Genomic DNA, 286,683 nt, shown 5'->3' on the forward strand with positions numbered 1-286,683 from the left:
CAGATCCAATCCTGGGCGTCACCGAAGCCTACAAGAGAGACACCAACAGCAAGAAGATGAACCTCGGAGTTGGTGCCTACAGGGATGATAACGGAAAGCCTTACGTGCTGCCTAGCGTCCGGAAGGTGAGCTTGCCTCGTCTCCCACATGGGGATAAGCGGGCGCCCAAGACTGCTGGAAACACTGCTAAACTAGGACTCAGCGGGCCTGGGCTCCAGTCCCACGCTAATTGCATGGGTCAGGTCTTCTGGGCTGTCGTATCCTTGGCCATAAGAGGTTGTGCCCGCCGTGGTGGCACATGCCTGTAATCCCAGTATTTGGGAGGCAGAGATGGGAGGATCACAGGTTCAAGACCAGCCTTAGCAAAGTAGTTCTCAGCAACCTAACAAGACCCTATTTCAAAAAAATAAAAATAACCGGGCGTGGTGGCGCACGGTTATAATCCCAGTACTTGAGAGGCTGAAACAGAAGGATCATAGGTTCGCAGCCAGCCTCAGCTGCCTAGTGAGGCCCTCCACAACTTAGTGAGACCGTTTCCAAAAATAAAAAATAAAAATGGGGCTGGGGGTATAGCTCAGAGGTCCAATGCCCCTGGGTTCCATCCTCAGTACTGCAAAAAATAAAGAATTGGGCTGGGGGTGTAGCTCAAAGTTAGAATGTCCTTGGGTTCAATCCTCAGTACCACAAAAGGAAGGGAGGGAGGGAGGAAGGAAGGAAGGAACCTGAGGATGGAATCCAGGCATCCAGCCTCTAAGCTACACCCCCAATACTGAAGGAAAAAAAATCACTAAGTTGTGGAGGGCCTCACTAAGTAGCTGAGGCCATCTGCAAACCGCAATCCTCCCATCTCAGCCTTCCAAATGCCGGGATTATAAGCGTGTGCCACCACGCCCGGCTTCAAGTTTCAAAAGTTATTCAGGTTGTGTATGGTGATGCATGCCTGTAATCCCAGTGCTTAGAAGGCTGAGAAAATCTTAGGTTTGAGGCCAGTCTCAGCAATTTAGCAAGACCCTGTTTCAAAATAAAAAAAACTAGCTGGGGTGTAGGTCAGAAACAGAATGCCCTGTGTTCAATCCTAGTACTCACTCTCCCCCCCAAAAAAAAAAAAAATTCAAGGCTGAGGGTACAGCCCAGTGTTAGCGTGTTTGCCTAGCAGGCACAAGATGCACAAGGCCCTGGGCTTCATCCCCAGCAATGCCAAAAGGAAAAACTTTTTTAGTAAATATAAGCCATTGTAAACTGAAACACAACCAAGCACTGTTGCACATTACCTCATTAGCGCTTCAACACAATGCTTTGAGGCATAAAAACAGTTGTCTGGGCCAGACGTGGTGGCGCACACTTATAATCCCAGCAGTTGGGAGGCTGAGACAGGAGGATCACGGTTCACAGACAGCCTCAGCTACTTAGTGAGGCCCTCTGCAACTCAGTGGGACCCTGTTTCAAAAATTGAAAAGACTAAAAAATAGGGCTGGGAGTGTAGATTGGAGGTACAGTGCCCCTAAGTTCCACCCCCAGTACTGAAAAAATAAGTAAATAAAATTTTTAAAAAATAGTTATCTGCCCCCATTTAACAGATGAGGTTGCTGGCGCTCCGGAGGTTAAGCAGCTCACACAGCTGGTGAGGGGCAGCCAGGCTTCTGATGCCAGCGCAGAGCTGGCTTTTACTGCTAACTCTTTGGCGTCCTCAGTCTGGCATATACCTCAGAATGCTTCCCTTTTATGTGTGTAGTTTAATTGTTTTCATCTTCTCTCTGTATTAGGTACTGCTCCTAAACTTTATTCTTGTGCATTTCAAGCATGCTATTTTATGTTCAATGGTAAACAGAAGAGAGACTGCATAAGTAGCCACATAAAACCTAGCAGCAGAGCCGGGCGTGGTGGCGCACGCTTGTAATCCCCGCACTTGGGAGGCTGAGACAGGAGGATCGTACAGGTTCGAAGCCAGCCTCAGCTGCTGGGTTCTATCCCCAGTACCTCTAAAAATAAAAAATAAAGAATATAAAATAGGGTGGAATGCAGCTCATAGATAGAATATGACTTAGCTGGTGGTGGTGGCACATGCTTATAATCCCAGCACTTGGGAGGCTGACACAGGAGGATTGCAGTTCACAGACAGCCTCAGCTACTTAGTGAGGTCCCTTTGCAACTCAGTGAAACCCTGTTTCAAAAATAAAGGGCATGGTGGCGCACACCTATAACCCAGCATTTGGGAGACTGAGACAGGAAGATTGTGGTTCGCAGACAGCCTCAGCTACTAGCGAAGCCCTTTGCAACCCAGTGAGACCCTGTTTCAAAATAAAGAAAAAATAGGGCTGGGGGTGTAGCTCAGAGGTAGAATGCCCCTGGGTTCCATCTCTAGTACCAAATAAATAAAATGAAAAGCTGTGGGTTGTAGCTCATTGGTAGAATGTCCCTGGATTCAATCCCTAGTACTGAAATTGGGGTGTGGGAGGGCTTAATTAGCCATCATAGTAATACCGGGTAGGAAGAAGAAACTAAATAAATGCATTTTTTATTTTGTCTAGGCAGAGGCCCAAATTGCTGCAAAAAATTTGGACAAGGAATACCTGCCCATTGGGGGACTGGCTGAGTTCTGTAAGGCGTCTGCTCAACTGGCCCTGGGTGAGAACAGCGAGGCGGTGAAAAGCGGCCGGGTAAGCGGACCCTGGCCTCCTACGGGGGCTCCGTTCTTATGTGTAGCAATTTAAACAAATTTGAAAATGGAAAAGATAACTCAATCTCTATCTGTATAATGGTTATAATGATCGAGGCAGCCACACTTGCTAATTGTAGATAGAATTAAATTGGCAGTCATTAAAAGGATTTCATGTAACTCCAATTCCAACGTATACCAGTAATCCTAAGCATGTGGTAGTAATTTGACTGATACATACGCTCAGCCCTGTTTTTATGGTTAGTGTCCATGCGTTATGTTCACTCCACATGCTTTAGAAATGTCTTCCTGTGCCTAGTTTGAGGCCTATAATTAGTCCCCACGCTCATGTGCTAAGCTTCCAGTTGGTGTGGGAGAAGCAGGTAGGAAACGGCGATAGGTGGACTGTGGGACCCGTCTGGCTCTGTGTGCTGCCCTGTTACAGCCAGTCTGGGCACTGAAAGGCAACTTTCTCCCAATGTGTGGTCTCATGTGCATTTTGGCTTACTTTGTTTGAGGGCTGGTGGGAAATGAATATATGTATATATATATTTATTTATTTTTTCAGGTAAACCTGGAAGGAAAAAAATATACAGGCTAGAGGAGTATGAAAACTCAGAGAACAGCCAGATGTTGTTTGCGACCAGCCTCAGCTACTTAGTGAGGCCCTCCGCAACTTAGTGAGACCCTGTTTCAAAATAAAGAATAAAAAATAGGGCCAGAAGTATAGCTTGGAGGTAGAATGCCCAGGGGTTCAATCCCCAATACGAATGAATGAAAGAAAGAAAGAAAGAAAGAAAGAAAGAAAGAAAGAAAGAAAGAAAGAAAGAAAGAAAGCTCATAGAACAGGACCTCTTAAATTACCTTTAAAATGGACTAATGTGGTCTCCAGGCGTGGTGGCACATGCTTGTAATCCCCACGCTTCGGAGGCAGAAACAGGAGGATCACGCTGGTTCGAAGCCAGCCGTGCGACCCTGTTTCCAAATGAAAATATAAAATAGGTCTAGGGGTGTAGCCCGGAGGTAGAAGGGTTTCCAGCAACCCCAGTACCACGGGGGGTGGTGGGGGGATGTACTAATGTGGTCAAAAAATAAAAAGGGCGAGGCATTGTAGCTCAGAGATAGAATGCCCCTGGTTTCAATCCCTAAGACCACAAAAAATAGAAAAAGATCTGGCAGTATAGCTCAGAGGTAGAATATCCCTGGGTTCATTACACAATACCAAACAATAAATAAGTAAACCTAAAATTTGGTAGCATGGGCTGGGGTGTGAGTAGTAGTGCTCATGCTTAGCCCCTGTGAAGCCCTGATTTTTGTCCCCAGCAGCACCATAAAAAAAAAAAACATATAAATATCTAATATGCTTACCAACTTATCTTTCAAAGAACTTTGATGTTCAGGAGATTATTTCACTTTATATAGTTCTAGAGTAATAATGTAGTGACTGTTCTCCGTGTCTTTTTATACTTTTCGGTATAAATTACTCCTTTGCCTTTGGCAAAAGGATTTTTTATGTCTTACAAGTTTTCCACATAATGTGGACGAGCAGGGCCTCTCCGTGGTGGCCACATCACTGACCATGGCTGTCTCTCTCTTGCAGTTTGTCACTGTACAGACCATTTCTGGAACGGGGGCCTTGAGGATTGGAGCCAGTTTCCTGGTGAGTCTGAAAACTCCTTCAGGAAGGAGCTTTAAGTTGAGGGTGACAGGGATACTCTTCTTGTGTATTTGACTAATGACCCAGAAGTAGGCTTCCTCCTTCCACAGAGTTGGCAGGTTTCCTGTTTTCTGATTTTAAAAATGTCTGGCAGAGCCGGGCGTGGTGGCACGCACTTGTAATCCCCGCGCTTGGAAGGCGGAGACAGGATCGCGCAGGTTCGAAGCCATCAGCTACTTAGACATCATTTTTGTCCCCAGCAGCACCATAAAAAAAAAAAAAAACATATAAATATCTAATATGTTTACCATATTAAGACTCTCTGGCTTAAGAGACCCTGTTTCCAAATAAAAAAATATAAAAATAGGTCTGGGAGTGTCGCCCGGAGGTAGAAGGGTTTCCAGGAACCCCAGTACCACCCAAAAAAAAAAAAAAAAAAAAAAAAAAATGGCAGAAATTAGAAGGAAAGTATAACAATAATTATATACATTAAATTTATTAAGCACATACTATTACTAGGGAACTTTTGTATTTTAACTCATTTAGTCCTTAAGAGAGAAGTGCATTTTACAAATAAAGTGGGGCCCAGACTCTGCTTGGCCACACAGCCAGGATAAGGGTTAGAGCCCAGGTTACCCAGGCGGCCTTGCTGCTGAGTCAGGACTGTCTCTCAGCCTTAGGGGGAGGCTGAGTTTCAGTGGGGAAAATGTTCTTTCAGTGAAATATACTGATTTTTTTTTCTTCGCCTCTCTTTTCTTTGTTTTTCCATTCCCTTTTATCCCATCCTTTAGCAAAGATTTTTTAAATTCAGCCGCGATGTCTTTCTTCCCAAACCATCCTGGGGAAATCACACACCCATTTTCAGGGATGCTGGCATGCAGCTGCAAGGTTATCGATACTATGACCCCAAGACTTGCGGTTTTGACTTCACAGGCGCCATGGAGGACATTTCAGTAAGTGTGGCTTTCAGTGCAGAGGGGTAACCGAGCAAGGAATAAACTTCTTTGTGGACATTTGATGTCATCTGGACGGGTCCCACTACCTAACATAAAATCCTGGGAGTGAGCTAATTCCCAGACCTCAGGTTCTCTTTGTTACTTATCAAGTGATAGTGACCCTACAGGAACCATCTCCTTTAAAAACTGCCAGGTAGCCAGATATGGTGGTGCCTGGCTGTGATCCTAGTACTGGGGAGCCTGAGACAGGGGAATCGCAGGTTTGAGGACAACCTCAGCAATCTAGTGAGACCCTGTTTCGAAATAGTGCTGGGGGGCTGGGCGTGGTGGCACATGCTTGTAATTCCAGCGCTTGGGAGGCTGAAACAGGAGGATCATGGTTATTGGACAGCCTCAGCTACTTAGAGAGGCCCTGACCCTGTTTCAAAATAAAGAATAAAAAAATAGGGCTGGGGGTATAGCTCAGGGGTAGAATGCCCCTGGGTTCCATCCACAGTACTGAAAAATGGAGGGGCTGGGGATGTAGCTCAGAGGTAGAATGCCTCTGGGTTCAATCCCTAGTACCAAAAATAAGTTAATTAATAAAATAAGGCCAGGCATGGTGGTGCCCACTTATAATTCCAGGGCTTGTGAGGCTGAGACATGAGGATCACCATTTGGGAGCCAGCCTGGGCAACTGAGCAAGGCTCTCGGTAACATAGTGAGACCTTGTTTCCAAATAAGAAATAAAATCAGGCTGAGGTGTAGCTTCGAGAGAGAATGCCTCTGGGTTCAGTCCCCAGCACCAAAAAATAAAATAGAATTGCAAGGCAGAGTCATCTCTTGATTGCTTTTCTCTTTAGAAAATGCCAGAGCAGAGCGTTCTTCTCCTCCATGCCTGTGCTCACAATCCCACCGGCGTGGACCCTCGTCCCGAGCAGTGGAAGGAAATAGCGTCGGTGGTGAAGGTGAGCATGGGCCGACTGGTGCTAGTTCTGTGCGTAGTAGCCAGCCTTGAATGCTTAACTTGACAAAAGTTGTAACAGTAAAAACTCATGTACCTTGAACCTACACAAATGTCCACACACAGATACACTGTTGGGAAAGGGCTTCTCATTCCCATACTTAGCAGTTCCTTAACGGATGATAGATGAGCAGTTTGAAAATAATTCTTGTTCCTCAGCCAGATGTGGTGAGTTGTGATTCAGTCTGTGCGCAGCTGGCCTGGCACCTGCGTGCCTGCCTTTGACCTGGTCAGTGGCCGCTACGCCTCCATTCACGCTCGTTCTGGTCTCTGCCTCTCCCTGCCACTTTCTTGGCATTGACGTCACTACTCACAGGGTGTGGCTGGCTGTCCAAGAAGAAATGAGGCGGAATTCCTGGGGAGGAATATATTCCTCTCGTCTCTGTCCTCATTTCTCCTGCCTTCTGCCAGTTCTCAGCTGCATCCGGGACGAGAAAGAAGCTGTATGTGGCGAGCCCTTCAGGATCGGAGGGCACTAGCGCGGCCACCCCACGAGCTCTGGGCTTAGGAGGAGTCTGCCAGTGTTACATCAGCCCCAGATGCTGGTCCTCTGTTGACTAAACCAAAAATAATTACCCAGACCACCGTGGGCCCTGGAAGAGCCACCTCCTGCTTGACTAAGCAGCACTCTGGCACACGGAGATTAAGATTCTCTTTTCTTAGCATCTTTTGAGGAACCATATCTGCCAAAGTAAACAAAACAAAATATGTTGATATCTTAGCAATAAGTTAATATTGCCCAGGCCGCCATCTGGGGAGGAAGCGGTTGGCTCTGCCCGGGTGAGGCAGGCGTGGTCCCAGAGAACACGACTCACCACCTAGAGCAGATGGCTCCCTGAAGCTCTGGTCTTTTCATTCCTTTCCAGAAAAAGAATCTCTTTGCGTTCTTTGACATGGCCTACCAAGGCTTCGCCAGTGGTGATGGAGACAAGGATGCCTGGGCTGTGCGCCACTTCATCGAGCAGGGCATTAATGTCTGTCTCTGCCAGTCATATGCCAAGAACATGGGCTTATATGGTAAGCTAGACACCTGGCGTGTAATGTGTTCTGAGAAGCTGGAATTTGGGCTTATGTAGATTCCTTGTGTGCGTGTGTGCGTGTGTGTGTGTGTGTGTGTGTGTCCGTGTCCATATCCTTCTTCACCCAGGGAGGAAAGATTGGTGTAGTAAATTTTTTTTTTTTTTGGATGGAACCCAGGGCATTCTATCTCCAAGCTACTTCCCCTGCCCTATTTTTTATTCTTTATTTTGAAACAGGGTCTCATTGAGTTGCAAAGGGCCTCCCTAAGTAGCTGAGGCTGTCTGCAAACTGTGATCCTCCTGTCTCAGCTTCCAAAATGCTGGGATTACAAGGGTGCGCCACCACACTCAGCTTGGTGTAATGGATATTTTAGTCATCTCTTCTTTGGTGTCCTTGAATTTCTCCAGCAAAGAAAACTGATTATTGCTTCTCTAAAGAAAGCGACTGATCTGTGAGCCAAGAATATAGATACAGTAGAAGCTGGCTGTGACAGCACACGCTTGTAATCCCAGCATTTGAGAGGCTGAGACAGGAGGATCTCGGTTGGCAGCCAACCTCAGCTACTTAGAGAGGCCCTCTGCAACTCAGTGAGACCCTGTTTCAAAGCTGGAGGTGTAGTTCAGAGGTACAGTGCCCTTGGGTTCCATTCCCAGTACCGCAAAATGAATGAATGAATGAAAATAGGGCTGGGGTATAACTCAGAGGTAGAATGCCCCTGGGTTCCACCCCCAATACCGCAAAAAAAAAAAAAAAAAAAAAGAATATAGATATAATAGAAAGAAACCTTGAATACTCAAACTTTCTATTATGCCTGCCTCAAAATTCACCATCTGGCTGTTGAAAAAAAAATTTTTTTTTTTTTTTGTACTGGGGATTGAACTCAGAAGTATTCTACCTCCAAGTTATACCCCCAGCCCTATGTTTTATTTTGTTTTGTTTTTTGAAACAGGGTCTCATTAGGTTGATGAGAGTCTCATACATGCTGAGGCTATCCTCAAACCTTGCAATCTTCCTGTCTCAGACTCCCAAACCCTGGAATTAGGAGTTTGCACCACTACATCTGGCTCAAGTTTCGATTTATAATGAAGTTATTTTTGTGCTCCTTCTGATAGAAGTGGGAAGTATGTAGCAAGTCTAATCATGACTTAATTTAGCATGTTGGATGAAGAACTAGAAGACAAGGTCTATTTTGTCTTTTCAGGCGAGCGTGTGGGAGCCTTCACTGTGATCTGTAAAGACGCAGAAGAAGCCAAGAGGGTCGAGTCACAGTTGAAGATCCTCATCCGTCCCATGTATTCCAACCCTCCTCTCAATGGAGCCCGGATCGCCTCCACCATTCTGACTTCCCCGGATTTGCGAAAGCAATGGTAAAGGCTCATTGCCACTCCCCAACCATCTACAAGTTCCAGCCACTGCTCCTTTAGGGCTTGTTTATAATTGACCTCTAAGGACAGTTAGGACCTTCCAGTTCTGTATGTGGAAAGGGTGAAAGGAAGGGAGGAGTATGCATTTCATTCACACACAAATAAGTTGATATTTCCCAAAAGAGACTCAATTCAAAGCCAGACGTGGTGGCGCACGCTTGTAATCCCAGCATTGGGGAACCTAAGACTGGAGGATCGTGGTTCGCGGACAGCCTGAGCTACTCAGTGAGGCCCTTTGCAACTCAGTGAGACCCTATTTCAAAATAAAGGAAAAAAAAATAGGGCTGGGGGTATAGCTCAGAGGTAGAATGCCCCTGGGTTCCATTCAACAAAGAGAGAGAGAACACGCAACAGACTCAATTCAGAGATGGCAGTCCCCTTTATTCTGCATTTAGTAAAATAGTTTTTTTTTTTTTTTTTTTTTTTAGTGGTACTGGGGTTCCTGGAAGCCCTTCTACCTCCGGGCTACACTCCCAGACCTATTTTTACATTTTTATTTGGAAACAGGGTCTCCTAAGCCAGCGCGCGCGGCTGGCTTCGAACCTGCGCGATCCTTCTGTCTCTGCCTCCCAAGCGCGGGGATTACAAGCGTGTGCCACCACGCCCGGCTAAAGGAAAATTTCTGCCAGGCGTGGTGGCACATGCTTGTAATCCCAGTACTTGGGAGGCTGAGACAGGAGGATTGCAGTTCACAGACAGCCTCAGCTACTTAGTGAGGTCCCTTTGCAACTCAATGAAACCCTGTTTCAAAAATAAAGAATAAAAGCCAGGCATGGTGGTACATGCTTGTAATCCCAACACTCGGGAGACTGAGACTGGAGGATCACGGTTCACAGACAACCTCAACTACTTAGTGAGGTCCTCTGAAACTTAGAACCTCTTTCAAAATAAAGAATAAAAAATAGGGCAGGAGGTGTAGCTCAGAGGTAGAATGCCCCTGGGTTCCATCCCCAGAACAGCAAAAAAATAAAAGATAGGGCTGGGAGTATAGCCCAGAAGTAGAAGGCTCCTGGGTTCCGTCCCCAGTACCACAAAGGAAAAAAAAAAGGGGGGGGGGGATGTGGTGGTGCACGCTTATAATCCCAGCGCTTGGGAAGCTGAGACAGGAGGATTACATAGGTTCGAAGCCAACCTCAACTACTTAGGCTTTCAGCAACTTAGTGAGACCCCATTTCCAAATATAGTATAAAATAGGTCTGGGAGGGAGGTAGAAAGCCCCTGGGTTCCATCCCCAGGACCACAAAAAAGTGTGTGTGTGTGTGTGTGTGTGTGTGTGTGTGTGTGTGTGTGTGTGTGTGTTACTGGGGTTGAGCCCAGGGGCATTCTACCTTTGAACTACACCCCCAGTCCTTTTTATTTTGAAACAGGGTCTCACTAGGCTGCTGAGGGCCTCAGTGAATTGCTGAGACCAGCCACAAACCTGTGTTCCTCCTGTCTCAGCCTCCCGAGTACTGAGATTACAGGTGTGGGCCAACGTGCCTGGCTACCTTCACATTTTTTAATACTCAAGTATGCTATTTTAGTTGCCTGATCAAAGTAGTCGTGTGATAATAAAACAAAATACTAGGGGCAAGGATAGTGGTCCATACCTGTAGTGGTCCATACCTGTGTGTGTGTGTTACTGGGGTTGAGCCCAGGGGCATTCTACCTTTGAACTACACCCCCAGTCCTTTTTATTTTGAAACAGGGTCTCACTAGGCTGCTGAGGGCCTCAGTGAATTGCTGAGACCAGCCACAAACCTGTGTTCCTCCTGTCTCAGCCTCCCGAGTACTGAGATTACAGGTGTGGGCCAACGTGCCTGGCTACCTTCACATTTTTTAATACTCAAGTATGCTATTTTAGTTGCCTGATCAAAGTAGTCGTGTGATAATAAAACAAAATACTAGGGGCAAGGATAGTGGTCCATACCTGTAGCACTAACCACTCTGGAGACTGAAACAGGAGGATTGCAAGTTCAAGGTCAGCCAGGGCAATGTAGCAAGACCCTGTTTCAAAATATAAATTTTAAAAAGTTGGTGACGCCAGGCATGGTGGCACAAGCTTGTAATCCCAGCATTCGGGAGACGGAGACCAGAGGATCACAATTCATGGACGGCCTCAGCTACTTAGCAAGGCCCTTCACAACTTAATGAGACCCTGTTTCAAAAAATAAAAGACTAGTCAGGCGTGGTGGCACACATTTGTAATCCCAGTGCTTGGGAGGCTGAGACAGGAGGATAGCACAGGTTCAAAGCCAGCCTCAGCTACTTAGTGAGGCTCTCAGCAACTTAGTGAGACCCTGTTTCCAAATAAAGTATAAAATAGGTCTAGGAGTATAGCCTGGTGGTAGAAAGCCCCTAGGTTCCACCCCCACTACCACCAATAAATAAATGACTAAAAATTAGGGCTGGGAGTATAGCTCAGAGGTAGAATACCCTTGGATTCCATCCCCAGCACCAAAAAAGCAAAAAAAAAGTTGGCGATGTAACTCAGTTATAGATCAACCCTGGGTCCTATCCCTAATACTGCAAAATGTTAAGTGAAATAAAATTTTTAAAGGGTTAGGATGTACCTCCATGGTAGAGCGCTTGCCTCACATGTAGGAGGCCCTGGGTTGGATCCCCAGTAAAAAAAAAAAGAGCTGAGCATGGTGACGTACTTTTCTAATCCCAGTACATGGGAGGCTGAGACAGGAGGATTACAGGTTCGTGGCCAGCCTCAGCTACTTAATGAGGTCCTCTGCAACTTAGACCCAACCCCCGCCCCCCAGGGGCTTTTCTCCTTCCGGGCTATACTCCCAGACCTATTTTATACTTTATTTGGAAACAGGGTCTCACTAAGTTGCCGAGGCTGGCTTTGAACCTGTGTGATCCTCCTGTCTCAGCCTCTTAAGCACTGTGATTACAAGCGTGTGCCACCACGCTCGGCTTGACCCTATTTCAAAGTAAAAAATAAAATAGGAAGGTGGGTGTGGTGGCATAGGCTTGTAATCCCAGCATTTGGGAGGCTGAGACAGGAGGACCACAGTTCGTGGTCAGCCTCAGCTACTCAGTGAGACTATTTCAAAATAAAGAATAAAAAATAGGGCAGGGGGTGTAGCGCAAAGGTAGAATACCCCTGGGTTCTATCCCCAGTACTGAAAAAAAAGAAAGAAAACCAGAATGCTGTAAAATAGCTTTCTTCCCTGGCCAGTGACAACATGTGACTCAGGAGAGGCAAAAACGCTGAGAACTGTAGCTGATCTGTCGGTGCTCGTCCTGCCTGAGCCTCCTGTGTCTCCTTCCAGGTTGCAAGAAGTCAAAGGCATGGCCGACCGCATCATCAGCATGCGGACCCAGCTGGTCTCCAACCTCAAGAAGGAGGGCTCCTCCCACAACTGGCAGCACATCACCGACCAGATCGGCATGTTCTGTTTCACGGGCCTGAAGCCTGAACAGGTGAGTGGAAGCTGGTTTCTCCAAAGCCGGTCAATTGATCAGTCCTTGCAAACAGGAAGAATTCCTCACAGGTCGCCAGCATAGTCAGGGTGACGTTGCAGACAGATATTCTGATGCCCTTTGGGGAAGGTAGTGTGCAGCCTCTCGTTTCAGTGCTGGGGATTGAACCCAGGGCCTTGTGTCACTGTGCTACACTCCCAGCCTACAGAGCTGGGTTTTTGGGGGGAGGTGTACTGGGAGTGGAATCCAAGGGCTTTCTGCCTCCAAGCTACGCTCCCAGCTCTATTTTTTTAGTCTTTTATTTTTTTGAAACAGGTTCTCACTGAGTTGGGAAGTAGCTGAGGCTGTCCGGGGGCCAAGATCCTCCGGTCTCTGCCTCCCAAATGCTGGGATTACAAGCGTGCGCCACCACACCCGGCCACAGAGCTGGTTTTCATTGTGTTCATGATCACAGCTGGTTATCCAGAGGAGAACAGCAGAAATTGTTGTTCCATAACTGAATTCTGATTTGTGCTGGGTCTGAGATTTTGTTTATCCACCTCTTCAGCCTCAGAATTTATCAACCAGGCCTGGCATGGTGGTGCATGCTTGTAATCCCAATACCTGGGAGGCTGAGACAGGAGGATTGTGCAGGTTCGAAGCCAGCTTCAGCTACTAAGTGAGTCACTCAGCAATGTAGTGACACCCTGTTTCCAAATAAAATATAAAACAAGATAGGTCTGGGAGTGTACCCTTGAGGTAGAAAGCCCCTGGGTTCCATCCCCAGTACCAGAAAGAAAAAAAGAACTCATCATCCTATTCTAAAATAGTTTTGTTTTATTTTTTATTTTGGAGCCAGGCATGGTGGACCTAGCCTGCAATTCCAGTAATTGGGATGCTGAAACAGGAGAATCGTGGGTTCAAGGCCAGCCTCAGTAACTCAATGAGACCCAAATTTAAAATAAAAAGGACTGGGGGAGTACCTTGGGGGTAGAATGCCCCTGGGTTCAGTCCCCAGGACCAAAAATAAAAACAATAGCCAGGCGTGGTCGCATACTCTTGTAATCCCAGGATTTAGGAGGCTGAGTCAGGAAGATTGTGCGTTCAAGGACAGCCTCAGGAAATAATGAGACTCTGATTAACCTAGCAAGACTCTGCTTCAAAATAAAAAATTTAGCCAGGTGTGGTGGCACACACTTGTAATCCCACGCTTGGGAGGCGGAGACAGGAGGATCACGCAGGTTCGAAGCCAGCCGCGTTGGCTTAAGAGACCCTGTTTCCAAATAAAAATATAAAAAAACAGGTCTAGGAGTGTAGCCTGGAGGTAGAAGGGTTCCATCCCCAGTACCACCAAAAAAATAAATTAATTAATTAATTAAAAATAGGGCTAGGGTTGTTCTCAGAGGTAGAATGCCCCTGGGTTCAATCCCCAGTGGCACTAAAAAGTAAAAAAGAAGCTGGGCATGATGGCACGTGCCTGTAACCCCAGTACTTACTTAGGAAGCTAAGACCAGGAGGATGCAGGACCAAAGCCAGCCTCAGCAACTGAGCAAGACCCCATTTCTTTTTGTTTTGTTTTGACCCCAAGAAAAAAGAACAGTTACCCAGCAAGAAAACAGCTATTGTTTTTCCACTTTAACGTTGGCTATTTTGCCATGCCAGAGCTGGGTAAATCCCCCAACCAGAAGGACCCTGTATCTTTTCCCCCCACAGGTGGAGCGACTGACCAAGGAGTTCTCCATCTACATGACAAAGGACGGCCGCATCTCTGTGGCAGGGGTCACCTCCAGCAACGTGGGCTACCTCGCCCACGCCATTCACCAGGTCACCAAGTAACTTCCCGGTGCGTGAACAGAGACAACCTTGGTGTCGTCAGCCTCTGCTGTTGTGAGATTCACATGCAGGAAGAGGGAGGGTGGGTGGTGGCAGGTGGCTCATTTCTTTCAACCACAGTGCATAATACTCAGTGCTTGAGTGTGTTTCTGAGAAGACGAAGATGTAGTGAAGCAGGGCAGAGGCATCCGTGGCCAGTATCTGGGACTTTGTGGCTTTAAACCAAACTCTTCCCCCATCCCTTTGTCTCCAGCTTTTTTTGAAAGAGTTTACATGTGTAAGAAAGTCACGGCACCAAAAATCCTGTCGTGCCATTGCAATACTTGAGAAGCTTTAACAGAAGCCCCGCGTGGTGTTAGGGGTCTGTGGATCTAGAGGCTGCGAGAGGGGACCTGGTTTGTCTTTACAGGCAGCCTCATGTTTGTCCTCCCACAGCAGAGTAACCTCATCCACAGACCGATGGCAGAAATCGTGCTTTACACATACCGATGAGTCTGTTGCTACTGCAGCGAAGAAAATAATAGATGCTGTTTCCTGTCTTATTTAAGAAAAGGGGGAAGAAGGCCTCTCTCTTCTCCTTATCATTGCTGTTCTTTTCTTTAGGCAGAAACTTGTATAACTAGCCTAGATTTTCACCTCATTCTACTGCTTAACTAACCATCATCGGCCCATCCTGTCAGGACTTAAGAATGAAGAACGTAATTTTCTGCTCGCACCACACCCTCTGTTTTCTTGGCAAAGAGTAGCGGAGAGTAGGCCGCCGTGCTTCATTCCAGCGTCCTCGCCAGCGATCCTGGGACTGTCTCCTGTTGGGGTGTTGCCTCTGCCCCGCCAGCCTCTCCTTCATTCTGTGTGGCTGGGCAACCACTCCTCTGACGTCATGAGTCGGGGCAGGCTTGGGGAGGAGATGGTCTAGGTTTTGTGTGCTGCCCGCCGGGCTTAGACTTCAGGCTTTAGAAAGATAACCACCACCTTCTCTAATCATGTAAACTTACTGCAGCCTGGTTTCTCTGTTACAATAAAATTACTGTCAATCTTGTCCACTTGTCCACTTTTTTCTTTGATGGGAAGAAGGGATAGAAGTCTGCGTATTCCAGAATTCTGGGATCCTGTCCAGCTGACCATAAGCCAAAAGATGTCTTAGACCAGGCCTGGTGACACACACCTGTCATCCCAGTGCTTGGGAGGTTGAGACAGGAGGATCATAGGTTTGAGGCCAGCCTCAGCAACTTAGTGAGACCCTGTTTCAAAATAAAAGATAAAACAGGTCTGCAGGTTTAGCTCAAAGGTTGAATGTCTCTGAGTTCAACCGTCAGTACCAAAAGGAAAAAAAAAATGTTGGCTGTTACAAATCCTTATTGAAAGTACATAATCTCCTTCGTCTTGGCTGGTCCAGAGGTGTTGAAAATGTGGGTGTGACCCCTCGGACCTTTGGAGCAAAGTGCGGTCCCACAAAGGATCCTGTAGGTGAAGGCGTGGGATAGGAGGACTGGAGAGGAAGGGGCAGCTTCAGGCATCTGTAGGGGCCAAGTCAGTAAAACGAGCTGGGTATAAGATGGCCACGGGCGACAGGCTCCCGCCCTGGGTGTGGAGGAACAATAGGGAGGACACAGGAGCCGGGGTGAAAGCCCAACGTTGCAGGTCTCAAATTTTCAAAGAAAAAATGGAAACCCTGGCCGGGTGTGGTAGTGCACACCCAGCCTCAACCTCAGCATCTGGGAGGCTGAGACAGGAGGATCTCAGTTCGCAGCCAGCTTCAGCTACTTAGGCCCTTTGCAACTCAGTGAGACCCTGTTTCAAAATAAAGAATAAAAACAAGCTGGGGGTGGAGCTTGGAGGTAGAATGCCCCGGGTTCCATCCCCAGTACTGCAAAAAAAAAAAAAAGCAAGTCCTAGTTTTATGGACAGTCTATTGGTACTCAGAAGTTGCTAGCTGCCGGGTGTGATAGTACACCTGTAATTCCAGTACTTAGAAGGTTGAAACAGAAGGATAGCAGGTTCCAGACCCTTCTCAGCAAGTGATGAGACTCTCATTAACCTAGTGAGACCCTGTTTCCAAAAAAAATAAAAATTAGCTGTGTGTTGTGGCACACATTTGTAATCCTAGTACCTGGGAGGCTGAGACAGGCGGATTACAGGTCCAAGGCCAGCCATGGCAATGTAGCAAGGCTCTCAGAAACCTAGTGAGGCCCTATTTCCAAATAAATAAAATTGGACTGGGGGTATAGCTTGGAGGTAGAATGCCTCTAGGTTCAATCCCCAGTACCAAATAAATATAAAATAGAGATAGTGGTGTAGTTCAGAGGTAGAATATCCCGAGTTCAATCCCCAGTACCACAAATAATAATAATAATAATAATAATAATAATAATAATAATAATAATAAATGTAAGGATACCTCGGAGGTAGAATGCCCCTGGGTTCAATCTCTAGTACCACAAAACAGAAACAGAGAAGGGAGGGAAGGCAGGAAGAATAAAATAGGGCTGGACATGTGGCTCAGATAGAATGTTCCTGGGTTCAACCCTCAGTACCAGACACACAGCTGGGCATGGTGCTACAGGCCTATAACCCTTTGTACCTGGGAGGCTGAGGCAGGAGGATCACAGATTGGAGAACAGTCTCAGTAAGTGGTGAGGTTTTCATCAACCTAGTAAGACTTTTTTTTTTTTTTTTTTTTTTGGTGGTATTGGGGGGGGGGGACCCAGAGGCTTTCTACCTCTGGGCTATACTACCAGGTTCTATCTATATATCTATATCTATCTATATATATATATATTTTTTTTTTTGAAACAGGGTCTCACTAAGTTGCTGAAAACCTCACTAAGTAGCTGAGGCTGGCTTCGAGCCCATGCGATCCTCCTATCTCAGCCTCCCAAGCGCGGGAATTACAAGCGTGCGCCACCACGCCCAGCTTTTTTTTTTTTTTTTTTTTTTTTTTTTTTAGTCCCCTGGATCTGGGGATGGCACCTAGGGGCATTTAACCTCTGAGCTACACCCCTTGCCCTATTTTTTTTTTTTTTTGAAACAGGGTCTCACTAAATTGCGGAGGGTCCCGAATGCTGGGATTACAAGCATGTGCCACCATGCCCAGCTAGTGAGACTGTTTCTAAACAAAAGATAAAATAGGGCTGGGGATGTAGCTCAGAGGTAGAATGCCCCTGAGTTCAATCCCCAGTACCACAAAAATAAATTTAAAAAGAAAATGTGGGGAAAGAATCTGAACAGGCCTTTTTCCACAGAAAATATACAAATGGGCCTGACATGATAGCACACACTTATAATCCCAGCATTTGGGATGCTGAGACAGGAGGATCATGGTTCACGGACAGCCTCAGCTACTTAGTGAGGCCCTTTGCAACTCAGTGAGACCTTGTTTCAAAATAAAGAATAAAAAATAGGGCAGGGGGGGACGTATCTTGGAGGTAGAATGACCCTGGGTTTCATCCCTGGTAACACACACACACACACACACACACACACACACACACACACACACGAATAGGAGCCAGGCATGGTGGTGCATGCCTATAATCCTACTACTGGGAAGGCTGAAACAGGAGGATCAAAGGTTTGAAGCCAACCTTCTCAGCAACTTAGTGAGACTTTGTTTCCAAATAAAAAATAAAATAGGTCTGGCAGTATAATCCAGAGGTAGAAAGCTCCTGGGTTCATCTCTAGTACCACACACACATACAAAAGAAAAAAAAAGAAAAGGAAGAAAAAAATAGGCTGGGCATGGTGGTGCACGCTTGTAATCCCTGCGCTTGGGAGGCAGAGACAGGAGGATTGCAGGTTCAAAGCCAGCCTTAGCTACTTAGCAAGGCTCTTAGTAACCTAGTGAGACACTGTTTCCAAATAAAATATAAAATTGGGCTGGGGGTGTAGCTTGGAAGTAAAATGCCTCTGGATTCTATCCAGTACCAAATAAAAAAAAGATAAAAAAATGAAGAATCAGCCAAGTATGGTGATGCACGTTTGTAATCCCAGCATTTGAGAGGCTGAGACAGGAGGATCGCAGTTTGTAGATAGCTACTACTTAGTGAGGTCCATTGCAACTCAGTGAAACCCTGTTTCAAAATAAAGAATAAAAAATAGGGCTGGGGCTGTAGCTCGGAGGTAGAATGCCCCTGAGTTCCATCCCCAGTACAGAAGGAGGAGGAAGAGGAGGAGGAGGAAGAGGAGGAGGAGGAGGAGGAGGAGGAGGAGAGGAGGAGGAAGAAGAGGAGGAAGAGAAGGAGGAGAAGGATCAAACCAAATCCACCGAACCCTGGATTCTCCCTGAACAAATAAACCAAGTCCCTTTTAAGAGTTAGTGCTTTGGGGTCACATGGGCTTGTCAAAAGAGACACAATTCATGTCTGAGTTGTCCTTGACTTCTCAGATTCACAGGCACCAGGTGCCAGGTCTTTGCTCCTTTGGTCAGTAAACTGATAAGAGCTTGTTATTTGTTAACAAGGGGAGAAAGAGAGGGGAAGGGCAGAGGGTAAAAGGAAAAATGTCAACTTTGAAATTGGCCATGTTGGCTGCAGGGTCAGAAACAAAGTCCCCTCACACTGTCTCATCAGTGAGGACCTGCGGTGCCTGGAGGTAGGTGTGGAGCGAGCCCATCCTCGGTGCACAGATGAAGGGGTTCACATGCCCAAGGTAACTGTGGCACACAGCCACGAACGGAGGACAGACCTTGGACACTCACTCCTTCATTCAACAAATATTTACAGAAGGCCTACGATGCCTCAAAAACTGTTCTAGAACCTAGGCTCTGGGGCTGTGGTCATGAACAACACTCAGGCCAGCCCTTATGTAGAGAAGACCATGACTCAAGGAGGTGAAATGATTACAATCCTCATGATCCGCAGTCAAAGAAACTCCAGGTTCCCTGGCTTAGGGCAAGATTCTGGGTCAGAGACAGGGAAGAATGAGGCCCAATAGCTTGGTTCTATGCCCGACAAAGACGCAAACTTCCTAACGCATGCATGCAGTGCCGTATTTTACTGAAGATTGTGCCCAGGGGCAGAGCTACAACTCCAGCTCTTTTATTTTTTAATTTTTTAAATTTATTTATTTATTCATTTATTCATTATTTTTGTCTTTCATTATTCATTATTCATTATTTTGTTTTTTATTTATTCATTTGTTTTTTATGTTGTTGTTGTTTTTTTGTTTTGTTTTTGTTTTTTGCTGTACTGGGAATGAAACCCAGGGGCATTCGACCTTCGAGCTACAGTCCCAGCCCTATTTTTATTCTTTATTTTGAAACAGGGTCTCACTAAGTTGCAGAAGGCCTCACTAAGTAGCTGAGGCTGTCCACAAACCGCGATCCTCCTGTCTCAGCCTCCCAAATGCTGGGATTAAGAGCGTGCACCACCACGCTCAGTTTTTTTGTTTGTTTGTTTGTTTTTTTGTTTGTTTTTTTTTTTGCGGGTCTGGGGATGGAACACAGGGCATTTGACCTCCGAGCTACACCCCCTGCCCTATTTTTTATTCTTTATTTTGAAACGGGCTCACTAAGTTGTAAAGGGGCTCACTAAGTATCTGAGGCTGTCCACGAACCGCAATCCTCCTGTCTCAGCTTCCCAAATGCTGGGATTAAGAGCGTGCACCACCACGCTCAGTTATTTTTTAATTTTTAAAACAAAATTTCACTAAATTTGCTGAGGGTCTGAATTACTGTAGATCTCCCTAAATTTTGGAGGCTGACTTCAAACCCGCCATCCTCCAATCTCAGCCTCCCAAGTAACTGGAATTACAAGCGTGCACCATCACTCCCAGAACTATTACTTTTCCTAGGATAAAGGAGCGATGTTTGGCTTGGCCAAGAGGCCAGGCCTTAAAATAACATGAAAAACGCGCTGGCTGGGAGCAGGCTGGCTTAGCACAAAGCAGTCAGTAGAGCACAAGGGGAGCTGGTGTGTCCAAGACTGACACCTGCTGAAAACTACAACTCCCAGCCTGACCCGCGACCAACCCAAGTCCGGCGGTCATGTGATTCCTGCTCACGTGGCTCTGCCGCCGGCTAGGGTACGAAGCCGTGTAGGTAGGTTGGTGGCTGGAGGTAGGGCGCGGGAGGGTGGGAGCGACAGGTGCCCGGGTCCCCGGAGTCCCCCGCCTTGGCCGAGCTGGCTGGACCCTGCAAGGCCCCGGGGGTCCGCGCCCCACCCCGCCCTTTGTTGCGCCCGCGGTGTGGCGCTGAGCCGGGCGGGGCTCCTCCTAGTCCTAGGCCGGGATCCTGTCCCCCAGCCCCTCCCGGGTTAGCCCACGGGTCTCGCTGCAGACCGGGGAGCCGCACCCCGCCCCTGGCCCACCTCCCAGTGCAGCCCAGCCCTTGTAACTCAGGGCTACAGCTCCAGCCTGGGCTGGGGCCCCGCGCGCAGTGGGATCTCAAGGGCTTCTTTCTGCCTTGGTTCCATCGCAGGCCACAGCGTGTGGACCTCGGGCTTCCAGTGCTGGCCCTGACGACTACCCTCTGTGACCTTAGCCTAATCTCTCTCCCTCTGCGGGCTCTTTTCCCTATCTGATCGGGCTCTCCATCCTAGGAGTTCTTATCAGAGCCGCCCAGGTCTCCACCCGCTTCTGCTGAAGCCAGCACAGAAACAGCCCAAACTCCTCCCTCGGCTCACGGCAGAGTTTAGTGAAGTCTTGAGAAAGAAGAACTCGAGGCTGAGAGAGAAGCGAGGAGAATCAGATCCCAACGCTTCGGGGAGAAGTGACCCCCTTCCACCACCGCCAGGCAGGTGGAAAGCGCAGCGGGTAAGCTGGGACAGTGAGATCTTGGACCAGTCTGCAAGGGGTGGGGCCTCTCAGCCCGGCGCTCCGTGAGGACCCAGGCTCAGCTCCTGTGTGGTGGCAGGAGAGAGAGAGGCTGGGCAGATGGAGCGGCACTGGGGCAGGGGACCAAGGAGAAGCCTGCTGTCTGGAAGTAAGAAAGCCGCACTGGGCTGTGTGACCTTGGAGGAGTCCCCTGTAGACCCGCGTGGTGGGAGCAGGGGGGGACAAGACAAGGTGGTCCCAGACTTCTCTGGGGCGCTGCTGGAAACTAGGGAGTCCCTAGAGGCCGACTTGCTTTTCTCTACTTTGATTTTTTTTTTTTTTCCTGAGTTGCTGGCCTGGAGGCAGGTTGTGCAAGAGGGGAAGAAGCCCTATGGCATGGACTGATCTTATTTTCTCTGGGGCTGTGTCCCTTGGTTACATGATGACAGATGTCTGAGAGAACTGAATTTTCCCCTTTCCCTCTCAGGAGGGTATAGTTCCTAGTGTTGTTTGTCCATCATGAGGAGGAGAACCAAGAAGCCTCCCACAGAGCCTTAGCCATTCTAGACCCCCAGTGGACCAAGGTTCTCCATTGATGCTATGATGGACAATGGCTACATTGTCATTGTGACTGAATCCGATCATATGGACTCTTCTGGACTAGAAAGAGTAAACCAGGTACTGGGGGTGGTGACACATGCCTGTAATCTCAGTACTTGGCAGGATGAGACAGGATGATTAGTGATTTGGGTCCAGCCTCAGCAACATAGTGAGACTGTCAGCAACTTAGTGAGACCCTATTTCTTTTTTTCTTTTCTTTTCTTTTTTTTCTTTTTTTTTCCTGTGGGTCTGGGTGTGGAACCCTGGGTCATTCGACCTCGGAGCTACATCCCTGCCCTAGTTTTTATGTTTTATTTTGAGACAGGGTCTCACTAAATTGAAGAGGGCCTCACTAAGTAGCTGAGGCTGTCTGCGAACCGTGATCCTCTAGTCTCAGCCTCCCAAATGCTGGGATTACAAGTGTGCACCACCATGCCTGGCTTGAGACCCTATTTCAAAATAAAAAAATAAAATAGGATTGGTACACCAGGTGTGGTGCTTGTAATCCCAGTGCTTAGGAGGCTGAAAAAGGAGGATCACACAGGTTTTAAACCAGCCTCAGCTACTTAGTGAGGCTCTCAGCAACTTTGTGAGACCCTGTTTCCAAATAAAATATAAAAATAGGTCTAGAAAGCCAGGCGTGGTGGCACATGCTTGTAATCCCAGTCTTTGGGAGGCTGAGACTGGAGGATCATGGTTCACAGACAGCCTCAGATACTTAGTATCTGATACTTTGTATCAGATACTTTGCAACTCAATGAGACTTGGTTTCAAAATAAAGAATAAAAAATATGGCAGGGGGTGTAGCTCAGATATCAAATGCCCCTGGGTTCCATCTCCAGACAAAAAAAAAAAAAGGTATAGCCCAGAGGTAGAAAGCTTCTAGGTTCCACACCCAATACCACCAAAAAATAAAAAATAAATAAAATAGGATTGGGGAATGTAGCTCAGAGGTAGAATGCCCTTGGTTCAATCCCCTTTAACACACACACACACACACACACACACACACACACACACACGAGTAAACCAGGGAGGGACATGTAGAAAATAAAATAGAGAGTTTTTTATGAATATCTTGGGATCTGGCCTCAGCAAGGAAGAGCTCTGGAGAGAGGAATCTTTGGCCTAGGTATTCACCACCACAAACTAGCCCCTGGTACAGGATGCCCCTGTCTCCTCACTACCCACCCAGCTCCCACCTTTGTGTGTGTGTGTGGGGGGTTACTAGGGATGGAGCCCAGGGGCATTTTACCTCAGAGCTGCACACCCAGCCTTATTTTTTATTCTTTGTTTTGAAACAGGGTCTCACTGAGTTGCAAAGGGCCTCACTAAATAGCTGAGGCTGGCCTGTGAAGCCAGATCCTCCTGTCTCAGCCTCCCTAATACTGGGATTACAAGCATGCGCCATCATGCCCGGCTAGCCCCCACCCTTTATTTCTTTGATATATATGTGATTGTGTTGGTAATTGGAGCCAGGGCCTCTTACCTACTAGGCACACATTGTGCCACTGACCTCCAGCCTAGCCCTGACCTTTCTTTTTATTTTTCTTATGTTTCTTGGGGGGGAGGGGGCATTTGGCCTGGAACCCAGGGGCATTCTACTTCTGAGCTGCACCCCAGCCCTATTTTTATTCTTTATTTTGAAACAGGGTCTCAGTAAATTGCACAGGGCATCACTAGGTAGCTGAAATCATGAACCTATGATCCTCCTTTCTCAGCCTCCCAAATACAGCCCTGCTTTTTTTATTTTTATTTTTATTTTTTTTATTTATTTATTTTTTTTTTTTTGCGGGTCTGGGGATGGAGCCCAGGGGCATTTGACCTCCAAGCCACATCCCCTGCCCTATTTTTATTCTTTATTTTGAAACAGGGTCTCACTAAGTTGCGGAGGGCCTCACTAAGTAGCTGAGGCTGTCCACGAACCGTGATCCTCCAGTTTCAGCCTCCCGAGTGCTGGGATTACAAGTGAGTGCTGGGATTACAAGCATGCGCCACCACACCCAGCTCAGCCCTGCCCTTTCTATCTGGCCTTCCTCTGGGCTTCCTCCCCCAGCTACCCAGAGCCTCTCTGCCTGTGGCTACCTGGTGAGTGGCACCAAGCCCAGGTGTGACTAGTACTTGCTCTGTGCTCTCTTAAGGTTGAGGATTCCCATGCATGGTGGGGGTCAGCAAGATGGGAAGGAGTGTTTGTGCTGGGGATTGGACCCTAACACACCCTAAGAATGTACTCTACCACTGAGCTGCTCCCCCAGCCCCATGACCATTTTTTGACCCTGATGAATACGACCACACTTCTCACAGGAACTTAAGCTGTAAAGGCTTACAGGAGTGCAGTGACTTCCTCAAGGTCACACAGCTCAGAAGTGGAGAAGTCAGCGGTCAGACTTCAGAGTCTAATCCAGGACCCAGGTGACAGCCCCCACCCCCACCCCCTGGGCTGCTCTTGACCTGGAATTGATTAGACTTGGTTCTTTAAGAGGATTGTCTAGTGTGGCCTGGTGATCTGTGCCTATAACCCCAGTACTAAGGTTGAAAGAGGAGGATGGGGGTTTGAGGCCAGCCTTAGTAATGTAGCAGTGGTAATGTAGCAAGATTCTCAGCAACCTAGTGAGACACTGTTTTGTTGTTTTTGCTATTGTTGTACTAGAGATTGAACCCAGGGGCATTCTACCTCTGAGCTACAACCCCAGCCCTCTTTTATTTTATTTTTATTTTGAAACAGAGTTTCACGGAGTTGCAAAGGGTCTAAATTGCTGAGGCTAGCTGTAAACCTGAGATCTTCCTGTCTCAGCCTGCCAAGTACTGGGATTACAAGCCACCAAGAGACCCTGTTTCAAAATAAAGAATAAACCGGTGTGGTGACACACGCTTGAAATCCCAGCATTTGGGAGACTGAGACAGGAGGATCGCGGTTCGCGGCCAGCCTCAGCTACTTAGTGAGGCCCTCTGCAACTCAGTGAGACCCTGTTTCAAAATAAAGAATAAAAGGCTGGGCGTGGTGGCGCATGATTGTTCCATCTCCCAGTACTGCAAAAAAAATAAATAAATAAAGAATAAAAAAATAGGGCTGGGCCGGGCATGGTGGCGCACACTTGTAATCCCAGCATTTGGGGGGCTGAGACCAGAAGAGGCACTTTGCAACTTAGTGAGACCCTGTTTCAAAATAGAGAATAAAAATAGGGCAAAAGGTGTAGCTTGGAGGTCAAATACCCCTAAGTTCTGTCCCCAGACCCACAAAAAAAAAAAAAAAAAAAAAAAAATATATATATATATATATATATATATATATATATATATATATATATATATATGGCTGGGGACATAGCTTGGAGGTAGAATGTCCTTGGGTTTAATCCTCAGTACCACAGAATAAATAAATAGATAGTAAAAAAAAAATCCATGACTAGGACTGAGGACGTAGCTTGAAGATAGAATCTTCCTGGATTCAATCCCCAGCACCACAAAACAAAGAAAGGAAAAGACCATTGGGGGTCCTGGGCTGTGAGCTGAGCCTGGAGAACAGTGAAGGTGGGTGTTCAGGGCTAGGATCCTGGCATACCTCAAGATGTCTGGGAAGAAGAAACTTCTTCCTGATTCTGAAGGGAGGACCAAGGCCAGAGGGAAAGCTGCAGATCGTCCGTATTTCTCTAGGGAGTAAAGAGAGCCAGTCAGGTGAGGAGCCTGTTCTCTGCCTCAGCCAAGCCTGTGGTACCGTCCTGGGCCCAAGGCTGAGGCAGATACATAGGGATGGATGCTATGGGGCCGGGCAGGCCTGCCGCTGGATCCCAGCTCCGCCCCCGAGCACTGGGTGAGCCAGCGCAGAGTGCTCAGAGCATCTGGGATTCAGTTCCCTCCTTAGAGTAATAAGTCGTGTCTACCGTTTAGGAGCCGTTGAAGGTCCATCCCACGCTATGGCTGTAGTGGTTGGTGGTGGCGGTGCCCCACACTCAGCCTCTGGGGCTCAGAATCAGGCTGAGGAGAGCAAGCCCAGTGCACTGCAGCGCTGGAACGTGAGACGCTGCTGCAAGGAAGCCAGCCCGCGGGGGTTGGACCCTTAGGTGACTCCAAGAAGGATTCTGTGAGCCAGTGCGGTGGCCCACACCTGTAACCCTGGTACTTGGGAGGCTGAGACAAGATCTTCAGTTCCAGGCCAGCCTCGACAATGTAGTAAGACTCTCAGCAACCTAGTGAGACCCTGTTTCAAAATTTAAAAAAGGCTGGGTGTGGTGGCACATGTTTGTAATCCCAGCATTCGGGAGGCTGAGACAGGAGGTTCCGGGTTCGCAGCCAGCCTCGGCTGCTTAGTGAGGCCCTTTGCAACTCAGTGAAACCCTGTTTCAAAATAATGAATGAAATTTGGGGCTGGGGGTATAGCTTGGAGGTAGAATTCCCCTAGGTTCCATCCCCAGTACCGCAAAAAAAAAAAAAAAGGTGGGGTTTCACTCGGGTAAAATGCCTCTAGGTTCAATCCCCTTTGCCAAAATAATGATGATGATGATGATGATGATGACTCTGCAAGTGTTTGAGGAAATGGGACCTGGGAAGGTAACAAAGAAGGGCCAGGGGTGTCTAAGCACAGGATTAATTGTTATTTCCTTGAGAACACAAGTGTGACAGATCTAGGGCTTCTCTTATGGGAGAAGCATAAAAATTGTCCTGAATTCCAAGGGCCTTAAAAGGTGACAGCATTTAGACTCCGGCCTGTAGGGCAGCATGCTGCCTGGAGCACGCTGAAACACCCACGGCCCTTGGCGAGCTCTCCTCTTAAGACCCTGAGGTGTAGGAACAGGGTGGGAGGCCAGACAGCTCTATATCCCAATCCTGCTCTGCAGTTTATTAATACTCAGTCGTGGGCCAGTGACTTTTCTTTTTTTGTCTCTGTGGTACTAGGGCTTGAACCCATGGGTATTCTACCACTGAGCTCCACTCCAGCCCTTTCATATATATTTTTTTTATTTTGAGACAGGGTCTTGCTGATTTGCTGAGGCCGGCTTCAAACCTGCGATCCTCTTGTCTCAGCCTCCCAAGTACTGGGATGACGGATGTGTGCCACCACGCAGACTCTGTAGCAGTGATTTGATTTCTCTGAGACTTTTGATCATGAGGCTGTCATTTGATCATTGAAGGAGATAAGATATGTCTGCGGCACATCTGCCCACCGAAGTCTCTGTCTAGTGCTAACCTATTGGTACTCTTTCCTCCCCCTCCCCCAGTACTGGAGATTGAGCCCATGGGCATTCATTCTATCTCTAAGCTTTACCCCCCTCCCAGCCTTTTATTTATTTATTTATTTATTTATTTATTTATCTTGAAACAGGGTCTCAAGTTGCCGAGGCTGGATTTAAACTTGCCATCCTCTTGTCTCAGCCTCCCAAGTACTAGGGTTACAGGCGTGCGCCACGGTGCCCATTCCTTTCTTTTATGTTTAGGCTTTATATACCCCTAGGTCCATAAAGCTGAAACAAGCAAGCAGGGCCTCTGATGTGTTTCTATGCCAGCCACCCCACACGGTGGCGCCCTTGCACATCCGGCACAGAGGCGTACCTGGGTTTGAATTCTAGCCATGTGACCTTGGGAGAGCCATTTCACCTGTCAGCCTCCTTGTCTCAGGGTAACAGCAGCACTTGTCTTCGTCCCCTCTAGGTTGACAGGAATCCTCCTGAGATAACGGCTCCCCCGGGGATGTGGTCGTGAGGCAGAGCCTGCAGCCCGTGCAGGAGGAGGGCTCTCGGGGCCATGGCCCAGGTCAGCATCAACAGTGACTACGGAGAGTGGGGCCCAAGCACCGACGCCGGGGAGCGAGCCCGTCTGCTGCAGAGTCCCTGTGTGGACACAGTCCCCAAGAGTGATGGCGAGACCTCTCCTGGGGGTCCAGAGAGAGGCACCACTTCCACACTCGGAGCTGTCTTTATCGTTGTCAATGCCTGCCTGGGTGCTGGGCTGCTCAACTTCCCGGCAGCCTTCAGCACAGCCGGGGGCGTGGCAGCTGGCATCGCGCTGCAGATGGTGAGTGTGCCGGCTGGAGGCAGAGCGGCAGTAGGTAGGCTCTTTGCTGCACAAAGGAGGCACTAATCTATTCCACTTCTCTTTGATCCCAAGCTACACCTCCAGCCCTATTTTATATTCATTCATTCTTCCTTTCTTTCTTTCTTTCTTTCTTTATTTTTTGCGGGTCTGGGGGTGAAACCCAGGGGCATTTGACCCCCTGTCCTATTTTTTTATTCTTTATTTTGAAACCGGGTCTCACTGAGTTGCAGAGGGCCTCACTAGAGGCTGCCCGCGAACCATGATTCTCCAGTCTCAGCCTCCCGAATACTGGGATTACAAGCATGCATCACCACACCCTGTTCCAGATGAGATTTCAGAAGCCTTCTCAACAATCAGATTTGAACATCAACTAGCCAGGCATGGTAGTGCATGCCTGAGTCCCAGTACATGGAGGATTACAGGTTCAAGGCCAGCCACAACAATTTAGCCAGACCTCCTTTCAAAAAAATAATTTCTTAGCCGGGATTGGGAGGCTGAGACAGGATGAGCACAGGCTCACAGCCAGCCTCAGCTACTTATTGAGGCCCTCAGCAACTTAGTGAGACCTTATTTCAAAATAAAGAATAAAAAAGCCAGGCCTGGTTGCTTTTTTTAATCCCAGCATTCAGGAAGCTGAGACAGGTGGATTGCAGTTCGAGGACAGACTCAGCTACTACTTAGTGAGGCCCTTAGCAACTCAGTGAGACTCTGTTTCAAAAAATAAAGAATAGCCGGGCGTGGTGGCACACGCTTGTAATCTCTACGCTTGGGAGGCGGAGGCAGGAGGATCGTGCAGGTTCGTAGTCAGCCTCGCTGGCTTAAGAGACCCTGTTTCCAAAATAAATAAAAAATATAAAATAGATCTGGGAGTGTAGCCTGGAAGTAGAAGGGCTTCCAGGAACCCCAGTACCACAAAGAAAGAAAGAAGGAAAGAAAGAAAGAAAGAAAGAAAGAAAGAAAGAAAGAAAGAAAGAAAGAGAGAGAGAGAGAGAGAGAGAGAGAGAAAGAAAGAAAGAAAGAAAGAAAGAAAGAAAGAAAGAAAGAAAGAAAGAAAGAAAGAAAGAAAGAAAAAGAAAGACCGGGCGTGGTGGCTCACGCTTGTAAGCTGAGACTAGAGGATCGCACAGGTTCGAAGCCAGCCTCAGTTACTTAGGTCCTCTGTGACTTAGCGAGACCCTGTTTCAAAATTAAGGAATAAAAAATAGGGCAGAGGCTATAGCCCAGAGGTCGAATGCCCCTGGGTTCTATCCCCAGACTTGCAAAAAAAAGAATAAAAAATAGGACTCAGCGTGGTGGCACACGCTTGTAATCTCCGCGCGTGGGACGCAGAGACAGGAGGATCGTGCAGATTCGAAGCCAGCCTCCCTGGCTTAAGAGACCCTGTTTCCAAATAAAAATATAAAATAGGTCTGGGAGTGTAGCCCAGATGTAGAAGGGTTCCATCCCCAGTACTACCAAAAAAAATAATAATAATAATAGGGCTCAGGGTGTAGGTTGGAGGTAAAATGCCCCTGGGTTCCATCCTCAATACCACAAAAAACAAAACGAAAATAGAGCTGGAGGTGTAGCTTGGAGGTAGAATCCCCTTAGATCCCCAGTACCACAAAAAATAAATAAATAATAAAAGACTGGGGGTATACCTTGGAGATAAAATGCCTTTGGGTTCAATTCCCAGTAACAGTACCAAAAATACATTGGTGCATTGATTTTGTGGTCATAAAAAAAAGAAGCCGGGCATGGTGGCACATGCTTGTAATACCAGCATTTGGGAGGCTAAGACAGGATCGCTGCTTGCCGACAGCCTCAACTACTATTTAGTGAGGCCCTTTGCAACTCAGTGAGACCTTGTTCCAAAATAAAAAATAGAAGCCGGACGTGGTGGCACACGCTTGTAATCCCAGCATTTGGGAGGCTGAGACCGGAGGATCGTGGTTCACAGACAGCCTCAGCTACTTTGTGAGGCCCTCCGCAACTCAGTGAGACCCTGTTTCAAAATAAAGAATAAAAAACAGGGCGGCGCACGCTTGTAATCTCCGTGCTTGGGAGGCTGAGACAGAAGGATTGCACAGGTTCGAAGCCAGACTCAGCTACTTAGTGAGGCTCTAAGCAACTTAGTGAGAACCTGTTTCCAAATAAAATATAAAATGGGTCTGGGAGTATAGCCCGGAGGTAGAAAACCTCTGGGTTCCACCCCCAGTACCACACACACACACAAAAAAAAAAACAAAACAGGACAGGGGGTGTAGCTCGGAGGTCAAATGCCTCTGGGTTCCATCCCCAGACCCGCAAAAATAAATAAATAAATAAATAAATAAAATAGGGCTGGGTATGTGACTCGTAAGTATAATGCCCTGGGTCCCATCCCCAGTACCAAGAAACAAGAAAGAGAGAGAGAGAAAAGAAAAAGGGTGGGAGGGAGGGAGGAGCTCCTAGGCAAGTGTACAGGCACTCGCCTCTTACCTTAGGTACCTGTGAGTTCATGAGGCTAAGGCAGGATGATGCAAGTTTCAGACCAGCCTGGGCAACATAGCAAGACCCTGTCTCAAAATAAGGGCTGGGGATATAGCTCAGTGGTAGAGTGCTTGCCTAGCATGTGCAAGGCCCTGGATTCAATTCCCAGTGCACCAAGAATAAAATAAAGCAAGCCAGGCGTGGTGGCGCACGCTTGTAATCCCAGCATTCGGGAGGCTGAGACCGGAGGATCGCGGTTCACGGACAGCCTCAGCTACTTAGTGAGGCCCTCCGCAACTCAGTGAGACCTGGTTTCAAAATAAAGAATAAAAAAAATAGGGCAGGGGGTATAGCTTGGAGGTCGAATACCCCTGAGTTCCATCCCCAGACCCAATAAATAAATAAATAAATAAATAAATAAATAAATAAATAAATAAAGCAAAGCTTTTTTTGTGGTACTGGGATTGAACCTGGGGTTGGGGAAGAAACCTTTTTTCTTTTTCTTCTTCTTTTTGCGATACTGGGGATGGAACACAGGAGCATTCTAACCTCCGAGCTACACCCTTACCCCTATTTTTTATTCTTTATTTTAAAACAGGGTCTTACTGAGTTGCAAAGGGCCTCACTAAGTAGTAGCTGAGGCTGTCCGCGAACCACGATCCTCCTGTCTCAGCCTCCCAAATGCTGGGATTACAAGCGGGAGCCACCACACCCATCTTTCTTTTTAATTTTTTATAGGTTCATTGTAGTCATACATCTTTAACTAGAGTACAAGATGGTAGAGGCATACATGCACACATCACTCATTTAACCCTTCCCTAATTTTCTCCACATTCCCTCAGCCCTCATGAAATCTTTTGTTTTCAAGAAAATCTCAACTTGGCAACCTCCAGCGGTCCACTAGAATTGCCCTGCAGCCTGGGACCCACTTGCCAGACGTGCTCTGGGCCTTAGCCCAGTAAGTGCTGAGCCATCCCAGGATGCACAGGGCTGCTGGCCTTTCCCACACTGCCTTGCTCTGCCCCGCCTGCAGGGCATGCTGGTCTTCATCATCAGCGGCCTGGTCATCCTGGCCTACTGCTCCCAGGCCAGCAATGAGAGGACCTACCAGGAGGTGGTGTGGGCTGTGTGCGGCAAGCTGACGGGCGTGCTGTGCGAGGTGGCCATCGCTGTCTATACCTTTGGCACCTGCATCGCCTTCCTCATCATCATTGGGGACCAGCAGGACAAGAGTGAGTTCTCCCTGAAGCACCCACATCACGTCTCCCCCTCTACCGAGGGGATCCTGGGGTGGAGGGAAAGGTGCTGTACACCAGCTCAGGCCTTGCCTGGGCCACACTTTCACCTGAGAGTCCTTCCAGTCTCCTGGGCTCTTTAGAGGGAGGTCCTGGGGCCCAGCAGAGCAAAAGAGCCACACCCCATGGTTGCCTAACGTGACAAGTCCTCCTTCTTCCCTGTGCAGTTATAGCTGTGATGGCAGAGGAGCCCGGTGGCGGCCCCTGGTACACAGACCGCAAGTTCACCATCAGCCTCACGGCCTTCCTCTTCATCCTGCCACTCTCCATCCCCAAGGAGATCGGCTTCCAGAAATACGCCAGGTTTGCAGCCCATGGCAGCAGGCATCTGGGCGGGGCAGCTGGCTCTGATCAGGGCCAGCTGGAGACAGCGGGGCTGCAGGGAGCTCTCCTCCAAGGACAGCTTGCCTTCTGGGAGATCAAGCAGAGTTCAGCAGCTTGTGGGGTTCCGGGCTCAAGACTTGCCTTTTTTTTTTTTGTCACTGGCAAGGGAAACAGTGGCCCTTTGCATCAGTGAGAGATTTAGTTCTAAATGCCCTGACCATGCCGGGCATGGTAGCACATGCTTGTAATCCCCATGCTTGGGAGGCTGAAACAGGAGGATTGCACGGGTTCGAAGCCAGCCTTAGCTACTTAGTGAGGCTTTCAGCAACTTAGTGAGACCCTGTTTCCAAATAAAATATAAAAAAGGTCTGGGAGTATAGCCTGGAGGTAGAAAGCCTCTGGGTTCCACCCCCAGTACCACCAAAAAAAAATAATAATCATAAAATAAATAAAAATAAATGCCCTGACCAAGCCGGGTGTGGTGGCGCACACTTGTAATCCCTGCCTTTGGGAGACTGAGACCGGAGGATAGTGGTTCACAGACAGCCTCAGCTACTTAGTGAGGCCCTCTGCAACTCAGTGAGACCCGGTTTCAAAATAATAAAAAATAGGGCAGGGGGTGTAGCTCGGAGGTCGAATGCCCCTGGGTTCCATCCCCAAACCCACAAAACAAACAAATAAATAAATACCCTGACTAAAGAAGAGACTGGAGATGGCCAGTGAGTGGGGGAGCCTGCCGGCCTGCCTGTGCCTTTTCCCTGGAGAACAGGGTTTGTACCTTGGAGGTCGTAAACCTGGTAGCCTCTTCCACGCAGCTCATCGTGAGCCGAGGAGCTTGACTTCCTGGCTCAGTCTCACAAAGCTGCAGGGTCTCAGCGCTCTTGCAGTGTGTAAAGACTCACACTCAGCTGTCTCCATGGTCCCTCAAGTGTCGGCTTTCTAGTATTTGTACTCTCTCTCACTCTTTACCTTGGGCGTCTGCTGGTTCTCAGGCTGCCATGACCTGCCCCTGTTGAAGCTGCAGGTGTGCTCTGGGGCCCAGTTCTCAACCATGGTCTCTGAACCATGGAGCTGGATTCGCGAGTGTCGCCATAGCCAGATCCCTGCTGGCTGATCAGGGCTCTGCTGCCCAGCTCCCTCCTAGTGGTGGTATCTGCTGAGTCTTCGCTTGGCATGGTGCCCCAGTGTTTAGAAGTCTCCCACGGTCCCCAGAGCTGAGGGCGGATCCTCTGGGGATGGAATCAGACAAGGGGCATCTGGGCTGGGGAGGAGGAATTCAGTCTCTCCTTCCTGGCAGCTTCCTGAGCGTCGTGGGCACCTGGTACGTCACTGCCATCATCATCATCAAATACATCTGGCCGGATAAAGAGATGACCCCAGGGGACATCCTGACCAGGTGGGTGAGGGCAACATGGAATGGAGGCTGTGGCCTGCACCCTGGAGGGGCTGCTCGGGCACCAGCCACACAGGTGCTCTGACTGAGGCTCCTTAGCCCATCCGGGCTGACCCAGCCCTCACCGTAGGAAGGAGGCAGAAAGGCCCGCCGCTTTTTACTGGAAGGAAGAATGAGAGCCAGAGGCAGGCGGAGGCTCTGCCACCGCCATCCTGGGGGAAATGAGCTGGTGCTGGGCCTGGCCCAGGGTGTGCAGACGGCCAGGTTAGAACTGCAGACTTCTCCGGTTGCTGCTGATCATATGTAATTTTTGTATCTTCTGCATTTACCTCTGAGCTTCATCCATAGGTTTTTGTTGTTGTTGTTGTTGTTGTTGTTGTTGTTGTTGTTGTTGTTGTTGTTTTGCAGTACTGGGGATGGAACCGAGACGCATTCTACCTCCGAGCTACAGCCCCAGCCCTAGTTTTTATTCTTTTTTTTATTTTCTTTTTTAAGATTTAAATAAGTTTATTAGAAAGATAGAAATACAGAAAATAAGAATACAGCCCCATGCCAAAATAGCATGGGGGGGGTAATCGAAATGAATACACCCTTTATTCTTTATTTTGAAAAATGGTCTCACTGAGTTGCAAAGGACCTCACTAAATAGTAGCTGTCCACAAACCATGATCCTCCTGTCTCAGCCTCACAAATGCTGGGATTGCAAGTGTGCACCACCACACCCAGCTTAGTTCCCCTTTTTTGAAAGAAATAAATTAGAAGAGCAAAGTCCCAGTCCAGAAGCGTGTGCCACTGTGCCCAGCCCAGATGATTTTTATTTTGAGACAGTCTCCCTACGTTGATGAGTCTCATTACTTGCTGATGCTGTCCTCAAACCTGCAATCCTGCTGTCTCAGCTTCCCAAGTACTAGAATTAAAAGCCTGAACCACCACACCCAGTTTATTTATTTTTTTCTTTTTCTTTTTTGGCACTAGGGATGGAACCCAGAAGCATTCTACTTCCAAGCTACACCCCAGCCCAATTTTTATTTCTTATTTTGAAACAGGGTCTCACTAGGTTGCTAAGAGCCTCCCTAAGTTGCTGAGGCTTGCTTTGAACCTTTGATCCTTCTGTCTCAGCCTTCCAAGTACTGGAATTACAAGCATGTGCCACCACACCTGGCTTTTTTTTTTCTTCTTTTTTTTTTTTTTTTCTACCTCCATGACAAAGTATACCCCCCAGCCCTATCATTTCTTATCTGGGAAGAGAGTCTCATATTTCTGAGGCTGGCTTTGAACCTACGATCCTCCTGTCTCAGCCTCCCAAGTACTGGGGTTATAGGCATGCACTACTATGCCCAGCTAAAGATTCCCCCTTTTTTAATTTTTTTTGAGTGAGTGTGTGTGTTTGTGTGTGTGTGTGTAGCACTGGAGATTGAACTCAGGGGCATCCTACCTCCGAGCTACAACCCCAGCTCCATTTTATTTTTATTTTGAAACTGGGTCTCACTAGGTTAATTAGAGTCTCACTATTTTCTGAAACTGTCCTCACACCTGCAATCCTCCTGTCTTAGCCTCCCAAGTACTGGGATTACAGGCATGTGCCACCACACCTGGATAGAGGTCCCCTTTTTTAAAGAGTTTTTTGCGGTACTGGGAATTGAAACCAGGAGCATTCTACCTCTGAGCTATACCTCAACCCTATTTTTTTTTTTTTGCAGTACTAGGGATGGAGCCCAGGGACTTTTCTACCTCCGGGCGCCACAACACCTGGCCTGAGTTATCCTTTTTTGAAAGGAATAAACTAGAAAAGCAAAGCCTGAGTCCAGAAGCCAGGAGTTCTAGATGAATTCTAGATAAGTCCAGAAGGGCTTTTCAGAGCCCCACTTTACTGAACTATGAGATGGCACTGTCTCCTCTCCCTGTTCCCAGACCTGTGTGTTCTGTGTGTAGAAGGCAGGTTGCTGGAAGCCGGGGAGGGGGGCATGAATGAAGATTAGCAGTGGTGGGGATGGTGGTGGTTCTGAGGGGTTCACGGGCAGCTGCACCCTGTGTCTGTCCACAGGCCAGCTTCCTGGATGGCTGTGTTCAACGCCATGCCCACCATCTGCTTTGGATTTCAGGTACCAGCTGAAAGGTCTCCCTGCTGTCTTCTTAGCCCACCCCACCCTGGATGCAGCCCACCTTAAGGCAGGATGGGGAGGATCCTGGGAGGAAGGACAGAGTGGGGGTCCAGGGCTTGCCCCTCGTCCCTGGCCCTTTGTCCCAGGGTTCTTCCCTCTGGAAAGTGGGGTGAGGGCTCTTCCCCTCCATGACCATGCCTTTCACCCGCACAGTGCCACGTGAGCAGCGTGCCTGTCTTCAACAGCATGCGGCGGCCGGAGGTGAAGACCTGGGGCGGGGTGGTGACGGCCGCCATGGTCATAGCCCTGGCTGTCTACTTGGGCACAGGTGAGTGCTCCTCTCCAGAAACCAGGTGCACAGTGCTGCCACTCCTTTGAGTCCCCAAGTCCTCTGGCCCAGCTCTCCTGTGGGCAGCCCTCGTTCCCAGCACGGCAGACACTTCGATGGGCCTTGGCTTGAGCTTAGGCTGTCTGGGGCCCCCTCCCGCCAGGATGAAAGAGTCAAGTCCATTCATTCATCAGTTCTGAATGGGTGCCCAGTAAGTGCCAGGTGCTGTGCCCAGCCCGGGGATGCCACAGAGACAGGCTGGCCTGGTCCTGCCCCTGGGGGTGGACAGCCTCGCTGGAGACAGCTATGAGACAGGGAGGAGCCCAGACAGCAGCAGGTGCCAGATGACGGTGAAAGGGCCAGTGTGGGTGGCTTTCACAGAAGCCCCTTCTCTGAGCGGGTGGCATTGGGAAGGCCAAAAGGTTGAGAAAGCCAGAATATGAAGAGCCAGGGAGGAGCCCTCCAGTCAGGAACTGTGAAATGCCACGTCTGGGGCAGGGACAAGGAGGTCAGTGTGGCTGGAGAGCTGGGAGCAGGTGGGGCAGATGCTTCGGGGAGCCACAGGAAGCCTTTTATGCAGGGGTGTGGCTGGAGGAAGAAGGGGTGGTGCTGGGTGGAGTGACTTAGATGAAGGACGGGACTGGGAGCCCAGAAGAGCCCCGCCACCTTCCCACAGATGCCACCAGAGCCGCCTGGGCTGTTCCAGCCTCTGAAGCCACAGCCGGGGTTGCCAGAAACAAGCGGGCCAAGTCCCTGTCTCGCGGGGCTCGCATTCTGTCTGGGGGGACAGGTGACACACCAGTTCAGACAATCCAGAGAGAGAAGAAAATGCAGAGGGTGAGAGTGAGCGCCTGGCGTGGGGCAGAGCTGCATCCTCTAAGGAGGGGCCACCTGCACGGAGATGGCTGAGCGAAGATTGAGCCCCCTGAACAGTCAGTGCAGGAGTCCTGAGACAGGAACATGCTGGGCAAGTGCAAGTTTTGGAAGCTGGCAGTGTGAGGATAGAGGACCTCCAGCATGGGGGATGGAGGAGAGAGACGTCTGCTCCGAGCTGGATGCCCCCCTCCCAGGCTCAGGCTCGGCCTCCAGGGCTGCCCCAGCATCCTCCCAGGCTGAGGTCTCCCCTAGCAGGACTGGGAGGCCCCTCCCCTTCCGGGCTGCCCTGACCTGGCCCGGGTCCCCGCCCTCAGGCATCTGTGGCTTCCTGACCTTTGGCACTGCCGTGGACCCCGACGTGCTCCTGTCCTACCCATCAGAGGACATGGCTGTGGCTGTTGCCCGAGCCTTCATCATCCTGAGCGTGCTCACCTCCTACCCCATCCTGCACTTCTGTGGGCGGTGAGCCCCTCCGCACCCTGCTCAGAGCCCCCCGAGCCTGCAACAGGGAAGCCCTGGGTCTTGTGTGGGAAGCGGAAATTGAAGCCCAGAGAAAAGAGCCCATGCCTAGTATAGCCCCCAAATACTCCAGGCCTGGTCTTGGGGGAACCTTCTGTCCCAGGGTTACCAGAGCATTCTGTGAGTCTTCCAAGAATCTCCAGTCCTGATACTTTCCTGAGTTTTCAATGGACCTTGAGCCTTTCGGATACCCCGGACCTGTCCTTTTAAATGGAATAATAGTGTCAGCTCCCATGTGACAAAACAAAGTTTCGGTGAGATGGTCACCATCTCCTCCCGCCCCCTGCAGTCCGGGACGGTGCTGGTAGGTCCGTGTTACAGACGAGGGCCTTGTCCACAGTCCACTCGGTTTGGAGTCTGGCTCCTGTGAGCTAGAGGTGGCAGGCTGGTCTCAGGGCGCCCCTGAGCCCCTCCTCATGCGGGCAGGGCGGTGGTCGAAGGCCTGTGGCTGCGCTACCAGGGGACGCCGGTGGAGGAGGACGTGGACCGGGAGCGGCGGCGGCGCCTGCTGCAGACAGTGGTGTGGTTCCTGCTGACCCTGCTGCTGGCACTCTTCATCCCAGACATCGGCAAGGTCATCTCAGTCATCGGGGGCCTGGCTGCTTGCTTCATCTTTGTCTTCCCAGGTACATCCCCCTGGTGCCCCGTCTCATAGCCCCCGGGATAGCATGGATGCCCAAGGCCAAACTTTCCAGGAAGAATGACCATCAGCATTCAGTACCACCCGCTTCAGCTGTGCACCGACCCCTGCAGGGCATCAGCTCCTGGGCAGAAGGGTATGACCTCCACAGTCCCCACGAGAGATGTGAGGCTTCCAGAGGGTAACAGCTCTGCCTAGTAACAGATGCCTAATAAGTAACAAGTATTAGCTGGGTGGAGTGGCACTCACCTATAACCCCAGGACTTGGGAGGCTAAGACGGGAGGATCACAGATTGAAGCCAGCCTCAGCAACTTAGCAAGACCCTTAGCAATTTAGTGAGACCCTGTTTCCAAATTAAAAAAAAAAAAATTGGAGCCGGGCGTGGTGGCACTTGCTTGTAATCCCAGCACTCGGGAGGCTGAGACAGGATGGCGGTTCGTGGACAGCCTCAGCTACTTAGTGAGGCCCTCTGCAACTTAGTGAGACCAGTTTCAAAATAAAGAATAAAAAATAGGGCAGGGGGTGTAGCTCAGAGGTTGAATGCCCCTGGGTTCCATCCCCAGACCTGCAAAAAAAAATTTTTTTTTTAAATTGGGCTAGGGGTATAGCTTAAAGATAGAATGCCCCTGGGTTCAATCCCCAGCACCACACACATACACACATACATAAACAAACAAACAAACAAACAACAAGTCTTTTCAAATCCAAATTAGCCCAGGTTCAAAGAAAGCCTATACTCTATACCCTTACCCATCATGCAAGTATGTGTGCCTTCCTTCAGGAATCTGGCTGGCTGGTTCTGCCCAGCACAGCCTACAGGGAAGGGAGCCTGGTGGTGGTACTCACAGCCAGAAGTACGGAGACCTGAGTTTTATACACACGTCTGCTGCAGATTCCTGGGAAGCAACCCAGCATGTTCCTGTCCAGCTCCCTCCTCAGATACCCTGTCCATGGCCTGGTTTCCGGGGAGCCTTGTTTGCTCAGGAGTGCGCTGAGAGGCCCTGGAATGGAGCCTCCGCTGAGTCACTATCGCCGTTCCCTTTAGCTCTGAGCCTTGCATGCTGCCCAAGGGAGACGAGACACGGGCCTCCTGGGAGAGCGGAGGCCAGGCCTTCAGCTGTGTGTGGAGTCGGGGCGCATGGGGGCAGAATCTCTGAAAGAATAACATAGACTTTTCCTCCACCACCGCTGCCCCTTGGTGAGGGGGAGGCTGGGCTGGGGAGGGAGACGCACAAACTCAGGGCCACCGCTTTTCTTCCAGGGCTGTGCCTCATTCAAGCCAAACTCTCTGAGATGGAGGAGGTCAAACCAGCCAGGTAAAGCATTTCCTCACCCCACCTGCTATCTCATCCCCAGGGCCTTGTGGAGGGTAAGGGAGACTGGAAAGGGACCTTAAAATTGAAGAAAGGAATAGTGGGCATGGTAGTACATGCTTATAATCTCAGTACTTGGGAGGCAGAGACAGGAGGATTACAGGTTCACAGCCAGCCTCAGCTACCTAGTGAGGTCCTCTACAACTTAAAACCTGATTCCAAATAAAGAATAAAAAAAATAGGGCTGGAGATGTAACTCGGAGGTAGAATGCTCCTGGGTTCCATGCCCAGTGTGGGGAAAAAAAAAAAAGCCTTTTTTAATCCCACTTTTAATCCCAGCATTCGGGAGGCTAAGACCAAAGGATCGGGGTTCGCGGACAGCCTCAGCTACTTAGTGAGGCCCTCCACAACTTAGTGAGACCCTGTTTCAAAATAAAGAATAAAAATAGGACAGGGGGTGTAGCTCGGAGGTTGAATGCCCCTGGGTTACATCCCCAGACCCGAAAAAAAAAATCAAAAGACTTGCTTATACCCCAATAAGTTGTATGAATATAATGCACCAATTAAAAAAAAAAAAAAAAGACTTGCTTACTTTTTTTTTTTTTTTTCTTTCTTTGCGGGTCCAGGAATGGAACCCAGGGGCATTCGACCTCCAAGCTACATCTCCTGCCCTATTATTTATTTTTTTTAATTTTTATTTTTATTTTTTGGTGGTACTGGGGACGGAACCCTTCTACCTCTGGGCTACACTCCCAGACCTATTTTATATTTTATTTGAAAACAGGGTCTCTTAAGCCAGCAAGGCTGGCTTCAAACCTGCGCGATCCTCCTGTCTCCGCCTCCCAAGCACCGGGATTACAAGCATGTGCCACCATGCCTGGCTTATTCTTTATTTTGAAACAGGGTCTCACTGAGTTGCGGAGGGCCTCACTAAGTAGCTGAGGCTGTCTGCAACCGCGAACCGTGATCCTCCTGTCTCAGCCTCCCGAGTGCTGGGATTACAATTATGCACCACCATGCCTGGCTCTTGGCTTACTTTTTTCTTTTTTTCCTTTTTTTTTTTTTTTTTTGGTGGTACTCGGGGTGGAACCCAGGGTCTTCCTACCTCCAGACTATACTCCCAGACCTATTTTATATTTTTTTATTTGGAAATAGGGTCTCACTAAGTTGCTGAGAACCTCACTAAATAGCTGAGGCTGGCTTTGAACCTGTGTGATCCTCCTGTCTCAGCCTCCCAAGCGCGGGGATTATAAGTGTGCACCACCACACTCGGCTTTCTTGCTTACTTTTTAAATCATGAGGCTTTTTTTTTTTAATTTAATGTGTGTGTGTGTGTGTGTGTGTGTGTGTGTGTGTGTGTATGATTGAACCCAAGGGAGTTCTACTTTTTTTTTTTGTGGTACTGGGGGTGGAACCCAGGGGCTTTCTACCTCCGGGCTATACTCCCAGACCTATTTTATATTTTATTTGGAAACAGGGTCTCACTAAGTTGCTGAGAGCCTCACTAAGTAGCTGAGGCTGGCTTGGAACCTGTGCGATCCTCCTGTCTCAGCCTCCCAAGCACAGGGATTACAAGCGTGCGCCACCACGCCCGGCAGGAGTTCTACTTCTGAACCACACCACTAGCCCTGTTTTAATTTTTAGTTTGAAACAGAGTTTCACTAGGTTGCTGAGAGTCTTGCTACGTTTTTGAGGCTGTCCTCAAACCTGCAATCCTTCCGTTTTAGCCTCCCAAGTACTGGGATTAAAAGTGTGCATGCTTGTAATCCCCGCGCTTGGGAGGCTGAGACAGGAGGATTGCACGGGTTCGAAGCCAGTCTCAGCTACTTAGTGAGACCCTGTTTCCGAATAAAATATAAAAAAAGGTCTGGGAGTATAGCCCGGAGGTAGAAAGCCTCTGGGTTCCACCCCAAGTACCACCAAAAAAAAAAAAAAAGTGTGCACCAGCTGGGTGAGGTCACTCACGCTTATAATCCCAGCATTCAGGAGGCTTAGACTGGAGAATCGCGGTTCCCAGATAGCCCCAGCTACTTAGTGAGACCCTGTTTCAAAATAAAGAATAAAAAATAGGGCAGGGGATGTAGCTCGGAGGTCAAATGCCCCTAGGTTCCATCCCCACACCCGCAAAAAAAAAAAAAAAAAAAAATGCACCAAAAACCGGGCGTGGTGGTGCACACTTGTAATCCTAGCATTCGGGAGGCTGAGACAGGAGGATCGTGGTTCGCAGACAGCCTCAGGTACTTAGTGAGGCCCTCTGCAACTCAGTGAAACCCAATTTCAAAATAAAATAAAATAGAGCAGGGGGTGTAGCTCAGAGGTCGAATGCCCCTGGGTTCCATTCCCAGATCCGAAAAAAAAAAAAAAAAAAAATGTGCACCACCATATCCAGCATCATGGGGCTTTTTGTGTGTGTGTGTGGTACTAGGGATTGAATCTAGGGGCATTCTACCTCCAAGCTACACCCAGCCCTATATTTTATTCTTTATTTAGATACAGGGCCTCACTGAGTTGTAGAGGGCCTCACTAAGTAGCTGGGGCTGTCCAAGAACCATGATCCTCTTATCTCAGCCTCACAGGTGTCTGGGATTAAAAGCCTGTACCACCACACCCAGCTAATTATGGGGGCTTTTAAAATCAGATATGAGGCTGGGCATCATGCCGCATGCCCAGTAGTTGTGAGGCTGAGACAGGAGGATCACAGGCTTGAACACAGCCTTAAAAAGTAGTGAGATACATACTTAATGAGGCCCTTTGCAAGTCAGTGAGACCCTGTTTCAAAATAAAGAATAAAAAATAGGGCTGGGGTGTAGCTCAGAGGTAGAATGACCCTGGGTTCCATCCCCAGTACTGCAAAAAAAAAAAAAAAAAAGACTCACATCAACCTATCAAAATACAAAATAAAAGCCGGGCGTGGTGGTGCGCGCTTGTAATCCCAGCGCTTGGGAGGCTGAGACAGGAGGATCGCACAGGTTTGAAGCCAGCCTCAGCTACTTAGTGAGGCTCTCAGCAACTTAGTGAGACCCTGTTTCCAAATAAAGTATAAAATAGGTCTCGGAGTATAGCCTGGAGAGAGAAAAGCCCCTGGGTTCCACTCCCAGGACCACCAAAAAAAAAAAAAAAAAGTGGTGTTAGTAATTAATTGTACTTAATTTAATCGTACTTAAGTTACATATATATGTGTGTATATATATGCAGAGTCACAAACAGGATGATTGCTCAGTCCCTCTCGTCTTCTCTACAGCTGGTGGGCGTTGGTCAGCTACGGAGTCCTCTTGGTCACCCTGGGAGCCTTCATCTTTGGGCAGACCACAGCCAACGCGATCTTTGTGGATCTCTTAGCATGACCCCTGCCTCCCGGGAAGCACATGGCCCTGGCCACAGCACCAAGGAGCGCATCTCCTAGAGCTAGGAAGCACCCCAAGTCCGGCATTATTCAGCTGGTGGGATGACATCCGGACATCCCTTTCCAAGGAAGGCGTCGGAGCGGGGGCAGGCTCCACACCTGTGGACAGCTCAAACCCAGCTCCCTTCTGCTCCCCAGTCCTGGCGGGGCCGCGGATGGTGGCAGGGGGCCGCACATCCCAGCGGAGCTCCCTCCTGTCCCAGCTCTGCCTCCTCAGTGCCTGGAGCCTGTGGATGAAGAGGGTCAGTAGACCTCAGAAGAACAAACCCAGTCTGACCTCTTTGGAGAGAGATCACGTGCAAAGGGCCAGCTTCCTCCAAAGCACAGCCGTCCCGCACAGAGACTGCGCAGTACCCCGGGCTCGGTGCTTGCTCCGTCCAGCAGCAGCCACAGCTGTAGCGGTGCCTGGGATCTGGCAACGTCCCTAGGTGGCTCTGAAGTTCTGTAAATGCGCGGGGACAGGAGGATGCCAGCCTTGTCCACTCCCTTCTCTTTCCTGAGGCTAATTAACATTTCCCAAGTCTTCAAGGCCCACCCTGGCCTTCTCCACACCCCATGGCCCAAGTTGAGCACCCCTCTCTTCCTCCATCCCTGGCATCACCGAGTCTAATGTTTACAAATGGCCCAGCCCGGCTCTGAACCAGGGGCCCCCGTGCCACGGTGCTGAGTACTCCTCCGCTAGCTCCCCATGGGCAGAGGGGCTGCTTTCCCTCCTGGGTTCCAGCTGGGCCCCTCTCTGAGAGGTTCGCGGGTGGGTGGCAGAGGAGGCAGGAACCTTTCTGACCCTCCACGTGGGCTGCGTTGGCCAGGACCCAGGTGAACCTCCGACATTTTATTTTCAGGGATTGCCCCTCTCCTCCCTACCACTTCTCTTCCCCTCCAGCCAGCCCTGATCCAGCAACCTAGAGTGCTGTCCATGGGCCTGGGTCTGGGCTGCTCACTCCCGCCGCCATCCCACCTTTCCACATCACTCATATAAATGTCATATTATGTCAGGGGAATGGGCACCAAACCCTCCCATCAGCTTCTTCCTCTCCATACGCCCACCAGGCCCCGCCTTTAGTGGCCTGTCCATCACATTGAAGTTGCACCCGGATTGTCACCCAGGGAGGGTAAGGAGCGACACCGTCATGCCCCTCCATGTTCCCCCCTGTTATCTGTTCCTCACCCGTCCCCATGCACTTTGGTAACTCCCAGGCCCAGAATCAGGCTTCCTCTTCCAGGAACCTCCAGTATTCCTTGGCCCCTCCAACCTCATACCCCTGTCCCAGAAGTGGGGGACCCGCCCAGCAGCTCACCCAGGGCAGTGTGATCCTGGGGGAGGCAGGCTGGGCCTCTGCACCTCTGCAGACCAGTGAGCTGCTGCTTCTCACACGCGCTCTCAGTACCCACCCTCCTTTCCCCCAGCCAGCACCCCCTTGCTGTTTTCTGTCCACCTCTTACATGGCACCGGGCACCACCATGGCTGGAAGGACAGCCCAGTGGGCAGGGCCGCACTACCTGAGCACTGGGTTTCAGGGACGCACCATGTAGGACGGGGTGGGGGGCACAGAGAGGGGCCAGTCAGGGAAAGGAGCTGGAATCGGCCTCTACACCTAACCTCAGGAGCCCCTCCCATCCTCTGCGTCCTCCCTCCGTCTTTCACTGTTTCTTTTCTACTGTACGTACTCAGAAGGGAGGATGGTTAATAAAGGAGACTTGTGCTGCTGAGCTGCATGCTGTGACTGGTCCTGGGGACAGAGTCTGGGCCACGTACAGGAGGGAGAGGGCATTGGGGGCCTGGCGTGAGGGGTATAGGTGCCACTTCACCATCTGTGACCCCCCAACTCCCCGTCCTCCCCACCACCTTGGGAATGCTTCGCCTCTAGTCCTGTGCCTCCCTGGCCTCAGGCTGGGCCCCCCCCTCGGGTCCTGGGGTGAGCGTCACACGCCTCAGCATCCACCCTAAACTCAGAGGCATGTGTTGGGCAGGTGTCTGCTGTCCTTGCTGCAAAGCTACTCCGTGCTCAGTACTCTAAAAGTCCACCACTTTTAAAGCCAGAGGCTGGGGACCAAGCCTTTAATACATGGATGCCTTTAGGGGACATGGCGGAAGACTTAGAATTTGGGGAGTCCAGGAAGGCTTCAGGAGGAGGTGTTTGAGCAAACCTCTGAATCATGCATAGGAATTAACTAAGTGGAGAGAGGTGGGGAGACCGTCCCGAGCAGTAGGGACATTCAGAGCAAGGCTCTGTGGTGAGAGGAACATGGCTTGAGGACCTGAAAGGTGGCTGGTGACGATGGAGCATGGCCTTGCCGTGGGAAGCAGCAGAGGGGAGGCTGGAGGGGGCTGGGCCGTCCTGCGTCTTTCTCTTTGGGTCACGTCTAGCTGGCTTGTCTCCCATCACTTTCCCCTCTCTTCTCCAGTCCAACTCAAATGAAGGGAAAGGAGGGGACTTGCCCTTCAAGCAGGAGACCCTTGGATGGGCTAGAGAGGCAGGACAGCTTGGGACCTGGTTCACACCTGGCTTAGATGGCCGGAAGCTGGAGGTTGGATTTCAGTTTCTCCCCATGGCCAAAAGGAAAGGTTGCATCTACGCCAAAGGCAAACTCCACTGCAAACAGCCAGATCCCCACTGCCTACGCTGTGCTCAAGTCACCCCCATCTGACCAGGCACAGTGGCATAGGCCTGTAATCCCAGCTACTCAGGAGGCTGAGGCCTGAGGACCAAAAGTTCAAAGGTCAGTTTGAGAAACTTGGCAAACCCAGTCTAAAAGTAAAATGGAAGCTAAATGTGCTGGCAGACAGTTGTAATCCCAGTACTTGGGAGGCTGGGACAGGCAGATCTCTGGTTCCCTGCCAGGCTTAACAATTTAGCAAGGCCCCCCACAACTTAGTGAGACCCTGTTTCAAAATTAAAAAATAAGCCCGCATGGTGGCATACGCCTGTAATCCCAGTACTTGAGGGGCTGAGACAAGAGGATCGCAGGTTTGAGGACAGCTCAGCAAGTAGAGTCTCATCTACCTAGTGAGACCCTGTTTCCAAATAAGATATAAAAAATTAGGCTGGGAAGCTGAGTGTGGTGGTGCATGCTTGTAATCCCAATACTTGGGAGGCTAAGACAGGAGGATTGTGGGTTCATGGCCAGCCTCAGCAACTTAGTAAGATGCTGTTTCAAAATAAAAAATAAAATAGGGCAGGGGATTTGTGAATCGGAGGTAGAATGTTCCTGGGTTCAATCTTCAGGACCACAAAAAATTAGTGGGAGCCAGACGTGGTGGTGCACACTTGTAATCCCAGCATTTGGGAGGCTAAGACTGGAGGATTGAGGTTTGCAGACAGCCTCAGCTACTTAGTGGGGCCCTCTACAACTTAGTGAGACCCTGTTTCAAAATAAAGAATTACAAAATAGGGCAGGGGGTATAGCGCGGAGGTCAAATGCCACTGGGTTCCATCCCCAGACCTGCAAAAAAAATTAGTGGGGTTATGATGTTCACTTAGATGTAGATATTTACAGACCCAAGGCATAATAATACCTGTGGGTGTGACCTGGCAAATAGCATGGCATTGAGGGGTGGACGATACACCTGGGATTGTGTAACTGCAGTTTCTTATGTGGGTCGATAGAGGTCGCCCATGTGCAACTCTTCACATTTGCATCCTTATTCAGGTCTTGAGTCACTTGGTCTTAGGGTGATTGGGATGCTGTTGGGTAAATCTGAGTGACACACTTCTTCTACTCGGCAGGGCCACCTCTAAGTCTAGTACAGAAAAAAATTGTCAAAGCCGGGTGTGGTGGCGCACGCTTGTGATCTCAGTACTTGGGAGGCCAAGACTGGAGGACCTCGGTTCACAATCAGCCTCAGCTACTTGGTGAGGCCCTTTGCGACTCAGACCCTGTTTCAAAATAAAGAATAAAAAAATAGGGCTGGGGGTGCATCTGGGAGATAGAATGCCGCTAGGTTCAAACCCGGTACCAAAAAAAAAAAAAAAGAAAAAAAAAGACCATTTATGTAGTTACAGAATCTGATTATGCAGGCTCATGTGCTAGATGCAGAGCTGTTTTAATTGTTACCAAATAAAATATTACAAACCTATTATTTGGTAACAATTCCTAGGAATGACACAATGGGGAAAAAATGCAGGCTAGGTGCAGTTGCATATACCTGTAATTCCAGGTACTTGGGAGGCTGAGGGAGGATGATAAGTTCAAGACAAGCTGGGCAATTTAGAGAGATCTTGTCTCAAAAATGAAAATTAGAGCCGGGCCTGGTGGCACAAGCTTGTAATCCCAGGATTCAGGAGGGTCAATGTTTGAGACAGCCTCAGATACTTAGTGGAGGCCCTTTGGAACTCAGTGAGACCCTGTTTCAAAATAAAGAATAAAAAATAGGGCTGGAGGTGTAACTCAGAGGTAGAATGTCCCTGGGTTCCATCCCTAATACCACAAAAATAAATAAATAAACAAACAAACACATAAGCTAGCCGGGCATGGTGGTGCACACTTGTAATCCCCGCACTTGGGAGGCTGAGACAGGAGGATCACACGGGTTTGAAGCCAGCCTCAACTACTTAGTGAGGCTCTCAGCAACTTAATGAGACCGACCCTGTTTCCAAATAAAATATAAAATAGGTCTGGAGTATGGCCCAGAGGTAGAAAGCCTCTGGGTTCCACTCCCAGTACCACCACCACCACCACCACCACCATTATCATCATCATCAATAATAAAATAAAGAACAAAAGCCGGGCGTGGTGGTGCACGCTTGTAATTCCCGCACTTGGTTGGCTGAGACAGGAAGATTGCACAGGTTCAAAGCCAGCCTCAGCTACTTAGTGAGGCTCTCGGCAACTTAGTGAGACCCTGTTTCCAAATAAAATATAAAAATAGGGCTTGGAGTATAGCCGGAGGTAGAAGGCCTCTCGGTTCCACCCATAGTACCACAAAAATAAAATAAAAATAAAGAATAAAAAATAGGGCCAGGGGTGTCACTCAGAAGTAGAATGCCCCTGGGTTCCATCCCGGGTACTACAAAACAAAAACAAACAAACAAACAAAAAACAGTTGGGAATATAATTCAGAGGTAGAGCACGCCAGGAGGAAGGAAGTAATCAATCAGTCAGTTCCAGGGAAAGCACCTTGACTATCAAGTCTACATTTCTACATCTGCGAAATGTAAACAAAATAAGCACCTGACAAGTTGGTTCAGTAGATTAAGTGAGCTCAGTATGAGAAATCACTGGGCTCTGGGCTTGGCCAGGGTGTGTGTGCAGCAGGTGTGGTTGCCAGAACACAGCACTCTAGCAAATACAACCAGTCGAGGGGCTCTCCTGGGGAATCGGGGGGTTTTTGTTTTGTTTTGTGTGGTGCTACGGATTGAACTCAGGGGCATTCTACTTATGAGCTACACTCCCAGCCCTATTTTATTATTATATTTTTTTCCTTCGGTACTAGGGATAGCACCCAGGGGCATTCTACCTCCAAGCTATACCCCCAGCCCTAGTTTTTATTCTTTATTTTGAAACAAGGTCACACTGAGTTGCAAAGGGCCTCACTAAGTAGCTGAGGCTGTCTGAGAACCGTGATCCTCCTGTTCAGCCTCCCAAATGCTGGAATTACAGGCGTGCATCACCACGCCCAGCTATTTATTTATTTATTTATTTATTTATTTATTTATTTATTTATTTATGTGGTACTGGGGCTGGAACCCAGGGGTATTCTACTTCCAAACTACACCCCCATCCTTATTTATTTATTTTTTTTACTTACGTAGTTTTTGCAGAACGCAGCAGCATTCTACCTCTGAGCAATACCCCCAGACCTATTTTTTTATTCTTTTTTTTTTTTTTTCCGGGTCTGGGGATGGAACCCAGGGGCATTCAACCTCTGAGCTACACCCACTGCCCTATTTTTTATTCTTTATTTTGAAACCGGGTCTCACCGTCCAAGCTATGCATATTTATTCTTAGCTTAGGACAAGAACTCATAGTAATTTTCTGTTTTTGGTCGTTTTGGGTTTTGTTGTGGTTTGAGGGAAATTGTGTCCAGGACCCTAACAGGGGTCCCAGGAACAGTTTCTCCACAACCATATTCTCCCAAATCCCTAACAGTTATTATTATTTGTGGTACTGGAGGATTGAACTTAGGTGCATTCTATCTCTGAGCTACAACCTATTTTATTTATTTTTTATTTTTTTATTGGTGTACTGTATTCGTACATCATAATGGGATAAAAATAATACTTTTGTAGACATACATGCACACATCGCCCAGTCAGCCCCCACCCAATCCCCACCCCATTCCCTCCCCATCCCTCCTTCCCATGCTTGGCTTAGTAGTTGACATCTAGTATTATAGCAATTTATCCAATATTAACGATGATAATCTCACATAACAGTTTCATTTGTCTGATACCAAGCTTTTGATGACTTAAAGATAACATTTCAACATTTCTTTTTGCTTTCTTTCTTACCAGAGAATATTTTTCTTTTTCTTTTTTAAGGTGAAACTATCATATATTTATTTATTTATTTTTCACAAAAAATCTATCCTAATATGGAATATGGACCCTAGATACCCAAAACAATCTCAAAAAAGAACAAAGCTAGAAAATGTATATTTTCTGATTTCAAACCATATAAACCTACAATAATTGAAACAGTGTAGTACTGTTTTAAAGGCAGATATATAAACCATTGGAGTTAAATAAAAGCCTAGAGATAAATTCTTCCATATATTGTCAAGTTATTTTTGAAAAGGTTTCCACGAACATTTGGTGGAAGAAATAATTATCTTTTAACTAAATTATCTTTTAACTAAATATTTTTGAAAAATAATAATTACATGAAAAAGAATAAAATTGGACCTTTACCTAACACTATATACAAATATTAACTCAAAATAGATAAAAGACCTAAATATAAATCTTAAGACTATAAACTTTTAGAAGAAAATCTGGGTCATAAAACCTCACAACTTTGAAATTGGCAGTGATTTCTTGGATATGATTTCAATGGCACAGGCAACAAAAGGGTAAACAAACTCCCTAAAAAATAAAAACATATTATATATCCAATGACAATGTAAACAAAGTTAAAAGTTATTGATAGAATGGGATAAAATATTTCCAAATGCTATATCTGAGGTATATTAATATTCCAACTAGAAATCCTAAGAATTAGCATCAATAAAAGCAAACAATACAATTTAGAGATAGGTAAAAGACTAACATAAATAATGAATCTTCACAGATAACCAATCTTAGTTGTCTGTTGGATGGAAAATCTTGTTTCTCTGGTTCTGGTGTGTGTTACCTATTTCTTCTTTGTAGTTAATCTCTTTGACTATTTTCTCTAGCGCTGGTTTTGAAGACATAAATTCCTTCAGTTTCTGTTTGTCATGGAAGCTTCTTATTTCCCCATCTAATTTTTTTATTTATTTATTTTTATTTTATTTTTATCGAGGCTGCTTTAGACCATGGGGGGGTGCCAGGTTGGGCGTTCTCCTATGGTGTGATATCTCTGCCACTGCCACTCCCCCACTGGGTCAAGTTCCTGGGAGTACAGTACTGGGATTTCTCCTCCAGGGCCCGCAATTTGACTCACTGTAGTTGAGTGCGCAGATGGAGCTGTAGTGGACTCGGTGAATTCGCTGCTGCCGCCGCTGGTGACAATATGGCGCCACTGCCACGCCCTCGGCCTTGAGGCTGGCGTATTTCTTCACTGGTTTTGAGCTCCGCTCTGAGTCCCTGCAGGGTGTACTGAGCCCAGCCCGTGGAAGCTTTAGATGCTCCCTGTGCCAAGAAATCTGCCAAATCCCTCCTGGCTGTTCCGCAGCGGCTCACCTCGGCTCGCTGTCTGCTGCTCCTCTCTGGAGCCTGGTGGGTTGTTGAGTGTTTTGGTCTGGAGCCATCCGGTGAATTCGCCGCTGCCGCCAGCAGTAAAGCGCTGCTGCCGCGTCCCGTGCGGCCGGCGTACCTCCTCTGTGGCTCTGAGCTCTGTTCTGAGTCCCCCTCCTCTCTGGGGCCTGGTGCTGCAGGGAAGATGGCGCCTGCTGCTGTCTGGTTTCTTTCTGGTGTCTCGTTTTTCCAGCCCTCTTTTTCTCTGTCCCTTGTAATTACATTTTTTGTTTCTCTGCTGATGGTGTTTTCTGGCTATGAAAGGCGCTGATTTTGTGGTAATAGAGATTGGTTGTTAGCGGGGCTCGTAAGCCCTGCTTTCCTCCATCGCCATCTTCCTGGAAGTCTGATTTTTATTTTGAAACAGGGTCTCGCTTGGTTGCTGACAGTTTAACTACTTGCTGAGGCTGTCCTCAAACCTGTGATATTCTTGTCTCAACCTCCCAAGTATTGGGATTATAGGCATGCATCATGACGTGTGGCTGGATCCAGCCCTCTTTTACATTTTAGTTTATTTTTCTCTGTGATTAAACCTAGGGGCATTCTACTTCTGAGCTACACTCCAGGCTTATTTTGAATATTTATGTATTTTATTAATTTATGTGACACTGGGAATTAAACCCAGGGGCATTCTACCTCCAAGCTATATTCCCATCCCTATTTTATTATTTTGAAAAAGGGTCTAGGTTGATGAAAGTCTAACTAGTTGCTGAGGCTGTCCTTGAGCCTGAGATGCTTCTAAGTACTGGGATTAAAAGTGTATACCACCACTGATGGCTTTTATTTTACTTTTTTTTTTCCTGCGGGTCTGGGGATGTTACCCAGGGGCATTCGACCTCTGAGCTATACCCCCTGCCCTATTTTTTATTCTTTATTTTGAAACCGGGTCTCACTGAGTTGCAGAGGGCCTCACTAAGTAGCTGAGGCTGTCTGTGAGCCATGATCCTCCTGTCTCAGCCTCTGGAATGCTGGGATTACAATGGTGCGCCACCACGCTCAGCTTTTTATTTACTTTTGAAACAGGGTCTCTCTAGGCTGCAGAATCTCACAATAGAAGGCTGTCCTTGAACCTTTGATCTTCCTGTCTCAGCCTCTCAAGGTCTAAGATAACAAGCTTGTGACAGCACACCCACCCATCTTTTCTTTTACATTTTTTTTTTTTTTTTTTTTTTTTTGCAGGTCTGGGATGGAATTCTGAGGCATTTGACCTCCAAGCTACAACCCCTGCCCAATTTTTTTTTTTATTCTTTATTTTGAAACAGGGTCTCACTGAGTTGTGAAGGGCCTCACTTAGTAGCTGAGGCTGTCGGTGAACCGAAATCCTCCTGGGATTACAAATGTGCACCACCACGCCCGGCTTCTTTTACATTTTTTCCCCTTTTATTTTTATTTATTTATTTATTTATTTAGGGTGGAACCAGGGGCTTTCTACTCCAGGCTACACTCCCAGACCTATTGTATACTTTATTTTGAAACAGGATCTCACTAAGTAGCTGAGGCTGGCTTCGAACCTGTGCGATCCTCCTGTCTCAGCCTCCCAAGCGTGGGGATTACAAGCATGTGCCACCACGCCCGGCTTCCCTTTTATATTTTAAAGAAAATTTATCCTCTGGTTTGCCTGGGGCCTTGCTGCTTTATTAAATCCAAAGCAGGGCTACTCGAGTCCCCTGCCTACCAGGAGTTCAACTTAACTTGACACCGTTTCGTTAAGAAGCTAAAAGTCTTTTAAGGCTTTTAAATGCTGTCTGAGCCCGCCTCCTCACTGTTTGCCAGCCTTCAGCTGGACACAGGTGGTAAGGAAAAAACCACTCCGCTAGTCTAAACATCTACTTGCTATGCAAACTCAGACAGGTCTCTTTCCCTCTCTGGGCCGCAGGTATCCTTCCTGCACAGTGGGAGGGCTGCAGCAGATAACTTCTCCACCTGGGGTTCGGTGCTCAGAGTTCTACAGACACTTGCATCCCCACCCTAACACCTGTGGCTGGCTGGGCTGACGTGGGTAGGAGCCAACTGCCGGAACTAGGGCAGCGTGAGTTGTCAGCGAGGACCCCAGAAGCCAAGGGAGGCCACCCGACACCCGAGAGGCCGCTTGCAAGTGGTAGGCGGCTCACTGGCCACAGAACTGGCTATAGAATTTGCTGGGCCCTTGTTCACAAGTTATTAGGAAAGCCAGGGCCAGGCATAGTGGCACTTGTTTGTAATCCCAGCATTTAGTAAGCTGAGACAGGAGGATCATTGTTCGTGGACAGTCTCGGCTACTCTAGTGAGGCCCTTTGCAACTCATTGAGGCCTTGTTTCAAAATAAAGAATAAAAAGTAGGGCTGGGGGTGGATCTCAGAGGTAGAGGTAAAATGCCCCTGGGTTCCATCCCCAGTACTGCAAAACAAACAAACAAACAAACAAACAAACAAACAAACAGAATTTCAAGAGCATTAAACAGAGCAGGGACCCCTAAACAGGATCCTTGTGTGACTACACAGATCACACACCCATGAAGCTGGCCTAGTCACACCGGGCCACAGTGCCAGAGGATCGCTCCCTCTTACTCCCAGTGCCCTGCAGCATCCCAGCACAACTCCTGACGCAGTCTTCACCTCTGGCTGAATGACAGACAGTCCTGGCTGTGGCTCCATGGTGGGAATTCAGGCTGAGAATAGGCCCTACTGGGCGAGGCAAGGCATTGTGGGAGCAGTGTTAGGTAGGATGGACAGGATTAAGGCCATTGGGCTTGCGGGCTTGCTTCCCTTCTTCCTTTCTTTTTTTTTTTTTCTCTCTTTCTCTCTTTCTTTTATCCTTTATTGTACTGGGGATTGAACCCAGGGCCATTCTACCTCTGTACTATACCCTGCAGCAATATTTTATTCTTTACATTGAAACAGGCTCTCAGTAAGTTGTGGAGAACCTTACTAAGGTTGGCCTCACACCTGTGCTCCTCCAGTCTTGGTCTCCAAGCACTGAAACTACAGGTGTGTGCCACCGCGCCCAGCACCATCAGGTAGCTAATGACTCAAGCTGCAGCTCTGGTGAAGCCCTTGAGGGGCTCTGTGTGACCTAGTGCCAGGTGGTAAGGGCCGGCAAGACAGATACAAGCCTTCAGAGCCAAAAGCCCTGGGAGAGCCTCAGAAGCACGCAGCTCTGCAAAGAGAGAGACTGGATAGATTCAGGACATCTGGGTCTGAGTTGGTGTCATCTTGGCCAGTCGTTTCCCCTCGCGGGGGCCCAGAGTTTTCACTGACCAACTGCCTCATGGACCTTTTAGGAAGGTAAGTACCACCCCACTGAAAGGAAGCCATCCTGAGCGTTACTAAGAGCGGGTGGGTTCACAGGCTCCGGTGACACAGAGATTGTGTCATCGCATCTCCAATGCGTGCCCAGCTCCAGCTCCAGCTCCAGGAACCAGGCCGGTCCCTTCACCTCAGCAGCCCTTGCTTTCCTCATCTGGGAAATGGATACTAATATTAGTATTGTGAGGACTGGGATGTGTGTGTCTTAGAGATAGACAGATGAGGTCAAATTTGGCCTTAGGCAGATAAACCTGTCTGAGAGCTTAAGCTAGCTAGCTAGCTTTTTTTTTTTTTTTTTTTTTTTTTTTTTTTTTTTTTTTTTCCTGTACCAGTGATGGAACCCAGGGACTTTCTACCTTTTTGTTTTGGTTTGTTTTGGTTTTTTTGTGGTACTGGGGGTGGAACCCAGAGGCTTTCTACCTCCAGGCTATACTACCAGATCTATTTTATATTTTATTTGGAAACAGGGTCTCACTAAGTTGCTGAGAGCCTCACTAAGTAGCTGAGGCTGGCTTCAAACCTGTGCGATCTTCCTGTCTCAGCCTCCCAAGCAAGGGGATTACAAGCGTGTGCCACCACACCTGGCTGGGACCTTCTACCTTTAGGCCATAACTTAGAGCTATTTTTTGGTTTGTTTTTGTTTGTTTGTTTGTTTTTGGTCCTGGGGATGGGACCCAGGGGTATTCTACCTCCAAGCCACACCCCTAGCCCTATTTTATTTTTATTTTGAAACAGGGTCTCCCTAGGTTGATGAGAGTCTCACTACTTGCTGAGGCTATCCTCGAACCTGCGATCCTCCTATCTCAGCCTTTTAAGTACTGGGATTACAAGTGTATGCAACCATGGCTAACTTCGTTTTCTTTTCTTTTATTACTAGGAATTGAATCCAGAAGCATTCTACAACAAAGCTATACCACCAGCCCGTTTTAATTTTTTATTTTGAAACAGGGTCTCAGGCCGGGCATGGTGGCACAGGCTTGTAATCTCAGTATTTAGGAGGCTGAGACAGGAGTCTCAGGCTCGAGGACAGCCTCAGCAAATAGTGAGACTCCTATCAATCTAGCGAGATCCTTTTTACAAATAAATGAAATCAGGCTGGAGGTTTACCTCAAAGGTAGAATGCCTCTGAGTTCAATCCCCAGTACACAAAGAATAAAAATTTAAAAATTAAAATAAAGTGGGGCTGGGTGTAAATCTTGGAGGTAAAATGCTCCTGGGTTCAATCACCAGAACAGAAAGAAAGAAAGAAAGAAAGATAGAGAGAAAAAAAGAAAGAAAGAGGAAGGGAAGGAAAAAAAGAGCCAGGCTTGGTGGTGCATGCTTGTAATCCCAGCATTCGGGAGGCAGAAACTGGAGGATCTTGGTTTGCAGCCAGCCTCAGCTACTTAGTGAGGCCCTTCGCAACTCTATGACACCCTGTTTAAAAATAAAGAATAAAAAGCCAGGCGTGGTGGCTCACGCTTGTAATCCCAGCATCCGGGAGACCCTCCGCAATATAGTGAGACCTCCTTTCAAAATTAAGAATAAAAACTAGAAGCCGAGCCAAGCATGGTGGCTCACGCTTGTAATCCCCGCGCTTGGGAGGCTGAGACAGGAGGACCACACGGGTTCAAAGCCAGCCTCAGCTACTCAGTGAGGCTCTCAGCAACTTAGTGAGACCCTGTTCCCAAATAAAATGTAAAATAGGTCTGGGAGTATAGCCCGGAGATAGAAAAACCCCTGGGTTCCACCCCCAGTACCACCAAAAAAAAAAAAAAAAAAAGAATAAAAACTAGGGCTGGGGGAGTAGCTTGGAGGTAGAATGCCCCTGAGTTCCATCCCCAGTACTGCAAAAAAAGAAAGAAAGAAGGAAAGAAAGAAAGAAAGAAAGAAAGAAAGAAAGAAAGAAAGAAAGAAAGAAAAGGAAAGAAACTGAACCTATCTCAATTTCCCAAGTATGGGATTGCAAACCTGTGCCACCACACCCAGCTCTCAGTTTTTTTAATCTATGAACTGGTAATGATGATGATGGTGATACCACAGTAAAGTTTCTATGATGACTCAAGTTTGAGGCCAGCCTGGGTAATTTAGCAAGATTCTGTCTTGCCAGACATGGTGCCGTGTACCTGTAATCCCAGTACTTGAGAAACTGAAACAAGATTAGTGAGACCTTGTTTCAAAATAAAAAATAAGCCAGACACATCATCGAAACCCTGTTTTAAAACAAAAAATACAATGAGCTGGGGATGTAGCTTGAAGGTAGAATGGATGAGTCTCTAGTAAAATGAATAAATAAATAAATAAACAAATAAGCCATCAAGCCAGGTACAGTAACTCATGCCTATAATTTTAGAGATTTGAAAAGCAAGGCAGGAGGAGGGCAAGTTCAAGGCCAGCCTTGCCAACTGAGTGAGACCCTATCTCAAACTGAAAAATGAAAAGGGCCATGTGTGGTGGTGCACACTTGTAATCCTTCCAGCCTCAGCTACTTAGGTCCTCCGCAACTAAGTGAAACCCTATTTCAAAATAAAGAATAAGCCGGGCATGATGGTGCACGCTTGTAATCCCAGGATTTGGGAGGCTGAGACTGGAGGATCGCAGTTCGTGGACAGCCTCAGTTTGTAATCCCAGGATTCAGGAAGCTGGGACAGAGGATCGATCCCGGTTTGCAGACAGCGTCAGATACTTAGTGAGGCCCTCTGCAATTCAGTGAGACCCTGTTGCAAAATAAAGAATAAAAAATAGGGCAGGGGGAATAGCTTGGAGGTCGAATGCCCCTGGGTTCCATCCCCAGACCCGCACAAAAATAGATAGGGCTGGGGGTGTAGCTTGAATGTACAATGTCCCTGGGTTCCATCCCCAGTACTAAAAAAAAAAAAAAAAAAGTGTATACCACCAGGCCCAACTCTTCTCTCTCTCTCTCTCTCTCTCTCTCTCTCTCTCTCTCTCTCTCTCTCTCTCTCTCTCTCTCTCTCTCTCTCTTTGTGTGTGTGTGTGTGGTACTGAGAATGAATCCTAAGGGGATTCTATCTTCCAGCTACAACTCCAGCCCTATTTATCTGTTTGTTTGTTTGTTTGTTTGTTTGTTTGTTTTTGCAGTACTGGTGATTTAACCCAGGGGCATATTACCTCTGAGCTATATCCACATCCTGATTTTATTCTTTACTTTTTTTAAATTTATTTATTTTATTGGTGCACTGTATTCATACATCATAGTGGAATACAAACTTTTGTAGACATACATGCACACATCGCCCAGTCAGCCCCCACCCAATCCCCACCCCATTCCCTCCCCATCCCTCCCTCCCATGCTTGGCTTAGTGGTTGACATCTAGTATTATAGCAATTTATCCAAAATTAAAAATGATAATCTCACATAACAGTTTCATTTGTCTGATACCAAGCTTTTGATAACTTAAAGATAACATTTCAATATTTCTTTTTGCTTTCTTTCTTACCAGAGAATATTTTTTTTCTATTTTTTTTAGGTGAAACTATCATACATTTATATATTTATTTTTCAGAAAAAAATCTATCCTAATATGGAATATGGATTCTAGATACCCAAAATGATCTTGAAAAAGAACAAAGCTAGAAGATATATATTTTCTGATTTCAAACCATATAAAGCTACAATAATTGAAACAGTGTAGTACTGTTCTAAAGGCAGATATATAAACCATTGGAGTTAAATACAAGCCTAGAGCTAAATTCTTCCCTATATTATCAAGTTATTTTTGACAGGGTTTCCACGAACATTTGGTGGTGGAAATAATAATCTTTTAAATAAATATTGTTGAAAAATAATAATTACATGGAAAAGAATAAAATTGGACCCTTAACTAATCCCATATACAAGTATTAACTCAAAATAGATAAAAGACCTAAATATAAATCTTAAGACTATAAACTTTTAGAAGAAAATCTGGGTCATAAAACCTCACAACATTGAAATTGGCATTGATTTCTTGGATATGATTTCAATGGCACAGGCAACAGAAGAGTATACAAACTCCCTAAAAAATAAAAAAATATTGTATATCCAAAGACAATGTAAACAGAGTTAAAAGTTACTAATAGAACTGGATAAAATATTTCCAAATGCTATATCTGAAGGTATATTAATATTCCAACTAGACATCCTAAAAATTAACAACAATAAAGGCAAACAATACAATTTTTTTTTTTTTTTTTTTTTTTGCGGGTCTGGGGATGGAACCCAGGGGCATTTGACCTCCAAGCTACACCCCCTGCCCTATTTTTTATTATTTATTTTGAAACCGGGTCTCACTGAGTTGCAGAGGGCCTCACTAAGTAGCTGAGGCTGTCCGCAAACCGTGATCCTCCAGGTCTCAGCCTCCCGAATGCTGGGATTACAAGCATGCGCCACCACGCCGGGCCAAACAATACAATTTAGAGATAGGTAAAAGACTAACATAAATAATGAATCTCCACAGATAAATAATCTTAGTTTTCTGTTGGATGGAAAATCTTGTTTCTCTGGTTCTGGTGTGTGTTACCTATTTCTTCTTTGTAGTTAATCTCTTTGAGTATTTTCTCTAGCACTGGTTTTGAAGACATAAATTCCTTCAGTTTCTGTTTGTCATGGAAGCTTCTTATTTCCCCATCTAATTTGATAGAAAGTTTTGCTGGGTAGGAAATTTTTGGCTGGAAGTTGTTTTCTTTCAGAGTTGGGAATATGTTACTCCAAGCCCTTCTGGCTCTCATGACTTGGTTTGGGAAGTCTGGAGTGATTCTAATTGGTTTGCCTCTGAATGTCACTTGGCCCTTTGTTTTTGTTGCCTTTAAGATTCTCTGCTTGGCTTCCACATTGGTCATTTTGACAATTATGTGGCGTGGGGATCCTCTTCTCCGATCCTGTCTAAAGGGAGTTCTATAAGTTTCCTGGATCTGTGTATCAACCTCTTGCTCTATGTTTGGAAAATTTTCTGCTATTACTTCCTTGAAGAGATTGTTGATCCCTTTGGTATCACTTTCTTTTCCCTCCTCTATTCCGATTATTCTTAGGTTAGCTCTCTTAAAATGGGCCCATATTTCTTCAATGTCAGATTCCTGCTGTTGGATATTTTTTTCTAGGTTAGAAACTATGCGTTCATTTTTGGAATGATCATCTTCTAAGAGCGAGATTCTATTCTCCATGTGGTCTAATCGATTGTTTGTGCTTTGAATTGAGGTCTTTACTTCATTAATTGCATCCTTTATCTCTTTTTGGCTCTCTCTGAGTTCTTTTCGAAGCACCTCTATTATTTCTGCAGTTATTTTCCTGATTTGATCTTCTAGAAATCTCTGATTTTCTGTTTTATTGGGTTCTGATGTTGTGGGGTTGTGGGCATTCATTGCTCCAGTATTATTCCTCTTTCCCATGATTTTGGAAGTTTGTGCCTTCTCTGGGTTCTTCCTTTGGGTCACTATGACTTCACTTAAGGTGCTCTGGATCTCGAGTCTGTAGTATCTCAGACCCCACTACTCCTTTACTGGGTTGTATCACCGAGTCTCCGACCCAGGGAGTCGATAGAGGCTACTTTAAACTATGGGGGGTGCCAGGTAGCACGTTCTCCTATGGTGTGATATCTCTGCCACCGCCACTCCCCCACTGGGTCAAATCCCAGGAAGTACAGTACTGGGATTTCTCCTCCAGGACCCGCAATTTGACTCACTGTTCTTGAGTTCGTAGATGTAGCTGTACTGGACTCATTGAATTCGCTGCTGCTGCCACCGGTGGCAATATGGCGCCGTGAGGCTGGCTTATTTCTTCTTGGTTTTGAATTCCACTCTGAGTTCTTGCAGCGTGTGCTGAGCTCAGTCACTGGGAGCTTCAGATGTTCCCTGCGCTGAAAAATCCCGCCTGGCTATTCCGCAGCGGCTCACCTCGGCTTGCTGTAGCCGTCCGGTGAAGTCGCCGCTGCCGCCGGCAGTATGGTGCTGCTGCTGCGTCCTCGGGCGTGAGGCCGGTGTATCTCCTCTGTGGCTCTGAGCTCTGTTCTCAGACCACTTTCTCTCTGGAGCCTGGTGATTTTTTTGTTTCTCTGGTGATGGTGTTTTCTGGCTATGAAAGGCGCTGATTTTGTGGAAATGGAGATTGGTTGTTAGCGGGGCTCTTAAGCCCCCCTTTTCTCGGTCGCAATCTTCCCGGAAGTCTATCCTTTACTTTGAAACAGGGTCTCACAAAGTTTCAGAGGGCCTCGCTAAGTAGCTGAGGCTGGCTGCAAACCTGGATCCTCCTGTCCCTGACTCCCAAATGCTGGATTACAAGCATGGGCCACCACGCCCAGCTCTTTATTCTTTAGTTTGAAACCGGTCTCACTGGGTTGCAAAGGGCCTCACTAAGTAGCTGATGCTGTCCATGAACCATGATCCTCCTGTCTCAGCCTTCCAAATGCTGGGATTACAAGCGTGCACCATTATACCTGGCTCCAGCCCTATTTTTTATTGTTTATTTTGAAAAAGGCTCTCACTAAATTGCAGAGGGCCTTACATGTTTCTGAGGCTGGCTGTGAACCTGCGATCCACCTGTCTTAGCCTCCCAAGTACTAGGTTTACAAGCATGCACCATCATGCCTGGCTCCTTTTTTTTAAAATTGTAAATTTAATTGTAAATTAATTTTTTTGGCAGTCCCAGGGATGGAATCCAGGGGCATTCTACCTCTGAGCTACACTCCCCCCCCCAGCCCTATTTTTTTTCTTAATTTTCTTTCTTTATTTATTTATTGCAGGTCTGGGGACAAAACCCAGAGGCATTCGACCTCCGAGCTACAACCTTGCCCATTTTTTTATTCTTTATTTGTGAAATAAGGTCTCGCTAAATTCTGGAGGGTCTCACTAAGTAGCTGAGGCTGTCCCCGAACCACGATCCTAGGGTCTCAGCCTCCCGAATGCTGGGATTATAAGCGTGCGCCACCACGCCCGGCTTGCTTTATTTATTTATTTATGGTATTGGAGATGGAACCCAGGGGCATTCTACCTTCAAGCTACATCACCCGCCCTATTTTTGTCTTTATTTTAATTAATTAATTAATTAATTGCATTAGGGGCGGAACCCAGGGGTTTTTCTAACTCCAGGCTATACTCCCAGACCTATTTTATACTTTATTTGGAAACAGGGTCTCACTAAGTTGCTGAGAGCCTCACTAAGTAGCTGAGGCTGTCTGCGAACTGCAGTCCCCCTGTTTCAGCCTCCAAAATGCTGGGATTACAAGCCTGCGCCACCACGCCCGGCTTCTTATTCTTTATTTTTTGAAACAGCATCTCACTAAGTCATGAAGGACCTCACTAAGTAGCTGAGGCTCTCCTGGAACCTCGATCCTCTGGTCTCTGCCTCCCGAATGCTGGGATTACAAGCGCATGCCACCCCACCATGCCTGGCCTGGCTGTAAAAGGCAAGCCACCTAACCTATTCCATGTTTGCCCCTACCTTCACCTCTGCCTTCAACCTGCAGTAACTGAAAATTCCCCTGAACGCTCACCATCCAATCAGCTTTACAGTCAGGTCCCCAGAGGCCTGGAAAACTAACCAACCTTCGCTTTCCCAGACCACAGCATCCTGAATCTTGACAATTTCTTGGCAATTCCCAGACCATGGGGTCCTGAACCTTGGTAATAGCCAATCAATGCCCGACATGGTTTGATAGTCGCCTCAACTGAAATGAGCACCTGCTATTGTCCTTTATGTAACATCTGTGGTTTTTGTCTTTATAAACCCATACCCAGGACCAGTGGCGTACCCCTCTAGTCAGATTTCTAGACTGAGGGCTCCGCCTCTGGTCAGCTAATAAAGGCTTCAATTACCCCACTCCCTTGGACTCTCGAATCTCTTCATTTCTCACTAAACCTGCATACAACAACAGGCTGTAATTTTTTTATTGTAATTTTGAATTAAAAAGAAATTTTGGAAACCGGGTGTGGTGATGTATGCTTGTAATCCCAGCATTTAGAAAGCAGAGGAGGATCGCGGTTCTCAGACAACCTAAGCTACTTAGTGAGGCCCTTTGCCACTCAGTGAGACCCTGTTTCAAAATAAAGAAGAAAAAGTAGGCCGGGCATGGTGGCGCTCACTTGTAATCCCTGCGCTTGGGAAGCCAGCCTCTCTGGCTTAAGAGACCCTGTTTCCAAATAAAATATAAAATAGGTCTGGGAGTGTAGCCCAGAGGTAGAAGGGCTCTATCCCCAGTACCACCAAAAATAAAAAAATTAAAAGTAGGGCTGGGGGTGTCACTCGGAGGTAGAATGTTCCTCGGTTCCATCTCCAGGAACAAAAAAGAAAAGAAAAGGAGAAGAAAAAAAGAGAGAAAAAAAAAGACACAGAGTTTTGTACCTTGCTGAAGGCCTCGCTAAATTGCTGAGGCTAAACTAAAGGCTGTGGGAGACAGGCTTGCAAATCAACTTTTTGTGTGTGTGTAGTACTGAGGATTGAACCCTGGGGCACTCTACCTCTGAGCTACACTCCCATCCCTTTATTTTATTCTTTCTTTCTTTCTTTCTTTCTTTCTTTCTTTGTTTATTTATTTTGGTGGTACTGGGGTTCCTGGAAGCCCTTCTACCTCTGGCCTACACTCCCAGACCTACTATATATATATATATATATATATATATATATTTTTTTTTTTTTTTTTTTTTTTTTTTAAACAGCGTCCTTAAGCCAGCGAGGCTGGCTTCGAACCAGCGCGATCCTCCTGTCTCTGCCTCCCAAGCTCGGAGATTACAAGTGTGCGCCACCGCGCCCGGTTTATTCTTTATATTGAAACAGGGTCTCACTAAGTTGCAGAGGACCTCACTAAGTAGCTGAGGCTGTCCTCAAACTGCAATCCTCCTGTCTCAGCCTCCTAAGTAATGGGATTACAAGTGTGCACCACCCTGCCCGGATTGCAAATCAACTTCTTGATCCCTTGGAGTTTGGCAATTTTATTTATTTATTTATTTATTTATTTATTTATTTATTTTGCAGGTCTGGGGGTGGAACCCAGGAGCATTCGACCGCTGAGCTACACCTGCTGTCTTATTTTTTATTCTTTAATTTGAAACCAAGGTCTCACTGAGGTGCAGAGGACCTCACTAAGTAGCTGAGGCTGTCCACAAACCGCGATCCTCTGGTTTCAGCCTCCCAAATGCTGGGATTACAAGCGTGCGCCACCATCCTGGCTGAGTTTGGCAATTTTAGATATAGGGGGAAAAACTGGTTAATAAAGAAGAGGAATATTCATGTATCTTTTGGGAATGGGTGGAAATTCTTCCAAGAATTCCCGTGTGTGTGTGTGTGTGTGTGTGTGTGTGTGTGTGTGTGTGTGTGGTGTGTGTGTGTGTGTGTGTGTGTGTGTGTCTAGGGAGTGGCTATTGAGCTGCCCAGGGGCATTCTACCTCTGAGCTACACCCAGCCCTATTTTTTTTTTCTTTTGAAATGAGGTCTCAGCCAGCGTGGTGGCGTGGTGGCGGCGTGGTGGCACATGCTTGTAATCCCTGCACTTGGGAGGCTGAGATAGGAGGATCACACAGGTTCAAAGCCAGCCTCAGCAACTTAGTGAGACCCTGTTTCCAAATAAAGTATAAAATAGGTCTGGGAGTATAGCCTGGAGGTAGAAAGCCTCTGGGTTCCACCCCAGTACCACAAAAAAAAAAAAAAAATGAGGTCTCATTGGGGTGAGGTCTCATCATTTCCTGAGGCTGTTCTTGAACCAGCCTCCCAAGTATGGAGGTTACGAATGCGGGCCACCACACCTGACTTCTGGGTCACCTCTTTTCTGTCTTTTTTTGTTTCTCTCAAGCACTGAGATCATAAGCATGTGCCACCAGACCTGACTTAGGAGCAACTTTTTCCTCACGGGAAGCAGGGAATCCTAATTGCCTGAGTCCCAGAGAAGATTCTGCCATCCTCAGCTGGATCTTCCTCCAACCCCTGTGTTAGCGCTCAGCCTGAGGCAGTGTGTGGACAGGGCCCTTTTCTACCAAGAGCCGCATTTGGGTGGTCCCCTGTCTACTGGGAGATGTTGGCTTGGTTTGCAACTAGATTGGATGATGGGAATTGTCAGGTCTGTGGAGCCCCTGTACCCTGCTAGGAGGGGAAGGGAGGATTCTGGGGAGGCCTCCATGGGGAATAGGGATGGGGACAGAATGTTGTCCTGAGTTGGATTTAGAGTGCTCCAAAGGGGAACTTTCCTGGAAGTGTTCTTTCTGCCTCAGGGAAGAAATGTCCTGAGGGTGAAGGTCAAAGAAGTGACTTAGGCTTAAGTATTTCATCCTTCCTTCTAGGAACAAAGAAAGAGACCTTGTCTCTTCAAGTATCTGAAGCTGAGCCCCACCCATCTTACAGATAAGTTTGGAAGATCCTACCCAGGACTGAGGTGTGCTAGGAAAGCACTCGATCACTGTTAGAAAGAAATTCCCAAGGCATTATGAGAAAAGACACATATTTGAAAGCAGCTGGCAAGGCAATTTTACTTTTTGCAAAAAGGCATGCTAATAGCCGGGCGTGGTGGTGCATGCTGGTGATCCCAGTACTTAGGAGGCTGAGACAGGAGGATCGCAGGTTTGAAGCCAGCCTCAGCTACTTAGTGGGGCTCTCAGCAACTTAGTGACACCCTGTTTCCAAATAAAATATAAAATATGTCTGGGAAGCCGGGCATGGTGGTGCACACTTGTAATCCCAGCATTCAGGAGGCTGTGACTGGAGGATCGCAGTTCAAAGACAGGTTCAGCTAGCCGGGTGAGGTGGCGCACGCTTGTAATCCCAGCGTTCGGGAGGCTGAGACTGGAGGATTGCGGTTCACGGACAGCTTCAGCTACTTAGTGAGGCCCTCTGCAACTCAATGAGACCCGGTTTCAAAATAAAGAATAAAAAATAGGGCAGGGGGTGTAGCTCAGAGGTCAAATGCCCCTGGGTTTTATCCCCAGACCCACACACACACACACAAAAAAAAACAAAGACAGGTTCAACTACTTAGTGAGGCCCTCTGCAACTCAGTGAGACCCTGTTTCAAAATAAAAATAAAAATAGGGCTGGGGATGTAGCTCAGAGGTAGAATGCCCCTGGGTTCTAGCACCAGTACCACAAAAAAAGAAAGAGAGAAAGAAAGAAAGAAAGAAAGAAAGAAAGAAAGAAAGAAAGAAAGAAAGAAAGAAAAAAAGAAAGAGAGAGAGAAAGAAAGAGAACCAAGGGACATTCTACCTCTGAACTACTCCCCAGTTCTATTTTTTTTTTTTATTTTTTAATTTATTATTATTATTTTTTGTTGTTGTTGTTGCAATACTGGGGGTGGAATCCAGGGTCATTCTGCCTCCGAGCTACGTCCTCAGCCCTATTTTATTTTCATTTTATTTATTTATTTATTTATTTATTTATTTATTTATTTATTTATTGGTGGTACTGGGGATGGAACCCTTCTACCTCCGGGCTACACTCCCAGACCTATTTTATATTTTATTTGGAAACAGGGTCTCTTAAACCAGCGAGGCTGGCTTCGAACCTGTGCGATCCTCCTGTCTCAGCCTTCAAAGTGTGGGGATTATAAGCATGTGTCAACATGCCCAGCTATTTTTATTTTTTAATTTATTATTATTATTTTTCTTTTGTGTGTGTGATACTGGGGATGGAACCCAGGGGCATTCTACCTCTGAGCGAAGCTCCTAGCCCTAATTTATATTCTTTATTTTGAAACAGGGTCTCACTGAGTTGCAAAGGGCCTCATTAAGTATTAGCTGAGGTTGTCCTTAAACCACAATTCTCTGGTCTCAACCTCCCAAATGTTGGGGTTACAAGCATGTGCCACCACGCCTGGCTATTTTTGTACCAGTATTGGGAATGGCTTAAGAAGATTTGAGAAAGCTCTGATTATTAATAGATATATTTCAGAAATAATTGTGTCAAAATGGCAGACCTGGAGAAATAATTGTGTCAAAATGGCAGACCTGGAGAGAGAAAGGCTTGGCTTTGGTCAGGAAGCAAACAGCTATTGAAACTTAGATTGACTTAGCTAAAGGTAATTAGCAAGTCAATAGATGGGAGCTAGGGCCCCCCCCCCCCCCCCCCCCCCGCTTTTTTTTTTTTTTTGGTGGTACTGGGGGTGGAACCTAGAGGCTTTTTACCTCCGGACTATACTCCCAGACCTTTTTTATATTTTATTTGGAAACAGGGTCTCACTATGTTGCTGAGAGCCTCACTAAGTAGCTGAGGCTGGCTTCGAAACCATGCGATCCTCCTGTCTCAGCCTCCCAAGAGCAGGTATTACAAGCATGCACCACTGCGCCTGGTTTAGGGCTTCCTCTTTCTAAAGGCAGATCTATTTGCTAGTCTAGGGAGGATGGAGGGGGGGGGGTGTTTGACCTTAGCCTTTCATGAAAGAGACACCTTGCCACACCTTGCTGGGGGAGGTAACTTACAGGATAAGGGGAGGTACCTTACCCGGATGTTTACTATGTCAGAATTATGTAAACAAGCTGGGCATGGTGGCTCATGCTTGTAATCCCAGCATTCTGGAGGCTGAGACTGGAGGATCACGGTTTGTGGACAGCCTCAGCTACTTAGTGAGGCCCTCTACAACTTAGTGAGACCCTGTACTGTGGATGGAATCCAGGGGCATTCTGCCTCTGAGGTACACCACAGCCCTTTGACTCACTGTTGTTGAGTATGCAGATGGAGCTGTAGTGGACTCGGTGAATTCGTTGCTGCTGCCGCCGGTGGCAATATGGCGTCATTGCAACGCCCTCCGCCGTGAGGCTGGTGTATTTCTTTTCTGTTTTTGAGCTCCGCTCTGAGTCCCTGCAGCATGTGCTGAGCCCAGCCACTGGGAGCTTTAGATGCTCCCTGCGCTGAAAAATCTGCCCCGCCTGGCTGTTCCACAGCGGCTCACCTCGGCTCGCTGTCTGCCACTCCTCTCTGGAGCCTGGTGGGCTGTTGAGTGTGTTTGTCTGTTGCCGTTCGGTGAACTCGCCGCTGCCGCCGGCAGTAAGGCACTGCTGCCACGTCTTCGGGCATGAGGCCGGCGTGTCTCCTCTGTGGCTCTGGGCTCCGTTCTGAGTCCCCCTCCTCTCTGGGACTGGTGCAGCAAGGGAAGATGGCGCCTGCCGCTCCGCGCCACGGCTCCGGCCGCAGCACTGCACGCTGGTTTCTTTCTGGTGTCCCGTTTTTCCAACCCTCTTTTTCTCTGTCCCTTGTAATTACATTTTTTTTGTTTCTCTGCTGATGGTGTTTTCTGGCTATGAAAGGCGCTGATTTTGTGGTAATAGAGATTGGTTGTTAGCGGGGCTCTTAAGCCCCACTTTTCTCGGTCACCATCTTCCTGGAAGTCTCCTTGAACCTTTGATCCTCCTGTCTCAGCCTCCCAAGTAGTTGGATTACAGGTGTGTGTGCCAGCATGCCTGGCTTTCACTTACTTTTCTTCCAAGCGCCTCCACACATTTTATTTATTTATTTATTTATTTATTTATTTATTTATTTATTGTGATACTGGGGATGGAACCTAGGTGCATTCTAATTCCGAGTTGCACCTCTGCTCCATTCATTTATTATTATTATTATTATTATTATTATTATTATTATTATTATTGTGTGTGTGTGTGTGTGTGTGTGTGTGTGTGTGTGTGGTACTGGGGTTCCTGGAAATCCTTCTATCTCTGGGCTACACTCCCAGACCTATTTTATATTTTTATTTGGAAACATGGTCTCTTAAACCAGTGAGGCTGGCTTCAAACCAGCGCGATCCTTCTGTCTCAGCCTCCCAAGCGCGGGATTACAAGCATGTGTCACCACGACCGGCCTATTTTTCTTTTATTTTTTTGCAGCACTTGAGATGGAACCCAGGAGCATTCTACCTTGGAGCTATATATATATTTTTTCTGGTACTAGGGGTGGAACCCAGGGGCTTTTCTATCTCCAGGCTATATTTCCAGACCTATTTTATAGTTTATTTGGAAACAAGGTCTCACTGAGTTGCTGCGAGCCTCACTCAGTAGCTGAGGCTGGCTTTGAGGCTGGCTTCGAACCTGTGCAATCCTCCTGTCTCAGCTTCCCAAGCACAGGGATTACAAGCGTGAGCCACCACACCCAGCTCCTATTTATTTATTTATTTTTATTATGATCCTCAGCTGTCTCAGCCTCGCAAATGCTAGGATTACAAGTGTGCCCCACCATGCCCAGCTTCTTTTATTTTTTTATATTTATTTATTTATTTATTTATTGAAACAGTATCTTACTAAGTTGTCCAGGGCCTCACTGTGAGGCTGGCTGTGAACCTGGGAAGTACTTCAGAAGTACTGGGATTATAAAGTGGGCCACCATGCCCGGCACCGCCACACATTTTTTTTTTTTTTTTTTTTTGGTGGTACTGTGGATGTGAGGAGGTAGAAAGGAAATAGGCAGATAGGGAAGAGACCTCCATAGAAAAAAAGTTAATTTCCTGAGTTTCCTGAGGGGCAACGACTATCTGAAATTCCAAAGGCTCAGAGATAAGGACCAAAGCTTCACAAAGCCATCGGTTTACTAATCAGCAAACCCAGGAGCCACCACCAGAGCAAGTCTGGCACTCCTGAAAGGAGACTCTTCAAAGGACTTGCACATACCCTATGCAAATTCTGAGAGCTGCTTCCCAGAATTCCTGGGATCCCAAACTCACCATAACCCAAAGAGGACTCACAGACATCTGGCAAAGGCCCTAGCCGGCCACCAAATGGGATTTTTCCCTCTCAGGGACTCCCTCCCTTTTTGGGGAGCTTTTCTCTTTCTCACAGGTCGTGTTAACCCTGAGAGAAGGCAGAGTACAATAGAGGGCATGTGGCTCGGGCTGCTCTCGGGTAGTGATCTGAAGGCCTCTGCTGGATATCAAGGCTGACCAGGGCCCCTAGTGGTGACCTGCACCTCTTTTCTGGAAGATCGCATGGACCCTAGGAGAAAGTAGTTTGCAACTGACAGCACTTGGCTCGGGCGACAATCAGATATAAAGGCAGCTACTGGACACCAGAGACCCGACAGCCCGAGAGGTGTTCTGCCACTTTCCCTATTCCTTTCTGGCAGATCGCGTGGACTCTGGAAAAAAGCAGCTTGCAACTGAAGGCAATGTGGCTTGGGCTACTCTCAAGTATTGGCCTGAAGGCAGCTGCTGGACCCCAGAGTTCCGACCGCCCCTTTGGGGTGTTCAGCCATCTTTCCTTACTCCTTGCTGCTTCCAATAAACCATTTACTCCCCTTCCTGAGGTCTGCGGGTGTCATTCTTTGCTCGCCGTAGACAAGAATCCTGTAAGGAAACGCTGAGTTTCTTCTCAAGAAACTCCATTTCATCTTTGATGAAACACCAGGTTTCTTCACAGGAAACTCCCGTTTCATCTTGGGGGCCTCAGAAGAAACCGCCGTTTATATAAAATATATTTTATATTTTATTTGGAAACAGGGTCTCTTAAACCAGGGAGGCTGGCTTCAAACCTGCCTGATCCTCCTGTCTCCGCCTCCCATGCGCAGGGATTACAAGTGTGCACCACATGCCTGGCACATTTTTTTTTTTTTTTTTTTTGTGGATCTGGGGGTGGAACCCAGGGGCATTTGACCTCCGAGCTACACCCCCTGCCCTATTTTTTATTCTTTATTTTGAAACCAGGTCTCACTGAGTTGCGGAGGGCCTCACTAAGTAGCTGAGGCTGTCCCCGAACCGCGATCCTCTGGTCTCAGCCTCCCGAATGCTGGGATTACAAGCGTGCGCCACCATGCCCGGCTTGCCTGGCACATTTTATAACAGTTTGCACAGATTTCAAAGCCTCAATGTTCTTTGTCTTCTAGGAATTTTTTTTCCCTTCTACTCCCTCTGTTATTGGAGCTCATATTTTCCACTCTAGGCTATTTAGGGAAGCAAAGAATTTTGTAAATTTCTTCCAGAGCCTAAGGTACATAGTTAATTGGGAAATAGAGGACTGGGGAAAGGACCAGATGAGTATCAGCTGGCAAAAAATACCAACTTTTCTTTTTTTTCTTTTTTTTTTTTTTGCACTAGGGATTGAGCCCAGAGGTATTCTATCTCCATGCTACACCCCAGCCATATTTTTTTATTTATTTATTTATTTTTATTTTTTTATTTTTTTAATTTTTGTGGTACTGGGGTTCCTGGAAGCCCTTCTACCTCCGGGCTACACTCCCAAACCTATTTTATATTTTTGAAACAGGGTCTCTTACGCCAGCATGGCTGGCTTCCAACCTGCGCGATCCTCCTGTCTCCGCCTCCCAAGCTCGGGGATTACAAGCGTGCGCCACCACGCCCGGCCATATTTTTTATTTTTAATATCTTATTCATTTATTTATCTATTAATTTATTTTTGTGGTACTGGGAATGAAACCCAGGATGTAACTACCTCCAAGTTATACCCCCAGCTTTATTTCTTTATTCTTTATTTTGAAACAGGGTCACTAAGTTGCAAATGGCCTCAGGAAGGAGCTGAGGCTGTCTGCAAACTCGGATCCTCCTGTCTCAGCCTCTCAAATGCTGGGATTACAAGTGTGCACCACCACGCCCAGCTTTTATTTTTATTTTGAAACAGGGTCTCTCTAGGTTGATGAGAGTCTCATTGCTAAAGCTGCCTTCGAATCTGCCATCCTCTCTCAGCCTCCCAAGTACTGAGATTACAAACCGGCACCATCATGCCCAGCTTAAAATATGGCATTTTTAAAGACGTTTGAACCCCAACACTCATAATTGCTGAATTAGAAGATGATTCAGAGGCTCCTTTGTGAAGGTATTTAGTAAAACAGCCTGAGGATGGCTTTCAACCCTGTCTTTCAGGAAAATGAAAAGGCGCTCCAGGTAACCTTTACTGTTCTTTCCAATTTGTTAACATCCTCTAATCCTCTTTCTAATAAGGATAGACATCACCCAGTATTCTGTAGTTGAAGGACTTTTTTTTTTGTGTGTGTGTGTGTGTGGTACTGGGGTTCCTGGAAGCCCTTCTACCTCCGGGCTACACTCCCAGACCTATTTTATACTTTTTATTTGGAAACAGGGTCTCTTAAGCCAGCCCGGCTGATTTCGAACCTGCGTGATCCTCCTATCTCAGCCTCCCAAGCGCGGGGATTACAAGCGTGCGCCACCACACCCGGCTAGTTGGAGGACTTTGATCTCAGGTATTGTGCAGGAGTAGCTGGGCGAGTCCTGGGGGGATATCTAGTCCCAGGAGCGCTGCTGGTACAGCTCCAGGGGAGGAGCTGGCCATGAGCACCAGGGTCTCCTGGAGCAGCCTTAGTTTAAAGCAGCAAAGTATTTTTCTAGCAAAGACAGGATGAAGTGAGAAAAAGAAACTCAACTTTTTTTTTTTTCTACTTCAGAGTTAGAGCTACTCTCCCAGCCCTTTTTATTTTTGTTCTTAAACAGGATCTCACTAGGTTGCTGAGAATCTTGCTAAATTGCTCAAGCTGGTCTCAAACCTGTGATGCGAGGTCTCACCCTCTTAAATACTGGGATTACAGGCATGTGCCATCAGGCTCGGCTACCATCAGCCCTTTTATGTATTATTAATTTATTTACTTATTTTTGTACAAGGATTGAACTCAGGGGCATTCAACTAAATTGCTGAGAGCCTCACTAAGTAGCTGAGGCTGGCTTTGAACCTGTTTTGATCCTCCTGTCTCAGCTTCCCAAGCGCTGGGATTACAAGAGTGTGCCACCACACCTGGCTCTTATTTAGATATTTAGTTATTTTGAAACAGGGTCTCACTAAGTTGAGGAGGGCCTAAGAAGCTGAGGCTAATCCTCCTGTCTCAACTTCCCAAGTACTGGGATTATAAATGTGTACCACTATGCCCAGCTCCTAGACCTTTTTTTTTTTTTTTTTTAATTGTTTTTTTGAAAGAGTTTAAGTTGTTGAGAGTCTCCCTACATGGTGAGGCTGTCCTTGAACCTGCAATTCTCCTGTTTTAGCCTCCCAAGTATTGGAATTATAGGCATATATACATCACCATGCCTGGCTCTGAGTGCGTGTTGCGTGCATGTGTGTTAGTAGGGATTGAACCCAGTGGCATTTTAACTCTGAGTTTGGAAATTTGTCACTAAATTGCTGACAGCCTCACTAAGTTGCTGAGGCTGATCTTGAACCTTCGATTCTTCTGTCTCAGCTTCCCAGGTACTGGGATTACAGGAGTGTGCCACCATGCCCAGCTTCTATTCCTCCTTTTTATTTTATTGTTTTTGTAATGTGGGGAGTTGATCCCAGGGCCTTGAGAAAAGAAAGGGTCATATTCCTCATTCTTGATTTAAAACATCTTTTAAGTTGGGTGTGGTTGTACAGGCCTGTAAGCCCAGTACTTGGGAGGCTGAGACAGGATGATCACAGGTTTGCAGAAAACCTCAGCTACTTATGCCCTCTACAATTTAGTGAGACCCTCTTTCAAAATAAAGAATCATTTGGGAGGCTGAGACTGGAGGATCGCGGTTCGGGGACAGCCTCAGCTACTTAGTGAGGCCCTTTGCAACTCAGTGAGACCCTGTTTCAAAATAAAGAATAAAAAATCAGGCAGGGGGTGTAGCTTGGAGGTCAAGTGACTCTGGGTTCCACCCCCAGACCTGCAAAAAAGAAAGAATAAAAAATGGGGCTAGGGGTGTACAAGCTCAGAGGTAGAATGCCCCTGGGTTTAGTCCCCAGTACCACTAAATAAATAAATATATAAATAAATGTATTTTACCATTAACATTACAATTGTTAAATAAAATTTATGAATGTCCATTGGTTTGTGCTGAACTCCAGTGCTAGGCCCATTGGTTCAATGAAAATGAAGTCACTGATGCTGAAAGCCCAGATAAACAAGATGTAGCCAAATTGCTTATCTGAGCCTTGAAGAAATCTGGAGAGAACGAGATAATAGCAAAATTTCCCCAAAAGCCCATTTTAGCAGGCATAAGAAAGTCTCCTCTGTTTTAACTTTTCCAAAAGTAACTTTGAAACAATCAGATTGTTCTGTTTCTGCTTTCCTGAGCATTCTTTATTAAATCCACCCTCCTCTGCTCACCTTATCAGAACACTTATTTCAATGTGTGTGTGTGTGTGTGTGTGTGTGTGTGTGTGTGTGTGTGTGTGTATCTGTGTGGTAATGGAGATTGAGCCCAGGGGCATTCTACCTCGGAGCTACACGCCTATCCAGATTTTATTTTTGTTTTAAAACAGGATTTTAGCCCCAGCATGGTGGCACACGCATGTAATCCCAGCATTCTGGAGGCTGAGACAGAGGATTGGCATTCGCGGCCAGCCTCAGCTACTTAGTGAGGCCCTCTGCAACTTAGACCCCATTTCAAAATAAAGAATAAAAAATAGGGCAGGGGGTATAGCTCGGAGGTAGAATGCCCCTGGGTTCCATTCCCAGACCCACAACAAAACAAAACAAAACAAAACAAAACAAAACAAAACAGGGTCTTGCTAGGTTGATGAGAAGCTCACTACTTGCCCGGGCTGTCCTTGAACTTGCAATCCTTCTGTCTCAGCATGCACCACATCCCATTGATTTTCTTCTTTGTACTGGGCATCAAACCCAGAGGCATTCATCCTCTAAGCTATATCCCTAGACCAATTTTATTTCTTATTTGGAAACAGGGTCTTGCTTAGTTGATGAGAGTCTCACTTCTTGCTGTCTGGAACCTTCCATCGTCCTTTCTCAGCCTCCCATGTACTAGGATTACAAGCATATGCCACCACACCTGGCTCCTAGCCTGATTTTCTTTTCCTTACCTTTTCTCCTTCTTTCCCTCTCTTCCTTTCTTTTTGTGGTACTTGGGGTTGAACCCAGGGGCATTCTAACTCCAAGCTACATCTGCACCTCTATTTTATTTAATTAATTAATTAATTTATTTATTTATTGTGGAACCCAGGGGCTTTTCTACCTCCAGGCTATACTCCTAGACCTATTTTTATTTTTGTTGGTACTGGAGGTGGAACCCAGAGGCTTTCTACCTCTGGGCTATACTCCTAGACCCATTTTACATTTTATTTGGAAACAGGGTCTCACTAAGTTGCCGAGAGCCTCACTAAGTAGCTGAGGCTGGCTTTGAACCTGTGTGATCCTCCTGTCTCAGGCTCCCAGGCGCGGGGATTACAGGTATGTGCCACCAGGTCTGGCTTTATCTTTTATTTTTATTTATTTTTATTTTTGGTGGTACTGGGGGTGGAACCCAGAGGCTTTCTACCTCCGGGCTATAGTCCGAGACCTTTTTTTAAAATTTTATTTGGAAACAGGGTCTCACTACGTTGCTGAAAGCCTCACTAAGTAGCTGAGGCTGGCTTCGAACCTGCGCGATCCTCCTGTCTCAGCTTCCCAAGCCCGGGGATTACAAGCGTGCGCCACCACGCCCGGCCTATTTTTATATTTTATTTGTAAACAGTGTCTCACTAAGTTGCTGAGAGCCTCACTAAGTAGCTAAGGCTGGCTTCTAACCTGTTTGATCCTCCTGTCTCAGCCTTCCAAGCACTGGGATTACAAGTGTGTGCCACCACACCCAGCTTGTTCTTTTATTTCAAACAGGGCTTGAGTTGCAGAGGGCCTCACTAAGTTGCTGAAGCTGGCCAAAACCTGAGATCCTCTTGTCTCAGTCTCCCAATGATTTTATTTAAAAAAAAAAAAAATAGGGTTGGGGTGTAGCTTGGAGGTCAAGTGCCCCTGGGTTCCACTTCCAGACCCGCAAAAAAAAAAAAAAAAAAAAAAAAAAAAAATCTTACAAACTACTACAGCATAGATAGCAAATTATAGCATAAGATGTCGTTGTTTTTCATTTTTAATAAAATTTTTTATATATGTGTTTTTCATCTTGAAACAAAGGGCTTTGGCATTAAAAAATTTTTTTCTTCCCAGGATTTAACTCCAGCTCTTAATAAACAGACCTAGACAAGAAAGTTCCTTTGAATCAAGAAAAGCCACCTAGGATTAGGAGAGAACCTGAAGGACTACATTCCCCAGCATGCACTGCTCTTTTTAAGGGCTCAGCCCGTGACGCTAAATCACGCGTTGCTTTTGCGACAGGTTGGGGCGGGTCGCGCAACTACATATCCCAGAATGCAAAGGGTGTAAACGCCAGTGTGCTTCAGGCTTGCTTTCTGGCAGCTGGAGTACCCTGTTAACGGGACTTGAGGGGAGGGGAACGTTTCTGTTGGGAATTCCCCACTGTACCGGATTTTGGTATTTCGAAAAGGGAAGTGAAGAAGGGCTGCTTCCCTACTGAAAGTAGTTCCCGCGCTGGCTGGCAGGGCGTTATGTCCCCCCTCCCGCATTTATTGTTTCTCAGGGGCCATGCCAGGGCCCCATTGGTCGAAGACTTCGAGGGCAGGTGGGAAGTCCGAGGATCCCCAAATCGAAGTTATCAGCGCCTTCCCATTGGCCCTCGCCTCGAGCGCAGGCGCGAGGGCTCCAACTCCAGTCCCTAGGGGCTGATGAGCGGTAATAGGCCAAAACCCGCGAAGTAGGAGTCCGGATTGGTAGTTGCTAGCAGGAGCCTGGTTTCTTCCTCGACTTCTGCAAGTGATAGTGTGTGATTGGTTTAAATCCGCGGGCCCTTGTCGGTGATTGGGCGGCAGCCACGGGCCGGGTGCGACCATTGGCTGTTGCGGGGGCCATCCCTCCTCGGGCGGGCAGCGAATGATGAAATGGGAATGGGGAGGGGAAAGGCCGCGACGTGAGCGCGCGACCTCCGGCGCCATTTTGTAGAGAAACAAGCGGAGTTAACCGAAGAGGGGGGTCGAGGAGAACCGGAGTCGGGGGCCCAGGAGTTTCCTGTGTCCAGCGCCGCCGGAGCCGCCCGAGGTGAGGCGGGCCGGGGTCAGGCGTTGCGCTCGGCCGGCGGTGTCAGCCTCGGGGCGCGAGTGCGGGTGGGACGGCCTCGGGAGGTGGACCGGGGGCCGCGGGGAGCGTTTCCCGGGGCTGCGGGAGCGAGGGCGGCGGGGCGGCGCGGTGGAGCGAGGCCGGGCTGTGCGGCCGCGGCTCGGGAGGCGGGCGCCCTGGCGCGGGGCTGGGGGCGCGGGGCTGGGGCGCGGGGCCGCGGCGGGCGGCGGTTGCGCCCTGGGCCTGGCCTCGCGCGGCCCGGGGCTCCCCACGAGTTGGCCAACCGCTCGCTCCTCCGGGCTCGGGGCTGGGCGCCCGGGGCCGGCGCCGAGGCCTCGGTCCCGGGCGGGGGCCGCGCGGTGTCAGCGCGCTGTCGGCGGCGGGAGGGCGCGGGAGCCAGCACTTCCTGATTACTTCTGGCCACAGGTTTTTGTTCCACTCCCGCGCCCCGGCGCTCGCACTTGCTGTGGAGCCGGGCCCCCACCCACTCGGCCCGGCGGTCTGTGCAAGTCGTGGCGGTGCTGCTCGCGCCGGGGAAGTGTCCCCTCGGTGAGCTGAGCACCTGGAGGCCTCCAGGCAAAGGATGCATTTGCTGCGGGCCCCGGGGTGGCTAAAGTTCAAACAGCCTTTTTTTTTTTTTTTTTTTTTTTTTTTGCCGGACGACCCGCTGTGCAGAGTGCATCCACCTGCGCTCCCAGGTATTGGCCTTGGGAGGATTATGCTTTGTAGGTTTAAAAAGAATTGAAAAGGCTCGGTCTTTGTGCGTTTGAAAGTGTTGTATTTAAAGTAAACTTTGCAGGAGGAGTAAACTTTTCCCCCCCAAGTCACTGAAGCAACTGTCACATTTCTCTTTTGTTTGTTTGCGGTGCAAGTGATGGTACCCAGGGCCTTGTGCATACTAGGCAAGCGATCTACAACTGAGCTTTGTCCCCTGCACCAAATGACACATTTCGTAGGGCTTTAGTAGAAAGTCCATTTTCTTCGGAAAGTCGAGTAACAGTACTTAATGTATTTTTCTTTTTAATGTATTATTTATGATTATCTTAATTTTTTTTGCGGTACTGGGGATTAAACCCAGGGACAGTCTACCTCCAAGCTACACTCCCAGCCCTATTTCTTTTTCTTTTTTTCTTTTTTTGCGGTATGGGGGATGGAACCCAGGGGCTTTCTACCTCTAAGCTACACTCCCAGACATATTTTATTTAGAAACAGAGTCTCACTAAGTTGCTGAGAACCTAAGTAGCTAGCTGAGGCTGGCTTTAAACCTGTGCATTCCTCCTGTCTCATCCTCACAAGTACTGGGATTACAAACGTGCACCACCGTGCTGGGCTTCTATTTCTTATTTTTTCTTTTTCTTTTTCTTTCTTTTTTTTTTTTTTTGGTGGTACTGGGGATGGAACCCAGGGGACTTCTACCTCCGGGCTATACTCCAGACCTATTTTATATTTTTTATTTGGAAACAGGGTCTCTTAAGCCAGCGGAGGCTGGCTTCGAACCTGCGCGATCCTCCTGTCTCAGCCTCCCAAGCGTGGGGATTACAAGGGTGCGCCACCACACCCGGCTTATTTTTTATTTTGAAACAGGGTCTCACTAAGTAGCTGAGGCCCATTCCGTGATTCTCTTGTCTCAGCCTCTCAAGTATTGAGATTACAAGCGTGCTGCTGGCTTCCCTGACTATTTTTCTATATTTTAGTTGCCTACAACTATGAGGGGACTTTTTCTTTTTTTTTTTTTTTTTTGGTGGTACTAAGGATTGAATCCAGAGGTACCTCTGAGCTACTTCTCTTATTGTTTTGAAACAGGTTGCTGAGCATCTCACTACTTGGCTGAGGTTGCCCTTGAACTTGTGATCCCCTTGTTTCAGCCGCATACTGGGATTACAAGTGTGCACCACCACACCCAGTATTACAAGGGGAATTTTTAAGATAATTGAATGAATAATAGTACATTTCGGAAAAGCACATTTCGCCTGTTGTGGTGGCGCACGCTTGTAATCCCAGCATTTGGGAGGCTGAGACTGGAGGATTGAGGTTCGCCGACATCCTCAGCTGCTACTTAGTGAGTCCCTTTGCGACCTAGTGAGATCCTGATTCAAAATAAAGAATGAAAAATAGGGCTGGGGTGTAGGTTGGAGGTAGTATGCTCCTGGGTTCCATCTGTAATACGGGGGGTGGGGGGTACATTTCCGTCATGATAGTCCCTTTGGAAAAGAATAGGGATACATGGCCGGGTGTGGTGGCACATGCTTGTAATCCAAGTATTTGGGAGGGTGATGGTCATCCTCAGATACTTAGGCCCTCCACAATTTAATGAGACTGTTTCAAAATAAAGAATAATACTGCAAAATAAAAATAGGGATACATGGATGAAAAAAAATGGAGAAGCTGGTTGTGGTTTGCCCATGCCTGGAATTCAGCCTGGGAGGCTGAGACAGGAGGATCACAGGTTCTAAGCCAGCCTTACCAACTTAGTGAGGCTCTCATCTACTGACCCTGTTTACAAATAGAAAATAAAATAGGACTGGGAGTGTAGCTTCAAGATAGAATGTCCCCAGCATTACAAAAAAGGGGAAGGAGAGGGAGAAGGCAAGTAAAATTTTGAAAGTAGGTCCAAAAGATTAAGAACATACTTTTTGCTGAGCATGGTGGCAGCATTCTTTTAATCTCAGTACTTGGGAGGCTGAAACAGGAGGATCTCCAGGTTCCCAGCTAGCCTCAGCTACTTAGTCTCTTCACAACTTAGTGATGAGACCCTGTTTCAAAATAAAAAAAAGGGCTGGGAGTGTAGCTCAGAGATAGAATGCCCCTGGGTTCAATCCCTGGTAACACACACACCCCTCCCCCAGCACTTGGATTTAACACTTTATTGATGTGTGGTCCAAGGTTGGGATTCCTACTCCTTGGTAGGATTCCTACCCTTTGGCAGGTCACTACTTAGCCATTAATAAGATATATGGTAACAACAGTTCAAGTTTTGTAGGACACTACAAATTGTTACCTTGTCTAAGGAGAAGTGGGTTGTTGATACATGACGATTTAGGTACCTAACTTTGCTTTCACTAAAATGGTGGCATGTGGCTAAAATTTGTTTAGAAAGTTGGTCTCTTTTCAACAAGTGAGTCCTAAGTCTTCTAGTGAAAATTTAAGGCTAAAAAAACTGAACCCACTGAACTTTGTGCTGGCTTCAAACCCCAGCACAAAGACTGAACCCCAGTGGCAGTCCACCTCCAAGCCACACTCCCAGCTCTGTTTTATTTTTATTTATATTATTTTTTTTTTGTGATACTGGGAATGGAACCCAGGAGCATTCTACCTCCGAAGTACACCCCTCGGTCCTATTTTTTAGTGTGTGTGTGTGTATATGTATATGTGTGTGTGTGTGTGTGTGTGTGTGTGTGTGTTAATATTACTGGGGGTGGAACCCAGGGGCTTTCTACCTCCAGGCTATACTCCCAGACCTATTTTAGACTTCATTTGGAAACAGGGTCTCACTAAGTTGCTGAGAGCCTCAGTAGCTATCTGAGGCTGGTTTTGAACCTGTGCAATCCTCCTGTCTCAGCCTCCCAAGCACTGGGATTACAAGTGTGCGCCATCACTCCTGGACCTGTTTTATTTTTTATATGAAAACAGTCTTGCTGAGAGCCTCAGTAAGTTGCTGATGCTGGCCTTAACCTGCCGTCCTCCTGTCTCAGCCTTCCAGGTTTTTGAATTACAGGTGTGTGCTATCACATCCAGTTTGTAATCTTAGAAATTTAAGAGTTTTAGCTGGGTGTGGTGGCGCACGCTTGTAATCCCCGCGCTTGGAAGGCTGAGACAGGAGGATTGCACGGGTTCGAAGCCAGCCTCAGGTACTTAGGCTTTCAGCTACTTAGTGAGACTTTCAGCAACTTAGTGCGACCCTATTTCCAAATAAAATATAAAAATGGTCTGGGAGTATAGCCCGGAGGTAGAAAGCCTCTGGGTTCCACCCCCAGTACCACCACCCCCCCCAAAAAAAAAAGAAAGAAATTTAAGAGTTTTATGAAATTATAGACAAGAACTGAAATGCTCTTCATGGTTTCTTTCTTTTTTTTGGAACTGGGGATGGAATCCAGGGGCATTTTACCTCTGAGCTACACCCCCAGCCCTACTTTTTATTCCTTATTTTGAAACAGGGTCTCACTGAGTTGCTGAGGCTGTCTGCGAACCTCAGTCCTTTTGTCTCAGCCTCCCAAATGCTGGGATTACAAGTGTGTGCCAAACACACAGCACATCTTCATAGTTTCTTGAATGGATTCTTGGCTTAGTTTTTTTTTTTTCCTAGTCTGAATTACTACTGGTGTTTAAATATTGATTATTTTAAATGGATCTTGCTGTTGGGCGGGATAGTAGAGCCTGTAATCCTACTATTTGGGAGGCTGAGACTGGAGAATTATAGATTTGAAGCCAACCTCAACAATTTAGCAAGGCCCTGTTTTTTTTTTTTTCTTTTTTCTTTTGTGTGTGGTACTGGGGATGGAACCCAGGTGCATTCTACCTCTGAGCTATACCCCACAATTCTATATATGTATATATTTTTTTTGGTGGTACTGTGGTTTCTGGAAACCCTTCTACCTCTGGGCTACACTCCCATACCTATTTTTTATATTTTTATTTGGAAACAGGGTCTCTTAAAAGCCAGCAAGGCTGGCTTCAAACCTGTGTGATCCTCCTGTCTGCCCTCCAAGCTCCGGGATTACAAGTGTGTGCCACCACGCCTGGCCCAATTCTATTTTTTATTCTTTTTTTTGCGGGTCTGGAGATGGAACTCAGAGGCATTTGACCTCTGAGCTACACCCACTGCCCAGTTTTTTATTCTTTTTATTTTGCAGGATCTAACTGAGTTGTGAAGGGCCTCACTAAGTAGCTGTCTGCGAACCGCGATCCTCCAGTATCAGCCTCCCAAATGCTGGGATTACAAGCTTGTGCCACCACGCCCGGTTTAATTCTTTAATTTGAAACAGGGTCTCACTAAATTACGGAGGGCCCCACTAAGTAGAAGCTGGCTGCAAACCTGCATGTGATCTTCTGTGCCACCACACCCAGCTAAGACCCTGTTTTTAAATAAAATAGGGCTGCGGGTAAAACTTGGAGGTAGAATGTCCCTGGGTTCAATCCCCAGCTCCACAAAAACAAGTAAGTAATAAGATACATAGATGGTTTTTTGTCAAGATGAGTACTGCAATATCCTCCTTATTTTCAGTTGAGCCACTAAAAAGGTAAAAAGCTATATGAGGACAGTAAAGGAAATGCCTGCTCTCTTCAAAACATGCTGTAAAACCTAGTCTCAAGTTCATGTTACTTTTTGGTTACATTCTGGTCTACTTATGGGAAGCTTTTTTTTTCCCCCTTCTGTTAACTGGCTATTAAACACCGCTAATACCCCTGAGCTATACCGAAACTTTTTTTTTTCCTTTTGTTTTGGTGGTTCTGGGGGTGGAACCCGGGGCTTTTCTACCTCCAGGTTATACTCCCAGGCTGATTTCATACTTTATTTGGAAACAGGGTCTCACTAAGTAGCTGAGAGCCTAAGTAGCTGAGGCTGGCTTTGAACCTGTGTGATCCTCCTGTCTCAGCCTCCCAAGCTTGCGCCACCACACCCGGCTATACCAAAACTTTTTAATTTTAGTTTTTTGTGGTACTGGGGACTGAACCCGAGGCACTTTACATCTGAGCTACAACCCCAGCCCTTTTTAGTTTTTGTTTTGAAACATCTCTCTAGTTGCTGAGTCTCCTTATATTGCTGAGGTTGTCCTAAAACCTGTGATCCTCTTGTTTCACCTACATAACTAAGAATGTAGGCTGTAGGCTCGTGCCACCATGTCCAGCTTAAAACAGACTTTAAAAAAAAATTTTTTTTAGCTGGGCGTGGTGGCACACGCTTGTAATCTCTGCGCTTGGGAGGCTGAGACAGGAGGATCGCACGGGTTTGAAGCCAGCCTCAGCTACTTAGTGAGGCTTTCAGCAATTTAGCGAGACCCTGTTTCCAAATAAAATATATAAAAAAAGGTCTGGGAGTATAGCCCGGAGGTAGAAAGCCTCTGGGTTCCACCCCTAGTACCACCAAAAAAAAAAAATGTATTATTTGGAAACAGGTTCTCACTAAGTTGCTAAGGGTGGCTTTGAACCTGTGATCCTCCTGTCTCAGCCTCTCAAATACTGGGATTACAAGCATGGACCACCACACAGTTTGCACATTTTCTTTCTTTCTTTTCTTTTTTTTTTTGTGATACTGGGGAATGAGGGTGGAACTCAGGGGCATTCTACCTTTGAGCGAATCCCCCAGCCCTATATTGTTGTATTCTGAAACAAGGTCTCACTGAGTTGCAAAGGGCCTCACTAAGTAGTAGCTGAGGCTGTCCTTGAACCACAATCCTCCTGTCTCAGCCTCCCAAATGCTTGGATTACAGGTGTGTGCCACCACGCCTTGCTTGCACACAGGTATTTTATGTGTGTGTGTTTGTGTGTGTGTGTGTGTCTGGGGATGGAACCCAGGGGCACTCCACCTCCGAGCTATATCCCCTGTCCAGTTTTTATTCTTTATTTTGAAATGGTCTCACTAAGTAGCTGAGGCTGTCTGTGAATCCGGATCCTCTTGTCTCAACCTCTGTAATGCTGGGATTGCAAGCATGTGCCACCATGCCTGGCTGCACAAAGGTTAAAGTATAATTTTCACTTTATAAATTTGCAAGAAGGTAGTATTTAGAAGGCAGTACAAGCATAGATAGAATCTGAAACCATGGTGTTTTTTTTTTTTTTTCACTATTGGGGATGGGACCCAGGGGCATTCTGCCTCTGAGCTACACACCAACCCTATTTATTTATTTATTTAGGGATCTGGGGATGGAACCCAGGGGCATTTGACCTCCGAGCTACACCCCCTGCCCTAATTTTTATTCTTTCTTTAGTTTTTTGGTGGGTTTTGGGATGGAACCCCAGGGGCATTTGACCTCTGAGCTACACCCCCTGCTCTTTTTTATTCTTTTTAATTGGAAACAGGGTCTCACTAAGTTGTGAGGGCCTCACTAAGTAGCTGAGGCTGTCGCGAACCATGATCGTCTGGTCTCAGCCTCCCGAATGGTGTGCGCCACCACGCCCGGCTCCTATTTTGAAACTGGGTCTCACCGAGTTGCAAAAGGCCTAAGTGTTGAGGCTGTCTGCAAACTGTGATCCTTCTGTGTCAGCCTCCCGAATGCTGGGATTACAAGTGTGTGCCACCATGCCCAGCTCCCCAGCTTTATTTTTTATTTTTATTTTGAGACAGGAGCCAGGCATGGTAGTACATGCCTATAATCTCAGTACTTGGGAGGCTGACTATTGCAGGTTGTAGGCCAGCGGCCTACCTCAGCTACTTAATGAGGCCTTCTGCAATTTAGTAATGCCCTGTTTCAAAATAAAGAATAAGAAATATGGCTTGGGGGTGTAGCTTAGAGGTAGAGTACCCCTGGATTCCATTCCCAGTACCACATACACACACACACACACACACACACACACACACACACACACACACAAAATAGGGCTAGGGGTTTATAGCTCAGGTAGAAGGGTTTGGTCCCTAGTACTGACAAAAAAAAATTTTTTTTTTTTAAAACAGAATCTCACTAAGGAACTGAGGCTGGCCTTAAACTTGCCCCACCATGCCCCTGTCTCAAAAAGAATAAAAAAGGGCAGGGGGTGTAGCTCAGAGGTCAGATGCCCCTGGGTTCCATCCCAAGACCCACACACAAAAAAATAAAGCATAAAAATTAGGCAAGCTGGGCGTGGTGGCACACGCTTGTGATCCCTGCGCTTGGGAGGCTGAGACAGGAGGATCGCACAGGCGAAGCCAGCCTCACCTGGCTTAAGAGACCCTGTTTCCAAATAAAATATAAAATAGGTCTGAGAGTGTAGCCTGGAGGTAGAAGGCCCCTGGGCTCCATCCCCAGTACCACTTAAAAAAAAAGAATAAAAATTAGGACAGGGAGTTTAGCTCAGAGTTCAAATGCTCCTGGGTTCCATCCCCAGACCTGCAAATAAAAAATAAATAAATAAATAAATAAATAAATAAACAAATAAATAAGGTTGTGTGTAGCTCAGAGGCAGAATGCCTCTGGATTCAGTATTCAGTACTAACACACACATACTTTAAGCCAGGCATGGTAGCACATGTTTGTAATCCCAGTATTTGGGAGGCTCAGACAGGATGATCACAGGTTCAAGGACAGCCTCAGCAACTTAGGCCCTCTACAATTTAGTAAAACCCTGCTTAAAAATAAAATAAAAATAGGGAAGGGAGTGTGGTTAGCTTGGATGTAGAATGCTTCTGGTTTCAATCCCCAGTACCAAAATTTTTTTTTATTGACTGGGTGCTAATTATTCTTGAGGATTGTGGTTTCAAGGCCAGCCCTAGCAACTTTGTAAGACCCTTAGCAACACAGACACTATTTCAAAATAAAGGTCTGGGGGATGTAGCTCAGGGGTAGACTGTCCCAGGGTTCATTCCCCAATAACAGAAAATACTGTTTTTGTTTAGAGCTATCAAGTTCACAGCAAAAAAGTTTTTTTTAAAATTCATTTTATTTTATTTATTTTAGGGGGGAACTGGGGATCAAACCCAGGGGCAGTCTACCCCTGAGCTATACCCAGCCCTATTTTTCTTTTCTTTTTTTTTTTCAGTACTGGGGATGGGACTCAGGGCATTCCACCTCCGAGCTACACCCTCCAGCGCTATTTTTTATTCTTGATTTTGAAACCGGGTCTCACTGAGTTTCAAGGGGCCTCACTAAGTAGCTGAGGCAAGCTGCGAACCGCGATCCTCCGGTCTCAGCCTCCCAAATGCTGGAATTGCGAGTGTGCACCACCATGCCTGGCTCACAGCAAAATTTAACAGAAGGTACAAAGATTTTGCATATATTGCTTACCCTAACAAGCAATAGATGGGACATTATCATTAAACATATTTCCTCACCAGAGCGGTTAAGATTGGTGAATGTAAGCCAGGCGTGGAGGCTGAGACAGGATTGTGCAGGTTCGAAGCCAGCCTCAGCTACTGAGTGAGGCTTTCAGCAACTTAGTGAGACCCTGTTTCAAAATAAAATATAAAATAGGTCTGGGAGTATAGCCCGGAGGTAGAAAGCCTTTGGGTTCCACCCCCAGTACCACAAAAAAAGAAAAAGAAAGATTGGTGAATGTAGCCTGGTGTGGTGGCACATGCCTGTAATTCTAGCACTTGGGAGATTGAAACAGGAGGATCGCAGGTTGGAGGCTGGCCTCAGCAACTCAGTAAAACTCTGTGTGTGTGTGTGGGGGGGGGTACTGGGAATAGAACCCAGGAGCATTTGACCTCTGAGTGATTTTTAGTTCTCCAGCCTGCCTGCCTTCCTCTTTCTTTCTTTCTTTCTTTCTTTCTTTCTTTCTTTCTTTCTTTCTTTCTTTCTTTCTTTCTGTACTGGAAATGCAACCCAGGGGCATTCCACCTCTGAGCTACACCCCGGTCCTATTTTTTAGTCTTCTTATATACATATATATATATATATATATATTTTTTTTTTTTTTTTTGGTGGTACTGGGGTTCCTGGAAGCCCTTCTACCTCCGGGCTACACTCCCAGACCTATTTTAACATTTTTATTTGGAAACAGGGTCTCCTAAGCCAGCGCGCGCGGCTGGCTTCGAACCTGCGCGATCCTCCTGTCTCTGCCTCCCAAGCGCGGGGATTACAAGCGTGCGCCACCATGCCCGGCTAGTCTTTTTATATTTTTTGAAACAGGGTCTCACTGAGTTGTGAAGGGCCTCTCTAAGTAGCTGAGGCTGTTTGGAATTCGCGATCCTCTGGTCTCTGTCTCCACGATGCTGGGATTGCAAGTCTGTGCCACCACACCCACCCTATTTTTTCTTTATTTTGAAAGATAATTTTTTTTTTTTTTGTGGTACTAGGGATGGAACCCAGGAGCATTTTACCTCTTGAGCTACACCCCCAGCCTGATGTTTTATTTTTTATTTGCAAACTAGGTCTCACTGAGTTGCATAGGGTCTCTTTTAGTAGCCAAGGCTGTCTGTGAACTGCAAACCTCCTGTCTTAGTCTCCAAAATGCTGGCATTACAAGCGAATGCCATCATGCCAGGCGCCTTTCTTCTATTTTTATTTTTAGTGGTATTGGAGATTGAACCCAGGGGCTTTCTGCCTCTGAACCTCACTCCCAGCCCTATTTTATTCATTTTCTTGATGTATTTATTTAAACTCAGGGGCATTCTACTTTTTAGCTACATTCTGAGAAGTTGAATGGGTTTTCCAAAACTCTTGGTTACTGAGAGTTCCCCTGTGTTGAAGCTTTCCTCAAGCTTGTGCTCCTCTCTCAGCCTCCTAAGTACTTGGATTAACTGGCATGCTTTACCATATGGGGTGTGTGTGTGTGTGTGTGTGTGTGTGTGTGTGTGTGTGTGAATGGGGATTGAACCCAGGGGCATTCTACTTCTGAGCTATACCTCTGGCCCTGTTTTATTTATTTTGAAACAAGTTTTCACTAAGTTGTCAAGGCTGGCAAGGAACCTGCCATCCTCTGTTTCAGCCTCCCCAGTACTGGAATTACAAGCATGCTGCACCCTGCCTGACTTTTTTTTTTTTTTTTTTTTTTAATGCAATACTGGGAATGGAAGCCAGGGGCATTCTACCACCAAGGTACACCCCCAACCCCTTTTTTTTAGTCTTTTTTTTATTTTTAAAACAGGGTCTAACTGAATTACAATGTGCCTCACTAAGTAGCTGAGGCTGTCTGTAAACCATGATCCTCCTGTCAGCCTCCCAAATGCTGGGATTACAAGGTGAGCCACTACACTCAACACTATTTTCATTTTAATTTAATATTTTTTTGTGGTACTGAGGATAGAACCCAGGGCTTTCTACCTCCAGGCTATACTCTCAGACCTGTTTTATATTTTATTTGGAAACAAGGTCTCACTACATTGCTGAGAACCTTGCTAAGTAGCTAAGGTTGTTTTTGAACCTGAACAATCCTCCTGTCTCAGCCTCCCAAGTACTGGGATTACAAGCGTGCACACCACGCCTGGCTACTTTTTATTTTGAAGTTGCCAAGGGCCTCAACAGGTTGATGAGGCCATCCTTGAACCTAGAACATTCTGTCTCAGCCTCCCGAGTACTGGGATTGGATTACAGTAGTGTGCCACTATACTCAACTTTAGTGTTTTCTTTTTATTTTGAGACAGTCTTGATCATTTGCCCAGGCTTGTCTATCCTGCTCTATTCCCCTGTGTAGCTTGTGTGTGTGTGTTTGCGTGTGTTTGTGGTACTGGGGATGGAACTCAGGGGCATTCTACCTCTGAAATATATCCCCAGCCCTGTTTTTTATTTCAAAACAAGTTCTCACTGAATTGCAAAGGGCCTCACTGAGTAGCTGAAGCTATCCTTGAATCGTGATCCTCCTGTCTCAGCTTTCCAAATGCTGGGATTACAAGCGTGCGTCACCATATCTGGCTATGCGGGTCTGGGGATGGAACTCAGGGGCATTTGACCTACGAGCTACACCCCCTGCCCTAGTTTTTATTCTGTGTTTTGAAACGGGGTCTCACTTGGCATTCAACCTCCGAGCTACACCTCCTGCCCTATTTTTTTATTCTTTATTTTGAAACAGGGTCTCACTAAGTTGCAGAGGGCCTCACTAAGTTACTGAGGCTATCCGTGAACCGCTGTCCTTCTGTCTCAGCCCCCCGAATGCTGGGATTACAAGCGTGCGCCACCACGCCTGGCTCCAGGCTCTCACTAAGTTGCAGAGGGCCTCATTTAAGTAGCTGAGGCTATCCGTGAACCACTGTCCTCCTGTCTCAGCCTCTGGAATGCTGGGATTACAAGCGTGCACCACCACGCCTGTATTTTATTTTTATTTTTATGTGTGTGTGTGTGTGTGTGTGTGTGTGTGTTGCTGGGATTGAGCTCAGGGACATTCTACCTCCGAGCTATACCCTCAACCCGGTTCCTTCCTTCCTTCCTTCCTTCCTTCCTTCCTTCCTTCCTTCCTTCCTTCCTTTTTCTTTCATTGTCTTTCTTGCAGTATTGGGGATGGAACTCAGAGGCATTCTGCCTCCAAGCTAACACCCTCAGCCCCATTTTTTATTTTTAATTTGAAACCGCGTCTTACAGAGTGCAAATGGCCTCACTAAGTACTTTAGGCTGTGTACAAAACTATCTTCCTTTCTGAGCCTCCTAAATGCTGGGATCACAAGCCTGAGCCACCACGCCCAACACTATTCTTTATTTTGAAACAGGATCTCTATAAGTTGAGGGCATAACTAATAAGCTGGTGCTGTCTTTACAAGCTTGTGCAACCACACCCAGCTCATATCTAGGATTTTAAGCAAGCACCGTCACACCCAGCCGAGACATTTTCTTTTAGGAGTAAATTGCATTGAGGTATAGCTATATCTTTTTCTAAAACGTATCTGAGAGTTATTAGGTAGGAAGATGATAATAATGTTGTTTAAGTCCATGGTTTTCATTTTCCTTTCTTTCATTTTTTTTGAGAGCTGGGAATTCAACCCAGGGGTGTTCTACCTCCCAAGTTATACCCTCAGCCCTATTTTTTTATGCTTTATTTTGAAACAGGGGCTCACTAAGTTGTGGAGGGCCTCACTAGCTGAGGCTGACCTCGAACCTACGAACCTCCTATCTCACTTTCCTAAGTACTGGGATTACAAGTGTGTGCCACCAGGCCTGGCAGTACAAACTTTAAATTGGACACGAGTCCTATGAAGGGTTTTAAATTTTTTAAAAATTCCCCAGGGATTTTTTTTTTGTGTGTGTATTGTTTTAAAGTGGTGCTTAAAAGAGGGTGTGGTAACCGGGCGTGGTGGGTAGGCTGAGACTGGAGGATTGTGGTTCATGGACAGCCTCAGCTCCTTAGTGAGGTTCTCTGCAACTTAGTGAGACCCTGCTTCAAAATAAAGAATAAAAAAACAAGGCAGGGGGTGTAGCTCAGAAGTCAAATGCCCATCCCCAGATACACACACACACACACACACACACACACACACACACAGATAGGGGGTGTGGTGACACAGGCTTGTAATCCCAGTACTTGGGAGGTTGAGACAGGTTTGCAACCAGCCTCAGCAATTTAGTGAGATACGCTGCAAATTAATGAGGCCTTGTTCCTGTTTCTTTCGTTCTTTTTTTGTTGTTTCTTTGTGTGTGTGTGTGTGTGTGTGTGTGTGTGTGTGTGTGTGTGTTTGTGTGTGTTATTGGGGATTGACCCCAGAGCCATTCTACCTATTTTTTCTACTCCAGCCCTATTTTTTTTTTTTTTTTTTGGCAGTATTGGGGAATGAACTCAGGGGCATTCTACTGCCGAACTACACCCCTAGCCCAACTTTTTATTTTTATTTTGAAACAGGGCCTCACTGAGTAGCTGAGGCTGCCCACGAACCATGATCCTCCTTTCTCACTCTCCCAGATGCTGGTATTACAAGCATGAGCCACCATTCCCAGCTCCTATTTTTATTTTGAAACGGTCTCACTAGGTTGAGGCTGATACTCCTACTACTTGCTGAGGCTGTCCTGGAAGCAATGGTTGTCTATCTCAGCCTTTTTTTTTTTTTTTTTTTTTTTTTTTTTTTTGTGGTACTGGGGGTGAAACCTAGAGGCTTTCTGTCTCCGGGCCATACTCCCAGACCTATTTTATACTTTATATGGAAACAGGGTTTCACTAAGTTGCCGAGAGCCTCACTCAGTAGCTGAGGCTGGCTTCGAACCTGCGTGATCCTCCTGTCTCAGCCTTCCAAATGGCTGGGATTACAAGTGTGTGCCACCATGCCCACCCAGCTTGAATTTATTTTTTTGAAGGAGCATTTTAGCTACTTAAACAGATGAGAAGTGTTAATCCCCCTTTCCTCTAATTTAGAATTCTGGATTATTTTTTAAACAGGTGCCATGTTTCAGAACAGAGTAAGACTCCTGGTAAAGAAGTGAAGATATTTTACAGACACCAGATTGAGCCTAATCACAAAGAAAGCATTAACCTGCCTCTGAGGTGACTAAAGGGGAATAATGGTGATTTTGCGCCGGGCTCGGCCGCCTGCTTCCGCCCCAACCAGCAATGAATCTTGACTCGCTCTCGCTGGCCTTGTCTCAAATCAGCTACCTGGTGGATAATTTAACCAAGAAAAACTACCGAGCCAGCCAGCAGGAAATACAGCATGTAAGTAATCCAGTCATAAAATGAATACCTTTAAAGGAACGAGAGTATGCGGTGGGTAAAAAACTGGAAATTTATGTAGGTAGATATGTTGCATGAAATTAACTTTTGTTTCTTCAAGTGATTTCACTTTAGTATATAAAATAGACCTTATTTTAGTCTTTCAGAATCATCACTTCAGAATTCTATATTAAAAATGAGAAATAATTTATTGGTTTGGGCCCATCTTAGTTTTTACTTTTTTTTTTTTTTTTTTTTTTTTGCGGGTCAGGATGGAACCCAGGGGCATTTGACCTCCGAGCTACACCCCCTCCCTATTTTTTATTCTTTATTTTGAAACCGGGTCTTACTGAATTGCAGAGGGCCTAAGTAGCTGAGGATGTCCGCGAACCGCGATCCTCCATCCTCTAGTCTCAGTCCGTCCATCATCCTCCAGTCTCAGGCTCCCAAAATGTTGGGATTACAAGCATGTGCCACCACGCCTGGCTTAGTTTTTATACTTGTAAGAAAAGTTGTGACAATTGATAAATCAGTAAACTCACCCTTATTATTTATGTGTGTGTGATACTGGGGTTCCTGGAAACCCTTCTGCCTCAGGCTATACTCCCAGACCTATTTTTTATACTTTTTTTTTTGTTTGTTTTGGAAACAGGGTCTCGTAAGCCAGTGCGGATGGCTTCGAACCTGAGCGATCCTCCTGTCTCCGCCTCCCAAGCGCGGGGATTACAAGCGTGTGCCACCCCGCCCGGCAACCCTTACTATTTATATATAGTACTAGAGATTGAACCCAAGGGCACTCTACCACTAAGCTATACCCCCAACTCTTTTTATTTTTGTTTTTGTTTTGGTGGTACTGGAGTTCCTGGAAACCCTTCTATCTCCGGGCTACACTCCCAGACCTATTTTGTGCTTTTTTATTTTGAAATAGGGTCTCTTAAGCCAGGGTGGCTGGCTTCGAACCTATGCCATCCTTCTGTCTCCGCCTCCCAAGCGCGGGGATTTTAAGCGTGTGCCACCTTGACTGGCTTTTATTTATTTTTGATAGGGTCTTCCTTGGTTTTCCAAGCTGGCATCAAAAGTTGAGATCAAGCTGGGCATGGTGGTGCATGCTTGTAATCATAGTATTGAGGCTAAGACATGAGAATCACAGGTTTTCTGCAACTTAGATCCTTTTTCAAAATAAATAATAAAATAGGACTGGGAGTATAGCTCAGAGGTGGAATGCTCCTGGGTTAAATACCAAGTACCACAAATAATAATAATGATAATTATCCCAGTAGTTGGAAGGCTGAGACAAAGAGGATTGCAGGTTCCTGGCCAGCCTTAGCTACTTAGTAAGGCCCTCTGCAACTTAATAAGACTCTTTAAAGAATAAGCTGGGCGTGGTGGTGTATCCTTGTAATCCCAGCACTTTGGAGGCTGAGACAGGAGGATCACACAGGTTCTAAGCCAGCCTCAGCTACTTAGTGAGGCTCTCAGCAACTTAGTGAGACCCTATTTCCAAATAAAGTCTAAAATAGTTCTGGGAATATAGCCTGGAGGTAGAAAAGCCCCTGGCTTCCATCCCCAGTACCACACACACAGAAAATAAATAAAATAAAATAAAGAAAAAAATAGGGCTGGGGGTATAGCTCAGAGGTAGAATGCCCCCTGAGTTCAATCCCCAGTACTGCAAAAAAAAAAAAAAAAAAAAAAGAAAGAAAGAAAAAGTTGAGATTGTTGTCTCAGTCTTCAAAGTTGCTGTCATTATAGGCATGTTCTTTTGCACCTGGTTAAAACTAATCTTTTAAGCTGGGCTAGTGGCACACTGCTTTTAATACCAGCATTTAGTAGGCTGAGACAGGAGGATTGCAGTTCATGGACAGCCTTGGCTGCTTAGTGAGGCCCTTTGCAATTCAGTGAAACCTTGTTTCAAAATAAAGAATAAAAAATAGGGCATGGGGCCCTGGGTTTTATCCCCAGACCCACACACATACAAAAATAACCTTATACTTTAGCCAGGTGTGCTGGCACACACTTGTAATCCCAGTACTTGAGAGGCCGAAACACTTCCCAGCCAGCCTCAGTTACTTAGGCCCTCTAAAATTTAGTGAGACCCTGTTTCAAAATAGAGGATAAAATATAGGGCTGGGAGCCGGGTATGGTGGTGCACGCTTGTAATCCCTGTGCTTGGGAGGCGGAGACAGGAGGATCACAGGTTCGACGCCAGCCTCGCTGGCTTAAGACACCGTTTCCAAATAAAAATATAAAAAATAGGTCTGGGAGTGTAGCCCGGAGAAGGGTTCCACCCCCAGTACCACCACACACACACACACAAAGATAGGGTTGGGAGCTGGGTGTGGTGGCACATTTATAATCCCAGCATTTGGGAGGCTGAGATGGGAGGATCTGGATTCGAGGCCAGCCTCAGCGACTTAGGCCCTCCACAGCTTATTGAGGCACTGTTTCCAAATTAAAAAGAAAAATAGGACTGGGGGTGTAGCTTGAAGGTAGAATGCCCCTGGGTTCCATCCCCGGTACCCCCAAAATTAAGGAGGGACAGAGGGTGTAGCCCAAAGGTACAATGGCCTTGGGTTCCATCCTCAGTACAACAACAAAACTCATTCTTTTATCTGGGCATGGTGGCACATGCCTATAATTTCTGTACTTGGGAGGCTGAGACAGGAGGACCTTAGGTTCCAGGACAGCCTCAGCAAGTAGTGAGTGTCTTATTAACCTAGAAATAAAATCAGGCTGGGCTTGTAGTTCAAAGGTAGACTTTTTCTGGGTTCATTCCCCAGTAGTACACACACACACACACACACACACACACACACACACACACACACAGACACACACCTTACCCTATTTAAAAATACACAGTTTAGCTGGGTGTGGTGGTGCACACTTGGAATCCCAGCCTTTGGTAGGTTGAGACAGGAGTATTGCTGTTCAAAGACAGCCAGTAAGAGGGTCTCACTAAGTAAGACCTCTGCAGCTCAGCTAGACTGTTTCAAAATAAAGAATTAAAAGCTGGACATGGGGGCACACACTTGTAATCCCAGCATTTGGGAGGCTTAGACAGGATCACAGGTTCAAGGCCAGCCTCAGATACTTAGTGAGACCCTGTTTCAAAATAAAGAATGGAAAATAGGACTGGGGGTGGAACTTGGAGGTAGAATGCATCTGGATTTCATCCATAGTACCACACACACACAAAAATTTAAAAAAGGGCTGGGGGCCATACCTCGGAGGTAGGATGCCCCTGCATTCCATCCTTAGTACCACAAGAAAAAAAAACATTTTGCTAATTTTTAGTAGTTTGTACAGTTGGTGATAGCACTTATGTTAGAATATATTCTTTTCTCTTTGTGGGGGGCAGTACTAGGGTTGAATCCAAAAAATCACTTGTACCACTGACCTACAACCCTCCCACCCCTTTTTATTTTTGTGAGATAGCATCTCTATGAGTCACTGAGACTGGCCTTGAATTTGTGATTCTCCTGTGTCATTTGGGTTATAGTCATGTGCCACCATGCCCAGTCACTGCTAAAACGTTTTCATCACCTGAAAGAAACCTGAATCTTAGCAGTGGGTTTTTTTTTTTTTAACCTCTCCTGTTATTAATGACTTTTCTTTTTTTTCTTCTTTTTTTTTTTTTCTTTTTTTTTTTTTGCGGGTCTGGGGATGGAACCCAGGGACATTTGACCTCCAAGCTACACACCCAGCCCTATTTTTTATTCCTTATTTTGAAACAGAGTCTCACTGAGTTGCAGGGCCTCACAAAGTAGCTGAGGCTGTCCGTGAACCGCGATCCTCTGGTCCCGAATGCTGGGATTACAAGAGTGCACTACCATGCCCGGCAAATGACCACTTTTCAGCATCTGTGGATTTGCCTATTCTCTACATTTCATATAGAAGCATTTACAGTGTATGTGACTTTTTTTTCTCTTTTTTGCGCCATACTGGGGATGGAACCCCAGGGGCATTCTACTATACCCTCAGCCCTACTTTTTATTCTTTATTTTGAAACAGGCTCTCAGAGTTTGAAAAGTCTTTCTAAGTAGCTGAGGCTGTCCACAAAACAGGAGCCTCCTGTCTCGGCCTCCTAAATGCTGGAATTACAAGCGAAGGCCACCATGCCTGCTTATGTGTGGCCATTTTTACTTTTCTTTCAATTAACATGTTTCTAAGATTTAACCATATTGTAGCAAGTATCAGTACTTTATTCCTTTTTATTTTTTATTTTTTTGTGGTAACTGGGGATGGAACCCAGGGGCTTTCTACCTCCAGGCTACATTTCCCAGACAGACCTATTTTATATTTTATTCGGAAACAGGGTGTCACTAAGTTTCTGAGAGCCTCACTAAGTAGCTGAGGCTAGCTTTGAGCCTGTGTGATCCTCCTGTCTCAGCCCCCCAAGTACTGGGATTACAAGTATATGCCACCACACCCAGCTTTTTTATTCCTTTTTATGGTTGAATATTTCATTGTATACATATTCCACATTTTATTTACTTTTTATTTTTTATTTTTTATTTTTTGGTGGTACTGGGGTTCCTGGAAGCCCTTCTACCTCCGGGCTACACTCCCAGACCTATTTTATATTTTTTAATTTGGAAACAGGGTCTCTTAAGCCAGCGAGGCTGGCTCCGAACCAGTGTGATCCTCCTGTCTCCGCCTCCCAAGCGCGGGGATTATAAGCGTGCGCCACCACTCCCGGTCATATTCTACATTTTATTATCCATCAGTTGATGTTGTTTATGCTTTTAGGCTATTAAAACTTGTGTTGTTGTCAACAGTTATTTACAAGGTTTACTGCGTACATTTACTTTTTTTTTTTGTGTGTGTGTGGGTCTGGGAATGGAACCCAGGGGCATTCTACCTCTGAGCTACACCCACTGCCCTATTTTTTATTCTTTAAAACAGGGTTTCACTAAGTTACAGAGGGCCTCACTAATTAGCTGGGGCTGTGTGCAAACCGTGATCCTCCTGTCTCAGCTTCCCAAATGTTGGGATTACAAGTATGTTCCTCACCACGCCCGGCTACTTTTTTCTTGAGTCTATAATCTTAGTGGAATTCCTGAGTCATATGGGAACTCTGTCTTTTAAATTTATTTATAGCTGGGCATGGTGGTGCACAAAATAATCCCAGTACCTTGGTAGGCTAAGGCAGGAGGATCACAGCTTGGAAGACAGCCTCTGCAAGAGACTTTCACAACCTAGGGAGACTGTTTCAAAATAAAAATAAAATAGGGATAGGGGTGCAGCTTGGAGATAGAATACCCCTGGGTCCAATTTCTAGTGCCACGTACACCCACACACACACACAAATTATTTATTTAGGTGTTGGGCTTTGAATTCTGGTTCTCATGCCAATAGATGAATGTTCTACCTCTACGCTACACTTCTAGCCAATATCTAACATTTTAAGGACTGTCAGTCTTTTCCAAAGCATTGCATTTTTTTTTTTTTTTTTGGTGGTTCTGGGGATGGAACCCAGGGGCCTTCTACCTCCGGGCTACACTCCCAGGCCTATTTTATACTTTATTTGGAAAAAGGGTCTCTTAAGCCAGCTGAGGCTGGCTTTGAACCTGTGCGATCCTCCTGTCTCCGCCTCCCAAGCGCGGGGATGACAAGCGTGCCCACCACGCCCGGCTAGCATTGCATCTTTATTCATCCAGGAACAATGCACAAGGCTTACTGTTTTTCTTCATCCTCACACTCACTATTATATTATATATATATAATTTTTTTTTTTTTTTTTTAATTTGGAAACAGGGTCTCTTAAGCCAGCGAGGCTGGCTTCAAACCTGCGTGATCCTCCTGTCTCCGCCTCCCAAGCACGGGGATGACAAGTGTGCGCCACCACGCCCAGCCTATTATATCTTTTTTACTTTCAACTCTCCTCATGTATGTGAAGTGGTTTTGACTGACAACTAATAATGAACACAGTTTTCATGTGCTAGTTTCTATATTCTGGAAAAAATATCTGTTCAAGTCATTTGGCCTTTAGTCTTAAAATTTCTATTTTCTTATATAGACTTATGGGGTATTTTATTCAGTCTTTTTGAAAATCAAATAGTATACCTTAGTTTTAATGTTTTTACCCCCTACCCTCATTTATTTATTTAACAGTAGTGAGGATTGAACCCAGGGGCTTGGAAATTTTAGGCAAGTGCTTTACTAATGAGCTGTACCCTTTCCTCATTTGTTCGTTCGTTCGTTCATTCATTCATTCATTCATTCATGGAATTAAACTCAAGTTCATTCTAGTTCTGAGCTATACCCCCAGCCATGTTTTATTTTGAAAGAAGGTCTCACTAGGCTGAGAGTCTCAGTACTTGTTGAAGTTGTCCTTGAACCTGTGATTCTTCTGTTTTAGCCTCCCAAGTACTACCAAGTAATAGGTTTGGAGGTGTGTACTACCATGTTCGGCTTTTTTTTTTTTTTTTGTACTGAAGATTGAACCCAGGGGCATTCTTCTGAGCTACTACTACACCCTTAGCCCTATTTTTTAGTCTTTATTTTTGAAACAAAGTCTCACTAGGTTGCAAAGGGCCCCACTAAGTAGTTGAGGCTGGCCATGAATTTGTGATTATCCTGTCTCAGTCTTCCAAGTATTGGGATTCTAAGCCTACACCAACAAGTCCAGCCTGCCCTGCTTATTTTTAATTTTGAAGCAGGTTGGGCTTGAACCTATCTCCCTCCTATCCCAGGCTCCTAAGTAATTGGGATTACAGACATGTGCCACCGTGCCCAGTTTAAAGACTCAAACTTTTTTTTTTTTTTTTTTGATACTGAGGATGGAACCAAGGGACATTCTGCCTCTTGAGCTATACCCCTAGCCCTGTTTTTTATTCTTTATTTTGCAACAGGCTCTCACTGAGTTGTAAAGGGCTTCACTAAGTAGATGAGGCTTTCTGCGAACCATGATCCTGCTCTCAACTTCCCAAATGCTGGGATTATAAGCATGTGTCACCATGCCGGCTTAAGGCTCAAACTCTTAAACTGAGCCTATTATGTGACTTTGTGTTCTCTGGAAGCAGGTGTGAGATTGGTTGTAATAGTAGAAATGCAGAGTATTTACAACACCTCTGGGAGAGGGGAATAGACAGGGCACAATTTGGCATAAGATCTGTAATATAATCATAGCAAAGGCTGGACCAACCTGGTATTGAGTTTTGGATCATGTCAGATGTCTCTGTTCCCAGCTGTTCTTCTTCACCTCTATCTCCTTATCCTGGCTTATATGTTTCATTATTATGGAATACTTCAGTGAGCCCCCTTTCCCATACAGCTCTTTCTTTTTTCTTTTCATGTAACAGGGAGTATGTATCAGAAATTCCTTTTCTGGGCCTGGTGATACATGCATCTAATCCTAGTACTTGGGGGGCTGAGACCAGAGGATTGCAGTTGGAGGACAGCCTCAGCAACCTAGCAAAACCTTATTTCAAAACAAAAAAGTAGAAAAATACTGGAGGTGTACATCAGAAGTAGAATGCTCCTGAGTTTAATTTCAAGTTCCATATATATATATATAATTTTTTTTTTTAGGGGGGGCAGGCCTGGGGATGGAACCCAGGGTCATTCGACCTCTGAACTACACCCCCTGCCATATTTTTTATTCTTTATTTTGAAAACTGGTCTGACTGAGTTGCAAAGGGCCTCACTTCGTAGCTGAGGCTGTTCGCAAATGATTCTCTGGTCTCAGCTTCCCAAATCCTGGGATTATAAACATGTGCTACCACGCCAACTTATATTTTTTTCTTCTACTTTTTTTTTTTTTGGTGGTATTAGGGGTGGAACTTAGAGGCTTTCTACCTCCAGGCTATACTCCCAGACCTTTTTCTAATTTATTTGGAAACAGGGTCTCACTAAGTTGCTGAGAGCCTCACTAAGTAGCTGAGGCTGGCTTTGAACCTGTGCGATCCTCCTGTCTCAGCCTCTAAGCACAGGGATTACAAGTGTGCCCCACCACGCCTGGCTTTGTTCTACTTTTCATCCTATGAAAAATGTACTTTGGGAGCTGGGCATGGTGGTGCACGCCTTTAATCCTAGAATTTGGGAGGGTGAGACAGGAGAATACTGGTTCTGAGCCTTAGCTACTACTTAGTGAGGCCCTTTGCAACTTATTGAGACCTTGTTTCAAAATACAGAATAAGAAAAAATAGTGCTGGGGGTGTAGCTCGGAGGTAGAATGCCCTGGGTTCCATCTTCAGTACCAAAAAAAAATGTACTTTGAGAGTTTGGAATTCATCAGTCTTCTGCTGTTTCAGACACACAGAATAGTGCCTAGCATGTACTCAAGTATGTTTGGACCAGATTCATTCATTCTCTCATTTTTCCTCCTCTTCTTTCCCTTCCCTACCTCTACCTCTCTCTCTCGTCCCCCTCCTCCTCCTTCCTCTTCACCCTTTTCCCTTTTCCCTCTCCCTCTTCCTCTTCCCTTTCCCCCCTTCTCCCTCCCCCTTTTATTGGAAATTGAACCCATGAATGCTCTACCACTGAGCTATCCTTCCATCCCTCTTTTTTTTTTTTTTTTTTTTTTTTGCGGGTCTGGGGATGGAACCCCGCGGCATTCGACCTCCGAGCTACACCCCCTGCCCTATTTTTTAATTCTTTATTTGAAACAGGGTCTCACTAAGTTGCAGAGGGCATTACTAAGTAGTTGCTGAAGCTGTCCGCGAACCGCGATCCTTCGGTCTCAGCCTCCCGAATGCTGAGATTACAAGCGTGCACCACCATGCCCGGCTCTCCCTCTACTTTTTTAAACCCTGTTTTAAACTATATATATATATATTTTTTTCTTTCAGATTGTGAATCGGCACGGTCCTGAGGCAGACAGGCATTTATTACGCTGCCTATTTTCACATGTGGATTTTAGTGGCGATGGTAAAAGCAGTGGCAAAGATTTCCATCAGGTATTTGGGGCATAATGTGTTTTATGATTCTCTTAGCTCTAATTGTTCATTCAATTGCAATTTTGAGCATAATGTATGTAGCCAAAAAAAAAAAAAAAACTTACAAAATTGCACCCACAAAATAATCTTAGCTCGATGGCTAAAAGGTGTTAGGGAATTGTCCCTTTTCTGTGTGTTCTTTTCTTCCTAGCCATATATACCACATTACAGCTCTGTTATTAGAGAGCTAGGGTCAGACCTACCTGAAGGAAGCAGGAATGGGGATGTCCTGCTTGGTAAGTAAGGAATAGGACATCTCATGTCCTTGATGGAGGCTCTTTGGCTTGACTGTCAATTTTCTAGCAGTTTGTCATTCATATATATATATATATATATATATATATATATATATATATATATAAAATGTTTTGTGGTACTGGGGATGGAACCCAGAGGCATTCTATCTCCCAGCTACATTCCTAGGCCTGTTTTCAATTTTTATTTGGAAACAGGGTTTCACTAAATTGCAGAGGGCCTCACTAAGTAGCTGAGGCTTGCTGTGAACCTGTGATCCTTCTCTCTCAGCCTCCCAAGCACTGGGATTACAGGTGTGCGCCACCACGCCCAGCCTGTGATCATATTATTTGTTATAGTAATCTTGTTAATGGTCACTTGTGGAAGTTTTCGTTTAATACTTGTTCCTAATAGACATTAAATAGTTAATGTTTGAAAGAGCTGATTTTGATAATGTCGGTTTGTAAATTAATGTTCTGAGAACCTCTGCTTCTGTTTGGGTGAGATGATGGTTAATCCTAATGATAACTCTTTTTGTTTTTAAAGACTCAGTTTCTGATTCAGGAGTGTGCGTCGCTGATTACAAAGCCAAATTTTATCTCAACATTGTCCTATGCCATTGATAATCCATTGCACTATCAGAAGGTTGGTATTATTTTTATTAGTAATCTTAAGACCAACATCTCTTGTTAGGCTTTCTAAAAAGGACTCTTAAGCCTTTTTTTTTTTATATTATGTCTCAGTTTTAAGATTTCTAGTTACTTTGGACTGTGTTTCGTAGCTTTTTTAGAGGTGCAGATCCTGGGGTTTGAACCTAGAGACATTTTGCCTCTGGTTTATACATACCCTTAGCCCTGTTTATTTTCAGTTATTTGTTTATTTTTTTTTGTGGGTCTGGGGATGGAACCCATGGGCATTTGACCTCCGAGCTACAACCCTGCCCTGTTTTTCCATTCTTTATTTTGAAACAGGGTCTCACTAAGTTGTAGACGGCCTCACTAAGTAGCTGAGGCTGTTTGCAAACTGTGCAAACTGTGATCCTCCAGTCTCAGCCTATCAAAAGCTGGGATTATAAGCGTGCACCACCATGCCCGGTTTCTGTTTATTTTTATATTAATTTGTTTTTGGTGTAGGAGGGTACTGGGATTGAGCCTGAGGGTATTCTATAACTCAGAGCTACACTTCATTCATCATGCATGTGTGCAGTCTTGGGCACGAAACCTTGGGTCACTCTACCTCTGAGCTACACCCCTAGCCCTATTTTTAATTTTTTTTTTTTTATTGTGGTACTGGAGATGGAACTTAGGGTAATTGTACCTCTGAGAGGATTGCAGGTTTGAGTACAATCTCAGTAACATAGTGTGAGCCTCAGCAACCTAGTTAGAACCTGTTTTTTGTTTGTTTTGGCTGTACTGGGGATGGAACCCAGAGGCATTCTATCTCCAAGCTACACCCTGAGCCCTATTTTTTATTCTTTATTTTTGAAACAGGGTCTCACTGAGCTGTGAAGGGCCTCACTAAGTAGCTGAGGCTATCCACAAACTTCCACTTACCGAATGCTGGGATTGTAAGTGTGTACTACCACACCCAGTCCCCAGTCCTATTTTTTATTCTTTATTTTAAAACAAGGCATCACTGAGTTGCAAAGGACCCCACCACATAGGTGAGTCTGGCCATGGACTGTGATCTTCCGTTCTTCTACCAAATGCTGGGGATTACAAATGTAATCAATCCCACCACGCCCAGCTGTATTTTTTTATTATTTATATTAAACAGGGTATTACAAATATCTGAGGCTATCTGTAAGCCTATGATTCTCCTGTCTGAGCCCTCCAAGTTACTGGGATTACAAGTGTGGGCCTCACACCTGGCTTATTATATTTTTGAAATAGGTTCTAAGCCTAGCATGGTGGCACACACTTGTAATCCTGCATTTGGGAGGCAGAGACAATCTCCCCTGACTTTTATTTTATTTTGAAATCGAGCTTTTCTAAGTTGCTGAGGCTGGCCTTGATTCTTTAATCCTCCTATCTTAGGCTCCCATGTACTTTTTTTTTTTTTTTTAAGTCCTTTGATTCTTTGAAACAGGGTCTCACCGAGTTGCAAAGAGCCTCACTAAGAAGCTGAGGCTGTCCGCAAACTGTGATCCTCTGATCTCAGCCTCCTGAATGCTGGGGTTATAAGCGTGTGCCACCACGCCCGGCACTGCTTAATTTGATTATAGGTGTTCATTACCACACTAGGCCTGTTTGTATCTTTCTAATAATTTCAAGGTTGTTCATTTTTTTTTTTTAATTTTTTAAATTTTTTTGGTGGTACTTAGAGTGGAACCCAGGGGCTTTCTACCTCCAGGCTATACTCCCAGACCTATTTAATACTCTATTTGGAAACAGGGTCTTACTAAGTTGCTGAGAGCCTCACTAAGTAGCTGAGGCTGGCTTTGAACCTATGCAGTCCTCCTATCTCAGCCTCCCAAGCACAGGGATTACCAGCGTGTGCTACCACGCCTGGCTGGGAGTTCATCTTATACTAAAAAACCTTATTAAAACCATATTAAGCCCGGAGTGGTGGCACACACTTGTGATCCCAGCATTTGGGAGGCTGAGACAGGAGGATCGCGGTTTGCAGACAGCCTCAGCTACTTAGTGAGGCCCTCCACAACTTAGACCCTGTTTCAAAATAAAGAATAAAAAAAAAGAGGGCAGGAGGTGTAGCTCAGAGGTCAAATGCCCCTGGGTCCTATCCCTGGACCTGCAAAAAAAAAAGGAAAAAAAAAAAACCCATATTAAGCCTGTTTTCAAATAAACTATAAAATAGGAGTATAGCCTGGAGGTAGAAAAGCCCCTGGGTTCCACCCTCAGTACCACCAAAAATAAGCAAACAAAAAAAACCATATCTTTTCACTACATAGTTCCGGCATTTGGTGTATTGTTTCTAGAAGTAACATAGAGCATGTCACTTCTAAATAGTGGCATAATTGGTTAAACCAATATGTTTAAAATATTTTTGAAATTTAAGTTCTTGTTTTAAAAATAAAATTTGGCTGGGCATGGTGGCACACACTTGTAATCCCAGCACGTAGGAGGCTAAGACCAGGAGGATTGCATGAGTTCAAAGCTACCCTCAGCTACTGAGTGAGGCTTTCAGCAACTTAGTGAGATCCTGTTTGCAAATAAAGTATCAAATAGGTCTGGAAGTATAGTCTGGAGGTAGAAAAGCCCCTGGGTTCCACCCCCAATACCCCCCCCCAAAAAAATAATAAAATAAAAATAAAATTTGGTTTGTTTCAGAGTTTAAAGCCAGCACCCCACTTATTTGCCCAGCTGAGTAAAGTTCTCAAGTTAAGCAAAGTACAAGAGGTAAGTGATTTAAAAATAAGAGTTTTGGTCAGTCTTAGAAATGAAAACCAGTCATTTGACTCTTTGGTGAATATAACCCTTTCTTGTTTCAGGTAATTTTTGGCCTTGCGCTATTGAATTCTTCCAGCTCAGATCTCAGAGGTTTTGGTAAGTTACTTTATTTAAACTCTTAAGTATAAGATGAGTGAAGATTAGTGTTCGGAAAGAAAAATATAAAGTTTACCATTATAACAGTTTTTTTTTCCTTGCTTTTTTTTTTTTTTTTTTTTTTTTTTTTTGCTTTATGGTGGTACTGCTTGGGTTTCTGGAAACCCTTCTACCTCAGGGCTACACTCCCAGACCCATTTTATATTTTTGTTTGGAAACAGGGTCTCTTAAGCCAGTGTGTCTGGCTTTAAACCTGTGGGCTCCTCCTGTCTCCGCCTCCCAAGCGTGGGGATTACAAGCGTGCGCTACCATGCCTGGCACCCATTATAACTGTTTTTAAGCATATAGTTTTGTAGCATTATCTGTGTCCACATTGTTTTGGGCCAGATGTCAGAAACCTTTTCATCTTGTAAAACTTCCTTGTCCCAGCCTGACCTTGGCTAAAGTTAGTCTCTTTATCCCTACCAGATAGAGCTGTGGAAGTGTTAAATAAAGAGGAAGAGGTTAATGAGAAAGTTGATCATTTATATATTTTGATGATATGTGACTTTTTACCCATCATGGTGCAGAAAAAAAAAAAAACTTGTTTCATTTATCTGACTTCTAGCTGCCCAGTTCATCAAACAGAAGCTTCCAGATCTTTTGCGTTCTTACATTGACGCAGACGTCAGTGGAAATCAAGAAGGTGGCTTCCAAGATATAGCAATAGAGGTGCTACACCTCCTCCTCTCCCATCTCCTCTTTGGGCAGAAGGGAGCCTTTGGAGTTGGACAGGAACAGATAGACGCTTTTCTTAAGACACTGCGCAGAGGTAAGGAACTCTTAATAGCTACAATAAGAGGCTTCCTTGGGGGATCATAAGCATGTGAAAAAAGCATGTTAGAATATAAGTGAATATGGTAATTTATTTTGTTGCTTGTGTTTGTAATCTCCTGGGAGCCAATTATGAATGTGTTATGTATTTATATATGTATTTATTTATTTCAGTATTGGGGATGGAACCCAGGGGCATTCTACCTCTGATCTATACCCCCAGCCCTATTTTCTTCTGTATTCAGTACTGGGGATGCAACTCAGGGGGCATTCTACCTCTGAGTTGCACCCCATGCCCTATTTTTTATTCTATATTTTGAAACTGAGTTGCAAAGGGCCTCATTAAGTAATAGCTGAGGCTGTTCAAGAACTGTGATCCTCCTGTCTCAGCCTCCCAGATGCTGGGATTACAAGCATGGGCCACCATGTTCGACTTTTCTATATTTATTTTTTTGAAACAGGGTTCAATCACTTAGTTGCAAAGGGCCTCACTAAGTAATTGAGGTTGTCCTCGAACTGAGATCCTCCTGTCTCAGCCTCCCAAATGTTGGGATTACAAGTGTTCACCATCACACTAGGCTTTATTTATTTTTTTTTGTGTCATATCTCTGAGCTATACTCTACCCCTATTTTATTTTATTTTGAAGCAAGGGTCTCACTAAGTGGATAAGGGCCTCCATTAGTTGCTGAACCTGACTATGAAACTGTGATCTTCCTGCCTCAGCCTCCCAAGTTTTGAAATTACAGATTTTGTGCCACCACACTTGACTTTATTTTATAATTTAAAAATGAAAGTGGAATACTTTTATTAAAGGAAAAGTATAACATGAACAAAATTTCACTAATAATTTTGTTGTATAAGTACAATCACAAATAAGATTTGGCATATTTCCCTCCAATCTTTTATCTCTCTTAGGAAGACTGCCTTATTGAGGTTTTTCGTTTAAAAAGTAGGTTACCCCTTTATGTATTGTGGCCCAGGCCAGTAATCCTAGAACTTGGGAGGCTGGGACAGGAGGATTACAGGATCAAGGACAGCCTCAGCAATGTAGCTAGACTCTCAGCAGCCTATTTATTTATTGTACCTTCAATCTACACCTCTAGCCCTATTTTTTTAATTTTTAATTTTAATTTGATTTTATTTATCTTTTTGTGGTACTGGGGGTGGAACCCAGGGGTTTTCTACATCCGGGTTACACCCCCAGGCCTATTTTTTTATAATTGACTTGGAAACAGGGTCTCACTAAGTTGCTGAGAGCCTCACTAAGTAACTGAGGCTGGCTTCGAACTTGTGTGATCCTCCTGTCTCAGCCTCCCAAGCGCTGGGATTACAAGTATGTGCCACCACGCCCAGCTTTAATTTTTAATATTTAAACCAGGTCTCTCGCTGAGTTATGGAGGGCCTCACTAAATAGTTGATGCTGGCTGGGAACCTCTGATCCTCCTGTCTTGCCTCCCAAGTACTGGGATTACAAGTATGGGCTGCACTTGTCAGCATCCTCTCTAGATTGTTTCAAAACAGAAAAGGGATGAGAGTATAACTGGAAGGTAGAATGCCTCTGGGTTCAATCCCTACCCAGTACCAGAGAGAAAAAAGTTGGTTAAGTAAGTATCACTTACTTGGCTATTAGTATCGTCATGCACAGATAAATACTTATTATCCTCATTTTGAAGAGAAAATGCTTGAAAATAATCTTGTGTTGGAAGACTAACATGCTACACCCCCTGCTCTATTTTTTATTCTTTATTTTGAAACTGGTTCTCACTAAGTTGTGGAGTGCCTCACTAAGTAGCTGAGGCTGTGCGAACCGCGATCCTCCGGTCTCAGCCTCCCAAATGTTGGGATTACAAGCATGCGCCAGCACACCCAGCTATTTTTTTTCTTTCTTTAAAGGCTTTATTTATTTAGTGTGTTACTAGGATTGAACCTAGAGGCATTCTACCTCTGAGGTACACCCCCTGCCACCCTATTTTTATTTTGAAACATGTTCTCACTAGATTAATGAAAGCCTCACTACTTGTCCTCAAACCTGTGATTCTCCTGTTTCAGCCTCCCTGGTAATGGATTACAGGTGTGCACCATCACACCCAGCTTGATATTTTTATTTCTTTTTTTTATTTTAATGTTGTACTAGGGATGGAACCCAGGGCCATTCTTCCTCTGAGCTACAGCCTCCCAAGGGTGGGGATTACAAGCATGTGCCACCACAACTGGCATTTTTTAATTCTTTGTTTTGAAACAAGGTCTCACTAAGTTGCAGAGGCTTTACTAAGAAGCTGAGACTGCCTGCTAACTGCCATCCTTTTTTCTCAGCTTCCCAAATACTGGAATTACAAGCGTTCACCACCATGCCTGGCTCTAATGTTTATATAATTTATTTTGCTTTAATGTAGGGGCCTTCTATCTTTGAGCTATATGTCTATTGACTAAAGTTGCTGAAGGCCTCACTAAATTGCTAGGGCTGACCTCCAACTTTTGATCCTCCTTTCTCAACCCCCTGAGTACTAGGATTCCAGGCATATGCCACCATACCCAGCTATAGAATTTATTTTTAAACTGTGTTAACTCTTTTTTACTGTACTGGAAATGGACCCAGAGGTGCTCTACTTCTGAGTGACACCCCCAGCCATTTTATATATATATATATATACGCATATGCGCAAAGAGCCTCACTAAGTAGAACCGCAGTCTCAGACTCCCAAATGCTGGGATTATAAGAATGCGCCACCACATCTGCTGTGTTAACTTTTTTGGTGATAAGAAACTTTGTACTTTTCAATGAAATAAATAGGCTCTAATATACTGATTATTTCTGATTACATCCTTGTGTGAGAACTGACAATCCTATTGCAAAAATCTTAGTATTTACACTGTACTTGGTCAACTGTAATCCTAAGAAGAAAAGTTCAGTATACGTGTGAACAATTTTTATGAAATTAAAAGATTCAAATTCTTAAATTTGTGTGAAATTATAACTTGGGCCAGCAGGATGACAAAACTTCAAATATGAACCTCTGGAAGGATGTGGATGGTTTACAGAGAGAGTAACAGATTTGTTAGTTTTTATTAATATAGCAGTTGTATTCTTTTCCCTCTCTCAGATTTTCCTCAAGAACGCTGTCCTGTGGTGCTTGCACCACTTTTATACCCTGAAAAACGGGACATTCTAATGGACAGGATCCTGCCTGATTCTGGAGGGGTAGCTAAAACCATGATGGAGAGCTCTTTGGCTGATTTCATGCAAGAAGTAGGCTATGGCTTTTGTGCAAGGTTTGTATTAAGACACTTCAGACTTCTGATTATTTTTGCCAAGTATGATATAATTCCTAAAAACAAGTTTTTAAGATTCTTTAAAGTTATCTTCCTGTCAAAAGATTTGCTTTTAATGTTTTCTTTCTCTTTTTGGTAGTACTGGGGATTGAACTCAGGATTTATGCATACTAGATGAGCACTCTGTCACTGAATTATATAATCTCTTTTTTTGGGGGGAGGGGGGAGCATAACTAAGTATAGTCCCCAAGTTCTTTTGCATGCTGAGCAAGTGATTTACCACTGAGCTACTTCCCAGCCCTTATTTAAAATTTTTTGCAGTACTGGTAATTGAACCCAGGTGTATTCTACCTCCAAGCCACCTCCCCAGCCCTATTTTTTATCCTTTATTTTATTTTTTATTTTTTTTGGTGGTACTGGGGTTCCTGGAAGCCCTTCTACCTCCGGGCTACACTCCCAGACCTATTTTTACATTTTTATTTGGAAACAGGGTCTCCTAAGCCAGCGCGCGCGGCTGGCTTCGAACCTGCGCGATCATCCTGTCTCTGCCTCCCAAGCGCGGGGATTACAAGCGTGCGCCACCACGCCCGGCTATCCTTTATTTTGAAACAGATTCTCACTAAGTTGTGGAGGGCCTTACTAAGTAGCTGAGGCTGGCTGTGAGCCTGGGATCCTCTTGTCTCAGCCTCCCAAGTACTGGGATTGTAAGTGTGCTCCCTCATGCATGGCTTCCCCAGCTCATATAAATTTTTATTTTAATATAGTGTCTTGCTAAGTTGTTCAAGCTAGCCTTAAACTTTTATCCTCCTGCTTCAGCTGGTATTAAATGTGTGTGTCACTGTGCCTGCCCTTCTCTTTTATACCTTTTTTTTTTAACCTGCAGGGATGCCAAAGGAAGTTGATTTCACCCTACTTGTAGTAGTTATATCTGTGACATAGTGGGTTCTTAATATTTTTTCCTGTGGGTAAATTATCAAGATCATTAATATTCTGTATGCTTTTTAAAAATTTTTCTTTTTGTGTTGTTAGGGATTGAACCCAAGAGCATCCTACCTCCAGGATATACCCCAAGACTGATTTTATTTTATATTTAGAAACAGGGTCTTACTAAATTGCTGAGAGCCTAAGATGCTGGGGTTGGTTTTCAAACCTTTGATTTTCTACGACCCAACTATTGGGAATACAGGTGTTTGCCACAATGCCCAGATTTTAAGTGTAATTTAAGTGTGCGTGTGTGTGTGTGTGTGTGTGTGTGTGTGTGTGTGTGTGTGTGTGTGTGTACGTACATACGTACGTACTAGGAATTGACTCCAGAGGCATTCTACCTCCAAGCTACATCCTCAGCTCTATTTTTTTTTTTTTTTTTTTGGTGGTACTGGGGGTGAATCCAGGGGCATTCTACCTCTGGGATATATACCAGACCTATTTTATATTTTCTTTGGAAACAGGGTTTCACTAAGTTCCTGAGAGCCTCACTCACTAAGTAGCTGAGGCTGGCTTCGAACCTGTGCGATCCTCCTGTCTCAGCCTCCCAAGTGTGGGGATTACAAGCGTGCGCCACCATGCCTGGCTCCCAGCCCTCATTTTTATTTTTATTTTGGAACAGGATCTTGCTAGGTTGATGAGGCTGTCCTTTAAACTGCTCTCCACCTGGAGTCTTCTTGTCTCAGCCAAGTATTGGGATTACAAACTTGTGCCAACAAGCCTGGCAACATGTTCCTATTTGTTTGAAATATTGTATTTGACGCTCGGTGTAGTGGTGCATCCTTGCATTTCCAGTACCTGGTAGGCTGCGATAAGAAGATCCCAGGTTGATGGCCTCAGTAACTTAGTGAGGTTGTCGGCAACTTAGACCTTGTTTCAAAAATAAAAGAATAAAATAGGACTGGGGGTGTAGCTCAGAGGTAGAATGCCCCCTGAGTTCCATCCTTAATAAAGAATGTTTTTGTGAGTGCCAAGCAAAGGCACGGAATTTAACTTTATTCATTTAAACTTCAAGATGCAAAGCAAAAAGGTTAAGATGCATTTACAATGTTGTTTACGTATCAGAATAATAAAATTCCCTGGGCATGGTATCATACACCTGTAATCCTAGTTCTTTGGATTGGAGATAGGATCACAGGTTCAAGGCCATGCTCAGCAATGTAGCAAGACTCAGCAATCTAGGGAAACTCTGTTTCCAAACTAAAAAAGAGCTAGGGATATATAGTTTGGAGGTAGTATGCTTCTGGGATCAGTTCCTATTACTAAAAATAAATAAATACACCTTGAGTATGTGGGTAACGTGATTCATATGTAAGATTTAGGATTTGTTCATTCTTTCATACTGGGGATTGAACTCACAAAGGCATCCTACCTCTGAGCTATACCTGCAATCCTTCTTATTTTTTAATTTTTGAATCCTGGGGGTTGAACTTAGGTATTTCTATCTCCAGGCTACACCCTCAGACAACCCTTCCCCCTTTTTACTTTTTTTTATGTTGAAACAGGGATTTGCTAAGTTGCTGAGGCTGATCTTAAAGTTGTGATCTTCCTGTCTCAGCCTTCCAAGTATACTCAGGTGACACTTTAGTTTCTTTGAGAGAAATCATCAACATTATTATTATTGTTATTATATATATATTTTTTAATTTATTTTCTGGACTTGGGGATGGAACCCAGGGACATTCTACCTCCGAGCTACAACCCCTGCCCTATTTTTTGTTCTTTATTTTGAAACAGGGTCTTACTAAGTTGCGAAGGGCCTCACTAAGTAGCTGAGGCTGTCCATGAACTGTGATGCTCTGGTCTCAGCCTCCCGAACGCTGGGATTACAAGTGTGTGCCACCACGCCTGGCTAGAAGTCATTAAATACAAATTTTCTTCTGTTCATCTCTTTTTTATACTTTGCCATTCCTCTTCCTTCCTCCTTCCTTGGTCGAACCCAGGATCTTGTTATGCAAGTGCTGTGCCATTGAGCTAAATCCTCACCCCAAGGATTTATTTATTAACACCTTTTCTTAATTTTTTGGGTATTGTTGATTGAACCCAGGGATATTCTACCTGTGAGCTACACCTTAGTCCTTTTAATTTTTTATTTTGAATTAGAGTCTTATTAAGTGGAGGAGGGTCTCTATAAATTAAAGAGGATATCTTCAAACCTGGAATCCTCCCATCTGAATCTCACATGTATTGGGATTAAAAGGATGTGCCACGGTGCCCAGCTCTTATTGATATTTGAGGATGATGGTGATTTTTAAAATTCTATTTCTATTTCAGTATTGAAGAATGTCGCAATATAATCATGCAATTTGGTGTTCGGGAGGTTACAGCTGCCCAGGTTGCAAGGGTTTTAGGAATGATGGCACGAACTCATTCAGGATTAACAGATGGCATTCCATTACAGGTCTGTTGAATTTAGCTATTTTACAAAGTAAATTTAGTTTTGTCTAATTTGTTACTGAGTTACAGTGTGACCAGAGCTAAAGACATTAAGTAATAGGGTTTATTTAAATCAAATTTTACTTCTACAGAGCATCTCTGCACCTGGAAGTGGGATCTGGAGTGATGGGAAAGATAAAAGTGATGGAGCACAGGCACACACATGGAATGTGGAAGTCTTGATTGATGTTCTCAAAGAACTGGTGAGTACGTCATTATAGTGTTTGATTTATACTACTATGATAAAACCCAAACCAGATTTTCAGTCTCAGCTGGCAGAATGGAGGACTGAAGTGGAATTTAAGAATATTATACTAAGCCGGGCGTGGTGGCGACGCTTGTAATCTCAGCATTTGGGAGGTCGAGACAGAAGGGTCGCAGTTTGTGGACAGCCTCAGCTACTTAGTGAGGCCCTTTGCAACTCAGTGAGACCCTGTTTCAAAATAAAGAATACAAAATAGGGCAGAGGGTGTAGCTTGGAGGTCGAATGCCCCTGGGTGCCATCCCCAGACCAAAAAAAAAAAAAAAAGAATATTTTACTAAGTGAGTATAGCCCTTCACAAAGAACAAGTGGAAGCTAGAGTGGTATTTGGAAATAAGGCCACCATCAGCTGTATGAGTAGAGACTCCGAGGAGTGACTGAGGGGAGTAAAGGAGGGATGGGCATTAAGGAATTCAGTTGTAGAAGTAATGCTATGAAGCTAGGTGTGGTTGCGCACACTTGAAATTCCAGCATTTGGGAGACCTAGACAGGAGGATCATAGTTTGCAGCCAGCCTCAGCTACTTAGTGAGGCCCTCTGCAACTTAGTGAGACCCTATTTCAAAATAAAGATTAAAAAATAGGGCAGAGGATGTAGCTCAGAGGCCGAATGCCCCTGGGTTCCATCCCCAGACCTCCCCCCCCAAAAAAAGAAATGTTATGAGAACTGAGCAAAATCAGTCATACTTGTAATCTCAGAACTTGGGAGGTTGAGACAAGAGGATTGCAAGTTTAAAGATGGTCTCAGCAAGTAATGAGGCTCTCATCAACCTAGGGAGACTTTGGTTTCCAAATAAAAATAAAATTGGGCTGGGAGCAGAGGTAGAATGCTCTTGGTTTCAGTATGCTATATTCTCCCCTCTTCCCCCCAAAAAAGCTATGAATGTGTACCAAATTGCCTATTTATTTCCAAAGACCTGTAGGGTAACAGTGAGGGCAACATTGGGGAGGGTGACAAAAGAGTTCTGTGAGTGTTTTTCTCCTCTCTCTCCCTCTCCCTCCCCCCCCCCTCTGTTGTGAGCATATACTTTATTTGAAAACAGGGTCTCAGTAAGTTGCTGCGAGCTTCACTAAGTAGCTGAGGCTGGGTTTGAACCTGTGCGATCCTCCTGTCTCAGCCTTCCAAGCGCTGGGATTACAAGTGTGCACCACCATGCCCGGCCCTTTGAGTATATTTTTCTGACACTCTACCCCAGTATGATGCAAAATTGTAATGTACCCAATAAAAACATACATCTCCCCAATTAAAAACCAACCAAGCAATTCACCAAACAAACAAACAAAAAGCAATTTTTCATTAAGACATTCCCAGCAGAATGAGAGCAGCAATGTGTTGTCGTTCCGATTGGCTGTGCTGGTGATTAAATACAGGTCTCAGTGCTTGCTAGGTAAGCATTCTACTACTGAGCCTTGTTCCCAGCTCCTTTTCTTTTAAAAATATATTTTTATTAATAACATATTTTATATATATTTTCATTAACAGCAAATATGCAATATATGATATTTTACATATTTTTTTATCTTTTGGTACTAGGGTTTGAACCCAGGGGGATTTTACCTTTGGGCTGTGCCCTCAGCCCTATTTTATCTATTTTTTCTTTCTTTTTTTTTTTTTAAGTGGTACTGGGGTTCCTGGAAACCCTTCTATCTCCAGGATACATGCCCAGGCCTATTTTATATTTTTATATTTTTATTTGGAAACAGAGTCTCTTACAGCCAGCAAGGCTGGCTTCGAACCTGTGGGATCCTCCTGTCTCCGCCTCCGAATCGCGGGGATTACAAGCATGCGCCACCATGCCCGGGTTATTCATTATTTTGAAATGGGATCTCATTAAAGTTGCAGAGGGCCTGACTAAATTTCTGAGATTGGACAGGAACCTGCAATACTGTATCAGCTTACCAAGTACTGGGGTTACAAGTATGAACCACTATGCCTAGTTGAAAAATATTTATTTTATTTTTTCAATAATAGGGATTGAGCCGGGCGTTGTGGCGCACGCTTGTATTGTAATCCCCGCGCTTGGGAGTCTGAGACAGGAGGATCGCACAGGTTCGAAGCCAGCCTTAGCTACTTAGTGAGGCTTTCAGCAACTTAGACCCTGTTTCCAAATAAAACATAAAAAAGGTCTGGGAGTATAGCCCGGAGGTAGAAAGCCTCTGGGTTCTACCCCCAGTACCACCAAAAAAAAAAAAAAATTAGGGATTGGATCCAGGATTTTGCATGTGCTAGGCAAACACTCAGCAACATCTCCCAGCCCTTGTTACTTTCTTTTTTTTAGGGCAATATTAAAAGGCTTATTTAGGGAAGTGGGGGCACAGTGTAAAAGAACACCTTGTTAAAGGGGTTATATTCTAGAGAAAGAGTTGGGTTAAGTTCCAGAAAAAAGGCTACCTCCCCAGGGTAAAAACAGCATAGAACAAAGACATACGTTTTAGCAAACGGGTCTTTGAGTGGATCTCATTCCAGAGTGAAAAAAGGGCCTGTACTTCTTTTTTCTTTTTTTTTTTTGGTGGTACTGGGGGTGGAACCCAGAGGCTTTCTACCTCTGGGCTATACTCCCAGACCTTTTTTATATTTTATTTGGAAACAGGGTCTCACTAAGTTGCTGAGAGCCTCACTAAGTAGCTGAGGCTGGCTTCGAACCCGTGCGATCCTCCTGTCTCAGCCTCCCAAGCGCAGGGATTACAAGCGTGCGCCATCATGCCCGGCTCTGTACTTCTTATTTTGAAAAAGGGTCTCACTAAGTTACTCAGGCAACTTGCACATCTGGGACTTTTAGATATTAAAAGAGATTGATAAAATTTAGTCCGTGAATAGTGAATTCAGAATGTAATCTCTTCTTGTTCATAAAAGGTCAAAGCACAAAATATGATATTAAAAATGATGTATGCAGCCAGGTGTAGTAGCACACACCTGTAATCCCAGTACTTGGGAGGCTGAGAGAGGAGGATCACAGGTTGGATACCAGCCTCATAGGGCACATGTCATGAATGACCTTGGAAGAGTAGACACTTGGGGAATGAATGTGAAGGCTCAGGACAGTTTTGAACACTACTGTAGACTTTGTTTTTGTAGTACTGGGGATGGAATCCCAAGGCATTCTCCCTCCGAGCCACCTCTCAGCTCCATTTTTTATTTTTTATTTTAAACAGGGTCTCACTGTGTTGTAAAGGACAGCACTAAGTAGCTGAGGCTGTCCATAAACTTGGATCCTCTTGTCTTAGCCTCCCGAATCTCCCTGGGATTACAAATGTGCACCACCACACCTGGCTTACTTTCGACTTTATAAACACTGATTACTTGGGCAATATTAATTTCTTTTTACCCTTTTTTTTTTTTTAGTTTTTCTTTTTGTACTGGGGATTGAACTCAAGGATGTTCTACCATTGAACTAAACCCCGACCCTTTTTATACTTTAAAACAGGGTTCCCCTAAGTTGCTGAGGCTGTCCTTGAACCTGTGATCTTCCTGTCTCAGCTTTACCAGTACTGAGATTACAGTGTGGACCACCATGCTTGGTGAATATATTAAATGTATGATAAATTCTTTTTAATAAATTAACCATCACTTATTGTAATAATCCTTGCTGTTAAAAACTTAATTTTGTGCCAGGTGTGGTGGCGCACGCTGTAATCCCATGCTTGTGGGAGGCGGAGACAGGAGGATCGCACAGGTTTGTGGCTTAAGAGACCCTGTTTCCAAATAAAAACATAAAAAATAGGTGTCTAGGAGTGTAGCCCGGAGGTAGAAGGGTTTCCAGGAACCCCAGTACCACTAAAACAAAAAGCACAAAACTTAATTCTATAATTTTTTGTTTTTCTGGTGGGAGAGAGAAAACCCAACAGCTTCGGGTTTCCTGGGCAAGTGTAACAGAGCTACATATTCAGCCCTTACCTTAAACTTTTCACTGTTGTAAAAATACTGAACTTAAAACACAAAATGTAGCTGGCACAGTGGCACATACTTGTAGATCCAGCCATGGGAAGCTGAGGAAGGAGAATGCTTGAGCCTAGGAGTTTCAGGCTAGCTTGGGCAACATATTGTGATTGTGTCTGAAAAAAATAAGTGCTATTTCTCACTGAGGTACAGACCTTTTTTTCAGGGCTTGGATGTATTTCCGTAGTAGAGTGGGTGACTCTTAACATACTAAGGCACTGGGTCCAATCCCAAGAACACTAACAAAGTTTTTTTGTGTGTGGTACTGGATATTAGTCCTGGGGCATTCTACTTCAGAGCTACACTCCCACCCCTATTTTTATTTTTTATTTTTAAACAGGGTTTCTTTAAGTTGCAGAGGGCCTTACTAAGTTGCTGAGGCTGGTTTCCAACTTGTGATCCTCCTGTCTTAGCTTTCCAATTACTAGGATTACAAAACTGTGCCACCATGCCTGGCAAAAAATTTTTTGATAAATATTTTATTTATTTTTATTTATTTTTTTGCTGGTTCTGGGCGTGGAACCCAGGGGCTTTTCTACCTCCAGGCTACATTCCCAGACCTTTTTTTTGGGGGGGGGGTACTGAGGGTGGGACCCAGGGGCTTTTCTATCTCTGGGCTACACTCCCAGACCTATTTTATACTTTTATACTTTATTTGGAAACAGGGTCTCACTAAGTTGCTGAGAGCCTCACTAAGTAGCTGTGGCTAGCTTTGAATAAGCACGATCCTCCTGTCTCAGCCTCCAGACAGCTGGGATTACAAGTGTGTGCCACCATGCCTGGCTTACTCCCAGACCTTTTTTATATTTTATTTGGAAACAGGGTCTCACTAAGTTGCTGAGAGCCTCACTAAGTAGCTGAGGCTGGCTTTGAACCTGTGTGATCCTCTTGTCTCAACCTCCCAAGCGCTGGGTTTACAAGCCTGCATCAACAAACCCAGCCCTGAAATATTTTAAAAAATTAAAAAATTTAAGACATTTTTCTGGTCTTGGAGTTAGCTCAATCACAGAAGACTTCCCTAACATTTGCAAGGAATTGAGTTCATTCCTCAGCACCACAAAGACAAAAAACTATTATTTTGGGGTTCTGGATGTCGTCCAGTTTTAGAATATACTCTCCAGCACCAGAAGAAAGTTTTTTAAAATTTTATTTTTTGTCTTTTAGTTAGAAACAAACATGCATGTATACACATGAGTGGGACCTGCACAGGGTCAGGACTCAGTGTCTCTGTCTTCTGTCTGCACATCTTACCCACTGAAAGGTCATCAAGCACAGTGACACATGGAGCTCGCAAATTCTGCCACAATTCCTTTTTCTGGAATATTTACTGAAAGTCCTCCAGGAAGCTCTTTTTATTTATTTATTTTTGGTACTGGGGATTGATCCCTCGGGGCATTCTACCTCTGAGCTACACCCCCAGCCCTATTTTATTCTTTAGCTTGAAACAGAGCCTTACTAGCAGAGGGCCTCACTAAGTTGCTGAGGCTGGCTTCGAACCTGCAACCCTCCTATCTCAGACTCCCAAGTACTGGGATTATAAGTATGCACCACCACTTCTGGCCTGAATTTTACTTATTTATTTTATGTTGACTTTGTTTTATTTTTCATGTAAAGGGAAATTAAGGAAAAATCAGTGGAAAGAGGAAAGGAGGGGATAGAGGAAGAGAGGGAAAAGGAATCTTGGTGTCAGCCTTGCCAGAAATAATGTCTGTGATTTTTTTCTTCTTTATATAATTTGCTTGAAACCAGATAATGCACCATGAACACTATTTTCTATTAATTAAAAATATATTGGTAAGCCAGATGTGGCACACGATTGTAATTTCAGCATTTGGGTGGCTGAGACAGGCGAATCAGTTCAAGGACAGCCTCAGCTACTTAGGTTCTTCGCAACTACTCAGTGAGATCCTGTTTCAAAATAAAGAATAAAAATTAGGACTGGGGTTGTAGCTCAGAAGTAGGATACCCCTGGGTTTCATCCCCAGTACCCCTCCTCCCCCCAGTGTTGGAGTCTTTATCTCAAAACTTTGTAAAGAGCTGGGCATGGTGACACATGCTTGTAATCCTGTACCCTTGTAATCCCAGTGCTTGGGAGGCTGAGACAGGCGGATTGCACAGGTTCGAAGCTAGCCTCAGGTACTTAGTGAGGGGGCTCACAGCAACTTAGTGACCCTGTTTCCAAATAAATTATAAAGTAGGTCTGGGAGTGTAGTCCTGGGTTCTACCTCTTGTACCACCAAAAAACAAACAAAAAAAACCCCCAAAATCTTTATAAAGAGCTTGTGGAGGTTTCAAATCATGAGGAGTTTCTAAACCCTCATTATCTCTTTTTCTTGTATTATGTTGGGATCAAACCCATCGTCTCTTGTAGGCTACCACTAAGCCACACCCCAGCCAATTAGAACATCTTGAATTTCAGTATTAATTTGACCCTTTGGGTATAGCATCAAAATCTGCATACGTTTGTTTGTTAAACTTTGAAATGCTTGTCTTTTTCAGAACCCGAGTTTGAATTTCAAGGAAGTAACTTATGAACTGGACCATCCTGGATTTCAAATTCGAGATAGTAAAGGACTTCATAATGTGGTTTATGGCATTCAGAGGGGTTTGGGTATGGAAGTGTTCCCAGTCGACTTCATATATAGACCTTGGAAACATGCAGAAGGACAGGTGAGTTAATGATACTAACTAAAGAGTGGGAAAAATTGTATATATAGTAACATCTACCCATTGATTGGAATATTGTTATAAAGTACTTATTTTGCATATGTTTGATAAATGGGTTGTTATAAATATTATTTCACCCATTGATTGGAATATTGTTATAAAGTACTTATTTTGCATATGTTTGATAAATGGGTTGTTATAAATATTATTTCAATAAGTCAAAGATTTGAAAGCTTTTCCCAGTATTTTAATAATGTTTGTTTTCAAGGGTACCTTATAATACATTTTTTTTGGGGGGGGGTTGGTACTGGGGGTGGAAACCAGAGGCTTTCTACCTCCGGGCTATACTCCCAGACCTATTTTATATTTTATTTGGAAACAGGGTCTCACTAAGTTGCTGAGAGCCTCACTCAGTAGCTGAGGCTGGCTTTGAACCTGTGTGATTCTCCTGTCTCAGCCTCCCAAGCGCAGGGATTACAAGCGTGCATCACCATGCCCGGCCTTATAATACATTTTTTATTTTCCTGAATATCCTGGTTTTCATTTTTTCTTTTTCTTTTTCTTTTTTTTTTTTTTTTTGTTTGGTGGTCATGGGGATGGAACCAGGGGCATTCGACCTCCGAGCTACTACACACTCTACCCTATTTTTAATTCTTTATTTTGAAATAGGGTCGCACTAAGTTACAAAGCGCTTCACTAAGTAGCTGAGACTGTCTATGAACCGTAATCCTCTGGTCTCAGCCTCTCAAATGCTGGGATTACAAGCGTGTGCCACCATGCCTGGCTTTATTCTTTGTTTAGAAACAGGGTCTCACTAAGTTGCAGAGCACCTCAGTAAGTAGCTGCGGCTTGTTGTGAACCTGGGATCCTCTTGTCTCAGCCTCTCAAGTACTGGGATTATAAGCGTGTCTCAGCATGCCCTACGTGAATATTCTGGCTTTCAGTGGGCAAATTAAGCCCCCCCCTCATTCTATGGTACTATTGGAATGAACCCAGGGGCATTCTATCTCTTAGCTACACCCCCAGCCCAATTTTATTTTTATTTTGAAACAGGGTCTTAACTAAATTGCACAGGGCTCACTAAGTTGCTGAGGCCGGCTGTAAACCCTTGATCCTCCTGTCTCAGCCTCCAGATTCTGGATTACAAGTGTACACTACCTCACCTACTCTATTTTATTATTATTTTTATTGTGTGTGTTCTATTTTATTATTTTTGTGTTTGTGGTGGTGGTGTATGTGTGCGTCAGTGTCAATGGGGATTGATTCCAGGGAAATCTACCTCCAAATTATACTCTAAATCCTAATTTGTGTGTGTGTGTGTGTGTGTGTGTGTGTGTGTGTGTGTGTGTGTGGTACTGGGGATGGAACCCAGGGGCATTATACCTCTAAGCTACATCCCCACCCCTATTTTTTATTCTTTATTTTTGAAACAGGGTCTCACTAAGTATCTGAGGCTGTCTGTGAATTGCAATATTCTGGTCTTAGCCTCCCAGATGCTGAGATTACAAGTGTGCACCACCACACCTGGCTTCCTAAACCTTGTTTTAATTTTTATTTTGTTTTATTTTATTTTTCCGGGTCTGGGGATGGAACCCAAGGGCATTCGACCTCCGAGCTACTCGCCCTGCCCTATTTTTAATTTTTAATTTTGAAACGGTCTCACTGAGTTGCAGAGGGCCTCACTAAGTAGCTGAGGCTGTCCATGAACCACGATCTTCCGGTCTCAGCCTCTCAAATACTGGGATTGCAAGCGTGTGCCACCACGACTGGCTCTTTGTTATTTATTTATTTATTTATTTATTTATTTATTTATTTATTTATTTATTTATGCGGGCCTGGGGATGGAACCCAGGGGCATTCGATCTCTGAGCTACAATCCTTGCCTTTTTCATTCTATTTTTTTATTCTTTTATTTTGAAACTGGGTGTCACTGAGTTGCAGAGGGCCTCACTAAGTAGCTGAGGATGTCTGCGAACCACAATCCTCTGGTCTCATACTCTTGAATGCTGGGATTACAAGCATTCAATTATACTCTAAATCCTAATTTAGGATTAAATTAGGATTTAATCCTAATTAAATCCTAATTAATCCTAATTAAAGCCGGGCATGTGCCACCATGCCCGGCTTTTTATTTTTATTTGGAAAAAGAGACTGTCTAGTTGATGAGAGTCTCACTACTTGTTGAGACTTCCTCAAACCTGTTATCCTCCCGTCTCAGCCTCCTATGCACTCGGATTATAAGCATGCGCCACTACGCCTGGTTATTTTATTGTTTTAAAGCAGGGTCTTGCCAAATTGCTAATGCTGTCCTTGAACCTGCAATCCTGTGTCAGCCTCCAGAGTTTGACAGTAACAGGCCTGTATCACCACTTGGCTATGCATGGTTAGAGGGTTTTTGTTTGTTTTTGTTTTTTCTTTTTTCAGTACTGGGAATGGAACCCAGAGGAATTCTACCTCTGGGCTATACCCCTAGCCCTGTTTTATAACTTTTTTGGAAACAGGGTCTCACTAAGTTTCTGAGAGCCTCACTAAGTAGCTGAGGTTGGCTTCAAACCTGTGTGATCCTCTTGTCTCAGTCTCCCAAGCGCTGGTATTATAAGCATGTCCCACCATGCCCGGCATGATTAAAATATCTAAAAGGATAATTTTCTTAAGTCTTTCTTAATCTCTTCAGCTTAACTGAATATGTTTCGAATTACCAGTTTGGAAAATTCTTTTCTTGTACTAGGGATTGAACACAGAAACATCTACCTTTGAACTACACCACCTGCCGTATTATTTATTCTTTATTTTGAAACAGGGTCTCACTAAGTTGCAGAGGGCCTCACTAAGTAGCTGAGGTTGTTTGTGAACTTTGATCCTCCAGTCTCAGTCTCCTGAATGCTGGGATTACAAATGTGTGCCACCATGCCCGCCCAGCCATATATATATATGTGTATATATATATATATATACATACATATATATATATATGTATGTATGTATGTATGTATGTATGTATGTATGTATGTATGTATATTCGGTGGTACTTGGGTTCCTGAAAACCCTTCTACATCTCGGCTCTACTCCCAGACCTATTTTATATATTTTTTAAATTTTGAAACAGGGTCTCTTAAGCTAGCTGGCTGGCTTCGAACCAGCGCGATCCTCCTGTCTCTGCCTCCCAAGCGCAAGGATTACAAGCATGCGCCACCATGCCTGGCTCCAGCCATATATTTTTATTCTTTTTTAGAAACAGGATCTCAGTACGTTGTGGAGGCTGGCCGAGAACCTGCAATCTTCCTTTCTCATTCTCCCAAGCACTGAGATTACAAGCATGTGCCATCAAGTCCTACCTTTTTAAAAATTTTTTAAATTTAATTTTTATATTAAAAATTTTTTATGGCACTGGTGCTGGAAGCCAGGGGCATTTGACCTCCAAACTACAGTCTCTGCCCTGTTTTTATTCTGTATTTTCAAACAGGGTCTCTCTAAGTTGCGGAGGGTATCACTAAAGAGCTGAGGCAATCCTCCCATCTCAGCCTCCCAAATGCTGGGATTATAAGCATGTGCCTGTCACCCCGGCTTTTTAAATTTTGATACAATGTCTTGCTAGGTTGATTGAATCTTCTCCAGCCTGGGATCCTCCTGTCTCCGCCTTGAAAGTACTAGAGTTATAAACAAGTGCTACCATGCCTACAGTTTATTTTTTTCAGGAGCATACTAGGGATTCATACCAGAGTCTTATGTGTGCTAGGCAAGCACTCTGTCCCTGAACTACATTTCTGTGAAAATGTCTTGAATTTTTATAGCATTCACAATTGTCAGTAAGGACTTTTTGTTGTTGTTTGTTTCAGCTCTCCTTCATTCAGCATTCCCTTATAAATCCAGAGATCTTCTGTTTTGCTGACTATCCCTGTCATACTGTTGCCACTGACATTCTGAAAGCACCACCAGAGGATGACAATCGAGAAATCGCCACGTGGTAAGCACTGTCAGCTTGCTTTTCCTCAAAGGGTCACTTGTGTACTTGAAGCTAAAAGGGTGCGAGTACATAATTAACAGAGTTGACTAAAGTAGCTTTTTTTTGTGTGGCACTGGGGATTGAGCATTCTACCACAGAGGCACACCTTCTCGACCTATATTTTATTATTTTCCGCATCTGAAGATGGAACCCAGGGGCATTCGACTTCTGAGCTATACCCCCTGCCCTATTTTATTCTTTATTCTTATTATTCTTATTATTATTTGTGGTGCTGGGAATGAAACCTAGAGGCTTTCTACCTTCAGGCTACACTCCCAGTCCTATTTTCTATTTTATTTGGAAACAGGGTCTCACTAAGTTGTGGAGGGCCTCACTAAGTACCTGAGGCTGTCTGTGAACCGCAATCCTCTGGCCTCAACCTCCAGAATGCTGGGATTACAATTGTGTGCCACCACGCCTGGCTTATTTTAATCTTTATTTTGAAACACATTCTCACTAAGTTGCTCACTATGTTGCTGAAGTGGCCAGATTCCCCTGTCAAGCCTCCCAAGTACTAGGATTACAGGTGTGTGTCGCCATGCCTGGCTATAAAATAGTATTATTAGGATGCCTACTTCAGTTTTTTTTTTTTTTTTTTTAAATGGTACTGGGGTTCCTGGAAACCCTTCTACCTGTGGGCTACACTCCCAGGCCTATTTTATATTTTTATTTGGAAACAGGATCTCTTTAAGCCACCAAGGCTATCTTCGAACCTGCGCAATCCTCCTGCCTCCGCCTCCGAAGCGTGGGGATTACAAGTGTGCGAACTATGCCTGGCTCTACTTCAGGTTTTAAAGAGGGTGTTGGATAAAATTCTTTTTTTTAGTTACCTTCCCACCACTTAAATATGTTTTTGTAAGAGATTTGAGATGATCTAGTATTGGAAGGAGGTTTGTACCCCTCAATTTGTGTTAAAGCTTTTCCTTCTCTGTAGATCAAGTGCTTTCCATGACCAGTTTGTAAATTCTACTTCCAGCTAAGTTATCTAGTTCTTCTGATTTCTCATTCCATAACTCTGAGAGGGTCTGACTCTGGTCCAGCCTGTGGACGAGGTTCTTAGAACTCTCTCTGGTTGTTGTCTGGGGCTGTGAGGTAAGGGTGGTGAAAGTGGCTTCAGAGAGTGTGTGCCCTGAGTTATTTCCAGAGACAGCGACTCTATAGTTCTTTCACTTGTGTCTGCTCTCCAGATGTGTGGGTTCCACATCTGTGGATTCAGTGAACTGTGGACCAAAGGTACTTTGAATGGGAAAATTACATTTAACTCGTATATGTGTGGACTTTTATTTTTGTGACTTCCTGAGTAGTATAGTAATAGTAATGATTTACATGACAGTTGTATTTTTGCAGTATAATAAGTAATGTAGAGGTGAGCTAAAGTTTTGAGGACAATATGGGTAGGTTTTACATCATTATATATAAGGAACTCATATTTTTATTTGAACATGCTTATAATGGAGGAGGGCTTTGTGATGGAGGAGGTCTTGTTGATAACAAGAGACAATGCTATGCCCTCTGAGACACCTTCCATCATGGAGCAGATAATGCAGTTTACTCCTAGATTTTCTAAAAAACACTAAAGTTTTTGTTTAGGGTTAGTTAATATCCTAGGCTTTGTTGCCCAGTTCATTTGGGTAGCTGCCACTCATGTCTGATGTGGTTAAAAACTGTCATTGGGTAGAGTTTGGCTTTGGATACAGTTTACCAACTATTGTTATTAAAAAATCAACCCCAAACAATGAGGGACTTTTTTTTTTTTTTTTTAATTGGGTGTCTCTAAGTTGCTGAGAGCCTCCCTAAGTTGATGAGGTGAGCTGCAAACCTATAATCCTCATGTCTCAGCCTCTCATGAAACACCATGCCCAGCTTAGTCAATGCTTTTTTTTGTTGTTTACCAGGGATTGTACCCAGAGGGCATTCTACCTCCCAAGACACACTCCCAGCCCCTCTGATTTAAGTTTTTTTATATTCTTTATTTTGAAACAGGATCTTATTAAGTTGTGGAGGTCCTCACAAATTGCTGATTCTGGCTCTGAACCTGCAATGCTCCTATCTCAGCCTGTCAAGTACCAGGATCACAAGTGTGTGCCACCATGCCTGGCTTCAGTGGTTTGTTTGAAAACATGTTCTTAGCTAGGCATGGTTTTCCATGCTCTCCCAGTACTTGGGAGACTGAGATGGGAGCATCTGAGGTTCCAGGAGAGCCTCAGCAAGTAGTGACATTCTCATTGACCTAGGAAGACCCTGTTTCAAAATAAAAATAAAAATAGTTCTGAGGGTATAGTTTGTAGATAGAATGCCCCTTTGATCATTCCCCAGTACCACAGAAATAAACAAATAAAAGCATGTTCTTTTCCCAAGCGCCAGTCAACATTATATTTGCAAGCTGTTTTTTTTGTTTTAATTTTACTGTGCATAGTATTATTTCTTAATTTTATTTTAACAGATACAGGATTTCTGGTTTTTGTTTTTGTTTTGTACCAGAGATTGAACCCAGGGACAGTTTAACTCTGAAGTACACCCCAGCCCTATATTTTATTCTTTATTTTGAAACAGTCTCACTAAGTTGTGGAGATCCTTGAAAATAGCTGTGGCTCTCCATGGACCTGCGATCTTCTGTCTCATCCTCCCAAGTATTGGGATTACAAATATGTGCCACCACACCTGGCAGGATTTCTATATTTTATAAAACTGAAATGACATGAGGACATTTAATAATTAATATACATATATATATAATATATAATATATATATAATATTATATATAATATATACATATATATATTATATATAATATAATAGTCATTGGGCGTGGTGAGTACTCCTGTAACCTTAGTACTTGGGAGGATGAGACTGGAGGATCATAGGTTGGAGGACAGCCTATACAAGTAGTGAGACTTTAACTTAGTAAGATCTTGTTTCCACATAAATAAAATCCAAATGGTGGTGTAACATTAAGGTAGAATGCCTCTGGGTTCCATCCCCAGTACCACTAAAAACAAACAAACAGAAAACAACAACAAAAACTAGTTGTCTAGATTTTAAGATCCCTAATTGGCTCATAAATTTCTTTTAGCTGGGTGCGGTGGTACCCCCCTGCAATCTTAGCACTTGGGAGGCTGAGACAGGAACATCACAGGTTTGAGGATTACCTTAGTAAGTATTGATACTGTTTCAAAATAATAATAAATAGGGCTGGGAGTATGACTCACAGGTGAATGTCCCTCAGTTTAATCCCAATACCTTACAAAAAAGTTTTTCCTTTACAGTTTGTTATGGGGAATCTTGTCACATGCCACATTATTTCTTTAGTTCTATAGTTCTTTCTCAGTTCTTTATTCATACATAACCTGTCTTCTCATTTATCCCTATTTATGGGCTTATCGTTTTTTTCCTGGTGTTTGTCTGTGTTCCCATATTTGTTATGTACAAAGGGGAACGTTAGATCTAGAGACTTGGTTCCTAGGTCAAGAATCATCCCTGGGGGTGCTGTGGCCTTGACACGTGCACCACACCAGAAGATAGCTGGTTAAAATGTTAGAGCACCGCTGCAAATATTGAGTATGTTTCGTAGCAGTTTTGATTTTGTTTTGTTTTTCACCCTAGTCATAAAAATCTCTTTCTGGTAAGGAGGATTCATGGTCATCCAAATATGCAGTGGTTTCATCTTCTCCTTCATCAGTTACTGCCTGTCAATTTGGATTGTCTGAAATTCATTTGAATCATAATAGTTTTTTAATTTTTTGGTGGTGGTGGTGGGATTGAACCCACAGCCTTTTTAAAAAAATTTTTTATTGGTGCATTATGATTTATACATCATATTGGGGTAAAAAAACTTGTGTGTACATACCTGTACACATCCACTGATTTAACTCCTAAACCCACGGCCTTTTGTAGGGCAGGGAAAAGCACTCTAAAACTGAGCTACATCCCTAGCCCCAAACAGCATATAGTTCTGTGATAAATAACAACAATTTAATTATTTCTCAAAGTCAGGCATCGTGGTTCACACTTGTAGTCCCAGTACTTGGGAGGCTGAGGACAGGAGGATCGCAGGTTCGTAGCCAGTCTCAGCAACTCAGTGAGACCCTGTTTCAAACTAAAAAGTAAAATAGGCCTTAAAGTGTAGCTCAGAGGTAGAAGCCCCTGTGTTCCATCTGCACCAAAAAAGAAGTAAAAATTAAAAAAATACAGATATGTTTCTAAAATGTGAGCGCATGGCCACTGTTTGCTTTTGTCACAGCTGCCACTCACTTTCAAAGTGAAGATCAGGCTGGTAGTGCAGTGTCGTGGTATATTACTTAACCTGAACTGTCATGCATAAAGCCCTGGGTTCATTCTCTAGTACCACACAGGGAAAATGTGAACTTTATGTTGCTACATTTTCATTGAAAGAATGTCTTTCTTTCCTTTCTGCCAGGAAGAGCTTGGACTTGATTGAGTCTCTGCTGAGGCTGGCAGAGGTTGGGCAGTACGAGCAGGTCAAGCAGCTCTTCAGCTTCCCCATCAAGCACTGTCCAGACATGTTGGTATTGGCCTTACTGCAGATCAACACTTCTTGGCACACCTTGCGCCACGAACTCATCTCCACTCTCATGCCAATTTTCCTTGGAAACCATCCCAACTCTGCCATTATTTTGCACTATGCGTGGCACGGGCAGGTAAGATATGGCCATTTGCTCAACTTTTCTATATCTCCATAGCTGACAGCTTTGGAAACTTGAGGATGCTCCACTAGACAAATTATTGTCATCCTTGGAGTTCTGGCAAAGTCAGATTGTCATAAAATGCATTTTGTCTTTTAGGGTTATATTGGAATAAGAATAAAAAGTCTAAAGAACAATGAAGTATGATAATATATTGAAAAGTTCAACATTATAAAAACTCATTAATTAGGGGATCTTTCTCTCCTCTCCCTCTCGAAAACATTCTGCCGCTGAACTAAGCCCCAGCCCTTTATTTTCTTATTTATTTATTTATTTATTCATTCATTGATTCATTCATTCATTCATTCATTCATGTGGTTCTAGAGATTCATTGATGGGGATTGAGCCCCAGGGCTCTCTATTTCTGAGCTATATTCCTGATTTGTTCATTTGTTCATTCATCCACTTCCCCCCAAATGATACTGGTTGATTAGATCATTCACACTAGATTAGGTTATGCACCATTGATTAGATCTTTTTTTGTTGGTACTGGGGGTGGAACCCAGAGGCTTTCTACCTCTGGGCTATACTCCCAGACCTATTTTATATTTTATTTGGAAACAGGGTCTCACTAAGTTGCTGAAAGCCTCACTAAGTAGCTGAGGCTGGCTTCGAACCTGTGTGATCCTCCTGACTCAGCCTCCCAAGCGCGGGTATTACAAGCCTATGTGCCACCACGCCCGGCTTAGATTATACATACTTGATTAGATTATTACATTTGATTAGATTATGTGCCTACGATTAGATTACACACACTTGATTAGATTAATCACAATTGATTACATTATGCATACTTGATCAGATTATGTGCCGATGATTAGATTTTACAGACTTGATTAGATTATACACACTTGATTAGATTAAGTTTAGTTGATTAGTCGCAATTGATTAGATTATGCACACTTGATTGGATTATGTGCCGATGATTAGATTATACAGTCTTGATTAGATTAAGTGCAGTTGATTAGATTATGCACGTTTGATTAGATTATACAGACTTGATTAGATTGTGCACACTTGATTAGATTATACACACTTGATTAGATTAAGTGCAGTTGATTAGATTATGCACATTTGATTAGATTATACAGACTTGATTAGATTGTGCACACTTGATTAGATTATACACACTTGATTAGATTAAGTGCAGTTGATTAGATTATGCACGCTTGATTAGATTATGTGCCGATGATTAGATTATATAGACTAGATTATACACGCTTGATTTGATTAAGTGTAGTTAATTAGATTATGCGCCCTTGATTAGATTATACACAGTTGATTAGATTATGCACAATTGATTAGGTTATCCATACTTGATTAGATTATACATACTTGATTAGATTATACACAGTTGATTAGATTATAGACACTTGATTAGAACCTAGGGGTCTTCTACCTCTGAGCTACCCCCCAGCCCTACTTTATTCATTTATTTTTTTGAAACAATGTCTCAGTAAGGGCCTCGCTTTGTTGCTGAGGCTGGCATTGAACATGTGAACCTCCTATCTCAATCTTCCAAATACTGGGATTACAAGCATTCTTCATGGTACGCGGACAAATGGTCTTTCTTTCCTCCTCCTCCCCTCTTAGGGAGGCTCTCCCCAGTCCTATTTTGTTTATTTATTTTTAAAGTTTACAACCAAAAGCCGGGTGTGGTGGTGCACCCTTATAATACCCATTCTTGGGAGGCTGAGACAGGAGGATCACACAGGTTTGAAGCCAGCCTCAGCTACTTAGGCTCTCAGCAACTTAGTGACACCCTGTTTCCAAATAAAAAATATAAAAATAGGTGTGGGAGTATAGCCTAGAGGTAGAAAGCCACTGGGTTTCACCCCTAGTACTACCAAAAAAAGTTTTCAACCAAGGTCTTGAACTTGGAATCTTGCTGACTTAGTCTCAAGTACTGGAATTATATGCACAGGCAACTACACTTGGCTGCCGATTTTTCTTTTTTCTTCTTTTTTGAGGGAGGGATTGTGTATGGCACTTGAAATTGAGCTCAGGGGCGTTCTGCCACTGAGCTATACCCCCAGCTTTATTTTATTTTATTCTTTTAAATTTTGAAACAGGGTCTCACTAAGTTGCTGAGGGCCTCACTGAGCTTCTGAGGCAAATTGAACCTGCAATTCTCTCTCATCCTCTCAAGTATGGAGATTACAAGTGTGCACCACCACAGCTGCCTGGTTTCTCTTACTAGTCTACCTTTTGTGTGTGGTAATGAGGATGGAGCCCAGGGCCAGGGCCATTGTACCTCCGAACTACTCTCCTACTTTATTTTTATAATTTGGTTTGAAATGGTCTTATTGATTTGCAAATAAGACAAAGGCAGAAACTCTTATAAGACATCATCTTCCTATATCTTCAAGTTCTTTTGCATTAGTTTCATTACATGCAGCTATTTTAAAAATTAATTTGATAAAGGCAGGCATGGTGGGACATGCTTGTAATCTCAAGTACTTAGGAGGCTGAGACAGGAGGATCGCAGGTTCCCTGCCAGCCTCAGCTACTTAGGATCTCCACAACTTAAAGAGACCTATTCAAAAGAATTTAAAGGACTTCCAGGGAAGATGGTGACCGAGAAAAGCGGGGCTCTACAACCAGTCTTTATTACCACAAAATCAGCGCCTTTCATAGCCAGAAAACACCATCACCAGAGAAACAAAAAAATGTAACTACAAGGGACAGAGAAAAAGAGGGCTAGAAAAAACGGGACACCAGAAAGAAACCAGACTGCAGTGCTGAGGCCGGAGCCGTGGTGCGGAGCGGTGGGCGCCATCTTCCCTTGCTGCACCAGCTCCAGAGAGGAGGGGGACTCAGAATGGAGCTCAGAGCCACAGAGGAGATATGCCGGCCTCACGCCCGAGGACGTGGCAGCAGCGCCTTACTGCCGGCGGCAGCGGCAAGTTCACCGGACGGCTACGGCTACAGACCAACGCACTCAACAGCCCACCAGGCTCCAGAGAGGAGCGGCAGACAGCGAGCCGAGGTGAGCCACTGTGGAACAGCCAGGAGGGATTCGGCAGATTTTTCGGCGCAGGAAGCATCTAAAGCTCTTAGTGGCTGCGCTCAGCACACGCTGCAGGGACTCAGAGCAGAGCTCAAAACCAGAAAATAAATAAGCCAGCCTCACTGCCGAGGGCGTGGCAGCAGCGCCATATTGCCACCGGCGGCAGTAGCAGCAAATTCACCAAGTTCACTACAGCTCCATCTGCGTACTCAACAACAGTGAGTCAAATTGCGGGCCCCAGAGGAGAAATCCCAGTACTGACTCCCAGGGACTTGACCCAGTGGGGGAGTGGCGGTGGCAGAGATATCACACCATAGGAGAACGCCCAACCTGGCACCCCCCATAGTCTAAAACAGCCTCTATCGACTCCCTGGGTCTGAGACTCTGCAATATAACCCAGTAAGGGAGTAGTGGGGTCTGAGATACCACAGACTCGAGATCCAGAGCACCTTAAGTGAAGTCGTAGTGACCCAAGGGAAGAACCCAGAGAAGGCACAAACTTCCGAAATCATGGGAAAGAGGAATAACAATGGAGCAGTGAATGCCCACAACCCCACATCAGAACCCGATAAAACAAATTTAGAGATTTCTAGAAGATCAAATCAGGAAAATAACTGTAGAAATAATAGAGGTGTTTTGAAAAGAATTTAGAGAAAGCCAAAAAGAGATAAAGGATGCAATTAATGAAGTAAAGGCCTCAGTTCAAAGTACAAACAACCGATTAGACCACATGGAGAATAGAATCTCGCTCATAGAAGATGGTCAATCCAAAAATGAATGCATAGTTTCTAATCTAGAAAAACCCGACAGCAGGAATCTGACATTGAAGAAATATGGGCCCATTTTAAGAGAGCTAACCTAAGAATAATTGGAATAGAGGAGGGAAAAGAAGGTGAAACCAAAGGGATCAACAATCTCTTCAAGGAAGTAATAGCAGAAAATTTTCCAAACATAGAGCAAGAGGTTGATACACAGATCCAGGAAACTTATAGAACTCCCTTTAGACAGGATCGGAGAAGAGGATCCCCACGCCACATAATTGTCAAAATGACCACTGTGGAAGCCAAGCAGAGAATCTTAAAGGCAACAAAAACAAAGGGCCAAGTGACATTCAGAGGCAAACCAATTAGAATCACTCCAGACTTCCCAAACCAAGTCATGAGAGCCAGAAGGGCTTGGAGTAACATGTTCCCAACTCTGAAAGAAAACAACTTCCAGCCAAAAATTTCCTACCCAGCAAAACTTTCTATCAAATTAGATGGGGAAATAAGAAGCTTCCACGACAAACAGAAACTGAAGGAATTTATGTCTTCAAAACCAGCACTAGAGAAAATACTCGGAGATTAATTACAAAGAAGAAATAGGTAACACACACCAGAACCAGAGAAACAAGATTTTCCATCCAACAGAAAACTAAGATTATTTATCTGTGGAGATTCATTATTTGTTAGTCTTTTACCTATCTCTAAATTGTATTGTTTGCTTTTATTGTTGTTAATTTTTAGGATTTCTAGTTGGAATATTAATATACCTTCAGATATAGCTTTTGAAAATATTTTATCCAATTCTATTAGTAACTTTTAACTCTGTTTACATTGTCTTTGGATATACAATTTTTTTTTATTTTTTAGGGAGTTTGTATACCCTTCTGTTGCCTGTGCCATTTAAATCATATCCAAGAAATCACTGCCAATTTCAGTGTTATGAGGTTTAATGACCCAGATTTTCTCCTAAAAGTTTATAGTCTTAAGATTTATATTTAGGTCTTTTATCTATTTTGAGTTAATATTAGTATATGGGATTAGGTAAGGGTCCAGTTTTATTCTTTTTCATGTAATTATTATTTTCAACAATATTTAGTTAAAAGATTAATATTTCCTCCACCAAATGTTCGTGGAAACCTTGTCAAAAATAACTTGACAATATATGGAAGAATGTATCTCTAGGCTTTTATTTAACTTCAGTTGTTTATATATCTGCCTTTAGAACAGTACTACACTGTTTCAATGATTGTAGCTTTATAATGGTTTGAAATCAGAAAATATATATGTTCTAGCTTTGTTCTTTTTCGAGGATCATCTTGGGTATCTAGAGTCCATATTCCATATTAGGATAGATTTTTTCTGAAAAATAAATATATATGATAGTTTCACCTAAAAAAAACGAAAAATATTCTCTGGTTAGAAAGCAAAAAGAAATATTGAAATGTTATCTATAAGTTATCAAAAGCTTGGTATCAGACAAATGAAACTGTTATGTGAGATCATCATTTTTAATTTTGGATAAATTGCTATAATACTAGATGTCAACCACTAAGCCAAGCATCGGAAGGAGGGATGGAGAGGGAGTGGGGTGGGGATCGGGTGGGGGCTGACTGGGCGATGTGTGCATGTATATCTACAAAAGTTTTATTGTATCCCACTATGATGTATGAATACAGTGCACCAATAAAAAATTTTTAAAAAAGAAGTAAAAAAAAGGGCTGGGGATGTAGCTTTGAGGTAGAATGCCCCTCAGTTACATCCCGAGGACCACAACCCCCCCCCAAAAAAAACCAACAAATAACCTTTTTTTTTTGTTTGTTTGGTGGTCCTGGGGATAGAAGTCGGGCATTTTACCTAGAGCTTCACCCCCAGCCCTATTTTTTATTCTTTATTTTGAAACAGGGTCTCACTGAGTAGCCTCAGTAAGTAGTGGATGAGGCTGTCTGCGAACTCAGATCCTCCTGTCTCAATCTCCCAAATGTTGGGATTACAAGCGTGTGCCACCAGTCCTGGCAAATAAAGCTTTTCTTAAGAAATAAAGACTGTGAGTCTTAGTTTTATTTATGCCTTTCAGCCTTTCCCGCCTAATTTTCTAGAGAGACACCTAATTTACTTGGTAGACTTAAGACTTTATTAAATGCTTCCCCAGCACTGACTCGAGCCTTTACAACCCTGTCCTTCACTCTTCTCTGTTTTCTCTGAGGTGAGAGGTGGCTGCTAGGAGTAGCTTGTTCTTACTTCTAGATGAGTATTTTAGTTTAACTGTCTTTGGTGTAGTTACTAGAATATGATATAGTAATAGTAATTGTGTTGTTTATGAGAAAAAAAACTCTGCGACCTGTTTATCGTTCCATCAGAAGTTGTGTGTGTGTGTGTGTGTGCGCGCGCGCGTGCACATGTTTTATTAGAGATTCAATCTAGAGGCATTCTACCTCCAAACTACATCCCCAGTTCAATTTTATTTCTCATTCAGAAACAAGGTCTCTCTAGATTGCTGAAGAGCCTTACTAAGCTGCCACGGTTGTCTTTGATCCTGCGATCCTCCTGTCTCAGCCTCCTGAATAATGGTATTTCAAGCATATACCACTATGCATAGGTTAGGTTGTTTGTTTTGTTTTACTATTGTGGGGATTGGAGCTTTGCAAATGCTTGGAGAGTGTTCTGCCATTGAAATAAATTTTCATCCACCTTTAGGTTAATTCTGAACGACGGTATTTGCTGGTTAAAAAAAGAATTGAATATTTAATAAAAGATGAACATACTTGTATGTGGAAATAGATATTAAAATGTGCTTAGAAACTTCAGTCCTCAACGTACTGATACAACACTATTGTGCAACATGAAAGATGGTTAACTATTTTGTTTAAGACTGGTAATTTGTAGCTTTCTTTTAAAGGAATCTTGATGTACTTTCATGTTTATACCATATTACTTTATTTTATATTCTATTCTGATTTTTGTTTGAAAATGGATAAACAGACTTATTAGAATATAATCTTGTTGAATTACTATTGATTAGATACAGGAGCCATTTAGTAGATGTAGATGTAACTTGCTTTCCTATGAAAGCATTCTCCCATGCAAAATATTATTGTAATTTCTTAGACTTGGGGTCCTGAACATAATGTTTATACTAATGTATCTGATTTTTACCCAAGTGTAGCAGAATTACACTAAAATTAGTGTAACATTTGTATACCACCTATCAAAATGGCTACCAGTGTTTCCACTTAACCTTTCCCCCTCTTTTTAGGGACAGTCTCCCTCAATTCGCCAACTTATCATGCACGCAATGGCAGAATGGTACATGAGAGGAGAACAGTATGACCAGGCCAAGTTGTCTCGAATACTTGATGTGGCCCAGGACTTGAAGGTAACTTTAAGAGGGACAGAATACCAATGATGTATTAATGATAAGTATATTTTTTGTAAGAAAAATACCTTAGGGATAATTTAATGTGTAATCAGCTCTGGAATAAATTGAAGTTTACAATATTGCTTTGTATATTAAAAGGAATGGAAAGGAGGGAATGTGATTTTAGATATATAAAAATGTCTTTTATGTATATTGCAGGTCTGCGCGTGCGCATGTGTGTGTTTGTAAGGTATACCCCTAGCTCTATTTTTTTATTTCTATTTTTGAAACAAGGTCTCACTAAGTTGATTCGAGTCTCAATATTTGCTATCGCTGAAGATTGAATTCAGGGGTATCTATCTCCAAACTACTGTCCAGTCCTTTTTATTTTTCTTTTGAGATAGGATCTTGCCAAGTTGCTGAGGTTTTCATTAAGTTCCTGAGGCTAACCTTGAACCTATGATCCTCTGGGTTCAGCCTCATGCTGGTGTTATAGTAATGCATCACCATGCCCAGCAGCATATTCATACTTTAATTGAATCTTCAGTGCTAGGTTTTGAAAAAGCACAGGGCATATCAAAGTCAGTCATTAAGTCAAACATGAGAAGGAAGAAGGGGGAGGGGGTGGGCATTGGGAAAGGGCTAAATGAATGATGTGTGCATTTATGCCTCTACCATCTTATACTCCATTAAAGAAGTTTATTTTAAATGTAGTCCTGAGTAGACCTTTAAAATAAAATGTGATACTGTTAAGCATATTATCCCTGAATGTATTAAAAATCACAGATGATGTTACTTAACTGCTTGACCTGTAGTTTGTATTTTTTTTTAGGCTTTGTCAATGCTGCTAAACGGTACTCCATTTGCCTTTGTTATTGACCTTGCTGCACTTGCTTCACGTCGTGAATACCTCAAACTGGACAAGTGGCTCACAGATAAAATTCGAGAGCATGGGGTCAGTAACTTGTTTTTTTTTTGTTTTGTTTTGTTGTTTTTTTTTTTGTTTGTTTTTTGATTTTTGTTTATTGCAGTACTGTAGATTGAACCCAGAGGCATTGTGCCTCTAAGCTATACCCCAACCCTACTTTTTATTTTTTATTTTGAAATAGGGTCTCACTAAATTGTGGAGGGACTCACTAAGTATCTGAGGCTGGCCACAAACCTGTGATCCTGTCTCAGCCTCCCAAGTACTGGGATTAAAAGTGTTGCGCCGCCGGGCGTGATGGCGCATGCTTGTAATCCCCGCGCTTGGGAGGCGGAGACAGGAGGATCGCGCAGGTTCGAAGCCAGCCGTGCTGGCGTAAGAGACCCTGTTTCAAAAATACAAAATAGGTCTGGGAGTGTAGCCCAGAGGAAGAAGGGCTTCCAGGAACCCCAGTACCACCAAAAAAAAAAAAAAAAAAAAAGTGTTGCGCCACCACGCCTAACCACATTTCTTTTTTGAAATTTGAGTAGCTAAAATGGCTACAGAAGCAGCCTTAAAAAAAAAAAAAAAGACTGGGCAGTGATTAAATCCAGGGTCTTGTGCATGCTAGGCAAGTGTTATAACAGTGAGCTAAATGCTCAGCCTCAAGAAAGCTATTTAAGATGGCAGCTAAAATGTCATTTTAGTGTAGATGTTAGTTCTAATGCTTTGTTGTTGCCTTTAATCTGAAAGCAGTTAAAAAGATCAGTTTCAGATATACTAAGAAAAGATTTTCTTCTACAGGAGCCTTTTATCCAAGCCTGCATGACATTTTTAAAGAGACGGTGCCCTTCTATTTTGGGTGGACTGGCCCCAGAGAAAGACCAGCCTAAAAGTGCTCAACTTCCTCCTGAAACTCTGGCAACAATGTTGGCTTGTCTACAGGCTTGTGCGGGGTAAGGAAATTGTTTTAAAAAATGACTATTTAATATTGGAATTGGATTATATTGGTAACTGTTGGTTTGGGGAAGGGGTGGTGATTAATGCTAGGGACAGCAGTACAAGACAGTTAGTGCATTTTAAGTTAGTACATTGCTTACAATATATTAGATCCATTTGTGGGTTTGTTTTTGATTTTCTGTTTTTTAGTTTTGGGGATTGAACCCAGGATATTCTGCTTCCAAAGTATACCTTTGGAAGTATACCTCTGTGCAGCATCCCCTCCCTACTTTTCATTTTGAAACAGTCTAGTTACTGAATCTGGCCTCAAACCTATGTGTGACTCTCTTCTCTCTACTTCCCAAGTAATAGGATTACAGGCATTGCACCACTACTCCAAGCTCATTTATGTTGTGTGTGTTGTTTTTTTTTTTTTTTGTGGGTTTGAGTATGGAACCCAGGGGCATTCGACCTCCGAGCTACATTCCCTGCCCTGTTTTTTATTCTTTATTTTGAAACAGGGTCTCACTAAGTTACGGAGTGCGTCACTAAGTAGCTGAGGCTGTCAGGGAACCACAATCCTCCCGTCTCAGCCTCCCAAATGCTGGGATTACAAGAGTGTGCCACCATGCCCGGATTTTTTTTTTTTTAATGGTGGTACTGGGGATGGAACCCCAAGAGCATTCTATCTCCAAGCTATACCCCCAGGCCTATTTTTTATTCTTTATTTTTTGAAACGGAATCTGAGTTGCGAAGGCCTCGCTAAGTAGCTGAGGCTGGCCACAACCCTGGATCCTCCTGTCTCAGCCTCCCAAGTACTGGGATTACAAATGTGCATCATTACATCCGGCTTCTGTTCATTTTTTAATGTATCATATAAGATGGGTGACCACATTAATTTTCTGCATGTTGATTGTCACTTGTCCCAGCACCATATTTTGAAAATGTCCCCTTTGAATTGTTTTTTAGATTAATGGATTTTTTTTTAAGTCTTGGGGAGGTAATGGGGATGACACCCAGAGCTTTTTGTATTTTGTATGGATTTTTTTTTATAGTATCATATATGTCTCATTTTTTGCAGGTTCCATACTACTTAAATTATTACTTTTTTGTGATCCTGGGCATGAAACCCCAGGGGCATTCTACCTTAGAGCTACACCCAAGCCCTATTTTTTAAAAAATTAATTAATTAATTAATTAATTTATTTATTTTTGGGTAGAAAACTTGTGTGTACAAACATGTACTCATCGCTGATTTAACCCCTACCCAATTTTCACCCCATTCCCTCCCCGTCCCTCCCTCCCTTGCTTGGCTTAGTGATTGACTTCGATATGTTACCCAAGCCCTATTTTTACTTCTTTTTTTTGTTTTTTTTGGTGGTACTGCGGATGAAATTCAGAAGTATTCCACCTCTGAGCTACACCCTCAGCCCTATATTTTTTATTCTTTATTTTGAAACAGGGTCTCATTGGGTTATGAATGGTCTCACTAAGTAGCTGAAGCTGTGCACAAACTGCGATCCTCCTGTCTCAGCCTCTAAAATATTGGGATCACAAGCATGTTCCACCACTCCTGGCAATTAATACCACTTTTGAGTTGGGGAATTATTAAGTCTTCCAACTTTGTTTTCAAGATTGTTATGGCTATTCAGTGTTCCTTGAGTTTTCTTATGAATTTCAAGATTAGTTTATACATTTCTGGAAGGAAATGCAAGGAAGCCCTTTGGATTGATATAGAGAATTGTGTTAGATCTTTAGATCATCCTAGGGAATGTTACCATTCTAATAATAATTTTTCCAGCTCATGAATCTAGTGATTTAGGTTTTTAAATTTGTTCTGTGATTTTTGTCATTTTTCTGTGTTTGAGTCTTGCCCTTCGCTGTTAAATTTATTGATAAGTATTTCATATAAGATTATCATCAGTCATTATTCTGTTAACATCTTTTATATTATGTGAATTGATTTTTTTTTAATGTTAGACCTGTGATTCTCCTGTCTCAGCCTCGCAAGTATCGGAATTATAAGTATGCACCACCACACCCAGCCCTAAATAAACTTAAATTCCTTTAAAAGAAGGAAGGAAAGAAGTCTTGCTGTATTGCTTAGGCTGATCCTGAAGTACTTTGCTAAAGTGATGGTTCAGCTTCAGCCTCCAGAGCCATTGGGCCTACACCCATGTACCCCATGCCCAGTTTACTTGCCAGTAGTAGAATTCTTTGCTTAGGAGTAAAATAAGAAAAGACAGTGTCACGTTTTGTGTAGAGTTCCTGAACACAGGGGTCTGATTATTTTATGAATCTGTACTCACACTATAAGATAGGTAAGTCAGTGCACCTGTCAGATATTTATGTTACATGACCTTTGCTTCAGAGGTCAATTGATGGTTCATTCATTCGTTCCTTCCTTTCGTTCTTTCTTTTGTGTAATGGGAAATTGAACCCTGGGATGCTCAAACACCCAACTACACCCCAGATATTTTTTATTTTTTGAACTGGGAATTCAACCCAGGGGCTTTCTACTTCTGACTTATACCCAATCCTTTGTGTGTGTGTTTGTCGGGGTGGGCACAATGGCCCAAAGGCATTCTACCACTGCACTACACTCCCAACTCCTTTTTATTTTGAAACAGTCTTGATAAATTGCTGAAGTTGTCCTTAAACTTTCGATCCTGTCTCAGCCTCCCAAGTACTGGGATTATAGGCATGCACCCACCATACCCTGCTCAGAATTGGTTTATTGAGATATTCTGGGAAATAGCAAGTATATTTTTCACTTTTCTTTTTAGGAGTGTTTCTCAGGAGTTATCAGAGACCATCCTCACCATGGTAGCCAATTGCAGTAATGTTATGAATAAGGCCAGACAGCCACCTCCTGGAGTTATGCCAAAAGGACGCCCTCCTAGTGCTAGCAGTTTAGATGCCATTTCTCCTGTTCAGGTACATGCTATGGTTGGTATATTTGCATTTGATCATAGACTCAGAATGAAATAAGCCTCTACATCCTCATTAATAGTCTTTCATTTTGTAAAGTTTTTAATTTTTTTGTGGTACTGGGGGTGGAATCCAGAGGCTTTCTACATCCGAACTATACCCCAGCTTATTTCTATATTTTATTTGGAAACAGGGTCTCACTAAATTGCCGAGAGCCTCACTAAGAAGCTGAGGCTGGCTTCGAACCTAGGCGATCCTCCTGTCTCAGCCTCCCAAGTGTGGGGATTGTATGTGCCACATTCAGGAATAGTCTTCGTTTTTATATGTTAGCTGTAATGTGTGATACCCATTTATATTTAAAAGCTCATAAGTTGGCATGTTAATAGTAGATTTTTTTCCCTGGAACTTGGGATTGAACCCAGAGACATTCTGCATTTGAGCTGAAAACCTCAGCCTGATTTTATTTGGGAACAGGTTCTCACTAAGTTTCAGAAGGCTTTGCTAAGTTGTTGAGGCTGGCTTCGAAGCTGTGATCCTGTTCTGTCTCCACCTCCCAAGTACTGGGATTCTGAGCGTGTGCCATCATGGCCTGGGCTAGCCTTCCCCCTTTATCTTTTTAGTTGTGTGTGTGTGTGTGTGTGTGTGTGTGTGTGTGTGTGTGTGTGTGTGTTATTGCGGATCGGACCCAGGGCCATTCTACCTCTGAGCTATACTCCCTCAGCTCTATTTTATTTTTTGTGCCACCATGCCCAGCTAAGAATAGATCTTAATAAGTGGAACATATTTCTGAAAGGAAAGATATAAAATCACTTATTTCAGTAAATGAAAAGGGTTTCTGTGTGTGTGTGTGTGTGTGTGTGTGTGTGTGTGTGTGTGTGTGTTAGTTACCAGGGATATTCTACCTCTGACTACATCCCTAACCCTGTTTTATTTTTATTTGGAAATTAGATCTAGCTAGGTTGATGAGAGTCTCACTAGTTCCTGAGACTGTCTTTGAACATGCAATTCTCTTGTCTCAGCATCACAAGTACTGGGATTGTAGATAGGCAAGCGCCATAGTCCTTGGCTACAGATTTCTTTTTAAAATGAGAATTACGCCGGGCGTGGTGGGTGCTCGCTTATAATCCCCGCGCTTGGGAGGCGGAGACAAGAGGATCACGCAGGTTCAGAGCCAGCCTCGCTGGCTTAAGAGACCCTGTTTCCAAATTTAAAAAAAAGTATAAAATAGGTCTGGGAGTGTAGCCCGGGGGTAGAAGGGCTTCCAGGAACCCCAGTACCACCAAAAAAAAAAAAAAAAAAAAAAAAAAAAGAGAGAGAGAGAGAGAATTACTCATTCTTGAAATACGCACTGCTTTTGAGCTTCATAGGCCAAGCAGCAGTGCTAGAGGCTAATGTTTTGTTATAAGTGGAGCTTTCTATTTAACTGCTCTTTTTAAAAAATGGTGCATTTAAGTTACTCCTTGTTACGATACACCCACTTCTCTTTGGGAGCAGTGTATTCCCCTTCTGATTTGAGCAACATTGAATGGCAGATTGGATTGTAAGGAAAGAAAAGGGGACTTAGTGGGTCTTCCACTTCTATTGCTACTTTATAAAGAGGATACATAAGATCTACCCATGTAATTTCCTAATACTTGTAGTATAGCAATAGGGCGGCAGTTCATTCTTTTAAGTTGTTATTCTTTTTTTTTTTTTTGGTGGTACTGGGGTTCCTGGAAGCCCTCCTTCCTCCGGGCTACACTCCCAGACCTGTTTTTTATATTTTTGAAACAGGGTCTCTTACGCCAGCGCGGCTGGCTTCGAACCTGCGCGATCCTCCTGTCTCCGCCTCCCAAGCGCGGGGATTACAAGCGTGCGCCACCACGCCCAGCTTAAGTTGTTATTCTTGAAGTTTTTTTGTTTTTCCTTTTTTGGTCCTAGAGATTGAACCCAGGGACTTTCTACCTCAGAGCTACGCCTCCAGCCTTTTTTTTTTTTTTTTTTTTTGGTGGTACTGGAGGTGGAACCCAGAGGCTTTCTACCTCCAGGCTATACTCCCAGACTTTTTTTGTATTTTATTTGGAAACAGGGTCTCACTAAGTAGCTGAAAGCCTCAATAAGTAGCTGAGGCTGGCTTCGAACCTGTGCAATCCTCCTGTCTCAGCCTCCCAAGTGTGGGGATTACAAGCGTGCGCCACCACGCCTGGCTTCTTTTCTTCTTCTTCTTTTTTTTTTAAACAGGGTCTCACTAGGTTCCAGAGGATCTCACTAAGTTGCTGAGACTGGCCTCTATTATACTGGGATTATAAGCATGGGCCACCACATTTGGGTTTCCTAAATTTTATAGCCCTCTTCTGTGGCTCTGGCTCTTTTTTAGAAAAAGAACTAATTTTGTTTTTTTCCCAGTATTGGGGATGGAACTCAGAGGCATTCTACCTCTGAACTACACTGCCAGCCTATTTTTTATTCTTTATTTTATTTTTTTCTTTTTGGTGGTAGTGGGGATGAAACCCTTCTACTTCCGGGTTACACTCCCAGACCTATTTTTTATATTTTATTTGGACACAGGGTCTCTTAAGCCAGCGAGGCTGGCTTCGAACCTGCACGATCCTCCTGCTTTTGCATCCCAAGCGCGGGGATTACAAGCGTGTGCTACCACGCCTGGCTTTATTTACTTTGAAACAGGATCTCACTGAGTTGGCAAAGGGCCTTGCTCAGTAGTAGCTGAGGCTATCCTTGAACCATGATCCTCCAGTCTTTGCCTCCCAAATACTGGGATTTATAAGCCACCATGCCCGACAGGAACTATTTATTTATTTATTTATTCTTTTGCGGGTCTGGATATGGAACCCAGGGGTATTTGACCTCCAAGATACACCCCTGCCCTATTTATTTTTTTAATTCTTTAATTTCAAACAGGGTCTCACTGAGTTGCAGAGGGTCCTCACTAAGTAGCTGAGGCTGTCCACGAATCGTGATCCTTCGGTCTCAGCCTCATGAATGCTGGGATACAAGTGTGCACCATCACGTCCGGCTCAGAACTAATTTGTTAGGCTTATTTTTATTTTTATTTTTTATTTTTGGTGGTACTGGGGTTCTTGGAAGCATTTCTACCTCCGGGCTACACTCCCAGACCTAGTTTTACATTTTTATTTGGAAACAGGGTCTCCTAAGCCAGTGCGTGTGGCTGGCTTCAAGCCAGTGCATGCGGCTGGCTTCGAACCTGCGTGATCCTCCTGTCTCTGCCTCCCAAGCGTGGGGATTACAAGCGTGCGCCACCACGCCCGGCCTAAACTTATTTTTATAACATTACAGATAATCGGCTCACTTGAGTTGATATTGGGAATCAAGAAGTATCCTGATTGTGTTGGTGTTGAGGTTGCTTATTAAGTGTATAAAAAACTATTACTAAAGATTGTTTTTACCTGTGTCATGTCTGCCTTTCTCAAAATGTATTTAATAAATTTTTATAATGTATTTCTTTAGATTGACCCTCTTGCTGGAATGGCATCTCTTAGTATAGGTGGTTCAGCTGCACCTCACACTCAAAGTATGCAAGGTTTTCCTCCCAATTTGGGTTCTGCATTCAGTACCCCTCAGTCACCAGCAAAAGCATTTCCACCTCTTTCAACTCCAAATCAAACAACCGCATTCAGTGGTATTGGAGGACTTTCTTCACAGCTTCCAGGTAAGTGGGAGCTGAGGGGGAAGGAGTAGTTGTACATCTCATTGTTCTTTAGTGTATGTAAGGGGTTTGGAGTGAATGTGGTCATCTACCACTGCTTAATTGAAACTGGAAAAGATGCTTCAGCATCTCAAGTTGGGCAGAGGAAAAAGAAACTACTATTATAATATGAAATAAAGAATGAATATAATTGAAATGAAAGAATTTGTAGGCTGGCTGTGGTGGCACAGGCTTGTAATCCCAGCATTTGGGAGGCTGAAACAGGAGAATCGCAGTTTGCAGACAGCCTCAGCTACTGCTTAGTCAGTGAGTCCCTGTTTCTTAGTCAGTGAGTCCCTGTTTCAAAATAAGGAATAAAAAATAGGACTGGGAGTGTCTCTCAGAAGTAGAATGCCCCTGGGTTCCATCCCCAGTACTGGGGGAAAAAAAGGAAAAAAAAAAAAAGAATTTGTATATATACAAGCTAGTTGTAAAGTTAGTTGAATTATTCAGTAAAGATTCTATATTACCAAATGATAATATGTGTTACATGTGCCAATCAAATTTTCTTTTTATGTTTTATATTGTTTTTGTTGCTCGGGATTGAACTCATGGACTCATACATGTGAAGCATATGCTCTATTATTGAGCTGTTTCCCCAACTCTGATCATGTAATTTTAGAGCTCAGTTTTATAAATTTCTCTTGATTTGATAAAATGAAAGTACATGTCAGAATCTGTCATATGTTCTGCCTACTTCATTGTACTTCACTTCAGCCACCTTCAAAAAGGTTATAAAACCCCTACAAATTTTTCAAATGTTTTGGTTTGTTATTTTACATTAAACAGTTACTTTTAAAAAGATTTTTGTTTGTACCAACTCCCCTCCCTCCTTATCTTTTTTTTTGTTTTAACTACTGGGGATTGAACTTGGCATTCTATCTCTATACCCTCAGCTCGATTTTTTTCTATTTTTTAATTTTGAAACAGGGTTCCACTAAGTTGCAGAGTGCCTCACTACGTAGCTGTGGCTGGCTGGAAACCTATGATCCTCCTGTCTTAGCCACACAAGTACTGGGATTGTAAGCTTGTACCACCACACCTGGCTTTCTTCCTTTCCTCTCTTTATTTCTTGGCACTGGGGATTAATCTCAAGGGCATTATACCTCTGAGCTGCATCTCAGACCTATCTCCCCCCCACCCCCCGTCTCTGTCTCTCTCTCTCTCTCTCTTTGTCTGTCTGTCTGTCTGTCTGTCTGTCTCTCTCTCTCTCTCTGCAGAACTAGGCATTAAACAAAGGGGCATTCTCACTCTGAACTACACCCCAGTCTTTATTATTTTTTTTTCTTGGTGGTACTGGGGGTGGAACCCAATAGCTTTTCTACCTCCGGGCTATACTCCCAGAACTATTTTATACTTTATTTGAAAATGGTCTTACTAAGTAGCTGAGGGTGACTTCGAACCTGTGTGATCCTCCTGTCTCAGCCTCCCAAGCTCTGGGATTATGGCTTTATTTTTTATTTTTTACTTTTTGAAACAGGGTTTCACTAAATTGTGTAGAGGACCTCAGTAAGTAGCTGATGCTGTCCGAAAACCTGTAGTCAACTTCCCCAAATCCTGGGATTACAAGTGTGTACCACTACGCCCAGTTTTGTTTTTCTTTTCTTTTCTTTTCTTTTCTTTTCTTTTCTTTTTTCTTTTCTTCCTTCTTTTCTTTTCTTTTTTAAATGGTCTCAGGTTGAGAGTCTCACTACTTGCTGAGCTTGTACTCAAACCTGTGATTCTCCTATCTCAGCCTATCATGTACAGGGATTATGGGTGTGTACCACCACACTGGCGTACCCACTTTTCTTCAGCCTTCTGTACTATTTACATTCCGAGTTTTAAGTTAGGGTGTGTTTTAAAACCTAGACTAAATGTTGTCATCACTCAGTAGTTATTAGTGCTGCTGTGTGATTCTAGAACTGATAATTTTCTTAAACTGTAGTTACTGTACTTTTAAAGGTCTTCTTAGCAAAGATGTGTTAAGACTCTATCCCTGAGTTGTGAGGAATAAAGGAATCCTCACTCATAAAAGCTATATGATGGTAGGATGAAATTCTCTCATTTTAATCACTGTAATAAATAGTCACGTGCTCTTCGCTCTGAACCAGTTATTGAACTTAGGCTTTCCATATGCTCTACCACTGAGTCATGCCCCCCAAACCCTCTTTCTTCCCATTTTGGTGCTATAAATTGAACCTAGGACCATTGTACGGTCATGCTGCATCCCCATCCCCTTATTATTTCTTGAAGTTTGTAAACAGGGTTTCACTATTTTGCTAAGGCAGGCCTTGAACCTGTGATCTTCCTATGGCAGGATTTTAGGCATATACTATCACCCCCCAGCTTCCTAGCCCTTTTTATATTTTTGTTTTAAGACGGAGTTTTGCTAAATTGTCAGGCTATCCTGGAACCTGTGATCCTTCAGCCTCAGCCTCCTAAGTAGATGGGATTATAGGACTGTAACATCATCCTGTCCTAGCTGCTATTGAGTATTTTTGGTAGATTTTTACAAATTTCCATATTCAAGAACAGATATAATGGAGCAGAGTGATAGATGCATGTAATTCTAATCCTGTGTAATCCCAGTGTCTCAAGTCTGATTCCGGCAGATTGCAGTTTTAGTCCAGCCTCATCAATTTAGGGAGACCCTATCTCAGAGTAAAAAGAGCCAGAGCCAGGCGTGGTGGTGCACGCTTGTAATCCCCGGGCTTGAGAGGCTGAGACAGGATTGCACAGCTTCAAAGCCAGCCACAGCTACTTAGGCTCTCTGCAACTTAGTGAGACCCTATTTCCAAATAAAATATAAAATAGGTCTTGGAGTATAGCCCAGAGGTAGAAAGCCCCTGGGTTCCACCCCCAGTACCACCAAAAAAAAAAAAAAAAAAGTCAAGCATGGTGACACATGCCTGCAAACCCAGTATTTGGGAAGCTGAGTCTGGATGGTAACAGGTTTGAAGCCAACCTCTCTGTAATCTATTGAGACCCTGTTTCAAAATAAACAATAAAAAAATCAGGCCAAGGGTGCAGCTTAGAGGTAGAATGCCTCTGGATTCGATCCTCTGCAAACCACACCAAAAAATTAAAAAGGGCTGGGGTATATCTCAGTGGTGGATTGCCCCTGTTTTCTATCCCTAGTAGTATAAACAAAGAAATGACCTAATCTAAATGCTGAAGATATTTGTACCTTATTAGTGTTCATGTTTTCTTAGATTCTCTCTAAAATTGAGTAGACATCAATAGGGATTTAACAAAGAACCTGGCTTTTATAAGAGATTACGTCTGGAATGTGAATGTCAAGAATATGAATAGTGACAGAACTTGTGGCTGCCTCCCCTTTCTCTAGTAGGTGGTCTTGGCACAGGCAGCCTGAGTGGTATAGGAACTGGGGCTCTTGGACTCCCTGCAGTGAATAACGACCCTTTTGTACAGAGGAAATTGGGCACCTCTGGACTGAACCAGCCTACATTCCAGCAGAGTAAGATGAAACCTTGTAAGTGGTAGTGTTGTCTGTGGCTGTGAAGTGTGACTGATGCACATAAAAAGTTTTGTGTGTCTGTTTTATTATACCTAATACTATAAGGACAAAAACATTATATATTGTTAATATGGCTAAATGCTGATGCGTGTGCTAAACTAATGGGATAAAACTTAAGTTTCAACTACTGAAATAAAAATGAGAGAAATCACTCTACTTTGCTCAATATTGCCAGAACAAAGAGATGCTTAATAACAGTATTATAGTGTGTGTTATCTTGAAAGTAAGGGAAGGCATGGTAAAGAGAAGAAACCTTCATTTCTTTAAATACATGTATAGAAATCTTGCCCTTAAGATTTTTTTGGTGTTTAAATACATGTATATACTTCTTGCACTTAAAAATGTCTTGGTGTTGACTTTAATGTATTTGGAGCAGCTAGAAGTATCTCATATTTCTGTCAGTTTGTCAAGTTAAAGCAAAGAACTACATATTACCTTACTTTAAGGTTATACCTTTATAATACATATAGTCTTATATATATCCTAAAATATTGCCATACAGTATGTATGGTATAAGTTAAAGCCAGCTTTTATAGTTTTACCTCCTTGATAATATCTTCAAAAAAAGAAATCATTGGTATAAATTCATAGGTACAATTGACTGTGTTTTTATCATTGGACACTATGATACAGGGATGGAAAATGTTAGTGTGAAAGGCTTGTCTGAATGATATGTTTTGTAGCATGCTTTGTGTTTATATCAGTGTCATACATATTCATTGACAATTCTATATTAAGTGTGATTTTATTATAAAGTTTAAAAAACTTATCCTCGCCAGGCGTGGTGGCGCATGCTTGTAATTCCCGCGCTTGGGAGGCTGAGACAGGAGAATCCGACAGGTTTGAGGTCAGCCTCAGCTACTTAGTGAGGCTCTCAGAAACTTAGTGAGACCCTGTTTCCAAATAAAATATAAAATGGGTCTGGGAGTATAGCCTGGAGGTAGAAAGCCTCTGGGTTCCACCCCCAGTACCACTAAAAAAAAAAAAAAACCTTATCCTCAAATGGGGTGTTATTAAGGGTAAGTGTGTTAGTTTGAGCCGAATGAACTTTCATGTTATAAGAAAATACTCAAATAGAAATATGTGAGGCATTTCTGCTTACATGTAGTTTATTTATTCCCATAAAGAGCTGCATTGGTCTCTGGATCTTTGTATTTCTGGAAGGAATTTAGGAGGGACTTAAATGTTCACTGATTGTTTCTTTGTTTTCAACAGCGGACTTGTCTCAGGTGTGGCCAGAGGCAAATCAGCACTTTAGTAAAGAGATAGATGATGAAGCAAACAGCTATTTCCAGCGAATATATAATCACCCACCACATCCAACAATGTCAGTTGATGAGGTGAGTGTCTAGAATTTCCTGTTTTCATTGCGTTTTAGTTGATTTGCTTGTCTGGGAATGGAACCCAGGAGTCTAGGCCTCTGAGCTACATCCTCTGCCCTGTTTTTTTTATTCTTTATTTTGAAACAGGGTCTCACTGAGTTGCGGAGGGCCTCACTAAGTAGCTGAGGCTGTCTGTGAACCACGGTCCTCTGGTCTCAGCCTCCCTGAATGCTGGGATTACAAGTGTGCGCCACCATGTCTGGCTCTTATTCTTTTTTTTATTTTTTCGTGGTACCTGTACACTGGGCTATACTCCCAGACCTATTTTATATTTTACTTGGAAACAATCTCACTAAGTTCCTGAGAGCCTCACTAAGTAGCTGAGGCTGGCTTTGAACCTGTGCAGTCTTCCTGCGTCCGCCTCTCAAGCGCGGGGATTACTGGCGTGTGTCACTATACCCGACTCAAGATGAATCTTAAATAATTTTCCTTTTCTTTGTTTTTAGAAATCCTGGTCAAAGTGTCTTATGTCTTTTTATTTTTTTGTGGTGCAGAGAATTGTACCCAGAGGAATTCTTACCTCTGAGCTACACCCCCAGCCCTATTTTATTTTTACTTTTACTTTTTGCAGTACTGAGGATGGAACCCAGAGGCAGTCTACCTCTGACCTACACCCATACCTATTTTTTATTTTATAACAGGGTCATATTAAGTTGCAGAGGGCCTTATTAAGTAACTGAGACTGTCGGAAACCTGTCTCCTCACAAGTACTAGAATTTCAAGTGTGCACCACCACACCTGGCTTTATTTTTTATTTTGAAGCAGGGTCTTGCTAAGTTGCTGATGGCTTCAATAAGTTGCTGAGGCTGTCTTGGAACCCGCAGTGTTCCTGTCTCAGCGTCTCAAGTACTGAGATTACAGGTGTGTGCCACCATGCCCAGCTCTATAAATGTCTTTTAAAACCTTAATAACCTCTAGTTCTTCATAAATACTCAAGACTGCTACTAAAAATACTTGAGGAAGGCTGTTAGTGATAATTTCTTTCATGTGTGTATTGTTTTTGTCTTTCCTAGGTATTAGAAATGCTACAAAGATTTAAAGACTCTACTATAAAAAGGGAACGAGAAGTATTTAATTGTATGTTAAGGAATTTGTTTGAAGAATATCGGTTTTTCCCCCAGTATCCTGATAAAGAATTACATATAACAGCTTGCCTTTTTGGTGGCATAATTGAAAAAGGACTGGTAACTTATATGGCACTGGGTCTGGCCCTGCGATATGTTCTTGAAGCCTTACGCAAACCTTTTGGATCCAAAATGTATTATTTTGGAATTGCTGCACTAGATAGATTTAAAAATAGGTGAGTAGATAGGTTTTCTGTGACACTTGGCTTCTATTTTGTGTTTTTGGAGACAGGTCTCTTTATGCTGCCTAGGCTGGTCTCCCATGAGCCATCTTGGTAGCTAGGATTACAGGTGTGCACAGTGGATCCCAGCTGAAGTGTTTCTTCTTTATAAGGAGTAATAACTGTCATTTATCTTTTATCAACAATTGGGTGCTTGGGCTCATATTACACTACAAAAATTAACATAAATACAGATATTATTAAATCAATATGAAGAATTGCAAAGAACTCATTATCAAGTATTAGTGAAGCAATCATGACCTGGGAAGATATTTTTTTCTTACTATGGTATATTTTATGTAAGTAAAAGTCACCCCTTTTAGATACACAGTTTTTGGAATATTGACATTTTTACTGTCATTTAATCATGACTATATTCTTGAGTATTTCCATCAACCCTTGTTTCCATTTGTGGTCACTGCCCATTCTCACTGCCAATTTCTGTAAAGATCACCAAGCTCTAGTTTTCTTCCAGGTTTTCCCAGTTATCATAAATATAGTCATAACAATATGTAGATTTTAAGCCTGATGTTTTTGAGATTCATCCATGTTACTACAGGTTTTAGTATTTTGTTCAATTTTATTTCTAAGTCTTATTGCATTGTTTGGATGAACTAAAAATAGATTTTCCATTCACCTTTTGGTGGAAATTTTCCAGATGGCAGATTATAGTTGCTCATTTTAATCTAATTTTCTTTCTTTTCTTTTTTTGGTGTTGGGGATCTAACCCAGGGCCTTGTGAATGCTAACTACATACTCTACCACTGAACTGCACCCTAAACCCCTCATTTTAACCTAATTTTCAGTAATTTATGACCTTTATAAAGCAAAGGTAATGTTTTATTTTCTGATGTAAAAACAAAGGTATCTTAGGTAGAATGGGGAAAATGGCCTAGACTGGTATTTAGAAGAAAGATTTTTCTGTTTTTACATGAAACAATGATTGAGTGAATGACTGTTTTTATTGACAGATTGAAGGACTATCCCCAGTATTGTCAGCATTTAGCATCTATCAGTCACTTTATGCAGTTTCCACATCATTTACAGGAGGTAAGTGCCCTTACTATTTAATACCTGCCAAGTAACTAGAGGGTTTATCTATTTTTGTTTTAGAATTTTCAGTTCATTAGTGATTTTCAGTTCATTAGTGATCTCTGTATCCATAATGCTTGCTGCTCATTTCAAAGCTTATAGAATGTGAGTTAACGTCATTTAACTTTTCTCAGCAGCGACTTTCCTGATATACTTAATGGCTTTTACTATTTGTTTTAGCCTATAAGGTTATTGAAGAGTAGATCCTTTATGATCATTCAGTGAATCTTTGTATTAGTGTGTATGGAAAGCCTTCCTGATTTTTTAAAGGATTTGGAGTGGAGTTTGGGGGTATACATCAAACTTTTCCTTTGCTTTAAAGTGTAAGTTCAATTGTGTGTGTGTGTGTGTGTGTGTGTGTGTGTGTGTGTGTGTGTGTGTGCGCGCGCGCGAACTCAGAAACAATCTACTTCTGTGCTACATCCCCAGCCTTATTTTCTTTTTTATTTTGAAAAAATAACGGGTTTGCACCACGTGTGGTGGCACCCGCTTGTAATCCCAGTGCTTGGGAGGCTGAGACCAGGAGGATTGCACAGGTTCGAAGCCAGACTCAGCTACTTAATGAGGCTCTCAGGAACTTAGATCCTCTTTACAAATAAAATATATAATAGGAAAAGCCCCTGGGTTCTACCCCCAGGTCCCCAGAAACACACACACACACTTGCTAAGTTGCTGAGACTAATTTTGAACCTGGGATCCTCCTTTCCTAGCTTCCCACGTACTCGAATTATAGGCATGTGCCACCATGCCTGGCAAAAATACTACATTTAAATTTATTTTGTGTGACTGTGGTCTTTGAAATTTAAGAACCATCTTTTAGTGATTGATATTTGCATTTTTAAGCATAATTTCATACCTTTGTCTTGCTTTTGGCTAGTCACCTCATACTGAACTGTGAATTTGATCAGTCTCTAATGTCATTACATCTACCCCCCTCCCCCCCCCCTTTTTTTTTGGTGGTACTGGAAGTGGAACCCAGAGGCTTTCTACTTCCAGGCTATACTCCAAGACCTACTTATATTTTATTTGGAAACAGGGTCTCACTAAGTTGCTGAGAGCCTCACTAAGTAGCTGAGGCTGGCTTCGAACCCGTGTGATCCTCCTGTCTCAGCCTCCCAAGTGCAGGGATTACAAGCTTACAAGTATGCACCACCACGCCCGCCCTTTTTTTTTTTTTTTTTTTTTTGGCCGTACTGGTGATTGAGCCTAGGCCTTGGGTACACTAGTCAAGTTACTCTACTACTGAGTTCTATACTAGCCCTTCAAGGTTTTAATTTTACATGAGCAAGAGAAATAAAATATTGTAAGGAATAAGACACATTCCATATTCTACCCTTTTCTCACCTACCTACATACTTCTTCTATCTCTTCTTTTTGTGGTGCTGGGAACTCAGAATTTGCTAGGCAAGCACACTACTACTGAGCTAGATCCCCAGTCCTAAATCTCCTTACCTTAACTGTGTGTGTGTGTGTGTGTCTGTGTGTCTGTGTGTCTGTGTGTCTGTGTGTATATACTCGGGATTGAATGCAATAGTTTTATACCTCAAGACTTAACCCCCTCTGTTATTTTTTTCAAGCAGCATCTCATTAAGTTGCTGTGGCTGGCCTCAAACCTGCAATTATCTAGGCCTCCCAAGTACTGGGATTATAGGCATGTGCCACACTCTCACTTATAATTATTTTAGTTATTGAATTATATGTTAATATAACATAAACTGGGTGCTTCTATTAAGTGCCCATTTTTTGGTGCAATTCTTGGGGCTGTTGTTACTAGTTGTTTTACTAGACTAGTTTGCTAATACATTATGTTCAAAGAAGTCTGTGTTATCCACTTACATATTAGTGCCAGGACAGGGCAAGAATTAAGGGAGATAGGTGAACCAAGAGTACTTTGAAATTGTTTATACCCTATCACACAAGAAAGGTATACTTAATTTCTATTAAGAATTAATGTGTTTGCCTTTCTCGACCACTATAGTATATTGAGTATGGACAGCAGTCTAGAGATCCTCCTGTGAAAATGCAGGGCTCCATCACAACCCCTGGAAGTATTGCACTGGCGCAGGCCCAAGCTCAGGCCCAGGTCCCTGCAAAAGCACCTCTTGCCGGTCAGGTGAACACTATGGTGACCACCTCAACAACCACCACTGTTGCTAAGACGGTTACAGTCACCAGGCCAACTGGAGTCAGCTTTAAGAAAGATGTGCCAGTAAGTAGGACTTTTTGTTATATATGAATGTCTCCAGGAGTGTGATCGTATTTAATTTTATTATGATAATATGCCTAGTTTAAAAAGAAAGGTAAAAAGGTGAACATTTTCCCCTTTGTATGTTCCATTCCCTGTATTTCACTGAGGTGGCCTGTTCTCCCCCCCCCCCCTTTTGGTGGTACTGGGGTTCCTGGAAACTCTTCTACCTCTGTGCTACACTCCCATACACCTATTTTTTATATTTTTGTTTGGAAACAGGGTCTCTTAAGCCAGTGAGGCTGGCTTCGAACCTGCGTGATCCTACTTTCTTCGCCTCACAAGCGCGGGGGTTACAAGCATGTGCCACCACGCCCGGCGAGGCCACTGTTAATAGTATCTTCTTACCTATATTTCCAATGTATAGTCATGCCATGGATAGTTTGCTTATTAAGGAAAAGACATAGGTTTTTTTTTTTTATTTTCTAAGGATGTTTTCATTTACTTTATTATTTATTCATTTATTTACTTATTTTAGCCTTCCATCAATACTACAAATATAGATACGTTGCTTGTGGCCACAGATCAAACTGAGAGAATTGTGGAACCTCCAGAAAATATCCAAGAAAAAATTGCTTTTATCTTCAACAATCTCTCACAGTCAAACATGACGCAGAAGGTATGATTCCATACTTATGAATGCTCTCTCATCTCTGCACCTTATGACTTGAGGGATTTGTTTTTTTTCTCCCCCAATGTGGGTGGTACCAGAAATTAACTCGGGGCGCTCTACTAGTCAGCCTCATCCTTAGCCCTTTCACTTTTTCATGTGGGGTCTCCCTGCATTGCTTAGCCTGGTGTAAGCAGGCCTTCCTCCCACCTTGGCCTCCTCAATTCACTGGGATTATAGGTGTCTGCACCCATTGTGTGACCCAAATTTTTGATACACACTTCAAATGTTATCGAATCAGAACAAGGAGGCTTTGGAGTTCTGACTGGTCGTTGTATCCTTGTGGTTTTTGTAAGCATCATATATTACCACTTTATAAAATTATTGTGTTTTTTCAGCCAGGCATCTTGATGCACCCCTGTAATCCTAAAACCTGGGAAGCTTATCTGTTTATTCCTTACATGATACTGGGAATAGAATCCAGGGAGATTCTGTCTCTGAACTATATACCTACAGCTTTTTTTTTTTTTCTCCTGCGGTACTGGGGCATTCTACCTCCAAGCTATATCCCCAGCCTTATTTTTTATTCTTTATTTTGAAACAGGGTCTCACTGAATTGCAAAGGGCCTTACCAAGTAGATGAGGCTGGTTGTGAACCACAATCCTCCTTTTTCAGCCTCCCAAATGCTAGGATTACAAAGCATGCACCACCATGCCAGACTCCCAGCCCTATTTTTTATTCTTTATTTTGAAACAGGATCTCACTACATTGTGGAGTGCCTCAGTATCTTGCTGAGGCTGGCCACAAACCACAGTCCTCCTTTCTCAGCCTCCCAAGTACTGGGGTTACAAGTGTACATCACATTGCCCGGCTCCCCGGTCCTATTTTACTTGGAAAAATGATCTCTCTAGGTTGATGAACATCTCACTACTTGTTTTGGTTGTACCCAAATCTGTAATCCTCCTCTCTCAGCCACCCAGTTACTGAAATTACAGTGCCACCACTCCTGGCCCCCAGACCCTGTTTTAAAACAAAAAATAAGAAAAGGACTGGGGATGTAGTTCAGATTAAGCATGCCCTGGCCCAGCATGATGGCGCACATCTGTAATTCCAGTACTTGGGAGGCTGAGACAGGATGAGGACAGCCTCAACAAGCAGTGAGATGCTCATCTACCTAGTGACAACCTATTTTCATATAAATACTTAAAGATAGGGCTGGATTATAAGCATGCATGACCATGCCTGGCTTTTATTTTGAAAAAGGATCTTACTAGGGGTAGTGAGAGTCTCACTACTTACTGAGGCTGTCCTTGAATTTATGATCCTCCTGTCTCAGGTTCCCAATTACTTGGATTTTAGGTATTCAACACCATGCCCAATAGCAGCATGTTTTAGAGTTTTTGTTTGTTTGTTTGTTTTTTGTTTTTTGTTTTTTGTTTTTTTGGTGGTACTGGGGTTCCTGGAAGCCCTTCTACCTTCTGACTACACTCCCAGACCTATTTCTTTTTCTTTTCTTTTTTTTAAATTTATTTGGAAACAGGGTCTCTTAAGCCAGTGCTGCTGGCTCCGAACCTGTGTGATCCTCCTGTCTCCGCCTCCCAAGCGTAGGGATTACAAGCATGCGCCAGTTCGCCCGGCTTGTTTTAGAGTTTTAATGCTAAATGTGATTGTTGATATTGCAGTTCTAATCAATAGCAGTTTGAGAAGTAATGGACTTCAAACTACCACAGAATTTAACATTCCATATTTCATAGCATATGTCTGTCATGCAGAAAAGACAATTGTTCTGTAGTAGCGTGTTAATTTTTCAAAGATATTCCTATATAGTATGTTCACAGGAACCAAACCTGATATTATCATTCTGTGTTTCCTGTGTAATGCTGATTTGCTAGGTTGAAGAGCTAAAAGAAACTGTGAAGGAAGAATTTATGCCCTGGGTTTCACAATATCTAGTTATGAAGAGAGTTAGTATTGAGCCAAATTTTCACAGCTTGTATTCAAACTTCCTTGATACACTGAAGAACCCTGAATTTAACAAGATGGTTCTGAATGAGACCTACAGAAACATCAAAGTAAGTTCTTACATTTCTTTTAGTTGATGGTTTGAATTAGAAAATACTTGATTGGATTGTAGAACTTGCGTAGCAGTTGGCTGTTTTCTGTATGTATTGTCTATATCAAGTTTCTGTGGATATTGCTGTAGGTTTGTTTGCTCAAGGAATGTAGAACTAAAATTCACAAAGAACTTTAAGAAGTGCTCCCTGTATAATCTTTATATTGAGTATAACCTCTATTCTGATTTTGTTTTTATTATCCCAGGCACAAATTTAGAACCTCACTATCTGTTAAACATAACAGTTTAATGATGATTAGCATATGCTACATGGCATCACCGTCTTTTAAACTCTTCCCCCATCCCCGCTTCTATTTGGAATATGTTATTACTCTTGGTCCCTCCCTACCATATTCGTATAGAAAACCCATTGTATAGGTACACAACCTACTGGATGTTCAGGTTATTAATCACAATAACTATTACAAGCAATAATATAACCATGGTTTTTTTTATTTTTTTAATTTTTTTTGTTTTGATGATACTGGGGATGGAACCCAGAGACTTAATACCTGCAGGCTACACTCCCAGACCTATCTTATATTTTATTTGGAAACAGGGTCTTGCTAAGTTGCTGAGAGCCTCACTAAGTAGCTGAGGCTGATTTTGAACCTGTGCAATCCTCCTGTCGCAGCCTCCCAAGTGCTGGGATTACAAATGTGCACCACCACACCCAACAAGTTTTGGTTTTTTTTTTTTAAAAATTTTGTGTGTATGATACTAGGGATTGAGCCCAGGGGCTTTCTAATTCAGAACTATACCCTCATCTTTACTTTGTTTTGAAACAGGAACTCAGTAAGTTTCTGTGACTGGCCTCAAACCTTAAATCCTGTGTAGTGGGATTTTTTTGTTGTTGTTTTTTTTTGTTGTTGTTTTTGGGTTTTTTTTTTTTTTTCCCAGTACTGGGGATGGAATCCAGCGGCATTCTACCTCTGAGCCACACCCCCAGCCCTATTTTTTATTCATATATATATATATAATTTATTTATTTTGTGTGTGTGTGGTACTGGGGGTGGAACCCAGGGACTTTTCTACCTCCCGGCTATACTCCCAGACATACTCCCAGACTATTTTTATACTTTATTTGGAAACAGGGTCTCACTAAATTGCTGAGAGCCTCAGGAACCTGTGTGATCCGTCTGTCTCAGCCTCCCAAGCTCTGGGATTACAAGTGCTTACCACCATTCCTGGCTTTATTCTTTATTTTTTGAAACAGGGTTTCACTGAGTTGCAAAGGTTGTCACTAAGTAGCTAAGGATGGCCACAAACCATGCTTCCTCTCTCAGCCTCCCAAATTCTGGGATCATAAGTGTGCTCCACTATGCCCGGTCAAGTGTTTTAATTTTTAAGCAATTACTTTGTTGAATAGCTTGGAATTAGCATAGGAACCAGCACTATATTTAAACCTATGGATGGGAATTTCCCCCATTTGGTTACGCTGTAGTGCAAAAGAATTCCTGGCTCTTTTTATTGCACAGCTGACTTGTGCCATTTTGCTGTTGCTTTATGGAGTTAAGGAACATTATTATAGCGTGCGTTTATTATCTGATAGCAAGGATTATTGCATATATGAGTTTCCACATACTGTGAAAGAAATTTAAGATCTTGTTTTTGAAATGAATGTCAGTAAAGGCATGCTATGCAGTAGATAGGTGCGTATGTATACATGCTTGTTTCCAAAATGTATTCCTATGATGATTCTGTCCTCCATAGAAAAAGTAAGAACTTGAACATTAGTTATGGACCAAATTTTCTCTAAACATGTCAAAAGTGCCAGGTGTGGTTGGTGCACACTTTTAATCCCAGTATTTTGGAGGCTAAGATAGGATCATAGGTTCACAGCTAGCCTCAGCTACTTAGTGAGGCCCTCTGCAACATAGTGAGACCCTATTTCAAAATAAAGAATAAAAAATAGGGCTAGGGGTATAACTTAGAAAAAGAACTTTTTTTTTTTTTTTGTATTGGAGATTGAACCCAGGAGCTTTCTACCTCAAAGCAACACCCCCAAATCCTCATCCCAATTTTGAAACGGAGTCTTGCTAGGTTGTCAAAGCTGTTCTCGAACTTGCAGGCTCCTGTGTGATCCTTCCAAGCACTGGGATTACAGATGTTCACTACTATACCTGGCTCTAAAAAGACTTTTTTTTAAAAGTTAAAATGTCACTACAGTACAATAATATTAAATACTACTACATTGCGTAGATTTAGTTTGAGGCATGTTTTCAGAATTTAAGGCTTGCTTTTAGAATAGGATAATAGAATTTTCAAACATATCCCTGAGACATTTCTTTCAAAATTTCATTCTCATTTTTTAATCTTACACTATTTAAGGTGCTCCTGACCTCTGATAAAGCTGCTGCCAATTTCTCAGATCGTTCTTTGCTGAAGAACTTGGGACATTGGCTGGGAATGATCACTTTAGCTAAAAATAAACCCATCTTACACACGGTGAGTTTCAGCAAAATGTTCATGTGATGTTTGATAATATCTGTGGGGCATGTCTAACATTATGTGTAATAATGTGGTCCATGGTTTTTTGTTGGCTTTTTTTTTTTTTTTTTTTTTTTGAGTTACTGGGGATTGAACCCATGGCCTTTCTACCTCTGAGATATATCCCCAGTTTTCAATTGGAAACAGGGTGCCATTATGTTGCTATCAGTCTTCTGATCCAACCTCAGTACTAGGATTATAGGCATGTGCTACCTTGGCTGAAGTGGTCCATGTTTTGAATTTATAAGTCTGTGCTGTGGGTTCTACATGTTTTAGGATGATTAAAAGCCAGCAGTGTGATTGTTACCTTCCCTTTATTTAAGACAAGGCTCAAATGTTATGTTGGTTCATTTTGGGTTGTGGCCTTGGTGAGCTACCTTTCTTTGCATATTTAAGGAGGACTTCTGGAATATATTCCTAGCTTCTGAAGTTCTTTTTTTTTTAAATTCTAGGATTTGGATGTGAAATCTTTGCTGCTTGAGGCCTATGTTAAAGGACAACAAGAATTGCTCTATGTAGTTCCCTTTGTCGCCAAAGTCTTAGAGTCCAGCATTCGTAGTGTGGTGAGTAGATTTTAATATTTTATTCGTGGCCAATTTGAAAGAATTAATTGGATTGTTTCAACACAAGGCATGGAAGATATATTCTTAGTTCTTAGGAAATAAAGCATGTCCAGTCTGTTTTCCTTAGTGAATCTTAGATAATTTGAGAAGGTAGGTGAAATTATACCTGAATCTAAGGTATGACTTTGGGTTTTTTAATTTACCGAAATATGCCATTAGTGTGAAAATTAGTAGTTTTGTTATGGTTACAGAGGATTAAGTGTTTACTTCAGATTATTCAAATTAATAAGTTTATTATGGAGCCAGTATAACATTCAGTTTTTCTTTAGGTTTTTAGACCACCAAACCCCTGGACAATGGCAATTATGAATGTATTAGCTGAGTTGCATCAGGAACATGACTTAAAGGTAAATTTTTGCTTATTTTTCGAATATTTTTTTTCTTCAAATTGTAAAAATTTACAAAAACGATAGTATTTGGTGGGGAAAGCACTGTAACAATTGGGTTAATAGAGTATATTATGAATAAAATTAATTTTTCTTTTCAAAACTCAAATCAAATATTGAAATTATGTAGTTAAACTTGAAGTTTGAGATTGAGGTGCTATGCAAGAACCTTGCATTAGACATTAATGAGCTAAAACCTGGAAGCCTCCTGAAAGATAAAGATCGCTTAAAGAATTTGGACGAACAACTTTCTGCTCCAAAGAAAGATGTCAAGCAGCCAGAAGAACTCCCTCCCATCACAACGACAAGTAAGTGTGATAATAGTCTAGCCCTCTTTTAACCAGAATGTTCTCTCAGATGGTACATCTCCATTTATATAACAAACTACAATTATTCCATATAGTATGATGGTGAGATTGTACCTACATTTTGAAGCTCCTGAGTTAGCAAGTAAAAGAAATATCTAAGCTGTTTTACTTTTTGATTCCATCCCAGCCATTCTAATATTTTTAAGTGATTTGTGACTTAAAAGTTATCTTTTTTGTTGCTATTAGACACATCAAAAATAATTGCATGACATGATGGTCTTCATTATCTCTCATAGTTGGGGTTTACCAGACCAGCCTGGCAGGGGGACAGATAATTTAATGTGCATCAAGAGGATTGGAGGTGTTGGGTTGGGTGTAGGGATGTTAAAAACTTGTGTGGTGTTGTTAAAATAAACAAGTATTTCTTTCTTAGCAGCTGAGACTCTCCAGATAAACCTGGGAATGGGCTAGGTTGGAAACAGATACCTGGCGTGGTACAATTGTGCATGTCTGTAATCCTAGCCATTGCAGAGGTTGAGGCAGGAGGGTTCCAAGTTTTAGGATAGCCTTGGCAACGAAATAAGACCCTGTCTCAAAATAAAAAACAAAAAGTCCTGGAGGTTTAGCTCAGTGGATCAATCCTGATATTGCCAAGAAAGAAAGAGGGTAAGAGAGAGAAATAAAAACTTTTTATAAACAGACTATGGAACCACTAATGTAGCATATCCTTTCATTTAATTACTTGAACAATGAGACAGTATTACTGATATGAGTTTACATACTTCGTGTATATCTGTTATAATAACAGACTTTCATAATGGGAAAGGTATGACCTAAAATAACCAAAGATTAATCCAATAGTTTCATTAGATAATAATCACTCCATATCCATCTAATATATTGTAAATTCAGCAAATGCTCTTTTAAAAAAAATCTCTTATCACTTTACATTTAGCAACTTCTACAACACCTGCTACCAGCACTACCTGTACAGCTACTGTTCCACCACAGCCACAGTACAGCTACCACGACATCAATGTCTATTCCCTCGCAGGCCTGGCACCACACATTACTCTAAATCCAACAGTAAGTAAATAATGTTCCATTCCCCCAATTCCGTGTAAGCCATTAGATTGTCTTCCCTTCCTCTCCTCTTTCTCTTCCCCTTCCCTTAGGATTATTTTGTGGCGTTTTTTTTTTCAGAGTAAGAATCTGTAACTGCTATGTCATACAGTTGGGATTTTCTTTACAATAGTTTAAGTGATAAGATACCATTCATATTTATCCCTATTATCTCTCTATATAATATTTAAAATAGCCTACATTAAAATCAACGTTTACAATTCTACACAGGTCAAATACTATAACTTTTTTCTTTTATTTTACCATATTACTTTATCCTTGTATGAAGACATTTTTTGGAGGGGGGGCCGCATCTATAACTGAGCTAATCTTTATATATATACAGTTTTAAGGTTAAGGTCATAAAGTGGGACTTGGCACTTCAAATTAAGTTGTTGGGACTGGGTCTAGGAGACTGCCTGATCTAAAGTCATTTAAGATAACTGCTTCATATATTCAGAGATGATCATTTCTTCCTTGTTCTCCTCAATCTTTTATTTTATTTTTAAATTTTTAATTTTTTAATTTTTTTATTTTTATTTTTATTTTTTTTTTTTGCGGGTCTGGGAATGGAACCCAGAGGCATTTGACCTCCGAGCTAAACCCCCTGCCCTATTTTTTATTCTTTATTTTGAAACAGGGACTCACTAAGTTGCGGAGGGCCTTAGCGAGTAGCTGAGGCTATCTGCGAACCGCAATCTCCTGTCTCAGCCTCCCAAATGCCTGGATTACAAGCATGAGCCACCATGCTTGGCTTCCTCAATCTTTTATTCTAATTAACACTTCTCTACACCAGAATTGGCTGCTTGTTGGGATATTCCTTGTTCTTAGTTTTCAGAAACCAAAGAATGTTTTTAGATGCAGGAAATACATTAATGTATTAAAATTTTGTATTAAAAGGAAGTTATTTTTATTTTATTTACTTTTTTTTATGGTATTGGAGTTCCTGGAAACCCTTCTACCTCCGTGCTATACTCCCAGACCCCCCCCCCTTTTTTTTTGGAAACAGGGTCTCTTAAGCCAGCGAGGCTGGCTTCGAGCCTGCGTGATCCTGTCTCAACCTCCCAAGTGCAGGGATTACAAGCGTGTGCCATCACGCTTTTATTTATTTGTTTATTTTATTTATTTATTTTTGCAATACTCGGGATTGATCCCAAAGGCATTTGATCTGATTTACAACCTCAGCTCTATTTTCATTTTTCATTTAAAACAGGGCCTAAGTTGCAAAAGGCCTCGAAACTTAGATGCTGGCTACCTCCAAGCCACACCACCAGCTCAATTTTTTTGTTCTTACTAAGTTGGGGAGGGCCTCACTAAGTAGCTGAGACTGGGTGAGAACCTTTAATCCTCTTGTCTTCAGTTTCCCAAGTACTGGGATTACAAGAGTGCGCCACTAAGCCCTGGTTGAACGGAATTTAGAGAGATCCTATTAAAGATTTCTTCTCTCCTCCCTTCTATAGATGTGATGGGTGGGATGCAGTTGGGAAATCCAGGTATAAAATTTTAATTTCTCCCAAGAATATAATATGCAAACATGTAATTTGTTGTTTGTTTGTTTTTTTGTGTGTGTGGTACTGGTGGTGGAATCCAGAAGCTTTCTACCTCCAGGCTATACTCCCAGACCTTTTTTATATTTTATTTGGAAACAGGGTCTTGCTAAGTTGCTGAAAGCCTCACTAAGTAGCTGAGGCTGGCTTCGAACCCGTGCGATCCTCCTGTCTTAGCCTCCCAAGCGCGGGGATTACAAGCGTGCGCCACCACGCCCGGCACAAACATGTAATTTGAATATTATGTTTTCATTATGAGTATTTTAGAAATTTATTTCAAATTCAATTAGTTAAACTTGCCCATGTGAGAACTGGGGTATAGTTTGTGCCAGATATAAAAGATCAAAACCAATTTTTCAAATGAAGAAGAGACCTCAGTAGGCACTATAACATACTTGCAATACTGAGAAATTATTTGTAATAATATTTTTTACTTGTTTTTGCATTGGGATTGAATCCATGGCCTCACATGCTAGGCAAGTGTTATCTATACACCCATCCCTCCCATGCATTTTAAACAAGTACCTATCTGTTATTTTATCTTTATAAATACCTATCTGTTATTTAAGTTGCTGAGAGCCTCACTAAGTAGCTGAGGCTGGCTTCAAACCCATGCGATCCTCCTGTCTCAGCCTCCCAAGCGCGGGGATTACAAACGTGCACCACCACATTCAGCTTATACTTTTTGTTATTTGGAAACAAGGTCTCTTAAGCCAGCTGGCTTTGAACCTGCGGGAACCTCCTATCTCTGCCTCCCAAGCACGGGGATTACAATCCTGCGCCATCACGCCCGGCCTTTAATTTTATTTTGAAACAGCATCTCTCACTAGGTTGATGACACTCTCACTACTTGCTGAGTTTGTCCTTTAACCTTTGATCTTCCTGTCTCAGCCTCTGAAGTACTGGGATTACAGGTGTGTGCCACCATACCTGGCTTTAACTTGAATTTAAAAAAAAATTAAGTGAGCTGGGCGTGATGGCGCACGCTTGTAAATCCCTGCACTTGGGAGGCTGAGACAGGAGGATCGCACGGGTTCAAAGCCAGCCTCAGCTACTTAGTGAGGCTTTCAGCAACTTAGTGAGACCCTGTTTCCAAATAAACTATAAAAAAAAAAGTCTGGGAGTATAGCCCAGAGTTAGAAAGCCTCTGGATTCCACCACCAGTACCACCCCCCCCCAAAAAAAAAAAATTAAGTGAAGCTGGGCATGGTGTTGCAAGCTTGTAATGCTTTTAATACCAGTATTTGGGAGGCTGAGACAGGAGGATTGCGGTTCTTGGACAGCTACTTAGTGATACCCTTTGTAACTCAGATTCTATTTCAAAATAAAGAATAAAAAAACCAAAGGGCTGGGGGTGTCATTCAGAGGTAATGTACCCCTAGGTTCCATTCCCGGTACTGCAGAAAAAAAAAAAATCAAGTGTACACTTATACCGAATACTTTGCTTTCTTTGTATTTCCAGCTCCTTTTTTCTGAGGTTTTCATTAGATACCTTGGAATTCAATAGTTAGTGTTAATCTTGAAGTATTTCTAAAGTCATCATTGAGATCCTGCTGACTTAAATTTATTTGCCTCTCCCTTTCCCCAGATTCCTTTATTTCAGGCCCATCCACAGTTGAAGCAGTGTGTGCGTCAAGCAATTGAAAGGGCTGTCCAGGAGCTGGTTCATCCTGTTGTGGATCGGTCAATTAAGATTGCCATGACTACTTGCGAGCAAATAGTCAGGAAAGATTTTGCCCTTGATTCTGAGGAATCTCGAATGCGAATAGCAGCACATCACATGATGCGTAACTTGACGGCTGGAATGGCTATGATTACTTGCAGGGAGCCTTTGCTGATGAGCATATCTACCAACCTGAAAAACAGTTTTGCATCGGCTCTTCGTGTAAGTTGGTTATTTACTTGTACAGTATAAAATACCTTAGAGGCCTGCTCACACTTGTAATACCCACGCTTGGGAGGCGGAGACAGGAGGATCACACAGATTTGAAGCAGCTGTGCTGGCTTAAGAGACCCTGTTTCCAAATAAAAAAATATAAAATAGGTCTGGGAGTGTAGTCCGGGGGTAGAAGGGCTTCCAGTACCACCAAAAAACTAAAATAAAAAATACCTTAGAGTTCATTGGAGTTTTTCTTTGCTTTTGGCAATGGGCATTACCACTAAATCGTTTTCTTTTCTTTTCTTTTTTTTTTTTTTTTTTGAACCGGGGATCGAACCCAGAGCGCCACACCTGCAGAGCAGACTTTGCCACTGAGCTATATCCCGGCCCACCACTTAATCTTAAAATCAATGTATTTGATGTTTTCTTTGAGTATGTCCTGGGAGGCCATACATATTTGCATTTTGCTCATTGTATCCTCAACGGTGTTTGGTAGACAGTAAATACCCAAGTATTTGTTGGTTTAAAGAAATCAAGAATTTTTAAGTGTGTTAAAGTTATCTCTATTTATGTATATTTATTTGTTTATTTTTGCGGTACTGAGAATTGAACCCAGGGGCATTCTACCTCCGAGCTGCACCCCTAGCTCTATTTTTTTATTCTTTATTTTGAAATGGTCTCACTGAATTACAATGGGCCTCCCTAAGTAGCTGAGATCATCTGTGAACCTGTGATCCTCCTCTTTCAGCCTCCCAAATGCTGGGATTACAAGTGTGCATGACCACACCTGGCATATTCTTTATTTTGAAACAGGATCTTGTTCAGTTGCATCAGGTCTCAGTAAGCAGCTGAGGTTGGCTGCGAACCTCTGATCCTCCTGCCTCAGCCTCCCAAGTGTCGGGATAACAAGTGTGTTCTACCACACCCAACTTACCATCTCAGTTTTGTTACCCATGAAGAATTTAAAGCAGGCGGAGTAGGATACTACAGAGTGACTTAAAGGGGTTTTTGCAAGTATGGTCACACACATAACTCTCTTCAGATAACTTCATTATTAGTTTTGAGTTTCAGATGGCACAGTTAATAATTCCTTGGCTACGTTATTGTTTTCATATTATTTGCGCTCATAATATGTTCATATCAAACTGATAGACAGTTTAAGTATTTCCATCTTACAGATGAGGGAGAAAATAATGCTTTATTGGGTCATAGCTAATTTCACCAGTAGAGCCAGAAGTCTCCTTATGATCTACTTGTTGAATGCATTACCATTCCTACTATCCACATCAACTTTAAATCCTTTTCCTTCCTTTATTTATTCCCCATTTCTAACAGGCTGCATCCCCACAACAAAGGGAAATGATGGATCAGGCAGCTGCTCAGTTAGCTCAGGACAATTGTGAATTAGCTTGCTGTTTTATTCAGAAGACTGCAGTAGAAAAAGCAGGCCCCGAGATGGACAAGAGATTAGCAACTGTAAGTGTTTAGCATTTGCCTTTTAAGTTTTTTGTCTTTAAATTTAAGAAAATGCCTCATAACAAGAACCTCAGTGACTTTTTTTGTTCGCAGGAATTTGAGCTGAGAAAACATGCTAGGCAAGAAGGTCGCAGATACTGTGATCCTGTTGTGTTAACATATCAAGCTGAGCGGATGCCAGAGCAAATCAGGCTGAAAGTGAGAACTGGGGCTCTGTCTGTCTGTCTGTCTGTCTGTCTCTGCCTTATCTTTGTTTTTGTTGCTTGAACTCTGCACCTGGATGGGTGGACAGAAGGGCTAAATGTTGTTTTTGAGGAACGTGTCTCACCCCAGTAGTATTTTACTTTAAAGCTGCCTATGGAGCCAGAATGGAAATAGCTTAGATTTTCTAGAGTTTCCCAAAGTTGTTGAAGTTGGCCTATTATTTTCGCTAACACCTTTTCTTTCCCAACTTGACTTCGCTGGCCACATTTTAAAAATTATTTTTATTGGTGTGCAATCGTCCCAACAATATGGCGAGAATTGCAGTAGCACGGTCCCATTTGAGACAATTTCCAAAGGAAAAGTTTAGAATTCATTGAATAAAAGTGACTAACAAGGAAATGGGAAATTTTCTGTAGTATATTTGTAGACATGCATGCTCAATCATGCTGTTACATGTTGGAATGACTGTCAGAACCCCTGTGTTCACTCTTGATGCAGACTTTCCATTTTTAAGTAAAGTTTCCTTTGGGTGTGGAGTGTATCCTGTTAAGATAGGTTTTCTTCTTTTCAGGTTGGTGGTGTGGACCCAAAGCAGCTGGCTGTTTATGAAGAGTTCGCTCGCAATGTGCCTGGCTTTTTGCCTACAAATGACCTAAGCCAGCCCACAGGATTTCTAGCTCAACCCATGAAGGTAAATACCTGTCTGAGATTAAATTTTTTGTTTTTGTGAGTTAATATTTCATTTCCTTTTGGGGAGCTTAAGTTATAGGCATTCTTTGTATCATCATCATTGTATGTAGGGTTTTTGTTAAATCTATAAGGCTGATTTTATTTTCATGCTTAATCTATGAGATTGAGGAATTTGCACCATGACCCCACGACTTCTGGATGTAGCTTGGAGGTAGAAGGCCCCTGAGTTCCATTCCTAGAAACATGCGTGCGCGCGCGCGCGCACACACACACACACACACCTTGTAATCCCCATACTTGGGAAGCTAAGACAGGAAAATAACAGGTTTGCGGCCAGCAAACCTCCCCAGCTTAGTGAGACCATGTTTCAAAATAAAAAATAGAACCATCATATAGCTCAGAGGTTAAATGACCATGAGTGCTTGATCCCTAGTATCACAGAAATAAATTAAAAAAAAAAAAATCAAGCCACGTTTCATTTAGTTTTGTCATTTAAAGAATCTCCCCCAGTTTCCAGCTGGGTGTGGTGGTGCACATTTGTAATCCCAGCATTTGGGAGGCTGAGACAGGAGAATCATGGTTCATGGACAGTCTCAGCTACTTAAGCCTTTTGCAACTCAGAGAGACCCTGTTTTAAAATAAAGAATAAAAAATAGGGCTGGTGGTATAGCTCAGAGGTAGAATGCCCCTGGGTTCCATCCCCAGTACTACCAAAAAAAAAAAAAAAAATCTCCCCCAGTTTCATGTCATGACTTGACACTTCTAAGATTATAAGCCAGTCATTTTCTTAAGTGGCCTGGTTTGAGTCTGTTAATGTGTTCTTGTGCCTAGATTTAGAGAGAGAGAACATGTGTGTGTGTGTTTGTTATTACCCAACACAGGGTCATGTTCATGCAAGGCAAATACTGTTACTGAACTACATCTCTAGCCTTACGTAATGAGTTTTTAGTAGGAATTTCACAGAAGTGATGGCAGTGCTCTTAATCTGTCTTATTGGGGCTCTTGTGTGGACGTTGAACACAGGGACATTCTACCTTTGAGCTACATACACCCCCAGACTATTTTATTTTGAAACAGTTGCTTGTCCTGGCCTTCAATCCTCCTGTCTCAGCTTCCGAAGGACTAGCATTACAGGGATGTGCCACCATGATGCCTGGCCTTTCATTGTTTAGAACATGTATTTTATTTGCCTTTAGTAGGCTTTATAGATGCCACAAATGGTGCTGCTACTCACCAAAGTGATGCACTCCCTGTGTACTTGAATGTGCTGGTGTTTGCCAGGCTTCTCAGCCTCAAATATTCCTTCCCCTTAGCCTACCTTGCACAATCCTATTTAATGGCATTAAAATTGAATAGCTCAGGAAGTACAATGGTGGGGGGGAATAGAGACCATCTATGTTATGATGAAAATATAAAGGGAATAAACATACTAATAGACCTCTTCCAGGTACATAGACCATTGAGAAACCTTAAAATGAAGCTGGACATGGTGGCGCATGTTTGTAATCCCCACGCTTGGGAGGCTGAGACAGGAGGACCATGCCGTTTTGAAGCCAGCCTCAGCTGGCTTAAGAGATCCTGTTTCCAAATAAAATAAAAAATAGGTCTGGGAGTGTAGCCCGGAGGAAGAAGGCCCCTGGGTTCTATCTCCATTACCACCAAAAAAAAAGAAAAAAGAAAAACTTTAAAATGTGTTGCTTTTTGTTATTTCCTTCTCTAAAATAGCAAGCTTGGGCAACAGATGATGTAGCTCAGATTTATGATAAGTGCATTACAGAACTGGAGCAGCACCTACATGCCATTCCACCAACTTTGGCCATGAACCCTCAAGCTCAGGCTCTTCGAAGTCTTTTGGAGGTTGTAGTATTATCTCGAAACTCTCGGGATGCCATAGCTGCTCTTGGATTACTCCAGAAGGTTGGTTCCTAAGCTGCTACTTTTACAAGAAACTACCTTTGTGAAAATTTAGTGACTTATACCATTATAAACATGCTGTCATGCTTCTCATTTTCAAAGATTAACATGTCAAGTATTATATAAACAGATAATATAAGTAGATATTTTTTTCTCTGGTACAGACATAGACCATTATCATGGCAGCTTTGAATGGTAAAGTGAAAAGTCTTATTTTTCTTTCGGTAATTTTTTTCCTCAAAATATCACTATTGAAAAAAACTTAAAAAAGAAATCTCTTTAGATTCCAGGGACAAATTCAGTAGTTGAGGAATGGGTCAAGGTAGATAGGGAGCTCTGGAGTTTGCATAGATGTTGCTTCAAAGCCTTTTATGAAAATGAAGAACAGGATTGAGCCCAAAGTAGATAAAACTGAGAGATAACCTTCTTGAGACTTTAAAGTGTAGTCGTTTGCATTGAAGATTGATTGCTAGCTTTCATACTTGCTCCCAGTATTGGGTTTTTCATGAATCCAAACAATTTTTCTGCCCACAGGCTGTGGAGGGCCTATTAGATGCCACAAGTGGTGCTGATGCTGACCTGCTGCTGCGTTACAGGGAGTGCCACCTCTTGGTACTAAAAGCTCTGCAGGATGGCAGGGCATATGGATCTCCATGGTGCAACAAACAGATCACTAGGTTAGTAGCCATCTTAAGAGAGTAGTAATTATTTGATTGGCTTCTGAAATACTTGGCCAATTTTCTATTTTGAAGTTCCCCTTTTTTCCCTAGAAGGTAATTGGGACATTTGCATTGCTTAATTCTAAGAAATTTTTACCCCCAAATTTGGGATGGAAACCAGGGGCATTTTACCTCTGACTTAAACCCCTAGTTGTAGTTTTTATTTTTCATTTTGAAACAGGACCTCACTAAGCAGCTTAGGCTGTCCAAGAACCCCAATCTCGTCAGTCTCCCAAGTACTGGAATTACAAATGTGCACCACCACATCCGGCTCTAAGAGATACTGAATTTTTTTTTCCTACTTGATCTCCTTTCCCTCATGATGGTTATAGAAACCAGTATCTCTTTTTGGGAGGTAAATTGGTTTCCACAACCTATATGACCTTTCATTGCAGTAGTGTTCAAAGGTAAATATTTTAATGCCTTGAATGAAATTGGTTTCCTGGAAGCTGAAAGCAAAGCCTGGGCTATGGTAACATTGGACTGTCCTCAACACACTAGGCTGCCTTACTTCATTACTTGGGTGCTGTGTGTGTGTGTGTGTGTGTGTGTGTGTGTGTGTGTGTGTGTGTGTGTGTGTGTGTTTTGCGGGTCTGGAATAGAACCCAGAGGCATTTGACCTCCGAGCTACAACCCCTGCCCAATTTTTTATTCTTTATTTTGAAACAGGGCCTCACTAAGTAGCAGAGGCTGTCCGCGAACCGTGATCCTCCGGTCTCAGCCTCCCAAATGCTGGGATTACAACGTGCACCACCATGCCCGGCTATGTGTGTGTGTTTTGTTTGTGTTTGTGTTTGTTTTTGGTCCAAGCTAAGGATCTGTTCAACACTATAAGACTAGCTGTTTCAAAACTTGAGTAGTGCTGTGCGTGGTGGCACATGCTTGTAATCCCAGTGCTTGGGAGCCTAAGACAGTAGGATCACACAGGTTCAAAGCCAGCCTCAGTTACTTAGTGAGGCTCTCAGCAACTTAGTAGGGAGACCCTGTTTCCAAATAAAGTATAAAATAGGTCTGGGACATAACCCAGAGGTAGAAAAGCCCCTGGGTTCTACCCCCAGTACCACCAAACAAATAATAATAAGAAGAAGATAAAATAAATAAATACAACTTGGGTAATGGTTTCACAGTTGACTCTCTAAAGTATCCTTATTTGAAATAAGTTTCTATTAAATACAAATGAGCTTTTTATTTTACTTTAGATAGCATGATTAATTTTATATGAATAAAAATACTGAGTTTTTCCCCCCTAGGTGCCTAATTGAATGTCGAGATGAATATAAATATAATGTGGAGGCTGTGGAGTTGCTAATTCGCAATCATTTGGTTAACATGCAACAGTATGATCTTCACCTAGCTCAGGTATGAAAGGAATTTACTTTAGCTGACAAAAAGACTCAGCATTTACTCCCTATGATATTTTCTCCTTACATTGCGTTTTTTGTGTTTTCAGTCAATGGAGAATGGTTTAAACTACATGGCCGTGGCATTTGCTATGCAATTGGTAAAAATTCTACTGGTGGATGAAAGGAGTGTTTCCCATGTTACTGAGGCAGATCTGTTCCATACCATCGAAACCCTCATGAGGATTAATGCTCATTCTAGAGGCAATGCTCCAGAAGGGTGAGGATAAAATACTTTGGGTTTCTTGTGCATTCAGCCTTCTCCTAAGAAAGAGCTTTAGAAATGAGTGTGTAAACTTACTAACATTATTCGTTATAATTGCATTGCCTAAAACACAGTGAGAAGCTTTAGTCCTAATACTGTTAATGGAAAGATGGAGGCCTAACTGCCTGATCTTCTTCATGTAGAGCAATATATAAGGATTGCTGAATTGGATATTGCCCTGGTTCTGCTATCGAAAAGGACTCTGTTATTAGCCAAGTGGACTTAACCCCTCCTACGCCTGTTTCTTAAATAAAATGGAAATGATTTCTCAAATAACTGTTGAGAATTTAAGGGAAATAACATAAAGAAAGCTTATCACATAGTGGGCATACAGTGAATTATTTGGTGGTTCTGAACATCAGCCCCATTACAAGGGTTACTTCTTTGGGTGACTAAGTAGTTAAGCTGAAATCTTGCATATTTTGTTTTTATACGTTAAGGTGATATTAAGACACCAATGCTAATTTTGCTTAAACATGAAAATGTTAAAGTGATCATAACTGTGGTTTCTATTAACTATTCAAATTGTCCAACTGTATGTCTGTGGATCATGAGTAGACTGGTTTTCATTCTGGATTTGTACTAGATTGCCCCAGCTGATGGAAGTAGTGCGGTCCAACTATGAAGCAATGATTGATCGTGCTCATGGAGGCCCTAACTTTATGATGCATTCTGGGATTTCTCAAGCCTCAGAATATGATGATCCTCCAGGCCTGAGGGAGAAGGCAGAATATCTTCTCAGGGAATGGGTGAATCTCTACCATTCAGCAGCTGCTGGCCGTGACAGTACCAAAGCTTTCTCTGCGTTTGTTGGACAGGTAGAGCTTTTGGAAAGAAAGGTGCTTTTTATTCAACATAAGTAGGATGTGATACCTCCAGTATTAAGCTCACTATTATATACCTGTGGTCAGACAGTTACCTCCATACTCATGCAAACCAAAAAGTCACTTTTTGTGCTTTATTAAATTGATGCAGCCCATGTATTTCTTCATTGTTGATCACAACAATGAAATCAGTATTTTCCATCCCCATTCTGTCCTATTTATTCCATTGTAGTTGTCACAGTTGCGACATACAATAGATCAGATAAATATGAAAGCTGCTAGATATAATTTAACTACCTTGATAATAAGCAGCTATGGATACATGTCTCATGTATTAAATGATACAACAAAATAAATTAAAAATTTAAATGATACAACATTTATTGTGTTTTGTAATTTAAATATCTGTGAACATAGTAACATTCTTTCGGTAAATATATTTTTTTTTTAGCATTTCTATTTGTTATGTGAATAGAGTTTAAGTGTTAGGAATTAAACTCCTAACTAAAAATCAGGAGGGGGAGAGGGATATAGGAAGAGAGGTATAGTAGTATTTATCTGTTTTTAATCACCACTGGCTGCATTTTAGCAGTTATGAGGGGTAAGATCAATAATTCAGTGTGTCCAAACTGTAATATAACGTGACAGGAGTGGTATTTTGCTGAACTAAGTATAGAATTTTATTAGAACTATTATAATCTTCAGGGTGAGCTATCTGCTTATTTCTGCAGATTGACCATTACTCTAAACCAAAAGTTGGGTTATGTTACTGAAGAAAGATTACTAAGTGAGGTCTATTTTTAAATATATTAAAATCGAATGTGGAAGAGCCGATTCGGATTCTGGAAGTTGTTATGAATTGGATTTTCAAGATTAAGCAGATCTTTTCCCTAGAAGTGGGGTGCAATGGTGCATGCTTGTAATCTCAAATACTTAAGGGGCTGAGACAGGAGGATCACAGGTTTGAGGCCAGCCTCAGCAACTTAGCAAGACTGTTTCAAAATTTAAAATAAGGCTGGGAGTGTAGATGCAAATGCCTCTGGGTTTAATCACCAGTCCCTCCCCCCCAAAATTTAGGAAACTATAAAACAGATTCTGTTGAAAAGTGTTACTGCAGCCAGGTGTGGTGGTGTATATTTGTAATCCCAGTACTTGGGAGGCTGAGATAAGAGGATCACAGATTCACGGCCATCCTCGGCTACTTTGTGAGGCTCTCCGCAACACCATGAGACCCTGTTTTAAAATAAAGAATAAGCCGGGGGTGGTGCCACATGCTTGTAATCCCAGCGCTTGGGAGGCTGAGACAGGAGGATCACATGGGTTCGAAGCCTGCCTCAGCTACTGAGTGAGGCTCTCAATAACTTTAGTGAGACCCTGTTTCTAAATAAAAATATAAAATAGGTCTGGGAAGCCGGGCGTGGTGGCGCGCGCTTGTAATTCCCGCGCTTGGGAGGCGGAGACAGGAGAATCGCGCAGGTTCCAAGCCAGCTGTGCGCGCCGTTTTAGGATACCCTGTTTCCAAATAAAAATGTAAAAAATGGGTCTGAGAGTGTAGCCCAGAGGTAGAAGGGCTTCCAGGAACCCCAGTACCACCAAAAAATAAAATAGGTCTGGGAGTATAGCACAGACGTGGAAAAGCCCGTAGCTTCCACCCCCAGTAACACACACACACACACACACACACACACACAAATAATAAAATAAAGAATAAAAAATAGAGCCGGGGGTGTGTAGGTCAAAGGAAGGATACCCCTGAGTTCCATCCCCAGTACAGCAAAAAAAAAAAAAAAAAAAAAAAAAAAAAAAAGAGAGAGAGAAAGAAAGAAAAAGAAAAAAGTGTTACTGCATGTTTCAGTTTGCTTTTTTTTTTTTTTTTATTTGAATGGGAGAAATTTTTGAACAACTGGGCTTTGTGATCATTGCTATGTCATGGGTATGGATGTGGCACCTGTCTCTACTTGCCTTGTTTGCTTGCATCTTTTGATGTTTACACTTTTGGTCTCTTTTGCATCCTTTTGAGAATTCTTTTCCATCTTATACTCCTCTATTGTAGCAGTCTGGTCCCAGCTAGGCCGCATTATTAACATAGTCCTACCAACTTAACTATTTATCGTTTTTGAAGAGACAGTTAAATTATTCTTAAGTTTTCAAGATGTCTTTCAAATTTTCTCTCTGTGCTGGGTTTCTTGGTTTAGTGTTGACCTTCTTTTTCTAAATCCTTAATGCATATTTCTATGTCCTTTTTTTCACTATCAAAATAACATTTTTCTGCTCAGCTTCACTTAAAAAATCATATATTATACAATTTGTGTACCTCCCCCCAATAAGTAAACGTACCTTTTTCAATTAATTGTATCTTAATTAATATAAGAGTTTATTACATTTCTGTGGGTATTTTTTGGTTTGGTATCCTCTTGTTATATAAAGTAATGATTTTTATGGGGGGGTCTTGTTGGAGTTTCTAAAGCTTTGTTATTCGTTAAGTCAGTGAGAGAAAATTACCTTTATGTGAGAAGTAAAATATAGGTAAGTTAGTCTCCTTCTGGGAGAAAGATGAATTATTGAGAATGACTTATGATAGGAGTTAATAAAAGGTAGTTTTATTTGCTTAGTCAATTTTCTATATTGTTTGGTGAGATAGTTGTGTTCAAAATTGCCGTATTATCTATCTCTTCATTTTCTGTCTTCCCTCTTTGGGAAGAATGCTTTCATGGTTCCTTAATGGAGAAGTCATCTCTTAATGACAGCCTTTTTCCCAGAGAAGTAGAAATATGATAGTAGAAACAAATGTGAATATATTAACATTCACATTATATTAAGAATATATATTAAGCATAAACGTTAAGGTGTACAGAGTTCATGTGTATTATCTCACTGTGGCTCTTTATTGTTGTTCCCATGGTATAGATGCACCAGCAAGGAATATTGAAGACTGATGACCTCATAACAAGGTTTTTTCGTCTGTGCACTGAAATGTGTGTTGAAATCAGTTACCGTGCTCAGGCTGAGCAACAGCACAACCCTGCTGCTAACCCCACCATGATCCGAGCCAAGTGCTATCACAACCTTGATGCCTTTGTTCGACTCATTGCGCTGCTAGTGAAGCACTCAGGGGAGGCCACCAATACTGTCACAAAGATTAATCTGTTGAACAAGGTTTGAGGTCTTTTCTGTGTATATTTGAAACCTATGTCAATGTTTCTGAGTTCTTTGGTACCCTGCCCTTTGCTAAAATATCTTGTAAGTTCTCTTTCTGGCCAAAAATTAAGCTTAGAGAAAATATATAAATATATCACCAAATTTTAGGAAAATAATGCCTTAAATTATTATTTTTTATATTAGGGATTGGACCCAAGGGCATTCTACCTCTGAGTTATACCTCTGCCCTGTTTTGCTTATTATTTTGAAATGCTGTTTCACTAAGATGCTGAGGCTGGCGGTAAACCTGCACTCTTCCTAAGTACTGAAATTACTCCTGGTCTGAGTATTTTTTGTTTTTGTTGTTGTTTTGTTTTTTATACCTCTGCCCTGTTTTGTTTATTATTTTGAAATGCTGTTTCACTAAGATGCTGAGGCTGGCAGTAAACCTGTACTCTTCCTAAGTACTGAAATTACTCCTGGTCTGAGAATTTTTTGTTGTTGTTTTGTTTTTTGGGTGTTTTTTTTGTTTTGATACTGGGCATTCTACCTCCGAGCTATACTCTCAGCTCTGTTTTCTATTCTTTATTTTGAAACAGGGTCTCACTGAGTTGCAGAGGGCCTCACTAAGTAGCTGAGGCTGTCCACACACCATGATCCTCCTGTCTCAGCTTCCCAAATGCTGGGATTACAAGCATACACCACCATGCCCGGCTTTGGTAATGCTTTTATAGTATTACAAAAGTTGGTTTTGTGTTTTGTGTTTTTTTGTTTTTTTGGTGGTACTGTGGGTGGAACCCAGAGGCTTTCTACCTCCGGGCTATACTCCCAGACCTATTTTATATTTTTTATTTGGAAACAGGGTCTCACTAAGTTGCTGAGAGCCTCACTAAGTAGCTGAGGCTGGCTTTGAACTTGTGCAATCCTCCTGTCTCAGACTCCCAAGCGTAGGGATTACAAGCATGCGCCACCACGCCCGGCTACAAAAGATGTTTAATAGTATGAGGTTTGCCCCTGTATATAGAGTAGTTGTGGGTAGATAGCTAGAAATGTTCATGGTTAACAGGTAGATTGGCAGTTCCAATACCAGGAGTGACATTTACTCATTGATTTGATTTATATAATAGGATTTTTGGAAAATTCAATATTAATAGTACAAAAGTGTGTAAAAATGAACTTGAATTTTTTTTTTTTTTTTTGGTGGTACTAGGATGGAACCCAGAGGCATTCTAATCTGTGCTTTCAAAATAGGTCCTTGGGATAGTAGTGGGAGTTCTCCTACAGGATCATGATGTTCGACAGAGTGAATTTCAGCAGCTTCCTTACCATCGGATTTTTATCATGCTGCTATTGGAACTCAATGCACCTGAGCATGTGTTGGAAACCATTAATTTCCAGACACTTACAGCTTTCTGGTGAGTATTGTTAGATTTAATAGAGATTTCTTGTTAAGGGCTGCTGCTTTCTTGTATGAACAGGAGAAGAAAAATATTTTGAAGCTTGTGAAATTGTTGTTTTATTTTTGTATTTTATTTTTGCAGTACTGGGGATAGAACCCAGGGGCATTCTACCTCTGAGCAACACCCTCAGTTCTATTTTTAGTCTTTATTTTGGAACAGAGTCTCACTAAGTTGCTGAGATCCTCACTACGTTGCTGAGGCTGGCTTCGAACCTGTGCAATCCTCCTGTCTCAGCCTACCAAATGCTGGTATTACAAACATGAGCCACCACACCTGGCTAAGATTGTTTTGATTTGTAAGGCAGCCTACATATTATTTCCATTTAAGTTCTTCGCTGTATTTATGTTTGAGCTTCTAACTAACGTTTTTTCTTTTTTCAGCAATACATTCCACATCTTGAGGCCTACCAAAGCTCCTGGCTTTGTATATGCCTGGCTTGAATTGATCTCCCATCGGATATTTATTGCAAGAATGCTGGCACATACACCACAGCAGAAGGTGTGGCTGCAGTTTATCTCCTATAGATGTACAGATGAACGCTGGCTACCTACCTAGCTCATTTGCACTGCCTGGAGCTTCCTGTTTGTCATAGTAGTCATTGTACTTCTTCAGAGCTTATTTGGGAATTACTCTATTCAGTGATGAGTCCTATCCTGTAGAGGGGCTTAGCAATACCTCTGCCTGAAATCTTTGCCTTGTGACCAGGTGTCTTTGACTTTGTGGGCCTCCTTGTATACATTTCTTAAATCTTTTATTGTTGCTTTTAATATTTTGTTCCTTTACGCACAGTAATTTTCTATAATGGTTAAAGTTTGTTTTTTGTGTAGTTTTTTAGTTGAAATCCTTAAAGCACCTCCCTTAGACATCTAAAGGAATCTCTGGAGCTTACTAGCTTTATAGGTTCAAACTCTGAATGCTCCCACAGTTGAAGATCCGTGAGCTACTTGGTTGGTTTGTTTTGTTTTTTGTTTTTGTTTTACTTTTGCAATGTTAGGAATTGAAACGAGGATCTGATGGGCAAGTGCTCTACCACTGAGCTCCATGGGCTACTTTTTCCGCCCCAGGATTTTGATCAAGTCCTATTAAGATTTCTTAATCTGATTTGAAATATACCACAGTTAATATGAGAACTATCTTATCTCCAATTAAGTGGCAAATGATCACTATAGAAAGTACCTTCTTTGGCTCCTCAGAAGAAAATTTGATTACTATGTGCTAGAGTGAACTTGGCAAAAATTTGATGGTGAAATAAGTCTTAAATGAACGTGATTTTATTTAAAGAAGGGCATTTCAAGAGGAGGAAGTACAGCATATTAAATAAGATTACAAGAATAGACATAACTGATATGGTAGTGGGAGTGTGAGAAGGTCAAGTTTTGCTGAAAATAGAGGATTTATATTGTGTACTTCTGGGGGTAGGAAAAAAATAGTTGAGACTCAGTTAAAAGAAGGAATTACAAAAGTGGAACCTCCAAGCTTAGCACATCCTATAATCCCCGTGATTGGGAGGCTGAGACAGGAGAAGAGGTTCCAGGATATCCTCAGCTGCTTAGCGAGACCATGTTTCAAAATAAAAAGGTTTCTGGGCGTGGTAGTGTGTGCTTGTTATCCCAGCATTTGTGAGGCTGAGATAGGAGGATCATGCTTTGTGGACAGCCTTAGCTACTGAGTGCGGCCCTTTTGAGACTTAGTGAAACCCTGTTTCAAAATAAAGAAAAGAAAGTAGGAGCCGGGCGTGATGGTGCATGCTTGTAATCTCAACATTTGGGAGGCTGAGACCGGAGGATCACAGTTCACAGCCAGCCTCAGCTACTTAGTGAGGCTACTTAGTGAGGGTCGTGATTTGTGGACAGCCCCAGCTTCTTAAGCCTTCTACAACCTAGTAAGACCCTATTCAGAATAAAAAATAGGGCTAGGGGTATAGTGCTAAGGTAGAATGCCCCTGTGATTCCTTTTCCAGTAGCTCCCCCAAAAATATCTGTGGGGGTAGAATGCTCCTGGGTTCAATCCCCAGTACCACAGAATAAAGAAAAAAAGAAAGCAGGCCTCCATTTGTTAGTTTCTCATTCTCTGAGTACTACATCTGACCTCTCCCCTTTTAAATTTTCTTTTAGGCATATGGACTATATGACCTAAAATCTTTGGAACCATTTTATTTCAAATACCGTTTCTCTCTACCTTAATCTTTTCTAGTAGCCAGGAGAAAGTACATTAGCACGATTTACTTGTATTAGTATGAAGATTATAGCTGCTTGGGTGACTTTTTGGTAGCTTTATGACATCTCAGTATATAATTATGACTCATGTACATTTCTTTCTTTCAGGGATGGCCTATGTATGCGCAGCTACTTATTGATTTATTCAAATATTTAGCGCCTTTTCTTAGAAATGTGGAACTCACCAAACCTATGCAAATCCTCTATAAGGTAATTTGAATTTATAAATTAAAATAACATCAGAGCCAACACTACCTTAACCTTGGTATATGAAGTATTATTTTTGTTAATAGTTTAAAGTATAACATACATTTAGAAAAATGCAAAAATTCAGCATACTTCCCTATCACCCAGATCCTAGGGCATTCATATGTTCAATTTCAGTAGATAATCTACTTTAGAATTGAGATGCAGCCAGCCTCAGCTACTTAGTGATAGTGAGGCCATTTGCAATTCACTGAAACCCTGTTTCAAAGTAAAGAATAAAAAATAGGGCTAAAGATATAGCCTGGAGATAAAATGCCCCTGGGTTCTATACCCAGCATCACATTAAAAATAAAAGAACTTTTATTTTTTATTTTCTTATCCTCCTTTCAGTACTGTTAAGTTTTATGTGATATGTGTTCTTTATCTTCTACTTTTGCTTTTATTAGCTGTGCCTCTAATTTATGACGATAGATGCTTATTACATCATTGTGCTTTTTTTTTTTTTTTTTGGTGCAGTAGCAGTTTCTTCCCCTTTTCCTCCCCTTCTCTGCCCTATCCTCTCTTCCCTTGCCTTCCTCCTTTTTTGTGGTGCTGGGGATTGAACATTAGCATTCTACCTCTGATCTGTATCCCCAGCCTTTTGTGTGTGGGGGGGAAAGGGGATACTGGGAATGGATCCCAGAGGCATTATGCCTCCAAGCTATACCCTCAGACCTATTTTATATTGTATTGGGAACAGGGTCTCACTAAGTTGCCAGTATCCTCACTAAACTGCTTAGGTTGGCTTTGAACCTGAGATCCTTCTATCTTAGCCTCCCAAGTACTGGGATTACAAACATGTGCCATTATACCCAATTTAGATGTAAACATTTTGATAACCTAATGATGATATTGTTAGTGGGGGCCAGATTTGGAAATTGAACCCTAGGGCATTCTACTTCTGAACTATATCCCCAGCCCTATTTTATTTTATTTTTTTGGCAGTACTGGGGATGGAACCCAGGGGCTTTTTACCTCTGAGCTACACCCTCAGTCCTATTTTTTGTTCTTTATTTTGAAACAGTCTCAATGAGTTGCAAAGGACTTCACTAAGTAGCTGAAGCCGAACCATGATCCTTCTGTCTCAGCCTCCCAAATGCTATGATTACAAAATTATAGGCATGCACCACCAAGCCCAGTCTTATTTGTTATTTTTTACTTTGAAATAGTGTTTCATTAAGTTGCTGAGGGGCCCCACTAAGGTAGTGGAGGCTGGCTACCAATTTGCAATTTTCCTGTCTCAGTTTCACAAATTCTGGAATTACAAGCATATGCCTGGACCATATTATTACTGCTAATCAGGCTTTTTTTCTTGGAGCTAAATTTATGTAGGACTATTACATGCTTTTTCTCTTTGTGGAAATATTTTTCTTGTTTTTAAAAAATAGGGTACTCTAAGAGTGCTGCTGGTTCTTTTGCATGATTTTCCTGAGTTCCTTTGTGATTACCATTATGGATTCTGTGATGTGATCCCACCTAATTGTATCCAGTTAAGAAATTTGATCCTGAGTGCCTTCCCAAGAAACATGAGGCTCCCAGACCCATTCACTCCTAATCTGAAGGTAAAGTTCCAGATAGTTTAAGGAAAAATTATTTTAGTCCTTTCCATGATAAGTATTCTATTTAAATCACCTCTCCAATACACAACCATTGTACTTAAGAGTATTATTTGAGGGGAACAATCATTATTAAGCCTCATATGGTATGAAATTGCTGCTGCTGAATATTGGTTCGCTGTATTTTTCTAGTATTTTTGGTTTTAAATGTAACTAAGACCCCCCTGACCTAAAGTTAGGCTAATCACTGGGTATCCTTCCATATGACAAAGAATTATAGAACGGACCTTTGTAGTGTCCATATTTCATTGGTGTTTTGTGTGTATATTTGTGCTTAAATTGTTGATGTAAAGGAGAAGGAACCACTTAAAATCACACCACCCTACCTGGGGGTGGTGGCACACGCTTGTAATCCCAGCATTGGGAGGCTGAGACTGGAGGATCTCGGTTTGAGGGCAGCCTCAGCTACTTAGTGAGGCCCTTTGCAACTCAGTGAGACCTTGTTGCAGAATAAAGAATAAAAAATAGGGCTTGGGGTATAGCTCAGAGGTAGAATGCCCCTCGGTTCCATCCCCTGTACCCCCCCCACACACACACACAAAATTGCACCACCCTGACATAAATACCATAGTTTATGTATTCTCTCCAGCTCCCCCCACATATATTTTTTAAAAAGTAATCAGTGTAGTGCTGGGCATGGTGACCCATGCCTGTGATCCCAGGACTTGGGAGACTGAGACGGGAGAATTGCAGATTCAATGTCAGCCTCAAAAACTTAGTGATGCTCTCAGCAACCTATGAGATCCTATTTCCAAATAAAAAATTAAAAAACATAGGCTTGGCTGGGCATGGTGGTACATGCTTGAAATCCCAGCATTCGGGAGGTGGAGACTGGAGGATCACAGTTCGCAGGCAGCCTCAGCTACTTTTGTGAGGCTCTTTGAAACTCAGTGAGACCCTGTTTCCAAAAAAAAAAAAAAAAAAAAAAAAAAAAAGCCAGGCGTGGTGGTGCACAATTGTAATTCCAGCATTCAGGAGGCTGAGACCTCAGGATTGCTGTTCGTGGACATTCTCAGCTACTTAGGCCCTCCGCAACTCAGTAAGACCGTTTAAAAAAAAGATTAGGCAGGATGTGTAGCTCAGAATTTGAATGCCTCTGTGTTCCATCCCCAGACATACACACCCCCCAAAATTTAAAAAGACTAAAATAAATCAGGGCTGAGTTGTAGCTTGGACATAGAATGCTACCTGTGTTCAACCCCTAGATCCTACCTTCCTCCAAAAAAAAGGAAAGAAAAAGAAAATGAAAAAAAAAAGTAGTGAGTGTTTTATCTTCTTGTTCTTTTGGGACTTAGCAACGATAGGGCATTTATCTCTTATGCTCTTTGACATTGAAGTTTGGCTGCAAATCTGCAATCCTCCTGCCTCCGCCTCCAAATTACTAGGATTACAAGTGAGTGCCATCATTCTGAGCTGTGTGTATAGTTTTAGAAAAAGAATCCTACCACTTTCTCATGGATAGAACTTGTTAACTCCTACAGTTGACTCTTGTTTTGACTTTCGGCATTTGTGGCAGGTGGACATGTTGAGTGAAATTAACATTGCACCCCGGATTCTCACCAATTTCACTGGAGTGATGCCACCTCAGTTCAAAAAGGATTTGGACTCTTATCTTAAAACTCGATCACCAGTCACTTTTCTGTCTGATCTGCGCAGCAATCTACAGGTAAATTGGTTTGGCTTAAATTCCATGCTGTGTCTTCCATAAAAGGCACTTCGTATAAGCTTGTGTGTGTGTTCTGTTCAAGGAGTTAATATTTGGAAACATATTGTATCAGTCAGATAACTTGGAAACATTGTATCTATAGTCAGATGAGCTTAATTGGATCATATATTAGATTAAACAACCAGGGATGGAACTGTTTTTTTTTTTTTTTATGAATAGACCACTAATAGTTATTCTGTTTGTACAACATGATTTTCCTAAATAAGTAGAGTCTCACTTAGTTTGCTATATAGACTGGCTTAATGGAGTATAGTCACTACTTTCTCCTTTGAATTTTTTCCCCCCTCTTGAACTGAGAATTGAACATGAGGAATGTAGCATTAGGCTACATCCATTCCCCTCATTAGTTTTCATTTCAAACAGTCCACTAGATTGCCACGGCTGACCCGATTTTAATTCTCTTGCATCAGTGATACAGGCATGTGACATTTTTTTTTTTTTTTTGGTGGTACTGGGGTTCCTGGAAGCCCTTCTATCTCCGGGCTACACTCCCAGACCTATTTTTACATTTTTATTTGGAAACAGGGTCTCCTAAGCCAGCGCGCGCGGCTAGCTTCGAACCTGCGCGATCCTCCTGTCTCTGCCTCCCAAGCGCGGGGATTACAAGCGTGCGCCACCACGCCCGGCTATAAATTTTAATATTACTGTGGTTTTGCTTCAACTTGTTAAATACTTGACACCTATGTCGTGAGCACAGTGATTTTGTTAGGAGAGTTCCTAAGGGAATATTCATTTCTGGTGATAGTACCACTCTTGGGGCAGCAGTATATTTGTTAAATAAACTCACGAGTCAAACAAAGTTTTGATATTTGATATTTGTTGAAAATAGTTCAGCTATCATATGAAAGCATAAGACAGTTTTAAAATATTGCTATAGCCGTTTCTGTGTGAGTTAAGTTTTGTTTTTCTCATTTAGGTATCCAATGAACCTGGCAATCGCTATAACCTCCAGCTTATCAATGCACTGGTGCTCTATGTAGGGACTCAAGCCATTGCACACATCCACAACAAGGGCAGCACACCTTCAATGAGCACCATCACTCACTCGGCACACATGGACATCTTTCAGAACTTGGCGGTGGACTTGGACACCGAAGGTGAGTGAAGCCAGCCAGTCAAGTTTGCAGGGCTTTTGCTGTGATGCAGTCACAAAAATATAAAAAGTAAATTCTTTAAACTGTACCTACCATGGCCTCATGGCACACACCTGTAATTCCAGTACTTGGGAGGCTGAGCCAGGAGGATCCCAACTTTAAGGATAGACTCAGCAACTCCCAGAACTCTTGAAACCCTGTTTCAAAAGGAAAAAAAAAAAAAAAGGGTAAAAGAAAAAGGACTGTGAAGGGGTAGATCAGAGGTAGAATGCCCCTAGGTTCAATCTCTACTACCAAAAAAAAAAAAAGCTTTAAGCCACAATAAAGAATGTTCTATTATTATACTTAAAGGTCTGGCTGGCTATTTTTCATTGAATATTATATTTTCAATGCAGAAATACAACTTAAAACTTAAAGGAATGCCCCCAAATCTTATAGTATCACTTAATATTTGGGCTTTGATTGTAGTATTCTACTATGAGAATAACCATGTTAATTTTGGTAGTTGATTTAAATATAGGCTCATTATTGCCTTCTCCCAACATTTATTGGTATCTATTAGCCAGACATGTTAAATGTGGGGCATACAGCCGGGTGTGGTGGCACATGCTTGTAATCCCAGTATTCAGGAGGCTGAGACTGGAGGATCGCAGTCGCAGACAGCCTCAGCTACTTAGTGAGGCCCTCTGCAACTCAGTGAGACCCTATTTCAAAATAAAGAATAAAAAATTGGGCAGAGGGTATAGGTTGGAGGTCAAATGCCCCTGGGTTCCATCCCCAGACCCGCAAAAAAAAAAAAAAAAAAAGTGGGGCATACAAAAATTAGTGGGACTTCCCTACCTATTCTGCAAGAAGTTCAGAGTGTAAACTTTTCCTGGTTAAGCTGTATTTCTTTTGGTGCTGTTTCCCTTCTTACATTACAAACACCAGTTGAGAGCTACATAGTCCCTAATCATTTTCACACAATATACTTTAGAGTTGGTGAGTCTAGTCTTGAACTTGAGATTCTCATACACCACTGTACCCAATTTAGCAGAGTATACTTTAGAAAACACATTATCATTATTACTGTTTTTATTTTTATTATTATTATTTTTTTTGTGGTACTGGGGCTGGAACTCGGGCATTCTATTTCGGAGCTACACCCCCATCCCTATATTTTATTCTTTATTTAGAAACTGGGTCTGAGTTGCAAAGGGCTTCACTAAGTAGATGAGGCTGTCCGGGAGCCATGATCTCAGCCTCCCAAATTACAAGCGTGCGCACCACGCCTGGTTGATTATTATTTATTATTACTACTACTTATATTTGTGTGTGTGGTGCTAGGGATTGAACCCAGGGGCATTCTACCTCTGAGCTACAACCCAGCCCAATTATTTATTTATTTATTTTGGTTTGTGTGTGGGGAGGGATACTGGGAGTGGAACGCAGAGGCTTTTTCTACCTCTGGGCTATACTCTCAGACCTATTTTATATTTTATTTGGAAATAGGGTCTCACTATGTTACTGAGAGCCTAAGTAGCTGAGACTAGCTTTGAACCTGTGTGATCCTCCTGTCTCAGCCTCCCAAATGCTGGGATTACAAACGTGTGCCACCACATCCTGCTCTTCTGTATTTTTGAAAGAGGGTCTCAAAAAGTTGGAGAGGGCCTAAGTAGCTGAGGCTGTCCGTGAACCTGGATCCTCCTGTCTCAGGTTCCCATTTACAATCTTCTGGGATTAAAAGCATGTGCCACCACACCTGGCTCAAAACCATTACTTTTACCTTTGTTATAAATTCTTGAGAGGGTAATGCATCTTGACTATATATACACCATGTGTGTAACATCCTCCCTTTTTTTGTGGAACTGGGGATTGAATCCAGGGACATTATATCTCTAAGCCCCAGCCCTATTTTTTATTCTTTATTTTGAAGCAGGGTCTCACTAAGTTCCTGAGAGCCTAAGTAGCTGGCTTTGAACCTGTGCAATCCTCCTGTCTCAGCCTACCAAGTGCGGGGATTACAAGCGTGTGCCACCATGCCCGGCAGTGTTTTTTATCTTAGCATATTTGTTATTAGATCTTTATAAAAATGGGTTGTTAGTTGGGTGTGGTATAATCCCATCTACATGGAAAGTGAAGCAGAAAGATTGTAGGTTTATAACATAGCAAGACCCCACCTCAAAATACAAGTCTGTGGTGTGAAATACTGCAATAAAACCCACAGAAACTCTCCTTAGGGGTCCTGAGAACTGTTGGTTAAACCAGAGAATTATTTGAGAGGCTCTATAGAAACCCACACCTTAGACATAACTATTTGTCTTCATGTGTTGGCCTTATAGACATGTCCCAAGCTGAACTTTAATTTCTAGGTCGGTATCTCTTCTTGAATGCAATTGCAAATCAACTGCGGTATCCAAACAGCCACACTCACTACTTCAGCTGCACCATGCTGTACCTTTTTGCGGAGGCCAACACTGAAGCTATACAGGAACAGATCACAAGGTAAGAGAGCTTGAACTTTTTCTTTTCTTTCTTTCTTTCTTTTTTTTTTTTTTTACTAACTCTGGGTTATCGGCTTTCAAGCATAAGTAACGTGATCTTGGTTCCATTTTTCAGACATAGGAATCTGTTGAAGATTGCTTACATTGTATAGGATTAGCAATTGGGGAATAGGTAAAATCCATGTGATAGACTTTTTTCTCTTTTGGTACTGGTGTTGCATCTTGAGCTAACCCACAGCGTGTGTGCGTGTGCATGTGCGTGTGTGTGAGAGAGTTACTGGGGATTAAGACCAGGGGCCTTCTACTCCAGAGCTACATTCTCAGCTCTATTTTTTAGCTTTATTTTGAAATAGGGTCTTGCTAGGCTGATGAGTCTTATTGAGAGTCGCCTTGAACGTGTGATACTCCTCCTATCAGCCTCACAAGTACCGGAATTACAAGTGTGTTCACCATGCATGGCTTATTTTTGCTGAAATTGGTCTCAAACTTGCGATCTGCCCACCTCCGGGTATATATATATATATATTTTTTGGTGGTACTGGGGTTCCTGGAAGCCCTTCTACCTCCGGGCTACACTCCCAGACCTATGTTTACATTTTTTTATTTGGAAACAGGGTCTCCTAAGCCAGCACGCACGGCTGGCTTCGAACCTGCACGATCCTCCTTTTTAAGACTTAAAAACTCCCATTTATCCAGGCATAGTGGCAGGTAGCTATAATCCCAATACTTGGAAGGCTGAGACAGGATTGCCTTTTGTCACGTACCCTATAGACTTTACTTCCTTCATCTTACTCCAAACAGCTTTCAGGAATAGTTATCCCTACCTTAATACTGAAGTCTTTTAGGGCCAGGATTCGAACACCAAGGTTTTCTAACCAGAACCTACCTGTGTTAACCATGCTGTGTAAATTAAAGAAATTAATTCACTTGTCTTTCATAAAGGTAAAAAGTTTCATAAGTGGTTTAATAGGGAGATGGAAAGGCAGTATGGTTCTGTGTGCATTAACCAATCCCTTCTCTTCTTCTCTAGGGTTCTTTTGGAACGGTTGATTGTAAATAGGCCACATCCTTGGGGTCTTCTTATTACTTTCATTGAGCTGATTAAAAATCCAGCCTTTAAGTTCTGGAACCACGAGTTTGTACACTGTGCCCCAGAAATCGAGAAGTGAGTTTAAAAGTAATTTTAATTATCTAGCAATGGGGTAGGGGAATGAGAATCATTTAGTGTCTTTAGCTTTAGTCTGTGATGAAGACAGCAGTAGTCACAAAGGCAAATAAGATGTTAGGTATCCTTGGCCTAAAGTTTCCTCACAAGTAATTTGTAATTGTCTTTATTCTGCAGATTATTCCAGTCAGTTGCACAGTGCTGCATGGGACAGAAGCAGGCTCAGCAAGTGATGGAAGGGACAGGGGCCAGTTAGATGAACTGTATCTCCATTGTAAAGGTGTTAGCCTCTGGTCCTGCCACATCAAGTTCAAAAACTGACTGAAGAATCCTATCAGCTCTTCCTGACTTTCCCAGCCCTTTGGTTCTCGGGTGTCTGCCCCAGCTATTATTGGAGTCAGTCTCCTGTTTATGTGGGCACGTTCCAAAGTTTAAATGCATTTTTTTGACTCTTGGCCAAAATTTAGAAGATGCTGTGAATATCATTTTCAACTTGTGTAAATATATGAAAGAGAAAACTTTTGTCTGAAACTTCTTGGGTTTGTGCAAAATGTGTCCAAGGCAAATACATAAACTGGTACCTTGTAATAAAGAGGCAGCTGATGCCATGCACTTGTCTGAGGGCATAGTTTCATGTCTTCTGACATTCCTGGTATCCCAAAGAGCAAAGAGCCAGTTTAACTACTATGTAATGTTTTTTTTTTTTTTTTAATGTGAATAAGGGGCTTCGAAAATCATTAAACGAATGCATGTGCTAGAATTTGATATTACTGGGCACGCAGGGAGGGCTCACAGTTGAGATCCTATGATCTCCCAAAGCCATTGTAAAGCTGATCACAGGGAAAGCCGTACTGTCAGCCTTAGGCCTGCTTGGAGAATGTAGCACCTTAGCCTGGGTGGGGCCAGCCCATGTTTTCAGGAGGGGACACCAGGCCTGGCCTAAAGTCCCCCCACATTCTGCTGATACTTAACAAGTCTAAGGCAAACAACAAAAAAGCTAAAAGGATCAATTTGGCCCCTTTTGTAAGGATTTGAAAAACATTTTGTGAATATATTGTTCCCTGCATTTTATTTTGTAGCCTTTTTTAGTTCCTTGGCCCTAGCTCCCTCACATATATGTATGCAGACTGTAGATATATATTAAAACTGACATGAATGCGAGTCCACTGTGCCTTTCTCAGTAGCAGCAGCAGCTAGTGCTGGTGAGGAAAGTGGATAGCCCCACCTTGCAGAGCCCAGGGCCACTGGGAGGCTCCTGAGTTCTTGCTGAGTGGTACAGCTTTCCCACTGAGATGACTTGCTAAACAAGCAAGGATCTCCCCCTCCTCCCCCAATACAGTGTTTTCTGTTTCAACAGGAGAGAACTATTGGAGCAGGTTGAATTATAAAACATTCTCAGATTTATGGGGGAGTTGCTTTTTTTCTTGATGAGTAGGTATCATATAAAATCTCAACTATAATTTACCTTTAATGATGGTCAAGTTTTAAGGCTAGGATGGACAAGGTTCAAAATTAAACAGTTCTACATGAGCAGGGAAGCTTGAATATCCTTGGTTTTTTCAGGTTTATTCCTTGAAGGGTGAGTTGTACCATCTAGGGCAACTTTATACCACTGTGTACAATGGAAGGCACAATTTAAGCAATAATCAATGCTCACCAGTGCCAGTTACATAGCTATTAAATCCTGCAATAGGAAATAGAGGCTTCCAAGAAAGCTTAAGTGATGTCCTCAAAGCAGACCTAGATTAAAACAAAGTAGCTATAAGGCCATCACACTTAACACTTAATCCAAAGGGTGTCCCCTTTACCTTAAGAGTTAATCCTAGCCGGGCATGGTGGCGCACGCTTGTAATCCCCGCACTTGGGAGGCTGAGACAGGAGGATCCCGCAGGTTCGAAGCCAGCCTCAGCTACTTAGTGAGGCACTGTTTGCAAATAAAATAGAGAGTAGGTCTGGGAGTGTAGCCAGGAGGTAGAAAGTCTACAGGTTCTACCCTCCAGTACCACCAGAAAAAAAAAAAAAAGTTAATCCTAGTACAAAACCTTTGCAACTTTTTTTTTGGTATTTAATAACAAAAGCAAAAGATCCAACTTTCTTCCTTTTCAAAGTAACACACATCATCAGCTTAGAATGAAGTTCTTATTGCTGTTCCTTCAGGCATTAGAAAACCTAACTTGTTAGTTCCAACAACTGATATAAAATCATCTTCTGCCCATAGCGGACCTGTAGGGCCTGCTGTTCCCTCCAGCTGAGTTTGGCGTAGACCTCATTGCTGAGTAAATCTTGCTCCGTTTTTAAGTCTGTAGCATACGTCTGCAGCGTCAACAGAACACTGTCTCGTAGAAGCCTTCTCCATGATGGCTTGAGCTTTGGGATATTTGTAATTGTCAGGCTGGCCTCTTCCTTTTCCTCCTCTCCCCATCCATCCTGGTCCTTCAACTCTAGGAATTCCTCAGCAGGCATACACAGCACCTAGAAGCAACCATGGCGTCCCTTAATCATGAAGTAGTACTTGTGTATTTCTGAAGTGATTTAGAGGAGACTCCACCTCTCTAAGCATTTATTACAAGGTCTTCCCTAAGTGTGGTGGTACACACCTGTAATCTCAATACTTGAGACTGAAAGCTAAGCATGGAAAACCAAAGTTGAGACCCCTGTCTCACAGCATAATAAGAAAGGGCAGGGGGTATGGCTCAGTATCCCACTTTTCCTCTCACTGTGTTTTGTTCTTAAGTGCTTAAGCTACTTAATAGCATTACATAGCCATTTTCAACCCTTTACCTTGAGTGTGGTGGTCAGCTCCTCTTCAGTGAGCACCTCCTCACGCCCAATCACAAAGGCTCCCTCTTCACCTACCATCTCCAGTTTGCATAAGAAATCCCAGCGCTCACACAGGAGGAGCCTTTCAGCTTCACTTTTCATTCCTGTAGGTCATAGATTCCCAAACTTACTGGCTTACTCGCCTTTCAGAAGGAAATTACTGTTCCAAGTACTTTCATTGCCCCCTTATTTTTCAGTATGCCACCCCCCAGTTGTACTTGAGGCCCCCCTGGATTGGTTCGCCATCCCTATCAGTATCACTAACTTTGGGAATCTGCTATAGATAAACAGGGTGAAAGTCTCAGTATACCCACGGGCTTATTTCTAACAATCAACAGCTATTTAGCAAAGCTATTATACTTGGTTGACACTCACCCTGTAATGCCGCTTCACGCACAGTCACCATTTGAATGTCAGCTGTGTCATCGGTGTTGTCTGGATATGGTTCAACAAAACCATACATATGAATCAGTTGCCAGTTAGCCATTTGACCGTAAGTATTGAAGATCTCGTGGCCTTTAGGAATGGGCTGAGTAGCCACCATCCGAAGATAATCCTGGGATGAAAGGAGAGAAGCTGAGGTCATGGGTTCCCAGGCCATCCCCATGAAGGTCATGTCCCTCTGGAAGAGCTGCTGGCTGGTGTATTCAGCCAAGGGGCTGATACTGTTACCTACCATTGTTCCCATTCAACCTTTAGTTCCTGTCACAGACCAGGTATTGTAGCACAAAAGGAGTAAGGCTAACTTAAAAAGGTTAGATTCTTGTGTTATTAGATAAATATCTGGTCAGTCATCTTCAGCACTTAAAAGTTGCTTGCTTTTAAAAATGAACAATGAAACTCATTAAGACAACTAGAAGCAAGAAATGGCCACATTTACTTTTAGTCCCATGAATATATCTTCTCATAACTTTATAAATAAATGGATGCAAACAGTTTTGAAATAGGACCATCTGGCTTGTGAACATTTCTTCCTTTTGAAAGACACCGAGCTGCTCCATCTGGGTTGGCATCTGCAGGGTAGAGTTTGGCTCACTGATGGCTAGAGCAGCGACTGGGAACACGACATGGCTGTGCACACCACCCAACACCATGTGAAGTCCATACAGCAGGAGCTAATTACACCCACTCTGGTACTGAAGATCGAACCTAGGGGTATCTTCTGAGCTACAATCCCTAGCTCCCCCCCCCCTTTTTTCCACTAAGTTGCTGGGGCTGGCCTTGACTCTGGGATCCTCTTGTTTCAGCTTCCCAAGTACTGGGATTACAGGCATGCCACATGCCCAGTTCACCTACTCATGTTGAAGATGAGTAGGAAAATGGTAAGGGGGTGACACACTGGTCTGAATCAAATGCTCAATAATCAATGCACAGAGCAGGAACTAGGTGGGATCCACTCACTGCAGAGTATTCTAGATTGGCATTGTGACTGGCTAAGTGGTTTAGTATGTCTGCAGCAGGCACCATCAAAGGGGAGTTTGGCTCCTTTTCATCATCCTCTTCCTCCAGTGGTTCTTGAAAGCTGCCACAGAGAGAACTTGGCTAAGGCCCAGTCTTGGGTGAGGGACTAGGGGTGGAGCTCCCTCTTTAGCCCCTCAGAGTCCTAAAGACAAGGGATCGGTCCAAGATTTACTCACTGACCTATAAGCCATCACAAGGGCCACGAGCTGACGGTAGAGCTCCGGGGAGCGAACGCTGGGGCTGAAGAGCTCGGGATGGGCTTCCATGAAGGGCAGCACGATGGAATGGTACTCGCTGTTGATGTTGGCCAAATCCTTTTCCACAGCCTCAGGAACACCTGTGCCCTGCAGCAGGCGCCTGCGCTCCTCCGGAGGCCTGCAGGGACACCCCGCCTAGCTCCCTGCATACACCCCACTGAGGCTGGGGGCGCTGTCGCGAGGGTGGGGGTGGCGAGCGCAGGCTCCAGAAGTGGGCGCTCCTAACCCCTCCCAGGGCTCTCACCAGAACATGGGGTGCTCCAAGCGGCTCAGCTCGGGCCAGAGTGCAAAGTAGGGGCTCCAGGGTGAGTCTGGGGCTTGCAGTTCGTGTAGCAGCGCCAGCAGCAGCGGAACCCAGCCCGACTGGCTCTGCAGCGCGCCTCGCTCTGGGGAAGACACTGGAGTGAGAGCCCGGCGGGCACGACTCCGCCGCCCTCCCGGGGCCCGGGTCCGCCCGCGCCCACCTCGCTCCAGCAGGCCGCCGATTGAGCAGGTGTGCGGCGACAGGATCGCTGCCCGCGGCACGGCGAACAGCAGCTCCCCGGGCCGTACGCTGTCCAGGGCCACCATGCCGTAGCCGGCCACGGTGCCCTGCCTGCTCACCGCCACCTGGGCCAGGGCCGGGAGGGAGGCGCGGTCAGAGCCGCCCCGCGCCCCCGCCGGCCGCCTCCACCCCGCCGGGCCCGCTCACCTTGGGGCTCAGCTCCAGCCCCACGCGCCGGCACCAGCTCAGGAAGCCGGCCACGGGATCCGAGTCCGGCTCGGGGGGCCGCGCCGCCCGCGAGGACCCAGGTCGGTGAGCCGGGCCGGCCCGGGAGAGCCCGCGGGGGCGGCGGCGCGTGCGCGCGCTCTGCATGGCGGAGGGGGCGCCCGGGAGGCGCTCGGGCCCGGCGGGAGGGCGCGCAGGGGCGCAGGCGGGCGGCCTCGGGGCCGGGCACGCGGTCGGGACCCGCGAGCGCTTGGCTTGGGTCGCCATGGCAGGCCGCGCCGCCGCTTCCGGCCCCGCCCCCAGAGTGGGCGGGGCGCCGTGACCACGTGAGTGGCCGTGGCTTTTAGGGTCACGTGGGGCGGGCGCGGGAGGGGCGGTGTCGATCCTCGGAAAGCGGTTTTGTGGGCGCTGGCGTTCCCGTCTGGGTTGAGAGAAGGCGCGGTCCGGGTGCAAACGTGGACCCCGAGCTGCTCCGCTTGGGGTAGACGTGCGGGAACAAAACCCGGGTTCAAGGGCCGGGTGGTAAACGCATCTGTCGACCACCAGTTACCGAAGGCCGTCTAGCCTGTTTTACTTTTTTCAGTTTGTGTGTGTGTTATGGCGTGGCTTGGAATAGGCCCCCCCGGTTCACGCATTTGCTAGTATGTCCGTTTTTCATCGGCCTAGCACGTGGAGGGCTTATTTACATCCTTTTCTTTAATTGCAGACACATAGGAGGCACTCAGTATTTATCCAGTAAGTGAATAATGGATACAGTGATTTGTGATTAAGCTTGGGGAAGTAGCATGCTGTTAAATTTAAGAGGCCTGGCGCTGTAATTCCTGGCCAGACTCAGCTACTTAGTGAGACCCTCCGCAACTTAATTGAGACCCTGTTTCAAAATAATTTAGCCAGGCTGGGTGTGGTGGCGCACGCTTGTAATCCCCGTACTTGGGAGGCTGAGACAGGAGGATCGCGCAGGTTCGAAGTCAGCCTCAGCTGATTTAAGAGACCCTGTTTCCAAATAAAATAGAAAAAAAAAAATTGGGTCTGGAGCCAGGCGTGGTGGCGCACGCTTGTAATCCCAGCATTCGGGAGGCTGAGACTGGAGGATCGCAGTTCACGGACAGCCTCAGCTACTTAGGCCCTCTGCAACTCAGTAAGACCCGGTTTCAAAATAAAGAATGAAAAATAGGGCAGGGGTGTAGCTCGGAGGTCAAATACCCCTGGGTTCAATCCAGACCCGCAAAAAAAAAAAAAAAAAAAAAAATTGGTCTGGGAGTGTAGCCCAGAGGTAGAAGGCCTCTGAGATACCCACCTGGTAGAATTCATGTTAGAACCAGTAAGATGTATGCAATAAGAACTAGGGATAAATCCCAGCCTTTGGGCGCCTAAACCTCCCCTCCCTTGGAAAGTTCCCATATGGCATCACAAACTCACAGTCCTCTTAATTTCTTTATTAGTTTTTCAGCACAGTTAACTCCTTCTACATTGACAAGGGTTTTTATTTGTTTTACGTTTTGTCATCTCAAAGCCTCATGACATCAGCCACCAGAATACACAAAATTAAGCTCTTCACTTAGTACTGAGAGGAAAGTCATAATCAACTCCATTAGAAGAAGTTCATCCTGACCAGAGACAACCTCCAATGGAAAACCACACACAGGAGGGTCCAATATACATATATATATATAATGTATAGATATTTATAGATATCTCATCTGAAAGAACACAGCATAAAACAAACAAAAAAGTCCGGTACTCGCAGTGCTATCTACAGTAAGAGGGATTAATTCTACCAGCTTTAACAGTCACATTCAGTATTCGAAGGAAGCACGTGAGTCAGCAAAACTGGGGACAGACCACACTCGGCCAGGCTCTGGGGCAGTCTAGTAATGGCTTCCGTTAGAGAAGGGGGTGATGTGTGCTGAGGAGTGTAGGTGTAGGCGTCCTCTCAGCCTCAGGACCCCCGCAGACCCCCCCCCTCCGAAGCCCTTCATGTTTTCAGTGCTCTCTCCCCTCTCTGGGGGGTTTGTGACAATGGATTTAGGCTCTGAGGCAAATGGCTCTGGTTTCTGGGCTGGAAGAATCTACCTGGTAAGGTGGGCGAGTGGGAGGTAATCAGCGAAGCCCTGGCTTCGGGTAGCAGGAGGGCTGGGAGCGTGGGAAAGCCTTTCTCTTCTACCTGGCCCTCAGTCAGGTCAGGAACTCCCAGCCCAGCCACACCCACTCCAGCGGGTAGAGATGGCAGCGGGGGCTGCAGCCCTGGACCTGTCTCTCCAGATAAACTCCCTTCCTAGGTGATGGCTGCTGGAGAGGCCGACATGCTGTTGGGCCCTGCTGCTCCATGGGAACACTCAGCTGCCCGGCCTCTGACCACCCGCTGACCCCCGCAGCCAGCCTCCCCAAACTCTTCACAAAACTACACAAGTGCAAGCCGAGCCCTGGCCCTCGGCCACAGCCAGGTCACTAGAGAGAAAGACAGGTCCAGGTGACTTCTGCCTCAGGCAGGCCTAGGCTCAGAAAGGGACAGGCCAGGAGGTGGCAGAGAGTGTGGGCTTGGACAGGGTTGGGGTTCCTGTCCTCCGGGTTCTCCATATTCTGTCTTCAGCCCCTGCCTGGCCCTACAGCACCAGCCCCGCCAGAGCGCTGGAAAACCTCTGCCTGGCCAGTGCGCCCCCTGGTGGCGACTGTGTAGATAATCCACCTGCTCTACAAATCCGAAACCGTGTGCTGGGTTAGAGGGTCTGGGGAAAGGATTGGGGCTCCCCACCTCCAAGGCTCCCCGCCGCTGCCTCCTGGCCCTCACAGCAGGTCTGAGTCCAGCACTGACCACCTCAAAACCCTGTCCCGCCTGCAACCCTGCCTGCCCAAGGGTCGACCCATGCTCTTTCTGTAATCTGGAATGATCCTCAATCCTGTTAACCCCTTCCTCCCGAGGCCCCGCCCGCCCTGACTGTGCCCCGGCCTTGGGATTGGGTGAGAGGGGCCAAGTCGGCCAAGTTTACACCTCTGAGTGAGATGGGGTGGGAGGGGTGAGCCCCTCAAACCATCTGGAGACTGTTCCGCTGCAGCATCTAAGATGGATCCATTCCTTTTTTTAAAGAAAAGAGAAGTAACCCCATTTCCTCCCCTTCACCCTCACGAAAATAAACTAAAGGGAAAATGAGGTGGCGGGCGCGGGGATGGCAGTGGGACCTCGGTGCAGGCGGGAGGGCGGGTGGGCGTCTCGGGCGGGACCTCAGGCTTCAGCAGGACACCTCCATGGTGTGGTTGACCTGGCCCAGCCCCTCGCCGCTCTCCGAGTGGGTGCAGGCCTGCGGGCGGCCTCCATCCACCGAGCTGGCACTGGTGAGGGAGGCCGTGCGGGAGCGCGCGAGTCGGGTCATGCTGGCCGAGGGCACTGTGGACGGAAACGGACCAGTGTGAGGACAGGCGGGTGAAGCAGGGCCCCGCCGGCGGGGAAAGGATAACACAAGCAAAGCGGCCAGCTGACCCAATCTTCCAACAACACGGGCCCTGCCCAAGCCAGGCTGCCGGCGCCAGCAGGCCCCAGGCATGCAAGGCCAGCGACAGGGAGGGGCCGAAGCGGCCTTGGATGTCTGCAGCCGTCCAGGGCTGCGGTCAGGACCGGGCAGATGCTGCCCAGGTACCCCTGAGCTGCGGCAGGGAGCGGGCTGTGTTTCCTACTAGGTCTTGGCAAGAGCGCAGCGGGAGCCAGGCCCTGCGGCCCATGCCTGTAATCCCAGCAACTCGGGAAGCTGGGGCAGGAAGATCACAAATTCAAGGCCAGCCTCAGCAAGTCAGTGAAACTGTAAACATAAAACTAAAAATGGCTGGGGATATAGCTCAGTGGTAGAGCGCCCCCCGAGTTCAATCCCTGGTACTGCAAAAAAGAAAGGGGGAGGGAAGGAGGGAGAAAGGCAGGGTGGGAAAGCCAACTGGCCTTTGTGAAGGAGCACTGATATCATGGCTGCAAGCTGCCCTAAGTTTGTTTCTGAACTCAGTCAGGGTTTCAAAGTCCAAAACCTGCAGGAAGCAAACTACCCTCCTAGGCTCGCCGGCCACCTGTTTGGTTTGGCCAGGGCCAGGCTGGGCTCTACACCGGAGGGCGTTTTATTGCTAAGTCCCAGAGCTCTGGAAGCCCCGCAGCCCGTGGCGCCCTAGAAGCAAGAATGCTCTAAGACTCAGCCAGTCTCAAGCCCCCAACAGACAGGGCCCACAGCGGACCAGGATCTGCAGAAGAACAGAAATCTTTAGGGGTTCTGAGCTGAGCAGGACACAGAAGGTTCCAAACAGCAAGACGTGGCCCGGCTGCGGCAGCACCGCACAGAGGAAGGAGCGGGGAGAGGCCAGGAGGGGGTGTCCATGCGTCAGAAGTGAGGGCTACCTGCTCCTCCACTCAGCCTTCGGTCCTTCAAGTGTGCAACTAAGAAAGAAGACAGAGCCAGAGAGGGGTGGGGGACAGGGAGACAGGACACCGTGAAGATCGCCGCGAAGATGTGGCCGAGGAGGTGAGACAAAGGACAGGCACAGATGGGCGGGGAGGCTGAGCCCGCTGGGCTAATCTCAGCCTGGCCCAGGAAGCCCACAGCAGGATGGGGGTCCTCACATCGCTCTCCTTCTCCCGCCCAGGCTGTGACACTGAGGGGCCCGTGTGTCCCAGTGCGGGGGGCCGTCGCCATTCAGTCTCCCCACATACCAAGGGGGAGGTATGCAGCTCCAGAATCCCGCCCCCTCCCAAGACTCTTGTGTCCTCTGGTGCATTTCTTCCACAGCCCTGAGGACACCCCAGCCTGGGGACAGGAAGCAGGTCGCTCCACAGCCCATGTCCCCTGGGTCTTCAGGTTTGCCTCTCCCGGCTACAGCTCTCCTAACATCCAGGTGGCCCCACTGGTCCTCCCTGACCTCCAGACTCCAAGCCCAGCCTTGCAGTGTCCCTAGTGCCACCCTCCTCCTGTGATAGAGCCCACCCCTAGGCACAGCAAGGGGTGAGCCCCTCACCTCCACAGGCTTCCCTGGCAGGACACAGCCCGAGGCCCTCCCGCGCAGGTCCTGGCCCGGGATGCACAGGGCACAGGGCCTAACCTGGGATGCACAGCTTACAACACAGGTGGGTTCTGAGGCATCTTGGGCCCAGGTAACTCAGAGCTCCTGCACCCGCAGGTCGCTCAGCACCCAATGTCAGCTAGTGCCCCACAGCCACTGCCCACCCACCAGTCTCCGCCCGAGGTGGGGGTGTACTTACTGTAGCCCATGCCCTGCAGGAAGTATTTGAAGGCTTCAGTCAGCTTCCCTGGCTGAGAGAGGGTGGCAAGGGCTAAGACTGGCTGCCTGCAGCTGGGGAGGCCCCGTCCCCACAGCTGCCACCCCACTCCCATGGGCTAGGGGCTGTACAGCAGGGGAGCCATGAGTCTCACCTGTGTGACTTGGGGGAGGCCCCCAGAATCTGCCATCTGCAAGGGAAAGAGCTGGGTGAGCTGAGCAAGCCCTCCTCGGCCCCGGTACAGGCTCTGCTGACCGGGCCCTGGCAGCCCCTCCCCGAGGCTGAGCCAGGATGGGGCTGGGAAGAAGGGCTCACCTTCAGGAAGGTCGTGGTGGTCGGGTCCAGTTTGGAGTTGCACTCAACCTGGGGACAAGGAGCCGGCTTCAGGGAGGCCTCTGCTCTCTGCTCCCCGCCCCAGCCCTGCTAAATGGGCTTTGCGCCCACAGCAGAGGAGAATAAGCGTGGGGCGGGGGTAGGGTGGTGCTGGCCTGGGACCCCGCTGAGGTCTCGGGACTTTTCCTGGGGTGGGAGGTGAGCCCCCCAGCCACCTGGAGGTCAGTTAGCTGCCCCCTGAAGAGACCCCCTTCATAACTGCTGGTAGGGCAGGAACTGGGCACGACTGGGCATGGAGGGGCAGGGCTACTTACAGGATGAGTCTAAAAAACCCGAGGGGCCTCAGAGCAGGCAGGAGGGTGAGGGATGCTGAGGCCCAGCAGGGCACAGCGGGCCCTTCAGGTCAGCACAGCCACACCCTGCCCCCATCTCCCCCAGCTCACCAGGAGGCTCGGCTTATTCCAGGCACACAGGTTGCCCCAGGTAGGTCTGTGCTTGCCGATGGTCACCCACCCCAGGTCACCCGCTGCCAAGGTTCCAAAAGGAGACAGGACGTGTGGCCCCTATGTGACAGGTGCCTGGGGTGCTGGACGGTGAGCTGCACCCATGTCTGTGTGAAGCCGTTTTGTAATGTGTCATATTTTAGAGCTAGGGAGCTCTTGGGCTCCGGGCCTAAATTGCACAGGGGCGGGGGTGGGGTGGGGCGATCAGGCGGCCCAGAGCAGGTCCGGCTTCTTCCCTCCCCCAGAACCCTTCCTTTGCAGGATGCGGTGACCATGCAAGATGGTGGGAAGTGGATGGGAAGCCACCATCGGGTGCGTGTCCCTGAGGCTGCCCTGGGTTGCATCAAGTGGGCCCCGCTTTCCTCCCTTCTCCCCTAGTCAGGGCACTGGCCCGCATACACTCACCACCCCATCCTCCGCAGGCGCGTTATCCCCGACCACCAGCATCACGGGGCAGCTGCGGACACAGAGGAAAAGGGCTGTCCAGCCTGGGGGCAGGTGAAAGCAGGGGCGGCTGGAGGCCAGCGGTCGGTCACTCACCGGAGCGTCTTGGCGTTGGGCACTGTCCCGGGCCGGTTGATGTCCAGGTCCCTGCGGCTGCAGGGGAGGAGCGGGCCAAAGGTGAGCATCCTGGGACTGGATAAGGGGGCCCAAGCCCAGCACAGTCAACTGGTAAAATGGAGCATGACCTGCTCTGCATGGACAGGCTCTTGGGCTTTCCTCACCCACGACCTCTTCTAGACCCCTGACCCATACCAGGCGTGGCCCCAGGTTTTGCTCTCCCAGCTAAGTGCACATCGCCATTTTTGTTGCCTTAAGTTTCTGCTGCTGGCCTGGCTCCTGGGCCATTTGGAACTCTTATTCTCTGTTTCTCCAGCACAGTGTGTTTAACTAAGTATTTGCACCTAGGTCTCTCTTATTTTCTGTTGCTTTCCAACAGGTGCATAATGACTATTTGCAAAAGACGGAGAAAGGAGAGCAGGTCGGGGGGGGGGGAGGCCTGCCCCCACCCCACAGGACAACCAAGGGCCAAAGAGCCCAGCCAGAAATGCACTAAGGTCATCTGCCTTCCTGCCTTGTACAGAGGCCAGCAGGGCCCTGGGAGCGAGGCCCAATGCCCGTTCCCCCAGCCCCTGGAGGCTGTGCCGCTGGCAGGAAGCGCCCCTGTCTGAGGCCCAGGACCTGCTCATCCCTACCTCCTCCTGTAGGGAGGGGTCCCCTGGGCCCAGGGTCCCCGCGCACCTGTTGTACATGTTCCAGAAGAGCTGCAAGTTGGCCTGGTTTACCACGTTCCCGATCTGCTGCCGGTAGCTCTGCACCAGCTCTGTGTTGTTCACCAGCTCCTCCTGGGCTCAGGGGATGGGGTGGGGTGTGGCGGGGGCACAGGGCACATGTGTCGCCACCCCCAGAGCAGGCCTTGCCCTGCTCCCGGTGGGTGGCGGGAACTCAGGAGGGGAAGGGACGGCTCCCACCCCCAGGGGTATTTCAGAGGCTGGGTCATCGTGGGTGACCACAGAAAACGAGACAGGTCAGATGCCAAATAACCAGGGCTGCGGGGGTTGGGGTGAGGGTGGGCGGCGGCCCGCCCCTTACCTGACTGAAGAGGTGGGGGAGCACCGTGTCGGGTAAAGTGCTAGTCAGGCCTGAGAGCTGCGGGGGGAGTTGGGGTGAGCACCGCCCGCAGCGCCTGCCCATCCCCGTGGCACCAGCTCACCTTGGTGGCAGCCCAGTCAATCCAGCCTTTGCCATTGGGGTCGATGTTCATCAGCACCAGCCCCTCCACCAGGTCAGGGAAGATGAGCTGCAGAGAGAGGGTAAGGGGATGGTGGGACCAGGAGGGGTAGGGTGCAGGGAGCCCCCTTCTTGCCTAGAAAATGGGCTGCGAAATCCTGGCCCTGCCTGTCTCAGTGGTGGCTCAGAAAGAAGGCAAGAGGAAGTAGAAATCGGGAGCAGGCTCCCACTACCGCTGCCAGGTGCCCGGCTTCTCCTCCTCCTCCTTTCTAATTTTCTTTTCTTTTTTTTTTTTTTTTTTTTTCTTTTTTTTTTTTTGCGGTACTGGGGATGGAAGCCAGGGACATTCTACCTCCTAGCTACACCCCCAGCCTTATTTTTTTATTCTTTAATTTGAAACAGGGTCTCACTGAGTTGCAGAGGGTCTCACTAAGTAGCTGAGGCTGTCCACGAACCGTGATCCTCCGGTCTCAGCCTCCCAAATGCTGGGATTACAAGTGTGCGCCACCACACCCGGCTTTTATTCTTTATTTTGAAACCCGGCTTTTATTCTTTATTTTGAAACAGGCTCTCGCTAAGCTGCAAAGGGCCTCACTAAGTAGCTGAGGCCGTCCACAAACCCAGATCCGCCTGTCTCAGCCTCCTAAGGACTTGGATTACAAGCGTGCGCCACCACAGCTGGCTTTGTTTTCCACTCCTTTATGTGTGTGTATTTTTTTTGGGGGGGGGACAGTGTTGACGATTGAACCTACAGCCTTGTAATGCTAGGCAAGTGCTTTAAAACTGTGCCACATCCCCAGCTCCTATTAATAGATTTTTAAAGATATTGTTGTAAAATTGACTGCTAAACTTCCGGGGATTGAATCTGGGGACATTCTACCTCTGAACTACACCCTCAGCCTTATTTTATTTTTATTTTTGAAGCAAGATCTCACTAAGTTGAGAAGAGTCTCACTGTTTGCTAAGGCTGTCCTCGAAGTTTCAATCCTCCTGTCTCAGTCTCCCAAGTACTGAGATTACAGGCGTATGCCACCATGCCTGGCTAATCTTAAAATCCTAAACCTAGCCGGGCGTGGTGGCGCACGCTTTGTAATCCCAGCACTTGGGAGGCTGAGGATCGCGGTTCATAGACAGCCTCAGCTACTTAGTGAGGCCCTCTGCAACTCAGTGAGACCCTGTTTCAAATTAAAGAATAAAAAATTGGGCAGAGGGTGTAGCTCAGAGGTCAAATGCCTCTAGGTTCAATCCTCAGACCCGCAAAAATAAATAAAATAAATAAAATATATATATAGAAAGAAAGAAAGAAAGAAAGAGAGAAAGAGAAAGAAAGAATAAAAATAGGGCAGGGGCTGTAGCTTGGAGGTCAAGTGCCCCTGGGTTCCATCCCCAGACCTGCAAAAAACAAAACAAAACAAAACAAAACAAACAAACAAACAAAAAAAAAACAAAACAAACTTAAAAACCTGTCCTTTCTGTTTCTTTGCTTTTATAGTAAATGAACTTCCCCTTTGAAAAGCCCGTTTTGTGTTAGGCGCTGTGAAAGAGATCTGAATTTTCAGTTCAACTCTTGGCTAGTGTGTAGGGGAGAAATGACCACACACACATGCGCGCACGCACACACATACACCCCACACTCATCGCTAGCCCTGTCAAGTTTGTCTGTGATGGCATGAGTAGTTATCACAATGATTAAGTGCTGATATTGACACTGGGGTTGGAAATTCTTGTTTATTTTTTTCTTTTCTTTTTTATGGGGGGGGTTACTGGGGATTGAACCTGGGGGCATGCTACCTCCAAACCACACCCTCAGCTCCTTTTGTTTTTATTTTGAAACAGGTTCTTGCTGAGTTGCTGAGAATGGTCTCCTACCTGCGACCCTCCTGTCTCAGCCTCCTGAGTACTGGGATTACAAGTATACACCACAATGCCTGGTTTATTTCTTTTTGAAGAAAAAAAAATTTTTTTTGGTACTGGAGATTGAACCCAGAGGCATTCTACCTCTGACCTACACCCCCAGCCCTATTTTTTTAGTCTTTATTTTGAAACATGGTCTCACTAAGTTGCAGAGGGCCTCACTAAGTAGCTGAGGCTGGCCATGAACCTTCAATCCTCCTGTCTCAGCCTCCCAAGTACTGGGATTACAAGTGTGCGCCACCACACCTGGCTTTTTTCTTTTTGAAGAAAGATGATGTGTGTGTGTGTGTGTGTGTGTGTGTGTGTGTGTGTGTGTGTGACACTCAGGATTGAATCCAGAGGCATTCTACCTCTGAGCTACATGGTTAGCCCTATTTTTTTGTTTGTTTATTTTGAAAGAGGGTCTGACAAGGTTGCAGAGTCTCACTACTTGCTGAGGCTGTCCTGTCCTCGAAACTGTGATCCTCCTGTCTCAGCCTCCCAAGTACTGGGATTGAAGGCGCACATCACCATGCCCAGCTGAAAGAAATGTTTTGAACCCTAAAACATGTTATATTTTTAAAGCCCCCCCAAAAAACATGATGTTTTGAAGTGTGACCTTTAAACCTCCCAACCATAATGTGAGAATAATTTTTTTGGCTGAACGTGGTGGCACATGCTTGTAATCCCAGTACTTGGGAGGCTGAGACAGGAGGGCAGCCTCAGCAAGTAGTGAGACTCTCATCAACCTGGCCAGACCCTGTTTCAAAATAAAAATAAAGCCGGGCGTGGTGGGACACTCTGTAATCCCAGCATTTGGGAGTCTGAGACAGGAGGATCGCAGTTCATGGACAGCCTCAGCTTCTACTATTTAGTGAAGCCCTTTACAGCTCAGTGAGATACTGTTTCAAAATAAAGAATAAAAAATAGGGCTGAGGGTGTAGCTCAAGGTAGAATGCCCCTGGGTTCTATCCCCAGTACCACGTAGAAAAATAAAAAATAAAAATAAAAATAAAACAGGGCTGGGGGTGTCGTCTGGAGGTAGAATACTTCTGAGTTCAATCTCCAGTGCCACAAAAACAAAGGAGTAATTTTTGTGTGTGTGTGTGTGTGTGTGGTACTGGGGATAGAACCCCAGGTCATTCTACTTCCAGGCTACATGCCTAACCCTATATTTTATTCTTTTTATTTATATTTATTTATTTATTTATTTATTTATTTATTTATTTATTTATTTTGTGGTACTGGGTATGGAACCCAGGGGCATTCAACCTCCAAGCAACACCCCCAGCCCTATTTTTTATTCTTTATTTTGAAACAGGGTCTCACTGAGTTGCAGAGGGCCTCATTGAATAGCTGAGGCTGTCCGCGTAACCCCGATCCTCCTGTCTCAGCCTCCCAAATGCTGGAATTGCGAGAGTGTGCCACCATGCCCAGCTATTCTTTTTATTTTGAAACAGGGTCTCACTGAATTGCAAAGGGCCTCACTAAAGCCCTTTGCAACTGAGGCTGTCTGCGAACCACAATCCTCCTTTCTCAGCCTTCCAAATGCTGGAGATGAGTAATTTTTTTTTGTTTTATCTTTACTTTTTATTAAGAGATCATCTGCACTTCCTTCTATAATAAATTGAAGAGATATCTACTAATTTGATCAATTTAGCAACTAAAGCACTAAATGACAGTTTTATCTTATTTTTTGGTACTGAAGATTGAACCCAGGGGAATTCTACCTCTGAGCTACACCCCTAGCCTTATTTTATTTTTATTTTGAAACACGATCTCGCTAGGTTTTCCTCTCACTGTGACTTGCTGAGGTTGTCCTCGAACCTGTGATCCTCCTGTCTCAGCCTCCCAAGTACTGGGATTACAAGTGTGTGCCACCATGTCCAGCTCAGCTTTATCTAATATCACATCCACTCTATAGTTGAGATTGTTAACTTTCTCATGGAGAAAAGAAACCTTTACATTATCCACCTGCTAGGCCTGCAGCACCATTTTAATATAATTTCTTTCTTTTTTTTTTTTTTTTGCGGGTCTGGTGATGAAACCCAGGGGCATTCGACCTCCGAGCTACACCCCCTACCCTATTTTTATTCTTTATTTTGAAACAGGGTCTCACTGAGTTGCAGAGGGCCTCACTAAGAAGCTGAGGCTGTCCGTGAACTGCGATCCCCCAGTCTCAGCCTCCCGAATGCTGGGATTACAAGCGTGCACCACCACGCCTGGCTTAATACAAATTTCTTACTGACACTTGAGTAATTTGTGTGAAGTGGGCAGAGATGGCTACAAGAGGGATTATAAAGTGGCCAGTTAAGAGTTATGATCTTTTTTTGTGTGTGTGGTACTGGAGGTGGAACCCAGGGGCTTTTCTACCTCCAGGCTACACTCCCAGACCTATTTTATACTTTATTTGGAAACAGGGTCTCACTAAGTTGCTGAGAGCCTCACTAAGTAGCTGAGGCTGGCTTCGAACCCGTGCCATCCTCCTGTCTCAGCCTCCCAATCACAAGCGTGCGCCACCACACCCGGCTCAAGAGTTATCATCTTTGACCCACTGATCAATCCATTTCATGTTCTGGTTTATATTATCCACTAATTCTTCCGGTTTATTTCTGGGCAGCTGATGCACAATTTCTCCTTTGTAGGATGCTCTGGCTTCTTCATTAAGAACTTGAAAAATCTCACACTGAATATTATCTTTAGTCTCTTCACACTGTAACCCCTGTTTCAAGTCTTTTGTACGATGCATCATGATCTGTTCTCAACACAAAAACTATTTGAAACCAGCGCTCCGGGAAGAAATCACAACCACGGTCATCAATAATAACTCTGCCTTCTCTCATTTGGGTTTCTAGTTCATCAACTACCCTGTCTTCATCTAAAACGGCACAATCATATTCTTCATCAGAGGCGTCATGTAACTGACCTTCTTGAGCTCATTCACCCACATCGATACGTTTCAGTCCTGATCCTCATGCGAGTTCTTTGCCTAGTGTGGTTTTTCCGACCCTGGCGTACCTGGCCCCCCGTGGCACGCTCCTGTTGCCGGCGGGGCGCCCGCGCCAGGCATCAGGCAGCGCACTGGAGACCTCTGATATTTTGTTAAAAGATTATACATGTGAAATCCTAGCTTAGGGAGTGAAAGACATCTTGTTTAATGGCTCGAGTGTTCAATTGTATAGTTGTTTGCTAACAGAAATTTTGGCTTTGGATAATGGTTAGGTAGGTTATAGCTAATAGTCTTTTGAGGAAATGTATGGAAAAGTAACCCCCTTTTTTTTCCCCCCAAAGCCAATTGCCTTGGAAGGATAAAAGGTAAAGGGGCTGTTTCTCATAAGCCAAGAGGCAGCAGAGGAAGGAAGAAGAGGAGAAAGAAGAGAGCAGGGCAAGTCCTTTGAGGCTGGGTCGCCCCCAGGCCAGTGCTGGGGTTCTGAGTAGGGGTGGGAGACTCACTGCGAACTTGGCCAGCACGTAGGCTCCAGCTCCCACGCCGATGCCGATCACGTACTTGAACCTGGTGTGGAGTACGGCTGGTCACTCTCAGGCAGAGGCTGCCCTTTCCCATGAATCCCATCCAGGGCAGGCCCCACCCCCAGCCTCAGGGGGAGGTCCTCTGTTGGCCCGCAGTGGTGGGCATCTCCCAAGGGGCCCAGGCAGGGAGGGCGCTCACCCAAAATGCTGCACCACGCTGGGGAGCATGGCGGCCAGCTGCTCCATGGAGGGGAACTGGTACCTGCAGGCGGGGCAGGAGGTCAGGCCGGAGCCGCCTGGGGTGTGGGGCTGGCGGGGCACAGGCGGAAGGGGCTCCAGGGTGCTTACCCCTGAGGAAACTGTGACGCCCCCACCTGCTGCCCAGGGGCATCCACGTGGCACACCACAAAGTGTTTGGTGATCTCCTGCATGTCATCGAAGTTGAAGAACGTGTTGAAGCACAGCTTGTCTGCAAAGACACACCTCTCAGCTGGCCGGGCGAGGGAGGGGTCGGGAGGAGGACAGCGGGCAGGAGCCATTGGCCTCGGCCCCAGGGGCGCAGCACTTACGGTTGAGGCCCACGTCATGGTAGGTGAGGATGGCCGGGCGGTTTCCCTTAGGGGATCCCCGGATCACCACGTGCAGAAGGCCGTAAGGCGTCTCGATGTCATGTTCCTGGAGGGGACAGACAGCGTGGGTCACTCCTGGCTCTTCTGGGACAAGGCCACTCAAGAAACCCCAGGCGAGGACCGGCCTGACAGAACACTCTTTCTCAAGGGTTGTTGGCACAGGGACAACACAAACTGCCTGGAAAGTTCCGGTCCCCTCTGCAGACCAGCCAGGAGATGTGCTGCCGCAGCCAGGCCCAGGCCCTCCCTGTATATGATCGTCCAGAGGCCAGGGAGGCCAGGCTTCTTCATCTTGCTGCAGGACTATTCTGCATCCCAGCCCCAATGCCTCCCCAGCAGAACCCTCAAGGGCTCTCCATTCCTGATGGGGACTAAAATCCACACCACACAGGCACAGCCCCGTCCCACACACCTGCCCGGGCTCCCACGCCCAGGCTCTTGTTCCTGCAACCCTTCACTGTGAAGTCCTCCTGATGGAGCAGCCTCTGGGCCTCCCTCTAGGCTGGGGGGCTTGACACACCCCCTCCCCCAAGGCCTCTTGTAGTGCCCACTGGGGTAGTCCAGAGTCCTTGGCCTTGGTTCTGCTGCTCAGGGACCTTAGGACCTGGCTCTACCCTCTTGCTGTGACTCTACAGAGGGCACATCATGTCTGTGCCTCAACCTCTTACCGGGAGCCATCTCATAGGGACTTCATGAGAACCACTTGGTGAGGGCCCGAGAGGCAGCTCTGGAGCTAGGGGACCCGATCCTTGGAGACATGCCAGCTGGCCTGTCCCTTCACACACTGTTCATTTGAGGGCACTCAATTAGGAAATGCCAAGAGGGTCAGCGAGTGGCAGGCATCAGAGAAAGCCCTGGGGACCATTGCGGGTGGCCCAGAGAGTCGGGAATGGGGCTGGGCTCAAGGACAGGCAGGACACGGCAGTGGCTCAACACCGACTGGACGCCTGCTCGCTACCCAAGGGAGGAGGCCTCCTGGTCCCCACTTTGCAGACAGGTTCAGGAAGGGAGACTTGGGTGGCAGGAAGCAGCTCCCCAGGGACTGGCTGTCTTGACTGGTCACAGGGGCTGCTGTCCAGGGCTCTGTCCTCTGGGGAATGACCAGGGTTACCCCCTGTGCTGGGAGGTCTGCCCTCCTCCCCTGTAGTCCTTGACCGCCCAGCACGGACAGGGGCCTGGCAGATGGAAACCCTTTCCCACTCCCTGGACACTGACTAGACACTTTTCATGTATCACGTGGGCCCAAACTACTGTGGAGGAAACAGCCCCAGAAAGGAGAAGCTTCTACTGGCCTCAGGTTGAGCTGGGATTGGGGAAGGGCCTGGTCCCCCTCCATTTTCTGCGGAGGCCATGGAGTTCCATGGACAGGCAGCCCCGCCCCAGCTGCCACCCCTTCTGGGGGTCCCTGCCCACTCCCCACTCCCCACTGGTCACTGCATTCCTCTCGGCTCTGCCGGGGCGGGGGCTGGGCGCAGGGCACGGTGCAAAGGTGCTGCTGCGGCAGGGTTTCTGCTGCAAAAGGGAGGGTCATCTTGCCATGCTGAGCAGAAGCCAAGCCTGGTGCCTTTCAAATGCGGAACCCACCTTCGCAGGTGTGAGGGCTGTCTGCCCCTCTACCCCCGCTAAGTAAGCCCTGTCTGTCTCCTCCCAGCCCTGTGCGGCCGCCCATCTTCTGACAGCCGCGCAGGAGCCAGCCCTACTAAGGCTGAGGTGAGGGGTGCTGGACAGGCTGCCTGACTTGGGGTGGGGTGGGGTACTCGTGACCTTGCTGAACGCTGCCAGTGACCCCCCTGGGAGCTCAGACCCAGCTCAGCATGCCAGAGGCGGAGCACCCCCACTCCCCCCCCCCCCAGATGCTACTCGAGACAGGCGGTGCCGGCAAGTGCGGGTGCGCTCTGAGCCCCCAACTCCCAGGGTCGAGCGCTCCCATTGGCTCCCGGTGACGTCACGTCAGAGCCCGGCCCCCGCCTCCCGGTGGGCGCCAGCCCGATGCACTGCGGCAGCAAGGGAGGGGGCTCTGACGTCCCCTCCCTCTGTCTCCCCGTGCCGGTGACCTTGAGGGCTGGTGTCTGGGCTGAATGTGGCACAGCATGGGTGGTGGCCGAGTCCTCAACTGTTCGGGGACAGGGTCTACATGCGCAAGTGGATGCTGACATGGTCAGTGGTGCCGGAGCGCACGGGGGAGGGAAGGATGGGGAACAGGTCAGCCTTGCCTCCCCCTCCTTGAGGAAGGACACAAGGCTTAGGCAGCTGCTGAACAGGAGCCAGGCCCTGGGGCTGGAGGAGGCGCCCTGGGAACCCCACCTGGGAACCGGAGCCCTGCTAGTCTTAGCTGCAGTGTTGCAAGCCTCAAACTGCAAAATAAGGCATGGTGACTCCTCCTTGTCCCCTCCCCTGCAGGGACACCTGCCCGAGGGGCCAGACCTCTGGCAGGCACCGCAGTGCTCTGGGGAAGTACAGACACCTACTAAGGAAAGAAGAGGCTGCCTGTCCTTCGGATGGCACTTTGCCGCCATCAACAAACGCCCGAGATAACCCCCTCGGGGACTGGACCACGGACCCCAACGGGCAGAACCCCCAGACAGGGTCTGGGAACCGCCTGGGCGCTCACAGAGGACCGCCCCTCACCCACTGGGCTCAGGTGGTCTCAAGCACCCAGGCGGACACCCGGAGCACATGCCAGGCAGAGGCCACAGGGCAAACACACGTTGGCAGGAAGGTCTACACAGGCAACAGGGCAAACGGGACAGTCTCTCCATCCTGTTTTCCACAGACTGCACCCCTCCCCGCCCATCCTCCCCCCAGAGCCTGACTAGGCTGCTATCAACCACGCCTGTGGACCAGGTTGCCAGGGAGACTGGAGCCTCCTGTCTCGCCTGGGTGACTCCGGAGTGAGGCTTCTGAAGGCCAAGGTGCCGCCAGACGGGGCAGAGGGGTGCCTTGTCCTTCCTGCAGGTCACAAGGATGCCCGTCCTCCCTGCCCACCTCCAGGGCCTGAGAGGGGCCCTCACTCACCCCGTCCCAGCACTCTGGCATCTTGCCGAGGGATGGGGATTCGCCTCGACCAGGAAGGGCAAGCAAAGGCCTGAGTCACTCGGGTCCGGAGGACTGGGATGGCGCGAGGGGGAGACTGTCAGCTCTGTGACAGGCGAGGCTCCCAGGACAATTTATATGCAGATCCTGGCCCTGCCCAGGCTGGCCCCTCCTCCCGCTGGCTTTTTGAGCAGCCATTGGCTGGCCCGCAGCTTCTGCTCCCGGATTGGCTGTTGGGAGGCAGATCTGGCTCCAATTGGCTTCCGAGGCCCTCGCTCACCAGCTTCGCTCCTGCTTCTCCAGCCTCAGCAACACATCGTTCTGGAGGGTCCCTGGCCCCTACCTGGATGGCCACCTTCCCTCAGCATCCAAGTACCCTTCAAGAGCTGCACTGCACACAGGGCCCCTGGGCCACCCTGCGTCAGGTACACAGGGGCCTTACACAGCCTGGCGCGCCAGTGTAGGGTGGGGCAGGACACAGAACACCCCACCCATACCCTGGGAGCATCATGGGCCTGAGGGGTCTCAAGCCCAGCCCTGGCGCCCAGCCTCCCCAACATGAAGGACGGGATCCCTTGCCCTTGAGGAGTCTCGGCTTTGGGGGTAACTTGAGCCATCTCCCTGCTTCAGGGGACTGCTCTTCCCCACCCACCATGATGTCCCTTGGACAGCTCCATCCTACCCACATGTATGTCCAGGGCCTGCCCACACCGCTGAGAGGGGTGCTGGGGTGCACACCAGCTCTGTCTCCCCCGCCCCTACCCTGCTGAGAGGTGCCCCAGGCCACCAGGGAGGGGAGGGGTAACAGGAGGCATTTTGCCCAGGGTGACAGACCCATGCAGCCTTCTCCTGGAACCTTGACCCCTTAGGACCCCCCACGGAGCCCCTCAGGCTCCATGCCCCGCAGTGCAGGCAGAGTACCCGGCAGAGAGCAAAGGAGAGGAAATGGGCCAGGGAGGCGAAGAGAGGCTGGAGCCCCAGGGCGGAGAGAACAGGAGCAGCAGAGAGCAGGCGGCTGCTGGCGCCTGTGCCCCCATTCTGTCTGGTTGGTGAAAGGACATGCCGCTCATCCTGGCCTGCGCTGACAGCCCTGAGCGCTGGCTGGCTGCCCTCAGGGAGGACGGGCAGCTCCCCGGCCCTGGTGCCTGGTGTCCTGGTCAACACCTGCTGTGTCCTCTGCCTGGGACAAAAACCTCATTCTCTGCTCCATCTCTGACCTCTCGCTCTGGGGGCCGAGTGCTGAGCCCTGTGCCGCTCAGGGCAGCAGAGGTGCAGAATGGGGCGCCCCAGCGCCTCCCGTCCCATGCATGCTCCCTGCTCCTGCAGACACATGGCCTGGAAGGAGCCCGGACAGCCATGGCAAGGGCACAGCGACTGACCACCAGGCTCAGCCCCTCTGTCCTGAGTTCTCTAAGGAGCGGGAAGTCTTGCTGCTACCTCCAGCCCCTGCCATGACCACACCCACTGGGCCCTCTCCCACTCTGCTCTCTGCCTGGCCTCTCCTCCCCTTGGACCGCAGGGAGAAGCTGGCCAGACAGTGCCCACTCTCAGCCTCAGCCATATGCCCACTGCTCAGCTCGCTGGCTGCAAATCCACAGGACAAGTCCTGCCGCTCCTCCTCTCCCCAGCGCTGTCTAGTGCCCCACACTCCCCAGCTATAAAACAGGAATTGCACCATCCTCACTAAGTTACTATGAAAATGAGGGGGAAAAAAACCAAACAAACCCAGCATGAATCGCTCCAGACCTGACCTCACTCTTGCCCCTAGTAGGGGCTAGAGGGAACAATCTTTGTGCGTCTATAAACTGTTGTCCCTTTCCCTGGGGGCTGTGCAGTTGTGTGTAGCTGAACAAGGCAGATTCAGGTTTGCTAGCCAAACCCTGGAGCCAGGCATGGTTCTGCCCCTGTGCTGTGGGACCTTGGGCAAGTCGGTCAGAGTCCACCTCTGTCAATGAGAAAGAGCAGTGCACGGGTGCTTGGAAAGATAACAAACATCATCCTCGCAAATCTATGAAAAGAATGAAGAAACTGAGACTGAATAGTTCTCCCAGTAAAAAGTGGAGAGCCGGGCGTGGTGGCGCACGCTTGTAATCCCAGCATTCGGGAGGCTGAGACCTGGAGGATCGCGGTTCGCGGACAGCCTCAGCTACTTAGTGAGGTCCTCTGCAACTCAGTGAGACCCGGTTTCAAATAAAGAATAAAAAATTGGGCAGGGGGTGTAGCTTGGAGGTAGAATGCAGAATGCCCCTGGGTTTCATCCCCAGACCTGCAAAAAAAAAAAAAAAAAAAAAAAAAAACCAATAAAGTGGAGCATCCGCCGCACGTGGGACCCGAGCTCACATCATTTAAGAACGTATTAAGTGTCTCCCATGTGCCAGGCGCCATGCAAGCACTCACATGTGTTACCTCGTCTCGTTTTATCCTCTTAGCAATCCCCTTTTCAGATGAGGCACAGGAAGGGTTGGTAGGTGAGCAGACCCAGGAGCCACGCCCGGTGCTCTGGCTCTGTGTGTGGCCGCTGGTGGCCACTTGCCATGGGCACTTGGGTGTCTCAGTCCCGGGCCTGCGGGCACCATCACCTCACAAGTGCTTGGGGATGTCGGAGCTCCTCTCTCACTGTACAAAGGAGTGATTCCTGCTGGAGGACTCGGGGCCTATGGGGCAGGCCCAGGCCCGCGACCAGGGCCTCCGGGACGCTTGTTGGCCACTCTGCGTCCTTACATCTCCCACTGGCTGAGCCCACTATGGCCAGAGGCAGAAACAGCACCTGCCACCATGACACGGGATCAAATCCCTGCCAGGTCTTGGCCCCAGTCACGGCCATCTTTATAGCTGCTTGTCTTAAAAAAAAAAAAAAAAAAAAGACAAAAAAGACTGCCTCTTGCCGGGCATGGTGGCGCACGCTTGTAATCCCTGTGCTTGGGAGGCTGAGACAGGAGGATAGCACGGGTTCGAAGCCAGCCTCAGCTAATTAGTGAGGCTTTCAGCAACTTAGTGAGACCCTGTTTAAATAAAAACAAAAATAAAAAAGGTCTGGAGTATAGCCCAGAGGTAGAAAGCCTCTGGGTTCCACCCCCAGTACCACCAAAAAAAAAAAAAAAAAAAAAAAAAAGACTGCCTCACATGAACACAGGGGAGGGGGGCTGGGCGGGGGCTGGTCCTCCCAAACCGTGGGCTGGGAGTGTCAGGCAGCAGCTCCTCCAGGGTCTGCTCACAGATTCCCACCTGCATTTGGAGCACAGAGGACCAAGAGAATTCCCTGGTGTGACTGCTCTGACCCCCTCCCAGGCAGGGCTGAGTCCCAGCCACGTCCCTCCCATCTTCCTCCAAGGACCCATTTGTCCCGCACAGCTGAATCCCATCCTTTCCTTCTGCTGCAGCCTTTGTATTTGGAGATGGTATTCGTGGGGGATCTGGCCGGGCGCATGTACCCTGTCTGCCCCAAGCTACCTCTGCTGTCCTTGAAGAGGCGCATGACCGAGGAGCACTGGCCGTTTGGGAGCTGTTTGCAGGGAGGAGCCAGCAGGCAGCCCCACCTCCCGCAGCGCACGTCACCCCTGCCCTGCGTCTGCAGCCACAAGGCTGGTGCTGTCATGGGGCTTGGACCGACCCAGATAAAGGCCAGGCAGAGATGAAGGCAGTGGCCCAGGGCGACTTCCATTCAGCCAGGAGGAAGGGTCAGAATTTGGGTGGCACCTTTGGATGGCCAACAGCATCTGGAGACACAGCGAAGCCTCCCGGGTGTCTGCTCTTAGACCTTTTCCGAGACTCAGAACTAAACGGTTGCTCTGAGGGAAGAAGCGGCTGGCCAAGTGAATAAAATCATCATGCAGAGCAAGAAAAACAAAGACCGCGCTCCGTTTTTATGAAGGATCTGGCATCAAACGGAAGGGGATATGGTTGTCTAGGCAACTGCTGCCGTGGAAACAAGAGCTATTTCTGAGTCACCCGGTCTTTCATTGGAGGAAAATGCTGATTCAGATGACAACATCCTCCCCTCCCTTCCCCCACACCTCCCCTCCCTGCCCAGGTGTCCTGTTCACTGAGGATCCCCCCCAGCTCCCCACTGGGCAGGGGGACAGGCAGAGCTGCTGTGAGGTCCAGCCCTGGCCTCCAGGCTGGGGGCACACGGAAGGAAGGGCTATGGCCCTCCTTGGGGCCTCGTCGGGGAGGGGTGGGGTTGGCCAGCATGGGTCCCACATCCTGGGAGGCTGAGCCCCGACCTACCTTCCAGTCCGTGTCCACAGCTGAGAGGAAGGTGTCGGGGTTCTCCTAAGGGAGGGGAAACAGACAGGCTCAAGTTAGGCCCCAGCTGGCCTGCGTGGGCTCTGGGGGCTCTGCCCGCAGCAGTCTGGCTTCCTGATCCTCAGCTATGCCAACGTTAGCAAAAGTGGTCAAGGCTCCCCAAGTGCCAGGGGCTTGGTCCCGTGAGCTTATCAGTGCGAACGCAAAGCTCTGTTTTACAGCTGTGAAGGGCGATGCCGGTCCAGGGAGACGCCAGTGCTGGTCACTCTGCCCTGTTTCTTCATGACGTTCCTCAGGGTCTGACCACCAGGGCACAGAGGCAGGGGAGGAGACAGGAGGCAGCGTGATGCCACCCCATGACAGGGGCGGGCAGGAGGAGTCAGAGGGGCTTTTCTTTTTATTTTGTGTATATGATTCTGGGGGTGGAACGCAGGGGCTTTTCTACCTCTGGGCTATACTCCCAGACCTATTTTTATATTTATTTGGAAACAGGGTCTCACTAAGTTGCTGAGAGCCTTATTAAGTAGCTGAGGCTGGCTTTGAACCTGTGAGATGTTCCTGTCTCAGCCTCCTAAGCGCCGGGATGACAAGCGTATGCCACCATGCCCGGCTGTCTGAGGGGCTTTTTTTTTTTTTTTTGGTGGTACTGGGGTTCCTGGAAGCCCTTCTACCTCCGGGCTACACTCCCAGACCTTTTTTTTTTTTTTTTTGAAATAGGGTCTCTTACGCCAGTGTGGCTGGCTTCGAACCTGCGCGATCCTCCTGTCTCCACCTCCCAAGCGCAGGGATTACAAGCGTGCGCCACCACGCCCGGCTGTCTGAGGGGCTTTTCTAACCTGCGCGTGTTAGGCGCTGTCAGGGCCTGAGGCACTGCCCTCTAGTGTTTTGTTTTGTTTTTGGTACTGGAGATTGAATCCGACGCATTCTACCTCTGAGCTATACTCTTAGCCCTATTTTCCATTTTTTAATGTTTGAAACAGGACTTCGCTAAGTTGTTGAGGGTCTCACTAAGATGCTGAGACTGGACTCGAAACTGAGAACCTGGGAAAGAGGAAAATCTCTAAAACACACAATGTACTTAAACATATCGAAGTCAATCACTAAGCCAAGCAAGGGAGGGAGGGATGGGGAGGGAATGGGGTGGGAATTGGGTAGGGGTTAAATCAGTGATGAGTACATGTTTGTACACACAAGTTTTTTACCCCAATATCTTGTATGAATTTAATGCACTAATAAAAAAATTTTAAAGAAAAAAAAAGAAAAGGTACTCCATATACCTCAAGAAAAGGGACATCCTTCTCCCTGAAGACACAGGGGACAGAGAAGAATCCAGACATGCCTTGCCAAAAAAAAAAAAAAAAAAAAAAGAAACTGAGATCCTCCTGTCTCAGCCTCCCAAGTGGTGGGATCAGAGGCATGCGCCGTCATGCCCGGCTCCACTTCTAGCTCTCAAGTCGCTCCACCATGTGTGGCCCTGAGCAGCGCTTGTTTCTGATCAGTGCTCGTCCCCGATCAGTGCCTGTCCTGCATCGGCCTGCAGGTACCACGAAGTCAGGACTGTGCCCAGCTGTGCTCCGCACAAAGCCTGCTGTGGGATGGGCTCCAGACAGAGTTGTTCTCGGACACTCTGGGCCTGGCTCTGGGTGTGAGCAGCCCTCTCTGGGTCCCCATCTCCCCATCTCACGACCAGGCAGACTCAGACTGGGCCCAGGGAAGGACACCTACCAGGAGACCAGCACCTGCCCAGGTAAGGCAGAGCTCTGGGCCTGCCTCCTGCGTGCCTGTCTAGAAGCCCCTCTGCTCCCCTCTGCTAGGCGGGGAGCTGCGGGCAGGTGGCGCAGCCGCCACAGGGCTTTATCTACTCTTCGGTCTTTGCACTCCTACCCTGGACTCCGAATGCTGTCGATTCTCCTACTGAACAAATACCAGTGAAATCAAAGACAGGATGCTACAGGAGGAAAGAGATGGCTGCTAACATTGAGAAAAAGAACTCCAAGGCACAGGGCAGGTAGGAGAAGAATGTACCCAGAGATTCTCGTGCTCTCTCTCAAAATAAGGATCAGTTTGAGCCGTCTATATCCTGACCGGCAAGGAGGTGGAGAAAACAAGAGAACGCCAGGAGCTCTTATACCCAAAGAGAAAGCCAGCCCGGCCACCTGTGACTGTCTAAAGAACAGCGCCGCTCAGGCCCCCCTCCACCTCCACCCAAGGCCTGGGCTCCTGTGGGCGGGCACTGCAGAGGAAGAGGGCTGGTTGCTGATGACCTCCTCTCCCGAAGTCTCTGCTGGGAGGCTGGGCAAGCGGGAGTGGGAGGTTTTAATCATGGAGACTTTCCCCGTGATTATCTCAGAGAAGGAGGGAGGAGGCGGTTTTGTTAAAAACAAAATCTGACAAGAAGGATGAGGCAGATAATGGCAGGGTGTGCTGTGAGCTCTCAGGGTGCTGGGGGCCCCCAGAGGTGAGGACTGTGGGAGGGATGGGGCCTCAGAGCACAGAAGCAGCAGGGGTAACAAGAGCCATGGCGGAGCCCTGGGGCCGTGGAGTGGGGGGGGCAATCAGGGGATTAAATGGTGTGGGGGGTTCCAGCCGAGAAGGGTGGAGAGGCCCAGGTGTGGTGTGTGTGGGGCCTCACTAAGTAGCTGAGGCTGTCCTCAAACTGTGCTCCCCCTGTCTCAGCCTCCCAAATGCTGGGAGTACAAGTGTGTGCCGCCACGCTCGGCTTTGGGACCTGTTTTTTTTTTTTTTTTTTGCGGGTCTAGGGATGGAACCCGGGGGCATTTTACCTCCGAGCTACAGCCCTTACCCTATTTTTTTTTTTTATTCTTTATTTTGAAACCGGGTCTCACTACGTTGCAGAGGACCTAAGTAGCTGAGGCTGTCTGCGAACCGTGATCCTCCGGTCTCAGCCTCCCGAATGCTGGGATTACAAGCGTGCGCCACCACGCCCGGCTGGGACCTGTTTTTTTAATGGGCCTTTAGAAAAGCTGATGCAACCTGGTCCCCAGCACAGGGCGTGGTTCTGACTCAGAAAGGAGAGAAGCTTCCAAGGGAGGCAGAAACACAGACCCTTACTCAAGGGTGGGGACATCCCATCTGGTCCTGTTGAAGCAAGAGGCCAGCTGCAGCTGAAGTCAGGCAGAGCTGGAGAGGGAGGGGCAGCTTGCTGGGCTGGGGACAGGGGATGGCAAAGCTGGCCAGCTGGGCAGGAGGGAGCTGCATCTCTCAGGGGCTCCTGGGGCGCGCAGTGGGAGCCACCAGCACAGGAAGCAGCGGCCAAGATGCCCTCGGCGCTCTGCCCTGTGCCCCGGAGCTGGTCAGGACCGGGGATGCACACCCGGCACCAGCAGGCAGCAAGGAGAGCCACGTTTTTGAGCAGTTGCAATGGGTGCAGGTGCAGAGGTCCCTGAGATTTACCGTCTGCTCCACCAAAACCTCAGAAGAGGTCTCTGCTCACATGTCTGGGATGTGTGTGGGGAAGAGGGACTTTGCAGAGTTCTAAGAGACATCTCCCTTCCAAGCTGCCCCCAGCCCATGGCTCCCATCCTGCCCCGGTCTGCACTGAGCGCTGACCGTGGGAGGCGCCGGGCAGGGTGCTGGGGAGACCCAGGCACAAAACAGGCCAGATGGCTGCTCCAGCCACCGGTGGGCAGGGCCTGACACTGGTGGGGTGTTGATATCAGACCCAATGGCCAGCGAAGGCCTCCCTGAGAAGTGGGCATTTGAGCAGAGGCCTGAACGAAGCCAGGAGCCGCTCTGCAAATTCCTGGGCCAGGGCCTCTGGGGCAGAGGGAGCAGCTGGGCATATGAGGTATGTTCATGGAAGCTGGAAAGGAGTGAGCCAGGAGGAAGAGCGGGAGGTGGGGTGGACCACGTCCTGGGTCCCAGGAAGAACTGTGGCTGCAAGAGAGAGATGGCAGTCCCAGGGGAGCTTTAAGCAGAGAGGTGACTTGATACTGTGTGTGTGTGTGTGTGTGTGTGTGTGTGTGTGTGTTACTGGGGTTAACTCAGGGGTATTCTACCTCCGAGCCACACCCCCAGCCCTTTTAATTTTTTGTTTAGAACAGGATCTCACTAGGTTTTAGAGTATCTCGCTATGTTGCCAAGGCTGGTCTTGAACCTGTGATCCTCCTGTCTCAGTCTCTGAAGTACTGGGATCACAGGCGTGAGCCGCTGTGCCCCGCTGACTTGGTGCATTTTTGAAAGAGCAAAGGAAGAAGCAAGGAGACCAGTGAGGAGGTTCCTGCAAGCATCTGGCAGGAGAGGACGGGGTTTGGATCAGGAGTGAGTAAACTTTGGATAAAGAACCAAGTGTGCAGCTCACCGCCAACCCCTGATGGCTGCCCTCCAACACTCTAGGCTCAGCCAAGCATGGTGGTGCCTGCCTGTAATCCCAGTACTTGGGAAACTGAGACAGCAGGTTTAAGGACAGCCTCAGCAACTTAGCAAGACCTCTTTTTTTTTTTTTTTTTTTGTGGTACTGGGGTTCCCGGAAGCCCTTCTACCTCCGGGCTACACTCCCAGACCTATTTTTATATTTTTTTAAATTTGGAAACAGGGTCTCCTAAGCCAGCGCGCGCGGCTGGCTTCGAACCCGTGTGATCCTCCTGTCTCTGCCTCCCAAGCGCGGGGATTACAAGCGTGCGCCACCACGCCCGGCTGCAAGACCTCATTTTTAAAAAGGGGGAAGGGAGCCGGGCATGGTGGTGCACACTTGTAATCCCAACATTCAGGAGGCTGAGACAGGAGGATCGAGGTTTGTGGCCAGACTCAAGTTACTACTTAGGTCCTTTGCAACTCAGTGAGACCCTGTTTCAGAACAAAGAATAAAAAATAGGGCTGGGGGTGTAGTTCAGAGGTAGAATGCCCCTGGGTTCCATCTCCAGTGCCGCAAAAAAAAAAAGGAAAATAATAAAAGGGGGGATATCTGAGGGATATAAAAAGCTCCTGGGTTCAATTCCCAGTACAAAAACAAATAAACAGTACTGTAAGCCTCAAAGGCCAACTCAAAGTTGAGAGGCTGAGACTGGAGGATGGCAGGTTTGAGACCAGCCTCAGCTACTTAGTGAGGTTCTTCGGAACTCAGTGAGACCGTGTTTCATTATTTTTATTTTTATTTTTGGTGGTACTGGGGGTAGAATCCAGGGGCTTTCAGCTTCCCAAGTATTAGGATTACAGGCAAGGCTACCACGCCCGGCTTGCTTGCTTATTTATTTATTTATTTATTGTGTGGTACTGGGGATTGAGCTATACTCCCAGACTAGGTAGCTGAGGCTGACTTCGAACCTGTGCGATCCTCCTGTCTCAGCCTCCCAAGCGTGGGGATTACAAGCGTGAGCCATCATACCCGGCCCATAAGACCGTGTTTCAAAATAAAGAATAAAAAATAGGGCTGGGGGTGTAGCTTGGAGGTAGAATGCCCGTGGGTTCCATCCAGTACAAAAAAAACCAAAAACAAAACAGATACAAATGCACCTTCTGGGGCAGGAGAGCTGGCTTCCTGTGCTTGAGCCCTGGAGCCCTGACTGGCTGCTGGGTCCCCGCGCTGCTCAGTGGCTGCAGGCTCACCTCCTGGTGACAGGAGGCAGGACAGGGCAGAGGCTTGAGAGACTGGGCTCCTGGAAAATAAGGGGCTAAGACATCATAACCACCAGGGCCCCCGGCCTGTGACCCGGAACCTAATGAGCAGGGGACCCACAGCTTCTCCTTGCAAAGTGGTCACTGTCACGGTCACTGGCACGATGGTGCTGGGAAAGCAGACAGGGTGTCACAGCAAGTTTGGGGCAGAATCATAATTTCTAGGGCCTTGATCCCTCCGCTTCCGGTGACCCTGTTGGTGACCCTCACCCTTGGACCTCAGAGTCTAGTGATAAAAAGACAGGAGAGCTGGAAAGGTGGTGCATGCCTGTGATCCCAGTACTTGGGAGGCTGAGAAAGGAGGACTGCAGGTTTGAGCTCAGCCTCAGCAAGTAGTGACACTCTCATCAACTACAACAAAATAGGGCTGGGGGTAGAGCTCAGAGGTAGAATGCCCCTGGGCTCAATCCCCAGTACCACACAGTAAATAAATAAATAAGCAAGCCAGCCGGGCGTGGTAGCCTTGCCTGTAATCCTAATACTTGGGAGGCTGAGACAGGAGAATCACGGGTTCTCGACCAGCCTCAGCTACTTAGTGAGGCCCTCCGCAACCTAGTGAGACTGTTTCAAAGTAAAGAATAAAAAAACAGGGCTGAGGGTGTAGGCCGGAGGTAGAATGCCCCCTGGGTTCAATCCCCAGTTCCGCAAAAACACAAAAGTAAAAATGCAGAGGAGGACACAGACAAGGCAGGCCACGTGGAGGGGGTGGCTCAGGCGCCTAATGGAAGCAGGACTCCCCAAGGGGACCCCCAGAACCAGGGATACCCACATTTTTCTCTAACTTGTGACCCTAACAGCTGTCTGTGCCTTTATCCTCTCACTCATGGGGGGACTCACTCCTGCAGAGCTCCAGCCTCAAGGACACTGGAAGCCATAGCGAGGCTGGCTGGGTCTTGGAGGCGTGGGCACTCGCGCAGGAACAGGGCTGCTCTGGGTGGCTCTCTCCCCTAAACCAAGTCCACTTAATACCAGCAAGGCAGCGGGGAGGATGCGTAGTTCCCCCTCTTCACCACGGGGTGGCGCGCTCGGCCCCGGGACTGCGAATCCGCGACTCACCAGCTCCGTGATGTCCTGGCCCCGGAGCAGGGGCTTCTCCTCGGGGAATCGCAGCTCCTGCAGCCCGGCCATGGTCACGTCGTGGAGCAGGAGCCCTAGGAGGGGGAGAGGGCGGATTGGGGCCGGCTCTGACATTCCCCAGCGAAGAGGGATGTCGCTAGCCAGGGCTGGGGCCGGGGCCGCGAGGACCAAACTGATCCTTCCACAAGGCCAGAGAGTGGCTCCAGGGATGTCATTAACATTATTTGCTCCTAAAAGCTAAGACACATTTTCAAAGGAAAAAAAAAAAAAAACCAACACAAGGGAGACACATGATAACCACTAAAATAGTTTCAAGCAAAATCCTGCACTTGAGCCGGGTGTGGTGGCGCACCCTTGTAATCCCAGCATTAGGGAGGCTGAGATAGGAGGATTGTATTTCGAGGAAACCCTCAGCTTCTTAGGCTCTTTGCAACTCAGTGAGACCCTGTTTCAAAATAAAGAATAAAAAATAGGGCTGGGAGTATTGCTCGGAGGTAGAATGACCCTGGGTTCCATTCCCAGTACCGAAAACAAACAAACAAACAAACAAACAAACAAACAAACAAACACCCCTGCACTTATTGAGAATCACAGCCAGGGCCCAGGGCGGCATGGGAGTGCACAGTCCCTGGGGCTCCAGGCTGGACATGGACTGAGGTGGTGGGGCCCTGTCAGGGCGGTGGGCAGTGTTGTTAAGGGTGCAGGTCAGGGCAGGCGGCCTGCAGGGAGAGGCAAGTTCCCTGACATCTCAGCCCCCAGCTGGGAGGTCCCAGGCCGCTATTTCTGGGCGTTCCTGGAAGATCCTGAACCCTCAGAATCTTAGGCAAAAAAAGGCCACACCTGCACAGGTGTGCACAGGTATGTATATGTGTGTTTTTGAGGAGCCAGCAGAGGGGGCCCAGGGCCCACGAGTTTTCTGGGACTGGCAGTACCCTTTGTCACTACAATGGCAGGGATCAGAATACACCCAAGAGAAACAGTAGCCGAGATGGAAATTCAGAGAATTAAAATTGGCCAGTAACTGCACGGACAATAAAAGTCAAGCTGACTAGAAGTCAGAGATATTAAAATTCAAGTGAGATCCTCTTTGGCCAGTAGAACTGGCAACATGTGGTGTTCACCAAGAGGAACTGAAACTGGCACTTTCTCTGATTGCTGTGGGCATGTACATTGACGTGTCTTTCTGGAGGGCAGTTTTGTAAAATGAACTGAAATTATTTAAAAGGTTCATCCTAGCCGAGCATGGTGGTACCGGCTTGTAATCCCAGTACTTGGGAGGCTGAGATAGGAGGATCACAGGTTTGCAACCGGCCTCAGCTGGCCCTCTGCAACTTAGTGATTCAAATAAAAAAGAATAAAATATGGGGCTTGGAGGTAGAATGCCCCTGACTTCAATCCCCAGTACCAAAATGAAAAAAGAAAAAAATAATAAAAGGTTCATCCTCTCGGATTCAGCAATCCCCTCCCTGGGAGAAGTTCTCTCAGGAAAGCAGAGAGGGCAGTGATGACTTAGCTTCAGGAATGCTCACCACAGCGCCACTGTATGAAGACACACTGAAAGAGACTCGGTGTCCATCCATGGGTCACTAGATACATCATTTTGGGCCAAAACTTGTAAAATATTATTATTATTATTATTATTATTATTATTATTATTATTTTTTTTTGGTGGTACTGGGGGGTGGAACCCAGCGGCTTTCTACCTCCGGGCTACACTCCCAGAATTATTCTATATTTTTTTTGGAAACAGGGTCTCACTAAGTTGCTAAGAGCCTCACTAAGTATCTGAGGCTGGCTTTGAACCTGTGCGATCCTCCTGTCTCAGCCTCCCAAGCGCAGGGATTACAAGCGTGCACCACCACGCCTGGTTTAAAGGATTATTTTATTTAATTAATTAATTTATTTATTTTTGTGTGTGTGGTACTGGGGGTGGAACCCAGAGGCTTTCTACCTCCGGGCTATACTCCCAGCCTTATTTTTTATATTTTATTTTGAAACAGGTCTCACTAAGTTGCTAAAAGCCTCACTAAGTAGCTGATGCTGGCTTCGAACCTGCACGATCCTCCTTTCTCAGCCTCCCAAGCGCGGGGATTACAAGCGTGGGCCACCACGCCCGGCTCTTTAAAGGATTATTTTAAAACATTGGAAAATGCCTACTTCATAAGTAGAAAAAAGCAGCTACAAAAGTAATATGAGGTATTATCCCAAATGTAAGAAGTATGAGTGAGAGTCAGGCATGGAGGTACACACTTGCAAGCCCAGTACTTAGGAGGCTGAGACCGGAGGATTTCAGGTTTGAGGTCAGCCTAGCAACTTAGTGAAACCCTCAGCAACTTAACAATACCGTTTCAATTTTTAAAAAAGCTGGGTTTAGTGGCGCACGCTTGTCATCCCAGCATTTGGGAGGCTGAGACCGTGGGATCGTAGTTCACCAACAGCCTCAGCTACTTAGTGAGGCCCTTTGCAACTCAGTGAAGCCCTGTTTCAAAATAGAGAATAAAAAATAGGGCTGGGGGTATAGCTCAGAGGTAGAATGCCCCTGGGTTCCATCCCCAGTACTGCAAAAAATATATATATTTTTTAATTTTTAAAGGGTGTTAGATTGGAGATAGAAATGCCCCTGAGTTCAATTCTCATTACCCAAAAAAGAAAAAGAAGAAAAGAAATACAAACGGTCCAATCCAAAAACAACAACAACAAAACAAAGAAAACGAAACCCCGGAAGGCAGACTAAAAACAAGAGTCCATCACTGAAACCAGAAAAAAGCATTTCAGAAAGACTATTTGGTGCAAGCCCAGTAACAATTCCTCATCCTTGCAAAGTGTTGGATGGCTCATAGAGTGCTTGCTTGTGCTATTTTCTTTTGCTCTGAAGATGAAGAGACCAAGGGTAAAGGAGGGCCAGTTATTTTCCCAGATAGTCCTGGACTCCTTGATTCCTAACCTAGGAGTTTATTTTTTAATTTTAATTTTTTTTGGCACTGATATTTGGGCCGATTCTAACTCTGAGCTACACCCTTGCACCCCACCCCCACTCCATTTGCGGGTCTGGAGATGGAACCCAGGGACATTTGACCTCCGAGGTACACCCCCTGCCCTATTTTTTATTCTTTATTTTAAAGCAGGGTCTCACTGCCTTGCAAAGGGCCTCACTAAGTAGCCGAGGGTGTCCGCGAACCGCAATCCTCCTGTCTCAGCCTCCCAAATGCTGGCTTTATTTTTGTTTTGAAACAGGGTCTTGCTAGGTTGCTAAGAGTCTCACTAAATTGATGAGGTTTTCTTCAAACCTGCAATTCTCCTGTCTCAGCCTCCAAAATCCTGGGATTTCTGGTGTGCACACCACCAGCCCAGCTCCAGTGTTTTGTTCCCCCCCCCCCCCAAGTCTGGGGACGGAACCCAGGAGCATTCGACCTCCAAGCTACACCCCCTGCCCCTTTTTTTATTCTTTATTTTGAAACCGGGTCTCACTGAGTTGCGGAGGGCCTCACTAAGTAGCTGAGGCTGTCCACCTAACCGCGATCCTCCAGTCTCAGCCTCCCGAATGCTGGGATCACAAGCATGCGCCACCGCACCTGGCTCAGTGCTCATTCTTAAATGCTACTACGTTTTATTTAATTTCTGGGGCTGGAGATCTACCCCAGAGCCCCCCCACACTAGGCAAGCCTCTACCTCTGAGTGGACTGCACCCTCAGCTCTCGGCGCTCACTGTAACACCAGGGCCACCTCACCCAAAAGGAGGGTTCCTTGATTCCTGCCTCCCTCTCTCCTTTTCCAAATCCAATCCCACCCTTTCTTTTGGGTGAAAACCCTCAGACTTTCCCTTCTGCACTGAAGGCAGATGGTGCCCACGGCATCTGGCTGTGCCTGGGCTGGCCGGGGTGCCCCTGGCTGCCCGCACACGGAATCCCCAAGGAGAGCTGCGGGGCCCCGGGGCGCGGGGTGGGAGGCACCGGAGGCTCCTGCCTGCCGGACCGGACCCCTGCACCCCACACCGCACAGGAGTGCAGTTCCTAGTGGTTTCCGAGGAAACTAGCGAACACAACGCGGATGGGCTGTATTTTTAGAAAGGCGCCCTCCCCCTCCCCCGCCCCTCTCTGCCTCCTTTCTGATGCGCGCACACTCGCCCACCCCTCTGGGCGGCGGCTGAAAGAACGACCCCTACCTTGGGAGATTCTTCCCCATTAGGATTTTTTAGCCACCGACCTGTATCCGTGGACACCCAACTGAACTGGGCGCCTGGGCAGCCTGGGGTGTCCTGACCCTCCCCCCAGCCTGTTATGAAACCACCCTGGAGACCATCCTCCCCAGGGAAGGTGCTATTAAAAGGGCCGAGAGTGGGCAGTGCGGGACAGATGGCCGGTGACGGAGGGAGCGTCGGGGAAGGGGTGGACCCGACCGTCTTGGCTGATGGGAAACAGCCCAGGGCCTTGATGGGCTCCCGGGCTCCTGGACAGAGGCCGGAGTGGACGTTCCCACAGCAGGGGTTGAGGGGGTAGTTTCTTCCCAAGAAACTTTGTTTATTTACTTTTGCATTACTGGGGATGGAACCCAGGGGCATTCTACCTCCAAGGTACACCCTTAGCCCTTTCTCTTTCTTTCTTTCTTGTATTGGGGGTGGAACCCAGGGGCTTTTCTACCTCTGGGGCTACACTCCCAGACCTATTTTATACTTTATTTGGAAACAGGCTCTCACTAAGTTGCTGAGAGCCTCACTAAGTAGCTGAGGCTGGCTTCGAACCTATGCGATCCTCCTGTCTCAGCCTCCCAAGCGCAGGGATTACAAGCGTGCGCCATCACCCCTGCCTCTTTTATTCTTTATTTTGAAACAGGGTCTCACTGAGTTGCAAGGGGCCTCGCTAAGTAGTAGCGGAGGCTGGTCTGAAACCGGATCCTCTCATCTCAGCCTCCCAAATGCTGGCATTACAAGTATGTGACACCACACCCGGCTTTTTATTTTTATCTTTTAAAGCAACAAGATGATGAGTTGTGAGACTGTGGGTCAGGCCTAGGCGTTGACAGTACCGGGCACAGGCAAGGTGACCTGGGGGTCTTCGAGGCCACAGGAACGCACTCTTCACCCCAGGGTTCCGCCTCTAGATCCCTTACTTCCTACAGGGCACAAAGAGCTTCAAAACCAAATGTCTGGGATGGGTCCAACCCTTCCACTCCATGGCGGTGAGGTGTGGGGTCACTGAAACCAAGCCCAACATTTCTCCTTGCTCCCCGGCTGACTTTATTTTGGGCAAATCACTAAAAGGATCGTCATATGCAAAATGTGAGTGCTAGCCTCCCTCTGCCCACTTTGGAGAGCTCTGAGGAGTACAAAGACAATAATAGGTTTTGTTTTCAAAAAATGCTTCTTAGCCCTGGCATGGTCGTTCACACCTGTACTCCCAGTATTTCAGAGCCTAAGACCGGAGGATCGAGGTCCGAGGTCAGCCTCAGCAACTTACCAAGACCTTTAGCAACTTAGTGAGATCCTGTTTCTAAATAAAATAGTGCTGGGGGTGTAGTTCAAAGGTAGAAATGTTCCTGGATTCAATTTCTAGAACCAAAACAAAACAAATGGAAAAAAAAAAGGGGGGGTGGTGGTTTCCTTAATATTTTTCTTTTCTTTTATGTAAGCAATTGTCTAACGAGAACAACTAGTCAGATAGAGGTAGGAAGTGGGATGGGACATTTGGAAACACGTGGGGTCTGTGGGCTGGTTTGATGGTGGGGGTCCTATCAACTGCTAGTGCCCAGGAGCCAGAGGTGGGGAGGGGCGTGGAATGCAGGGATGGCTCCACAGGGGAAAGGCTGGCTTCCCGCCCGCCGGTGCCACAGCTGCCCCCAAGCACCGGAACTGAATGAGACCTCTGGCCTCTTTTGCAGAAGCACACGGGGCACGGGTGAGCCTGGGAGAGACCAAACAGAAAGGAGGCAGAGCTGTGGAACAGCTTGTGTTTTTCCAGCCACAGGGTCAGGGGACCAGGACAGTCGCAGTCCAGCTCCAGCCCAAGCTACCCCATGTATGCAGCACTGCTGACAGTCACAAAGACCCCCTCATGAGAAAAGCCTCAGGCAAAGGAAAGCTGTGACAAGGGTGGAATGGAGGGGCCAGGCCAGCTGCCCCCAGGGGAGGGGGTCTGTGTCATGAGAACACTGGATTCTCTGAAACCCACACAATCAAGCCTGCACTGCAGGCCTGGGGTCCCTGATGGGAGTCGGCGCTCAGTGACACACTCAGCTACCCCTCTCCCATGCCAAGCCAGGAAAAGGGTTTGAAAAGAAGCCCCTAAAACCTGGGGTCATCTCCAGCTGCATGACAACGTAGCAGGGCTGGGGCCATCTAGGGAGCCGCCCTCCTACCGGGCCAGCGCCAGCCTGACTCAGGGGGTCGGGAAGGGGCTGAGGACTAAACCCTCCGCTCTCACTATCCCACCTCACAGGTGAAGAAGACTGGCGCAGAAAGGAGTGACAAGTGCCACCCCCCTGTGGCAGATCCAGGAAGGGCCCCGCCACCAGGCTCTGATGCCCCACCCTCCCTGTGGGGACAGATAGACACACACTCTCTCTCTTTCCATGGTACTGGGGATGGAACCCAGGGGCATTCTACCTCCAAGCTACACCCCTAGCCCTATTTTTTAATCTTTATTTTGAAACAGGGTCTCACTGAGTTGCAAAGGGCCTAAGTATCTGAGGCTGGCCGTGAACCGCGATCCTCCTGTCTCAGCCTCCCAAATGCTGGGATTACAAGCGTGCGCCACCACACCCAGCTTCATTGCTTTTCTCTAGTGAAAAGAGATCCGTCTTACTGCTTTCCTCCCTGGGCTCTTATGAATTCCTACCCTGTGTCAACCCTGGTTGCCAACACACACACACACACACACACACACACACACACACACACACGTCACTGACATAAACAGTGCAAGGTCTTACAAGTGGCCAGTGATAAAACCTGGATTTGAACCAGCAGTGTCTGGTTCCAGAGCCCATCTGCTGACGTCTGAGCTACGTCACCTGTAGCTCATGACCCGCTGATTTGGTGGGCCAGTGGTTTAATCTCCCTCCTGGGGCCTCCCAGAGGCCAGAGGCCTGATCCTCTTCATCTGTCGGTCTCCATCAGAGCCCAGGGGCAACAGAGGCTCAGTACCTTTGAGCTGAGTAATTCACCATGAGCACAGACTGGAAATCCCTGGGGCTGACCTGCCACAGAAGCCGTACAAAGGGCTCAGAACCATGAACATCTTTGTTACTCCCGCTCACAGCTCTGCGCAGACCTAATGACGTTAGGCCGGTTTCCTGGTGACGCCTGTCTGGGGTGCAGGGTCTACCCCAGGGTGCTGCCCTGACTGTACCGAGCTGTCATGTCGCCTCCGGCTGGGGCTGTCCCGCAGCCCCTCTTTGTCTTTATGACGCTTGGGAATTGTGCTGGTCAGACAGTTCACGGCGTGTCCTCCGCTTGGGTCTGTCTGTCGTTTTCTCATCATTCTGCTTCCTCCTTTTCTTTATTTGTATTCTTGTCTCCAGTGGTGAGAAGCCTGACTCTCATTATCCATAATATTTTTGCTTATTTGTCCATTTCTAGGATACACTCAAGGTAGTTTTGGGATTGCTACCCACATAAGTTTTTATCATTCAGTTTTTTTGGTGTGTGTGTCCTTAGTGAAAGGATTCTTTTAGACCTAGATTTTTAGAGCCAACTCACTTGTGTGAATTCTTAAAAAGGAAAATGTAATTGAGATAAGCTGCTCATGGTCTTCCTGAAACGTCTTCGCACCCTGGGCCTGAGCCCACAAAGCCGTCCTGTCTGGGTGTGTGCATGCTGCGGCTGCAGCACAGCCTGGGACTCTCAGCACCAGGGACTCTGCGGGTGCGGCTTTTCTCAAGAGTGCCTCATAGGGTCTCCTGGATTCCCTTCCTAGCCGCTGACATCTGTAGGAATTCTGATGTCATGGTGGGGGGGGGGCAGGCAGCAATAGCAGCAAAGGTACAATGCCCACTTTGTTGGCGGACACGGTAGGGTGCATCCTGATTTTAAAAATGTTCAAGCATAGCTGGGCGTGGTGGCGCATGCTTGTAATCCCCGCGCTTGGGAGGCTGAGACAGGAGGATCGCACAGGTTCGAAGCCAGCCTCAGCTACTTAGTGAGGCTCTCAACAACTTAGCGAGACCCTGTTTCCAAATAAAATATAAATAGCTCTGGGTGTATAGCCCAGAGGTAGAAAGCCCCTGGGTTCCACCCCCAGTACCACACACACACACACACACACACACACACACACACACACACACAAAGTTTAAGCATGAAAAAGTGCATCTCAGCGTGGCTGGAACAGAGCTGTCTCATAAAGCCAGAAGCCGAGGCAATGGGCTGAGGTGTAAGCTCCGTGTCCCTGCACACGTGGCTCCAGATGTTAACCACAGACATAATAAATCTCATTCACTGACCGACGGGCAGGGCATAGGGAACTAGAATCCCAGTGACACATTCCATCTGGGCAGCTGCTGTGCAGAGCCAGGGAAAGTCCCACTGTGGCAGAAACTACTCCTTGTCCCATCTGGTCCTCCCTCGACAATAGATTCTCAAATATATTTTATTTTTATTTTTTTGTGGTACTGGGGATGAAACCCAGGGACCCTTTACCTCCAGGCTACACTCTCAGACCTATTTTATATTTTATTTGGAAACAGTGTCTCACTAGGTTGCTGAGAGCCTCACTAAGCAGAGGCTGGCTTCTAGCCTGCTCTATCCTCCTGTCTCAGCCTTGCAAACTGAAATTTGGGATTATAAGCGTGCGCCACCACGCCCGGTGGTAGTGTTCTTACAAGAGGAGAAAGGCTTTTCTTTGACTCTGTCCCTTACCAGCTGGCTAGAATACAGATAGGATAGCAGGAGCTTGGGCAGCTGTTTTGGACTCTCAAGCAGGACCCTAAAGGTGGCAGAGTGGTACTCCAGAAGGGCTCTAGGTGACCGACAATCATGAAGCCAGGATTTGTTATCAATTTCACATGCCCTGCTCATTAACAGGAGATACACGCTTTTATCTTAATACTATCATATATGTTCTGTCACTTACAGTTGAAGCTAATCTGAATGGGACAGACTGGACATTTTGGTGGGAGATCCAAGAAGGGAAACAATGGGACTTTCCTGGAGGAAAACAGGGGTCTCCAGAGGCAACCCAGACCCTGCAGCTTCCCTGCAGCAGGGAGCATAACCCGTGATGCGATTCTCCAGGATATTTAAACAAGTACACTGGTCCCCCCTTTTTTTTCTTTGTGGTTCTGGGTATGGAACCCAGGGGCATTCTACCTCCGAACTACACCCCCAGTCCGTCTGTCTGTCCATCCGTCCTTCCTTCCTTGCTTCCTTCCTTTCTTTCATACTGGGGGGTGGAACCCAGGGGCTTCACTACCTCTGGGCTATACTCCCAGACCTATTTTATACTTTATTTGGAAACAGGGTCTCATTAAGGTGCTGAGAGCCTCACTAAGTAGCTGAGGCTGGCATCAAACCTGTGCGATCCGCCTGTCTCAGCCTCCCAATTTTTATTCCTTATTTTGAAACAGGGTCTCACTGAGTTGCAAAGGGCCTCACTAAGTAGCTGAGGCTATTCTTGAACCGCAATCCTCCTGACTCAGCCTCCCAAATGCCGGGATTACAGGCATACCCCACCACACTCGGCTTCTTTATTCTTTATTTTGAAACAGGGTCTCACTATCTTGCAGAGGGCCTCACGAAGTATCTGAAGCTGCCTGTGAATCTGTGATCTTCCTGTCTCAGCCTCCCAAGTACTGGGATTACAAGCATGCGCCACCACACCCGGCTGCCCACCAGCCCCTTCTAACACACAACTAAAAACTTCACAATAATTGTATCAACATGGGTAGCCAAGACCTATATTAAAAAGTTAAAAGGCTAGCCAGGCGTGGTGGCGTACGCTTGTAATCCCCGCACTTGGGAGGCAGAGACAGGAGGATCGCGCAGGTTCGAAGCCAGCCGCACGCGCTGGCTTAGGAGACCCTGTTTCCAAATTTAAAAAAAATGTAAAAATACGTCTGGGAGTGTAGCCCGGAGGTAGAAGGGCTTCCAGGAACCCCAGTACCACCAAAAAAAAAAAAAAAAAAAAAAGTTAAAAGGCTTAGCTTAGCACTTTTGTCACAGATTTTCAAGTTTCTTTAACACAGGTGCCTCGCTCAATTCGGCTGTGCATCTTTGCCCAATCTGGCATCTCTCCCAGAGACAAAGAAACACGTGTCCTGGATCTTTAGTCAAGATGCAGAGGTAAGCTGAGGCCAGGAGTCTCCTCCAGCACAGGCGTCTGCCACAGTCTGAGAAGAGTACGGCCCGAGGGCGCATCTTTCTCACTGGGCGGTTTTTCTCAGTGAAGGTCCCCTGCCCTCTGCACTGGCCAGCTCACTAGCACTTTGTGGAACAATGGTCACCTGCAGAGCAGGACTCGAAGCCACTTCCAGAGTTGCTTATTGCATGTAGCTGCCCCCCCCCCCCGCACACGTGAAGCATATGTTTGTGGGAGAGGCCTACACACGAGTGCCCCCCAACACCCAGACCATTTCTTCTTGGGTTTCCCTTTGGGAAGCCTCCCCCCCCCCCACCATTCTCAATCCATGAGGTTCAGGCGGGAGATACCTGCCCCCGGGACCATGAGGCAGACCAGGCCCAAGTCATCCATTCGTCCACCCATTCACCAGATACTGGCTGGGCACCTACGACGGGCCGAGCATCCATAATCCAAAAGTCCCCACGGCTCCAACATCTCAACTGCTCCGAAATCTCTAATGCCGTGAGCAATGACAGGATGCTCAAAAGTTTTGAATTCTGGAGCATTTTGGATTAGAGATTTTTGAATTAGGAATGCCGAATCAGTAAAGTTTATGCAAATATTCCCAAATTGGGGGGAAAAAAAAACTCTGAAATGTGAAACACTTCTGGTCTCAAGCACTTTAGGAGGTTTTTTTTTTTTTTTTTTTTTTTTTTTTTTTGGTGGTACTGGGGTTCCTGGAAGCCCTTCTACCTCTGGGCTACACTCCCAGACCTATTTTCTGTATTTTTGAAACAGGGTCTTTTGAGCCAGCGCAGCCTCGATCCTCCTGCCTCTGCCTCCCAAGCGCAGGGATTACAAGCGTGCGCCACCACGCCCATCTGCACTTTAGGAATTTAAAGAATACTCAACCTGCATGTTTTAGGTACTGTCCGAGGCATGGGAGATAAAATACTGGCCGTCACAGAGGTTCCCATCTTTGTGGGGCTTTCAGGAGGAGGTATATAATAAATAAGTCTAAGTAAATATACGGCATGTCAGACACTCTAAGAATAGTGACAGAAGCGACATCAGGGGAGAGAGTGGGTTCCAGGGGGCCGTGACCCAAGACAGGGCAGTAAGCTGGACATGGCGGCGCATGCCTGTCATCTCCATATTTGGAAGGCTGAGATGGAGGATAGGTTTGAGGACAGCCTCGGCAATGTGATGAGATTCTCAGCCATCTAGTGAGATTCTGTTTCAAAACAAAAATAGGAAGAATAATAAAACAAGGCTAGGGGTGTAGCTCAGAGGTAAAATGCCCCTAAGTTCAATCTCCCAGGACCACAAAAGTAAAATAAAATAAGGTGGTCAGAGATGTCACTTTGCTGAGAAGGCGGGCATGAGCAAAGATTGCAAGGCTTGGCTTGGAGGCTTGGCACGGCTGAAAGATACTCGGGCAGAGGGCACAGCCCAAGCAGAGGCTACAAGGCACGTCCTCGCCTGGTGTGTTCAAGGCAATTAGAGGAAACCAAGCCGGGGCTGCTGGTGAGGGGGAGAGAGGCAGGTGAGCCCAGAGGCAGGGCCAGGTACCAGGCCACACTCGACCCAGAAGGTTCATAGGAAAGCCTTGTTCTTTTTTATTTTTATTTTTTTGTGGGTCTGGGGATGGAACCCAAAGGCCTTTGACCTCCGAGCTACACTCCTGGGACTGGTTTTCAGTGGTGGCTGTGACGGACCACCACAAACGGCGGCTTAAAGTATCACACTGCTCTCCTCTTACAGCTCTGGCCGTTGAGCCTGCAACATTTCATTGGGTACAAAGCAAGGTGTCTGCCCAGCTGTACCTGCCGGGGCAATCTAGGGCAAAACCTGTTTCCCTGCCTCTCCCAGCTCCCTGGGTCCCTTTCTCCCTCTTCCAGGCTGAGAGTGGAACGTTTCACATCAGTCACCAAGTTGTTACCTCTGTCATGGAACATCCTCTCCTCCCTCTGACAAGGGTGCTCGTGGATGCACTTAGGGCCTTCTGGATAACCCAGGAAAGTCTTTCCACCCAAAATCCTAAACTTGAGCGGGGCGTGGTGGCGCACACTTATTATCCCAGTACTTGGGAAGTTGAGACAGGATGATAGCAGGTTTGCGAGCAGTCTCAGCTATTTATGCCCTTGGAAACTTAGTGAGACCCTGTTTCAAAATAAAGAACAAAAAATAGGGCTGGGGTATAGCTCGGAGGTAGAATGCCCCTGGGTTCCATCACCAGTACTGCAAAAATAATTAAGTTAAATTAAAACATTTTTTGGTGGGTCTGAGGATGGAACCCAGAGGGCATTCTACCTCCCAGCTACAACCCCTGCCCTATTTTTTTTTTTTATTCTTTATTTTGAAACAGGGTCTCACTAAGTTGCAGAGGGCCTCACTAAGTAGCTGAGGCTGTCCGCGAACAGCGATCCTGTCTCAGCCTCCTGAATGCTGGGATTACAAGTGTGCGCCACCATGCCCAGCCTAAATTAAATTTTTTAAAATCCTAAACTTCATCACATTTGCAAAGTGCCTTTTGGTGCTGGGGATTGAACCCAGGTGCATTCTACCTCCGAGCTACACCCCCAGTCCGACTTTTTATTCTTTATTTTGAAACAGGGTCTCACTAAATTGTAGAGTAAGTAGCTGAGGCTGGCCACAAACCCAGATCCTCTCAAGTACCGGGATTACAAGTGTGTACTGTACCACCACACCCGGCCCCAATACATATTTTTTAAGGCAAGAAACATTTCAGAACATTTTTGAGCCAGATATCTTGGTTCAGATTCCAGCCAGCCACTGAACATCCGCGAGATCTTGGTAAATAACTTAACCGGTCTGTTCCTCAGTCTACTTATTTGTAAAAGAAAAGAATTGATAGCAAACAGCCTTTCAGGTGGATAAATAATCTTTGGCAGCAGCATCTGCAGCTACCCCCACGTTACGGGTTCACAGGTAGGATGGCACCCTTCCACTATCAGGCCGTTAGGTTGTTTCCACTGTTTTTCTTCTAAAAAACAACGATCAAATTGTTCATTTGATCAAAAAAGCATCAACATCCTTGAACAAATATCTCTGTACACAACCTTTATTTGTTCCTAAAAACTCAACTGCTGAGTCACAGATCACACATATTTTTAAGCTTTTGATACATCGTTGCCAACTTGCCCTTCATAAGAGTTGTGTTGCTTCTGGCCTGCACAGCAGAACAGCAGGTCCATCCCCCCACACTGCCCTCCTGAGGCCCTGGCATCTAAAGGTTTTCAGGTCCCCCTCTTCCCGCCCCTTGCTTATCTCTATGACCCTGCGGGGACCTCACAGCATCCCGCAAAGCAGTGGTGTTTGCTGGAATGGATGAACCGGAATTGAGGATGCGGGGGTTTTCTTTTAGCCTCCTAGGGCATATCCATGCTTGTTTCTCCCTCATGTAAAATGTGGGTCAACATACCCGCCAACAACGAAACCCTATTTAAATGTAGTCTGTAAAATTGTGTAAGGCTATGAGTTCCATGCAGGAAAAAAAATAAATAAATAAAACCAAAGTTCTGCACATAAATGGCAAAACTTTAGCTTTCTAATCCCACATCAAGTCTATTTTTAAAAATTGCCCAGAACCAATACAGAGGCTCCCAAGGGACCCCTTCAGAGCCCCAAATCTGCCATTTTAGAACCCCTGGTGCCTCTGAACCGTCTTGGAAACATACTGTTTGGGTACAAATGCACAAAAAACAATTGCCTTCCTATTTGCAAATAGATGGATGTCCCACTTTCCCACATCACACCAATAAATTAAAAAATCACTCAGCTACCAAAAATCTGTCCTCTGAGGAACAGCCTGCATTTGTACCCAGGCGTGGCAAGGATGGGGCACCACAGAATCCCTTCTCTCTTTCTCAGAAAGCCTGTCAGCCTTATTCCTATTTTACTCATGAGGAGACTGGGGCTCCCAGAAGCTAAGAATTTTCCCAGGTGCTGAGAAGCAGAGAAGAGACCCCGAGCTTCACATGCTCTGGTTGCAAAATCCCTGCCTTCCTGCTCTCTGTTGCAGTGAGATCCCGGGGGAGGCCTGGGCACTGCAGGTCTCTACTGGCATCTGTTATCAGTCCAGCCTTGGAACGGCCCATCACCGCCCTGTTTTTTCCAGAACAAAAAGATACGCTGGTCCTGGGCAGGACAACTCATGGACACCCCTCCAGGCCCTGTGTGAGGGGCTCCTGGCTTCCTGCACCTGTTCTTAGACCTGATATGTCCAACCCGAAGGGCCTGACCCCAGATGCTGTCCCCATTCTGTCCCATAGGATGGGAACCTGAAAACTAAGTAGGGGCCCCCAAAGACACATCTCAGAAAGGCCTGGCGTGTGTGGAGAACTCAGCCAAGGAGCTGGACACCTGAAGAGAAGAAAGCAAAGGGGAGGAGGAGACCCCAAGACACGGAGGAGGCAGCTCAGGGACCAGGGCCCGGCAACTGCCCCGTGCTGACCGCCCGCTCCACACTGCGCTCACGATGGACACACGCTCACATCCAGCCTCCAAACAACCCAGCCGGAAGGTACCGCGACGACCCCACTTCACAGATGAGGGGAATAAAGTGTGGAGCCGCCATGAGACTGGCCCGAAGCCAGGCGGTCATGTGCAGGGACCACACCCGAGGGGGCCGACTCTTCATGGCAGGATGAATGTGAGGAGTGACTGGCCTCCTTGGGAAAATAATAAAAGCTAAACGGATATGAGGGTTTTTTCTTTTAATGTTCAATGAAAGGACTTCCTAATGCTGAGAGAGGGTTGGAGGGCTCTGCATAATCACGCTGGAGGCACAGCTGGTGAGTGGGCTGTGTGAACTTGGACTCAATCAACAACTATTGAGCACTTGCTGTATGCTACCACAGTAAATCAACCGCTGTCCCTGGACCCGCTTATCATCCAAGGGGAGGGGCCAGCGAGTCAGAAACCTCACAGCTGTATTTGACAGGGATAAAGTGGGGTGGCTGCAGATCCAGATCTATAGCACCTAATCAGACAGAGCAGGGTTCTTGCCTGGCCAAGGGCTTAGAAAGTGGCAGAACCACTGGGCAAGGTGGCACTTGGGAGGCTGAGACAGGAGGAGTGCAGGTTCCAGACCAGCCTCGGCAACTTAGCAAGACCCTCAACAACCTAGTAAGAGCTTGTTTAAAATAAACAAACAAACAATTAAACAAATAAATAAAATTAAAAAGGGCTGGAGGTAGAATGTCCCTGGGTTCAATCCCCAGTGCCCCAAAGGAAAAAAAAAAAGTGCCAGAAGCTGTCAAACTTCTCTTGAATGGAGGACAGTTCCTGCTACCTGCTCCAGGAAGTGAGGGCCCGCAGGATTGTGTAGGTGGCAGAGGAAGAGAAGGAGGAATCCAGTTCCACTCTCTAAGCAGGGCTCTAAAAGCCCTGGGGCTATGAGAACTTTCCCTGCCTGGCATTGCATGTTCAGAGTTAGTGAGCAGGCCTGCCTCAGGGTGAGCCCCACAAGGTGGGTGCCAGGACCACCCAGCCAGTTTCCAGGGCCCCAGAAACAGCCTCCACCTTCCCTTGCCTATGAGTTGGCCATGACCTGCTCCTGATTTAACACATGGCCCCCAAACCTCACCTGACCTATTCTCTACCTCTCACTGCCCCAACACACACACATACACACCCTTTGGCCACAGTGCCACCACCAGACCCAGCCTCTCTCAGACCCCATGACATAGGCCAGTCCCTTCAGTCCTTGACCTGTAATGCCACTTACCTCTTCAAGAACAGAAATCTACTTTTAGTGTCTTCAAATGTTGCCACATAATTAACCTCTCTGCCGCCCTCCTGCGCCCTGTTCCAGACCCCATCCTGTGTCCTGAGTGCACCCTGAGGTTGCTGCCTCCCGTCCACCTTAGAATAGGGCTCCTGTGCAATTGCCCTGGACAGGAAGGTCCTTGAGGCAGGAGCCAAACCCCTGAGGTGCCAGCTGACATGCCCTGGAGTGCGTTCATTCCAAGAGTTCATGGAGTATCCAGCGACTCAGGGCACCTACAGGTCCCAGGTGGTGGGGTCTGGACCAGGGCCGCACTCCTCTGGGTCTCTACACACTCCCTGTCCTGGGGCGAACGCAGAAGCCTCGGGGCTACAGTCGTGCAATGCCTGGGTCGGCATCTCCCAAGCGGGAAGCCCTGGCCGGTCCCGGCTCCCTCTTCCACCCGGTCCTCTGGGCAGCACCCAGCCTCCCCCGTGGACCCCCCCCCCACTACGCGGGATGCGGGTTTCCAGTAAGGCATCTGGTCACTTCTCCGGAGGGGCCCCGGTGGCCGCGGTCCAATCTGGCTCCCCACTTCCCAGGCCATCCGACCTCGCTCCCAGCAAACTTCTGCGGCTCAGATGCCTGACGCGGGTCAGATGCCCGACACGGGTCCTGCCGCGCGCGAGCCCAGAGAGCTCCTTTCTTGGGGGACCTGGGCCACAACGGGAGGGTGGGGTCTCCGCGCTCCGTTTCGGGGTGCTGACCGGAGTTGGGCTGGGCGGAGACCCCGGGGTTGGACCCGCGATCCGCGGCGCTCGCTCCACCCGCGGGGACCTGGAGAACCGGGCGAGCCGGGCGGGGCGCAGCCTCAGGTGCTCCCGGGGACGCCCCAGCTCGGGATCGGTTCAAGTGGGTGGCTTGGGCACCCAGTTCCGCTCGGGCCCGACCCCAGCTCCCATCGGAAAGTGGCGGGCGGAGGCGAAGGGCCGCGGTACCTGCCAGCAGTTCCATCCTGTGCCCCAGCACCTTCATCGCGGCGCGGCGCGGGAGCTCGGGCTGCGGCGTCGGGGAGCGCGCTCGGCGGAGCGGGCAGGAGCAGCAGCCCCGGCTCCCGCCGCCCCCTCCGCCACGGGTTAAAAAAATCCACCAATTGCACGGCCGCGCACCCCCAAAGGCGCCCGCCGCCACCTGGCCCCGCGAACTCGGCGAGGCGGGGGTGCCGGGGAGGGTGCGGCGAGCCGCGGGCGGGGCCGCCGCCGGGACAAAGAGGCCGGCCGCCCCCGGGCCCCGGTCCGCGCGGGAGGGCAGGGGCGAGCCTGGGCGCGCGCGGGGGCCGGAGGGCCCGGGGAGGGGGCCGGGGCTGCCGGGCCAGGCGGCCACTCACCGGGGCTGGGGGCCGCCGCCGCCCCCGCGCTGCAGGTGCACGAGCTGGCGCTGGCGCTGGGGCGAGCGCAGCCCCTCCGCGGCCGGGCGGGGCGTGCCCACGTGGGTGTGGTGGCGCGGGGCCCTCCGGAGAGCCAGCGGGCCCCAGACGCGCGAGCCGAGCGAGACCCCGGCGCCGTGCAGTCCCCGCCCCCGGCTCGCCTCTCCTGGGCGCTGGGGAGGATCCGGCCTCTGGGGCCCGCTCGCCCCTCCGGTGCGGCCCCTGTAGCCGCGCGGCCTCGGGCTCCCAGGGGTGGGGGCGGCCTCGGCTTCAGCCTTTGTTTCAATTCCCAGCCCGATAGAGACGCCCGTACCCCGCCGCCTCGCCCGCTCCCCACCTCGTAGCTCAGCAGCACCAGCGGCCTGGGAACCGCTGGAGAAAATGCTGGTGGGGGGTCGGGGAGAATCGGAGACTCAGGGACCCTTGAGGCACATCCTCAGGTTTTCGAAGCCTGAGGGTTTCCTTGTGGATTTTTTTTTTTTTTTTTCAGTCTACTGGCAAAGGTGTTCTGTCTGGACACTGAGAGTCCTGCTCAGGGTGTGTTAAGGTCCAGTTCACACTCCATTATCAGAGCGAGGAGAAAGGAAGGGGTCATCGGGCTGTGGCCCAGTGCCAGCCGCCCTCAGCTCCCCCCATAAGGGAAGGCCAAGGGCCAAAGTTCATACTCCGGGGAGTATGGGATTCTGGTGACCTGGGAAAAATGTATCTGGGAAAGAAAGCTCAACATGAGGGCTCCTGAGACTGGAGTTCTATTCAGACTCAACAGCGACCTTGGGCTGAGCAGGGCACTCTCCCTCCTCGGATTCCACCCTTTGGGTACAGGAAGCAAATACTGGACTATGTCATCCTGGAGGGCCAGGAGGAGCTGCAGCACCTACCTGCTCTCTCTCCAGCCACCTTGGTGGGAGCTGGTTTATGGTGACATCTTGGCTATTCCTCCTCTCTGGGCAGCTCTGGTGAATTAACCAACCTGCCAAGGTTTTGGGAGCTCCAGATGGGTTGCGTATTCCTGCTAGGGGTGCAGCACACAAACCCTTGAAAGCAGCAAGCTTGGCTTGCTGGGGAAAGTCCTGCCTTTGTTTCCTCCTTTGTAAAGGGGAGGGCGGCGGAGGTCAATAGTGATAGAGTGAACCTCCATCTGGAAGACTTCTTCCACTAGGCTGTGGCCCTGCGCCGAGGAGCCACAGGCTGCATCTGTGACTCCCAGCTGTGAGGCCTGGCAACTTGCCTCAGTCTGTGAGAGTTGGTGATGCTGACCTCCCAGGGCCCTCGGAAGAATCAAAGGAAGAAACGTGAGTAAGAGACTTAGGATAACACCAGACACGTGGCTTAAGTGTTTAATAAGGGGTCGTCGTTGTTGTTATTATTATTGTTATTATTATTTGCGGGTCTGGGGATGGAACCCAGGGGCATTCGACTTCCAAGCTACACCCCTTGCCCTATTTTTTAAAATTAAAAAAACTTTTTAAAATTTTATATATGGTTTTAAAGAAAGGCAGACTGCCACGTGCAGCACCTCATTTGGATGTGTCTGGAGTCTTGGAAGCTTGATTACCCTCCGTTCTTCTACAAATGGACCTTGAGAGCTTGTTTGGAGGCTCTAGCAGGGGAGCGCAGCTACTCATATACCCTTGACTAAAGACCGGTCCTCTATTCAGGGAAGGTCGTCCTCTTTGACTGAGTGTGCAGCTTCAGGAGGGACACACATGGAGTGGTGAGGGAGGAAGGGGACACCCGCCTAGCCAGCCAGATCAGCCGAATCAACCCTGGTGATCAGTGGGGTGACAGATGTCTCAGCCAGATCACCTTCATATCCTAATTCTTTTTTTTTTTTTTGAAACGGGGTCTCACTAAGTTGCGGCGGAGGGCCTAAGTAGCTGAGGCTGTCCATGAACCATGATCCTCCGGTCTCAGCCTCCCAAATGCTGGGATTATAAGCGTGCACCACCACACCCAGCTAATGGTCGCTATTATTGATGATGCCATTGTCATTGCATTAGAGATTCTACTGGGCTTCCCTGAGTTCAACCCTTTCCAATAATTCCTGACCCAATCATGGGACAAAATTAGATGTTGGTGTTCTAGTAAGATAACTCACAGACCTTGTCTGTTCTGAATTCCTTGGGGGAACACAGGCCCCAGAAGATATAAAAGGCTGCCTGACAAGAGTCTGGACACTCTGACATATCTGGGGGTGAGGAATAGCATCTGTAGTGGCCTTGACCTACTGTTGACAATCTGCTGGGCTGAGATCATTTGTGAACCCCCAGTTAGCATTCCAACCCCCTAAAGTGGAGACTTCCTAGGTAATGGAGAAATGTAATCGCCAGAGCCCCTGGGGGTCTGGGGAAAGGCAGCCTGGCTCCTGAGGGAGTCAGGGTCTTGCCAGGCAGCGACCTTGCAGAGTCTGCAGAAGGGCAAGCTGCAGAACCTTTATCCTCAGCTCCCTGTGGACAGTGCCTGCCCTTTGGGGATAGGCTGAATGGTGAGTTTCTTTGTTGTTTGTGTTTTTTGGGGTCCTGGGGAGTGAACGCAGGGGCATTCTACCTCTGAGCTACACATCCAACCCTTTTTAATTGTTTTTAATTTTTATTTTATAAGTTGTTGAAGGTCTTGCCAAGTTGCTGAGGCTGGCCCCAGGCTTGTGATCCTCCTGTCTCAGCCTTACAAGTACCGGGATTACAGGCATGCACCACTACACACCCAGCAAAAGTGAGTTTTAACACAGGAAAGCAGAACACTGCAAGGGCCACACTCCTGGTTTTATTCTTAGTACCTTGAAAGCTGCTCCATAAATCGCAGCCTTGCAAAATGGGCAGAAGACTGACAGCCCATACCTAGGCTGGTGATAAGACACAGACTTTCTGAAGAGCCTTCATTTCTCCATTTATAAACTCTGCTAATTTATCTGCCAGGGTATTAGCTGCAAGGCACAGAGGTCTACTTCAGCTGCTTTAATCAGAAAAGGGTTTTGCTAAAAGGAGCACCCAGCAGACCCCAGGATCTCAGAAGCCAGACCTGACACTGCAGGCTTGGTCTGGAGTTCAAGTCCCACTGCCATCTGTGAGTACAGATGTTGCACATGGGCGCTGACATCTGGACAATGGCTGGAGATGCTGACATCTGAGGTTGGAGATGTTATGTTGCCCCTGCTACCATCCTCACCAGAAAGGATTGCGTGATCTTGGCTTCATCCTGCCGCCGCCAGTTTCTAATTCACAGACCACAGTGGGATATGTAATTGGAGAATCCCAGGATCCTACAGCAAGGACGCAAGGGAGGCTGGGAAGAGGTGTTTCCATTTTCCCCAGCGGGAGGTGGGCTCTGCCTCATAGAAAGGGCCTGTTGGATGCTGGCAGCCAGGTAAGTGACCAACGCTCACTTCAAGTAACAAAGGAGGAAACTCCTATGAGATATTTGCACATGGACCCTTAATGCAGAGCCTGGCCTGGAGGGACACACGGTCCCGGTCCTGGGATGCTTACCACACTGTAAATCCTCAGGGCCACTCGTGGAGCTCCTCCATGCTCAAGTCTCCGGTTTTCTCAGCAGGTGAAAGACAAAAGGTCCTTGAAAACTGTGTGGCTTGCTGCCCTTCCCGACGACGCAGAGACCGATCCAGTCCTGCTGCCAGGAGGACAGGTGACTGGGTTTTTCCATTGTGGTGATGAATTGGGCTGAGTCACCATCCCTCTCGTCCCCGTGACCATGACTGGGAACAAGTCAAAGAATTAGCTGCTGAGCTTGGGGGCGCAGATGAGCCTGGGGCCCAGAGTCCTCGTCTTTAGCAGTTAGAAGGGAGGCACTGACACTGCCCACTCACTCAGATTAGGAGACTCAGCCATTTTCCTCTATCCATACACGAGCCTTAGAGGCAAGGTTGACATCCTGGTCAGCTCTGGTTCTCCCCTTGACCCTACAGCCCAGGGCTCAGCGCCTCTGAGATGGAATCCATTCCCCTCCATGATGTCCCCGGAGGCTGGCTACCTCCTGATAAAGATGGAAATGGGGCGACTGGGAGGGAGCTCTGTCCATACACCCACTCCGCTGTCCATCGGTCCATCTGTTCACCCATCCATCCGTCCATCCTACACCAGGCCAGCCAGGCCCTGTGCTAAGCTCAGGGAGGCACAGAGCTGAGCACATCACAGCCCTGCCCCCCAACTGGAGCTCCTGAATTGAGGTGGAGAAGGTGCAGGAGCAGATGGCGAGGAATCCGCATGGAGGAAGTGGGCGGGGAGAGCGCCGGCCTCAGCCTGGCTCTGGCATTTCACCAGCGCCAGATGATCTTCCTGTTCTGGGTCCCTGTGGACCAGGCATTGACTATGTTGCCACCTGTAGGGACCCTGCTCCCCACAGGGCCAGCCCTTTGCTCCCCAGCTAACTCCAGACATCCAGACACCCCTCTCTCTCTTCTCTGATCCCCGAGGACAGCTGACCCCTCCAGTGCCCATGGAGTGGGCTTGTCACCAGCTCCCATCTTTTGATTGTGTCAGCCTCATTTTAAAGTCTGTTCAAGCCGTGTGTGGTAGCGTTGCTTGTAATCCCTGCGCTTGGGAGGCTGAGACAGGAGGATCGCATAGGTCCGAGGCCAGCCTCAGCTTAGTGAGGCTCTCAGCAACTTAGTGAGACCCTGTTTCCACATAAAGTATAAAATTGGGAGTATAGCCTGGAAGTAGAAAGCTTCTGGGTTCCACCCCCAGTACCACAGTACCACCAAACAAACAAACAAAAAAAGTCTGTTCAAGGTACTCCTCTGACAGAGGACTAACGTCTAAATATATAGAAAACTCAAACTGGGCATGGTGGTACACACCTGTAATCCCAGTACTTGGCAGGCTGAGACAGGAGGATCACAGGTTGGACGACAGACACAGCAAGTAGTGATGTTCTCATCAACCTAGTGAGACTCTTGTTTCAAAACAAAATGGGCTGGGGATGTAGCTCACAGGTAGAATATTCCTGGGTTCAACCCCCAGTACCAAAAATAAATAACCCCCAAATCTTAATATCAACCCCCAATAACACAATGGGAAATTAAACAAAATAGATACCTCTCAAAAGAAGAAATACAAATGGTCAACAAGTATATGAAAAAAATGTTTAGCAATTAGGGAAATGCAAATCAAATCTACATTGAGATTCCTTTTCACTCCAGTTAGAATGACAGTCATCATGAACACAAATAAGCCGGGCATGGCGGCGCATGATTGTAATCCCAGTACTTGGGTGGCTGAGACAAGAGGATCATAGGTTTCTGGCCAGACTCAGCTACTTACTGAGGCACTCTGCAACTTAGTGGAACCCTGTTTTCAAAATAAAGAATAGAAAAATCGAGCTGAGGGTATCGTTAGAGGTAGACTGACCCTGAGTTCCAGGCATGGTGGTGCACGCTTGTAATCCCAGCGTTTAGGAGGCTGAGACAGGAGGATTGCACAGGTTCGAAGCCAGCCTCAGCTACTTAGTAAGGCTCTCAGCATCTTAGATCCTGTTTCCAAATAAAATACAAAATAGGTCTGGGAGTGTAACCTGTAGCTCAGAGGTAGAAAGACCTCAGTTCCATTCCCAATATCCAAAAAAACCCCAAAAAACCCCACAAACATAGACACACACAAACATCATCAGTAACAACAAAAGAATACAAACAATAATACATGCTGGTGAGGATGTGGAGCAAATAAATGCTTATACATCGCTGATGGAATTGTAAATTGGTTCAACTACTATGGAGATTATCCATAGGGTTTGAGGTGCCTCCAAAGACTAGAAATGGATGTAACATATGACCCAGTTATATCATGTCTAGATCGCTTTCAAACTTTAAATGCAAAGATTTCTCATTTACAGATGAGAAGGGTGAGGCTGGGCCAGGGGCCTCATGGTTTCTGGGCCTTGGGGGAGGGAGCAGAACTCATGTACATGGCAGGAAGGGACCTGGTGGGGCTTTGGGGTGTCATAGGGGTGAGAGGACTGCGTTTGTTCTTTATGACTGAGTAAAACTCTATTGAGCCCCAGCTCTGTACACAGGCTCCTTGCTGCCCCTCCCCCAGCCCGCCAAGGAAGTACCCTGGCGATGGAATGGCTCTCTGCCAGGGAGGCACAGCCAGCCCTCTGTGCTTCTCCACTGCGCTGGGATCCGTCCCAAGTGAAGACCCTTGGCCCAGAAAGGAAAGTCACTTGTCCACTCACGTGGCCAGTGGCTGGGCGTGAACAAGGCAGTGGCTCCTGGGCCTCTGAATCACAAGGCTGTGTGACCTCTCTAGAAGGTATATTAATTATAACAACAATACCACAATAATGTCCAGACATGCCCCTCCCAACTGTGCCTCTTGGCATGTTGATTAGTTTGCGCTGACAATAATTGAGAAGAAACAGATACACGAAATCTCTCCACTAGGTGTCTGTCAACAAACAAATGCATAAAGAGATATAGTATAAACTTAACAATGGAACTATATTCAGCCATAAAGAACAAAGCTGCTGGGTGTGGTGGTGCATTCCTTTAATCTCAGTACTTAGGCTGAGGTAGGAGGATTGTAGGTTCAAGGCCAGTCAGCCTCAGCAACTCAGACGGATCTTGTTTAAAAAAAGGGAGGGGGCTGAGGGTGTAGCTCCTAGGTAGAACAGTGCTGGGTTCAAGCCCCACTATCACAAAAATAATTTTAAAAAAAGAACAAAATTAGCCGGGCATGGTGGTGCAGGCTTGTAATGCCAGTACTTGGGAGGCTGAGACAGGAGGATCACGCAGGTTCGAAGCCAGCCTCAGCAGCTTAGTGAGGTTCTCAGCAACTTAGTGAGACTGTTTCCTAATAAAATATAAAATAGGTCTGGAGGTGTAGCTCAGAGGTAGCAGGTACTGGGTTCCATCCCCAGTGCCCCCCCCCCCCCAGAAATGGATGGAAATGGAGAATGTGATGTCAAGTGAGATCCATCAGTTTCAGAAAGTCAAGTTACATGTTTTCTCTCATATGAGAGAAAATAGGAAACAAAAAGGACTTTAGATACCTGAGTAGAGTGGACCATTAGAGAGTAGAGAGGCCAGTAGAATAGTGGAAGGGACGAGGGGAGGCCAGGGGAGGCGGAAAGCGAACTGATGAAGGAGACAGTTCAAATAATGCTGTGTCCATGTACGATATATGAAGCCATCACCACCCATCTCAGTAACATGCGTTGGGGGCACGGGGACCTGAAGTCCACTCCAAGCGCTGTGGGCATGCGTGTTTGTATCACTTTGAACCTCACTATGATGGAGAATTAACAATGCACCAATAAAAGTACCCACGCGTGTGTGTGCACGCACATGCACACACACACACACACACACACACACTCATGCTCTCCTCCTTCTCTACTTGCCTTTTTAAAGCTGGACATGCATTCCCTCCCCCCTCTGCCAGGAGGGACAGAAGTTAGTGATCAGAGACTGCTCCAGACCTTATACCTGGGGAGGGCGCTGAGGAAGCTCCTCTACTTACTGGCCATCTTCCCCTATCCCCCACCCATTGACCTTCCCACAGCTCACCTCCTAGACACTTAAAGTTCTTGCCTTTTGTCTCATCGCTTTTTTTGACATCTGCCATCAGATGCTGTCATCAGATGCTGCGTAAGCCCCGAGTTCCCTTCACCGAGCATTCCCAGGCATGGGCATGAGGCACACGTGAAGGAACTTTGTTTTCCTGCTGCTAATTCTGCTCATTTGTCTTCTTATGGTTCAATTTACTGGACCCCAGTCCTGTCATCTTACTGGCGGGTTGTTAGGATGCGTGCCCCAATGTTGGGGAATGGAGCTCCCGAGAGGGAGGTGCCCCGCCCCCACCTCACCTGTGCAAGGGTGGGCTCCTCCCAGGTCTCCCCACTCCAGGTCCAGGCGGCTCTCTCCCGCCAGCCCTGCCTTGCCCTGGTGCATTATTTATGGCCCATTCTGCAACTCCTGTAGAGCCCAGATGCTGCCTGCCAGAAGCTGTGACCTCACTGTATCCCCTGGAGAGGACCAAGCCTCAGCCTCTGCCTCCTCCCCCTTCATGGGCTCTCCTGGCTCAGCCTGTCCCCTCTTTCCACCAGCAGACCCACCTTGTGAGCACAGTCCCCTCCTTGCCAAGCCAGCTGATACACGTGGCACGCTCCAGCTTTCTCAGCCAAGTGGTGGCGATGACAAAGTCCAGGTCACACTGCCTCCTCGCCCTGGTGTGTTTGGGTGGGTGGGGGCATGGACAGGGAGTGAGTATGTATGTGTGTTGATGAGTGTGCCCAGAGAGGAGGGCGCGTGTGCTGAGCACTCCTGGTTGAACACAGTTATGTGGCCTCTTCGAAGTCTCCTGACCCAAAGAGTAACCAGTAAGAATCATTTTCTTTTCTCTTTCTTTCTCTCTCTCTCCCTCTCTCTCTCTCTCTCTCTCTCTCTTTCTTTCTTTCTTTCTTTCTTTCTTCTTTTTGCAGTACTGGGGATGGAACTCAGGGGCATTCTGCCTCTGAGCTACATCCCTAGCCCTATTTGTTATTCTTTATTTTGAAACAGGGTCTCACTGAGTTGCAGAGGGCCTAAGTAGCTGAGGTTGTCAATGAACTACGATTCTTCTGTCTCAGCCTCCTAAATACTGGGTGTGAGCCACCATGTCTGGCTACTATTTTCTTAAACTGGGTGCAGACACCTGTAATCACAGGACATGGGAAGCTGAGACCCGAGGATTGCAGATTTGAGGCTAGTGCATGGTAACAACAGCAAGACTCTGTTCAAAATAATAATAATAATAATAATAATAATAATAATAATAGCAACAACAACAACAATAATAATAATAATAGGGCTAGGAGTTTAACTCAGAGGTAGAATGCCTCTGGGTTCAACCCCCAGCACAGAAAAGAAAGGAAGGACATTTTCTTCTTCCTTCTTCTCCCAAGAGTGGGAAGAGGCACTTAGACAGAGTGTAGGTCCAGGGGAGCAGAGCCCCGGAGACCGTGGGGGCCACAGCTCTGGATCTGTGTGACACTGAGCCAGTCACTAGGTCTCTCTGTGTGTTACTTTTCTTTCTCTGTCCCTGAGTCATCGTGAGGATTACAAGAGAGTGTGTGTACAGCAGCCAGCCCAGGGCCTGAGGGATGATAAAGCTGAAAACAAGAAACAAACAACAACAAAACACAGTAATTGGGCCCACAGACTCTTGGCAGGAAGGACACTGGGAAGGAGGAGAAGCCTGGGGTCAACAGGCAGACGCGCTCGGCCTCTAGGCAGCAGCTGGGCCCCCTTCATCTCGGTTTCCACGACTATAAAATGAGCAGCGTCTGAACTTAGCAGCTGCTTAAACCATGGCTAGTATCGTGGGATTCTGGGAAATGGAAGGCAAACTGAGTCCTCACAGATGCTGCCCTTTGGGCTGAGCTCACCCCCTTTCCCCGGGGTTCAAGGCATTTGGCATTTGTTAGCACATAAAGCCAGAGGCCAGGCATCTCTTTCTCCTCCCCACATTTATGTCCCTCGCCCCTAGGACCTGAGCGCCTGGTTGATTTCTCCAGAATCCTCTGGAGACCCTGTGACTCGCAAAAGTCCCTGAGCCATGACCCCGCGCCCTGGTTGGATAGGACTGGGGCCCCCAGAGACCCTGTGTCTTTAATACGTTTCCCTGATGGTTTCAACGTCAGTGGTCCGCTGCGAGAAATCAGAGACCAAGTGCTTTGCTGGAGACTGCTCTAGCTGTCCCTGAAGACAGTCCTGGACTTCTAGAATCTTGTCTCCCAGGATCCTTCTGACCATCCTAAGACCCTGAGAATCAAGGGGGGCATCCCCAAACCTCACCAGTTTAGCATCAGTGCTTGTTGTGTTTTAATCACTTTCTGATTTCCATACCTGCTCTTGGACCCAGGACAGTTGACATCTCTTCTGCCCTTACAGAGGTACAGCTGGATGAGTCTGGATCACAGCCTTCTCCAGACCTAGGACACAGTTTGAAGGCCTGCCCTGCTGGCAGCGAGGTGCCTGTGTGATCAGTCCTGAGTACCAGCACCCTCGCTATTGTACCCAGCACCTGGTCAGGCTGGTGGGCACTTGGTGTATGTTGGGGTTGGGACAGGGAGAGGTGGTTCAGGTACTAGTATTGCAACAACAGCTAACTAGTCTGCCAGAAATTTTTTTTTTTAATCCAGAGGTTCTTGAGGCCAGTTTAGTCTGTTTTAAATCTTATATATGGCCAGGCCTGGTAGTGCACACTTGTAATCCCCGCACTTGGGAGGCTGAGACAGGAGGATCACACAGGTTTGAAGCCAGCCTCAGCTACTTAGTGAGGCTCTCAGCAACTTAGTGAGACCCTGGTCCCAAATAAAATGTAAAATAGGTCTGGGAGTATAGCCCGGAGGTAGAAAAACCCCTGGGTTTCACCCCCAGTACCACGCACGCACACACACACACACACACACACAAATCTCATATGTGATTTCCCATGTACAGTGAATCAGCGAGACTCTGATTCTAAGGTCCCAAATCATTTGGATGATCTTGGTGATGCTCGATGCCACTGTGAATCTATACCTGCCCTTCTAGCAACCACAGCATCACCCCCACGCTTTGAATATTCACAGAGACCACTCATTGGCTGAAATAGTCTCTGTATTTGCTGCCATGATCCTATCAAGTAGGAATTTAGATGATCTTTGCTTTACAGATGAGAAAACCAAGGCATAGGAAACTGAGGAACTTGCTGAGGATGGCACAGCTGGTGGGGGTGGAGCAAAGGCTCCATCCTGGGTACCTCAAAGCCCTGCTCTTGGCCACTCTGCAGAAGAGCCGCCTCAGGTTGGTGGAGCTGCCTGGTTCCAGGGCCAGCCCCTCCCCAGCCCTCTTCTGCAGGGTGAGGGGCCGCCCTCCAGTTCCCAGCTCTGCTGCTATTTCTCACTGTGGCAAATGTCCCCAGGTCCTGCTGCCTGGAGTTCATTATTCCAAAAAGGCATTTGGAAGCCCAGCTCTATTGGGTCTAACATGTTCCCTTTGGCTAATTTAATAATCCTGTTTTCAAAAACAAGTGTGCTTTTAAAACTCGCTCACTGGGCTGGCTTGCAAGATGTTTTCCCATGCCTGTTTCTATCTTTGAACTCAAGCTCACAAGCCCTACAGATTTTAGAACTGAGCGTTGATTTGTGGCTGGGGCTCACCAAGGGCAAAGCCTTGGTTCTGTGTGTCCAGGCTCAGCGGGCAGGCCCCGGGGAGAGTGCCAGCCTGAAGCCCTGGACAATTGTACAACGTACCCAATCCCTGTGAGGAGGCAGCGGGTTACTGGTGCATCCAGGTCGCCAAGTGCTGAGACTGACTCTATCTGGATGGTGGATTTTAAGGGGCTTTTAAAAACTTTTTCTTCTTCTATACATTTCTTCATTGTTTTATTTTCCAGTGTTTCAGTATGTCTAAACCAGGTGCAGTGGCACATGCCTGTAATCCCAGTAGTTGGAAGGTTGACACAGGAGGATTGCAGGTTCACGGCCAGCCTCATGGCCAGCCTCAGAAATTTAGCGAGACCCTTAGCAACTTAGCAAGATTCTGTTTCAAAATTTAAAAAAAACTAGTTTACACTTCCACCGACAGTGTAAAAGAGTTCCTCTTCCCCCACATCCTCACTAGCATTTGTTGTTATTTGATTTCTTTATGCTTGCCACTCTGATTGGGGTTAGATGGAATCTCAGCGCCTTTCTTCCTTCCTTTCTTTCTTTCTTTCTTTCTTTCTTTCTTCCTTTCTTCCTTCCTTCCTTCCTTCCTTCCTTTCTTTCTTTCTTTCTTTCTTTCTTTCTTTCTTTCTTTCTTTCTTTTTCTTTCCTTCTTTCTTTTGGTGGTACTGGGGGTGGAACCCAGGGGATTTTCTACCTCTGGGCTACACTCCCAGACCTATTTTATGTTTTATTTGGAAACAGGGTCTCACTAAGTTGCTGAGAGCCTCACTAAGTAGCTGAGGCTGGCTTCGAACCTGTGTGATCCTCCTGTCTCAGCCTCCCAAGTGCTGGGGTTACAAGTGTGCACTATCATGCCCGGCTGGGCGTTATTTTGATTTGCATCTGCCTAATGGTTAATGATGTAGAACATCTTTTCATGTATCTATTGGCCATTTGTATCTCTTGTGAAGTGTCTATTCAGTTCAGTTGCCCATTTCTTTTTTTTTTTTTTTTTTCCTGTGGTACTGGGGGTGGAACCCAGAGGCTTTCTACCTCCGGGCTATACTCCCAGACCTATTTTACATTTTATTTGGGAACAGGGTTTCACTGAGTTGCCGAGAGCCTCACTAAGTAGCTGAGGCTGGCTTCGAACCCTTGTGATCCTCCTGTCTCAGCTTTCCAAGCGCTGGGATTACAAGCATGGGCCACCATGCCCGGCCCTCAATTGCCCATTTCTTTCTTTTTTTTTTTTTTTTTGTGGTACTGGGGGTGGAACCCAGAGGCTTTCTACCTCCAGGCTATATGCTCATACCTTTTTTATATTTTATATGGAAACAGGGTCTCACTAAGTTGCTGAGAGCTTCACTAAGCAGCTGAGGCTGGCTTCGAACCCGTGCGATCCTCCTGTCTCAGCCTCCCAAGCGCTAGGATTACAAGTATGCGCCACCACGCCCGGCTCAATTGCCCATTTCTTGATTGGGTTATTTTGCTAGTGCAGAGTCTTGAGCTCTTTGTATATTCTGGATATTAGCCCCCTATCAGAGTGGTGGCTGGTAAAGATCTTCTCCCATTCTGTAGGCTTCCTCTTTAGGTTCTTGGTGGTTTCCTTTGATGAGAAGAAACTTTTTTAGTTTGATGCCATCATTCCAGTTATAAAGAAGAACAAAATCATGGCATTCGCAAGAAGATGGAAAGATCTGGAGAACATTATGTTAAGTGAGATCAGCCAAGCACAGAAAGAGAAGGGACATATGTTTTCTCTAATATGCCCAAACTAGGGAGTATTGGGGATACCAGAGGGACTCCAGATAATGGAGGGGAAACCTCAGCAAAGCTAGAAAGGAAGGGTAGGAGAAGAAGACGGCTGAGGTTGATTAATGGAGGACCTACATCTGAATATGTGTAAAAGTATGAATATAGCATGGTCAACCTGGATACTTGTTGTTGGGAGGGGGGAAGGAGAACGGGGGACGGAGAGGGCACCAGGCACAGTCTAAATGTATATCATTTTCAATATGTTCCACTTATAAATAAAAGTAATAAATAAATAAGTAAATAAAAACAGGCTGAGGGTGTAGCTCAAAGGCAGAATACCTCAGTTCTATCCCCAATACAAAAAAGAGTCTAATTTTAATAATAAAATAAGAATAAATAAATTTTATTGATTTTTTTAGAAGCGCTGGGATCAAGCTCATATTGCCAATAAAAATAAAGTTTAAAAGCCGGGCATGGTGGCGCACACTTGTAATCCCAGCGTTTGGGAGGCTGAGACAGGAGGATCGCACAGGTTCGAAGCCAGCCTCAGCTACTTAGTGAGGCTCTCAGCAACTTAGTGAGACCCTGTTTCCAAATAAAATATAAAGTAGGTCTGGAAGTATAGCCTGGAGGTAGAAAGTCCCTGGGTTCCATGGCCGGGCGTGGTGGCGCACGCCTGTAATCCCCACGCTTGGGAGGCGGAGACAGGAGGATCGCGCTGGTTCGGAGCCAGCCGTGCTGGCTTAAGAGACCCTGTTTCCAAATAAAAAATATAAAATAGGTCTGGGAGTGTAGCCCGTGGGAGTGTAGCCCGGAGGTAGAAGGGCTTCCAGGAACCCCAGTACCACAAAAAAAAAAAAAAAAAAGTCCCTGGGTTCCACCCCCAGTACCACAAAATAAATAAATAAATAAATAAATAAGTAAATAAATAAACAAAGTTTAGTACTTGGGAGGCTGAGACGGGGGGGATCCAGGTTTGTGGCCAGCCTCAGCTACTTAGTGAGGCCAGCACTACACACACACACACACACACACACACACACACACAAATAAAGTTCATACAATAAGGGGAATCTGATCCTTCAGGAACATTTGGCTTTAAGAACTTGTCAAATGAATCTATATGAACTTGTTAAAGCCACACACAGAAGCAGACTCCAATAAAATTTCACTCAGTAGACTTCAACCAACAAGACAATACAAGAGTTAGGCTGATAATTATGTTCATAAAATAATGATATCTATGTATATGTAGTGTATATACATATATGTACATATGCTATATACAGATATGCATGTGCTATATGCATATATGCAAATATATATATATATATATATATATATATATATATATATAGTGGGGGTTATTGGGGACTGAACCCAGGGACTACACCCCAGCCCTTTTTATTTATTATTAGTATTAGTATTAGTATTAGTATTGTGGTACTGGAGATAGAACCTAGGGGCATTTTACCCCTGAGCTACATTCCAAGCCCTATTCTTTTTTTTTTTTTTTTTTTTTTTTTTTGCAGTACTGGAGATCGAACCCAAGGGCATTGTACCTCTGAGCTACACCTTCAGCCCTATTTTTTATTCTTTATTTTTAAACAAGTTCTCACTAAGTTGCAGGGGAGCTCATTAAGTAGCTGAGGCTGTCTGCAAATCCTGATTCTCCTGTCTCAGCCTCCCACATACTGGGATTACAAGTGTGCGCCATCAAGCCCAGCTCCAAGCCCTATTTTTTATTCTTTATTTTGAAACAGGCTCTCATTAAGTTGCAAAGAATCTCTCTAGGTAGCTGAGGCTGGCCATGAACCCCATGATACTCCTATGAGCCTCCCACATACTGGGATTACAAGTGCGCGTCACCACGCCCGGCTTATTTTTTATTTTGAAATTTAGAGTCTTGCTAAGTTGCTGAGGCTGTCCTCGAACCTGAGATCCTTCTGTCTCGGCTTCCCACGTACTGGGTTTACAGGCGTGTGCTACCACACCTGGCAATTTTGTGTATCTTAAAAAGGAAATAGAACTTACTTAAGTTTTTTAAGTGTTGATGTAATGGCTTGTTATGCCTCAGATATCACTTTTGTGTACCCTTGGGCATGACTTGACTTAAATTTCCAGGGGAACTGTAGGGTATGTCTTTCTCTACGTGGTTTGCATTCAGCCTGTGCGGGTGGAGCTTTGCCCTGGACTGCGCGGTGTTCTAGGCTTCTGGGATTTGGGAAGCTCCTTGTCTCTTGTGTAAACACTGACACAATTTGACAAGTGCTGTGTGAAGGCCAATCCAGAAGGGGCAGTCCCCGGCTCTGCCTCATAAATCAAGGAAGGCTTCACAGGGCAGGTGATTAACACTTGCAGTGGGATTTGCCAGGTGGAGAAGGTGGGGAAGACATTCCAGGCAAAGAGGAGAGGATGTGTCAAGTTCCCTGGAGTGGCAGGAGGAAGAGCCACTTATGAGCCATGTGCTCATAAGTAGCGAGTTGCGGGCAGGGACGGCAGCTCAGGGAATAGCATGCCTTGTGGGTGTTGGGTGGGCAATGAAGAGCCTCCAATGATGGGCTAAGAGGTTTGTCTGGCTGGAGATGAGAAGCTATTGAGAGATTCTGCATCTTCTGTTTTCTGTTGTTAAAATATCCAATGCTGGGCAATTTATCGTGAACACGGGTTTGCTTAGCTCACCGCTCTGCAGGTGCAAGAGCCCAGTGCTGGCTTCTGCCTGGCTCTGCTGAGGGCTCCATGCTGGAGAGGACGAGACCATGTGGCAAGACCAAAAGCCAGAGATTCAGGGGTCAGGCACTTGCCTGCCTGCCTGCCTGCCTTCCTTCCATTTTTTTCTTTTTCTCTTTCTCTTTCTTTTTCTTTTTGGTACTGGGGATGGAATCCAGGGGCATTCTACCTCCGAGCTAAACCCCCAGACCTATTTTTTAATTCTTTATTTTGAAACAGGGTCTCACTGAGTTGCAAAGGGCCTCAGTGTAGTAAAAACCCATTCTCAAAGGAGCTATCTCTGTGAGACTGCGCAAGCCCTTCAGAGGGCAGTGCCTCCAATGACCTGCTCCCCTTTCAATAGGCCTCTTCAAAGCTTCACCAGCTTGGCAAGATGGCAAAAGCCTGTAATCCCAGTACTTGGGAGGCTGAGACAGGAGGATCACAGTCTTGAGGCCAGATTTAGCAGTTTAGAGAGACCCTTGACACCTTGGCAAGATCCTGCCTCAAAATAAAAATAAAAAAGGGCTGGGGATGTGGCTCGGAGATAGAATGCCTCTGGGTTCAGAGAGAGAGAAAGAAAGAAAGAAAGAGAGAAGAAGAAGAAGAAGAAGAAGAAGAAGAAGAAGAAGAAGAGGAGGAGGAGGAGGAGGAGGAGGAGGAGGAGGAGGAGGAGGAGGAGGAGGAGGAGGAGGAAGAAGGAGGAGGAGGAGGAGGGGGAGAGGAGAGAAAAGGAGAAGAGAGAGGAGAGGAGAAGAGAGGGAGGAGAGAAAGAGATTGAGCGAGCGAGGGAGTGCGAGAGGGCTTTGAAATGAGACAGCTCAGGGATCCAGACTTCCTGCCTGGTTTAAGCCCTGCTCTGGCCTCTCACCCAGGCAAGCGACTCCGTCATTGTGCTCCGGCTCCCCATCAGTGGAGCGGAATCAACAGCAGCGCTGACCTGCAAGGCCAGAGGCCCGAGGTTTACAGCACTCAAGAGTTGTGGTAGTCCCACCCCTGCAGCATCTCCTTGAATGGCAGGTGGTAGGACCTATCATCAGCCCCATTGTACAAAGGAGAAAATCCGAGGGCAGAGAATATTAGAGACTACCCAGGGTCCTAAGGTTAAAAGGTAGCAAAGCTGGGAATGAACTTCAAAGCTTCCTCTGAAAAAAGCCATATCATATTATTTCATGTCCTCTTCTCGCTACCTAGAATGCCAGGGTCACAGGAAAATCAAGCCTAGGAGAATATCTGAAGTTTAATTACGCAGGCCTGAGAAACCAAGCCGAGAATCAGAAGAGACACTGTCCCCTGCGGCAAGAGGAGAGATGCCTTGTGGATAAGGACCCCGGGGGATTCTGGAATAGGATAAGGACCTGGAGGATTCTGGGATGGGGACAAACCAGGACAGAGGCTGTTGGCAGGTGGCTCCAGACCTTTTGCACCCAGAGACATGTGTGTTTATTTATACGATGTTATTTTTTTTAAAAGAAAAACAATTGCAAACATTTAAAAATCACACACACACACACACACACACACACACACACACACACACACACACACTCTGGATATCTAGCTCCTCCTGAAGGATTAGATGATCTAACAACACTGTGTGCACCGTTGGAAACTGAAGCAGCTGGCCTCTGTGGGCATGAGCACGCCTGTGCCCACCGTCCGCGCTGCTTGCGGTCCGTGTGACTCACCGATGTCATCTGCCTGACCCTGGGAGGATCTGGGTTTGGGACCTCTGATTTGGGCATTAAAGCTGCCATCTTCAGTTGGGGGCTTTCGCAGACAGGTTTCTTAACCTGGTGGTCATGGGTAAAACTCAGGGGTTTTCACACTTACGGTGAAGGACATAGTCACCGTGTGTTTTTTATTTTTTTTGTGTGTGTGGTACTGGAAGTGGAACCCAGAGGCTTTCTACCTCCGGGCTATACTCCCAGACCTATTCTATATTTTATTTGGAAACAGGGTCTCACTAAGTTGCTGAGAGCCTCACTGAGTAGCTGAGGCTGGCTTTGAACCTGTGCGATCCTCCTGTCTCAGCCTCCCAAATGCAGGGATTATAAGCGTGCACCACCACGCCCGGCTTAAAGTTTATTTTGAAATAGGGTCTCACTGAGTTGCAAAGGGCCTCACTAAGTAGCTGAGGCTGTCTGCGAACCGCGATTGTCCTATCTCAGCCTCAGGATTGCAGTTCACCAACAGCCTCAGCTACTTAGTGAGGCCCTTTGCAACTCAGTGAGACCCTATTTCAAAATAAAGACTAAAAAATAGGGCTGGGGGTGTATCTCAGAGGTAGAATGCACCTGGGTTCCATCTCCAGCACCCCCACCCCCATACACAAAGAAGCACAGCCCCCACCGTGTCCCAGCCCCCCACATCCATGCTTCCATTTTCTCCCTCACACTCACGACTCGACTCTTCACAGGTCATTTCTTTCCTTGATTTACTGTCTTCTCCTGTCTTGGGAATAGGCAAGGATTTCTGTCCACTTTGTTTACTACTGCAAACCCAGTCCTGGATTAAATTTTGAATCTGAATCTTCAGAGAGGAGTTTTGCATGATGTATCCCAAGTCTTATAAATATGTTAATGATTCAGCCCTGCTACTCCACCTCTAGGAATTTATCCTTCACAAGTAATCACAGATGTGTGCAAAGATAAGGTTAGAAATGTTACCAAAGTAGAACACTGGAAATAATAGGAGCTGACATTTAATTACCACTTACCATGTGCCAGACCCTGTTCCAAACACATTTTATGCATATGAACTCATTTAAAGCTCTCAGCAACTCTAAAACCTGCTTATTATTGTCTGGATTTTATGAGCGAGGACACAGGCAGAGGGTCTGGAGAAAATAAACTAGAGACAGGATTTGAAGTCTCTGAATCCAGAGCTGGGGTTTTAACTGCTCCTTGGGTTAAAATACTCTATGCTCCAACTATACTGAGGCCTTCAATGCAGCCATTTAAAGGAATCGTAAGCCGGGCATGGTGGCGTACGCTTGTAATCTCAGCATTTGGGAGGCTGAGACAGGAGGATTGTGCAGGTTCGAAGCCAGCCTCAGCTACTTAGGCCCTTTGCAACTCAGTGAGACCCTGTTTCAAAATAAAGAATAAAAAACAGGGCTAGGGTGTTGTAGGGTGTTGCTTGGAGGTAGAATGCCCCTGGGTTCTATCCCCAGTACTGCAACAACAACAACAAACAAACAAAAACAAACAGGCAAAAAACGAGTTGTAACTGGGTATCATGACACGCGCGTGTAATCCCCAATACTTGAGAGGCTGAGAAAGGAAGATCAAAGGTTTGAAGCCAGCCTCAGCAATTTAGCAAGGCCCTCAGCAACTTAGTGAGATCCTGCTTCAGCCGGGTTGAAATAAAGAATAAAAAATAAAGAATCAAAATAAAATAAAAAATAAAATAAAAAACAAAGAATCAAAGTAAAATAAAAATAAAGAATAAAAAATAGGGCAGGGGGTGTAGCTCAGAGGTTGAATGCCCCTTGGATTCCATCCTCAGACCTGCAAAAAAAAAAAAAAAAAAAGAAAGAAAGAAAGAAAATAAAAATGGGGAGATCCTGTTTCAAACTAAAAAATAAAATAGGGCTGGGGGTGTAGTTTAGAGGTAGAATGCCCCTGGGTTCAATCCCCAGTACCACAAAACAAAACAAAACAAACAAACCCAAAATGAAGGATGTTCTAGACAAGGAATTTTAATTCTGAACATCTTGTGGGGAAGAGCGGGCCCCTGGGATTATAAACAAATTGCGTGTTTATACATGCTGCTGGTTAGAAGTCAGCTTTATCCGGCCTGTGAAGACATCCAGAAAGCAGGGTTGTAGAACAATTCTTCCACATAAACAAATTCGCAGGCTGTCAATGTCGCCATTAGCACAATCTGAAGAAAGAATTTTTTTTTTTTTAAAGCTTTCTTCCTTCCACATAAGCTTTCTTCTTGCCCCCAAAGCATGTCGCCACCATAGGATGTCACCAGAGAATCTTTAATGACTTGGAAAGAATGTCATGATAAAGAATTAGCTGCAAAATCGAGTCACTGTAGAGAGTTGGCATTATGACCACCTTTTGTAAAAGGACACAAATATTCTATATGTTAACAGTTGCTATTTCTGGCTCCTTTCTGCCATAAGATGTTTAGGATTAAAATTTTTTGTCTAAGCCAGGCGTGGCGGTGCACGCTTGTAATCCCGCACTTGGGAGGCAGAGACAGGAGGACTGCGCAGCTTCGAAGCCAGCCTCAGCTACTTAGTGAGGCTCTCAGCAACTTAGTGAGACCCTGTTTCCAAATAAAATATAAAAATAGGTCTGGGAGTGTAGCCCGGAGGTAGAAGGGTTCCATCCCCAGTACCACCAAAACAAAACAAAACAAAAACAAATTGTGGGGTATTTTGAAATTTATTCTCTAGTCTTGTGTCTCTACATGTTTGCAAAAATATGAATTACTTTTGAAAGAAAAAAATTAAGAAAATGGTAGCCATTGGGAGGATACTTTGGATGTAGCCATCAAAATCCTAAACGTTTACACCTTGGAGCCATCATTTCTACCCGGGAGTCAACGCCTTGACGGTCACCTCATGGTTGGGGTGAGTCGTTAGGTAAAATGTGGGGTCTCTATACTATAAGGAACTCTAGCTGTCAAAAACAGAAACAAGGGTGGTGCAGGCCTGTAATCCCAGTACTTGGGAGGCTGAGACAGGAGGATCTGGGTTTGTGGACAGCCTCAGCTACTTAGTGAGGCCCTCTGTGACTTAGTGAGACCCTGTTTCAAAACAAAGAATAGGGCTAGGGTGTAGCTCAGAGGTAGAATGCCCCTGGGTTCCATCCCCAGTAAGGAAAGAAAGAAAAGAAAGAAAGAAAGAAAAAGGCTCAGTCCCCTAGCAAGAGAAAAAGCCATGTAGCAGCATTGTAATCCTAAGGCACACTGCTGCGTCCCAAGCAAGAACAGCAGTTGCAAAGGTCCCCGTGCAGTGCGGGAGGTGAATAAGGAAAGTCCCAGTACTGGGGAGCCTGAGACAGGAAAAACGCAGACTTGAGGCCAGCTCACTCTCAGCCACCTAGTGAGACCCTGTTTCAAAACAACAACAACAAAAAAGAAATTTAAAAAGGTCTGGAGGATGCCGGGCGTGGTGGCACACACTTATAATCCCCACGCTCAGGAGGCTGAGACAGGAGGATTACACGGGTTCAAAGCCAGCCTCAGCTACTTAGTGAGGCTCTCAGCAACTTAGTGAGACCCTGTTTCCGAATAAAATATAAAAAAGGTCTGGGAGTATAGCCCAGAGGTAGAAAGCCTCTGGGTTCCACCCCCAGTACCACCAAAAAAATAAAAATAAAATAAAAAAATAAAAAGTCCTGGAGGTAAAAATGCCCCTGGGTTCAAATCCCCCCCCTTCCCCAAAGCTGAGCAGGAAGCTGCTGGGGTTACGGGAGCTCAGCGCAAAGCTGCTTCTCCCCCAGGCTTTCTCATCCCATGTTTGAAGTCATTACAGTGCCTCAGAACTATGCAAAATCAGTGCAAGTGTGACCCCCATCTTACAGATAAAAAAGTGAGGCGCAGAGGGAAACCCCGAGATTCAGAAGGAGCAGAGCTGGGATGTGAACCCAGGTGCTCTGAGCCCGGAGCCGGGGCCCCGACTTAGAAAAAGATCCTGCCTGAAATGACTGACCTAAGACCTGGCACCTTACTTACTTGTTGAAGATTCAAATTTTGGCTTGAGGAGTTGCCAGTGGACCATATTGGTTATCCCAGAGCCAGGGAGCAGAGCCCCCAGGATCCTCTGCCCCAAGTTTTTACGGCCTGTAGTGATTTGGGGGACATGATTTAAACTGTTTTCCCCAGGATCTATGACTTATGATAGACCAGGTATCATTTTTTTTTCTTTTTTTTTGGTGGTACTGTGGATGGAACCCAGGCTATTATAGCCCCAGCCCTACATTATATTTCATTTGTAAATAGGTCTTGCTAAGTTTCTGAGAGCCTCACTAAGTTGCTGATATTGTCTTCAAACCTTCCATTCTCTTGTCTCAGCCTTGTAAGTACTGGGATTAAAAGCATGTGCCACCATGCCAGCTCAGCACCCACATCCCTTTTACATTTTGTTTTTTGTTTTGAAATAGGGTCTCACTCAGTTGCCAAGGCTGGCCTTGAACCTGCAGTCCTCCTGTCTCAGCCTCCCCACACCCAGCTGGGGTCTAATCGATAGTTCTCTGCTTCTGCCTGATGCTCTCAAACACAGAATCCATCAGCTCGGGTCCCTTGTGTGATTCGCAGCAGGGTCCTGCTGCTTGAGGAAGCCCACCGACCGACACCTGTGGAACGGAACCGCTAGCAGCGTCTCTGCTTGCAAAAAAATAGAGAACTCAACGCCTATTTGGGTTCTATTTTTATTAAAACCCCATTAACTTGTTTCCATCAGAGCAATTAAAATGTCGAGGCCGATGCTCGGCAAGGCTGTGGGAGGTGATTTAGTGTGAGCCAAGCGCAGAACTCTCTTTTCAAAAGGATCCCTGGGGGTTGAGTCTCAGGCTTATTCTCAGCCCTAAGGTGGGTTTTCTTGGAGGATAATTTGGCAACATTCTTTGCAGCTGGTCTTGAGTTAACAAAGGGTGAAGATAACCTAATTTCCCTTCTGCTTTTTCCTTCCTTCCTTCCTTCCTTCCTTCCTTCCTTCCTTCCTTCCTTCCTTCCTTCCTTCCCTCTTGCCTGATAAACTAAAAACTGGCTTAAAGGTGTCTAACCTGCTGTAGCGAATGTAAATTCCTTTCACACTTACCAGGCCCAAGGAGGCCAAGTGTGAAGCCTCGCTGCTCAGGGGAGCTGTGGAGGGTTTGCTGTGTCTGCTTTGCACCTTGAATCAGCGATGCCCAGCCCTGTCCTCATTCCCTGCCAGGGTGGCATGAGCGGCTGGCTGGGGTGGCCCCCGCCACACTACTCCATGCATCTCTGCACGGAGGCACCTTCTGGAGCTGGACAGCTTGCAACTTGAGGCCATTAGTGGAGAATCTTCTGTGCGCAAGGCTCTGTGTTCTGCGCTCTGGGGATGCAGTGGCTCTAACTTGTGTGGTTCTAACAAGTTCACAGGCAGTGCTGGTCCAGGGACCACACTTTGTGGGCTTTGCTTACTTACACGTTCCTCCCCTGGAGGCCTTCTCTGACGCATTCTGACCTGGAAAGGTGGCCAGGCCACTGGCTCGCGAGGCCATCGTGCAGCCCCTGCTGGGTTCACACTTCTGCAGGTCTCATAACGCCGTGGCCAGCTCCCTGACCTGATCTCAGCTCCACACACAGACCCCAGTCTGTTGCACTCACCCCTCAAGGTATCTGTCCCTGCTTCCTTTCCCCTACCTCATCTGTGGCTCTCCTCCACGCTCCCGCCACCCAGGCCTGCCTGCAGAACAGGCCAAGCCACAGACCCGCTTGCCCTTTCCTGCCCCAGGATCTTGGCATTTGCTCCCCTCTCTCCCTGGAATCATGTCCTTCCTGGGCTCTTTGTCCAGCCAGCTCTGAGTCCTTCTTCACCTGAACTCACCATTTAAAGGAGGCCCCTATCTCTCCTCACATCTTTTTGCACTTAGATTTACCATCTGTCTCGCCCATAGCATTAAACTCCGCCAGGTTTGGAGAGATGGCCGCCATTGCACCCTCTGTGGTGGACCTCCCCCGGACACTGGCACAGGGCAGAGCCTTGCTGGGCGAAGGCCAAAGAGGAGGCCAGTAACCTGCAGGGAACTGGTGGGGCTCGCGGGCTCCTCTTTCTGCCAACCCCCCCCCCCGCCCCCCTACCATCAGCCATTCCCCATTTTGCTTGGAGCAGGGAGGGGTGGAGGCAGAGGGGGCAGCGGAGTTCTGATGGCAGCCAGAGCTTCAGATTAGACATATACAGTTGAGTCCAGAGGGCTGCTCAGTGTTCTGCCAATTGATATGCCCAGATTAAGCAGGCCAAGGGCCCCGGAGGCAAATTGCCATGCAAAATAACTTCAGAAATAGCAACTTGCAATCTCAGGAATGAGCATGAATTGTCCGTGACAGGAGCAGTGTTTTGAAACAAGGAGCGGAATCATGTTTCTATTGCAGATGATGGTTAGTGGCCTAGGTGTAGCCTGGGCCAATTATTTCAGAGGGGACACTTGGGAGTAGCAGTGTGGTGGTTTCTGTAGGACCAGAAATGCAGCGAGAGGAGAGTCCTGGGAAAGGGCTGTCTGGGCCGGCTCTGCTGCTAGCCCCAGGGCACAGCGGGGCAGGCAAGGGGCCCGGGGCCCAGCCCTGGCTGCTGTGTGACCCTGACGTTTACTTAACCTCACTGAGTCTCTTTCTCTATAAAAATAGGGAGTAAGAGTGAGTAGTTTACTTCTTAGGGTTGTTGTGAATATTAGATGAGATGGTATAGTTATCACAATGCCCAACATAAAATAAGCTTTCAGTTACGCAATAGTAAATTTCTTAATTTCTTTCATTCTCTCTCTCTCTCTCTCTCTCTCTCTCTCTCTCTCTCAACTGAACCCCGAACCCCGGGCATTCTACCCGCTTGTAACAGGGTCTAAGTTGCTGACGTCCTTGCTAAATTGTTGAGGCTGACTGCAAAACCTGCCATCCTTCTGTCTCAGCTTCCCAAGTACTGGGATACAGATGTGTACTACCACACCTGGCTGGCATAGTATTTTTTAGAGTTCAAAATCAAACAAAAAACAATGTATCCACTGGATAAAAATCAAGAGGATAATAAATAAAAATCCAGGCTAGTGGTTCCTGGAGGCAGGAGGGAGAACAGTGCAGGAGAAGCAAAGAACAAAGAATTATATCCTAGAGCTTAAATGAGTAGAAAGCTGTAGGCATCCATTCTATTACAACACTTTGCAGTTTACAGAGAAGTTACATATGTTCTTTTGCATGCATTAAATTAAAAATATTTTTAGCAGCCTGGACTAGTTCATCCTTATGGGCCCCTTCAGCTCTCCGGATTTCTGAGCTATTGTACAGCAGCTATCAGTTTGGGAAAATTTGCTAAATTCCCCATAACTTCTATCCTCTGTTTCTCCATCCTTTAGTTCTCAGTCTCTCAGTACTAATGACTACTTTAAGGGGCTCAAGGCATGATCTCTCTCCCACAGCTTGGGTCTAGGGACCTTGTAGCTTAGTGGTGGGGTGCTTGTGGGGAAGGCGCAAGGCCTGGGGTTTGATCCGAAGCACCACCAAAAAAAAAAAAAAAGGAAAAAAAAGAAAAAAAAATTCGGTGGAGGAGGTGGGTATGGGTGAACTATGTAACAAGCAAACATCCTTCTCCATTTAGCTCAGCTAAGCTCTTTGTTCTCTCAGATAAAACCGCCTGAAGTACATGGTTTTTCTATGGTGTCTTTGTTTTATTTGAAGTGGTAAAAAATCCTTTTAAAATCACAATGGTCTAAGAAAATAGTAGTCTTTCAGTGGAATGAGGTTTTCCTTTATTTATTTATTTATTTAGGTGGTACTGCAAATTGAACCCAGGGGCATATTACCACTGAGCTAACAACCCCAACCCTTTAAAAATTTTTTTTTCATTTTGAAACAGGGTCTTGATAAGTTATCAAGCTTTATTTATTTATTTATTTATTTATTTTTGGTGGTACTGGGGGTGGAACCCAGAGGCTTTCTACCTCTGGGCTATGCTCCCAGACCTTTTTTTTTTTTATATATATATTTTATTTGGAAACAGGGTCTCACTAAGTTGCTGAGAGCCTCACTGAGTAGCTGAGGCTGGCTTCGAACCTGTGTGATCCTCCTGTCTCAGCCTCCCAAGAGCAGGGATTACAAGCGTGCGCCACCACGCCCGGCATCAAGCTTTATTTAAAGCCTTAAGGATTGGAGCGCTTGGCATGATCTAGAAATTGAGCCGGTAGGACACGCTGAAATGTCTGTCAAGGTCTGAGCTGGCTAAAAGCTTGAGAAAAGATTTCCTGGGCTGCTGCTTAATTATTTAAAAGGAAGCACATTGCCGGGCATGGTGGCGCATGCTTGTAATCCAGCACTTGGGAGGCTGAGACAGGAGGATCGCACAGGTTCGAAGCCAGCCTCAGCCACTTAGTGAGGCTCTCAGTAACTTAGTGAGGCCCTGTTGCAAAATAAATATAAAACAGGTTGGGGCTCTAGCCCAGAGGTAGAAGGCCCCTGGGTTCCATCCCCAGTACCACACAATAAATAAATAAAAAATAAATAGAAACACATTACTTAATAACTTAATTGGAATATTGGATTAAGAAATAAGAGCGAACATGAAGTGCCCAATTAGAAAATGACAGTGTTCTTTCTAACCATTTTAAAAATGTTCCGCTCCTATACAGAGATAGTGGAGCACCAGGCCCTCTTGGTCCCATTAAGATAAGGTCACTTTCTCAGAAGGAACACTGCTACTTCTCCCATCCAACGCCTCTGGCAAAGTGGCTCGGAAGCCAGGTTTTCTTCAGTAAATCACATTGACCTTCTCACCTGCCCCTGTGTTGCCCATGAACCCATTTTCCTTAGCTACTCAAGTGCTTCCTGTGTCCAAAAGGAAAAAAAAAAATTTCCCCCCACCTCAGGGAAGAACTTTAGTTATACAAAGGGAGACGTGCAAATCCTGTAGCAATCAATCAAATATTCTTTCCTCTGAAAGGTGATAAAAGAGCAGAAAATGTCATGAAGGTTTGGAGCTCCGGGTTTTTTTTTTTGTTTTTGATTAATTGCTGTCGATGGGAGTTTGCAGGATGAGCTGCCTCTCCGTGCTCCCGGATGGGGTTCTGAAACACGAGCAGTTCCCAAGGCACTATTTTCAGAGCTGAGCCGACGCGTGTTAATAATGTTGGTGTAGAAAATCGTGCTCATTTTAAACTCATTTAGACACAAAGAAAATTAGCTAGAGGGTGCCAGAAGGGAAAAGGAGGAGACAATCAAAGTGGCTGTTATTAGAAAGAATGTTACATTTTAGGTAGAATCAAGGAGGCCCTTTTCTGTTAGATAGATTTAACTATTTGGGAAAAAGTGAAGTCAGGTTGTTGTGGGAGAAGAAATGATTCGGTGCAGGATTTGGAGGAGTTCCCAGCAGGGGAGGGAGGGTAACCCAACTCATGACCAATGGGGTCCTTGGCTTATGTAACATTAAAGAATTTCAGCATGTGGCAGTCAAAGACACAGGCGGATTTATTTAGGAATGTATGAAACACACATCCAAGGGAGACTGCAGGCCAGCTCCAGAGTGAGAGAGGCCCTGTGGCTATCTGTGCTCTTCTTTTATAGGAAGCTGGGTGAAGGGTGGGCAGGGAAGAGGTATGTGATGATGTCTATCCAGTGATTACAGATGGTTTCCGGTTCATCTTCCAGTCCTGAAGGGGCCTTTGCTGTCGGATCAACAGGAGTCTCTTTTGTCAGAACTATACACAGGTGGGGTGGATAATGTTGCTCAAGGCAATAATCGTAAGTGGATGGGTTTCCCGTTTTGGTGGGCCTGCCACCATTCTGGATCTTTCGTGTGGTCTCTACAATCTGATCACTAGATACTTCTTTGAGGATAGTTAACAGAGCTCAGGGTACTGATCACAAATGAAAGATTAAAATATATACATTTCCCAGAAACCTGGGAGTGGCAGGACTGGCTTGGGGAGTAAGGGACTTTAGCACAAGGCTTTCACATTAAAGCTACATTTTCCTCATTCATCCTTTATGTCTCCTTTCTCTTTAGTTCTCCCATCTCAAGGTGAAAAGTACAATTTCTCTCCCTCCCTGATAAGTATATCGGGGACTCCTTCCTTTGCCAGCTCTAGTAGGCCCTTAGCCCCGAGCACCCACCCCTGCAATAAAACCTCTAGTAAGCTTCACTACTGAAATACAACAGAGACCTTGATGCTTGCTTTCTTTTTCTTTCTTTCTTTCTTTCTTTCTTTCTTTCTTTCTTTCTTTCTTTCTTTCTTTCTTTCTTTCTTTCTTTCTTCTTTCTTTCCTTCTTTCTCAGTACTGGGGATGGAACCCAGGGGCATTCTACCTCTGAGCTACACCCCCAGCCCTATTTTTATTCTTTATTTTGAAACAGGGTCTCACTGAGTTTTGAAGTTACTCACTAAGTAGTAGCTGAGGGTGTCGGTGAACCTCGATCCTCCTGTCTCAGCCTCCCAAAGGCTGGGATTACAAGCATGCACCGCCACGCCCAGCCTGTTTTCCTTTAAAAAGTGATTGCCTCCTCAGTACAATGTGGAATTTTAGATCGGATTCTGAAACAGGAAAGGACCTTATGGGGAATCTGGCAAAAGGCCTGTGATTTAGTTAAGGCGTTGGACCAACCAACGTTAGCGTCTAAATATTGATCAATGCACCATGATTACGGAAGATGTTAGAGAAAGCTGGGTGAAGAATATAATGGGACTCTGTCCTATCTTCACAGGTGTCCTATAAATCTAAAATTATTTCCAAATAAAGAGTTTAATGCAATAATGCTGATTTGATTCTGATTTCAGAAAGGCAGGCCAAGAAGAGATCTCTGCTTCTGTGAGTGGTCAGTCCCTCTGTACCTTCCCTAGACCGCGGGGCAGGCAGCGGGGCAGTGGAGCCAGAGAGGATGCTTCTATCCTAAGGCTGCTTGGCAAGCACATTCTATGTGGCTGCACTGCGTCTTCTTTATTAACTATGTGGAAAAGCAGAAGCCTGGAAAAATCCACAAAATGTGCTCAAGTCAAAGCAGGCTGGGCCCATCACCTGTATTAGCTACTTGCTCTTAGTAAGAAGGCAAATCTACATTTTCTCAGATGTGGCCTTTGTTTCAATTATACTTGTGTGTGGGGGGGGGGGTACTGGGGATTGAACACAGGGGCTCTCTACCTCCAAGCTACACCCCCAGCCCTATCTTTTTATTCTTTATTTTGAAAAAGGGCCTCACTGCCGGGCGTGGTGGTGCATGCTTGTAATCCCTGCGCTTGGGAGGCAGATACAGTTCCTCAAAGGATAATGTAACAGAAGAAACAAGATTCGGAGTAGACCTAACTGTATGAATTTGAATTCTTCATTCTGACTTTACTACTGGACACAATATTCCAGAAACTTCTCAGGTCTAGTGACATGAAGGGGCTAATGAGAAGCTTTGTAGGGTGATCAAAATTCCCTTAGGGAGAAGGGGGAGGGAGTTTTTGTTTAAAATAAGAAACAACTGGGTTTTGGCTATGATTATATAGTGAAGTGATATTAGATCACTGGGGTAAAGACGGGCTTGTAAACAGTGCTCAGTCTCAGCCCTGATGGGTCAGACCCTGAAGTGGGACCGCTGAGGTAGGCTGGACACAGGGCTGGAGGGGGAGATCTGAACTGGGGAGTCATCAGCATCTCAACGGAGACCCAGAGAAGTGGGTCTGCCTAAAGTTCAGAGGTCAGGGAGGCTGGGGGTGGGGGTGGGGTGGGAGAGGGACCAAGCCTTGCTCCACTTTCTCCCACAATCCAGACTGACCCTGGGAAAGACCTGTATTCAGCGAGGTCTTCTCTTTACACTTAAGGATGCAGTTATCTAGGAACAGAGCCCTTAAGGGAAAAGGACACACACATATATTTTTGTGGTACTGGAGATTGAACCCAGGGGTATTTTACCTCCAAGCTATACCCCCAGCCCTATTTTATTCTTTATTTTGGAACAGGGTCTAAGTTGCTACTCACAAGTTACTGAGGCTGCTATGAACCTAAGATCCTCCAGTCTCAGCCTCCCACTTACTGGGATTATAAACATGTGCCACCACGCCCGGCTACATACACCTATTTACTCCCCGGATTTTAGCAGCAATCTGGTAGGAGTCAATTTATTGATTCTTTTTGGAAAAAATTTACCTCTGAAGGAATCAAATAGTAATCCAATAAACTCACTTGGAGAGAATTCAAGGGGTAAGAGCTAGTCTGACAGGCATGAAGGCACACATACAACCCAAAATGGGTTGTGATATGATCTAAATTTGAAACGGAATAAATTCTGTACATGCACACCCTTATATTTCTAGCATGTAGCCCGAGTAAAAGGAAAAATTATTTTTAGGAAGAGGGGAAAAATGGCATAATTAGGATTGTATTTTTTCTTCTTCTCATGGTTCTAAGGGATTGGACTCAGGGGCACTCTATCACAGAGCTACGTCCTCAGCCCTTTTATTTTTGGTACTCAGGATTAAACCCAGGGGCATTCTACCTCCAAATGCACCCCCAGCCCTTTTTTTAAAATTTGGAAACAGGGTCTAAGTTGATGAGATTGGCTTTGAACATGTGATCCCCCTGCCTCAGTCTCCCAAGTACTGGGATTACAGGTATAAGCCACCACACCTGGCCCCATTCCCTTTTATTTTGCGGTACTGGGGATGGAACCCAGGGGCCTTCTACCTCTTAGCTACACCCCTGGTCCTATTTCTTATTCTTATAATTTTTGAAACAGGGTCTCACTGAGTTGCAAAGGGCATCACTAAGTAGCTGAGGTTGTCCATGAACCGCCATCCTCTGGTCTCCGCCTCCTGAATGCTGGGATTACAAGCGTGCGCTACCATGCCCTGCTCCCATTCTCTTTTGAGAGAGGATATTGTTAAGTTGCCCAGACTGGCATTCAACTTGGGATCCTCCTGCCTCAGCCTTCCCAGGCACTATGATTACAGGCATGTGCCATTGTGTCTTGCAGGGCCATATTCAACTACAATGATCTCACTGAACATAATGATGGCAAAAGTTAAGTAAAAAGATCTCGCTGGATGTGAATGGTCGCTGGGCCCTGGTTATGCATAAATGCTCTGGTAGTAGGAGGCTTCTCTTCTTCCTAGGAGACAGCACATTCCAACAGAGAATGAACCTCATATTTAAAGTATTATACAAACAAAAGAGCAGTTGCTAAAACATGGATTTTGGCATTACTGTCAAATATGATCAAAGACAAAATTCTCTGATGGATTGTTGATCACCTACACAACTAGAGTGACAGAAATAGTACTTGTACGCGATGTATTGACAGGCAAAGTCAATCATTTACTCAGCACTAAAGTTCAATTGTAAAAACATCAATTCCATTTTATTTTGTTTTTTTGTGGTACAGGGGATGGAACCCAGGGGCATTCTACCTCTGAGCGACACCCCCAGCCCTAATTTTTTATTCTTTATTTTTGAAAGAGGGTCTCGCTGAGTTACAAGGAGCCTCACTAAGTAGCTGAGGCTGTCCACGAGACGCGATCTTCCTGTCTCCATCTCGAGAATGCTGGGATTACAAGTGTCACCAGGCCCGGCCCATCAATTCCATTTTAAAACAGGCTGTGTGTGTGTGTGTGTCACTGGGGATTGAGCCCAAAGGCATTCTACCTCTGAGATATAACCCTAGCTCTATTTTATTTTTTTAAATTTTGAGACAGTCTCACTAAGTTGCTGAGGTTGGCTATGATCCTCCTGTCTCAGTCTCCCAAGTACTGAGATTACAAGCAGAAGCCACCATGCTTGGCTTTTTAAAAGAGGCATTTTAGTTGGGTGTGGTGGTGCATGCTTGTAACCCCAGCATTTGGGATGCTGAAACAGGAGGATCGTGGTTCCCAGACAGCCTCAGCTGCTTAGTGAGGACCTCTGCAACTCAGTGAGACCCTGTTTCAAAATAAAGAATAAAAAATAGGGCTGGAGGTGTAGCTCAGAGGCAGAATGCCCCTGGGTTCCATCCCTGGTACCGCATATAAAAAGAAAAAAAATTTTAAAAAGAGGCACTTAAAAAGCATTTCTGTCATTCTAAATTACAACAAGACAGCTATACAATCTGGATAACCAAATCATTTTTAAAGTCTCCAACAATAAAGATAATTTTTGCTAGCTTTGGGGGCTGCAGAGGGCATGGCGGTGTAGAGAAAAGTGCCCATTCGACAGTCCACAGACTCCCAGAAATACTGTTCCATACTCTGGGAAGAATTTTAAGCTTGCTCAAAAACATTCCCAGTGAGTGGTCAGGGATTCTCAACTAATCATGCCACAAATTACCCTGAAGAGAAAAAAAATGTAACCCAGGGCTCTTGCCCAATTAACATTTGCCATGTGACGTTTTTCAAACAGGGCTCTTCACAAATTGCAACCCTCCTGTCCGGACTTCCAGATGTAAAGAAAGCTGGTTAATACCCTTTAATGACTACTTTGCAACCTCAAAAGACTGTCTCCCTGACAGCTTCTCTAGCCTGGGAGTGGAGGAAGGGTGCTGGTGCTTGGTGTTCTAGATGGCAGAGAAGAAGCAAGCTCAGGTTAGCCATGTCCCCTAGGCTGGCTGTGATTCCAGAGCTCTGCGGCGACGTCTCTTCTGGCAGACCAGTTACCTGCCTTTCCTCTGTTCCCTCCTGGATGGGTGACTGTTTTGGGAAATTGGGGTAACTCCCTGCAGGTGGGCAGCAGGAGATGCGAGTTAGGCCAGCACCACGGGGGCGCCTGCCTTTATTCAACCATGAGGAAGGTGAGGCCGGTAAACTCAACAGGACTTTCGTGAACAGGCAAAGATGACCCACTTTGTACCTGTCCTTTGCAGCTGGTCAAACTGGACATCTGAGGCTGTCCAAACTCCCAGACACAAGGAATCCCAGTTCCAATTTGACTACGATGCCTATGTCATTGATCCTTATTTAGGACAGACTGTGATTTCTCCTTGGCTGTGCTTTCTTGAGTCAAAAGGCCTGGGCAGATGGGATAGGCCTGGAAGACTTCCAGGGCCAGGACACCCTTTCCCCACCCTAAAGTCCCAACTCCTGAGGCTGCTGCGGGATATCAGTTATGAAATGGAATACAATCAGGTCCCCTACAAGGTTAACTAGGTCTTATCAAGGACTCAGGAGGGAAAAGAAAAGCCCACAGGGAGCAGTTGTGTATTCTGGCCTTCAGTCTTCCATGTCAGTGAGTTTTCTCTTCTTATAATTCTGAACAAGACTGGAAGCTGTGATCTGAGAAGCCTGTCCCTTCTCCCAACACTGAAAGTCATTCAGTCCTTTCTGCCCTGTTTGAAATAAGCCCCTCTCCATCTCATCTAGCCTGGCTACCAGTGCCGAAGTGTCTTCGTTGTAAGCATTCTGGGAGGAGTCCATGATGCGGCGAAAACGTCCAATAAATGTCTGAAGAAGGAATATAAGAAATCAGGGTTAATCAGTCAAGTAGCAGGATGTAAAAATCAATCTACGAAAACTGGCAACTTCTCCATATACCAACCATGAATCCACTGGAAAAAAAATCCAGAAAACAATTCCGTTTATAATAATCTCGAAAACAATAAAATACCTAGGAATAAATCTAAGAAGCTAAAAGACCTCTATAATGAAAATTTTCAAATGCTAAAGAAAAGAAACTGAAGATCTTGGAAGTGACAAGTCGGGTCCCTCTCCCTTCCTGCAGGAGGCGGAACACTGGAGGAAGAGGAGACTCTGCTAGGCGATATCACAGGGGATATTGTGAGGCAGGCGATATTGCGCGAGAGAAGCTGCGTTCCCACGCGTAGCCCCACCCCCAAGACGTAAGCCTTAAAAGAGAGGCATCTTCCCTCCAGCATCGGAGGGGCCTGCAGGTCTCGGGGTGAAAGGACCACATTAAAACTCTTACTGCGCTTCCTGGTCTCTCTCATGTCTCTTACTTCCCCGCGCACCTAACAAGAAGATGGAAAGGTTTCCTATGCGTTTGGACAGATACAATAAATATTATCAAAATGGCTATCCTAACAAAGGTGATCTAGAGAGGCAATGCAATCTCTATTAAAATACCAATGCCATTTGTGACAAAGCTAGAAAAATAAATCCTAAAATTCATATGGAAAAACAAAAGACCCAGAATAGCCAAAACAACTCTTAGCAATAAGAAACATGCAAGAGGCCACAATACCTGACCTCAAATTATACTACAGAGCTCTAATAATATAAACAGCATGGTGTTGGCACAAAGACACACAGACCAATGGAACAGAAGATGCAGAAACAAATCCACATACTTATAGCCAACTGATTTTTGACAAAGGTGCTGAAGAAAAGATAGCCTTTTCTATTTTACTGGTGCATTGTATCATACGTCATGAAATACAGAGTGATAGAGATATACACACACACATAGCACTCGGTAAGCCATTCCCATCCCTGCTCCCACCCCACTCCCTCACCCTCTCTGTGCAGGACAATGACATTGGCATTAATAAACTGTGTACGTACATCATGTCCACTGAAATATTTCTTTCATCCAGTCTCCCTCCCTCACCTGTCTCCCACATTTACCCCCTCTATCATTCCACTAGTTTCTCCTCCTTTGTCTAGTCCCTTCTGTATCCCAATTTCTCCCTAGCTTCCACATATGAGGGAAAACATAAATTAATAAGTGGGACTGCATTAAATTGAGGAGCTTCTGTACAGCAAAGGAAATTATCAAGAGCCTTAATAGAGGGCCTACAGAACGGAAGAGCTTTGCCCCGTACTCTTCCAATAGAGGACTAGAATCTAGAACATACAAAGAACTCGAGAAACTTACCAGAAAAAACCCAAATAATCCAATCAACAAATGGGCGAGTGAACTTAATAGACACTTCACAAAAGAAATAAAGACAAATAATAAATGCTGGCAAAGAAGTGGAGAAGTCGGAACTCTGATACATTGTTGGTGGGAATGCAGATTAGTGCAGCCACTTTTGAGATCAGTGTGGAGGGTCCTCAGAAGAATGAAAATGAATCTACCATATGACCCAGCTACACCACTCCTGGGTACCTACCCAAAGGAACTGAAATCAGACCACCATAGTAACGCATGCATCTCTATGTTTATAGCAGCAAACTTTATAATAGTCAAATTATGGAACTAGCCTAGGTGTCCATCAATAGATGAACGGATTACAAAATTATGAAATATACATGCAATGTGTATTATCTACCCTGCTATAAAGAACAAAATTACATCATTAGCAGGGAAATGGGTGAAACTCACTATGCTAAGTGAGATTAGTTGTCACCAAAAAAACACAAAAGATAGCCTTTTCAACAAATGGTGTTGGAAAAACTGGTTATCCATTTGCAGAAAAAATGGAATTAAACTGCTACTTCTCACCCTGCACAAGAGTCAATTCAAAGTGGGTCAAAGACCTAGAAATTAGACCAGAGGCTTTGATATTACTAGAGGAGGGCACAGGACCAACACGCTAACATATAGGCCCTGGTTGTAACTTCCTCAATAAGACCCCAAAGCTCATGAAATTAAAACAAGAATTAATAAACGGAATAGCAATAAATTAAAAGGTTTTTGTTCAGGAAAGGAAATCATCAAGAGTTTAAAGAGAGAGTCTACAGAATGGGAGATGTTTGCCAGCTACTCCTTGATAAGAGGACTAATATCTAAAATGTACAAAAGGGATTTTAGATAACAGAGGAGAAACCCCAGTGGAGCAATGCAGAGGGGCTAGGGGAGGGTAGTGGCAGTGGGATGGGGAAGTCAATGAAGGCAACACTCCACTGAAGTTATGTACATAGGTGAAATTACCAAAGCCAATCTCATTATCCTGTATGGGGAAGAGGAGGGAGCGGGGAGGGAGCGGGGAGCTCACCGAGCGCCGTGCGCATGTCTGTCCCTATCACGCTGAGCTACACAGTGATGTGAGACTACAATGCATCCATAAACGTATATTTAAAAAAAAGCAGTTGACCTCACATCCCATAAAGCCAAATGCATTTTTATCTTAGGACATTCAAGTAACATGAAAAAATTTGGTGTCAGAACTCAGATGGAGGCCTGAGTGCCCCTACCACTCAAGTAAGCTACTGCACACTGCCAAGCCTTGATTTCCTTAACTGTGAAATGGGTTACTGGAAAAATCCAATGGGTGGTTATGAAAATCAATGAAAACTTAAATAGGGCTGGGGTTGTAGCTCAGGGGTAGAACACCCCTGGGTTTAACCCCCACTACTATACACACAAGAAATGATAAATATTTGAGGAGACAAACATTTTTTTTTAGTGGTACTGGGGTTCCTGGAAACCCTTCTACCTCCGGGCTACACTCCCAGACCTATTTTTTATATTTCTGAAACAGGGTCTCTTACGCCAGCACGGCTGGCTTCGAACCTGCGCGATCCTCCTGTCTCCGCCTCCCAAGCGCGGGATTACAAGCGTGCGCCACCACGCCTGGCAAGACAAACATATTTACCCTGATTTAAACATTACACAATGTGTATATGGTATCAGAATATCATGTTACCCTATTAAAACATATAATTGGCAGGCAGTGTAAATGTAGGCCAACGTGGAAAAACGTTTAAAATCGTACACTTTCTCGGGCAAAAAAAGATGTTTGGTGGCTGCCATAGCTCGCTCCTGACACAGGCACAGCACCACAGGTTTTCATGCCCATTACTCACCTGCAGAAGAGACTGGGAAATATCTGCATTCTCTGGACTATTAAAATGCAGGAGCTGGGAGCCAAACCCATAGAAATAAGGCCCCATTTTGTGGAGGTCCACCACGTTGGCATCTGCACTGAACACGGTCCTCCAGCCCTGCTGGTAGATCTTGGGAAGGTCCACAGAGAGGATGCGCCTCTTGTTATCGAAAAGTCCTTTTGCCAGCCACAAGGGGATTTCAAGCTTTGAGCCCTGTATCAGACAAGAAAGTAGGTTTGTTTGTTTATTTATTTATTTGTGGTAGGATTGAACCCAGGGACATTCTACCTCTGACCTACACTCTCAGCCCTATTTTTTTTTGGGGGGTGGGGGGGTCTGGGGATGGAACCCAGTGGCATTCGACCTCCGAGCTACACCCCCTGCCCTATTTTTTATTCTTTATTTTAAATCAGGGTCTCACTAAATTGTGAAGGGCCTAAGTAGCTGAGGTTGTCCACGATCCTCTGGCCTCTGCCTCCCAAATGCTGAGATTATAAGCGTGTACCACCACGTCCAACTCAGACCTATTTTTTATTCTTTATTTTGAAACGGTCTCACTAAGTTGTGGAGGGCCTCACTAGCTAAGGTTGGCTGCAAACCTGCGATCCTCCTGTCTCAGCCTCCCAAGTACCGGGATTACAAACGTGCCACCACGCTTGGGCAGCATGGAGATTTAAAAAACAGGCTACAAGTCAGGTGTGGTGGCCTTGAACTTGTCATCTTCCTGTCCATCAGGTGGCTTGGGTGTGAACCATCCTGCTGGGTCCTTTCTTCTAGAATTGGAAAATTATAGTACAAGACATGTGTGTTGGTGCATGCCTGTAATCCCAGTACTCTGAGATTTGAGTCTAGTGTCAGTAACTTACTGAGAATCTATTTAAAAAAAAAAAAAGAAGAGATGCAGCCCTGAGACAGAATGTTCTGGGTTCTATTCCCAGAACAACAACAACAACAACAAAAAGACAAGAGTGAGCACAATTTATCAATATTGAGAATAAAAATCAGGATAATCCTACATTAAACAGACAATAAAAAGGATACTTTGAATAAGATTACCAATACATTTGAAAACGTAGATGAAATGGTCAAATTTTTTAAGGAAAAATCCAATATACCAAAACTAACACAAGAAAGAGAAAATGACTAGTCCTACATCTATCTATAAATGAAATTAAGTGTTATAAAAACCTTCTTACATGCATCTCCCACACGGAAGAATTTTTAAAAATTTATTCAGACCCCTTGCATGACTTCCTACTCCTTCAGTGTAATAACTTTCTTCAAAAAGTGCAGTCTGACCAAGAGATAAGAGCAACTTCCTAGTGGAGACACCTGACAAACACGAACGCAGTCAGATAATCAAGGTTCGTATCTAGAGTGGCAAGTCATATGGATGGTATACACCTTGCATGAGGTGATAAAAATGGTCCTTCTGTGATCTTCTCCCCAGAACCTACAACCACAGTCTAATCATGAATAAAATACCAGACAACTTCCAAATGGGAAATATTCTATAAAAATACTTAACCAGCACTCAACAACAACAGGCATCCAAAACAAGAAAAGAAGCCAGGCGTGGTGGCACACGCTTGTAATCCCAGCGCTTGGGAGGCTGAGACAGGAGGATCGCACAGGTTCGAAGCCAGCCTCAGCTACTTAGTGAGGCTCTCTGCAACTTAGTGAGACCCTGTTTCCAAATAAAATATAAAATAGGTCTGGGAGTATAGCTCAGAGGTAGAAAGTCCCTGGGTTCCATTCCCAGTACCACCAAAAAATAAGTAAATAAATAAAATAAGCTGGGCGTGGTGGCACACACTTGTAATCCCAGTGCTTGGGAGGCAGAGACAGGAGGATCGCACAGGTTTGAAGCCAGCCTCAGCTACTTAGTGAGGCTCTCTGCAACTTAGTGAGACCCTGTTTCCAAATAAAATATAAAATAGGCCTGGGAATACAGCTCAGAGGTAGAAAGTCCCTGGGTTCCATTCCCAGTACCACCAAAAAATAAGTAAATAAATAAAATAAGCTGGGCGTGGTGGCACCACACTTGTAATCCCAGTGCTTGGGAGGCGGAGACAGGAGGATCGCGCTGGTTCGAAGCCAGCCTTGCTGGCTTAAGAGACCCTGTTTCCAAATTAAAAAAAAAAAAAAAAAAAAAATATATATATATATGGTCTGGGAGCATAGCCTGGAGGTAGAAGGGTTTCCAGGAACCCCAGTACCACCAAAATAAATAAATAAATAATAAAATACAAATGATATTAAAAAAGAAAAAGAAAAGTCTGATTAACTGTCAGAGTGCAGAGGACTACAAGAAGACACCAACTACTAAATGCATTATGGTATCCTGGAATACAGATGGGGCGTTAGGTAAGAACTGAGGGACTATGATTAAGTGAGGGCAACACATTTCTGTGTTTACCAGTTTGTACGATCTACTATAATGGGAAGTCAATAATGTCTGCATTTTTCAAAAAATCAAAAAGATAAATTTAAGAAATTATTTAAAAATATGGAGGTGAATTTTAAGACACTACTAAAAACATACACATGCCCTGCAGGGTTTGGAAGGGAACTGGGGAAGCAAGGCTACTTTTTGTTATCTTTTGATACTATTTGCCTTAAAATTTTGTGTTATTTTGATTAAAAAAAAAAAAAACTTGAAACAAACTGGTGAAACAAACACATCCTTCTAAGCAAAACAGGTTAAATAAGAAATGAAAAATAACCATTATGAGCCAGGGGTGGTGGTGCATGCCTGTAATCCAGTACTTGGGAGGCTGAGACAGGAGGAGCACAAGGGTGAGACCAGCTTCTGGAATTCAGAGAGGCCCTTGGCAACTTCATTAGACCCTGTGTCAAAATAAAGAAATATAAAAATAGGGCTAGGGGTATACTTCAAAGGTAGAACACTCAGGGTTCAGTCCCCAGTACACAAACAACAGCAAACAAATTATGGTCCTAGGACAAACATATTTGAAGCCATTGACCCCAAGATTCTAATCCCAGCTTGCCACTTACTGGGGGACTATGGCCAAGTTCCCCTTTCTGTTAGGTTAACCATACCTTTGTAAGGTTGTGAAGGATTAAAGGGGTAATAGAAAAGCTTACTCCTTCCCAATCCATGCTAACACCAGTAAATACTTGCTGACATTACGCAGGAACGAAGGTGGCTATTTGTTGTTCCCAGTTTTAACGCACACTCTTAACAAACTCAAAGCTGTTCTGTCTTTAAGGCAAACGGGATGAGAACCCAGATCCTTCAAGTTCTCACTCGGGGCCAACCCTTAAGCATCTGACAGTCGTGAGGGCCAAAGGCACTGAGTTGTTTGCAACATTTCAAGAATGGAAATCATTGTTAGCTGGACGTGGGCGCGCACGCCGGTCATCCCATTACCTGGGAAGCCGAGACAAGAGGATCGCAGGTTCGAGGCCAGCCTCAGCAATTGAGCGAGACGCCCAGCTACCTAAGGAGACTGTTTTACAATAAAAAAGGAGGGGGCTGGGAGTGTAGTTTGGAGGTGGAATGCCCCTGGATCCAATCCCGGTACAAGGATGGGCTCAGGGCTGGGGGAGCCGGGCCGCCGCCCCGCGCCGGCCGTGGGGGTCCCGAGCACCCTGGCGCGCCCCGCCCAGGCCCGCCGACGCCCACCTGCGGGAGCGCGGGGTCGGGCTCGGCGCCCCGCTCCTGGAAGAAGGCGCCCAGGCGCGGCATGGGCGCCTCGGTGCGCACCGGCAGCTTCTCGTGGGACATCAAGATGTCGTCCAAAGAAAGAAAGTTCTCCTCGGGTCCCAGCGCACCCGACTCCACCTGGAAATAAGACTCGGACATGGCGGCGCCCCCGATCGGCGGGGAGACCCGAGCGCAGCCGGGAGGGCCGGGCACTGGAGGCCGCCGCCGCCGCCCGGCCGGACGGAAGCTCCTTTTCCCGCGCCCGGGGCGGGCCAGACCCGAGCAGTCGATCGGACCGCGTCCTGAGCACTGCCCAGGCAGAAGCAATCGACCGAGTCTGCGGATCTGGTCCAAAGGGAGCTGCCGCCGGAAGTGCTCCTTCCTGTGCCTGTGGCCTAGGATGGGATTTAGCGATGTTTGGATGCCCACCTAGGCCACAGCATGCATGTGTCCTAGCGCATGTTCTTGTGGCCCTTTTAATGTTTATGTGAAAGTGAACATTTTCCAATACGTTTGGGGACTTCAAATAAAGGCATCATGTGCCATCCACGCTGGGCCTAATTAAGCCTGACTTCTCACTGCAGCGTTTTCCTTATGTCTCTGTTAATCTCGTTCCTTGATAGAAAGATAAAAAAGAAAACTCGAGCACTAGCCCCAGATATTTATTTATTTATATTTTTATTTGCGGTACTGTGGACTGAACCCAAGGGCAGTCTACCTCTGAGCTACAACCCCCAGCCCTATTTTTCATTTATTATTATTATTATTATTATTAATTAATTAATTATTTTTGTGTGTGGTACTGGGGATTGAACCCAGGGACATTCTACATCTGAGACACCCCCCCCCCAACCCTATTTTTTAATTCTTTATTTCGAAACGGTCTCACTAAGTTACAGAGGGCCTCACTAAGTAGCCGAGGCTGGCTGCGAACCTGTGATCCTCCTGTCTCCACGCCCAGCTTCCCAGATATTTATTATGGACTAGATTACGAACTATTTGCAGTGTTTTGGGGAAGGGGTGGAGGGAATGGAGCATTAAACTACACATGGTTGGCAAAATCCTAAGTCTTTTTTAGGACATCCTAGCTCCGGTTACCATCAACTAACAAGCTTATTTTGAGGATTTTCAATTAAATTCATGCCGAGCATGGTGGTGCACGCTTGTAATCCCAGCATTTGGGTGGCTGAGACCTGAGGATCGTGGTTCGCGGACAGCCTCAGCTTAGTGAGTCCCTCTGCAACTCAGAGACCCGGTTTCAAAATAAAGAATAAAAAACAGGGCAGGGGTGTAGCTTGGAGGTCGAATGCCCCTGGGTTCCATCCCCAGACCCCCCCCCAAAAAAAATTAAATTCATAAAAGAGGAAATCTGATTGGTCCAGTTTATCTCTTTCCAGCAGGATACAACCACCATAGATTGCAAGTTACCCTACAGATGGGGTGTCAGCTCCAATACAGTATCTTGGGGGAGCGGGAGCTAGAGGAGGGATCGTGGTCACATGGCACCAGATTTGATAGCATTAGGAGAGCAGGCTGGGGGTGTGGGAGACCGCTGAGGATTGCGTTACAGAATTTATTTAATAGAGAACAGCATTCCTGGGGCCACTAGAGCTGTGAGAAGGGTTCATGGGCAAGGAGGTGTGCATTCATCCTGGTTTTCATTTTCTGTATTTTCTCAAGTGTTGGAACTTAGAATTTATTAACATAATTACATAATTTATATTCTTTTAACAATAGTCTCATAAATATAAAATATAACCTTATATATGATAACAGATACATGTTTTACCTCAGCAAGATAACGGGTTAAATAAAAAAAATAAGCAACATTTAAAACACGACTTTCAGCCCGGCGTGATGGCGCACGCTTGTAATCCCCGCGCTTGGGAGGCGGGACAGGAGGATCACGCAGGTTCGAAGCCACTCTGGCTTAAGAGACCCTGTTTCCAAATAAAAATATAAAAAAATAGGTCTGGGAGTGTAGCCCAGAGGTAGAAGGGCTTCCAGGAACCCCAATACCACCAAAAATAAAACAAAACAAAACAAAAAACCCACGACTTTCTTTTTTTTTTTTTTCTCCAGTACTAGGGATTCAAGCCAGGGGCATTCTACCACTGAACTACATTCCTAGCCCTTTGTTTTTGTTTTTTATTTTTGAGAGAGGGTCTCACTAAGTTGCCCAGGCTGGCCTTAAACTTGCAACCCTTCTGCCTCAGTCTCCCAAGTACTCGGATTATAGTTGTGAGTCACTGTGCTCAATTTACAACACGTTCCTTACTTTTTCTTCCTCTTTTTAAAACTATTGCTAGTCCGTTGAGGACACATGCCATTCAACTGATTTCAGGCAGCTTCTCTAACACCATTATGCCAATTGTAAGAGCTTATTTAAAAAAGTGCCAGTAATGTATTTGGTGACACATACCTGGTAGGGCCAAAAGCAAATCCTGAGTGAGCCAGGGATCACGCTTATCATTGCTGATTTACTGTATACACCCGACACTAATATCCATATGGTTCCCAATTTATAAGGGTTCTGCTTACGATTTTTTATTTTATGATGGTATGAAAGCATAGCTATACAATCATTCTCTTGGTCATTTTCAGTACAATATTCAATCAATTACATGAAATATTCAACACTTTATTATAAAATAGACTGTGTTAGATGATTTTGCCTAACTGTAGGCTAATGTACTCAGAGCATGATTTAGGTAGGCTAGGCTCATCTATGATATTTAGTAGGTTAGATGTATTTTAAGTGCATTTTCAACTTAACAGCATTTCCAATTTACAATGGACTTATTGGGAGGCAACCCCATTGTAAATTCAAGGGCATCCTGTTAGATGGAAAGTGCTTTAGAGATGATAGGGATGAGATTGTTTCCATCAGTCCTATAAATAACCCATTTTAGCTTCAAATTATAATTGCTATCCCTTATTTACAGCATCCTACATTTTACATAATGCAAGTCCCTGTAACAGTGATAATGGGAAACCAAAGAAATTATAATCTCAAAATGCCCTTTTTTCCCTCAAGAATCATAAAAGTGCTACTTTTCCCTTTACAAATGTTACATAAATCTTGATTACAAAACTACCCACAAAGTGTAATTCTACCATCTCTGCAATTATACACGGTCCATGTTCCTTTTCAGCGAGGTCAAAAGCCAGTGACATAGTCCCTTTGTACACTAGAGATTCTTTACACAAGAGAAGTCCACAGACTGAAATATCACTGCCGCAGTCTTCAAAAAGAGAACAGAGCTGATCAATTTTTCTTGAGCCCTTTTGCAGGAAGAAGACTTAAGATCTGCTAAGTGAAAACTGGTGGCAGGGACCAGCCTGCCTGTAAGCTTACAAGACCACCTAGTTACACTACCATTATGTCTCAGAGCCTGAAGCTCACATGTCGCAGCTTTGCTTCGGCTCTAAAAGTGGTCTTCCAAGCCTGAACCCCTTGCTACGAGGTGGCTGGCGGCTGCCGGTGCATGGACCTCTTCCATTAATCCCCCTCCTCCTCCTCCTCCTCCTCCTCCTCCTCCTCCTCCTCCTCCTCCTCCTCCTTCTTCTTCTTCTTCTTCTTCTCTCTCTCTCTCTCTCTCTCTCTCTCTCTCTCTCTCTCTCTCTCTCTCTCTCTCGTTTCTCTCTCTCTCCTTTGTTGGTACTGGGGATGGAACCCAGGGGCATCCTACCTCCAAGCTATACAACCAGCCATTTATTTATTTATCTTGGAAACAGGGTTTCACTAAGTTACTGAAGGTCTCACTAAGTTGCTGAGGCTGGCCTCAAACTTTCAATCCTCCTGTTTTAACCTGCCAAGTGCTGCAATTATAGGCATGTGCTACTACGTCCAGCACTTGGACTAATTTCTTATAAACACTTCATTTATGTCTATCATGGGATTTTGTTCTGGTTTCCACAAAAATTGCACGAATGGAGTTGGCATTGCCCTTAGCATCTCTCTGCATGACTTCCCTTATATGATAAGCTCACATTTATTTCCTACAATGTTAGGCGGGCTGTGTTGTTGAAGCTCTTTTACCCAATTCTCTCATGTTGAACATGTCTCTTCTTTTGTAATACCATAAACTATTATAGCTGTGTTAAACCTCCATAGTACATTGGTGCCAAGGCACACATTGTTCTTGTCCAGCTATAACCCAGATTGGAAATTTATGTAACTCATTTTGGTACTGAACAGTCTTGGTCATAAAAGATGTCCTACTGGTGGGTTGATTTTCAGATCAAAACTGCCATCCGCAAACCACCATGCAATATTCCATTTATCTCTGCTTGTAGCTTCCAGCAGACTTTGAGCTCAGTTGTCACTGTGGCGGGGGAGCCAAGTGGTGGCATCTGCTGCCCTAATTTAGGACGAAGGCTTGCCCAGCTGCAGCAGCCCCCTAGACTCAACCACTACCAGCTACTTGGGGCCTGCTTCAGCAGCCAGCATGCCACTTGCCACTGCCGTCTTGGGACTATTTTCTGTATTTTATGATGTGCTGACATTTTGGGGCCTTGGGAATGCAGGGAGGAATCCCCCCCGCTCCAGAGTCAGCTAATTTCTTCTTTTTTTTTTTTTTCTCTCAAAATACTCTATATTTTATTGGTGCACTGTATTCATACATCATAGTAGGATACATACTTTTGTAGACATACATGCACACTTTTCCCAGTCAACCCCCACCCAATCCCCACCCCATTCTCTCCCTATCCCTCCCTCCCATGCTTGGCTTAGTAGTTGACATCTAGTATTATGGCAATTTATCTAAAATTAAAAATGATAATCTCACATAACAGTTTCATTTGTCTGATACCAAGCTTTTGATGACTTAAAGATAACATTTCAATATTTCTTTTTGCTTTCTTTCTTACCAGAGAATATTTTTTTTCTATTTTTTAGGTGAAACTATCATATATTTATATATTTATTTTCCAGAAAAAAATCTATCCTAATATAGAATATGGACTCTAGGTACCCAAAACGATCTTGAAAAAGAACAAAGCTAGAAGATATATATTTTCTGATTTCAAACCATATAAAGCTACAATAATTGAAACAGTGTAGTACTATTCTAAAGGCAGATATATAAACCATTGAAGTTAAATAAAAGCCTAGAGCTAAATTCTTCCCTATATTGTCACGTTATTTTTGACAAGGTTTTCACGAACATTTGGTGGGGGAAATAATAATCTTTTGACTAAATATTGTTGAAAAATAATAATTACATGGAAAAGAATAAAATTGGACCCTTACCTAATCCCATATACAAATATTAACTCAAAATAGATAATAGACCTAAATATAAATCTTAAGACTATAAACTTTTAGGAGAAAATCTGGGTCATTAAACCTCACAACATTGAAATTGGCAGTGATTTCTTGGTTATGATTTCAATGGCACAGCCAACAGAAGAGTATATAAACTCCCTAAAAAATAAAAAAATATTGTATATCCAAATACAATGTAAACAGAGTTAACAGTTACTAATAGAATGGGATAAAATATTTCCAATTGCTATATCTGTAGGTATATTAATATTCCAACTAGAGATCCTAAAAATTAACAACAATAAAGGCAAACAATACAATTTAGAGATAGGTAAAAGATTAACATAAATAATGAATCTCCACAGATAACCAATCTTAGTTGTCTGTTGGATGGAAAATCTTGTTTCTCTAGTTCTGGAGTGTGTTACCTATTTCTTCTTTGTAGTTAATCTGTTTGAGTTTTTTCTCTAGCGCTTGTTATGAAGACATAAATTCCTTCAGTTTCTGTTTGTCATGGAAGCTTCTTATTTCTCCACCTAATTTGATAGAAAGTTTTGCTGGGTAGGAAATTTTTGGCTGGAAGTTGTTTTCTTTCAGAATTGGGAATATGTTACTCCAAGCCCTTCTGGCTCTCATAACTTGGTTTGGGAAGTCTGGAGTGATTCTAATTGGTTTGCCTCTGAATGTCACTTGGCCCTTTGCTTTTGTTGCCTTTAAGATTCTCTGCTTGGCTTCCACATTGGTCATTTTGACAATTATGTGGCGTGGGGATCCTCTTCTCCGATCCTGTCTAAAGGGAGTTCTATAAGTTTCCTGGACCTGCGTATCGACCTCTTGCTCTATGTCTGGAAAATTTTCTGCTATTACTTCCTTGAAGAGATTGTTGATCCCTTTGGTTTCACTTTCTTTTCCCTCCTCTATTCCAATTATTCTTAGGTTATCTCTCTTAAAATGGGCCCATATTTCTTCAATGTCAGATTCCTGCTGTCGGATATTTTTTTCTAGATTAGAAACTATGCATTCATTTTTGGAATGATCATCTTCTAAGAGCGAGATTCTGTTCTCCATGTGGTCTAATCGGTTGTTTGTGCTTTGAATTGAGGCCTTTACTTCATTAATTGCATCCTTTATCTCTTTTTGGCTTTCTCTGAGTTCTTTTCGAAGCACCTCTATTATTTCTACAGTTATTTTCCTGATTTGATCTTCTAGAAATCTCTGATTTTCTGTTTTATCGGGTTCTGATATTGTGGGGTTGTGAGCATTCATTGCTCCAGTATTATTCCTCTTTCCCATGATTTTGGAAGTTTGTGCCTTCTCTGGGTTCTTCCCTTGGGTCACTATGACTTCCCTTAAGGTGCTCTGGATCTCGAGTCAGTAGTATCTCAGACCCCACTACTCCTTTACTGGGTTGTATCACAGAGTCTCCGACCCAGAGAGTCGATAGAGGCTACTTTAGACTGTGGGGGGTACCAGGTTGCACGTTCTCCTATGGTGTGATATCTCTGCCACTGCCCCTCCCCCACTGGGTCAAGTCCCAGGGAGTACAGTACTGGGATTTCTCCGCTGTGGCCCGCAATTTGACTCACTGTTCTTGAGTACGCAGATGGAGCTGTATTGGCCTTGCTGAATTCGGTGCTGCTGCCGCCGGTGGCAATATGGCGCCGCTGCTACGTCCTCGGCTGTGGGGCTGGCGTTTTTCTCTTGGTTTTGATTTCCACTCTGAATCCCTGCAGCGTGTGCTGAGCTCGGCCACTGGGAGCTTTAGATGCTCTCTACGCGGAGAAATCCCGCCTGGCTGTTCCGCAGTGGCTCACCTCGGCTTGCTGTAGCCATCCCGTGAATTCGCCGGTGCCGCCAGCAGTATGGCGCTGCTGCTGCCGCGTCTGCTGCGTCCTCGGGCATGAGGCCGGTGTATCTCCTCTGTGGCTCTGTTCTCAGTCCACTTTCTCTCTGGAGCCTGGTGATTTTTTGTTTCACTGGTGATGGTGTTTTCTGGCTATGAAAGGCGCTGATTTTGTGGTAATGGAGATTTGTTGTTAGCGGGGCTCTTAAGCCCCGCTTTTCTCGGTCGCCATCTTCCCGGAAGTCGCTAATTTCTAAAGATAGTAAACAATGCACCTGTGAACATGCCTTTCATGTTCACAAGCCAGCAACGGACACCTGAATCCCAACCACTTCCTTTATCTAACTCACTTACAAAGCCAGTATTTCTGTGGCCCTAAACCACTGTAAACCCGAGGGCCAACTACAGAGACAAAGGAGGGTGAACTCACCGCAAAGGTGTGGCCCACAGCCTGCCGATATTATTCAAACAATCCAATTCTAAGCCTGCCCAGGCTTGCCTCCTGTCTCCCCATCCCTTCCCACAGAGACCACGAGGAGGCTCCAGGCCCTGCTTCCCCTCAACCTCTGCCTCCCTGTTGACCCTGGCTCTTCTCCATGTGGCTTGGTGTGGCACGACATGGTATGGCATGTCCCCTTCTCTTGAGAATGATGATAAAACTCCTTTGGGCCAGGCATGGTGGCGCACGCTTGTAATCCCTGCTCTTGGGAGGCTGAGACAGGAGGATCACACAGGTTCGAAGCCAGCCTCAGCTACTTAGTGAGGCTCTCAGCAACTTAGTGAGGCCCTGTTTCCAAATAAAGTATAAAATAGGTCTGGGAGTATAGCCCAGAGGTAGAAAGTCCCTGGGTTCCACCCCTAGTACCACACACACACACACACACACACACACACACACACACACACAATCTCCTTTCACTGGTGACATAGTCACTGTTCTCGCTGCTATAATCTAAAGGAGGACCATACATACAGCTTAAAGGAAGGAAGATTTGTGTGTGTGGTACTGGGGATGGAGCCCAGGGGCATTCTACCTAGAGCTACACTCCAGGCCTATTTTATTTATTTATTTATATTGTTTATTTATTTATTTATTTATTTATTTATTTATTGCAGATCTGGGGATGGAACCTAGAGGCATTTGACCTCCGAGCTACACCCTCTGCCCAATATTTATTCTTTATTTTGAAACAGGATCTCACTGAGTTGCAGAGGGCCTCACTAAGTAGCTGAGGCTGTCCGCAAACTGTGATCCTCCGATCTCAGCCTCTCAAATGATGGGATTACAAGCATGAGCCACCACGCCCAGCTTTATTTTTTATTTTGAAACAGGGCCTCACCAAATTGCTGAGGTTTTCTTCAAACCTGCAATTCTCCTGTCTCAGCCTCCTAAATGCTGGGATTATAAGCATGCACCACCACGCCCGGCTAAGGAAGATTTGCTCATGGTCTTCTTTGGAGATTTTGGGGTTCAGTCCATGTGAAGCTGGGGACTATGGATCTCAGGACATGGTGGGGGAGGGGCAGAGAGAGGTAGAGCACAAGGCTCTGCTCTCACATCATGGAGGCCAGAAACGAGGGAGCCAGGGAAGGAGGAATCATATGTAATCCCTAAGCCGGCAGACCCAGGGACTCAGGCTCTCAGCTACACCTTACCATCCCCGGCCACCACCCAGATGAATCCATTACAATGGATTTATTTATCCACTGCTGAGATTACATCCAAGTCCCGCTTCCAACATGCCGTCCAGTCCCATTTCCATGAGGGCGGGGGGAGCATTCTATTTTCAAAGCAATACAATTGGTACTGACCACTCTGTGTTGCTTAGTCACCACTACAGATTAAATCCTCAGTTCCAGGGAAGCACAATGCAGTGGGACACTGGCCAAATTGTAGAAAGCCTTAGTACTTTACTAAGGCATTTATGCTATTCTGTAGAACATGGCAGACAAATTGTGAGGGTTTTGAGCATGTAAAAAAAAAAAAAAAAAAAAAAAAAAAGCCTACACCTGAGCTTTAAGAAAAGAATTCTGGCTGCAAGGGGAAGACAGGAGAGAGCAGATGCTGGGAAGCCAGTTTGGAAGCTGCTCAGTGGCTGTCCTTGGGGACTGGATCTAAGTTTTGAACCTGGTTGACCAGTTGGATGGAGATGTTACAAATAGATACACAGGACAAAGGAATGGGACAGTTTGAGGCAAAGGGTGTGTTCAGGTTGAGACACATAGAGTTTAGAAGCTACTAGACAGGAGGCCTGCAGCCCAGGGGAGAATCCAGCCTGTGTTAGAGTTTAGAGGCGTCTATGCAGTCTATACAGAGGTAGGTATGCAAAGGGGCTTCTTATTTCTTTTCTTTTCTCTTTTCTCTTTTCTCTTCTCTTCTTTTCTTTTCTTTTTTTTTTTTTTTTTGTAGTATCAGGAATTGAACCCAGGGACAGCCTACCTCTGAGCTATATCCCAGCCCTATTTTATTTATTTTTAAAAAATTTAAACTGGATCTTGCAAATCTAGGTTGCTGATAGTAGCACCAAGTTACCTAGGCTAGCTTTGAACCTCTGATCCTTTTGTCTCAGTCTCCCAACTGAGATTACAGGTATGTGCCACTATGCCCAGCTGAAAAGACTATTTAAAATGATATTTTTAGCTGGGCGTGGTGGTGCACGCTTGTAATCCCTGGGCTTGGGAGGCGGAGACAGGAGGATTGTGCAGGTTCGAAGCCAGACACACTGGCTTAAGAGACCCTGTTTCCAAATTAAAAAAAAAAAAGCATAAAATAGATCTGGGAGTGTAGCCTGGAGGTAGAAGGGTTTCCAGAAACCCCAGTACCACCAAAAAAATAAAATAAAATAATTTTTTAAACATTCAGTTTGCTACATAATCCAATACAAAAGTGAATATTCTATCATGATAATATAGACTTTCTCTGATTAGATGAATGTAAAATGGTGGAAATAGTTTAAGATAGAAACCTGAATTAATTTGTCTAATTGAAAGCAATGAAGTTTTTTTTATGTAGACAGGATGTTATTTTTTTATGTAGACAGGAAGTTATTTTTTATGTAGAAACAAAATAGATGCTTAATGAATTATTAATGCCAAAGAAAGGCATTATTTTTTTGTACAAAGACCAGACTATTGGCTCCAAATGCAAATTCCACTCTTATTTTAGCAGTAAAGTAATAGGCCAGTGTTTAAGATAAAATCAAATGGTCCTGGTTTTCTTATTCAATGTCCTGGCTCATCATGAAACTAGCATTCACTGCTGTATAGTGTTACTCTATTTAATCTCCGGCTCCTTGAACTAATAAGTGAATTAACCAAAAAAAGTGAAATTAGTGAAAGTTTGAGTTTATGATGCTAAACTCCATCTATCCATTTGTCAAAAGTGACACACAGTTTATCAAGTACGGCTCTGTCTATGGCAAACATCCTAAGAGTCAGAAATGCTTCTCTTCTCTGGGGAAGCCATGCTCCTGACGCTCAGCCATCTAATCAATGAACCAGAATTACACGAAACAGAATTTTAGTCTTATGCTCTGAAAGGTGTCTGCTGGATCCCTGAAAAAATAGAGTAGATTTTTCTCTTTCTTCTCCTTCTCCTCCTCCTTCTTCTTCTTCTCTGAGGATTGAACCCAGGGACATTCTACCTATGAGCTACACCCTCAGCTCTACTTTTCCTTCTTTAGTTTGAAACAGGATCTCACTAAATTGAAGAGGAGTACCTGAGGCTGGCTACAAACCTTTGATCTTCCTGTCTCAGTCTCCCAAGTACTGGGATTACCAGCATGCACCACCACACCTGACTCGAGTGGGTTTTTTTTTTTTCAGTGTAATTATTTCAAGACTATGGAATCATAGAAAGTCAACGTTTTAGAACACTGCACAGAGTTTTGGTGAACAGGGCAGGAACTGCATTATCTTTTAGGGCTTAGCCTCAGAACTCACAGTCCCAGCCAGGTGTGGTGATACATACTTGTAATATTTGGGAGGTTGAGACAGGGAGATAGAAAGCTCAAAGCCATCCTGGGCAACATGGCAGGTTGAAAGAGAAGGAAAAGGAGAAGATGCGTTCTCAGAAGTTTTACATAAGTAGAACCACGAGCAGTTTTAATTCTGTTCTACGTATGTGGCTGGTCCTGGGACCAAACCCGGGGCCTCATACAAGCTATATGAACACTCTGCCTCTGAGCGATCTCTCCAGCCCTGAATCTGTTCTTTTGAATACCAGAAATTTCTTTCATTTTCATTTTTAGAAATTTCTTTCATTTTCATTTTTAGAAATTTCCTTCATCGAATGGGGTGGTTGTAATGCAAGTACCAGAATATCACATTGGAGGGGGTAGAGAGGACCTTCGGGACAGGGGAAAAGAAAAGAGAAAGATACTGGATTCTATTCTTGAAGTGTTGCAATTTCCTTAATCCCTTTCCCTATCCTTCCACTCTGATTGGCCCATCAGCAAAAACTGGCTCTACTGCACAACATTTCCAGAATTCAATCATTTCTCAAACTCTCTCCCAAGCCAGCCCCATCTCTCACTCAGACTTCATTAGCTTCCTAGCCAGTCTCTCTGCAACCTGAGACCCGCCTGTCATCCCTTGGACACTGGGAGGCTAACTCCGGAGCTTTTCACTGTCTTTTCCTACCCGCCCTCTTTCTCTTAGATTTCTACACAACTTGTCCTTTTTAGGTTTTCACTCAAAGTCACTGCCTCCATGAGGCTTTCCTTATCTAAAATTTTAAGGATTTGCCTTTCACACTTGATACCTCCCCCTGCTATGGTTTTCCTGTGCCCCCCAATTCTACGTGTTGGAAACTTGATCCCCAGGACAACAGTGTTGGGAAGTGGGGCCTAGTCTGAGGTGTGTAGGGTACAAGGGCTCTGTCCTCATGAAGTAATTCATGAAAGGATAAGAGGGAACCGGGCGTGGTGGCGCTAGCCTGTAATCCCAGTACTCGGGAGGCGGAGACAGGAGGATCATGGCTTCTCAGCAACTTAGCAAGGCCCTCAACAGCTCAGTGACACCCTGTTTCAAAATAAAAATAAAAAGGACTGGGGGTATAACATAAAGGTAGAATGCCCCTGGGTTAAATCCTCAGTACAACACACACACACACACACACACACACACACACACACACACAACCTTTTTCTTTTCTCTATTCGAGGATGCAGAGGTTACCCTTTTCTGGTCTCTGCCTTCTGCCACTGGAGGATACATCAGAAGGGCCTCCTCCGATGTCAGTGCCTTGATCCTTGGACCTCCTAGACCCTTGAACTCTGAGAGAATGAATCTCCTTCCTTCCTTCCTTCCTTTCTCTTTCTTTCTTTCTTTCTTTCTTTCTTTCTTTCTTTCTTTCTTTCTTTCTTTTTTCCTTCCTTTCCTCTCTCTCTCTCTCTCTCTCTCTCTCTCTCTCTCTCTCTCTCTCTCCTTGTGGTACTGTGGATGGAACCCAGGGGCCTTCTACTTCCGGGCTATGTTCCCAGGCCTATTTTATATTTTATTTAAAGACAGGGTCTCACTAAGTTGCCAAAAGCCTCACTAAGTAGTTGAGGCTGGCTTTGAAACTATGTGATCCTCCTGTCTCAGCCTCCCAAGTACTGGGATTACAAGCATGCACCACCACTCCCGGCTCTGAATCTCGATTCTTTACAAATTACCCAGCCCAGTGGGCGTGGTGGTACACACTTGTAATCCCAGTACCTGGGAGGCTGAGACAGGAGGATCATAGG

The 286,683-nt window shown here is 45.7% G+C and overlaps 6 protein-coding genes and 1 pseudogene across 23 annotated transcripts in view; 3 read left to right on the top strand and 4 right to left on the bottom strand.

The window, feature by feature from the left end:
* Nucleotides 1-13,948, top strand: part of GOT2 (glutamic-oxaloacetic transaminase 2) — a gene marked incomplete at both ends in the record, with an annotated part of 26,668 nt that extends 12,720 nt beyond the window's left edge. The window contains 9 exons of one of the 2 annotated variants that reach the window (XM_080704550.1): nucleotides 1-125; nucleotides 2,529-2,657; nucleotides 4,257-4,316; nucleotides 5,105-5,266; nucleotides 6,112-6,216; nucleotides 7,139-7,289; nucleotides 8,494-8,659; nucleotides 11,983-12,133; nucleotides 13,826-13,948. The exon at nucleotides 1-125 is cut by the window's left edge and continues 32 nt beyond it. In XM_080704550.1, the coding sequence (XP_080560676.1) occupies nucleotides 1-125; nucleotides 2,529-2,657; nucleotides 4,257-4,316; nucleotides 5,105-5,266; nucleotides 6,112-6,216; nucleotides 7,139-7,289; nucleotides 8,494-8,659; nucleotides 11,983-12,133; nucleotides 13,826-13,948 (1,172 nt within the window). The remainder of the gene's footprint in view (nucleotides 126-2,528; nucleotides 2,658-4,256; nucleotides 4,317-5,104; nucleotides 5,267-6,111; nucleotides 6,217-7,138; nucleotides 7,290-8,493; nucleotides 8,660-11,982; nucleotides 12,134-13,825) is intronic. The other variant, XM_080704549.1, reaches the window with a different exon arrangement.
* Nucleotides 13,949-27,034: 13,086 nt separating this feature from the next.
* Nucleotides 27,035-41,911, top strand: SLC38A7 (solute carrier family 38 member 7; the record flags this gene model as incomplete). 2 transcript variants are annotated; one of them, XM_080703176.1, is made up of 10 exons in its annotated part: nucleotides 27,035-27,304; nucleotides 30,810-31,008; nucleotides 31,239-31,374; nucleotides 32,693-32,791; nucleotides 34,833-34,890; nucleotides 35,104-35,218; nucleotides 36,409-36,556; nucleotides 37,040-37,239; nucleotides 38,516-38,570; nucleotides 41,809-41,911. In XM_080703176.1, the coding sequence occupies 10 exons, from the start codon at nucleotides 27,035-27,037 to the stop codon at nucleotides 41,909-41,911; spliced, it is 1,383 nt and encodes a 460-aa protein (XP_080559302.1). The 2 variants fall into 2 exon arrangements, with proteins under 2 accessions (XP_080559302.1, XP_080559303.1); XM_080703177.1 differs by lacking the exons at nucleotides 36,409-36,556; nucleotides 37,040-37,239; nucleotides 38,516-38,570 and having other exon boundaries at nucleotides 41,809-41,906.
* A 47,077-nt stretch (nucleotides 41,912-88,988) lies between these two features.
* Nucleotides 88,989-184,005, top strand: CNOT1 (CCR4-NOT transcription complex subunit 1; the record flags this gene model as incomplete). 5 transcript variants are annotated; one of them, XM_080702717.1, is made up of 48 exons in its annotated part: nucleotides 88,989-89,090; nucleotides 97,883-97,990; nucleotides 98,810-98,908; nucleotides 101,554-101,622; nucleotides 101,715-101,769; nucleotides 102,377-102,580; nucleotides 105,685-105,853; nucleotides 109,112-109,238; nucleotides 109,366-109,476; nucleotides 115,970-116,140; nucleotides 119,974-120,101; nucleotides 124,559-124,799; nucleotides 131,872-131,991; nucleotides 132,806-132,928; nucleotides 133,682-133,833; nucleotides 136,603-136,753; nucleotides 140,213-140,414; nucleotides 143,779-143,925; nucleotides 145,186-145,310; nucleotides 146,366-146,652; nucleotides 147,669-147,747; nucleotides 149,768-149,998; nucleotides 150,513-150,653; nucleotides 152,538-152,717; nucleotides 155,090-155,206; nucleotides 155,701-155,811; nucleotides 156,141-156,218; nucleotides 156,388-156,565; nucleotides 157,521-157,651; nucleotides 160,823-161,119; nucleotides 162,449-162,589; nucleotides 162,683-162,787; nucleotides 163,365-163,484; nucleotides 165,209-165,400; nucleotides 165,932-166,074; nucleotides 167,367-167,475; nucleotides 167,567-167,736; nucleotides 168,368-168,599; nucleotides 171,513-171,761; nucleotides 172,995-173,158; nucleotides 173,584-173,701; nucleotides 175,528-175,629; nucleotides 177,054-177,227; nucleotides 178,798-178,947; nucleotides 179,924-180,104; nucleotides 182,453-182,585; nucleotides 183,615-183,749; nucleotides 183,927-184,005. In XM_080702717.1, 48 exons carry the CDS (start codon nucleotides 88,989-88,991, stop codon nucleotides 184,003-184,005), a joined length of 7,131 nt encoding a protein of 2,376 aa, XP_080558843.1. The 5 variants fall into 5 exon arrangements, with proteins under 5 accessions (XP_080558843.1, XP_080558844.1, XP_080558842.1 ...); XM_080702718.1 differs by having other exon boundaries at nucleotides 143,779-143,910; XM_080702716.1 differs by having other exon boundaries at nucleotides 143,782-143,910; nucleotides 168,368-168,620.
* Nucleotides 184,006-185,918: 1,913 nt separating this feature from the next.
* On the bottom strand, nucleotides 185,919-191,324 carry SETD6 (SET domain containing 6, protein lysine methyltransferase; the record flags this gene model as incomplete). Its single annotated transcript, XM_080703511.1, is given in 9 exon segments — nucleotides 185,919-186,221; nucleotides 186,531-186,673; nucleotides 186,945-187,125; nucleotides 187,971-188,091; nucleotides 188,211-188,405; nucleotides 188,532-188,673; nucleotides 188,752-188,933; nucleotides 188,935-189,417; nucleotides 191,206-191,324. Coding segments are annotated over 9 exon segments (1,869 nt in total).
* Nucleotides 191,325-192,223: 899 nt separating this feature from the next.
* On the bottom strand, nucleotides 192,224-233,827 carry NDRG4 (NDRG family member 4; the record flags this gene model as incomplete). 10 transcript variants are annotated; one of them, XM_080702176.1, is made up of 17 exons in its annotated part: nucleotides 192,224-192,378; nucleotides 193,366-193,404; nucleotides 194,224-194,275; nucleotides 194,396-194,431; nucleotides 194,557-194,604; nucleotides 195,483-195,534; nucleotides 195,618-195,674; nucleotides 196,320-196,423; nucleotides 196,671-196,727; nucleotides 196,792-196,878; nucleotides 202,155-202,215; nucleotides 202,372-202,434; nucleotides 202,521-202,641; nucleotides 202,742-202,847; nucleotides 210,062-210,106; nucleotides 216,770-216,864; nucleotides 233,791-233,827. In XM_080702176.1, the coding sequence occupies 17 exons, from the start codon at nucleotides 233,825-233,827 to the stop codon at nucleotides 192,224-192,226; spliced, it is 1,215 nt and encodes a 404-aa protein (XP_080558302.1). The 10 variants fall into 10 exon arrangements, with proteins under 10 accessions (XP_080558302.1, XP_080558300.1, XP_080558303.1 ...); XM_080702174.1 differs by having other exon boundaries at nucleotides 202,742-202,885; nucleotides 210,052-210,106; XM_080702177.1 differs by lacking the exon at nucleotides 193,366-193,404.
* LOC308269079 (adenylate kinase isoenzyme 6-like) lies at nucleotides 201,232-201,771 on the bottom strand (annotated as a pseudogene). The gene has a single exon. The product of its transcript is annotated as an adenylate kinase isoenzyme 6-like (transcript).
* Nucleotides 233,828-266,653: 32,826 nt separating the features above from the next.
* Nucleotides 266,654-273,998, bottom strand: GINS3 (GINS complex subunit 3; the record flags this gene model as incomplete). 2 transcript variants are annotated; one of them, XM_080704150.1, is made up of 3 exons in its annotated part: nucleotides 266,654-266,884; nucleotides 270,149-270,382; nucleotides 273,819-273,998. In XM_080704150.1, 3 exons carry the CDS (start codon nucleotides 273,996-273,998, stop codon nucleotides 266,654-266,656), a joined length of 645 nt encoding a protein of 214 aa, XP_080560276.1. The 2 variants fall into 2 exon arrangements, with proteins under 2 accessions (XP_080560276.1, XP_080560277.1); XM_080704151.1 differs by lacking the exon at nucleotides 270,149-270,382.
* Between the last annotated feature and the right edge of the window lie 12,685 nt (nucleotides 273,999-286,683).

Source organism: Muscardinus avellanarius, assembly GCF_963383645.1.
Source record: "Muscardinus avellanarius genome assembly, chromosome: 10".
Classification (NCBI taxonomy): Eukaryota; Metazoa; Chordata; class Mammalia; order Rodentia; family Gliridae; genus Muscardinus; species Muscardinus avellanarius.